The sequence below is a fragment of the Sander lucioperca genome, chromosome 2, assembly GCF_008315115.2.
Source record: "Sander lucioperca isolate FBNREF2018 chromosome 2, SLUC_FBN_1.2, whole genome shotgun sequence".
NCBI lineage: Eukaryota > Metazoa > Chordata > Actinopteri > Perciformes > Percidae > Sander > Sander lucioperca.
In genome coordinates this window covers 2706686-2973477 of record NC_050174.1, presented here as the reverse complement: position 1 = coordinate 2973477, position 266792 = coordinate 2706686, and the positions used below count along the sequence as shown (strand labels likewise).

Below are 266792 nucleotides of genomic sequence, written 5' to 3'. Positions count from 1 at the left end.
GCAGAATGGCATCATTCAAAATATATTATGTCTGCTGTTTTGCCTCGCTATTTTTGTCTGGAAAAGTATTCTCATATTGGGCATACATCCTATGAAACACCCTAATCACCTTGATTTATTGATGTTTCATTTGCTGAAAAGTACTGGTGAAAAATGAATGTTTTTACAAAATGTTGGCAGATGAAATCATAAAATGAGCATGATACAAGCATGAAGAAATCCCACTGAACAAAATTCAGTCCCAGTTCAAAATGTTCTGTTCCCTGTATGTAGAGAGGTAGGAAGTAAAGGTTGGGGTGGCAGATGAACACATAGCACGTCTGACTATGGTAAAAGAGACCTAAGTCTGTGGCCCGTCCGTCACAGACCTGCAATTAACATTCCCCTTTTCAATAGCAGTATTACCACACTCTTTAGGAACAATTTCAGGATCTTAGGAACATTTTTTATTTTGAATGGAAATACCATGCTCTACATATAATTCCTACATCTTTACATGCAGTGGAAACACAAACAGGTTGCTTGGTTAGTTCCTAGTTACATTTTTGACTGGTTCCTAGAACTATTTAGTATCCATACCAACCACAGTGTATTTGCTATGACCATGATCTTTCCCTAACCTAAACTATAACATCAAAAAAAGTGTTGTCATTGTATTATCCAGTTTTGCAGAATCATTCGATATCGACATTCTTGTTCATGGATTAATCAATGGTGTTATTGTGTATATACTGCAGTGTAATCCAAGGAGGCCAAATCATTTCACTCCCCTGAGGGCGTTTCTGCAGTTACAGTAAACTAAAGTCTCCCTGACTGTAAAATAAAAACAGCTGAAGTTTCCAATTTAATCAACCTTTTATCAATTGTTGGTTATTGGACGAATGGGCACCTCAGCGTTACAGGTGAGTTGGGGGCAAATGAGCCCAAGCTGACCGCAACAGTGCTATGTGAGCAATTTTGAATGCGACACTGCGCATATATCATAAAGACCACTCATTACAATCAGAAACCCTGTGCTGCTGGTCCAGTGCAGGGTTATCCCCCAGCCATTTCATGAAACTTAATGTTCCATTAAGAGAGCATCAATCAGATTTTAAATGATTTGGATGCCCATTAGTCCTTACAGAGCCACAGTACTGAGACCACTCCGGGTGAAATGATATTGAACAGACACAGGAGACATAATCTTTTAAAAAGCTGTCACACATTCGCCCCCAGCTTCTCCCACAAACCCCTGTGATGTCAGACTGACCGTGTTACCAGCAGCCAGAGGTGTCTGAACACAGGAAACGGAAAAATACGAGAAAAAAAAATGCTCAGGACTAAGAGCAGCATTCCTGGTAGATGTTTCTGCCTTAAGCCTCTAGAGAGATATCTAATGAACACAAGCACCCAGCTCGCTTTCACCTCCAGAATGTTAATGCCATCTCCCAAACATCAAAGTTGTGGAAACTAGGGTAAGAAAGCCGTGTCATGCTTACCTCCTGAGTGAGCTGCCAAGTGTCTATGCACCTTTTCAACAGGAACTGTTTCCACACATCAAAAACGCCTGAGTCTTTTTTCCCTATCATGACCCAGAAATGAAAGACAACACTGAAGGCAGTGGGAAGAGAAGCCATGAGGGAATGAACCCTTTTGAAAAAGTTAAGCAAACTTCCAAGTTCAGTAAGCGTGAGGTGAAATCTGATTAGATAACCGTGACACTGGTGAAAATGTTCTTTGCACCAGTGTTCCTAAGGGCAAAGTCATCTATTTAGTATTTTGCATGGGTAGTTGTAGCTCCATTACTTTAATTTTTTACATCCAAGTCAACCTGTACAAAAGGAAATCATACCATCATCCTCAGATTTCTCAATAAAACTTGATATTATTTCATAACATCCTTAGAGACACATTGTAGACCTACAAATTTTACTTACTCTAACTTTAAGTGTTGCAAGTATCATTCAGCTATTGAATCACCTCCTCAAGACTCTCCTCTATATGGAAATGGGGGGGGATGCAAACGTCTCCCTGGTTAAAATCAATTATTCACAGTCATCTCTAGGGATGTGCAGTTTCCTGAGATGATTCGAGGTGTGTGTGTGTGTGTGTGTGTGTGTGTGTGTGTGTGTGTGTGTGTGTGTGTGTGTGTGTGTGTGTGTGTGTGTGAGATTTTGTTTTCAATTAGAGCTGTCCGGTCCTGTGTGTAAGGAATACACAAATGTTTTCTTAACAGTAAATCCTTGTGTGTGTGTGTGTGTGTGTGTGTGTGTGTGTGTGTGTGTGTGTGTGTGTGTTTGACTATGTGGAAGGTTCAAGCTAAACCCTTTAGCATAATGTGAGTAACATTCAGGATGAAGTGTGTAACTGGGAAAACCCTCCCTGCCATCGCTGCCTCCTCCATGACTGAACCCCTCTGAGAAAATGGGCCTCTCAGACAGGTCTGCAAGACCAGATAGGAAAAGGTTACAGTGGTATCTTTAGTGCAGAGTCTTACTGACTCTCCCACTGCTGAGAAGTTGTGAATGTTTTATAAAGAAAGGACGTGCACGGTTCCTCTGCTTCCTTTTGTGACTGGAACTGTTCTGTTAGCCTGTGTGTGTGTGTGCGTGTGTGTGTGTGTGTGTGTGTGAGTGAGTGAGTGAGTGAGTGAGTGAGTGAGTGAGTGAGTGCGTGCGTGTGCGTCTGTTCTATACCTCGTCATTTCTTCTTTTCGTTTCCATTTTCCTCTTTTTTTTTCTCGACTATACTTTAAGCACACATCAGGAACTATTTGCACGTACCCAATAGCAGGTAATGTGAGAATGTGAGATGTTGAGAGCACCTGTTCTATATTTTTTCCAGCAAAATACACAGCATTTATTTCTAGTGCAATGCTTGTACTTCCACTGGTAAACATGCTATTACAAGTACTACAAGTATTACTACCATTACAGCTGGCAGAAAATACATCCACAACTTTGTATGAGCCTTATCCTAGAAATTCTGTAACATTAATCATTTTTTACATTAGTCACAAAGCTTAATTATTCACAATTGCCTAATTAAAAAACAAAAGGTTTACATTGTATGTATTCAGAATAAGGATAAGACAAAGGAGAGGCAAACATCTGTTACAGATATTTGGAAAACTGACCTTGAAAATGTTTCCATGTCTTTATTAGACATGTAGCCTATGTTAGACATGTCCTTGAGGTAAATTCCAGGTTAATTAGCGGCAACATAGATTACCAGTATGTCTTGCGAATTAATTGATATTGATATGGTGAATAAAACACATTAACATTAATTAAAAATAAAAGTGAATTTTACAGTGTAATTCAAAGATACAGAATGCAATGTGTCCCTCTGATCATTTCAGGTATGGTAGCTTTTTTCATTCATTCATTCATTGGCCTCACTTTCAGAGACAAAAAATATGATTCAGCTGCTACATTGCTACTTTCCAGAGTAGCTGGAAGTTAGAAAATCCATTTTCCACCCCTACACATGTCACCCACTTTGATGAGCTGTATATCCTGAAACAGTACCTAACTGAAGGCTGAGGTAACTGTGTACTTAGACACCACAAAAGCTGCAGAAGAATATGAATGAAGCAAATATGCAACAACAAAAATAATAAGTATTTTTTTGAACAAACTACATCTGGCATGTTTAGTTTCACTTCTTAAGAAGTTCCCTACAATGTGGCTCAGTTTTATTCTAATCAACCTCTAATAGAATCTCTTAAACTATAGCGTGGCAGACCTTGTTAAACTCCTTGGCTACTTCAAATTAAAGGGAATGGAGACTAAACACACACAAACATTTGACAAGTACAAAATGGATAGTCAGGCAGCAAGCTGTCTTTTGATCACACAGACTCAAAATGAGATTGAGGTTACGTTATCTTCTAGGCAGCATGCTGACCAATATGTACCTTTTATAAGATAGCTTGTAAATTGTCTTTTTACCCTGCATGCTCAAAATGAGATTGAGGTTATGTTACCTTTTGGGCAGCATGCTAACACATATTATCTACCTATATAGTTTGTAAGTTGTCTTTTTATCTTGCAAACATAAAATGAGATTGAGGTTACGTTAGCTTCCAGGCAGCATGCTAATAAGACAGGTTGTGAGTTGTCTGTTGACTCTGCAGTATCCAAACAAGGTCACGTTAGCTTCTAGGCTAATAAGCTCGGTCTAATTGTCTTTTGACTGTGCAAGCACCATATGCCAGTCTCATGAGACTGAAGTTACGTTTGCTTGTAGGCAGCATGCTAACAATGTCTAACTGAAGGACACCCTCTGCAGCTTGATCTCAGTAATTGTATTCATAAAAGAAAGTAGCGTTGTCAGTGACTAGCTATCTAGCTAAATAAGATGCTGCTGCTGAATTCAAGCAGCTAGTACAAAGTAGAAAATTCCCATTACAGACTTATCTTTGGATCAAGACCATACCTGCGAACACTCCCGTTTTTCCCGGGTTCCTCCCGTTTTTTAGCCCTATCTCCCGGACCCCTCCCGGTTTGTTATTTCTCCCAGGAAACTCCCATAATTTGCATGGCCCAAACTCCTTTATAAATAATCGGACCAATATGTTTGTCTAATGTTGACCAGTTGCCAGATCTTGTGTGAAATGCATCTTATTCACACAATCCACACACCATATACAATTTTTAACCCGTTTGTCACCTCAACCTGGCAACCTATAACCCAGTTGCGCAGTTGATCTCTGCGCAAGCTTCGCGGAAAGTTCAGACCCGAAAGCAAGCCGATAAAAAAGGCAGGTGAAGGCGATGTTCCCGCAAAGAAATCGAAATAAAGCTGTAAATTTCAACACAGTTGGGCGCAACAATTTACATGCATCTTACCTAGTCATAGTGACAACCTCCATGCTTTTTGTAAAGTGTGTTTCGCATTGATTTTAATGTAGCGTACAGCGGGAAAAATGACATTACCCAGCACATTAAAACACAGCGGCACCATCGCGCAGAAGAGGCACATAAGGGCACACAGGCGATTTCATCCTTCATCACGAAAGGACAGACAGAGGCAGAAAACGTGATGCAAGCTGAACTCACTTAACACTTACAATACACTTAACAGTACCCCCCCCTGGCTATTGTAGCGAGCTGAGAGCACTTGATTTACATTAATAACAACATTCTAGTCTCTCAATCAGCTGGCCTCTATGTTTCACTCTTCAAAGTATGTGTTCATTTACAGTGTAAGCCTGAGGTTGATCAGTCAATAAGGTCTGACAGCCACACACTTTCACTAGTGTTTGTTTGCTGTCAACAGCTCCTCTCCACTTCACTGCACTGCACTGAGTTTCCTCCTGAATACGGCCACAGCAAACAAACACAACTTATACACACAAAATGTGACCGTCAACATATTTAATAACACCAAACAGAGACTCCAGAGTCTGGAGGTCTGGCCAAAAAGAACAAAAGAAGGGAAGAAGCCTGAGCCAACCTATCAAGGGCCGTTGGACCCAGAACTCCCCCCCCCCCAAACTCAAAAGTAGTAACTATCTAACAGAAACAAAGCCGCGAAAAAATACCAGGGGTCCGTTTCAGGAAGGAGGTTTAACAGTCTAACCCTGAACTCTGAGTTGATTTACCCTGATATGGGAAACTGAGTTTTCGGTTCCAGAACAGCTGATATGAGTTGGTTCAATCAACTCAGAGTAGGTTCACGCGCATGCACCACCACAATAAAAAGGCAGAATGAATGGAGCCATGATACTACGATTCACCATGGCAACAACCACAAACAAACTGGTCGGTGGAAATACTCATGCACACAAACAGCGAGTTTGAACATGTATTTTGTTTAAAAAAGCAATATCGGCTACTGCAAAAGAGAGAGAATCGGTGTGGGAGAAAATTGCTGCTTGAGTCAATGCGTAAGCATTGACAGTGTTTTTATTTCATATTTAATCACAGGTAACCTATAATATTACTGGTGAAAACGGGATTGGTATTACACCTATAATTTCATTTAGGTGCAATCCTGCGGGCGAAAAAGTAAGCTACTACTAATCCACCATGATCATTAACAGAAATATCATTTATAATCATTTAATTCTTTTTAATGGCTCTCACTAGTGGTATGAGGATGGATAAGGTATATGATCGACTGTGAAGAAAATACCTCTCAAATCAGTTATGTGGAAATGAAAATATATCTAGTCGGGACTCTATCATCTCCCGACGTAAACTCTCTGTGAAGTAATACAGCTTTTTCATCAACGGGATTGTAGACAAAAGGACATGCAATGTTTGAGAAAAAAACGTTTTATAATCTGCCATAAGCCATTTTTATTCATGCAGATAACAAACTGAGCTAAAATGCGCCTGATACAGACTGAATGAGGAAATGAAAGCGCGCTGTGTCAGAGGGAGGAGACTGAGAGAAACTCAAGGTTTCTTGAAGAAAACCTGCTCCCGACCAGGTTAGGTTCACAGGCTCAGTTACCATAGTAACTGACTCTGAGGTTAAGTTACCTCTCTTTCTGAAATGGGCTGGAGTTACCCCTCTCTCTCAGGTTTGATTAACCTCCCTTTCTGAAACAGAAAACCCAGAGTTTTCCTCATCTCAGGGTTAAAAAACTCAGAGTTTTCACTAAACCTGCTTTCTGAAACAGACCCCTGACCTCCATCCTCAAAGCAAAGAAACACAAAAGAAGGCAACAGAAAACAACGGTGATCAGTTGCTTTAGTCTCAGAGAGAGATTTCTGTCTCCCAGCCTCTCTTTATCGAGGGGCGGGGCCACCCTCAATCAGATATCAGGAACACCTGAGATGAACAAAGGAAAAAGAGAGCAGGGCTGGGAGCGCGTAACAATACCAAACAAGTGATGCTCCATCTTCAGCTTCCTGTGCCAGTATCGTAATGGTAGTAGGCCTACATTACTACATTGCTGGCTGACCCAGTGGTGAATCTTAGGAAATGTGAACCTGTCATGCATTCTTCTTTAACAGCCTTTCTTAGCATGTTCGCTCTGTGATGTAGATCCGCATGACCATGACAAAAGAAATGGAACAGAAGTGAGGAATTGTAGCCGATGGTTCTGTTTGAGAATTTGCATGCAGTCCACCTGTCAGTTTCACTACGCTCGTCTTGTTATTACACAGCAAGAATCTAATGACTTAGTTGCATCATTCATTTTTAAATGTGGCTTTTCTTGCTTAATGATATTCATAATGGAAGTGATACGTTAATTAACCATCTGATTAATTTTAAATGTCAGTTTTATCATGTTTTGTATGAATTAGGCCTTCATCGGTCCACACAGATTTGATGGTTGTTGTTCTTTTCAAATTTTCTGTATTTCCACTCAGGGTTTTTTATGCGCTAATTGAAAGTGCACATAAAACAGGTGGGTGGAAACGCACCTAATGCTTGCAGTTGTGACAGATGAATGAGTGCAGCACCCCTAATTCCTGCTTCATTTTCAGGGAGCCCTTCAGATTACATTACATTACATGTCATTTAGCTGACGCTTTTATCCAAAGTGACTTACAATTGCTATATACGTCAGAGGTCACACGCCTCTGGAGCAACCAGGAGTTAAGTGTCTTGCTCAGGGACACATTGGTTGATGTATCACGGTGAGATTCGAACCAAAGGCATGTGTCATATCCACTGCGCCATCACACCCCTTCAGGTGCCACATGTGCAGATACACTGTTGATGGATGGACTTCTAACAAAGCAGTAGTTCAATGGAGCCACACAATGGGTCCTGTCTATCAATGTGCCCCTCTCCCCAAATCTCCCCTCACAACAGCATTTCTCCCAGGTAACAGCTTGTGGTCGATACTCCCCCACTGTGAAAGACTCTATTTCCCTGTGACACCATGACTATGTATTTGCAGCCAAGTATTGACACAGATGGCCCCAGTGTTATTTCCTCTTCCACTGCTTGCAGTCCACTCAATCTGTGCTGGGTAGTAACATGTTGTATAACTATGACACATTTGACACTGTGGAAAGCTCTTCATTTATAGTTTATAGTATCAAATCATAACAAGAGTTATCTCAGGACACTTTACAGATAGAGTAGGTCTAGACCACACTCTATAATTTACAAAGACCCAACAATTCCAGTAATTCCCCCAAGAGCAAGCATTTAGTGCGGAAAAACTCCTTTTAGGAAGAAACCTCGGATGGTGAGAAAAACTTCCTTTTAGGGAGAAACCTCGGACAGACCCAGGCTCTTGGTAGGCGGTGTCTGACGGTGCCGGTTGGGGGTGTGATGAACAATGGCAATAATAGTCACAATAAAGATACTGGAACAATGACCAGAAATAGTAGTTGTAGTAGTTCATGGCATAGCAGGGCACTGCAGGGCGTTACAGGATGTAGCAGGACACAGCAGAGCATAGCAGGGAGTAGCAGGACGTAGCAGGGCGTAGAAGGACGTAGCAGGGTGTAGCAGGACGTAGCTGGGCACTGCAGAGCGTAGCGGAGTGTATCAGGGCATAGTAGGGCGTGGAGCAGGACCACCAGGACAGCTGCAACCATGATTTAGGTGCCATCCTAGTCCAAGGAAACATGCTGGGCAAAAGAAACCCATAAGGGCTCCGGGGAATAAGCTCCCCAGAGCTAAGTTAGTAACAAGCATTTCTGGGACAAGGATGCACACAGATGGAAAGAGAGAGAGAAACTCAGTGTGTTAGGATGTCCCCCGGCAGTCTAAAACTATAACAGCATAACTAAGAGAGACAGGTTAAGAAGAGGAGCCATGTTGGGCTAGTATTCTCCCCTGCCTGATCGGGCTGTACTGGCCTGCCTCCCTCTATTTTGATTATATAGTAGATTAATCTGATGACTATGAAGAGAAGCAGAGAAGAGAAGGGGTGACGTGTAGCTATACACCTTCCCCTGCCGGTCTAGGCGAACGCTGCAACTCCTCACTCCCTAACTATAAGCTTTATCAAAGAGGAGAGTTTTAAGTTTACTTTTAAATGGCTCTGGCTCCCATTCTACTTTACATCAATGTATTGACTTACACATTTTTTTTTGGTGTTGCTGAATCTGTTCATTACATTAAAAGAGTTAAAAGGCAGTAGAAGTGTAGGGAACAAAACCATTATTTTTCTTACAAAATAGTCAACCCGTTTTTATTCCCGACTCGTGAAATACTGACGCTTGGTCAGTGACTCTCAGCGTCAGATACCAACCAGTGATGCCCATGACAAGTCTAAACCTGTCTACAACTACAATATATCTAATGACCACCTTACACCAAGCGACTGAGATGACGGGAGCGTGCCCCAGCTCTAGCAAGACTCTCATGATTTCATTACAATATTGGAAATAAATGCCTGCCACAGTGTAATCTGTTGAAAAGTCGTTTGGTGTAAGGTCGGCATAAGTTGCAATATGATGCTTAAGGCAGCAGTTTGAGCTGTTTATAATGGACACACGAAGCACAGACTTCCATTTAAGACGTCTGACACAAGATCATTTAGATATTTCTTGGGCATTAATGGTGACAGTAAATTAGACAGTAAATTAGACTGGTAATGTATTTTAAGGATTCTATAACCGCTTTTGAATCAGTGAGTTGAATTCCAAGATGGGCTTTCTATTTAAAGAATGTATTCATTCATAACTATTAAAATGCTTAAAAAAAAAAAGCAGCCATATGTTGTGGAATTGATACACAAGCTCATCTTTTTGAGAGAAGGATTAAGAGAGTGTGGGTCGATGAAGGGTCCACATGACCACAGGCCCTTATCTAGAGCAGCTTTACTGCAGTTTTGATGAGCGAGAACGATAGCAGAGCAGGATCAGTGCCAGCATGAGCAAGGTCAGCAAAATACTAACTGACAGTCACATCACCCAAAGCAAAGCTGGAGATCAAAGACAAAAAAAAACATCTTTCCGAAGGGTAGATTTGTTTTTCTCTGAACAGATAAAATGCTCCTGTTTGCAGTGTGCTTACTATTATTACATTATTTATTAAAAATATATTTTAATTGTTCATATATATATATATATATAATGTGTGACCATATTTTTACAAACAATCCTAATTAAAGGTGCACTTTGTAGCTTTTTTCTGAACTTTCAGTAACATGTATTTACTTCTTTATAGTGTTTGACATTCAATATAACTGTACCTTATGTATAGAAGTGGACAACATTTGTAACATTTGTTGTTCTCTCTGAACAGCAGATGTGGCGGTAGAGGGAACTGCTTTTGTAGATGCATTAGCACCAGATAAGCTCTAGCCTGAATACATGCAGTAACAATAACAAATATACACTAGATGCACACATTCTCTCTCTCTCTCTCTCTCTCTCTCTCTCTCTATCTCTCTCTCTCTCTCTCTCTCTCTCTCTCTCTCTCTCTCTCTCTCTCTCTCTCTCTCTTCTGGTGGAGCTGCACCACTATAATAACCCAGCTTTGATTGTAACCAGTGAACCAAAAACATTACTTGGTCTGCATACCAATATGTTGTGCTGGCTGTTAAACGGTGGCTATAAAATGAATCATAAATCATTAATTATCCACTGCTGATCAAATAAATCAAATTATTATGGATTCCTATCATTTGATCACGTGAGTTGTTATTTGCATTACTGATGGCAGTGACTTTAGGTGTCAGTCAGAGCTTTACAAAAAAAAGGAAAGGTGTGAGTTTCTGAGACAGTCCTGATCCTCTTGCGCTCCCCTCCTACCTCTGCCTGCCTGCGTAATGTTGTCACATGGGAAATGGACAGTCAGAGGCTAATGTATTTCTGCCTGTCGAGGAATATCAAACCAAGTGCCTTGCGGAACGGTGAGGAGCCTTCATTAGGGTGTAAAAAAGCACCCCCCCCCACTTCCCTTCCCACACCTGTCCTCTCCATCCCTGAGTATTCCTTTGCTGGGGGATTCAGGTAACTGATAAGCCTGACTATTAAAGAGGTGATAGAATGATTATATAGGGTATTTCACACTGTTCCTTAAGGTCTCCTAATAGGGTATGTAACATTGGTTGGGCTGAAAATGGCCCGAGTGCTATTCTATGGGCCCTTAACTACCCTGTGAATATGGCCCTATTTGGAACAAGAGCTTTTCTTCCAAATATGGTATGCTCATGAATATTTAGATGAGCTGTGCGCTGATTGGTTGAGCGAACCACATACACATACATTGGAGACGAGGCAGCAGGTCTCATATTTCAGACACTGCAATGTTATACATTGTTTGTCTGCTATTTCGTTATTAAATTCACTTCTGAGACTTTTTTATGCGAGAAATCAACTATATAAAGCCCAAATATGGGCCGTTTTTACGAAAATTGATGGCTAATTGCAAATTTGGTAAGACATGTCGGACTTCAGGAGCTCCACACAGTCTGACTAGAAAGCGGCAGCCTGCTGGGCTCCATACCCAGGGCAAAGTCACCGTTTCTGGGTTACTGGGACTACCGGGGCTTGGGGCTCCACGGAGCTGGCCTGCTGCCAGCTGCCAGCATAACTATTGTATATTTACAATTTGAATTTCGGCACAGCTACCCTAAGGTCTTACACTTTTGTCCGATTTCAATTTAATGCATTTTTGTGAATTTCAGAGGTCTCGTTAAGAGGAGGCAAGCTAGCTCTCATTGATAGAGCTCCATCCAGCTCACTCGCGGACAAGAGGTGTTTATTTCCCCGAACGTTTGTTTAAATAACTCAACACACATATCCATTATAAGATTAACTGGAACCTGTGGTAAGAGATTGCGGGCGTAACAAGCTCGCTGACCGTGCTCTCACTCACACACACTGGCCATTTAGCAGGAAGAGGGGAGGGAGAGCAGCGAGCTGCAGGCCCTGGAGCTCTGTCAGGGCAGCGGCGTTTGGTAGTCCAGTAACTCACAAACGGTGACTTTGCGCAGGTATGGAGCACCGCGGGCTGCCAGCCGTGACGGAGCTCCATCTAGCTCACAGCGGGCCGGGGTCTGTGAAGGAGGACAGGCCGGGCAGCGAGGCAGCAACCCAGGCAGCACCGGCCGCTGAATTCCAACACACAGTCGGACAGAATTTGCAAACGGCCCATATTTGACTTCAACATAGTTAATTTCTCACATAAAAAAGTCTCAGAAGTGAATTTAGTGATAAAATAGCAGATGAACAATGTATACAATTTCTGAGATCTGCGCGACCTATTCAGAAGACTACCTGATCTCAGATCAGTGGTGTAACCTATGTAAATGTTGGGGCGTGACAAAGACAGAGACCAGAGCCAAATAAGGTACAGCCACATAGTTGACGTCAACTATGAGCTTCGTTGAGATTTACCTGTTTTTAGAGGCAGTTTCAAATTGTGAGATTTGCAGAGGAAAGGGGTGTCAATGGGATTTTGAGGTTCTATGTATGTCCTATTTACCCACCAAACTCTATTTCAACTATTATAACTATTCAACTATGACAAGGTAAAATCGGTTTTGCATTCTATCACCCCTTTAAAGATAGGCACTTCTTAAGTTTTATACCAGAAAAACTTCCCATTTAAGATGAGCGAGGAAGGGACTTACCTATGTGGGGAGCTGCCCCATACACAGTGTCTCTGTTGATACATTCACCCAATTGCATTTCAATAAACAGAGATCAGCTGGAAGGGATACAATATTTGTTGAGGTTAGCAATGGCATTCCTCAGAGTCTAGTGTAGCAAATTTTAGAACACAGTACAATATGAATTAAATTTGGACATCATTTCAGAAATAAATCTTAGCAATCAACTACAAATCAATCTTCAATCAAATGGGAGAACTTCAACAACTTCAAATGAATGCTAATGTTTTTGTCTTCTAAATTTGCAAATAGGCCAATGGCCACAGGTTAGCCAGATAGTGATATGAAACAAGATGTTTTTGGTAGCTTGTAGCAAAGTTATGCAACTCTATGAAGCTGGGCTAATTTGGTGAATACACCAAAGTGAATGAAGGCAGAAAAGATCAAGTTTGTGGACAAAAAATTGTAAGTCAAGAAATGTATTTGAAAGAAACATTATTTAACATCTATTCCCTAAATAATGTGTATGGTAGGGTTTGCCCTCTTGCTATTTTGTTTGTTTGTAACAATGACATTATCATGGCAGAAGAGTTGCAACTTAATGAATGGAGTTCACATAGTTCATAATCTTCTTATCTCAAACCACAAGCAACGATTGATGTTACAAGTAAGCTGACTCACTATACATCAATCAACTTGACTTTAATCAGGTGCATTCCCCCCAACAACAAAACACATTTTGACTGAACAAAAATGTTTGACAATGCTGCCTCTGGCTGCTGTGCTCACACATGGTTGCTAATAATGTCAACAGCAGCAACTAAGGTCATGTGGATGAAGTCATGTCTGAAATAGACATTGGACCCCAACAATGTTAACATAGGGCCTTCATCATATAGTCAAGTCAATTTTCTATCTGACCAGTCCCCTGACAGCTATGGTTATGGAAAAACGGGCTGAGCTGGTCATGCCTAAGTGTTCTTGATTGATTTTGGTTCTAGCCTTCAGTCAATGTTTCAGTTCCGGCGTCAAGGCCCGCATGAGGCAGTGCTGTCAATCACAGCCTGAGACAAAGCCTTTGCTAAGTTTGGCACAGCAAATCAATATAACATCACTGACTTCTATCATGGGGAAAATGAAACCCTTGTAAGGACGTGAATGAGACAGAGGGGAAAATCTTTGATATATCTTTAGTCTAGAGTTGACAGTGATGTTGACATGCTTGAAGAGGCAAATACTCTTTTGTGATATCAGAGGAAGCTTTTGGTGACGTAGAAAAGTTTGAGAATGAGCCATTGTTGGACGCAAAGAGGAAAATATTCAAAACCAAGAAGAGGATATGAAACACAAAGCGCTATCATGCATCATACGGATAGAATAAGCTTATTAAATGTGCCACAATCATTTCTTTAGAAAGAAAATATGACAATGACTTGAATTTCATACCATCTAACGGGAGCTACTTGGTGTGTGGGTCTATTTGTCAATAATTATTGTCTCAATAAAGTATGCATTGACATGCATTACACACTGTACATAAAATGTGAAAAGTACAGCATAACTAGTATATACAGTATGTGCTTTTGTCTGTTGTCATGTATTTACTGACCTGGACCTTGGGCATTGATTGGCATAATGAATGGCATCAAAATTGCCAGTGAAGCTACAGTAATTGTTTTCTTATGGTTAAAAAGAGTTGTGAGTATGAATATCCAAGTTCTAGTCTAAATGATAGAAGCAACCATTACATAATACATCAAATAATTTGTGCAAACTACTTAATGCACTCTATATTCGAGGTAAACACCATTGTGAATACAAATCTGTAACACATAACTGCTTCTAAGTGTTTTATTCAAAATCAAGTAAATATGTCTTGTCTGATTGGAAAATTGTCTAATCAGGTTGCAATATTTTCACCAAACACTCACAGCAATTGAATTGAATGCAACCCCTGATTACATTAACACAACTCTTTCCCTTCACAGGTGTATTCACCAGCTGGATCATGTCCACTTTCAGTCAGGCAAACGAGAAAGACACCACTTCCAAACTCATTATGATTGGACAGCTGTTCTGTTGGGGAATTTCCAAAATCAACAATCACAACCTGGACGGCCGCTGACAGCCACTGCTGGGTCTTGCAATGGCGTCAAAGACACTCTGCCGCTTCCACATTCTTAACACATCTCAATTTGGCATGCTGCTGTGGTATCTGATCTGCTTTAACTGGATGTAGAGAATTGGCAGATGACATGTTATGGCAGTCACAGTGGGGAAAGTCCTTACAGAAATTTTAAACTGATGCGGTTCCAAATCTGTGGTGCTAGAGGACAGTTATAGTTTGTTTCCCCGTGGCCACCTGTGCTGAAATTAATGCACATGACCACCCATCCACCAAATGGCACATGTTATATTCTACTGAGAGTTAGCAGCCTCATGTTTATTCTATCCTGCTGCTATGGCATGTCATGAATCAACTACCATTCCTTGACAAGTAAATCCCATTAGGGGTATATTTGTTTGTGTGTGTGTGTGTGTGTGTGTGTGTGTGTGTGTGTGTGTGTGTGTGTGTGTGTGCAGTCTGGCAGGCTGGAGGGATGAGAAAGAGAGAGACGGTACAGGAAGTTTCTTTCTAGCAGATGCTCACCATCTCAGTTGCCATCTCAAACCAACCACAACACAGCCTTATGGGCAATGCCCATGCGGTGTGACCGGTGGGCAAGTGTGCGCACAGATGTCGAGCTTGCCAGTTTGGTGTTGATTTATAGTCCAGCCAACATGTAGGAAGACTCCTGGTTTGGAATGGTTGGAAGTCATGATGCTGTGTTTCTGTGTTAATGAGCTCAAGTTTGCTCATTTGTTTGTGTGTGTACATTTGTGGCTCTACGGTACAATATGTACATTTGTGGAGTGTATATATACACAGAACATATGCAGCAGAATTCAGAACTTTTTAATAATTCAACAATATCAGAAAGTCACTAGAAGTCTATGACATTTTTAATGGAGCTTCACAATCAGAGAACCAGAGACGATCTGTGGACTGTCAGTGAGGTTGTCAGCTAAGAAACATGACTGTACTATTTTTCTTACTGCCATCAACAGCAAATCAGAATCACATTTTACCTGCCAAATGGATTTCATTATATTAACAGCAGTCCTGCCCAGTGCTTCCCAGGTCTGTACAACTTAAATTTGAGAGAGAGAAGTTAGAAGAAAGCACTGCAAAAAACACTACAAACAGACAATGGTTGCATCTACCATTGAGGCGTATAGGAAACAATTTTGTTAATTTTTGTGTATATTTTCAATTACTACCTAATCACTGCTTGCTGCGTAGTTGTGTTATCTCATTAAATCAATGTATTTTGAGAGGCACTACCAAAAGCAATAGAAAATAGAAATAGACTTTAGAATTTTTCTAGAGTTATTCCTATTCTATATTCATAAAGCAATATGAGGAGAAATTGGCATCAACCCTGGAATTAGAATTTGGCCAAGACTAAACTCTAAATAGAAGAAACTTAATGAATGCAAAGTTATCTTACTAAGCAAATAGAAAGAATCTGATATTTTGCGCGTTAATAGCTTAAGCCTCATTGTCAGACCATACAACATTCCGTAATGGAAGAAAAACATGCTCTGGTTTATTGGCATTTCTTTAACCCAATCATAATCATCTTGGGCGACACTAAGGGCTGGACACAATGACGGTGCCTCTGCAAAATCGCCTCGGGAAGGAACTTGTTTTGGTGGACGAATGTGTACGTTCAAAAGTTGTTTTAGTCGTGCAACAGAAAACTCAGATTCGACAGATAGTCTAGCTAGCTGTCTCGAGTTACCCTGCAGAGCTCTGAGGAGCAGTTGACCATACTAGTCCTCATAAATCCATCGGAGTTTAGAATGCAAACACAAAGACAAAGGAAGTTGATGGACATTTTCCAATTTGATGGACAATTTTCAGGGGCACCTGAACAATCCTGGAAATGAAATGTCATCGATATAGACTACTTCTTCACTAATGCAGTAGAGAACCCAAATTATTTTTAATGGAGGCCTTTTAGGAACCAAAGTACTTTTTGAGACAGATCTCTTCTCTTCACGTGTATTCAGTGCCATACCTGAGAAATCTGTCTTTTTGTCTCTAATATCATCTCAACAGGTGTCTGCCCTGCAACAGTGTCAGGGGTTCCTGAATTACAACAGTCAAGAACAAAATGCCAGCTAATTTATCAACATGCAGAAATAGCGTTCAACTTCAGAGGGAGGGAAGCGGTGCTCTTCTTACTACTGTCACGTACTGCCTTCTTTACAGGAAGCTAAATCCCTCTCTTGTTGTAGTTTTAATGAGGCCACAGGCAGTTTTGCAACTATTGACGTAGAAAATCTTAACAAATAAAAAGCTTATTTCCAAATACATTTATTGATTGCTCGGTGCTCCTCACCAAACTGCAGTTTGTTAAGTTTTAAATTTAAAAAAGAAATTCTGCTGTCTATACTGACTAAATGGCTCCTACTTCAAATAAACAAATAACTGTAAATAAGGTTTTTGCTGATGAACTGTTTAAGAAACATATATTTTGCGCGATTCAAATGTATTCCCCAGTTTTCTTTTTTAAGAAGTAGTTTTCTGCAGTATGGCAAGATAATACACGGAGAAGGGTGTCTACAATGGCTCTCTCTGTTGAATGTATGCGTATGCAGACTGAAGGTAACTCTGCTCTATTACAAAAAACACTGCTCCACACTCACACAGAAGTGGAAGTTGCTGAGAACAACTGCAGTCTTATCGATTGTCCACTGAGTGAGCAATTTGGGGGTTAAACACTTTGCTCAACCCTCATATCTGACTGTTGGATATCACTAGCTCTAATGGTTGGAGAGTCTGTCCTCACTACATAATTACATCATTTATGGATGATGAAAGGTTCTTTTATATGAAGTACCTGCTTCACATTAGCAGGCTGACAAGTGAGCTTGACTACATGGCAGTCACTATAAATGACAACACAGAATATGGAAAATGATAAATAACCCCAAACAAATTACTCTTCTAATAATGATTGTGCATGGAATATGCCTTTATTAACATATATTTTTTTCTGAAGTGCTTCTTAACAACAACAACAACCAAACATATTTATGCAGCTAATTTATAATAAATTACAATAAATCTCCCTGTAACCTAGCAGTTTTTTTTCCACTGTACCACCCTTTGGCTCCTGCAAGAAGTGGAAAAGTGCCTTAGAAACTATTTGAGTTGAATCTCAGATTGTAGATGCTTACAATCCCCACACTGACTCACTCACAAATGTGCTTGTGTGTTTGTATGTGCAAACAACACAAAGTACAGACTGATGAGTGTGATAAAACTGTATCTGTGCCAGCCACACAGCAAAGGTAATGGACTATCAGGAGTAGTTAATAGGATATTGATTGATAAAATGGCTATCATGGTGTTTTCTCTGGTATTTTTTCTGTGCACATAAATACACAGTTTGTGGAACACGGTATCTGCTTTATTGTGCTTTCCCTCCCTGACTAACTCATTTCTGTGTGTGTGTGTGTGTGTGTGTGTGTGTGTGTGTGTGTGTGTGTGTGTGTGTGTGTATGTGTGTATGTGTGTCCTTAATGTCTAAGGATTTGAATGGAAAATCCCCATATCTGACAGTAGAGTCCATTAAGATTCTGCACAGCACGCCTTTCGAGGTTTCACTCCAGGGTGGAGGGGGTATTCTCTTGCTTTACACACTCTCTTTCTCTCTCCCTCTCTCCATCGTGTTACTCTCCTTCGACACACTCACCTGTCATCTTTTCGTCTCTCTTCTACACCTTTCCCACCTGCTGCATCCCTGCCTTTATCTCTCCCTGTCTCACTGTCTCCCTTTCACTCTCTCTCTCTTTCACTCTCTCTCTCTCTCTCTCTCTCTCTCTCTCTGCAACATACTTGTTTCCAGACTGTCAGTTGAGCTGCAATGGTACTGCGGCACAGTCCACTTAAAAAAAAGTCTTCACCTGGAGAGGGCTATAATACCCCCCACCAAAAAAAGTCTGAAACGACAGCATTGAATAGGAAGAACTAGAAGAGCTGGCACTACAGTGGAATAAACAATAGAAAATAATGGGGATGCGGGGCATTTATCTTTTTGTCCCATTTTTCATAATGATGGCTAGTATAAACGTTTGTGCCAATGCATTTCAGAAGCTTTCCATTTTTTCATTTTTGGCAAAAGAAAAAATGCATCTACAGCAACTATGGCCCCCTACACATAATCTGTGTCATAATTACTTTGCACACTGTTCTAGTATGGAGAGATGAACCGTGTTGCAGCTCTATCTTGGGTGTTGTATGCTGTATACATTTTACACCTTGCCAGTTTCAACTTTGATCTTGTTTGCAGGTGACCTTTAAATGTGAGCAAGATGCCAGCTGGAGTGACATTAACAGGAAGTGACCTGTGATGGACAAGACGCTTATTCTCTGGTTGTCAGAGTTCACAAAACTGTACAACACCACCTTATATTCATACCATTACTTTAACAAGAACATTACAGCTGTGACGAATCGAACCAGGATTCAGATGCAGTGCAGGGAAAGTAAAATGGTAGTTATAGAAACGAAGCCAGGAGAGTGCGGTGCCACTGATGTTGCAGTAGGTTTCCAGTCGGGACAGAAGGATAGAGTGGTTGATGGTGTCGAAGGCTGCAGTGAGGTCAAGCATGATAAGAATGGTGAGGTGGCCAGAGTCAGAGGAGAGGAGGAGGTCATTGGTGACTTTGAGGAGGGCTGTTTCAGTGCTGTGTTGTGAGCGGAATCAGATTGAAATGGTTCAAACAGGTTATTGGAGGAGAGGTGGGTTTCGATTTGGGCAGCGACAACACGTTCCAGGATTTTTTATAGGAAGGGGAGGTTGGATATGCATTGGAAGCTGGACATGGTGTCCGGGTCTAGACCAGGTTTCTTGAGGATGGGGGTGACTGATGCAAGCTTGAGTGTTGTGGGGACTGATCCGGAACAGAGAGAGGAATTGATGATTGTAGTGATGAGCGGGGCGATGGATGGTAGACAAGTCTTAATCAAAGCAGATGGGATGGGATCAGCTGTTCATACCTGTGGTGAAATGTGAAAGCTCCACAGGGGACAGCAGATAGAAATGAGAGAGTGACTGAGAGGGTGGAGGGGGGGAGGCAGGTGTGGTGGTTAAAGAAGAAGGGGAGGTGGTCAAGTTGTAAATGGTGTTGATTTTGGATTGAAAAAATGAGAGAAAAGAGTTGCATTTGTCCACTGTGAAGGGTGTAGAAATGTTGTCAGGGGGGTTAAGAAGTTTGTTTATTGAAGAAAAGAGAGTCTTGGGGTTGTTAGAGCCGGAGTGTATGAGCTGTGAGTGGTAGTAGCACCGGAGACAGTGTTTAGTCTGTATATGCATGGAGGAGAACTGTTAAATCGGTACATTTGCAACGGCAATGTACCACAGATCCTGCGGCTCACACCTCTCGATATTTACTGACGTTTGCCTCCCCTCCGACAGGCTTTGGGTTCCGCTTTCGCGCGCTCCCCGTCATAACTGCTTGCAGTTCTAGTTATTTAGTTTTTCTCAATCACAATCAATCACACACTCTCTTCATCCTGCTGCAAGACACTCCTAATGAACAAATCAGAATTTTTGCCACGGACCAAATATAACCTGGATTCTGTTATTTTCTCATTTCTCTGTACAGATTGGGACATTTTCCATGGTTTGGGTATTGATGAGGCCACTGACACTATTACGGATTATATTAAATTCTGTGAGGATTGTGTGGCCACTAAGAAGGTTATTACAATCTACCCTAACAATAAGCCATACATCACCAGAGAGTTAAAGGACTGTATCAACCGGAAAAAAATGGCTTTTAGGAATCATGATAGGATGGGGTTGAAATCAGTTCAAAGGGAGCTTAATCAGTTATTAAGGGATGCAAGAAGGAAACATAGGGATGTCATAGAACAGAATTTTTGGGTCTCCATGAAATCTATTACAAATATGACAACACATAGAAAGGGCCTCACAACATATGATGAGCAGATTAAAGCAGATGAATTTAATGATTTCTTTCTGAGGTTTGATACACAGGACTACTCTTTGGAATGTAATAATGTACTACAGTAATTTACAACTGACCCCTGTTCTAGGTTAGTAGTTGATCCCCTCAAAATTCAGTCACTTTTCAGCCATGTATGTAAAAAGAAATCTGCAGGCCCGGATGGCATCTCTGCTTTTCTCCTTCAGACCTTTGCTGCAGAGCTAACCCCTGCGTGGTGCCCTGTGTTTCAGAGGTCTGTAGATTCCCATCTGGTTCCTGCTCTCTGGAAAAAATCTACCATCATTCCCATTCCAAAGAAACCCTGTCCTACAGAAAACAACGATTATAGACCGGTGGCTTTAACTTCTGTTGTTATGAAATGTTTTGAAAAGTACATGGTATCCATACTGAAATCTGAAGTCAGTACTGAACTAGATCCACTCCAGTTTGCTTATAGGCAGGGGAGGAGTACAGACAATGCAATTAATAGCATCACCCACCTAACTCTTAAGCACCTGGAGGATCCCAAGGCCTATGCACGCCTTTTGTTCATTGATTTTAGTTCTGCTTTTAATACATTACAGCTTCATCTGCTCTTACAGAAAATGACTCAGATGAATGTTAATTCTTCTATTATTAAATGGTTTTATTCTTTTTTAACAGATAGAACCCAAAATGTTAGGATTAACGACTCGCTTTCTGAATCAAAATGCATCAGTACGGGTGCACCTCAGGGGTGTGTAAGTTCACCGGTCCTGTTTACCCTTTATACTAATGACTGTACTAATAGTTTCCCGGGCAACCTGTTTTTTAAATTTTCTGACGACACTGCCATTCTTAGTCTGCTTCACCAGAACTCAGATCTATCACTGTACTTTACGGAGGTTAACAAATTTGTTCTGTGGTGTGACAAGAACCATCTCACCATTAACATTAAAAAAACTGAGGAGATGGTGTTTGACCCTCGGTTGGTGGGGGATCATACCCCTTTGTCCATTCATAGGGAGGATATCAAACAGGTCACTTATTATAGGTATCTGGGTATCCACCTGGATAACCTCTTAAACTGGAGTGACCACGTAGATTATGAATGTTCCCGTTTACAGCAAAGACTGTATTTTTTACGCAGACTAAGGGTGTTTGGTGTCAGCCAGAACATCATGTTTTTATTTTATCAGGCAGTGATGGAGAGTGTTATCAGGTATGGGATGACGGCGTGGTTCGGCAATCTCTCCACACAGTCCAAATCAAAGTTGCAGCGCCTGGTACAGACTGCTATGAAGGTGATGTTGAGGACTGATAAGCACTCCCTTCAGTCCATCTATGAGCAGTCTGTACTTAGGCAGGCGCGGAGAGTATTGTTGGAACCGTCCCACATCCTTCAAACGGAATACGAGCTCTTGCCTTCTGATAGAAGGTACAGAATCCCTAAAACTAAATTGAACCATTTTAAATATTCCTTCATACCAGCCTCCATCAAAATTTTAAATCAAAATTTTAAATAGATTTGTACGATTTGTAATGATAGGCCTGAGAAGTGTGCAATAACTCGGTGTTCTGTATTTTGTTTTTTTACGTGTATTTATTGTCTGTAATAGCAGCTACTACTATGCACTACGCATTTTTGAGTCCATGACAAATTTCCCCTAGGGGACAATAAAGTATATTCTATTTTATTCTATTCTATTTTAAATGTATAATGTGATCACACAAGTGTAAATCCCTCTTCTTCCAGGATGCTGGATACTTCTAAAAAAGTGAGAAGCAAATTCACTATCGGACGATATTACCTCCCAGGGTAATGGTGCCTCATCATTCTCAGACTCACAGTCCTTTGATATGCATTTTTCAAGAGAGGCCTATAACCTTGTTGCTTGAGTTTTCATGAAGGGAAACATTTATGGCAATAAATAGGCTGATAGATAGTGGGTAATCGTTTAGGATGATTTTGTCACTGTATGCTGAGGCGCCGCTGTTGGGCCCGGGAGTCTGATGTCAAAGGATTTCCACAGGGATATAAATAAGGTCTAGTAGTTTGGATAAATAAACAGGAAGCAGTAAATGTGGTCCCATAATGAAAACACATCTGTGGCCATTAGTCTTCCAGCATAAACGACAAAATAGGTTGATTGTCATTGCCCTTATAAATGACCCATATATGTTCTCGAAACTGGCCTCCCCCAAAAAACGGCCCCACAGGTCATTTGTACAAGCAGCTTATTACGACCCATATAGACCCAATTACAACAACTTCCAGGTAGAAAACTCCTGCGTCCCGTACATACAATTTAACGGCTCTGAGCAAAGAGGGACGAAGAATAACTGGATATATTCTCATCTCATTCATCTAAAATGCATATTTGATGCTTCATATGTTAGCACAATGTGAGTTTCATATGTCAGCACATTAGGTTGGAGACCTAATTTACCTTTTGGGCCACAGACTTAAGAAAATTACCCCACCCAAAAATACAAATGTAGTTTTGAGATGTCACTGTTCGTAACACTGGATTTGGTTTATCAAAGACGCTAACAAAGCAACACAGTACAGAAAATGACCACGACAGAAACGTCAGATAGGTCAGACCCACGTGTTTAACTATGGGTCCGACCTAACTATTTTACTATATCTTATTATAGTTAGGGCTGAAAATGACAAAAGAAATTGCAGATTTCACATATCTCCACAATTAAAATCAACAGCCAGCTGTTACATTTTTGTGTAAGCGCGACGGCACAGTGATTCAGTCTATTTACATTATTGTGTTGACAACCTCTAGTGGCCGTAGTGATTATGACGGGAACAAAGGAGGAAGTCAGGTGACATAGTTTAAAGAACGACAAATTCCACATAGGGACGAAGTCGGGGTAGATGGATGGGTCAAACAAACACAGGAGGAGATCGCTATGGTCTGGTGTGAAACCAAAAGTCAACATTGCCTTATTTTAAATTACGTAAGTAAGTTAACTTGTAAATGTAGTTACTACGTCTACATACTATGTCATGTATTTATGTACTGAAGTTACATAACCAAACCTTGATATTTTTCTAAACCTAACCTAAAACTGAAAGTAGTTTTGTTGCATAAACCTATCCAAACTGCTACCATTTCACGTTAACCACATGTTTAAAACTATGACTATTACGGTTAGAGGACATGTTGGTCAATCTAATTGCGCAGAATTAATTTGTTATGGTTTTGGTGTTTTGTTTTATTTTGGTAGTCTGTTTTTCTGTTTTGTATTTTGCTCTGTTTCCTGTTTTATTTTGATGGTCTGGTTTTCTGTCTTGTCTTGTGTTGTTTTACTTCCTGTCTTTTGGTTTTTCCCGCTCTTGTGATTGCCTGATGTTTTTCACCTGTTTCCCAGCCCTTGTGTCACCTGCCTCTTGTTACCTCGTTACCCTCTGTATTTAGTCTTTGTGTTTTCCCCTTGTCCTGTGTCAGCTCATTGTGTGTGTTGTCTCCAGTTTGTGTTCCCGTGTGTTTTGTCTCCAGTTTGTATTTCAGTTTGTTTGTCTTCCCGGTTCGTGTTAAGAGTCTCTGTTTTATTTGGACTTTATTTTTGGATTCCCGTTTTGCCTGCTTTTCCAGGACTCTTTTGGTTTTTGTGTATTTTTTGAGTTTATTAAAACATCAAGACTATCCTCAGTTTCCGCCTCTGCATTTTGGGTCCGCATTTTCTCCAGCCATCCATAACATAATTAGCTTTGCCTCCTCAACACGGGCCTACAGCTGGAGTGTGAAATAGACATGAACACATCTTAATTCCCATTTGATTTAATCACTGTTTTTTCCTTTGTGTACAGCACATCTTTCCTCAAAAACACACTTAAAGTATCTCCTGTTTTTTAAACTAGATGCGGCATTTTACATGCAACATTAGCTTGTTTTGAGAGGGAAGTGGAAGGACACAGAAGGACACTTTGGGCCTGGAGTCTTTTCCAGAAAAGTCTTTGAAGTGAGGGATCTTCGTTAGCGAGAGGCTGCAAGCTCAGTGGAAGCTACAGAAAGAGGCGGCTTTTTACAGAACTTATGTAAGTCTCCCAAATGGCACTGACTGCATTTGATCGATGACAGAGAGGGAAAAAAAGAGGACAAAGGGACTTAATGACTAGAGAATGTTGTCATTATTGTCACAGTAAATAGAACATATCTGAAACTGAAATGTTATATATATTTCTAATATTCAGATGTCATTCTCAATCTCTTCACAGCGTTACTTAGAGGACATCAGCATAATCATGTCATTATTCTCCCAGATCCACAAATACACATTTTCACAATAGACCTAACTGCGCTCCTTTAACAAAAAAAAAGACGCTAACGGTACAAACGGTGCGTTTACGGAGACGTAGCTAGCTAGCTAACATTATGGATGGCCGATGTTGTGACTAGGATGCCTGGGTCTGATATTATCTGTTTCCTGACGCTTCATTATCGTTAGCGTCGTAAGCACCGGCTGGGGCTAACGGTAACTAACTATTGCTACATTTCCCGGCGTTGTGTTGTCAGCTATCATCCCGAATGAAGTCTCTTAGTGCCGGGGGATTGAGGCAGGTAGAGCGGGGTGTGCTAGCTGGCTCAATTAGCATTAGATTAATCGTCATCTATACAGCTAACGTTAACGTTACTAGTGAACTTATTCGTGGGTTAGCGCAGTGCAGCTTTTATCCATGGTCAAAACAATCATATTACTAATAACTTGATGAGCGTGTTGAACGATGTTGTAACCGTATGATGTTATCCACCAAGCATTAGCTAGCATTAATGTTAGCTACTTGTCAATCAGCACATACATTGTAGTAACATTAAGCTGGATTAATATTGATATGTATCAATAAATAAGGTTCCTGCTGTATTACTGTGTTGCAAAGTGGCATGTAATTAATCACAAAATGATGCATTTTGGCAGAAAAAGCAGTGTTACCAGTATTTTTTTCTGTGACATTGTATGATTTACAATTACTCTTGAACGTAGCATCTGGTGCCCATGTTTTGACGGAAGTTACGAGTAACTAGATGGTGAAAGGTTATGACGCCACGTTAATAAATGAAACGTGACGTGTCTGAAAATAAAATAACAGATTTCTCTGGGTTTGCCATTTGATGGAATCATTTGGGATAGTGTAACTACACAACTCAAAACAATATATAACATAGGTATGGTCGTTTTTAGATATTTGAATGCAGAAAAGTTACGTACCTTTAAACTCAATTGTGTTAAAAAAATAAAAATAAAGTGAGCTAATGCCATCCCCTCTGGCAGACCCACACAGACCAAAGGGAGACATATGGCATTTTTACTCATTTCCCTTTTATTTAGTTTTAATGGAAGGCTTGCTGAAATAAATGGCTTAATACCTTCTGTCGCAAACAGCAAGCATATGAATAGGGATTTGCAGTGGACGGAAACAAAGGACGCCTTAAGCAAAATTTGTAAAGTGTATTAATGATGCAATTAAAGTGACAAACATTGTACAAATTGTGACCTTTCAATAAATGCAGTTCATAATTTACTATATGTTTGCAGACATTTTTCTATTAAATAATTGATTGATGCCCTTTTACTCCGCCACCATTACATGCGTTATCCTATAGAAAATTGTCACTTTGTGTGTGTGTGTGTGTGTGTGTGTGTGTGTGTGTGTGTGTGACTAAAGACAAAAACAAACAAAACATATTTTGTTTGTTTTTGTCAAAACAGTATTTTTTAGTATTTATTGAACCAATCTGTGATCTCCTTCATGTTGAAGAGGCCTCTGGTAGCACAAGTATAAGAGGAATTCGTTTTTTTTTTTATTTACAGACTGTCAGCAAAATTAGCAATGCAGCATCTGCTGGAAACACAAATTTCGACACAAGAAATCACTCCGCGTATAGGCACAGACGTGGTGCACAAAGACAATAAAACTTTTTAAAAGCGATGGAGCTGATTGTATATCAGTGGACAGCTCTTCGCCTCGGGGTGTGTGTGTGTCTACTGGTGGTGACTGAGATCTCCAACATGTTTGCTAGACTCTAAAAGACAGGCCAAGAGGTAAACAGAATCCTTGAGAGTTGCCCGTGGCATCAAATACACGAGTGAACCTAGGAGCACCTGCTTCAGTGCTCGGTGGGCATGAAATTGAATAGAGCAGTGGTGACGCATCATCATGCACCTGTATGATATTTTTTTTAAAGTGTCATCTGCAGTGCCTCCATGATCTTGTAACTGTGAGTTCCACTTTGACAATGTGCCAGCTATGCAGGGCACTCTTCTGCAGACAAGTGTTTTGCACCAAATGCACACCTAAAGCAACACTAGAAAACTTTTCCCGCTTCGGTCCCCCTGCAGGTTGGAAGCAGAATTGTCCATTACATTACATTATGCAAGTTTGCCAGATCGGGTAGCGGATCTGTAGTTCGAATAAACTGGACAATATAATGTAGTGGACAATTCCGCTTCCAACCTGTAGGGGGACCGAAGCGGGAAAAGTTCTCTAGTGTTGCTTTAAAGGGGAGAAAGAAAGAATTGTCCCAAGTAATAGACAGTAAAAGAAATTGACATAGCGACGCCATATACTTCGATGGAGACCAATGAAGTCACTTTTCCGGTGAGGGCTGAGCGTTACTGTGCAGCCTCAAACTGAGCTTGAAGACGTAGATGTGATGTGAGCAACCTGTCTGAAAGTTGGAAGTCTTCTGGTAGCTGTGCCAAGAGAAATCTCAATCATTCCGAATCTTGCAGAGATGGAGAGCCTAGGTACATGTAAGGAAATAACGTAGGCACAGGCTAATTATTGCTAACTTAAATGCTAGTTAACATTAGTAATTAAACTTAAACAGCTAATGTAAGTCGAAACTGCCTGCGAGCTTCTCCTGACTATCCAGTAACTTCAATACTGTGTGATAGAAAGTCTCTACGGGGCCATAACGTGAGATACAAGGTAATGTAGCCTTTTATACATTGTTGTGTTTCTTTAGAAATAAACAATGGACAAATAGAGTCTGTAAACGCTTCAGATGTAAAGTTATTCGCTGTCAAAGTGACACCAAAATGAATGGGAGTCAATGGAATGCTAACGGAAGGTGATTGCTTGATAGCCTAGAATTTCCCCACAGGAGGTATGCTTTCCGGATGCTCGCTTACCCTCTTGGTGCTAATTAGGCATAAATCTGGATATGGAAATCTGGACACAAATGACTTACTATGAATACTTACTTCACCAGGTGCCGAGGTGTCTGGCTTTCAGAACTCATTTTCTGGCCTCTACTCTGTTATGAAACAAATACTCCCCTTCTACTGGCATTTCAACACACTCCCACTTTTACCTTCTTGCACTTTCAACCCCAGCAATGAGGACAGCAGTACGAGGCGGCAGCAGCAGGTTTCAAAGCACAATTCAACTATGAAGGCTAACAAGCCACATTCTTAAGCCAACAATAGTGTAAAGAAAGCTGAAGAGTTTCAGCCATATTGTAACACATGCTGTATATTCTGTATCAGCGTGTTCCAGTACTTTATTGAAGCCATATGATGTTTCCACTGAGAAATATTCAAACCAAAGACTATTTTTTACGGAAATATTCTTTTATACGCTTTACAGCAAAATGTAGTCTCACATGTTTGGTATTCTTGTAAACTTTGGCATCTCCACTAGAAATTAAAATAATGTTCTGTGAGTTCAAACAGTGTTTAGCTGCATATAAACTTGTGCTGACTGCCCCACCGGTAGGTCACTGAGTTTTAAAGGGTTTTTAAGGTCATTTTACATGAAGGAAAATTATAAAAGTTAGTTATCGAATATCGGTCCCATGTATTGACAAAATAGCTGGATCGGGGATTGGAAAAATTAACAGATCCACGGGCCGATCCAGTTTTGTTAGTTTTTTTCCCTCTGTCGCACGTGCGTCGCATGCTGGAAGAGTTGAGTGTACAGATAAATAAGAATGACATACATTACATCTATGTTATTTTGTCTTGGTTAGTAAAGTAATGTTTAGTTAGGAAAGTCTGGTGCCTTTAGTCTCTTCCACATGGTGGAAGGAAGGTATAAGGTGGAAGGTATACAGTGTATTATTAATTCAACAATGGTATTGGATCGGCATCAACAGATACACAAAGCCCAGGCATCGGTATCGGGACTATAAAAGTCAGATCACAAGTCAGTAATATTAAAAGAATTTGACCCCAAACCATAAGCTGCTTGTACTTTGATCTATGTGAAAAGCATCAGTTAATACCATTATGAAACGACAGCACCAAACATTAAAGATATTTAAATGAGGTCTCGTTGAAGGATGTAAATTCAGTCAATCTTTTACTTCATGCTCCATTTTGCTTTTCAAATATCAGTAGCTTATCCAATTTCTCTGGTCTTTTAGGTCTATCCAATATGTAAAAGCCAGAGGACCCCTCTATGAATGAACGACCTCCTTATTAATAAAAGAACGGTGCTGCTCCAGCGCTTAGGATGTGAAATTACAATCTTCTCTCTCACTTTAACTTCTTTGAAAGAAATATATTTGAGCCAGGGGGATAATGAATATGAATATATCCATTTCTAGATTTCATTCATATCACTATTATTAACACTCACATCATCATGGTTATCATACAGGAGCACTTTTACTGGAACTTGCACTGAAATGCTATGGTCATGTTAATAATTATTGTATCCCCAGGCATGATAACGTGAAAATAGAATCCATTAGCAGATCTGCCCTGCTCTTATTCTCTGAATTAAGAGAATATAGAGAGAACCCCATCCAACTTTACCCAGGGAACAGCAGCATTACATTTAGACCTTGTCCTAAAAACCTTTTCTCTTAGAATGTCAGCCAGGGTTATGTAAGAAAGAAATAACAACAATGATCTCACATGCTCCTTATTATATTTATTATAAAAAAGACTATGGCTCTACAGTAAAAGAAGAATGCAACAACAAAAAACTAAAAAACAAAAAACATATCATATACATTTTTCACATATACCAACCTGCATCCGTATCTTCTACATACATTGTTATCAACTCATAATGCCGAAAACACACCAATCAGCAGCAAAATGCCGTTCGCTGAAATAATTACGTGTTCATGTTTTCAAGTGGGAAGAACTTTTAGTTTCACCACAGAATCAAACAGTCACAGCTCGGAGTGGTTGCCTCAGCTTTCCATATTGCATGGCAGCTTACCGCAGGCTGCACTTTGCCGCTGCTTCGCCTGTTTTTGGCGTAAGGATGCTAACTTTTTTGCCTGCGACTTGTTAGCCTTAGCCTCCTTCTATTAGCATAATATCCCATATGTAGTCATACAGTGTATATTACAAAATGAAGACAGGGTTTTTGTTTGAAAATAAGTGTGCTGGAAACATTAATAAGTCAACCAACTCATGGAGCTAGCATTAGCTTAGTTAGCTAGCTAGTTAAAGCAAAAAAATAAACGACTGTCTCCGGCTAAAGAATGAGAAGCTTGCTTTTGTCTATCTGTGTCTGAAAAATCAAGGAGCTATTTTTTTTTTTTAATTACTAAGAATTTTGAGTAGCAAATCTGCCACCATTATTAACTGCTTATGTGCCATGTAAATAGTTTGACTTGATAGTTTGAAGGGATAGCAACAATAACTAAGGGGATCTGGCTAATATATTCTGTATATAGTCATCAGACTCTTTATAACAGAATACATATCAGTGCTTATACACTCCTGTCAACAGTGTAGACCAGTCTGGATACAGTTTTATATAGAAACCACACTGGCTGAATAATAAGGTGTCCTCTGTACAGAGTCAGAGGTGGCAGCAAATAGACATCTATGCAAATCAATGACATCTGTGAAAAGCAATGAGGTGACAAGCCAGAATATTTTACCCGCCCCAAATGCCAACAAATAGGTCACCAAACCACAACCAAACAACAAGGAAGAGAGGAAGTGGATGATGTGATTCGGGGCGCAGACAAAGAGAAAAACAACTGTCTGGGACACTGGGACAGTCTGACAGCCACTGCTGAGCCAAGTAATGGCTACGAAGAGATTCTAATTATACTGCTCTAGACAGATTCATGACACTTCACAATATGGGGAGGTTAATGTTAAATGTTTTTTTCTGTGGCTAAGTGAGTCATGTTATAGTTTAAAGTATTTTTTTTCCTTTTAGGTTTTACCTAATTTTCTGTTTTGGTGGCTGCTGAGATAGTCAGAGAGCAAGAGAAATAGAGCAGCGGAGAAGGATACCTTCACAGAAAGACAGAGATGACAAGAATGCGGAAGGAATAAAAATAATCTTTGCATGAGGTTTTAGGCAGGATGGAAAATGCTTAAAGCAGAACTGAAATATCCCGTGCCAGCCTAAAAATAGAGACTAGGCAGGAGCACTTCCAGACCTGACAGTCTTTTGAGTTCTGTTTTCCTTAGCTGTTAAGAAACGGATAAAGAGGGACAGCGAGAGAGTAGAAGCCTCTGCCAAGTTTGTGTGTGAATCCCTTACGCTCAACCAGGGATATTGGGATGTCTGCCACGAGGATGTTAGAAGGATAGCAGCTTGGAGAGAAAGAGAGGCACATGAACGAACAATGCAACTGACATCACTCCACAGCAAAACAGCCTTCTGCGCTGCATTCTGCCCCAATCTCTGCCTGTTACATAACACTATATTACATACAAATTCCCTACAGTACAAATAAAACAAGCTGGCATACTTGGATTCAGTAACAATTCCTTATTTTTTTTCCCATTTTGATTTTACACAGAAATACTATTCAATATTAAAGGATAAGACTAAGCAATATTTTTCTTATTGTCAACAAATCCCATGAAAAATCAACACCAATATAAGTCTGTTTCCCAATACTTCCTAACCTTGTCCATCAAAGCTCATTTATTGCTTCTGAAGTAAAAAATATACCCTAATCGTTTTAAGTAAACATTACCCAAAAAGGAGTAAATAGTGCATTTGTTAGGGACTATTTTGTAGTGTGACAGTGAAGTTATGGCTTTAAAACAAACTACAGTGCCCATGTTCATGATCAATTCATGAGTCACTAGCACACAAACAACACAAGGATAGTGACACATTGGACACAAAGGGTGTGTCTTTACTGCAAGTACAGTCTCAAAAGAAAGATCAATATAGAAGTGGAGAGGAGAAAGATGTGAAGGTTGAATCATCATCCCCCAGACACTTCTACGTTGTTGCTGCTGCTGCTGCTGAACTAGTGTAGAAATCATAAATAGAGCAGCCAATTACAAAACCACCACTGGGTTGCTGCTTCTCCACCTCTTCAACATTTGGCTATCCATCGATTGGCCCTTTTGTTTTAACCTGGGGTTGTTCAGTTCATATACAGCTTACTGACAAATAAGGCCCTGTTTACACGAATATGCTTGCGGGTGAAAACGACAAAATATTTTATCAGATGTACATTCGTTTAGACAACGACTTAAAAACGCTCCACCATCGCATTCCCGTCTAAAGGGCAAAAACGCAGTGTGCATGTGTGTGTGTGTGTGTGTGTGTGTGTGTGTGTGTGTGTGTGTGTGTGTGTGTGTGTGCGTGTGTGTGTGTGTGTGTGTGTGTGTGTGCATTGTTTGGAGCAATAACTCCACCTCCTCGTCTGTCCAGACAAAATTGTCAGCTTTTGTTGTTCGCTTTGCGCTACTATGGAGAGGAGAGGGAGAGAGGAGGAGGAGAGGGACACAAGTAGAAGGAAGGTTCTACGCAGGCGCGTGGACTTGGTGGATCACATTTCACACACTTTTGCGTCACCATATGCACGCAGATTTCCCCCCCCCATAACGCTCGTCTAAACGTGTAATAAAAAGTGAGAACGCAATGCCACTTTTGCGTTTTCTCTTCAGGTCGTTTCCGTCTAAACATAGCCTAAGTGTCTGCAGGGCGCCCACAGCATATTTGCAACATCTGAATGTGCCTTGTTGGTTTTTTGGATTTGAGACATAAAGACCTCTTCTTACTTTGTGCTGGAAAAAAATGTGCAAACAAGGGAGACTCAAAGTGAGCTGTTCTTCCCCGAAACAGGTCTCTGATGGAAAAATAAAGTGCAAGGTGAGGCGAGGTAGCCTGGGAAAACCCTGACGAACTTCTGGCAAATTTGAGATTTGCTCTGCAAGTCCATCTGGCCAAGAGCCCATTCAAGCCCATTTCCAATTTTTTCAAATCAAGGCACCAATCACAACCGTTGAGGCGGGCTTTACACAATGACGATAGCGCAGCGATGGCAAGCAGCTTTTTGTTTACATTCAACATGACGGCCACCGAAGCGCAGCAACCCGTTGATGCCGCTGTCGCTGCTACGTCACCCAGATCGTTGGTCTGATTGGTTGAAGGACTATCCAATTGCGCCCAGAGGCATTTGAGTGGCGTCCATTGGTGACGCCCCTTTGGAAATGAGCTGTGAATGAACCTTCCCCAGACCCACTCTCAGTTACAACTGGCTAGAGGCTAGAGGCGAGGTGCTTTAAACAACTGTGTACACAAAGAGGCAGCGGAAGACAGTGGAAGGCCTCCAGCAGGAAAACATGAAAACACCTCATGCAAATCTCTTCTCCCTAAACACCTCTGATGCAAGATCTACAATACCGTGGCAGACAGGTAGGTAGCTGCAGAAGTGGGTCAGTTAAACAGGTCAACATGAATGAATGAGGGACGCAAGACTTTGCCGGAGCTATTTTTTCCCCTTTGCTAGTATTTGGGTTTCTAACCAGACAGATGCCACCATACAAGCCACCAGCGGCCTGTTGGTCAGACAGAGCTATGGACGAAAGGCTGAGCCCCATCTGTCACGCCACCAGATTAGGAGGTTAGAATGGAGGATATGTAAAGAGAAACAAAATTGCAAGGTACAGGTGCACTGAAGAGCCCCTCAGGGGTCCGTGTACTTGGTGGCCAACGGATTTTCGTTTTGAAAGGAAAAAAACAAAAACGAAAAACGGCCAGTTTCCCAATTACCATTAGTAAATAGGAAAACAAAAAACGGAAAACAACCCATTATTCGTTTTTTGTTTTGATATTAAAAAACGGAAAACGAAAAACAATCTCGTTATCCGATTTTCTTTGATGTATTTGTAGATGGAACTCGGAAATTAAAATGTGTGTATAAATCTTATTCCTTTGTCAGTACCCGATCCGTACCGCCTGTAAAATCCGTTCTGTGCACTGCCTGATCAGTTCTACGCTTGCGCGAACACCGGCAAACTTCACAGCTCTATGCACGCATTGGCGTAAGGATGTTTGGACATTCCCGGTTACCGGAAGAAAACATTAGACAGTGACAGTAGACCGTTATGATGGCAAAGATGAAGTTTACAAGGTGTTTGCTGGAGTTGCCTAAAGTATCTGTTAATGATATACGGAGGGTCGTCTGGCCATCCAGTACAACACCATGTAGCAAATTAAATAAAGGCTTCAAATTTTACGTTTCGTCATTTCTTTGCAACTTTGAAGGTAATTTGCTAACGCTAGCTAGCCTGAGCTAGAAGCCTTGCTTTGGTGTTATAAGTCATGACTCCGTCCTGCTTCAGGTTAACCATGTTTTAAATAAAGTTTAAGCATGTGTATACCTCTCACTTCATGTGTTTGTACTTTTATGAAAGTATCAGGTAAAAACAGGGCTACAAATGAGATCTCTGTGAGAGACCAGCATACTCCTAGCAAACTATTATGTAGCTCAATGCTGGACATTTCACCCCTAATTCCGGTCACTTTACTGTATTTGTATTTGTTTAGTATTTGGTTTAGAAGCCTTTATTGGTGATTTTTTACGGTACAAAGTCCTGCTATATACGTACATAGCTAGCTATATATACTCCGCTATGTCGCGTTAGCATGCAGCTACAATAGTTAGCTATGAGTATGCTAACGTTAGATTGTAGTGGAACGAAGCAGCACTTTCTAACGTCAAAAATCGCAGACCAAACACTACACAATCGGACATGTTTCAGCAGGAATGTGACCCGGAATTGGGGAGAATTTAACAACATTGCCAGCTAAGATGACCGTTAGCATGTAGCTACTATAGTGTTTACTGCCGTTAGCATGTAGCTACTATAGTGGTATACAGCAGTGGTGGCTGGGAGAGCTGTCATCCCATCTTCAAAAGGACACTTATGTACGTTTACACTTCATCGCATTAATAATAGACAGTCTATGGTTATTAGTCAAGACGAAGTATTAGGTGAAAACATTAACGTAAACAACACAACAACGATGTCGCTACACGGTTTTGGATCAGTGACAAGTTTCGAATGTTTGTAGCTATGACTATTGTATAATAAAGATTTAATAAAAAAAGATTTAATAAAAAAGTTGTAATGTTTGGTCGTAAAGTGTTGACACGTTACTTATATACAGTCTATGGTTACAAATCGCACAGGGACATTGTTAGTTTTCTACTACGTAATTATGCGCATGCACAGAACGGATCTTACAGGCGGTACTGGCCAATAAATGCTATTGAAGGGCGGGTCTTGGCGTGGCGGGAGTAACTTCCGGTCACGAAAAAAATACCAATGCAAAATTAAGGAATACGACTTATACACACGTATTTTAATTTCCGAGTTCCATCTACAAATACATCAAAGACAATCGGATAACGAGATTGTTTTTCGTTTTCCGTTTTTTAATATCAAAACAAAAAACGAATAATGGGTTGTTTTCCGTTTTTTGTTTTCCTATTTACTAATGGTAATTGGGAAACTGGCCGTTTTTCGTTTTTGTTTTTTTCCTTTCAAAACGAAAATCCGTTGGCCACCAAGTACACGGACCCTCAGGGTATGTGCATCCATAATGAGTTTTTAAAATCAAGGAGGGGGAAAAAAAGGTTTCATTCATGGTCTTATCAGCCTTAAATATTCGCAAATAGTGTCATGTCAGCCAATGTCAAAGTCTCATTAATAGTCTTAACAGTCTATACAATGCTCTTCGGCAGACAAACCTTTTCTACATCCTATCTAGGGTTTGGTATCGTTTGGGTTTTTTCCGATACTTGTGCTAAAACGATACTTTTAAAACGGTGCCGGTGCCTAAACGGTGCCTAAACGGTGCCTGAACAGAAATATATATAATATAAAATATAAAAAAGGAGCACAAAACGACAGTTGGCGACATTAAAGACCGGCTTGTTTATTGCTAAGGCCATATGGTCAAAATTAAATGATTGATTAATAATGTATTAACAATAACTTATAACAATAACTTATTTCACCAGTAAATTGCTGATAAACGACAAAAACAAGCACCAGATGGGAAAAGGGTATTTTACAATAACTTTGAATGCACCACGAGGCTGGCGAGTCGAGTTTCAAGTAAACTCAAGTCTGTGTTGTTTTTCCGACAACGGCACGGTAGCTGCAGACTGTTACGTGTCGGTGTTGGAATCCTCTACAGGGAAATACCAAGGGGGTAAGCTTCCCTCCACAACGCGGACCTCCTATGGCGCCATTTTGATGCTAACAAGCACTCAGCCGCCATTAGCATTCCATTGACTGCCATTCATTTTGACGTCACTTTGACAACAAATAACTTTACATTTGAAGCGTTTAAAGACTTTATTTGTCCATTGTTTATTTCTAAAGAAACACAACAATGTATAAAAGGCTCCATTACCTTGTATCTCACATTATGGCTCCGTAGCAGAGGTTTTTGTAAAAATAGGCTAACGATTGTGTCATAACCACGCGACTTACTGTCGCATAGTAGAGGAATTACCGTACAGTACAGGAGAAGCTCACAGGCAGTTTCGACTTACATTAGCTGTTTAAGTTTAATTACTAATGTTAACTAGCATTTTAGTTAGCAATAATTAGCCTGTGCCTATGTTATCTCCTTACATATACCTACGCTCTCCGTCTCTGCAAGATTGGGAATGATTGAGATTTCTCTTGGCACAGCTACCAGAAGACTTACAACTTTCAGACACGTAGTCAAGCTTAGTTGGAGACTGCGCAGTAACGCTCGGCCCTCACCGGAAAAGTGCTTCTAATAGCCTTCACTGGTCTCCATCCAGAGCAACGGGATCTGTTGGTCCATTTATTTAACTGTCACATATGTACGGTAACATCCCGTGCAGCGATGCTTCTGGAAAAAAAAGAGTCAGGCACCGACATTTTCGTTCTTATTCGGTCTCGTTACTACCGTTTACGTCGGAACCGTTGCCCTATTGGCACCGCATTTCGGTACCCAACCCTAATCCTATCCTACTTCTATATCCTCTGGTGCCCGAGTAAAGTGTTGGATAACAGGGAGGATCATGATGACCAATGACTCCAACAGCAGCACCAGTCCCTGAAGACAGAAAGAGAGCAGTAAGTAAAAACAGATAAGAGGAATTGTGTGATGTTGACGAGCAAAGGAAGAACGGATATTACTGAAGATTGATCCATATCATAATGAGAGAGACAAGTAGATATTCATATTATAATTTATAATAGACTGAGACAATTAAAACAGCTCATCGTTATCTCAGGGCCAATTTTGAATGTATTCATAGCCCCTCATTAAGCTCTGCGAAACAGGCAGGCAGCAGCTCTTCCTTGAGTCTAACAAGGTGATTTTTTGAAAAGGGAGATTTAATTTTTTTTCAGTAAAAAATACCAAACTCAACTCATGAGGCACTCATTTCCATTTCCTTGCTAACTACGGGCAACATAATGAACCCAATCATGGCGATTTTCCACAGGTATTTCACTCAGAGACATCTACATCCTGGAATGAAAGAAGATACTAATTTGGCTGAAAGGACCGAGAAGGATTTTGTGATTCTGTGTGTGTCTGTCAGAGTGTGGGTGCATGAATTTGAGCAAAATACACATACGCCGGCAACCTGATGCAGCACGGCGAAGCTTCCAAGTGTTCAAATCCTATACACCCCCTGCCACCACACTGAGTCCCCAGGGACTGTAAAAATGTAATCACGCTAAAAATATGTGTAAAGGGGGGGTGACACACTATCAAATAATATACCAGCATGAAGAGAAACAGAAAGGAGTAATGTCATGAAATTCGTACTGAATATCTAGTGAATAAAACACATTCCCACAGGAGCAGACAGGCTGCTGCACCTCACCCCCACACATCGAGGCAAGTAGGGGATTTCACCACTTTGGGGAAATGTTTCGTAATGAAAGATTCAATGGATCCTCCTCCTGGCAGGACAATTCTGCACAACATGCTGATAAATGTGCTAATTACTCACAGAGCATGCAGTCACAGTGTATACACGTACATTTAGATGTCTGTCTGTTCATATGCCAAAACTCTAATGCGCTTACATCACTACTAAAACCCACCTTTTTGAGACCTTATTGAAATTCTTGTGTAGGCAAAAAGACTCATCCTGGAAGGAAAAAAAACTAAACGTTTAACTCCCACATCAGGGCGTTATGCTGCAGAGTATTCCATGAATGAAAATGTAAAATTCTGTACATGATACTCAGATTAATACTTGTTTGTTTGCTTGTAGTATAATATAATATTTTCTCTACTGTGGTGGATACAGTCCAGTGACTTTGAGTGAGTTAATTGATAAACCCAGAATTTCATCCTTTTTCAGATGCTTGAAACATACAAGCATGACTTGAAGCATACAAGCAGGGCTTGGCACCAAATTCAGTCAGCAAAGCTGGAGAACTGAGATATCCGTATGGTATTTTTAGACCTTACTAATGCTTTTGGCTGTACACCACATCAACTATCGGAAGAGTTTTGATGTTGAGTTCCGGGCATTTAGTATTTTCTAGGTATTCAGAGATTACTCATAAAAGTGGAGTTCACTAGATCATGGGAACATGTGGAGATGGGTATGACGGCAGACTACAATTCTACCTCTACCTTTTATAATGACATCGAAGGCAATCATTCAAACATTAAGGTACTGTATGTGGTAGGTGGAGAAAAGCAACAGAAGCAACAGAAAGGGATGTACTTCTTATCCATCAATGCACATTTGAACAGTAAGTATGGTTTGGGTGATTTGCAGGTTAAAGTATGTCCAGGTTGAAACTGTGCTACTGAGAGACAGGTTTTTTATTTGTCTTGGTAACATATAGACATTGTTTTAACAGCCTTTAAATTACTGTATTTTAATGTGTTTTAAGAGCTGCTTCACATTAAAATGAAACATTGGTTATACTACCTGGATGTCTAAAAAAATGTTTTACCCAAATTTAACCCAGTTTTTCTTTTAAGATAGATTCCTCTACGTTTACCCTACAAATCATAGCATTAAAGTGCTCATATTATGCTTTTTGGCTTTTTCCCTCCAAACAGCTCTATTGTAGTCCAGCCTTTACTTTTGTGACGAACATGCGTCACTTTGTAACACACGTTATAATGCTCGCCTAGCTGCTAGCATGGCACTCCCTCATACTCTGCTTCTGAGTGGCTGGTAGTCCTTACCTAGCTACTGCGCATGTGCGACTCCCAACAAAGATGGAATAGAAGTGAGATGCCTCACTCTGTAGCTAAAACAGAGAGCTCAACACACAGGGTGAAAAGAGGAGCTGCAGTAATGTGCAGTACAACAAAAATATGGTGTTTTTTGAAAATTAAACCATGTAAACCTATTCTGGTACAACCTATAAATACAATTATGAACTTGAAAATGAGCATAATATGAGCACTTTAATGCTAACTTGGGCTGTGACTGTCAAAGACACAAACCTTTAGGAAAGGTCAGATTACACCACTACATTATACCACTAAATTCAAATAATGAGTGAATTGGCAATGGAAGGCACCAATAGAAAGTGTCTGTGAAACGGGTGAAGATTAACTCAATAACTACTGTTTTAGCTTAGTTTCAGACTGAAAGCAGTCCAGTGATAAAACAATGCAGTTGGTGGAGGTGTGAAACCGGTGAAACATGAAATACCATCCAGGAAGTCCAGTTTGAATAACAGATTAATGTGTTTCAATGTTGATCAAACTGCAAAACACTGCACAACAGTCTATAAAACTCAGAAACAGGATTTTAAAACTCTCAAGGAAACAACTGAACAAAATTCTATTTTTTCTGGCCAGTGCCTTGCCGGATGACATGTTGCTTTGCGGCAGCGGGCGACCCTGCACTGGGCTGGCAGACTGGCTCCATTCAAATGAACTGATAGTGGATAATGGGATATCACCTGCAGTCTCTGATGTGGAAGTTGCATGCTTTGTACAGCCATCAACCCCATCTGCATTTGCTACCTAAAGAGAACAGTCATCATTATTCACACAACCAAAATAGGTTGCTTGACAACAACATGTACACACAAGTCATTTTAGGTGTTTTGACAAATGACCAATGATGTTCTTTTTCTTTTCTCGGTGTAAGATATTTTTTGAGGCACTGAGGATGCAGAAAGCTTAGGATGATGAGGCAAGATTTAAAGTTTCTGACCGTCATACTTTTATTCATAAGGTGGGGTTTTTAATGTTCAAAGATTGAACATCAAAGGGAAGTTGCAGTAGGCTACAGACACCATCTCCATAGCTATCCTCAAAGATGTATTAAAATCAATGCAGGTGAGGTTACAGATAAGGCTCAAAGAATCTAAAGACGTAGCAGAAGCGTACAGCCTTCTTTATCCACATCAAAGAAGTTCAACAGGTGCAGTTGGCAAAGAACAGGGTCACACAAAGGGTAGTCTATGTCCTTGACGTTCCACTTCTTGTATTGCTTCGGAAATTCCACCGGATGCATGTATGTCCGTTTCCTTCCGCTTTCTTTGTGTTGGAATTTGTAAACTCCGGTGGATTTATGAGGACTACGGTTAACTGCTCCTCAGATCTCTGCTGGGTAAATTGAGACATCTAATTAGACTATCTGTCCAATTTGAGCATCTCTTGCACGACTATTTTACAGCGGCTCCGTGCGGAGCTTAGCGCCGCCCATGATGATTGTGATTGGTTTAAAGAAATGCCAATAAACCAGAGTATGTTTTTCTCCCATCCCAGAATGCTGTGTGGAGTAACCAGACCGTCCTCCGCTCCGCAGCTTGTGGATGGTCTGGCAAAGCGAGACTACACAAAGGGCAACTTTTATGGAGCAAACTCCATCAGGACAAGCAGGCTGGTCATGGACGAAATACATCGGCAAGCGAAAGCAGCAAGGTGGGTTACGGTTGTTCCTTAGGCAAAACAGTGAGTGGATGAATGATGAACACTAAAATGTCAGTCTATAGACAGGTGAAGTCTCTGCCTGTCCTTTTATGTTAGTTCTACAGTTTGGCCAAGCACGATAAGCCAGATAATATAAATTATCTAGCAGCAGAAATTGAGAGCAAATGGTTAGAGATTAATTTGTCATCTGATGTGAATATATTGTTGCATTTGCCTAGTGTTAAAAAGAAAAGAACTAAAGGATATCTGAGCTGGCATATTTTAGGACAGGTATGGGCGGAAAGAGATTAGCACATGGGAGTATATTTGAGGAAGCCGTTGATAAGCCCACAGGAAATAGCAAGCTCCACCATAGCTGGTGCAGATAAAACACACAATAGATGGTTAAGTCATTGGAGCTCACGGTGTCATGGGAGGACAGAGGCATGCGAAAGGAAACACAAGGTGTTAGAGCTGAAGCGATGGGGTTGGACAGTTAGGGTGTGAGAGGTGAAAGTTTGTAGCAAAGTTTATCTTGACCTTACAGCACATTACATAAGAGTATGCATGCGCATTCAAACCAAAGAGGGCAGGTGCTGTCCACTTCCTATTGTTTAGAAGTTTGACTTTTTGCTTCATAAACATTTGGATTAACAGTGCTTGTCTGGTGTTTAACATGCCTGCTGCCACGTAGAGTAGTGTGTGTTAGTGCTTAGCTTATTGTTAAATCCTCTATCACAGTTTATGTATTTGTATACCATGATATGATTTGATACTAGTATTATAATGTTAAATGCATGTACCTGCAGAAAAGTAATAAAATGTTTCTATTTTGATTCATAATTTCAAAATTGGCTGTTGTACTAAGCCAATAAAACTGCTACTGCATCATTCTTTTGACGCCTGAATTGTCTCTGAATGGAGGCTCACTCTGGATTATGACAAGGGTTTTTCCTTCCTATTGTTTTAGCTTGTTCTATATTCAAGCCCCTGGCAGGTGCTGTGCAGTCCCCATTGATTCCCCTCACCCTGCAGTAAACTGAGAATGTGTGTGTGTGTGTGTGTGTGTGTGTGTGTGTGTGTGTGTGTAGGTGTCGTCAACTGTGATCCCTTGAGAATGGACAAATGACAAAAAATGTGATTCTTCCCATCTCATCCCCTCTTCCCTCTCCCCTGTTTCAGGAGACAGTGTTGAGGCAGAGGCAGCAATGACGGAGAATCTGTGTGTCTGTCAGTTTGCCTGACGCCCCCACAGACCCTCAACCCCAGTCCGAGACCCAAGGGAGAGTTGGCTCATGGAGACGCCTCTTTTGTCACAACACTGACAAGCCAAGGGAGGCCATTCTCCAACTGCCCAGAGGTGACAGAGCTGTGGAGAAGCCCCGACCTCAGCACCACTAACTCTGTCAGAGAGCTGTCAGTCTCAGGGACCCAACACCACAAGAAGGGACTCACATTAAAGAGTTAACACGCCCCACTAACCAACGCATGCGTGAGCACACACACACAAAGACCTTGTCACTCAAGCAAACAGGGTATGTGATTTGACAGAAGATGGAGGGTGCTTACGTAAGAATCAATTAATCTGAATCATTTCAAAGGTGTAATAGGCTGTCTGTTTGGTTGGGTGGAAGAGGCTCTTGGCACTGGCAATATCAAAGCTGACATTTATCAACGTCTGCCACACAATAACTAACACAAAGTTATTTCCTGATGGAAAAAAACTCAAACATGCAAAAAATAAAAATCTGACCTGATATTCATTTATTTTACAAGCAAAACATACCTATCTGTTACAATGTTTCTGTGGATATGTATATCTAGTAATAAAGGTACTTTAACTCTGCCTAGTTTCATTTGAAATACTTACTGCCCTTGTTAAAAGCAGACAAGAAGAAAAAAATATATTTTCTTCACATTATTATTCATTCATTATTATTCCCTATAAAAAATAAAATTGCTTTCAGAGGGAAAGAGCGCATTAATTCAGAAGACACATTAATTCAAAATAAATGCAAATTCATGTTTCGAAAAAGTGGTTGTCTTCACACAAAAAAATGAGATAGATGATGGATGTGCACCAGCTCGCATTTAAAAATCACAGTTCTTTCATCCAGTTTGAATTCTAAGAACAACCTAGTACAAATGGCCGGCTCTTTACCTTTGAGAGCAGAGCATAGTGCACTCGCTGCCTTGCGTGAGGACACCCTAATCAAGTGTTGATAAAGATATGTAACATGACTTCTTTACAGGATGTAAAGCAGGTCCTCATGTACAACATTTTGTGTACATTCCCCACAGAAATAAACATGGACAAATTCTGAGATTTAAAAAAACACTGCTCACACAACACAACCAAGTGGATTGAAGAAGTGGATTTTTGTGTTGAGAACAACAATATCCACCACAGTCCATCAACTCCCACTATTAGCAATAAATGGCTGTTTAAATGTATCATGGCAAAGAAATGCCCTGTTTCTGCTAAATGAACATTATATTTTGTTATTTAAACATTCCCTTGAAACAAGAAAACGAAAGCAGAATGAAGATATTAAATAAAGAAAGAAAATACGGTATTATATGGAAGAATTTGTTGGCATTATGAATCAAATAGGCTGCCTACTGTATAACTACTAAATATCAAATATTTGAGTCAGGGTAAGGACAACATATCAGCCATATAATCAATTCCTTCTCTTGTTCAAATGTATCCCTTAGTGGTTTATTTCCATTTGAATTTAAAAAAAGTTAGGCAGTCAAAAAATGTAGGTCACCCCATTTGGACATGATATAATAACTATTCTAAACTTCACAAGTAGGGTCTCATTAGAGCCACAGCAAAACCGGAGCAGCAAAGACCTTTTTTTATTTCTTCACACCTTTGTTCTTTGACAACCCACACCCAAGTTCACTACGAAATATTCATGAAAGATGTGCTGTATTGCACACACACTTACGGTAAACACACACTCCATTTTTTATGAATCACAGATTTAGTGCAGGGACATTATGCATGCATCCCTGTTTGTGCGTACACATGAGGCCCCTGGAGCTGCTGCAGATCAAGGCAGTGGTCATTTTTTTGTTTCATAGTGCTTTCCCAGGAAATTGAGCATAAGGTCTTGTAGTGTGGCCATCATTTAAACTGACGTAGGAATGTAGAATCATGAGGCACTTGGCAGTTGTGCATCCCCACTTTTACAGGTGTGTAGTTTAAAGTTCCTCAAAGAAGGCAACCCTGGACTTGGTGCTCTGTAGTGTTAACTGTGGAGGAGACAAGGACAGACTGGATTAGTTTTTTTTTTTTTTTTTTTTAATCTGTGGTGGAAGTAAACAAATGCAAAATATACTGCAGTACAGTGAGCAAGCGAGCAAAATCCGAAACCAAATGGCAATCCTTACTGGAGACTAATGGGCAACACTTTACTTGAAGGTATCTACATAAGTGTGACATGACACAGTCATGAACACATGACACTGTCATGACACAGTCATGACACATGAACCCTAACCCTAACTCTAACCCTAATCCTAACCATAACTTGTCATGACAAAAACTGAATGACACTTATTAAAGAAGCATTATGTCATAAACGTTTATGACTTGTTTATAATGTTTATGACACGTTCATGACAGTGTCATGTCACTCTTGTGTAGATACCTTCAAGTAAAGTGTAACCGACTAATGTCACTGAAATCATCACCTGCCCTTTCCCCTCAGCCTTTCAGCTGGATCCAATCCTGCTATATTTTTTAATGCAAGCACCATGCACCAGCAAAACGTAGCCAATGTGCGGGAGGTCAACAAGCTTGCAGCGTCGACGAGTCTCTGTAGTCCTGGGGAGCTGGTTGCACTTCAAGTCTTACTAAAACCCCTCTTTCATGAGAGCCTCCTCTTGTGCTAGGATTAAGTAGAGTTTCATTCACTTGCTGTATTCCATATACCGCAACGTGCTGCATTGTGGAAAATAATGGGAGCAAACATTTTTGACTGACTAAAGTTAGTTTAGCTGCAATTCAAATGAAGACGTAAACACGTGCATGTTTAATCCAGTCACGCCTCTGTAAATTTAAAATGGCTCTAGAAACCGCAGCACGTTGTTTCCCTTGACGAATCAAAAACTAAGTGATAATAAGGAGAGGATAATTGGAGAGTCTGGACACTTTTGTGTGTTTCCCTGAGCTTTTTCTATTTTATTGAATCCCCGATGATATGCAAAGGCATGCAGCGTTATTGATACAACTTAGACTAAAAGTAACAATCAGGTTCATTCCGAGTTTATATAAGAAAGAAATCTGTAGTTTTTTTTTTCAAACTCTATACTACAGGGAGAGCAGGATGGGTAGAATATCAATGCCAGTAAGAGAAAGTACTGTTAATAGTTTTTTCATCCAGGTTTACATGAGCTGGTGATTGATTAGTTCAAGCCACTGGCTGTGCATTTAACCTCTTTAGCACAGCTAAGCATTACCTCTACAGCATAAGGGAGCACTTCTTTAAATTGACTGGGCATACCTTTTATCCTCTTCAACATCTGTAGGGCAAAGGGAATTAAAGCTGCTGCTAAAATAAATATTAGACCGGGGATGATGGAGAATAGTTTGGGAAATCCAGGTTATTTCTGGAGAATGTGTAGATGGAAGGACTTAAGCAAATCCAGATAATGTGTGGGCAAGGGATGGATTTGCAGCATAATGTTAACAGATCACCTTCTATTGTCCCTGCTGACAGGCAGCCTGAACTATATTTGTGAGTGTGAAAGCCTGAGTGTGTGCATCTAACGCAGCAGCATTGTACTCCACACTGCCCACAGTTTCCTTGCTGGAAAGAGCAAGAACTCTTTATTAAATGTCTCAGGTAATAATATTGTGAATGGCGCAAATGTAAGCTATTTCCAGAGAGGAAATCCTTTTGTATGTTATTTCGATATGCAGGAGAGCACAATCAGAGCAACCCAAATGGTTGACCTCCTTTGTGTGCCACTTCACACAGTCTGAAAAAAAACTTTCCACAGAATCATTGCAGCTCTTGGGTTGTGATTCAGGTCCTGTGAATGAGCTCTCCTGGCAGGCCAAGTGCTACCAGAGCAGAACCTGTGGCCTGGTAGAAGTGCAAAGGCGCTGGGCCGTGTTAGGGGGACATTCATTAATCATCCGGGGGGGGGGGTCTGGATGGAGAACACTTTGCCCTGATGCTTCTAGCTCAGAGATCTGTGCTTCGTTGCACATTCTCTCTGCTCTTCATCCCCCCCCCCCCTCTCCCAGTCTCCCCCTCATCCTGTTCCTCTCTGGTAGCCAACTTCATAGTACATTCTTAGTACTTCTCTGTGACTCAGCATCCCTGAAAATATTGGTCAACTTTAGCTTCTCCTAAACTTCTCGCCTGGGAAAAGCTGACCATGTGCACCCGCCCCTTCCCTCACAAGATGAATGTCGCCCGACTCTGTTTTGTTGATTGAACTGAACTAACACTTTTATGTTAGCTCCTTCTCCCCCTGCATCTCAAAGGTGCAAATCATGACAAATCACCAAACGAAAATCAATTAGTGCTCTTTTAACAAGTGTATTTTACAGTGGGAGACAAGAAGGGAGAAGGGGTAGGCTTTTTTTGTTACACAATATGCTGAGAGCATAGCTAAAAATTTTATTTGGTACTTTTATTTTAATTGCAGAGATACTGGAGTGGGAAGATAAAGAATGACTCTCCAGTTTATCAGAGGACAGTAAAAATAGAATCTACTTTTTATAACAATTTCATTTCCTCTGACCAATCAATTTAGGAATATACCACATGCTGAAGGAGACTTTTTTTTCTCACTTTTTGTGTGTCAAATACTGTAGCTAACTTTTACTGATAGAGTCGGCATAAGATGCATACAAAAACATAGTTTTCCGTCTCGGTTGACCTGTGATATTTTATTCTTTATATATATATATATATATATATATATATACACACACGCTAGAAGCAGGGGTGCAGAGAGATCGTTTTTGACAGCTGAATCACACAATTTAAAAATAACTACAAATGTTTGACTGTGTTTCCACGATTGTGAACAGATGAGGCATGAATGGGGAGAATCATGCATGTACAGTTTATTTTGAGGAGTATTTTGTGGCATGTGTTACAATGTGTGTTAAGTGTCCAGCATGCAAGCAGCCGAGCTGATAGCTACCTTTTTAAAGTTGCTGTGCTTGCTGGTCCCCTGCTCAGTGTTCTGGTTGTGAATGACATCCAGAGGAGTTTCCCTCTCTTTCATCTTCAGACTTTCAATCTCAGTCTTCAGCTCATTCAGCTGCTCCTGCAGGTGCTTGCTCTTCTCCATGTACTCGACTCTAAAGATAATCAAATTGCAGGTTGGGACACAGTTTAGTATATTCTATATTCCCTTCTATATCCCCATTAGATTTGACTTAAAGAGCTAGTATTTTCATAGCTGTTATGAATAAATATGGCAACAATGGGCATCCTTGTTTTACTCCTCTTAATAGGAGCAATGACATAGAGATATAATTATTATTGAAGTGTTATGCATGTATTATATACAGTAATACTCTAACACAATGAATCAAGGATTTGTAAAAAAAATCATATTTTTAGAATCAGTGTAGTATAATGTGAAAATGTAAATGTCATTTTAATACCAGTGAACTTTAAAAAAAAAAAGAGCTGTGTACAATAAACTATAATAGCAGGTGGCAAAAGATCTTCCAAAATAATGGAAGGCAAAAACTTCAGAAAAATCTCACTCGTCAACATTCTCGTAGTGCCACAATGTATTTATTTTGTTATGTATCTCTCAATTTCATCACAGTCTTTCTTTAAGTCTTATGAACAGTTACCCACCAATCCTGGACCGGTAGTCTCTCAGCTCACTTGTCTTTATTTTAAAAACCTAATTACCTAATTACATGACAACAAAGACCTAGGTAATGTATTCAACTCCGCAGTCGGAGTCATACTTGTCTGCAATCACACCAAGAGCTAAAGAAAAAGAAAAGCTTGAATGCGTGCAGTGACGTCAGTGACAGCTAATGCTGAGGGTCAATTGCCTACCTGAACTCCTGAATCAAAATGTGCATAATAAAAAGTGATTGTGTTCCTCTGAGGACAATCCCAAATTAAGTTCCTGAATCTTTCTCTAACACATTTTGAGCACATTTAAAATTACTCTAAATAGATATTCATCGGATAACCAATCCCTTCTGCTGATTAACAATTCAGTATCAGGTCGCATCAGCAAAGCAAGGCCGGGCACTCACTTCTCCTTCTCGATCTCCATGGAGAGGCGTTTCATGTCGGTATCTTTAAATTCAAAGCTGAGGTTCTCCTTGCTGAAGCTCAGGTCTGGAGGCATGCTGTCAGATGGCAGTCCAGGAGACTAGGAGGGCAGATAGAAAGAGAGATTAGAGGAAAGGAGGCAGTGTAGACAAATTGCCAGGACAAAAAATGGGGCAGAATAAAGAAAAATTGGTAGTGATAGAGAAAGGAAAAGATAGGAAGGGTACATTATACAAAGGAGGGGTAGATAAAATAGGGGTAGGATTGAAGGTGACAGTATATAGAGGGGAAGAGGAGGAATGCATGGAAAAGACATCTAGGACACAATGTAGACAGAAAGAACAGTTACTGTAAAAAAGAGAAAGGGAAAAAAGAATGACCACTGTGATGGTCACAGACCACAAACGCACAACTATATGCCTTTAGATCCTGACCAAATATCTGAAATGCATTGGCCACATGTCACCTCAGGAGTCTGCTGGATAAGAAGTTGACCTACAGTAATACACAATATAAATGTAAATCCATTGGTTGGTGTGTGAATCCAAACTACCGTGTGGATACATTCGACGTAAATACGGTGTACCTACATACTGGACGTGCAGAGAAGGCAATTTGACCAAGTCTGGTGGAAATAGGAACGGAAAAGAATGTGTCCTTTACAAGTGTGTACTTTAGATGTGAGTGTGTGAGTATGTGTAGATGCATTTTCACTCATGAGCTGATAACTGTAGGGGGGGTTCCAGTGGCAGCATGTATATTGTATGTATGTGCACCAGTGTGTGTATGTGTTTAGGCTCTTTATTCAAAAGCTTACAGCGAGTAGTTCCCTATCAATGGCCAGCATCTCGTGTGTGTGTGTGTGTGTGTGTGTGTGTGTAAGCAGCTAAATGTGCAATGTGTGGGTTTTTAGCATGTTGGAAGCTCTTGCGCAGGCTGCCTTATGTGCTGCCTGTTCTTATGCAAGTTTCTCCTGTTGAGTGTGGCTTTGCAGGTCTACAGTTTGTGTGTGTGTTTGTGTGTGCGTGTGAGTATGCGTGCATGCGTGCCATTAGCAGTCAAGCTAAAGCTATAGTATACGGTTATTTCCATACCAACAGTTTGCAGCCAAAACTAGGGACAGACATGGTATTTGTCTGTGGGGTGCTACTGAATGTACATTCATGCCCTATTGGGAGTGCACCTATTGGGAGTGCATCTATGTACTGTACTGTATACAGTATGTGTATTCTGCCTATTTGTGTTATGCAAGGCTGTAACTTTCAAGTATTTACAATGTTGATTTATTATTATTTATAATTAATGATTTTATTATTTCCTTTATCTTTAAATATAAAAGGAGAAATAAATGCCCATTATAATTTACCACATTCCAGAGTGACGTCTTGAAATTGCTTACTTTGTCTGACTAGTACTTTTGTTTTTATAATTGGTCATATTTATAAAAAAAAATAAATGAAAACATGTATCCAGGGATTATGGATGAAAAAGGCCATTTTCAGTCATGTAAATTACATTTACAGAAATGTATGTTGATCGATAGGAACATTTATCTGCAGTTATCTTTCAAGCAAAAATGTCAATCTTTTAATGGTTCCAGGTTTTTAAATGTGAGAATGTGGTGCTTTGTCGGTCTTAAATAATCATGAATAGAATATTTTTGGGTTTTGGACTTAAGACATCACTTTGAGCTCTAGGGTATTTTGATCAGCAACAGATGCTTTCTGAGGTTCTACAGACCACATGATGAATTGATAATAAAAATAATTGTTAGGTTCACATTCCACTTCTGGGATTGCTACGGTGCTGCACGAAATTCCGCCTGATGCATGTATTTTCTTTCAATGCTTCTTTGTGTTAGAATTTTAAACTCCAGTGGATTTATGAGGACTATTGTTGACTGCTCCTCAGATCTCTGCAGGGTAAATTGAGACAGCTAGCTAAACTATCTGTCCAATCCCCCGCACGACTATTTTGCAGCGGCTCTGTGCAGAGTTTAGCACAGCCCATGATGATTCTGATTGGTTTAAAGAAATGCCATTAAACCAGAGTACGTTTTCCTCCCATCCCTGAATGCTATGTGAAGTAGCCAGACCTTCCTTCAGCACACTTTGGAAGAGGGTCTGGCAAAGCGAGACTAGGTGCAGACCAATAATATGCACCGTTGCTAATACATCAATAAGCAGAATTTCTATTGATTTATTTCCTGCCATAATTGATTAATAGTGTCAGCATACTTGTTTGTTCTTGCCTTGTGCATTATGTACTTATGCGTTTTAAGTATATTTGAGTAAAAACGCTGTGAGAAAAAAGTCTGTGTGGGTATGTTCTAGGTCTGTTACCGCGTAGACAGCCCTGCTGGTAATCTCCAGCAGTTTGTGCTTTGCCCTGCGCTCTGACTCCCTGGCTTCCTGCAGGTCCAATTTCAGCAGCTCAGCCTCCTTGGCCCTGAGGGACAAACAGACAGACAGATGCAGTTAATACTTTAATTCACCTCCTAATCCTTCAAAGGAGACAGAATCATCTCAATTGAACCCAAGATGATATTACATAATCGGGATCATCGGTACTCGACGAACCAGGAATGTCACTTTGTTATTACCAGGTGATCAATGTATCACCCAAGCAGACAATCATTTCTGACTCCATTATACCACTATTGAGTTTGCACACAGATGATCAACGCAGGTGATTACATTTATTTTGATTGTGTTACTGAACACTCCGCAGTTCCTCGTTGATGTGGGGGAGCTATGTGCCTCAAGGGTTTGAGTGGACATAGTCATTTACATGTTGAGTGCCACAGGTTCAAATTTCTCTGGTGCAGAAAGTGCTCATCCAGATATTGCAGTTACTGGCAAGTGGTTAATGGTGCCCATTTGAAATGATTGCCTAATAAATTGTGAAGTAGAGGTTGTGAAGTGATATTTTTAGTATCCATGTATAATGTTTTATTATGAAAACGACTTAAGTTCTTTGCTACAATGAATTGGCATCTATCAGGCTTTACAGAGTGCTGATCGAGGATCTCTCATCAAGTCATCTCCTTATCCATCCTCCAAAGAAATTTAAAAAAGTTAACAGTAGATATTATAAGTACTGGATTTGAACCACTCTAGGATGTAACAGAAAATGACAAAGGCACAGATAAAACACGGATCAAAAAGTCAGTGTCAGCACAGTGGAGCTTCAAAGTGTATTAAAACAGACTGCTTGATAGGGACTCCCACCATCAATCGAAACTACTGCTAACAATTAACTAGCACAAATGAATTGCCACACCTCAGACCTAGGAGGAGAGCTGCTGAACAAAAAGCTTTCTCCCTCTTCCTTCTGTGTGGAGCAGCAGTCTGTAACCGCATGATTACCTGCTGCAGCACAAGAACAAAGCCTTTAAAATTAAATGATTTTAAACAAGTTAGAAGTTCTTTGATCGAGCAATTTAAATGCAGCTGCGTTACCTAGCTCTATGCTCACAGCATATCAACCGACTTCTGTGCTGCTGAGCAAACTGAAATGCAGGGGCATGTTTGTGCCCCTCTATGTTAAACAGTATAGTGACTTAAAAACATTTGGGAGGTTTATGACTTGGGGAGGTTATTTAGGAACTGTGTTTTGATGCTCCTGTAAGACATCTTCCACAGTTCGAGGTATTCACATTACAAATGAAAGAAAAAAACTATGCATGCCGTGCAGGTGCGTTTGTGTGACAAATACAAATAAAGAGAATTTGTGTATCCGAGAGACAATGTTGACAGAGAAAAAGCAACATAGTGGCCAAAGCTGGATCAGAATCATATTCACTGCAGCATGGATGGCTGTACACTCTACAATTCATCCACGCTGCCACTTCTTCCTCCTCTCCCCACCTCCTTTCCGATTCCTCGGCCATCTTGAGTGCCAGCATCTCTGCCTCCAGCATCTTCTGCTCCATGAGCCGCCGCTCCTCCTGGCCACGGATGGCAGTCGCTTTCATGCGTTGCATCTCTGTCTCGGCCTCGGCAGCTTTCTGGGCCAGCAGCTTAGCCTCCTCCTCCGCGATCTGGGCCTTTTCAGCTAGCAGGTCTGCCGTCTGCTCCGTACGCAGCTGGAGAGGAGCGGGAGGAGGAAGGGCAAACACAAGAAGGGGGAAAGAAAAGTGGAAAAATGAAAAGATGGGGAAATGGAGCAAAGAAAGAAAGGTGGAGTGAGAGATTAAATTTGTGCAGAGAAAGAGAAGGGGAAGACAGGGAGGGATGTGCAAGAGTACAGAAGGAGCGGGGGAGATTGATGAAGAGGAAAGAGGTGACAGTGAAGACAATAAAGGGAAAGAATGAGTAAATATGGAAAACAGGAAACACTGGGAGGAAGTGAAGTGAGGCTGGTGTGAAAGGAGCTCAATTTGACATAAATAAGTTGTTATGAAACTTACTTACTGAAACTACATGTCACATAGCCAACAAAATGGTGGATTTTGGATTAAGCTAACAAATTGAATCTTACCAGTGCATCGTTGGCCATGTGAGCCTCGTCCTGCAGCTGAATCAGCCTCCTTTTCAGCTCGTCCCTGGCTCTCTCTGCCTCCTCCCGCAGCTTCTTCTCCTTCTGCAGACGCTGCCTCTCTACCTGAACGAACATCCAGGTGGAGTGTGGACAAAGAAGAGAGGGTATGGTAGGAAACATTAGTGAAAATATAGACAAAGAAAGAACAAACAAAAGACGGAATATGGTTGACAATGGACAAAGCACAACTTGGATCCAGGTGCACCTGATTAAATAAAGTTAAAGTAAAGCAATGTTCATACATTTTTGGATTCTTGTGTTTCCTCCCTTGAAGTGTGTTTCTATCCACCTGTTTGGATGTGCATTATCAATTTGAGCAGAAAAAGTGGAAATGCTGGAAAGTCGCTAAAAAGTTGAAATATTGCAAAAATATACGTAATTATGTCCTCTTGCTGAGCCCTCTTATTCAGCAATGGTTTAATAGCACCGTACCGCAGACGTAGCGCCAGCAACTGTTTATCTTGATGTGTCCAACTCACAATACTTTGCATACCAGTAGAGGATGGAAACATTCATTAACTGCCATTTTCTTTTGTCGATGTTTTGTTTAGAATATGCCATACATTTGAATGGAAAACTGGCTATTGACAAGTTTAACCACATCCCTTCTTCTTTGTTTCTCCATTATCAATGTACCTGTTTCCTGGCCCTCTCCTCTCTGGCCTGAGACTTCATCTGCTGTACTTCAAGTGAGTTCACCCGCCGCCGGCGCACAAACAGGTCATGGTTCCCTATACACAACTGGAGGATCTGTACAAGAGAAACAAAACCAATAATGTGTGCTATTTACAAAGTTAAAATGGTTGGTAAATCCTAAAACTCTATTCGCCAGCCACTTCCAGTAATTCTTCGTAAATTTCACTATGAGAAATGATGGACCGCTACCATCTCAGCAGAACTCACCAACTTGTTGACTCTTAGCCGTGAAGAGTTGAACTTGAAAACACTGGTTTTTTTGTCCACAGGTTGAATGGTAAACTAAACATTGAGGAGACAAGAATATCAGATTTTTAATCAAACCACAAAAGAAAAACACTCATCTGTTGGGTAAGGCTGAGCAATATTTTTGAAATCAATATCTGAAATTTTCAAATAAAAACGTATGTTCATGAGATAAGACCTCTGCATATGTTAAAACAAGAAGTTAATTAACTAACTTAAACTTAAACCAACAAAGTATGATGCTAAAGTATTGCCTATATATTAGGGGTGTGAATCTTCACTGGTCTCACGATTCAATTTGGTTACGATTATCCTGTCAACGATTCAAATCGATTCAATATCACGATGTGTCACCTCCTCACACATGGTTTTCATCGACAAATTCAAGCAGTCACACACACACACACACACACACATACATATATATATATATATATATATATATAGATACAATTTTTATTGTATCTGCTCTCCACCTGCTTCCTGAATGTAGTGGAGTCTGAACACAGCAGACAACAGACAAAAGGAAGAAAGTGGAAAATCAACAAGTGACATCAGTAGGCAATAATCGATTATGGTCCGTCACTGCATTGATGCAGAATCGTCCAGGTCCGCATCGCGATGCATCGATGAAATGATTAATTTCAACGCCCCTATTATATACGTATCAAAAAGTTATCTTCGACCAATCTTTTTCATTAGAGAACAGCAGCAGATTCTCCCACCTCCTTGTCGCTGTAGGAGATGTTGCGGATCTCATTCCAAGGGAAGGAGCACTTGGGTGTCAGCCTGTTGTCCGGCTCGTAGATGTGCAGACCCAGGGCATCCACACCCAGAAGAAGATCTGTTCCCTTTTTATTCTAAACAACATACAGCAGAGTAAATAAAGCTTTTCTTCTACCCAAATGTGAAGGGACACTAGTGACCCTTCCAGCCAACATTTATTTGTCCTTGCATTTAACAGAGGTGCCATTGTGGTGGCTCTACTTGCCACAACTATTTGTTAGTGTTGAGCTGAACAATGCAGTTGCTGGGTGTATATGCAGTCTGGGCTTGTTTACTTGAAGATTAATGCTACAGTGATTTACTTTATCTGAGGTTGACATATTTTAAAATGCCTCGGCCTTGTAGAGAATGCATTGAACAAGGCCCCTCAAATAAACTTCAGTTTAAGAGTTATGACAGGTTTGCTTCCGCTGTGACTCACCTGGAAAAGATCCGGTGTCAAATCACAGTTGATTATGTACCCCCAAAACATACACATTTATTTAAAAAATGCTCAAATAATTCAAATAATACATTCAACTAAGGGACAATTTAGAACAGGAGAGTCAGACTGCTATTCCCCACTTCACTTCATAACACCACAGTGAAATTGACATGCCTCTTAATCTCTCATGGAGGCTTACAGTACTTTGTAAAGATATAGCAAAGCAGCATTGGCTCACCCTGATTAAAAAGAAATTGATGCCATACATGTCCAGGTCCTGAGCTATTTTTAAATACTCCATCTCAGCTTCATCCCTGGTTTAAAGACAGACACAAAGAGACAGAGATTGAGAGGGATCCAATGGAATGGAGAAGATAGGGATGGAAGGGTGGGAGGAGAGGAGAGGAGAGGAGAGGTGCAGAAGTGGAGAGAAAAAGGAGATCAGACCAGGTCATGCTTGATGGAAAAGATGCCTCTGAGACTCTAAATACTGTGATCGAGAAATCAAATGCACAAAACTCTCTTCTTCTTCTTCTCCTTCTGCAGCCTGGTTGGCAGATATGTTGTGATTTCAGGATCAACTCAGCAACAAAAAAAAGAAATCATTAGCATACTTTGATGGTTGAGGAAAAATCAGGGCATGCTTCCGCCTTAACTTTTAATAACTTGCGGTTGGATATGGGTGGTGGGAAATTGATGATTTAAGCTTCATCAAAGTTTAAACAAGACAGCATTATGCCAAGTAAACAAATTCTTAACTAGGTTGGATGCTGACTCAGTACATTCTGACTGTGGAGTGGATCAGAGGAAATTTTAATGGTAATGCTGTGAAAGTGTAAAGCATTAGAGTTGCACATGGCAAGTAAGTCAGTTACTTTGATGATGACATAAGTTTAAAAATCAATGTATTATCAAGTTTAAAAAGAATATGAGCCAAAATAAAGAAGAAATTAACATTTTAACTTTAACACTTGTCTTTGATGGAATAGATAAAGTAGAATCTGAATAACATTTTGCCAATTTTAGTTTGGTCTTCTACAGCTGTTTGTGTTAACAACAATTAACATTTGAGAACTTTAGCTGTTTAATTCTTTTTTCAAAAATGAAAATGTCTGAAAATATACATCAATATGAATTCAACTTATTAATAGCAATGATGAATTGGCCTAAAAAATGTGATTTACACATTGAAGATAAGCTTACTATAGGTAAAGTAGCCACTATGGTAGCCATACAGTTCAGCTTAAGGATTCACTGTGCTTTCCACATGTATGTTTAACATTAAAACATGATGTATAAATTATATCTATTAATTGTCCTCCATGTGGCCCGGTTTAATATGGAACTAAATGTTATACAGTATATGTAGTAGGGGGTCCCTACAGCATCTCTCTTTCAGCTAAGGGGTCTATGGCCTAAAAAACGTTGAAGACCCCTGAACTAAATGCTAGCATGCTCACAATGAGAATGTTAAAATGCTGATGTTTACCAGTTCTTAAGTTACCATGTTTACTGTCTTAGTTTTGCATATTAGCATGCTAACATTTGCTAATGAGGCTGATGGGAATGTCATTCATTTTGCAGGTATTTGGGTCATAAACCCTCAGTACTAGACAAATAAAACATTTGACCTGATGATGGCACTAGACGGAAATTCGAGGGATCACCGAAACTATCGCAACTCATCTTGAGGGCGACATGACAATCCATCCAATAGTTGTCGAGACAATTCATCACAAATGTGAACCTTGTGGTGGTGCGGGAGGAAAAGTCAAGGCATCACCAATGTCTCTTGGATATATCTTCTAGGAACCATGAATGTACAGTATGTAACAAATGTCATGACAAGCCATCAGCATCAGTGAGTGAGTCAATTATCACTTTTCCAAGTGCGGTTCAGTTTGCTGGCTTTTAGAACTCACTTTCCAGCCCAAACCTCCCCACCCACGGGACTTTTAAGACACTCCACATCCCTCACACTTACTCCCTGTCAATTTTTCAACTAAGCTTAGCTTAGTGATGGAGCAAAGTGCAACAGAACAACTGATTTTCATTTTAGTTTTATGAATGCAATTCCAGCAACATTTTATAGTCCTTTTCACTATGATATACTGTATTTACTCCTTACCAAATCATTCCCTTTTAAAAAATAGCTATATGAATTGTGCTTCTCTTATGAAAATATATGTCATTTAATTTAATTCATGAGTTAAAGGCTGCAGTAAGCGGTGCCATTTGGTGCATTTTCTTAACCAAAAAAGTTCATCCTGTGGATTCATAAATGCTCCTTTTAAAAACTTCCCTACAGAAACAACCTTTATGTGAGTCTTTTTGCATCTCGCTGCCAAAATGGACTTACGTTTTGAATTAAACATTTCTTGTAGAACCAAGTTTTAAGCACATCCTTGATGAACTTATAATAATTTAGAAATGTGCTAATGACTTTGGAGCAGTACAGTTTGGTGCAGCACTTTTTACCTCGTCTTGCCCCTGTGCTCTGCATAACAGGCTGTGATCCTCTCCTCCCACATTTCTGCAGTCATCTGGTACAAGTTAATAACCTGAAATGGGAAGAGGCAAACATATATAAATATATATATATATATATATATATATATATATATATACATGAATGCAACGCATGCAGATAATACGGTGCATACTGGATCATATTGCAGGTATAGGCCTAGATAATAAGATATATGTAAACATCTTTTTTGTATTTTGTATTTATTTATTTTGAGCATGTATATAGCAGTTGTTGAAAACATATCCAACAAAATAAAAATAAAAAGGTAAAAAAAGAGAAAAAGACGACATAATTCATTTCATTAGCGAACTTCCTTAATTTACATGCGCGAAAAGGAGTAGGAAGAAGTGTAAATTTATTTAATCCTACCCCTTAATAATGAAATCATTATTAACAAAAACGCTATAGTAGAGCTTGGCATACTTGTCACTTATCACACCCATAGTTACATAAGTTACAGTTAAATAAAATACATACTGTATTGTATGTATGTATCTTGTCTATTAATGACATGACTAGTATCTTCACTAGCAATGACAATAGTAAAAAAAGTAAACCCAGCTGTGACTCACCCTCTTTGGAAGCAGTTCCTCCTTAGCCAAGAAGCCAGGTTTGTGAACACTGGGGTCGTAGTCTTCGTACTGCAAAGTAGAGCAAAAGTGCCAAAAGGATTAAAATCACTCCAAACTAATGGACGTTATCCACCTTCCCTCCAATAACAGGCCAGACTATGCCTCTCCTGGGAGCAATTCATAAAATGAAACTACAGCGCGTGTAAGAAAAGGGTCCCTTGGAGAATGAATGGAGGCTGGTCTGCCATGAGGTCATTAATGTGCACCGCACACACAGTGGCCCAGTTGGTGGGAGACGGTGTAAATGATGCTATTAGAGATATCTCAGAGAGAACCGAGACGGATTTCTTATCATCACAGAGCCGGGATACAAATTATAACGTGCATGTTTGAGAAGAGATATGGATGGATTAGGCATGACTGGGTGGCGGTGGGGAATTTCCTTTGGGCTACTGTACAACTGGTGAAAGGATATGAATTATACATGCAGCTACTGTTTAAAAAAAGTGGTCTATGACTGTAGATTTATGAAAGTAGGTTAACTTCAACATACTGTACCTATATCTGTGCATTGCTGAATGCTATGCTAATGTTTTCCTTGGCACTGTGACTATTGATAGCTGTTATTGTGTTGTTAAAATTATTTGTTTCATTGAGGTAGGCAATTTTTACATATTTATAACACTTTTGCATTTTTCCACAGAACTATTAGAGCACCGGGGTATTCAAGAGACAAAATTGTGTCAAAATTAGACAGACAAATGTAGTATTACTGTGAAAGTCTAATTTCATCAAAAAAGTCTTAACATTTCAGGCCCATGCTGTATGTGTGAGATTTATTGGACATCCTTAGTAAGTAGTCGGTCAATCTTTTTAGAAAACAGTTTTAAGGGAACCCTCTAAGAGTGCTTAAACTCAAGAGTGAAAGCAAATTGACTGAAAAAGCCTGACACCAAAAAATGATACCTCTTCTCATGGATTTCTCCCTCTATTACTACTGAACCTTTTGGTTATACCTTTGTGGAAAATAGGTAGTCTTCGAAAGACTCGCTCCGTGTTTGATTGTGAGCCTGACACCAAGATATGACATTACCCCTGAGGTTCAGATAGCTAAAAAAACCTTCTGGTGTTGCTCAAGTGTCATTGCAATTACCTGAAGGTGAGAAAAATATACACAACAAAGACATTGTCTCAGAAAAATGGAAAGGGAGTGCATCAATTGTTGTTTATAATGGGGGGACTTTTGATAAATTGCACACAATAAATTAGAAGAATTTGACCACTTTTGTGGTTCTAAATAACGAACTCATTCTATGTTGTGTTGTTGTGTTTATAGCGTTACTTTTATTATGGCGTTTAATTGGATTTTATTTTTCTGCACTTCAGTCTAAAAACAGTACTTTACAGACCTGAATTTAATAAGCTCAACACACAGCCTGCAAATCCTGGAATAGGGCCATTTAATTAGCTCCTTTCCCTCAAGTTTCCCATCCTCGCAGTTTCTACTCCCTCAGTTCCTCACCTGTTTGTTTGTAACTGCTACATAATTGATGATATAAAGACTTATGGAGGTATTATGGCACCAACTGGGCCTTAAGCTCAGGCATTTTGACAGTGACTCTCAGAAGCTTTTAGATTACTTGCAATGATTTCAAACAACCCCAAACAAACACCAACAATCGATTCTCAAAGGACAGTATGTGTCAAAATTTTCACTCAACAATTATCACCAGCAGCACACAGTGATTTCTCACACAGTCCAGTCACTGAAGAAAATCCATTTACAGTCCAAAAGTGAGAAATACAGGTTTCTCATATCTAGTCATGAAATACACTCAAACCAATGAAAGGCATTATTGTGTTGTAGACAGGAAAAATATGTTAACTTTCCATGGTCTCAGGGTCAGTTTGAACATGCTGTTCGTATCTGATGTTTTTAGCCACGTTAGCAGCATGGCTACTTTTCCTCTAGCACCACCATTACAAGATGAATTGTAAGGGTGAGCATGTTAGCATGCTGACGTTAGTATTTAGCTCAAAGCATTGGCGTGTCTGTTAATATTAGGGCTGCACGATATGAGGGAAATATGCGATAACATTGTTGAATATCGGGATAGTGATATATAAATAATATATAAAATAAATAATATATAAATAAATAAACAGATTTTAAAGCTTTAGTGCGCAACTTTTTAATATTAATGAACGTCCGTTACATTCAAGCCCTTGCAAAATGAGCTGCTACAAAGCTAATTAAGACATTCAGCTCCACACAACTCTGTCTGTATTTCTCAGTATGTCTATGTTCAGAAAATGGTGTCGTCCGGCGTCTCGGTGCTCCTTGGCTACTTGCAACTGGGGGCGGTGCACAGTCATGGAAGGCTTGTATCATGTGGACGCGCCGACAGTTTTGTTGTCATTACTTAGAATTCCTCGTGGGGGGCGACAGAAAATATGCAATATAGCTGTGTGTGTTATCAGTTCTGCATTTCTGCTGCTTTCAGAATTCTGCTAAAATACAACAAATTGCTTGTTGAATTTAAAACAAATAAAAGGAAATAATTTCCAACTTTCTTTTACTAAACAAATTGAACATTGAATTGAACCTAAAAGGCAGCATTAAAAAATAGAACGACAGTTACATTTTAAAGTGCAGTTTTCTGCTGATATTTTCTCTCAATTAACACACAAAATCTCTGGGTGTCTGTCGCGATATGTCGCAGCCTTTCGCAATAGGTTTATTGCGACAGTTGATATTGCGATGACAATAAAAAAACGATATATTGTGCAGCCCTAGTTAATATTTATACTTTCTGTATGTATTCACAGTGTTACCCATGTGCGATACAAATTTGAAGTGAAAGTGAGTGACAGATAAAAACCGATGAAAGAAAACAAAAAAGATCCTGTTTTTAGATCTACACTTTTACAAATGATATCTCTTCTGAGTTGGATCAAACTTTATTCTTAATCATCACATACACAGTACAATGTAGTGAAATTTGATTACTGCATTTAACCCATCCTAAGTATTAGGAGCAGTGGACAGCTATACATACATACATCGGGGGAGCAACTTGGGGTTCAGTGTCTTGCTCAGGGACACTTTGACATGTGGCCAGAGGAGCCTGGGATTGATCCGCCAACCTTGTGGTTGAGGGGGCAACCACTCTACCTCCGAGCCACAGCCACCCACTTGGGCTACATGCCTGCAAATTGTGGCTAAAATGACATGTCTCTCCAGCTAGCAGTAAAATTGGCTATTTCATTTTCTTTCCATCTCCGTGTCTCATTGTCTCTCATGGTAATGCTGGCTCACCCAAGCTGTGGTGGGCATCAATATTATGTCAGTTGAGTCAGATGAGTGAAGCAGGATTTATATAATCTCAAGGAGGCAAGGATGACAAATTCCATGAGTATTAACATATTGTGTGATCCAGATTGAAACTGAAAAGTGCAACCTCTGTTGAGCTTTTTGCTGTTTACACAAATAGGAAATATATCTCATATATATGCTGTGAGGTGAAAAAAAAACAAAAACATTGGGTTACAACTACAGAGTAAACATACTGGAGCCTAAATGCTGCCTCATTCAACTTTCAAATATTAAGTTTGGTATAAGTCTTGATGTAAAACACAGTGATTCCCACCAGTATCATTCATTCCTATTAGCCTGTCATGTCCCTCCACACTCAGCTGGACACGCAGCTCCACGCCCTCAATGGCATTTTGGCTGAGTGAGCTGACCTCACTCCTGTACTCGACCTCTATGCCAGAGTGACTCCCTTTGCATTTTTCCTAACTGGCTGTTTCTTGAAATTCCCTGTCAACACCTCCTTGAAGCACTACACCCACTCTGACAACAAAGCAGGAGGCACCGAAACCTCTGCAGACCCACCGAGGCTGAACTATATGCTCACTATATTCTGCTGGACACATACAAATATCCAGCCAAAAATGAGTATGTTTTTTTTTTTTTTTTTTTTTTTTTTTTTTAAATCAGATGACTTATAACATTTTATACATTATCAAAAGGGGTTTTCTCACCTCTTGGGAATTTTGTTTATTTGCTGTCTTAGAGAGGGTTTATAAAAAAAAAAAAAAATTACTTTTAAAAACACCCATTTTCCAGAAATAATTGTAAGTAAGTCAGTTAGAGTATTTGTGCACACACAAATTCCTCCAGTATTCCTTACTTTTATTATCCCCTAAGGTAAAAATAAAGTTTTTCTGGCTTCCTACTGTGTTTGTTATGAATTATACGCCAGTTCTTGCTCCGACTGGAAACTGATTACACACACACACACACACACACACACACACACACACACAAAAATGTTGTGAGCGACTGTGCATGTCTGAACAAAGATATAATTCACATTTACTTTAAAAAAATATATTTTTTTAAACATGAATGCCATGTCAGAATATGCCTTTACCCCCTCTTTATTGCTATTTTCAGGTTGGCATAATCATGATTAAAGAGCGAAGGTAACAAAGTAGATCCCACTGTGTGATATACACAATATCACGGGCTACACATTGGTGCTGCAAAAAACAGCTCATGATGAGAGAAAGAGAAGGGAAAGCCTGCCAAAAACCTCTCAGCAGCTGCACTGCTAAACAAGTACCTGTCTCCCCTTCACAACACCAATTTACTCACATTGGCTCTAATCAAAGTGGACTGCTGATTAAATGAAAACAGATTGTGACCCCATATTTTTTGCTGTTTCCAGACTGACATGCTGACAGCAGAGAGCACAAGTCCCATGCTCAAAATTAGATTTGCTGATTTTTCTCTATCCACACAGTCTCGTCTAACCGAGTCCTGTTAAATTGGCATGGGAGAGGAATCCATCCATGCTGTTTAGAGTGAGATACAGTTTCTGAATGTGTCCTGCCTTCAGTCTCTGGGTGAGCTGTTCAAAATCGGCACGGCTTGTGACGTCACAAGCCGAAACGAGCAGGCTAACCGCAACCATTAGCTCATAGCGTTAGCGTTAGCATGCTAACGCTAGCATGCTAACGCTAGCATGCTAACGCTAGCATGCTACCTCGTTCTCAATAGCAAAGCACTGCTACAACACACACAAGTTCACCATAATCTACAAAAGAACTACTTACATGTGCGCCCTCATTTAGAAGTCTCCCAGCTAATCCTGCCTTGTAACTGACCAAAGTTGTAGAAACAGCCTTTCTTTTACTGTCTATGGAGCTAGCTAGCTGACATGATCTACATCTGAGCTACTGGGCATGTGCAGTGCAATCAAAGATGGTACAGAAGAAGAAGAAGAAAAGAGGTCTCACTCTGTAGCTAAAACAGAGACCAGCTGAAAAGAGGATCTGCAGCAGTGAGAGAGAGCGGTGCAGTACAACAAAAATATGGTGTTTTTTGAAAATTAAACCATGTAAACCTATTCTGGTGCAACATTAAAATACAATTATGAACCTGAAAATGAGCATAATATGGCTGCTTTAAGGGAGCTTTTTCCTGTGAACTGATTTCCATAGACTTCAGGTAACTTGTTGTTTGATCCTCAACCAATAATTCGATTAGAAATTTTATACAGTACACATTCAAAGAGGACAATGCAGTTTATAGTGCTCATAAAGTATGCTTAATGCTTGAAGAGTAACAAAACCCCACAGTTTTGGCTGAGGTGCTTCTACCCTGGAAAGTTGTCTGGTTGTCTGATGAGGTAAGCCAGCACCATAAATGTCACCCAGCACTAGGGCTGCACAATTAATCGCAATTGTATCCAAATCGCAATATGGACTAGTGCAATATCCAAATCGCAATATTTGTTAATGGCAAAATGTGTCATACCATTCTGAATTAAGTATTGTGGTGATGCAGAGATGTCCCGGCCTACAAATCGTATCCTACAGACTTAAGAAAAAAATCTTTATTTGGTACAGATCCTCGCAAAAATCACACTATAATCATTTTTGACATTTCTTTCAATGTCAATCATTTTCAATGAAAATGAGAATAATGATACAAAAACTATCATTCCCTCCAATATCGTGAATTATATCACAATCGCAATATCAGTCAAAATAATCGCAATTAGACATTTTCCTCATATCGTGCAGCCCTACCCAGCACCAGATCAGCCAATAGAAAAATCCAATTGCAATAGCCAAGTTTCAACCAGTTGCAAGCAACTATGCATATTTTAACACAATATATAGAATTCAAATTCTTTGCACTAAAATGTCAAGATTGGGATCTGAATTCATCAACAACACTACTAACTATCCATATCCGTACATTGGTTTTCAGCTAAAAAAAAAGTGGTTTATACACCTGCAGGCCAATCTTAACCTTTTGTATGAGCATTCACCTGGGGGGTCATTGTGATCAGATGCCTGGAATACCTTAACTGGTATTCCATTGAAAGGAGCCAGTTTTTCTACTCCAAGCCACTTCCAGACGTCAGAGTTCCACACCCTGTGTAAGCCCAGCCACCCTACAAAATGACTACCCAGTTCTACAGAGTTCATTACTATAAATTCACCAAAACAGTTTGGTGCAATGCACGCACAACTGCAGATGTTGCAACATTCTGTCTTTCGATCTCATGTGCCATTTTACTCTTACTTAGAATGGGTCAGCCACTGGCTCCCAACGCAAAGGGAGGGATTCACAATTTTCCAGCAGAATACCACATCCTTCAACATGGAGGTGCTTACCCTCATCTCTACTTCCTTTAACTGTACACTCTTTGTCACAGCCCAAGGAGGTCATAACTTTATCAGTGGCAAGAATGCAATGTAGATTTAATCCCGAGGTCACCAAACTGAACACTCTCCATTATTTGGCTGCATCTCTGAAGTAGCTACTGTATTGTCACTTCAACTAAATGGGATTGTGGTAATTTTATTTATTTGAGATTTTCTGCTACTTGCAGATCTGCTGACATAAACATTCCCTCAATCACTACCAACTCATTTGAACTTAACCAATATGAATGATGATATGATGCTCAGATCCAGAATAAGGTTTATTCTGATGTCACAGTATTCTCTATAGTGGCTTCTCTGTGCTGGGATGGGCATGAAAACTGGACCGAAATTGCTGGGTCTACACTGCTTTTCTTTAAAACCATTGGCGCAATTACAGAAAGAACCCTGTTGTAATAAATTATTCACAGCTGTTAGCACCTCATCAGACCAATAATTTAAAATAAAATATGGTCCAGGAGGAGAAGAAGTTGTCATGCTAATTTTTAAGTAAAGATAAATAAACCTTAACGAAGATGAATGGATGTGGGTACTGATCTTGCTGGAAAATAGCTGAGAATAAGGTCTTCAGTTCCAAAAAGAGCACTAACCTTGGCATGGACGGCGTAGGAGGCCAGCAGCACAGAGGCCTCAGGTGGACAGTGAATCTCCTCCTCGAGGATCTTCTTCTTCACCTGAGGAGTTATCAAATAAGATCAGCTTTGAGGCACTAGTACCGGTAATTTTGTGATGCATGTATCCACCTGAATAACAAAAGCCCTCTTTATTTCACCTAACACAAACATCTTTTAGGAATGAACCATGCAGCTTATGTATATTCTGTTCCATTTAGGTGCCACTGAAGACAAAAGGCTGGGTTTTGGGAGAAAACTATCATCTACAGCCTAATATAAATCAGGACAACTGTTCTTTGTCTTCATTTTGAGTATTACATCTCCTTTAAAGTTATTTCCACGAGAGCAACAAAATGATTCTTGTGAGATGAAGGACCTGTATCAGATTGACAGGTGATCGTACTTGACTCAAACACAATGAAAAAAGACTTGATACCTTAGAGAGAAGATTGTCAGTGCACGGTGAAACACAACTTTCTGACAAATGTGGTTATGACAGCCAGAAGTTTATTCCCTTAATTCCACTTTTTTTTTTTTAAACCACAGGAACCGTATACAGCTAAAACGGTGTTCATGTACCAATTTTCAGTAGCCACAAAACCTAGTTATAATATGCTGCAAACTGAATAAATAAACTTCCAGCTACCACTGCTACAGTACACTGGGAGTTGCTCATTTTAGAGAGGTCTGGAAACAGTACAAACTGTGCCAAATAAATATTGTAAAACTTAAGCATCATAGCCACGTGGGGACCTATTAGACACTGGACCAAAAACTATCTACCTAAGCCAACATCATTTCATATGATCATTAAGCTGCTCCAAGAATATTTGCTTGCTAGCCAACAGAGAATAATGACATGACAAAAATGTGTGAATCCTTGAAAAGCGCCAAATCATAATTAGAGCGCACCGCCCATTTTTATAATTCATGATTTTGTCTGTGCCCCCACAGTCTAGATAGCTGATTATATATATATATGTGAATACATTCCAGTCAGTAAGAGCGACACATTCAAGGTTTAGGTCTCCAGTTTATGGCTTATGGAAAGAGTGGTGTTGACTTTCATGGATCCCAGTAATAACATGAATTCGTAAAATGAGTGGCAATCCCCTTTAACAAGCTCCCAACAGATTAAAGTGCTACATCTCGCAAGCTACCCAAGCTCTGTCACCTGTCAAACTAATTGAATCACAAACTTGCAAAACTACATATAGAGCACAAAGCCAGACTGCAAGGTTAGATGGTGCAAACGTGCTTCAGCCGTAGTGGGCAATTTAATGCGTTATCCTTATCATTTGCAAAGCCAGTCATGCTGTCTTCTCTTGTTTTGAAATGTGTTTACAAATGAGGCCATGTTGTTGCTAAGATTGCAGGCTGAGGTGACGAAGGTGTGCATGTGTCTGTTTGTGTAAGTGGTCTAAAGTGTGTGAGGGGTGTGTGTGTGTGTGTGTGTGTGTGTGTGTGTGTGTGTGTGTGTGTGTGTGTGTGTGTGTGTGTGTGTGTGTGTGTTTGTATCCGGGTCGGTGATCATTTCTGATAAGCACTAATCCAGCTGTCATGCCTGTGACACTATCTGAACAGAGGCCTGCTCCTGACATTATGGGAATTAATGAGAGCAAAGTAATAAGGAGACAGGCGACGTAAGGCACTACGCATTTGTATTCTTCTCCCCCTTGTAGCTGTGCACCGCTTTAACTGTTGAGTAATTTGTCAGCTGTAGTTTTTTTTTTAACAAGGTTTCCTTCTGAAATGTATACATTGCTTCAACCCACCTCTAAACAGATTAAGGACACAGAGAGACTTTTTTATATGCCTTAAGTAGATAAGTGCCTCCATCTAAATGTTGAGGAACACAAGCTCACTGCTGTCTCAAATCATATAACTAAACCAGCACAATGGGCTATGAGTGCTATGAGGGATGAGCATCCCATGTAGAATATGTCATTAACTGGGTAGTAACTAAACCCTTAAAGCCTAATTGGTAATTGATAGATGCGGCTGTGGCATTGGACGATCGGAGCACAGTTACAAATCTAATTTCTTGCGAGGAGAATGGTGTGGCAGGCTGCACAGGAATTCCCCGGAGAGTATTAAGTGGAGAGAAAGGGCAGCGGTAATATGTTGAGCATTGATTCCACATGGCTGCACACAATCAGACCGGGACAATGGAAAAAGTATATTACAGAGTGCTCTGCTCAACAACTTGTCAGAAACTCTGTGGACGCGTGCCCCCTGTTGGCAACCGATCAGAATAGTAAGGAAGACGCAGATACAGATAGCGCATCAGCCAAATAGTGTGCAATGGTGAAAATGGATAATCCTAAATGTACAGAGTATTTTGAAGGATTTTAAGTGTTAAAGATTTCACACACCTATTTTTAAAAGCATTTATTTCAACCCATCTAGTTCCTCAGAAAGATATTCCCATTTCTAAGCTTTTTTTTCTCTTGAAGTCTTGAACACAGCACCCCTCTGGGAAGATTACGATCCAGGAAAGAGAGGTTTTGAAGAAAAATAAGTGTCCGCCCACTAGCCAGCCACTAGGCAGTAATCCACAGATTCTTGAGAGGCATGTTGGATTTCAGGTTTACCTGTAAGCCTGCAGCAATTTCAACTTAGACAGCAGCAGAGAAAAAAGAGAATGTGTCAGTCAACATAAGTGTACAAAGAACCTTCTCATAAGGCCTTCATGGCTGATAGGCACAACTGAAATAGATAGGACGACGAAGTAAGTATATAAAGAGCAAATCCAGAGTATAATAAGAGAATAATTTTCAATCTGATTAACCATGAAATGGTGAAAACAAAACTCTCAATACATGTTTATTATGTATAGTTACCTGTAGGAAGAAAAGATGTTGTGTGATATCTTGCACTAGCTCCTCCTCAGCATTTTCAGGATAAAACTTGGCCAGAAAGTAAAGGGTGATTGGTTCCTCCTTTGGTACCTCCTGATCCAGAACCTATGACATTGAACCAAAGAAATCAATATTTGCATTTGGTGGCGGCCATGCATTCCCTCTTCATGCTCGCTACGTCTTAATCAAAAATATGTATATGGCTCATGGCTGTTACAAGACCAGTAAAACATTAGAATCACTTACCTTCTTTTCCATTTTCAGCCAAGCAACTGTGTCCTTGATGTTATACTGGAGCCCAAAAAACCATGTCTCCCTCAGTCCCAGAGTCCGGCACACAAAGTCAAAAAGGTCTTTTCCTTTCCACTTGGCCTAAAATACAAAATGTTTTAATAAAAGAAAGAAGTGGCAGGAGCTCATGGAAGGGAATATAATTTTTACAAAATGTTTTGATCTTATACAATTTTCTCAGAAGAGAAAAGCTGAAAATATTGAATTTCCAGAACTTGTTTAATTCATTTATCCCGCAGCATACACAAAAGTCTGTTAGAGCTAAATACAGAGAAAAGAAGCACTTAATTCTTCATAGGGTTGACTATCTGGAGCCATTCATATGATGCTGTGTCTACTGAATCCAGACATACTAGCATTTCCATTATGACGTCAGTCTGTGGTTGAAAGCAGGGGACCATACATGTTCTCCTCATCCAGCTAAGAGCTATGAAGCAGGCATATCAGGTGCACATATCCAATTATGATTGCTTTCATCTCAAGCTTTTAAGCTAGCTCAGGGTGCAAGCTTCTGTCAAGTGCATTCAAGGTTAGCATGAAGAAAAAAAAACTGTTGGGTTAAAAACTGATAGAAATGAGGAAATCACCTCCACCATGCAGCGGGAATGGCAACTAGTAGGGACAATCAAAAAATTCTATGCAAGAGGAATGAACATTTAGTCTATGACCAATGCCCGTTAAATGCTATTTACAAAACCCATAATTGATACAATTATCATCCCAGCACAAAAAATAGAAACCTGCAACTAACATTATGCTGCTCTGTGTAATTACCAACTGCGAACTTTGGTGGGGTTCCTCCCCTTTAAATACAGAGGTGGTGTCTGCAAGTCATTTTGATGCCTGTTAGTTCTGATATATCATCAACCAAATCATATGCTAAACCACAAACACTGCAAGAAGGCCAAAAATACATAGTGAAACCAGAATAAAGTGTGTTTTTTACTTCACACTGCAGGGTGATTCACACAGCATTGCAGCAAGTCCTATACTGCATTGAGCTTTGCCGTTGACTAAAATGTTCATGATTCCATTGCAGCATAAGACAGAGATACATTATAACAGATAGGGTCTTCTGTAGAATAGGCCAACTATACCAATTGCGTTTGTTCGTGGTTGCTTGCTGCCATCTAGTGTCGAAAAGTGAAACTTTCATATCATATGAGCGACCATCATCAGAGTTGTCGCCTAGATAAACTATATAGTAACTACCTATGGTAACTACACGCGAATTTAGTTGTCATTACATATTACAGTTTGGTTAAGCATGGAATACGGTTTTCGTTGCATTACAATGCATGACAATTGGTAACCCAGTCAGTAGGAGAACTTAGATGCACTTAGTGTTGTGGTCAGGAAAACCTTGATGTAAAGTTAAATTAAATTATACTCAGTTTTTGAAACACACATAACGTTAACGTTACACACCTCGCAGTTGAACTCCATGTCTGACTCCATTGTGCAGATCCTGACGTTGAAGTTCCTGGCTTGTTTTCTCAATAGTGAGGTAAATCCCATTTTCGCTGCCAAGGCACTTGCCATCGCCAATAGCTAATAAACTTAACTTTTTAGTTTTTAAAATGCGTTAATTACTAAAAAATTAAGTTCGCAGTCATGCCATTCGGTCTATGGTGTAGACAGCAGATTAGTCAATTTGGTATACGTTACCTTATCATAAATTAAACACAGACATGCATGCGACTGTCCAGCTTAACGTTGAGATCGTTCAGCTATCAATGGATGCTTAAAAGTTCCATTAAAGTTTGCATAAGGCTTTCACTGACATGTTCTTAGTTTATTAATGTCTCATACACATTGCGTATTCTATGGTAGTTTTTTTTGGTAATTTTACGTTAGCTACACAACTAAAAGTTTACATTTAGCATGAGCTGATACATACAGTGCACTGTCCTAGGCTTGCTGCTAACGTTAGCTAGGTTAAATAGAAACTATAACATGAACGTCACATATCCAATATAAGCCTTTAGCTTGCACTAAAGTTATACGTCTTTATACCGTAAAAAACGTTAACATTTTCATCTACGCTTCTGAGAAAATTCCAATCCAATATCCCCCCTCTGGACAGTTCAAAATACTTCTGTTGCCGCATATAAACTATGGTGGAAACGAAGCGCTAGCTACCTACTGCTAACCAATTAATAGCGATCTCCCCAGAAAAGCAATGCTGCATTCAAGTGCCATCAAGAGTGTTGTAATAACATTGTAGTGCACATTAACAGAGAGCATGATATGTTTGTATTTATCAAGATTAAATATTGCATCCAGATACACACTGATGATAAACATGCTTTATGGTATTATCCTAATGATAGTATACAATATATTTAGCCTTAATAATTCATTATTTGCCTACATTTTCTCTTTCACTTTGTGACGCCAACCCCAGCCCAAAGGGGCCACTATACTAATGTAAACAAAATAAAAAATAAATAAATCAGAACAAGAAATTATTTTTAGCGCTGAAATGATTAGTCGATTCATCGGTAAGTCAATTGACACAAACTTAATTTGCAACTATTTTCATGATTGATTAATCAATTAAGTCATTTTTCAAGACAGACAAAACAAGCAAACTGATTACGTCAACTTGGGCCTTTAAGAAATGTGATGGTCATTTTCTGACATCTTAGAAGCCAAATGATTTATAAAGAAAGTAATTGATAATTGGTAATTGATAATGAAAATAATAGTAATTTGCAAACCTAAATATTTTATTACACACTATGTTACAATTTTGTTGTTCTTTGTAAAAAAAAATGAATTACTGTCTCATTTGTAAAGTAGAAGATATAACTAATTATCACTGACCGAGGGCATCTTATATGTTTGGGCAAGTAGCATACAATTACAGGTTTTTTTGACTGCTGAATAATTTAATGTAGGTCTACATCTTCTTTGTCAATTCAGTTTATGCTGTTATGATATAAAACAAAAAATCAAGATTATCCCTATGAGCGTATCCGAGGAGCCTGAAGGTAGCATAGCTTCTCCCTAACCATGCCCCCTGCGCCATAAATGGGCGGCGCCTGAGCAATGAGGTAATCGGGGTAAACAGTAAAGATGGCGACGTCTGTAGCCGGAGAGGGGCAACAAAGTCTAAATTGGATTATTTCTGACCATCAAACTAAAAAACTGACCGACCTGCCGACCGAGTTACTCGAACACATCCTTTGCTTCCCTGTCCTCAAACATCTCGACATTTGTAACGTTTCCTGCTGCTGCAAGCGGCTACACGACGTCTGCCATGGAAGGGGGAAGGTCTGGGGACACCAGTACAAACTCAGGTGCTACGTTTTATTGTGGTATTTCGTTGGAGGTTTGGCTTTGGTGGCTTTTCACCACTATCTCCCTGTCCTTTATTATGTGTCTTGTTGAGAGCCCTAAATCGCCCATTGTCTGCTTAAAGGTGGGTTCTTTCATTGCGGACTAAGGCAGCTGTCAGCCATTGACGTTTTGCTGATGCACCAAATTCATCATCCCGCCAGGCCAGTCGCAAGCTTCTACTCTGCAGACAACTATGAAGCTTGTAAATCTTATTCGTTATAATAGTTCACAAGTTGAAAGTTATACTCCATTATCCAGAACTGCCGAAAGTGAATTTGTGTGACCTTGAATGTTACATGCAGCAGCCTGTGAATTGCAGGAAAGTGCAGCTAATGTCAAAGGCCTCCTGATTTATAGGTTGTTAGTCTCCTGATGGCTTTCCTATGGGCAAATAGAAAACCACGTCTGCTGCAGGATGATAACTGATTTCATAGACATTGCCTTTAGTGCTTCAGGCAATATGCTGCTAAACATATTCTGAGCGTGCCCAATAGTGTCACTGAAATAACAATTGTACTGCCTCCATCAACAGATGGCCAAGACTGCAGAGGTTTTACCGTCAGAATGAGTGCTGTGACTGGCTCAGAGAATACAAAACACGCCATCGAGTTGGTATACAAATACGAGGGACAGTGGAATCAATCTCAAAGAGATTCTTCACAGAAGTCGTAAGTAATCAAGACTGCATCATCATGATTATTATGTTGTTACAGTAGACTTGTTTAGGTACATTAAATAGATGTAAATAAAGTAAACAATAGTCAAGTTTTAAGAAAAAATTCTTCACACATGCACCATTTGAGTTAAACAAATATTATTTGTCTCTGTAAATTGGCAGGCCTTTTGTGGGTGTGTGTGGTCGGTGTGTGGGCGCATGTTTGTCCAAGAAAATGTAAGCTTTCTATGTTCCAAACTAACCCAGAGATCTGTATCTCAGCCCTGCGTTGGCCAGGTGCTGGGAGACAGCTTTGCAGAGATCGAGTCACTTGGGATGCCAGAGCACTTCTGTGAAGATGAGCTCCTCTTCATACTCAACTCTGACAAGAGGTGAGAGCAACGGTGTGCACACAGCAAAACCTTAACACTTGCCTCTAACCACAGGCTGCATTTTGCAATCATGAATGGGTTTGGGAGTTGATCTTGTTAATCCTGATTATGAAAGGTCTTGTTGTGTTGCATACTCATGCCCTTTACACCATTAATGTGTCTCTCTTCCGTTGTGCGCCCATCATTAGGAAAAGCTTGACCTTGAAGTACTATGCAAAGAAAATCCTTTACTTCCTGAGACAACAGAACATCCTGAGGAGTTTGAAGACCTTCCTGGAGCAGCCTGCAGAGCAGCAGTCAGCTTTAGAGGGTGAGGCATGAATACATGTCAAACAACTCAAGTTGCTCTGTTTAGCTTAGACATCTATGTATGTATGTCTTTGTTATTTCGTGTTAATATAACTGCTTCAGACGTCAGCGTTTCTTTAGTCTTGTTGATGCAAGCAAGCACTACATTGTGCATTCCCTCTCTTGGTCTTGTCTGCCTCTCTAGGTGCTATACTGGTGGATCAGTATTGTAACCCACTGGCTGATATAACACTGAACAACATATCAGCCCAGCTGGATGAGATTGCAGAGAAAGTGAAGAAGATGCTCAGAATCAAGAATCCCTCTCACCCCAGCCTGCGTATCACTCAAGGTGGGCTTTAAAACTAGCAAAACTCAAAATGAAAACTTATGTTTTTGTTATTGTTTTCTCATGTCCTTTCCCTCAGTTTTTTCCCAAAATACAAACTCCAATTCAAATGAAGCTGGGACAGGGGCAACAAAAGACTGGGAAAGTTGAGAAATGCTCAAAAAACACCTGTTTTGAAAGGAGCATCCCCACAAGACTCAGTCGTTTACAAGCAAGGATGTGGGCGAGGTTCACCACTTTGAACAACTACATAAGCATATAGTCCAATAGTTTAAGAACAACATTTCTCAATGTACAATTGCAAAGAATTTAGGGATTTCATCATCTACAGTCCATAATATCATCAAAAGATTCAGAATATGGAGAAATCTCTGTACGTAAGCGGCAAGGCTGAAAACCAACATTGAATACCTGTGACCTTCGATCCCTCAGACGGCACTGCATTAAAAACCGACATCATTATGTAAAGGATATTACCACGTGGGCTCAGGAACACTTCGGAAAACCATTGTCAGTTAACACAGTTCGTCTTTACATCTACAAGTGCAAGTTAAAACTCTACCATGCAAAGCGAAAGCCATATATCAACAACACCCAGAAATGCCGCTGGCTTCTCTGGGCCTGAGCTCATCTGAGATGGACTGACACAAACTAGAAAAGTGTGCTGTGGTCTGATGAGTCAACATTTGAAATAGTTTTTGGAAATCATGGACGTCATGTCCTCCGGGCCAAAAAGGACAAGGACCATCCAGATTGTTATCAGCACAAAGTTCAAAATCCAGCATCTGTGATGGTATGGGGGTGTGTTAGTGCCCATGGCATGGGTAACTTGCACATATGTGAAGGCACCATTAATGCTGAAAGGTACATACAGGTTTTGGAGCAACATATGCTGCCATCCAAGCAACATCTTTTTCAGGGACATACCTGCTTATTTCAGCAAGACAATGCCAAGCCACATTCTGCACTCTTTTACAACAGCGTGGCTTCGTAGTAAAAGAGTGCAGTCCAGACCTGTCTTTCGTTGAAAATTTGTGGCCAGTATGAAGCGCAAAATACGACAACGGAGATCCTGGACTGAAGAATTCCACCTAGAAAGCTTCAACAATTAGTGTCCTCAGTTCCCAAACGCTTGAGTGTTGTTAAAAGGAAAGGTGATGTAACACAGTGTTTTTTTTGTTTTTGTTTTTTAAATATCAATACCAGTATATCTGGGCAAATATGTCAGCTGGATAAGATCCATCTTTTTCCCTTTCAGCCAAAGTTCTTATGAAGTTTAATTTCTTGTTTATGACCTAGGTGACTGTTTTGTCGTAGAGGACTTAGAGCTCCAGAGGCAGGTGGTGTGTGCCCTAAACTCTGTATTGTATGAGCAGCTTCAGTACAAAGGCAATGAGTTTGACTTCTACAACCCTCTCAACTCGTACATCCACCAGGTACAGCCTTGATGTGTTTTTTAAGTAACAAGCTTTTCAATAATTTAACTATTTTAATTTTAGAATATTTTTACTTTCATTTGACTGACTATGCCTTTTTTTTAGGTGCTACTACGCCGTACAGGTATTCCCATAAGCCTCTCTGTCCTCTACATGACATTAGCCCGGAATTTGGGGGTTCAGGTGGAACCGGTCAACTTTCCCAATCACTTCCTTCTGCGCTGGTGCCAAAAACAAAGAGGGTACGGTTTGAAATGAATGAATGTTTAATAGCTTTCAAATTCCTCTAAACGTTTTAAGGGTATAGCTGACATTCACACACACACACATTCACATTCAGTCACATTCAACTCATTTGACTGTTTTCCTTTATTCACATCCATTTGATACATTTAAAACTTGTATAAAACTTCAAAGTTGTATAAATTGGTAATAATCAGAGAACTATGCACTGACCTAGTCTCCCACACAACTAGAGAGATAGAGAAAGCGCTGTCATCGGTCATTACACATTGCATTGTGTCCTGTTATCAATCTGTAGCAAGTGCAACCGCACTGATATCTTGGCTCCTCCCTCATAGGATTGTGTTTGGGTTAGGTTTCATTAAATCTGATTCTGCGTGTCAATTTCCATCCTTATCAAACCCAGGTTCCCATTGTGGTCATGTTTGTGTATGAAAAGAAACCAGAATATGTTTGGAGCATAATCCATCTTGTTTTATAGTAGATTTTGGGTGCCATAAACAAAAACAATTTCAACATTTTGAGTGTTTTTTTTTTTTTTTTCTTTTTTTGGTAAAATGGTAGATTAGAGAATATTGGATTTTACTTTGTATTGCCGTGGACAAGTTGAATGTGCTGTTTTACTTGAATTGGATGTACTCCAAAGCAGTGCACGATTGCACTACACAGTACACACACGCACACACACACTACACAGCAGTAAACTCCACACTGCAATCATGATTTTTACTGTATCACTACTGTCTTTTATAAAACCTTGCCATGCTTTTGAGAATTTGCTCCAGTCCACTATATTGGAAATACTGCTTATATACATTGATGGTTTATTGATTTATTAAGATACAATTTGTGATGGATGTCTGTGAAATGTATCTACCTTCTTAGATGTATTACTAGTATTATTTTGCCCCTGCAGGAGTGAGGACATCTATGACTATGTCTACATTGATGCCTTTGGTAAAGGCAAACAGCTGACAGCCAAGGAGTGTGAGTACCTCATTGGCCACCAGGTGACGGCAGATTACTACAGTGCCATCAGCACCACCGAGGTGCTGCTCAGGATGGTGGGAAACCTGCTTAACATCGGTAAAAGAGGGTAAGAGAAACTGAACACCTGACTGACACTGCTGAATCTCTTCTGCAGGAGAGATGGCTTGGTGGAGGATCGATGAGGCATGGGATGTTGTGGAATGTTGTCTAAAAATGGAATAAATAATTTGAACGCAGTTAATGGTTGCTAGAATAAATAGATGTAATTTTTACTTGACCTGCACTGTGTGGTTTCTTTCAGGGAGGGCAATGAGAAATCCTACCAGCTGCTGAGAGACTCTCTGGACCTCTACCTCACTATTAACCCAGATAATGTGCAGTACCTGCTGCTGCAGGCACGCCTCTACTTCCACCTGGGCATCTGGCCAGAAAAGGTCAGGACACACAACCTGATGTTTTCTAATGCTTTCTAATATAATTCAATTCATAAAGTGTTCACTATTATTCAGTTTGAAGCACTTACCATATAGCCCATAGAATTTCACCTAACCGCATTGTCCATTGATGTTTTTCCTCTGTCCAAGGTGCTAGACATCCTGCAGCACATTCAGGCATTGGATCCCTCCCAGCACGGGGCAGTGGGTTACCTCGTACAGCACACGCTGGAGCACATCCAGCACAAGAAGCATCCTGTTACACCTGAGGTGAAGAAGCGCAGCGTTTCTGAACACCTGGAGGTCCAGTATTCGGTCGGCCTCATCATGAAACACAAAAGGTGGGTCACATGAATATGTAGCACCGCAATCCTTCTCTGTTAACACGTCTCTTTGCAATTTTCTTATAGTGTGTCTGTCCTGTTCCATCTATTCCGACAGGTCAGGATATAACTGTGTGATCTACGGCTGGGACCCAAAGTGCACCATGAGTCAGGAGTGGATCACCACCATGAGGGTCCACCAGCTGTCCAATGGGGCCAACCAGCCGTTCTACAACGTCCTCGTACAGGACGGAACATGTCGCTATGCAGCGCAGGGTATGAACCATTTACACCAGTATGGTGTTAAAATAATATCCTCATGGTGAACATATGTTTGCAGGTTGTGTGATAATGAAATTAAAAAAGGAAATACATCATAGATATGTATATACTGTATGTTTGATAAATGCTCTTGGGAAGACCTGTATCATTGCTACTAATAAATCAAACTGAAGGGCTAAATGCAGAAAGATAAATTCATGATTTGCTAAAATCACAAGGCGTAGCAAGAATGCATTTATGAGGCCAAAGATGCTGAGAACTACCACTCTAATGGTGCAAGCATACTTTGTGCACATAGTATTTGCTGGTTATTTGGGAGAACATTTCAAATGTAATGTACGCTATCAATGCAGCAGCTCAACTTCATGTCAAATAATTACCGTCTCTTTAATTTCATTTGCAGGAATGGTATATAATTGGAACATATATCCAACTGATGTCATCTGTCATGTTATCTACTGAAAACACATAAAAAGGAAACTGCTAGTTGATAAGACGAGAGGAAGTCAGCGCCACAAACAATGTCCTACTCAAGTTCTCATACAAGCATGTAGACAAACTACTACATGGGGAAATTAAGCTTAATATATTCTAACTCCAGGTGGAGTAAAAATGAATCCCTGTCTGTACTTCCAAATTGGTAGGTCCTTTTTTGGACATGATAGGTGATAGAAACTTCACGCTTAACTTATTAAAGCCCATAATATATTAATACTTAATGTCGTATTAGTAGTGTTTATGTGAAGCTCATACTGTATATGTTGATCCAGAAGTATTGACTATTAATAATGCATTAGTCAGTAGTATTTTACATCACCCTTCTTTGTGACTTATACCTTTTCCCCACAGAAAGCTCCTCCCTAATAGGCTCGCTCATATGTTCCGTTGTGCTTACCTGCTCACTCTGCTGTTCAGTCTGCTGATGATGCTGCTGCTACACAGCTTGTATTGTTGTATATGTGTTATCTTTGCCTTCTTCACCACCTCAACATTCACACACACACACTGTTCTCTACAAACCCTGAAGGGAATTTGTATTGATCAGTCCCTGTGCTCTCATCTGCTATCCTATCTGCTTTGCAGGAAGTGAGAAGACATGAAGCTGTGATGACAAAATAAATTACAATTGACATTTTCTTGATAACTCTCATATCAAAATATTTAGTTTATCTGGTTAGTATGTATATTAGTAATGGTGGGGACTGTTTTGTATGGATACTTCACCTCCACTTGAACTTTTTTATACAATGTAGGTTACCTTTTATGTAAATTATCAGAATGTCACAATTTTCCATTGTTGTTCCTCAGAGAACCTGGAGCCCCACTCGGCCCCCCTGGAGATCGGCCACCCAGAGGTGGGACGTTACTTCTCGGAGTTTGCCGACACCCACTATTTTGCCAACGAAGAACTGCAGACACGATACCCAGAGGACATGGTTGAAACGTTGTGTACAGTGCAGGAGCTTTACCACAGACTGACACCTGGTACTGGGAACCAGGACCAGGCTCTTGCCACAGACCAAAACAACCACCGAGCCATGCCCATGTAGCAAAGTTGCTGTGTCCAACTACCTGCTGAATGGGGCTAACCAATTACTGGTCACCCATTCTCAATTTACAATCCACTTATAGCTGTTGCTTTGTTGCCAATATTGACATGTGTAATGGAGAGGTTTACAGCCAGTATACAGTATTTTCAGAAACTGAGGATTTGGTGTAACAAGAAATGATTCACAATAGTTTTATACCACATTCAGGTTACCGTGCAGGAATGGAAATATTTATTTGAACATTTCCATGTCTGGAAAAGTGTTAAAAGAGACCACAAAGTCTTGAAACATTGTATATACTGTTTTGATCCCCGCATCTAAATACTACAGTCTACAGTGAAAACAAAGACTATAAAGGGATATGGCCTAGTTTAGGGTCATTATCCAGGATACAAGATCCTCAAATCCAGTCACGAAGAAAAAGGAAAGAGGCATGGAAACCCAAAATAGCGCCAAAGTAGACACCTTGAGGAAAAGGGATGTAGACTTGAAGTACACAGTTAAGTGGATGAGTAAGTTCAGGATGGGTATCCCAGGTACTGTAAATCTTCTTCTACCTAGAACCAAGGAATGCTCCTTTACCCAGAGCTCCCTGCACCCAACACCAGTCAAATATAAGCCCCCAGCATTTAGTCCAAGCCCTAAGTTACAGTGCCACACAAAAGACTATAAAGAAGATACTTTGTAAATGAACTTCTACTTTTAATTCCCCATCTTTTATCACTTTCATGCACTTAACGAAAGTTTAACTTTCAAATTTGTAGATCACCTTGTTTGTTTCCCTGTATATTTACAAGTCAAACATGTAGGATGTCATGACTCATCAATGTTGTTGAGGTGTTAATGGAAAAACAAAAGAAGAATCAATATGGACACCACTGACTTGAAACAAAAATGACACTGAGCTTTGAGGAAACTACAAAAAAATAAAGCGGTTCAAGTTTTTTTTTCTAGCTTCTCTCTGGTTTATTTTACTGAGCTAAGTTGAGCATTTCTTAACTAATGTAATGCCCAACACTAATCACGATTTACTGCAGAAAACTGAAGAGAAACCGGAAGACAGCAGGTCATTTATCCACAGGATGCATGGATTTAGGACCTTGAGGACGCCAGATGTTTCCAGGACGCCAGCAGTAGCCTATAGTTGCACTGACCCGCCGAAAGCATCGCGATAAATCAGCGGCAGCACAGAAAAGTTGAGCAAGTTGAGCTAGTCGAACCAGATTATGCGCCCTGACGCACCCGAGGAGCAACAGAGATGGGAGCTTTGCAGACGCGCACCGAGCATTACCAGGATCTGACGGATAAAACTGGATGTAAGTAGGAAAAAACCCATTAGGAACTCCTTTTTTTCTAGAAACCATATAGGCTACCTGCTGATCCAGTGAAGCCTACGGCGTTGTTATTAAATCGTTCAGTTTAAAGGTGCCAAAGTGGGTTGGCGGTCGTCAAGGAACTGAAAGATGATACAGATGACAGAACACATTGAAACCTGATCCTCTTACCAGATCATTAAGCTATGTGAAATGCCAACAATTGAACAAATACACCTTAATGCAGTGATGTCGTTTTAAATGTAACAATTTATTTAGCGCCGGTTTTTAGTAATAAACCATAAACTGGAACGCAGCGACATTTTCAGTAAACTACACAAACAATCCACTCCGATTTAACTATTTAGCTTTTTACTATTTTTGTATCTGCATTTATGTGCGTTGATAATTCTTTACTTTGCATGCAGTGCTATGGGTTAATTTGAACACCTTGTTTGTTGTCCTAAAGCCACTCTTCCTCCCGTATGAGGAAGGCAAAGTTCAACGAATGAAACAAAAAGCAGACAGAGAAGCAGAAGTGTGTAGATATATGTTGGGAAGGGGCAGGATCTTGATGTGAAACTTGTGCATGCAGAGTTTGAGTACAAGGAACAGGGTTTGAATCACACACTGAGCCCAACCTTTTTTGAAACAGTATGGTTGGTTGAGAATTTGAACTATTTTATCACCTTCATTTCCTCAAGGTGGGGCTTTAACCCATTTCTCTCTGGACTCAGTGGGGGATTTGTATGTCCTTGACAATGACACTAATATGCATATTGGTAGAGCACAAGCCACATATTCTGTTGTTGTGTTCTTTTATATTTGCCTAATTGGTCCATGTTATTGTAAGTAATTGTGTGTTGATCCTGCACATGTAACAGACTTGTTTCTGCATGAGGCTGTAGTCTGTCTCTGCATATTCTGCACCCCATACTAAGCAGCTACAGTTGATACTGCACACAATTCACTGAGCAGCCTCGGGGAAAGGGGAGGGACAAAAGGTCAAAATTAGCAAGTGTTTACCGAAACAATTGAAAACGCCAAACCTATCTTGATATGGGTACAGGCAGAGCCAGATTATGGTGTGTCAAGGAACTATTTGAAATGTCATGAAAAGACAATCCCAGTGGAACACGGTTTGTTTGCTTTTCCATTAAACTGATAGTAGAGCTGCACGCCAGTTTAAGTAAATATCTCACTGTTTAATCATAATCCACTATATTACAATTTAATAGAAAATCAAAAACCATTCAATAAGAATAATCAGTAACACTTTACTTGAAAGTATCTACGTAAGAGTGACTTGACACTGTCATGACACATGAACCCTAACCCTAACTTGTCATGACAAAAAACAAATGGCACTTAATGACAGAAGCGTTATGTCATAAACATTTATGACTTGTGTATAATGTTTATGACACGTTCATGACAGTGTCATGTCACTCTTATGTAGATACTTCAAGTAAAGTGTAACCAAATAATCTATTGTTTCTTATCATGTTGGATGGTGTTAAAAAACAATTGAAGAAATGCAGGGCGCTTGTTGATGGGTATGGAATAATTATGGGTGTATTGTTGACATACTTTCTGTTGGTGTTTGCTTCTTTCAGTTTCACTGGAGCAGATTGAAAACCTTCACAAAAGATTCCAGCGGCTGAGTGATAATGAAGAGACAATAAGGTAAACGTTTGTTGTTGTTTTTTAAACCTGCACATGTGGCAAAGCCCTGCTAGTCAGCTGCATTTGGTTTAAATGGAAACCATTCATCTTTTGCAGTCACCACTAAAGATGAAATACCACCTGCATGGTTGCTAAAGTGATGGATTGTGGGAATTTTCTGGCACAGAAGCAAATAAGCAACATATTTTAATTTCATTTTCATTTTTCATTTATTAAACAGGAAAGGAATAAAAAGTAACATTAACTTAGAGTTTAAAATGGGCCTGACTCAGTTTAAAAACTGGTTTCCAGCAGGTTCCTGTTCACACACACAGGCTTAACTAATGCAAACACAGAAACATTACTCAAATACAATATGTCGATGCATCAGGCATGCAGAGCTGACATGTACAGTACTATAAACACACAGTCATTAATGTATAAACGCACAAAACTGCCAAAGTGGCATGTCAGTAGTAATGGATGACAAGATACTTCACTTTAAAAAGAGAGGGGGAATAAATGTTGTCCATAGCAGATATTTCTTCAGACAGTTAACCCTCAGACAGTTACTGTTCAGGTTACTTCCCATAAATAATAGTCAGTTGTTGCAGCATGCTGCACTAAAGTATGTTTTCTAATTTTTTTATCATGATGGACTTTCTCTTGTCGCACTGCAGTAGAAAACACTTGGACAGCATACCATCCCTTGACAACAACCCAATCAAAAAGCAAATTATTGAAGCATTCTTCGATAAAAGGTGAGTACAGCCAAATTCCACCCCACTCTGTGTCCACCCTATGGCTGATGGCCATGTGAACTGATATATTCTTACTACTATCATCATTTTTTTGAATACATTCAAAGCACTTTCAAAACCAAACCCTATTATATGATCTGTGAAAAGTAAACATTTTCTGACATATAAAATGATCAAAGGCCAGTTTGTCCAAGCAATGACATTTCTCAACTTACTTTTTAAATTTGAAATCTAAGATATCGGCTCTTTTATCAGCTCTAGATATGATGTAGGTTTCTTCCTGTCCACAGCTGTGTAAACACAAGCTGTAAAAGTAGCAATGGAATTCTCTTTTATGTTTTTTGTGTGTTCAATTATGATTTCTTTATTCAATTAAATCCTAATTTGTACAGTTTGACATTTCGAAAAATATGCTCATTACCTTTCTTGCCAGGTCAATTGATGAGCTAACTGGTGGATGGACAGTTTTAAATTCAGAGTTTTTTTTAGGTGCATTAACCCCAGGAATGTTTAGTCTAGTTTAATCAAACTCTTGAGTGTTTAGTGCTTTACTTCTGTTTATTTAGTCAAATGATGACAATGTCATTTAAACATGAGCAGTAGAAAATACCTCTATTGCATATAGATGGCTGATAATGTAGCTTTTAGTCTTTCTCCAAGAGAAATGCGGTGTAGTTTGTGAAAACAAAATATGTAATCCATCCATTAACTAAAGGAAACAACCACTAACACAAGGCATGTGCACACTACATAACAAAATGCATTAACAAGATGTTTCATCGGGCAAATTCAAGAAATTCTTGCAAAACCAGAACACTTGTGATCATCTGCATTGAATTGGTCTATTTACAACTTGAGAAAATGCTGCTATTGGTAGTTGAAAAAAGCCAGATTGAATTTGAATTCATAATGGCTAAACTTTGGTTTCTTCTCTCTGTGATGCAGGAACCAGCATCAGGATGAGGTGGGCTCCTGCGAGGAGATTGGCTTCGAGCAGTTCCTCATGGTCATGTCCCACTTCCGCCCTCCATCCTTGAAGACAACAGAGGAGGAGAAGGAAGCTATGAGAAAAGAGAAGCTTCGCTGTAAGACACTGCTTACTTTTTAATAACAGTATTAGATACAAGCAGATATACTTGTAGATAAAGATTATCAGCTGTTAGTCTAGGACCAAAGCCTTCTCTCCTGTGTTTCCCTGTGTGTGTCTCAATAACAAAATACCAGGAAGAGAGTGCAACATTCAGTGTACAGTGTATAACAAATCGGTGATGTCAATAACTTATTTTCATCACTACCGACCATGCCACAAGGAGTGTGGTGAGGCGTAGCTGCATGTGTGAGCACCAGATCTTTCACTGCATGTCAGCTATCACATTGAGAGGCTTGTAGGTATTAATGGTTTGGCTGTGAACAGTGCCAGTACAGCAGCTTTACAACCCCAACTGTCACAAATGGAATAAGATCGTTTGTAGCCACCGAGTCGGGACCCAAATTCAGCCTCGGTTATCATTATTCCATTAGATTATAATAGGTTTGATCTATTCCAGGAGGTATTTCAGGATTTAGTAATTGGGGTGTCATCATATATTTTGATCAATAATTGAAATACTAGGGGCCCTACGTACATTTCTCGACAGGAGGCCTTGCCGTGTAGAAGGCTCTGGTAAAAATTGATGCCCACTCTAGGCTTATTTCAGTAGATACTGAACTGATATTGTACACATTCCTGAACCCATTCTTTTACTCAAATTAAAGCAGATTTACTGACACAGAATGAGGCCATTGTCTGTGGTGTTTTAAGTAAGATATAATTTGGGTATGTCCTCAGATGACTCTTGCCCAATAAAAGACTTTAGATGATATTCAAACAAGTTAAAATCCCTTTGTTTCAAGTTATGCAGTTGGGACTACTTTAACAAACCCATATGATAGTGTGCTTAGCTGTACATGAAGGACACAGGAGGCAAATAAAATGTGCGGAGTGGACCGGGCTAAGTGCAGGTGGCAGGAGGGGAAGATTAGGGGGATTAGTGCCAATTTCTGCCTTGCGGCATCCAAGCAGGTAAGTCTGGCATGCATAATAGCTACTTAGCTGAGTAATTAGTGAATAGTGGGGTGTGTCTCTAGTTGTAGCCACAGCCATTTCTCAACGTGCAAAATATCTGTAGCGGGTTGGATTGTAGTCGTCTGAGGGAGGAATTATCTATTGCTTAATTGTCTTTGTGTTTGTTCTTTAGAAATATTATGACTAAAAATAACATCATGCAATTTCAAAATAAGCCTTGTATGGTTCTAATGGGCTGTTACCAAAAACTGTGTTTTAGTGTCAATGTTTTAGATCACTAAAACCTTCTGTGGTACTACTCTATGGTAGCTGTCCTTGTTTAGCCAGTAATGCATGGGTAACACTTTACTTGAAGGTATCTACATAAGAGTGACATGACACTGTCATGACACATAAACCCTAACTCTAACCCTAACTTGTCATGACAAAAACCGAATGACACTTAATGACAGAAGCGTTATGTTATAAACATTTATGACTTGTTTATAATGTTTATGACACGTTCATGACAGTGTCATGTCACTCTTACGTAGATACCTTCAAGTAAAGTGTAACCAATGCATGAGATCAAAAAAATTATATATTTTATATTTCTGTATTTTATTTGTTGTGCAGATATTTGATGTGTCTAAAAAATATATTGGGGAAAGTGACTAAGTACATGTACTGTACACAATTTAGGGGAACTTGTACTAGATTAATTTCTTTAAATTCCATTTCAGCCTATGAGTTTATACCAAAGAAACAATTTCATCTAAACCTATAAGTAAAGGATCTGAATATTTCTTCCACTGCCAAAAATGTTTTTACTCTAGTATTTCCTTTTTTTCCTACTCAGTCTGTTGTTTTGCACTGCTCAAGACAATTAGTGTCAGGGGGGAAAAGAAGGTAGGCTTATTTGGGCTGTACTCTTACAACGTTTTTGTGTGATTTAAGAAAAGAACACAAAAGCAGTGTGTTCTCCATGGTATGACATTTTTGTTTTGTAATTATGTAAATTGTTTTATACAGTAAACATTTCATAATGGTTTAAATGGTTTGCCCTGGTGTGCAGCAGGGTGATCTCACTGCCAGCACTTTTTTTTTTTTTTTTTTTCTGGAAAAAAGACCACAAAATCCCAAAGTACAAGGGTTTTGATAAAAGAAATCATTAGCAGATGACACAACCGTGTTGGTCTGCTACAGTATCGAAGACTGATCATGGCCGGTGCTGCTTTGCTTCACACAAACCATTTATCTAAATTGTGTTTCCCGGTTGGCACCTGTTGTGTCAGAGTGCCGGTAACACTTTGCTTGAAGGTATCTACATAAGAGTGACATGACACTGTCATGAACGTGTCATAACACATGAACCCTAACCCTAACTCTCACCCTAACCCTAACCCTAACTTGTCATGACAAAAACCGAATGAAACTTAAAGGGGTGATAGAATGATTATATAGGGTATTTCACACTGTTCCTTAAGTTCTCCTAATAGGGTATACAACAACTCTCTTTCTTTCTTTCTCTCTCTCTCTCTCTCACTCACTCACTCACTCACTCACTCACTCACTAATGTATTCATGTACTCATTAATGTATTAATATCAGAGAACATGCCTGCCACACTCGCAGTTACCCAGTAACTAGACCACCAACTACCGCTGACCTGACGGAGCTCCACGACCGGCAGCATGGTGCTCTGTACCCAGCACACACTCATCTTTTCTGGGGTAACTTAATCACTAACTACCGCTTACCTGGAGCAGCACGACCGGCGGCAGCTCGCAATGAAATGTGAAAAGTATTAGCATTCTCTGTACAGCCTGGAACACTGCATTTACGACCGTGGTTCATTTTCAATATCCTTGAAAAACTTCCAAACTTTCTTCTTTTTAATTCCCCTGGAAGTGCAAAGCTCGCAGCTAAACTAGTGTCTGACATCTACTTGACCTACATTCAGAAGACCAGCTGGTCTCAGACCAGTAGTCTGTAGCTATGTAAATTGTGGGGCGTAACAAAGGTACAGACTAGAGCCAAATAAGGTACAGCCACCGAGTTGACGTCAACTATTAGCTTCGTTGGGATTCGCCCGTTTTCAGAGGCAGTTTCAAATTGTGAGATTTGCAGAGGAAAGAGGTGTCAATGAGATTTTGAGGTTCTATGTATGTCCTATTTACCCACCAAACTGTCGTTACTCAACTATGACAAGGTAAACTCGGTTTTGCATTAATGACAGAAGCATTATGTCATAAACATTTATGACTTGTGTATAATGTTTATGACACGTTCATGACAGTGTCATGTCACTCTTATGTAAATACCTTCAAGTAAAGTGTAATCGAATGTCTTTCCCACAGATTTGATTTTTTGTGGGGGGGTGACTGTAAATCAACACAGCTCTCCTTGCTGTCACAATGATAAATGTCTACCTCAGGGGTCAATTTGCATCAACATTGCCATTCAACTGATGTTCAGAAATAACATCGGCAGCACAGTCAAAATGTCGTTGAACATTGCTGAAGGAAGTAAATTGGTGTCTTTCCTTGTTAGTGCCCCAGGACATGAAGTATTGTCATGGGACTGAATCTTGTAAATGTCACTGGTAATGAAAATACTGGCATTTTAAAGGGCTTTCGTTGCCTCAGTGTGATTCTTTATACGTTTAGCAGTGGTGTTTCTGATGTGGCCTTAAGGGGACCTGCTTAGTTATTCTACTTTCTTATCTCTGCATCTTCAAACATGCCTCTAATCACAACTTCCTCCAGTCTGTTACTGAGATCCTGTCTTCTCTGACTTGATGATGGAAAGTTCCTTAGAAATCAGACTAACTTCTAAATTCTTCCATTCTGTCTTCCCAGTCCTGTTCAACATGCATGACACAGGCAATGATGGCACCATCACTCTGGTCGAGTACAGGAAGGTAAGATAACCTAACCATGCCAGCCTTTGTCTTAGGCTTGCATGTTTACGAGCATTTTTACAATACAAGTTGTCTCCAAAAAATGCATCTATTTTCAATAAATTCACTTTTGTAATGTAGTATGGGACATACATTCATTTAATCATATAAAACTGAGATTAAGGGTGTATGGAAATGTACATTATTTATTAGTCTGGAATTAATGGTAAATAGTGTCCCATCCACTGCTTTCAATTTAGACTCCACATATTGAGCTCAAATAAACCCCTGCTGCCCCCCGGTACAGTTCTCAAAATGAAAGTAAATCGAAGCAAACGTGGGTGTGGAAGTTCACTTTAAACCTGGAAAAGGCAGTTTGATTAAAACTTTGTTGAATTAAAAAAAAAATGTATTCACATCATATTTAAATTCCACAAACCATTTTTCTTTCATGCATCACAGCCAGACCTGACCATTTATTCCATCTAAACTAAACTGGATCTCATGATGAAAAAAAGAGAAGGATTTAAAATTAAACATTTAGTGCACATGAACTGTATTTACTTTCAGCAATGTGTTTTAAAGGCCCTGTACAGCCATGAATTTACTGTTTTTCTGACTGATTATATTGCTCAGGTTGAAGTATGGTGGAGCTATTCTGGAAATGACATGTCGTCACAAAACTCCATGTATTTTCAAAATTAGTAGGTTCAAGTTGTCCCACCCGAATGAGTGCAACGAAGTTATGTAACACGAGAATGAATAATGCTGTTTTTACTCCCCCATACAGTCATGAGCAGAGGTATAATCAGCAAAAATGGTAAAAACACCTGTGTGGCTGGATCATTGCGGTGCAGTAGTTTTAAATGTTCTAGATATACTAGCAGTCAGCTAGCAATACAAATACAATAACACTTTGACAGGTTTTATGTTTTGTTGTTATCTAAATGTTTACATCAATTAAATTGGACTTGCATTATGGTAGTGAAATTAAGGAATCTTGGTAAGTAGTTTGCTTCAAACTGAAGTCCAGGTGAGGTTGTATTTTAGGGCAAAAAAGAGCATTTTGCTTCCTTAAGTTGAAGTTTATTTTCTAATTGAAGGACAATGTAGCAATAGAGCAGAAATTATTCAAAAGATAAGTTAATAAAAAAAAAAAAAAAACGAGAGATGATAGGATACACGTAGGAGAAGTCCCCTGGAGAAGTTTTTAGAAACAGCTGAACTGACCATTTTAAAGCATTCTGAAACAGAATTCCCAGATCAGAGATTATCAAAGTTTTGATGGCATGCCTATTTAGGGAGCCAGATTGAGAGTCTCGCAAGAAAAGTGCACACAAAACAAAATATCTTTTCCATTTAACTTTTATATTAAACGGCCGAGCTGTCCACTGAAATCGCTATGATTAAAATATAATGCATGCATTTCCTGACACGTTTAGGAGCTGACAAAATGTTTCTGAGGGCCGCCATTGGCATGTGGGCCGCACTTGCCATGTACAATAATATGACTTTTATTTATTTTTGTACTTTTTTTTAAAAAGCATTTTAAGACATGCTATGTTATAACTTGTTTATGACATTTTAAGGACGTACTATGACCTTTTAATGACATACTGTATTATGACGTTTTATGACACACTTGTTTGTCATTTGTATGACAAACAAGACATTTGCATTTTTAATGACTTTTATGACTTTTAATGACATTCTATAATATGACCTTTTGATGACTTTTTTCACCTACTATATTATTTTTTTATGACATTGTAATGACATACTATAACATTTGTTATGACATTGTTATAGCATATTATATTGCTTTATGACATCCTATCCTATGACATTTTTATGACATACTATACTATGATCATAGTATATTATGCCATAAAAATGTCAATGTTATAATACAGTATGCCACAAAGTCATAGTAGTTTGCCATCAATACAAAAAACATTATAAAACAAAAAGTCAAAATAAAAGCCTTAGTATAGTATGTCATAAAAGCCTTTCCTCTTACTGTCATTTGGAAGTGTCAACCTCCAAATTTGCCTCATGAGGGTTTAAAGACTAACAACGTTGTTCTCATCCAAGGTAGTAGAGGAGCTTCTGTCAAAGAGTGGAGACATTGGGCAGGAAGCTGCCAAGGCGATAGCAGATGCCGCCATGTTGGAAGTGGCGAGCACAAATGTGCCCCACATGGTAATGGATCTCACCAGATCTGAACTGTTACAATACATTCTCACAGTCGCATATCTGCAGCAAAGCAACACATTCATTGTTTCTTTATCATTTCAGGACCCAGATGATTTCTATGAAGGAATTACGTTTGAGCATTTTGAACAGGTTTGCATTTTTTTTTTAAATAAAATGTTATAGTCAACCTGATCAAAAGAAATATGACTTACTTATGACGGCATTTTATTATCTGCCCACAGATTTTAAAAGGGCTTGAAATGGAGACCAGGATGTACATTCGCTTTTTGGATGTAGAGACACCAACACTGCGTTGTGGGAAATCAACCTCTTGAAGTTGTTCTTGTAAAGAAATGTTTATGTTGCTGCAGTTTTTAACAGAGCCTCTCCAGTCCTTAAATGCAATACAGCCAAACACTTGATGAACACTAATATATTTTTGGGTGGAGGAAAATAATTATAGACCTATTACCATGTAAGATTTTTATACAAATTAGACTGACAATATGGTGGAAGTCTTGTTTATTCAATTTTAAAGCAGTGTGATCCTACAAGTAGTAAGTGTCACATATTTGATATAAAAATGTGTTTCCCATCTTTTGCCACACTCCTATTCATTTTTATCAGGTTTTAAACTAACACACTACCTCTCCAGCTATTCTCCAAAACTTCATCTAACCAGCATGTAATGTGAAGAGTGCTTTGAACTTTAGTGAAAAGGTTCACGTGTTAGATAAAGTCAGTCATGCTCAGGGCTGCTCTGGCATCCAAAGAGTGAGACTGCAGGCACATACCATTCCTCTGCAGCTCCACAATACTTACAGGTTTAATTTATGTGCCTGTGAGATTCTGTGTAACCAACCACTGCCTTTGAAAATCTACTAATTTTGACCGCTGCCGAGTAAATCTAACCCTTTCCCTGAGATAAATTATTACTGATTTTGTACTGAATTGTATTAATGAAAGAAATCAATTAAAGACCGATGATAAAACCAATGCATGTGTATGATTTATTTGAATAGAAACAAATAACAAATGTACCAACAATTATCTAATTTAGTAAATGAGGTAGAATATGCCATTTTATTTTATTGCTGTAATGTTGCACAGCGGCACTGAATCAAATCCAGACAAATCCAAACAATAAAAAATTCATAAATTTGACAGTATTTGTTTCCAAGGATGTGATCCTGTGCAACATCTCTGCAGCTGAATTCAACATTGTAATTTACAAATCCCAACAATGTTACAGATAATGTACATTGAAATCTTACATTTCCAAGAAGCTTGATTTGACGAGGATGATAAAAGGAAACTGCTAATTATTAAAAGGATACAGTCTGGAGAATGAAACTGATCGAGGGTAAAAGTTTCTGTTGTCCAGTTGCAGTTTGGAAAACTGCGTGTCAGTGGGATGGATGGGAGCCAGCCAGCCTGTCGTAAGGCACCGCCAGGCCGATGTTGTAGTTGTAGCCGGATGACTCAATGTAGTCGGACCTGCAGATGGGCAGGATGTGATCCTGTGACAACGCGTCCTCGGAGAAGTCGTAATGGCAGATGACTCCCCGGTGTCTGAAGGATAAAAACATTTACAATGATCAACAACAGAGATAGCACTTGTTTTGCTTTTTGAAAAATTGTTTAAACTGGATGCTTGAGTAAGACATCAAGCAGAGGTGGATCCTTCTGAAGTTTAAACCACTGACATATCTGCTGAAGAGCAAAATCAGCTTTATCAATAGACGTGGGATTATTTAAAAATCCTGGCGTTTGTTGCATGTGCGCCTTTTGATGGTTACATGCTGCTTTGCAGGCCTAAATTAAAGAAACACAACTGAGAGGAGCGGCAGGTTGTCTGGGACATAGTGGTCCTAATTTAATTTAGAAAAGAGTCAAATTAATGACAACTAGCATGAGACAGACTTCCGGTCATCTTAACCACAATCCTGTTTGTAATAATAAGGTAATATAATTACTTTGACAATAGCAATTATAGATTACCTTTTAAAGGAATGTTCAACATTTTAGGAAATACACTTATTTGTTATCTTGCCAAGAGTAAGGTGAGAAGATTGATACCACTCTCATGCCTGCACGGTAGATTTGAAGCTACAGTCCGCTTAGCATAAAGAGTAGAAAGAGTAACACAAATACGACAATTAGTGGTTTTACAGGTGGAGTGCTGCAGTATGTATTGGCCATGACCAGTGACTAAGGATGTCACTTTGGTTTTTGTACAGATTGGTGGTTTATTGATTGTTAAGACACAATTTGTGATGGATGTCTGTGAAATGTATCTACCTTCTTAGATATATTACTAGTATTACTTTGTCCCTGCAGGAGAGAGGACATCTATGACTATGTCTACATTGATGCCTTTGGTAAAGGCAAACAGCTGACAGCCAAGGAGTGCGAGTACCTCATTGGCCACCAGGTGACGGCAGATTACTACAGTTACCACCGAGGTGCTGCTCAGGATGGTGGGAAACCTGCTTAACATCGGTAAAAGAGAGTAAGAGAAACTGAACACCTGACTGACACTGCTGAATCTCTTCTGCAGGAGAGATGACTTGGTGGAGGATTGATGAGGATTGAATGTTGTCTAAAAACGGAATAAATAATTGTAATGCAATTAATGGTTGCTAGAATAAATATATGTAATTGACTTTACCTGCACTGTGTGGTTTCTTTCAGGGAGGGCAATGAGAAATCCTACCAGCTGCTGAGAGACTCTCTGGACCTCTACCTCACTATTAACCCAGATAATGTGCAGTACCTGCTGCTGCAGGCACGCCTCTACTTCCACCTGGGCATCTGGCCAGAAAAGGTCAGGACACACAACCTGATGTTGTTTTCTAATGCTTTCTAATATAATTCATTTCATAAAGTGTTCACTATTATTCAGTTTGAAGCACTTACCATATAGCCCATAGAATTTCACCTAACCGCATTGTCCATTGATGTTTTTCCTCTGTCCAAGGTGCTAGACATCCTACAGAACATTCAGGCATTGGATCCCTCCCAGCACGGGGCAGTGGGTTACCTCGTACAGCACACGCTGGAGCACATCCAGCACAAGAAGCATCCTGTTACACCTGAGGTGAAGAAGCGCAGTGTTTCTGAACACCTGGAGGTCCAGTATTCGGTCGGCCTCATCATGAAACACAAGAGGAGGGTCACATGAATATGTAGCACCGCATTCCTTCTCTGTTGAACTACCACTCTAATGGTGCAAGCATACTTTGTGCACATAGTATTTGCTGGTTATTTGGGAGAACATTTCAAATGTAATGTACGCTATCAATGCAGCAGCTCAACTTCATGTCAAATAATTACTGTCTCTTTAATTTAATTAGCAGGAATGGTATATAATTGGAACATATAACCAACTGATGTCATCTGTCATGTTATCTACTGAAAACACATAAAAAGGAAACTGCTAGTTGATAAGATGAGAGGAAGTCAGCGCCACAAACAATGTCCTACTCAAGTTCTCATACAAGCATGTAGACAAACTACTACATGGGGAAATTAAGCTTAATATATTCTAACTCCAGGTGGAATAAAAATGAATGCCTATCTGTACTTGCACATTGGTAGGTCCCTTTTTGGACATGATAGGTGATAGGATACATATACGTATATGTTGATCCAGAAGTATTGACTATTAATAATGCATTAGTCAGTAGTATTTTACATCACCCTTCTTTGTGACTTATACCTTTTCCCCACAGAAAGCTCCTCCCTAATAGGCTCGCTCATATGTTCCGTTGTGCTTACCTGCTCACTCTGCTGTTCAGTCTGCTGATGATGCTGCTGCTACACAGCTTGTATTGTTGTATATGTTATCTTTGCCTTCTTCACCACCTCAACATTCACACACACACACACACACACACACACACACACACACACTGTTCTCTACAAACCCTGAAGGGAATTTGTATTGATCAGTCCCTGTGCTCTCATCTGCTATCCTATCTGCTTTGCAGGAAGTGAGAAGACATGAAGCTGTGATGACAAAATAAATTACAATTGACATTTTCTTGATAACTCTCATATCAAAATATTTAGTTTATCTGGTTAGTATGTATATTAGTAATGGTGGGGACTGTTTTGTATGGATACTTCACCTCCACTTGAACTTTTTTATACAATGTAGGTTACCTTTTATGTAAATTATCAGAATGTCACAATTTTCCATTGTTGTTCCTCAGAGAACCTGGAGCCCCACTCGGCCCCCCTGGAGATCGGCCACCCAGAGGTGGGACGTTACTTCTCAGAGTTTGCCGACACCCACTATTTTGCCAACGAAGAACTGCAGACACGATACCCAAAGGACATGGTTGAAACGTTGTGTACAGTGCAGGAGCTTTACCACAGACTGACACCTGGTACTGGGAACCAGGACCAGGCTCTTGCCACAGACCAAAACAACCACCGAGCCATGCCCATGTAGCAAAGTTGCTGTGTCCAACTACCTGCTGAATGGGGCTAACCAATTACTGGTCACCCATTCTCAATTTACAATCCACTTATAGCTGTTGCTTTGTTGCACATACTCAAGACCAGGACATGTGTAATGGAGAGGTTTACAGCCAGTATACAGTATTTTCAGAAACTGAGGATTTGGTGTAACAAGAAATGATTCACAATAGTTTTATACCACATTCAGGTTACCGTGCAGGAATGGAAATATTTATTTGAACATTTCCATGTCTGGAAAAGTGTTAAAAGAGACCACAAAGTCTTGAAACATTGTATATACTGTTTTGATCCCCGCATCTAAATACTACAGTCTACAGTGAAAACAAAGACTATAAAGGGATATGGCCTAGTTTAGGGTCATTATCCAGGATACAAGATCCTCAAATCCAGTCACGAAGAAAAAGGAAAGAGGCATGGAAACCCAAAATAGCGCCAAAGTAGACACCTTGAGGAAAAGGGATGTAGACTTGAAGTACACAGTTAAGTGGATGAGTAAGTTCAGGATGGGTATCCCAGGTACTGTAAATCTTCTTCTACCTAGAACCAAGGAATGCTCCTTTACCCAGAGCTCCCTGCACCCAACACCAGTCAAATATAAGCCCCCAGCATTTAGTCCAAGCCCTAAGTTACAGTGCCACACAAAAGACTATAAAGAAGATACTTTGTAAATGAACTTCTACTTTTAATTCCCCATCTTTTATCACTTTCATGCACTTAACGAAAGTTTAACTTTCAAATTTGTAGATCACCTTGTTTGTTTCCCTGTATATTTACAAGTCAAACATGTAGGATGTCATGACTCATCAATGTTGTTGAGGTGTTAATGGAAAAACAAAAGAAGAATCAGTATGGACACCACTGACTTGAAACAGAAATGACACTGAGCTTTGAGGAAACTACAAAAAAATAAAGCGGTTCAAGTTTTTTTTTCTAGCTTCTCTCTGATTTATTTTACTGAGCTAAGTTGAGCATTTCTTAACTAATGTAATGCCCAACACTAATCACGATTTACTGCAGAAAACTGAAGAGAAACCGGAAGACAGCAGGTCATTTATCCACAGGATGCATGGATTTAGGACCTTGAGGACGCCAGATGTTTCCAGGACGCCAGCAGTAGCCTATAGTTGCACTGACCCGCCGAAAGCATCGCGATAAATCAGCGGCAGCACAGAAAAGTTGAGCAAGTTCAGCTAGTCGAACCAGATTATGCGCCCTGAAGCATCCGTGGAACAGCAGAGATGGGAGCTTCGCAGACGCGCACCGAGCACAAGTACCAGGATCTGGCGGATAAAACTGGATGTAAGTAGGAAAAAAAACAAAAACATTAGGAACTATCTTTTTCTAGAAACCATATAGGCTACCTGCTGATCCAGTGAAGCCTACGGCGTTGTTATTAAATCGTTCAGTTTAAAGGTGCCAAAGTGGGTTGGCGGTCGTCAAGGAACTGAAAGATGATACAGATGACAGAACACATTGAAACCTGATCCTCTTACCAGATCATTAAGCTATGTGAAATGCCAACAGTTGAACAAATACACCTTAATGCAGTGATGTCGTTTTAAATGTAACAATGTATTTAGCGCCGGATTTAGTAATAAACCATAAACTGGCACACAGCGATATTTTCAGTAAACTACACAAACAATCCACTCCGATTTAACTATTTAGCTTTTTACTATTTTTACATTAATTTGCGATGATAATTCTTTACTTTGCATGCAATGCTATGGGTTAATTTGAATACCTTGTTTGTTGTCCTAAAGCCACTCTTCCTCCCGTATGAGGAAGGCAAAGTTCAACGAATGAAACAAAAAGCAGACAGAGAAGCAGAAGTGTGTAGATATATGTTGGGAAGGGGCAGGATCTTGATGTGAAACTTGTGCATGCAGTGCAGTACCAGGGACACACTGAGCCCAACTTTTTTTGAAACAGTATGGTTGAGAATTTGAACTATCTTATCACCTTCATTTCCTCAAGGTGGGGCTTTGACCCCATTTCTCTCTGGGTTCAGTGGGGGATTTGTATGTCCTTGACAGTGACACTAACATGCCTATTGGTAGAGCACAAGCCACATATTCTGTTGTTCTCTTTTATATTTGCCTAATTGGTCCATGTTATTGTAAGTAATTGTGTGTTGATCCTGCACATGTAAGACACACCGACCACCGAGTTTGTCCACACTGACCAACAAACTTGTTTCTGCATGAGGCTGTAGTCTGTCTCTGCATATTCTGCACCCCATACTAAGCAGCTACAGTTGATACTGCACACAATTCACTGAGCAGCCTCTGGGGAAAGGGGGGGTCAAAATTAGCAAGTGTTTACCGAAACAATTGAAAACGCCAAACCCATCTTCATATGGGAACAGGCAGAGCCAGATTATGGTGTGTAAACATTAAGTGTGTGGTCACTAGTCCACACGGTAAGTTAATGATTCAAGGAGCTATTTGAAATGTCATGAAAAGACAATCCCAGTGGAACACTGTTTGTTTGCTTTTCCATTAAACTGATAGTAGAGCGGCACGCCAGTTTAATTAAAGTAAATATCTCACTGTTTAATCATAATCCACTATATTACAATTTAATAGAAAATCCAAAACATTTCAATAAGAATAATCTACTGTTTCCTATCATGTTGGATGGTGTTAAAAAACAATTGAAGAAATGCAGGGCGCTTGTTGATGGGTATGGAATAATTATGGGTGTATTGTTGACATACTTTCTGTTGGTGTTTGCTTCTTTCAGTTTCACTGGAGCAGATTGAAAACCTTCACAAAAGATTCCAGCAGCTGAGTAATAATGAAGAGACAATAAAGTAAAAGTTTTTTTTAATTTTTTTTTTATAAACCTGCACATGTGGCAAAGCCCTGCTAGTCAGCTGCATTTGGTTTAAATGGAAACCATTCATCTTTTGCAGTCACCACCAAAGATGAAATACCACCTGCATGGTTGCTAGAGTGATGGATTGTGGGAATTTCTGGCCCAATGCAAATGAGCAACATATCATGACAGACACACAGGCTTACCTAATGCAAACACAGACACATTACTCAAATACGATGCATCAGGCATGCAGAGCTGACATGTACAGTACTATAAACACATAGTCATTAATGTATAAACGCACACAAAACTGCCAAAGTGGCATGTCGGTAGTAGTGGATGACAAGTTACTTCCCTTTAAAAAGAGAGGGGGAATAAATGTTGTCCATAGCAGATATTTCTTCAGACAGTTAACCCTCAGACAGAGTTATTGTTCAGGTTACTTCCCATAAATAATAGTCAGTTGTTGCAGCATGCTGCACTAAAGGATGTTTTTTAATTTTTTAATTTTATTATAATGGACTTTCTTTTGTCGCACTGCAGTAGAGAACACTTGGACAGCATACCGTCCCTTGCTAACAACCCAATCAGAAAGCAAATTATTGAAGCATTCTTCGATAAAAGGTGAGTACAGCCAAATTCCACCCCACTCTGTGTCCACCCTATGGCTGATGGCCATGTGAACTGATATATTCTTACTACTATCATGACATTTTTTTGAATACATTAAAAGCAATTTCAAACCAAACCCTATTATATGATCTGTCAAAAGTAAACATTTTCTGACATATAAAATGATCAAAGACCAGTTTGTCCAAGCAATGACATTTCTCAACTTACTTTTTAAATTTGAAATCTAAGATATCGGCCCTTTTATCAGCTCTAGATATGATGTAGGTTTCTTCCTGTCCACAGCTGTGTAATGTAGAATATTAGCAGTTAAAGTTATATTTGTTTACGTTGGAAAAGAAGCTGTGTGCAGTCATTGAGGAAGTGGTTCAAGCAAATGTCATTGACACATAGAAGGTTAACCTTAACTATAGTCTAAGCCTTTTATGGCATAAGAATTTATTGTGTAGTAGACAGATAAACAGAAACACAAAGGTAGTTCAAGTTACAGAACAGACGAGGAAGTTGCACCACAAGGTCTTGTGTGTGTGTGTGTGTGTGTGTGTGTGTGTGTGTGTGTGTGTGTGTGTGTGTGTGTGTGTGTGTGTGTGTGTGTGTTTGTGAAGATAACAGTTTCACTAGGAGGCACCCCCCTGTGAAGAGAGAATAAAGACACAGGGAAAACTCAGATCAGCATTAACTTCAGACAAGATGTTGGTGGACCAGCTCTGATTTAATGTATGTTGCCAGGGAAACTTAGATGCTGTTCATGAACCCACAATTGTGTTGTAACCTCTTATGCTGGACTCAGTAAACTTTGCTTAACTGAACTCTTCGTCTCAGATAGATCCTTGTGTTCTGGTAAACTTAAGTCCGATGTAAGAAGGCGCAGGAATTAATAAATTGGAGTCAGATTTGACAGGCCTTAGGGCCTTATTTTAGACACAATGCCCTCTACAGTAAACACAAGCTGTAAAAGTAGCAATGGAATTCTCTTTTATGCTTTTTATGTGTTTAATTATGATTTCTCTACTCAATTAAATCCTAATTTATACAGTTTGACATTTCGAAAAATATGCTCATTGCTCATCTTGCCAGGTCAATTGATGAGCTAACTGGTGGATGGACAGTTTCAAATTCAGAGTTTTTTTAGGTGCATTAACCCCAGGAATGTTTAGTCTAGTTTAATCAAACTCTTGAGTGTTTAGTGCTTTACTTCTGTTTATTTAGTCAAATGATGGCAATGGCATTTAAACATGAGCAGTAGAAAATACCTCTATTGCATATAGATGGCTGATAATGTAGTTTTTAGTCTTTCTCCAAGAGAAATGCGGTGTAGTTTGTGAAAACAAAATATGTAATCCATCCATTAACTAAAGGAAACAACCACTAACACAAGGCATGTGCACACTACATAACAAAACACATTTTCAAGATGTTTCATCGGGCAAATTCAAGAAATTCTTGCAAAACCAGAACACTTGTGATCATCTGCATTGAATTGGTCTATTTACAACTTGAGAAAATGCTGCTATTGGTAGTTGAAAAAAGCCAAATTGAATTTGAATTCATAATGGCTAAACTTTGGTTTCTTCTCTCTGTGATGCAGGAACCAGCATCAGGATGAGGTGGGCTCCTGCGAGGAGATTGGCTTCGAGCAGTTCCTCATGGTCATGTCCCACTTCCGCCCTCCATCCTTGAAGACAACAGAGGAGGAGAAGGAAGCTATGAGAAAAGAGAAGCTTCGCTGTAAGACACTGCTTACTTTTTAATAACAGTATTAGATACAAGCAGATATACTTGTAGGTTAAAGGTCCCATGACATGCTGCTTTTTGGATGCTTTTATATAGGCCTTAGTGGTCCCCTAATACTGTATCTGAAGTCTCTTTCCTGAAATTCAGCCTTGGTGCAGAATTACAGCCACTAGAGCCAGTCCCACAATGAGCTTTACTTAGGACGTGTCATTTCTGTGTCTGTAGCTTTAAATGCTAATGAGGAGGAGAGAGGGGGGGCAAGGTGGAGGGTGGGGTTGTGGCCTTGACCAACTGCCACTTTGCTTGTTTGCAAGCCATGATGTCTCTCTCTTTCTCATGGGCGGGCCAAATTCTCTGGGCGGGCAAAGCAGAGAAAGGGGAGGTAACCTTGCTCCTTATGACCTCATAAGGAGGAGATTCCAGATTGGCCCATCTAATAGAGAAGACACACCTGCCCGATAATCGGGCGTCGGGCCGTCTGGCGAGGTCCGTGACTCGAGTCTGTTCCGTGTGTCCCGTGCCGTCGGCCGTCTGAGGAGCCGTCGGCATTCATTTGGGCCGACCCGACATGTTCAGTCGGGAGACAGGGCAGTCGGGACTCACCCGGAAATGGGGAGCGGATGAGCCGCTCAAAATCTGACGAAAATCTTTTAAACTGACCTTTGTCAATCTGAAATGAAGACAGATTCAGCAACTGCACGGCCTATTTCTCGCTTAAAATGTTTTCAGAAACATGTTTCGGTGAACTATTTTAGTACAATATGAGATCGTATTCTGAACAAGCCGCCATGACAGTCTGGCTGTGAATTTCCGGAGAAAAAAGAACCACGTGACGCGTTCGTCCAATCAGCTGCCGGTCTTCATTTTCTGGTAAATAATCAGACTGTTAATGGAAACAATACAGAGCAGCGCCGCCTGCTGCTATGGAGACGTATTACGTTTCGCGCACGCGCAGAGCATATGCCCAAGTTGGCGTTGCCTCAGTGTGTTCTGAGGCATTTTTTGGACCTCGGGACCCGACTGATCAGTCCGACTGGCTTTTCTGCCGACGGTCGGCCCGTCTGGTTGGTGTGTCAGGGCCTTGAGCTTTCATTTTCTCAAAGGCAGAGCAGGATACCCAGGGCTTGGTTTACACCTATCACCATTTCTACCACTGGGGGACCATAGGCAGGCTGGGGGAACTCATATTAATGTTAAAAAAACCTCATAAAGTGAAATCTTCATGCCATGGGCCCTTTAAGAGTCTCAGCGGTTAGTCTAGGACCAAAGCCTTCTCTCCTGTGTTTCCCTGTGTGTGTCTCAATAACAAAATACCAGGAAGAGAGTGCAACATTCAGTGTACAGTGTATAACAAATCGGTGATGTCAACAACTTATTTTTATCACTACCGCCATGCCACAAGGAGTGTGGTGAGGCGTAGCTGCATGTGTGAGCACCGGATCTTTCACTGCATGTCAGCTATCACATTGAGAGGCTTGTAGGTATTAATGGCTTGGCTGTGAACAGTGCCAGTACAGCAGCTTTACAACCCCAACTGTCACAAATGGAATAAGATCGGATTCAGGATTTAGTAATTTACTTTTCTGCTGTGTCATCCTATATTTTGATCAATAATTGAAATACTAGGGACCCTACATTAATTTCTCGTCAGGAGGCCTTGCTGTGTAGAAGGCTCTGGTAAAAATTGATGCCCACTTTAGGCTTATTTCAGTAGATACTGAACTGATATTGTACACATTCCTGAACCCATTTGTTTACTCAAATGAAAGCAGATTTACTGACACAGAATGAGGCCATTGTCTGTGGTGTTTTAAGTAAGATATAATTTGGGTATGTCCTCAGCTGACTCTTGCCCAATAAAAGACTTTAGATGATATTCAAACAAGTTAAAATCCCTTTGTTTCAAGTTATGCAGTTGGGACTACTTTAACAAACCCATATGATAGTGTGCTTAGCTGTACATGAAGGACACAGGAGGCATATAAAATGTGCGGAGTGGACCGGGCTAAGTGCAGGTGGCAGGAGGGGAAGATTAGGGGGATTAGTGCCAATTTCTGCCTTGCGGCATCCAAGCAGGTAAGTCTGGCATGCATAATAGCTACTTAGCTCAGTAATTTGTGAATAGTGGGGTGTGTCTCTAATTGTAGCCACAGCCATTTCTCAAAGTGCAAAATATCTGTAGCGGGTTGGATTGTAGTCGTCTGAGGGAGGAATTAGCATTTTAAAGGGCCTTCGTTGCCTCGGTGTGATTCTTTATACATTTAGCAGTGGCCTTAAGGGGACCTGCTTAGTTATTCTACTTTATTATCTCTGCATCTTCAAACATGCCTCTAATCACAACTTCCTCCAGTCTATTACTGAGATCCTGTCTTCTCTGACTTGATGATGGAAAGTTCCTTAGAAATCAGACTAACCTCTAAATTCTTCCATTCTGTCTTCCCAGTCCTGTTCAACATGCATGACACAGACAATGATGGCACCATCACTCTGGTCGAGTACAGGAAGGTAAGATAACCTAACCATGCCAGCCTTTGTCTTAGGCTTGCATGTTTACGAGCATTTTTACAATACAAGTTGTCTCCAAAAAAAAGCATCTATTTTCAATAAATTCACTTTTGTAATGTAGTATGGGACATACATTCATTTAATCATATAAAACTGAGATTAAGGGTGTATGGAAATGTACATTATTTATTAGTCTGGAATTAATGGTAAATAGTGTCCCATCCACTGCTTTCAATTTAGACTCCACATATTGAGCTCAAATAAACCCCTGCTGCCCCCCGGTACAGTTCTCCAACTCAAAATGAAAGTAAATCGAAGAAAACGTGGGTGTGGAAGTTCACTTTAAACCTGGAAAAGGCAGTTTGACTAAAACTTTGTTGAATTAAAAAAAAAAAAAATTGATTCACCTCTTATTTGATTCACATCATATTTAATTTCCACAAACCATTTTTCTTTCATGCATCACAGCCAGACCTGACCATTTATTCCATCTAAACTAAACTGGATCTCATGATGAAAAAAAGAGAAGGATTTAAAATTAAACATTTAGTGCACATGAACTGTATTTACTTTCAGCAATGTGTTTTAAAGGCCCTGTACAGCCATGAATTTACTGTTTTTCTGACTGATTATATTGCTCAGGTTGAAGTATGGTGGAGCTATTCTGGAAATGACATGTCGTCACAAAACTCCATGTATTTTCAAAATTAGTAGGTTCAAGTTGTCCCACCCGAATGAGTGCAACGAAGTTATGTAACACGAGAATGAATAATGCTGTTTTTACTCCCCCATACAGTCATGAGCAGAGGTATAATCAGCAAAAATGGTAAAAACACCTGTGTGGCTGGATCATTGCGGTGCAGTAGTTTTAAATGTTCTAGATATACTAGCAGTCAGCTAGCAATACAAATACAATAACACTTTGACAGGTTTTATGTTTTGTTGTTATCTAAATGTTTACATCAATTAAATTGCACTTGCATTATGGTAGTGAAATTAAGGAATCTTGGTAAGTAGTTTGCTTCAATTCTGCATCATTAGACTCACACACTCTCTGTTAACATTACCGATAGACTTCCGAACGTGTGGCCGGGCAGCGGCACACACACACACACACACACACACACACACACACACACACACACACACAGACACACAGACACACCCGCTGCCCGCAGCACACACAGACACACACACAGACACAACACTGCCCATGGCGCACACAGATACACACACACACCGGCCGTTTTTTGACTTCCAAGACTTTGGAAGTTTATCGGTAACGTTAACGGACGTGTGAGTCTAATGATGCCTGCTGCTGTGGCCCGCCGTACGGGTTGAGCAGAGGCTGCACAGTTTGACCGGCCCTCGCGGCCTCGAAACACTACCAGCACACCGGGAAAAGTCCCGACTCTCCCACTCGCCACTCCGCTACTGGTTAAGTGTATTACATTGCAATATAAATGGAAACAACAACTTAATTTATTAATATCAGGGAACATGCCTGCCACACTCACAGTTACCCGGTAACTAGACCACCAACTACGCTGACCTGATATCTGCATAGGAAAGAGGTGTCAATGCGACTTTGAGGTTCTCTGTATGTCCATTTCACCCACCGAACTGTCGTTATTCAACTATGACAAGGTAAACTCGGTTTTGCATTCTATCACCTCTTTAAGCTACTAAAAAAAAAGGAGAGATGATAGGATACACATAGGAGAAGCCCCCAGGAGAATGTTTCTAGAAATAGCTGAACTGACCATTTTAAAGCATTCTGAAACAGAATTCCCAGATCAGAGATTATCAAAGTTGTGATGGCGATATCTTTTCCATTTAACTTTTATATTAAACGGCCGAGCTGTCCAAATCACTATGATTAAAATATAATGCATGCATTTCCTGTCACGTTTAGGAGCTGACAAAATGTTTCTGAGGGCCGCCATTGGCATGTGGGCCGCACTTGCCATGTACAATAATATGAGTTTTATATTACTTTTTTTTAGGATTATTTTTTGGGCATTTTCGGCCTTTATTTTTGACAGGACAGATGAAGACATGAAAGGGGAGAGAGAGGGGGAATGACATGCAACAAAGGGCCACAGGTCGGAGTCGAACCCGGGCCCGCTGCATCAAGGATTAAACCTCTACATATGGGTGCCCACTCTACCAACTGAGCTATCTGGCAACCCTTTTTTAAAGCGTTTTAAGACATACTATGTTATAACTTGTTTATGACATTTTAAGGACGTACCATGACCTTTTAATGACATACTGTATTATGACATTTGTATGACATACTTGTTTGTCATTTGTATGACATACTATAATTGCATATTACTGCATTTTAATGACTTTTAATGACATTCTATAATATGACCTTTTGATGACTTTTTTCACCTACTATATTATTTTTTTATGACATTGTAATGACATACTATAACATTTGTTATGACATTGTTATAGCATATTATATTGCTTTATGACATCCTATCCTATGACTTTTTGATGACATTTTTATGACATACTATACTATGATCATAGTATATTATGCCATAAAAATGTCAATGTCATAATACAGTATGCCACAAAGTCATAGTAGCTTGTCATCAATACAAAAAAACATTATAAAACAAAAAGTCACAATAAAAGTCATAGTATAGTATGTCATAAAAGCCTTTCCTCTTACTGTCATTTGGAAGTGTCAACCTCCAAATTTGCCTCATGAGGGTTTAAAGACTAACAACGTTGTTCTCATCCAAGGTAGTAGAGGAGCTTCTGTCAAAGAGTGGAGACATTGGGCAGGAAGCTGCCAAGGCGATAGCAGATGCCGCCATGTTGGAAGTGGCGAGCACAAATGTGCCCCACATGGTAATGGATCTCACCAGATCTGAACTGTTACAATACATTCTCACAGTCGCATATCTGCAGCAAAGCAACACATTCATTGTTTCTTTATCATTTCAGGACCCAGATGATTTCTATGAAGGAATTACGTTTGAGCATTTTGAACAGGTTTGCATTTTTTTAAATACAATTTTATAGTCAAAATGATCAAAAGAAATATGACTTACTTATGACAACATTTTATTATCTGCCCACAGATTTTAAAAGGGCTTGAAATGGAGACCAGGATGTACATTCGCTTTTTGGATGTAGAGACACCAACACTGCGTTGTGGGAAATCAACCTCTTGAAGTTGTTCTTGTAAAGAAATGTTTATGTTGCTGCAGTTTTTAACAGAGCCTCTCCAGTCCTTAAATGCAATACAGCCAAACACTTGATGAACACTAATATATTTTTGGGTGGAGGAAAATAATTATAGACCTATTACCATGTAAGATTTTTATACAAATAAGACAATATGGTGGAAGTCTTGTTTATTCAATTTTAAAGCAGTGTGATCCTACAAGTAGTAAGTGTCACATATTTGATATAAAAATGTGTTTCCCATCTTTTGCCACACTCCTATTCATTTTTATCAGGTTTTAAACTAACACACTACCTCTCCAGCTATTCTCCAAAACTTCATCTAACCAGCATGTAATGTGAAGAGTGCTTTGAACTTTAGTGAAAAGGTTCACGTGTTAGATAAAGTCAGTCATGCTCAGGGCTGCTCTGGCATCCATGGGTCCTCTGTCAGGGCCAGCATCCAAAGAGTGAGACTGCAGGCACATACCATTCCTCTGCAGCTCCACAATACTTACAGGTTTAATTTATGTGCCTGTGAGATTCTGTGTAACCAACCACTGCCTTTGAAAATCTACTATCTTTGACCTCTGCCGAGTAAATCTAACCCTTTCCCTGAGATAAATTATTACTGATTTTGTACTGAATTGTATTAATGAAAGAAATCAATAAAAGACCGATGATAAAACCAATGCATGTGTATGATTTATTTGAATAGAAACAAATAACAAATGTACCAACAATTATCTAATTTAGTAAATGAGGTAGAATATGCCATTTTATTTTATTGCTGTAATGTTGCACAGCGGCACTGAATCAAATCCAGACAAATCCAAACAATTAATAATTCATAAATTTGACAGTATTTGTTTCCAAGGATGTGATCCTGTGCAACATCTCTGCAGCTGAATTCAACATTGTAATTTAAAAATCCCAACAATGTTACAGATAATGTACATTGAAATCTTACATTTCCAAGAAGCTTGATTTGACGAGGATGATAAAAGGAAACTGCTAATTATTAAAAGGATACAGTCTGGAGAATCAAACTGATCGAGGGTAAAAGTTTCTGTTGTCCAGTTGCAGTTTGGAAAACTGCGTGTCAGTGGGATGGATGGGAGCCAGCCAGCCTGTCGTAAGGCACCGCCAGGCCGATGTTGTAGTTGTAGCCGGATGACTCAATGTAGTCGGACCTGCAGATGGGCAGGATGTGATCCTGTGACAACGCGTCCTCGGAGAAGTCGTAATGGCAGATGACTCCCCGGTGTCTGAAGGATAAAAACATTTACAATGATCAACAACAGAGATAGCACTTGTTTTGCTTTTTGAAAAATTGTTTAAACTGGATGCTTGAGTAAGACATCAAGCAGAGGTGGATCCTTCTGAAGTTTAAACCACTGACATATCTGCTGAAGAGCAAAATCAGCTTTATCAATAGAGGTGGGATTATTTAAAAATCCTGACGTTTGTTGCATGTGCGCCTTTTGATGGTTACATGCTGCTTTGCAGGCCTAAATTAAAGAAACACAACTGAAAGACTGAAAGGAGCGGCAGGTTGTCTGGGACATAGTGGTCCTAATTTAATTTAGAAAAGAGTCAAATTAATGACAACTAGCATGAGACAGACTTCCGGCCATCTTAACCACAATCCTGTTTTTTATAATCATGTGTAATAATAAGGTAATATAATTTGTTGTTGTTTTTAGATTAGATTCAACTTTATTGTCATTTAGCAAAGTACAGGTACAGAGCCAAAGAAATGCAGTTGACATCCAACCAGAAGTGTATAAGAAGCATTAAATACCAAAGTGCAGGTTGAAAACAGTATTCTCTGCAGTTATGTAGACGATAATTACTTTGACAATAGCAATTATATATTACCTTTTAAAGTAATAGTTCAACATTTTGGGAAATACACTTATTTGTTATCTTGCCAAGAGTAAGGTGAGAAGATTGATACCACTCTCATGCCTGCACGGTAGATTTGAAGCTACAGTCCGCTTAGCATAAAGAGTAGAAAGAGTAACACAAATACGACAATTAGTGGTTTTACAGGGGGAGTGCTGCAGTATTTATTGACCATGACCAGTGACTAAGGATGTCACTTTGGTTTTTGTACAGATGAAATAAACAAGATATAGGGTTAAGGGCTCTGAGCTTTATAGGTGCTTGTAGGCGGACTTTGTTATCTTCGGACAGAGCCAGGCTAGCGGTTTCCGGTCTTTATGCTAAACTAAGCAAATGTAGATTCAAATTTACCGAACAGACAAAATATGTTTTCACAAAAAGTTAAAATTGTATTTATTTACAGAATAAATGGTATAGTACACTATACTATACTATAACTTTGAGCTATCCTTTTTCTTTTTTCTCCTTTTATGACCTAGACTAGTCCTTTCTTTCTATTGTGAACCATTGAAGACATAAATGATTATGTGAGCAACTGTATGTATTAGACAGGTTTTGGGCTTGTGTTGAGTCTTGTCCGATGTATTGTTTATTTTTGTTATGTTGTGAGTATAAATGTTATGTACGTAAGTATGTTTGTATGTTTTGTTGTACCTTTGACGTATGTTTTTGTTGTTCTTTAGATGTATTGTGAGTATGAATGTTATGGATGTCTGTATTCCAGCTTATGTAATATTCTTATGAAATAATAGACCCCAGGAAGAGTAGCTTCTGTTAAAGACAGACAGAAGCTAATGTGGTATTGATCTTCACTCTGGAAAAAAGCAAATAAGCGCATCTCCCAAACCATCAAACTATTCCTTTTAAAAATGTTACAAGGTTGAATTTGCTTTTATAGAACCTAAGGTACAGAGAAGCCGTCAGTTCACTGAGTATGTCTGACTCAGAGACTCTGTTAGCTTGTGGGAAATGGGAGGTGGATGTCGAGAAGAGATCCAGGTTAAAAAATAAATTTAGAAGGAGAGTGTGGGAGGGAGATCAGTGACCTGCGGTGAGCTGTAAGGTCATCATCTGTGATGCAGGCGCCCCTTGGCGACTTGTCATCAGGGATGTTGGCTGTTACCAGGGTACTGGTGTTGAAGCATACATGCCTAACAGGATGCCTGTAGCCAAGACAGAAAACAACACCTTCAGTATAAAATATATACTTTTTTTTTTTTTTTTTTTTTTACATGTGCATGCTTGTCTTTTTGTACAAATGGTTTTTGAGGCAAAAGTAAAGATGTCTTAAACTATACTACATCTAAACATGTCATAATTTTGATTTTATGTGATGCTAAATTAATGTTTTCTAACCAATGAACAGCAAAAAGCTGCACACATTCACATTTTCTCTTAACTTGGACCATGTGGATGTGGTACTAAATTGGTTCCAAAATATAGCTTACATGTAACTTACATTTGTCAGTACAAAATATGAAGAATTTGTCAATGCTACGATGAAACACACAAAGCATTCGGCTGGGGCTATTACTGTATCACATTGGTGCCGCTTGCGATAATTTAGAGAACAATAAGACACATGAATGAGAAGAAAACAATATATGTACAATCACTGGGTGAATGGGTTTTGCAAAATACCTTAATTTACTCTAATCTCAAAGGCACACACCATAACTGTGATGTATTACAAAGAAGTTCAGTTACAAAAACAGATGCAACGTCTTTGAAGACTGTTTAACTGCTTGCTTACTTTATCATTATAGTTAAGGGGTTTGTATCTCCTCTAAGTGGCTCAGAAGAAAGACAATCCCACCTGTTGTGCATCTCCCACAGCTTGGCTCCCATCCTCATCTCCCACACGCAAACCAATCCTTCGCCCCCGCCGCTCACGATCTTCCAGTCGTCCGCCTGCACCGAGGTGACACCCAGGTGGTGGGCGTACAGGGACGCCACGGAAGAGCCGGCTCGTAGGTCAAACACCCTCACCCTGAATCACAGCGGAGAACAAATGATTATCAATTCACTGCTCATTTGCCATGGCATTGCAATTAGGTAGGTCAATTGAAAAACATGATGCATTATTTATTGAGGTCAGACATCATTGTTGACAGTACTATAATAATGTAACACTAGGTGAGTTTTATAATTGCATATCCTTTTTATGAATTTCTCTAACACTGTGAGTGATTCAAAGGGTGTCCAATAATAGAAGTAGTGAAGTGAGTACAATAGTATCAGTCATTTCCAGTGAAGCATGGTAGTTTGGGATTTCACTTTCTGCTTACAGAGGCGGAGAACTCCAAGACTGCATGAGAGAGAGAGTACAGTTTTTGTCAAAGAGTGCATTCATTTACAGACAAAAGGACACTATTGAAGGAACTTTTCAACATCCAGCCAAGAGACCAAAGACAAATACAAACTGAGGCAAGCTTTAGTTCCAGCCTCATCTACCCTGAGCTTAACCCAAATATCACATTATTTAAGCTCCTGCTATCTGTCACCAGGGTATATTTACCACTTCCCCTAGACAATAAACTTATAATAACATAGAGAAGATACAAAGTAAATGTGGCATACAGACAAAAACTGACTAAACATGAAACTGTTACATTAGATGAGGCTTGACAAATCCATAATGGTACATATGGAGTATTGCAACAGCGGGTCAAGTAGGGGGGGTTATACATACATACATACATACATACATACATAACACAGCAAAAACATCTAAACACCAGAGATTAATGAAAAAAATAATTATAAACAAAACAAAAAACATGAATAAAAGGGTGTACAAAATACCATCAGGTACAAATACAGGTCTACAAGCAAGAATTACAACACAGTATGGTGGAAAAAAAAAAAAAAATAAATATATATATATATATAGCATAAAGGTCTCACATCTCTTCACCAAAGTAAAGACAAATAAAGAACTGATTTGAGGATGTTGCTGATCACATTCAAAACACGCGTTGTGGCCACAGGCAGACAACCTTCCATATGTTTCCTCTTTAAAACCACTGTGTTAAATGCAGTTTTGTAGACTTTGGTTTGACTTCACCTGACTCACCTTTGTTTTTGTTTTTTTATTTGCCTAATGAATAAAGTATTCTTTTTTAATGTAATTTTGTCTTTATTTTGACTGCTTTTGTATTGAATGCATTCATTACGGTTACCCATATATTTATTTAATACATATTTTGATTAGGATACTTATTTTTAATCCTTTCTATAAAGCACTGCTTTGAGAAAAGTGTTCTGTGCTCTTTTATGATATGATTACTATGATTATTATTATTATAGTACAAGTATTTGTATTAGTATTTCTGATCTAAAAAAAGACAATACCAGCAGGGATTTTTGCTTGCTGGGTTTCATGAGTAGCTCAAGCCCGGGGGACCATCAGCTCCATCTGTTGTCATCGTGGCTTTATTGCAGCTGAAAGCATCCAGGACATGACTTCATCCAGGCTCAACCTTCTTCCAAGACTTCATTACCATAATCAAATTTACGTTGGGGACTCAAACAGATTTCATTTCCGCTTCCAGAAATGTTTTCAAGAATCACAGTTAAACGGCTAAATGGGCACCGAGGTCTTGATGGCCGCAGTTTTGCCTGTTTAGTGGCATTACGTGATGGAAGCACACGTTTAAACAATGAGGACTGAGCATTACTGGCAGACCGCAGGGAACCATAAATCTAATGTTGGAGGCATCTCTGTCTTCAGTGAGCTGTCAGTGGCCAGACTCCTCTTCATTAATCAGGAGGAGCTCTGCCTAATAAGAGAGGCTCGGATAACTCCAGTTAGTTTCCTACAGCTAGACGAGACATTAATCATCATACACTGAGGATTGTGTTGGACGCAAACCTGTGATTTGGTGATCCCAAGTGGCCTTGTTCAGTATTTCATACAAATTGATACCTCCAACATTATGACACATTGTGTTTGCCGCGGTGCACAATGACACAATTGCAAAACTTTATTACAGGTTTTCTGCTCTGCAGACATTGCCGTTACAACCTGTGGGCTAAGATCACCTGAATCCTTCTGCAAGATCAAGGTAAGATGAATTCAAGAATGAGAAAATTCCACAACAGGTGAAAAAAAATCGGTATACATTCAAAGGTTCAAACAGTAATTAAGTTTTTCTCAATTTGTTCTTCAAGAAGTTGTCAAGGTCCAACTAAGGGGGATGTACAGGACTGTGTTCTTTACCCTTTAGCATCAAATAAACGGCTAGATAAAAGTTTGAAGAGCATTACATATTATACACTAAGAGACTACAACCATGCTAGTGGCTTGTTAGCCTGTATTAAGTAGAGGTGTGAATCTTCACTGATCTCCCGATTCGATTACGATTATCATGTCAGCGATTCGATATCTCGATGCATCACGATGCGTCAAATACATTTTTCTATTAAAGCCATATAGGATATTAAATTCATAGCTTTTCAAGCTTCAAAAACAAAACATTCTGCAGTGCTCTTATACTAAATAATTGGATACATAAAACTACAGCACTGACCACATGGCACTTCCTGAATGTGCAAAACATAACAGAATATGTAAACAGAAATGTTGCTTGGCCTACATTAAATTGTAAACAGAAATAATCGATTATGGCCCGGCCGATTATCGATGCAGCATCGTCCATGTCCACGATTCGATGCATCGATTATTTGATTAATTTCAACACCTCTAGTATTAAGGCACAGTGGTACTTTGAGCTAAAGGCTAACATCGGCCAACATGCTCACAATGACAATGTTAACATGTTGATTATTAGCAGGTATAATGTCTGTGTTAGCATGCTAATATTTGCTAATTATCAATAAGTCCAGCTGATGAGAATGTCAGTTTTTCTTGTATTTGGTCATAAACCAAAGTATTGGTCTAATAACAAAATTGTACTAAAGTGAATTCATTTCATCCTGAGGAGAACATGAATCTTTGTACAAAATGTCATTGTGATCCATCCTATAGTTGTGGAGACTTTTTACTCAAAATCCCAAATGTGAGTTTCGTGGTGAATCTATAGAAAAAACTCAGAAGATCACCAGTCATTAGAATCCATCGTCTAGGAAACATAATAGCTGTACACATGTTTGTGCTGAAACATTTAGTAGCTGTTGCAATTTTTCACTGGATAAGTGAAGTGTCAAGTGATCATCAAGTGATCAGAGGACCATGAAAGTCTGTTCAAAATTACAATATCCATGGTCCATCGTTTTTGAGAAATTTAATTTTGGACCAAAGTAGTGGACCCTGACCAACAGATCAACATTGCCATCCGTAGAGCCATGTTACTAGTGTGACTAAAAACCAGTCTGAAGTCATTTAAAGTTTTTAAATTGGAAGGAAAAGTCGAGTCAAATCCAAGACTCCAAGTGTTCTCGAGTGCACTCCTGCATAATGATAAGTGACCAATAATCACAGCAGGTATGACAACCACTATTTCTTACAATTTTGCTCTTTGCCCTTATCTTTCCTGTTGGCACAGTTGTGGCTTTTTTTCCAAACAGCCCTTATCAAGACCCCTCATTTGCTCCCTGGATCTCGCAAAAAAACAGAGGGAGAAAAATCACAAAAAGAAGGGATTCATTAGGCTTTGGCTTTAAGCCACCCTGTCGGAGGGCCAAGATTGCCCACTATCCCTCAGCCTCCACCATTTGTCTTTGACTGTGCGCTGCATCAGCTGGGGCCAAAGTGGAAGAGCCAAGCTGGTTTGTGAGTCTCTCTGAACAAAACTACACATCAGACAGCAAATACCAAAAGTAATGCAAAAAGGAATTGGATAAAGACTAACAATGCTATGGCGAGAAAACCATTTCAATTTTTCAATCAAAACAGTGCTGAACATTTCCCGTATTGTACTTGAAGGTATCTACATAAGAGTGACATGACACTGTCATGAACACATGACACTGTCATGACACATGAACCCTAACCCTAACTCTAACCCTAACCACAACTTGTCATGACAAAAACCGAATGACACTTACTAAAAGAAGCGTTATATCATAAACATTTATGACTTGTTTATAATGTTTATGACACGTTCATGACAGTGTCATGTCACTCTTATGTAGATACCTTCAAGTAAAGTGTAACCAAAACCTCTTTAACGGAGCATTTTTTTGTGTACAGTTGCTAGGAGTCATAACAACACCTAAACAATATGATGTGGTCTGTCTTTTGATTCAAGCCAACTACTTAACAGCCAGATGGATTTGGTGCTGAATAGAAACAGCAGGGGCAGCTTTGGAAGAAGATGCGCCAAGGATTTTTCTTTTCCTGCCAGCTCATGCACCGCAGCACCCGCTAACAAGTGCAGAATAGATGAGAATGGCTCTTTTATGTGTCTGTCCTCATCTGGAGAGCCAGGACAGCGATGTGGAAAGTGTGTGTACATGTATGGATGTGTGTTGTTGCTGGATGGGATCAAGACGGCCAGATTTCTTTCTCGTATAGATAGACATATCTATTCAACACAAAGAGCAAAAACATCTGCGTGCGTCAACTCTCAGTCTACTTTTCAACTACGCATTGTTTTAATCAAGGCAACAGAGAGACTGTGTGAAGTGTGACTAATGCAAAAATTGCATAGAGTCTTAGGTCTTCTCACACACTTTCTTAACACCTGTTCACCACTGTGAGTACTGTAGCCCCAGTTTCACTGCTTCCTTCATCTGGTGCCACTGTTGGAAACCTATTTAACAGAAACTCATTTTATCTTAATTTCTTGGCTCAGTTTCAACCATTTGTGATGTTTGAATAAATCTCAGAGTGTCAGTATTGGGAGATTTTTTTTTCCTGTCTGCAAGTGTGTTACCTCCTGTCTTTGTTTCCACACACCAGCAGGTGAGGAGGGCTGTCTCTCAGGTTGATGCAAGTAAAATCTCCCAGCGAGTCGCCGACACAAGCCACAGGTTTGCCCGTCTCTAAGCTGTAGACGTGGATCTAAAAAGCAAGAACACACGTAAACAAAAAACATTTTAAATTTTAAATTCAGTCAACCTCCAAATGCACCACCAAATGTATGAGTGCAAAGAGTTGACTAAGCTTTTAAAGGGTGTTTACATTAATATTTGGTGAACCGTGTAGGACTTTGTAGCCTTTTCAATACTTTTTCCCTAGTTTAGGACAATGATGCAGGACAATCCTCTTAAACATACAACAGCCAAAGCAACAAAGAAGTTTTAGGGAAACAGGAAGATGATCTTGACTGGCCACATCAGTTGCCTGCATCCAACTTAATATGTGTTTTAGCTGCTGAAGACCAGACTGAAAAAGCCACTAAAGTTGCAAATATAACTAAATTTGGCTGCAGTACTGGCCTGACATCACCATCTGGTGATGGCTACGGGTTGTAGACTTCATAACCAAATATAAAAAAAAATAATGATTTTATTTAACATCATGACTTGTCCAATTACTTTCTGCCCCTATATAATTATGTATAAAAAGGGCTACAATTCATACACCACTCATTGGACTTGAACATACACTCAAATTAAAGCTGGTCTGCTCTTTACACTAATAGTCTGTTTCATTACAATCTAATTATTATGGAGTGCAAAGCCAATGCAGCAAAAATGGATTATTGTACTAATATTTTGACTTCAGAATGTGAGATGAAGAAGAGATAATAAAAACGGTGTCATATTTTCATCTTAAATCACTCAAATCATTTTCTAAACCTTCCATTTAAGCTCCCCAATAAAGCCAAGTGTGTCATTTGCTGCGACCAAAGATGCATCACACCACAGCAGTGGTGTAGAATATTACCTATAACATATCAAATAAATAGATCTAACAGATGGACCATGTCTGGTCTACTGGTGAACTGAAAATGTGTTCTAACTCAGTTTCCTTTCCTACCTCCTAGTTTTCTGCACATAGCACAATTTAAAACCACACACTGAGATATAACTGGCGATATTGGACAAACACAGCTTACTGAAGTGTTGCTTTGGCAGTTAATTAAAAGCAAAGCAGCACTTAAGTGTTAAATCTGGGGAAAACATTAAAATCAACCTATATGCATACTTCAATTACGGACAGAGATGCACACCATTACCTCTGGCTCAATTGCTGCAAAAAAAAAAAAAAAAAGTTTCTTCAAACAAACTACAATGATGTCATCTGGAGCTGGCCAAATTGGTCAATTAACGGCTGGGGTTTTCTCATCCAAATGAGACGGAACAAAAACAATAACCGCCAGGCAAAATTGTCTTTGAATAATTAAAACGATTAAGAAATTAAACTGAGGAGGGAGGGAGAGAAAGAGAGAGCCAGAGCCAGAAGGTAGACAGAAAGAGAGTGAGATGGAGAGACAGTGACAAAGATAAAGAAGTTTGAAGGAAGGGGGAAAAAAAAGAGGCATGATGTAAGCCTTGAGGAGGTGCCAGCAGTTTTTGTGTGTCCCTTATTTGGGCCAAGCAGAGCTTTAATTGTGCACCACCCCGGGGCAAAGCCCAAATCACACTGGACTTTGAAATGACAGCTTGATAGGATTTGGACAGCGAAGGAGAGGAAGGCGAGCTGAGAAAGAGGGAGGGGGATGCAGAAATGAGGGTCTGCCTGCTGTTCTCGATGAATCGTTACAGTTTCGGGAAGATACTTTTTTATTAAATATCTGCCCACCTCACCCACTAAAATGAAGAAATGTCGCTGAGGGAGGCAAACGAGCCGCTTTGTGATTATAACGGGGGGGGGGCTGTTTAGAGACTGCAGCAGTGTGTTTTGAGGAAGAATCATCATGATCATGACTATAGAGGAGTTGTTAGGTTAATGCACTCGCTGGAGCCCCAGTGAGGTTTGCAGACAAAGGAAACTCTAATGGTGGCTTGTACTGGGACGTTAATGTAATTACTCTGTTTGCTTTTAAAAAGATGAAAGATTTGGCAATCATTGCTGCACTTCTGAGAAAACCTTTTGTTTTGCTGTTGCCTTTACTGTTGAACACAGTTGTCCAAAGAGCAGAATTTGGTTTGGTTTTGAGTTATTCTTAGGTGAAATATCATACACCAAGAATGGAAAACCACGGGCCATGGAGGACCAAGTGTCTGAAGGTTTTCACTCGAACCAAAGACTCCCCACCAGCGGATTTGCTGCAACAAGTAGGGAGATGAATGAACAAGTGAAATCCGCATCTGAGGTGCAAGGTTTGAATTAAATCCGCAGACTGTTGGCTTTCCGTGGCCCCATCGCTGTCTTACACAAACATCCACATCTGAAACAAATATGGATTCAGAGCTACATTTGGTTTAGACAACATGTGGATAAACATAGATTAGCACGTTAGACCAGATGGACGATAATGGCAGCTTTATGGTTTGATGTCGTTAGGGAGTGCTTTCCAACTCATGCCTCGAGTCTCTCTAACCTGCTTAAAGTATACAACATTGTTTTTTGTATTTCCACGGTTGTAGAGAAGCCTGTGTATAGTTGAATTAGATTTCTCCCCGGACAAACAAGAAGCTAAACTAAAAAAAACAAATCACAAGTAGTTTTGTTGTTCTGTTTGGCTCATTAGTGGTTTGTGCTTAGAAGCTGTTGGCTGTTGCCCAAACTAATTAAACAAGGGCAAGTTGATTAAATGAAGAAAGTAGACACTCCACTGAGATAATTGTTCTGAAAGCACATACTGGAATTTTTACTTCCTGAAACAGCACCATCCATGTGTTTAAGGTCCTATAATAATACGAGATTGCTGCATTATGGATAGGAGGCAATCTTATTGGGTAGGTAAGTGTGGATGCTATGTTGTTACCGAGCTTCAGTGAAGATAGTTTTAGTGAAGTGATATTTATACAGCTCAGTTCACCTGTACAGTTTATTACCCTGATGGCCTCAGGTACCCAACATAGTGGTTGATTCCCTACCCTCACATTGAAGGTGCTCACTAGATAGTATATTCCCACTGGTCTCAAGTCCCTGACAGGGTAATGGCTACCCACAAGTAGTAGATTACACATAATGGCTGGTGTTAAGCTTTGCATCCAATGTGTTTTTTAGTCTCTCTGGCTGATCTTTGTGTATGTTTGTGGGGAGTGACAAAGTCACAATGCTGTACATATTTTATATTCAAATAATACTGTGCGTTATGTAAATTGGCTGGATGAAATAAAACAAAGCCTGCAGGCTAGTTCAGACACGCGACAGACTCTGCTCACTGAAACAGTCAAAAAAGACGTTTGTTATCTGGATAACATTGCTGAATAAAACCCTGAAAAAGTTGTTTCTGATGTTCTGATCCCTAACAGTATTTCCACCCATCCTGCTTGTCCACTCATTCATACAGTACACTCAACTTACCCTTAGCAATAGGGCAGTGTATTGAAGCAGATATGCTACTATTGCATTGTTCACCTAAAACTCTACTGTAACTGTAGCAGTAACTTGCTTGCTCTGCTGTTTGTGAAGCATTCTTATGGCAAGTAATAACATCACCTCTACACCAGCATCCAAACATAGGCTCTAATGTTATGGTCACTCCCCAAGCTCTGCTGTGCTAACCTCGTAATATATTCTATGCTCACACATTATTCACTTCCACGTGAGTTTGATGTATTAAATTTAAGATGTGCTGCTGGGGCTTGTTTAAAGACAACGTTTTACTTAATCTTTAGCCGGGAAGCAACCTTTACTGAGTAAAGGATTCTGATGGATTGATGTTTTGGTCCTGATGTGTGACAATATTTCCATCCATCCTACATGTTTCTATCCATATTCTATAAACCCCATCTACATACATACTGTACATAAAACCATTCACTCAGCCTTCCATAAATCCAACCAGCCCTCTGAACTTAAGGCAATGAGAAGATGACAGGTTTTCTGATAGCCCTTCTGTGGTAGATCCAGTGCAGTGGATGGATAGTTTGTCAGTGGACGTGCCAGCTTGTGTTGGATGCCCAGCCACAAGCTGGGTGGATGCCTGGGTGCTCCCAGTCCACTGGCAAGAAGGTGGCCAGTAGTAATGAGGATCTGGAGACTGGCTCTCCCCCCCTCCCCCTCCCCCCACCACACACACACACACACACACACCTACTGACAACACCAACAAAGATGGGGAGGGCTAGAAGACAAAACCATAAGCTAAACAATAACGCATGCCAAAACATGATAAAGACTCTTTTATATCATCGACACCGAGCTTTAAGCTGTCAAGATTTTGAACAAAACTGCAGCAAAACGCCGCTGAGTCTAAATCAAGTTAACAAAAACACAACAATGTGGTTGAGTTCATCCAGATCAGAATGCTGTAAATTGAAATGTTTCACTCTTCTGTGAGACAAAAAGGTGTGAGATTTTGATAGATTTTAATGAAGCATACTGACAGATTTTAATGAAGCATATGTTTTCTTACTAAAGGCATAAGAATTGCAGCCAATTCATGCTTTGTCTTTTTCGCAGTATGAAATTGCGGTTAGAATCGTGATGAGAGTGACAGACAGGTTAATTACATTTGTGTAATTAGTAAGAGGTATGCTAATCATGAATTGGCATAATTTAGATGGGAGTTTGGGCTAAGCTCGCTATGGAAACAAGAAAGTTTGAAAGATTTTGTTTCTGTGCTTCTGTACTGCAAATAAAATGACCTGAATCTAATGCTAAAATTCAATGCTGAAGATAGAAATTATGATTTATTGTCAATTGTGAGTCTTAGCTGGGTTTTCAAAAATGAACGTATGATGTTTGGTTTGGTTTTGCAGGGCTACATCAGCAACGATTTCCGAGCCAGCTCAAGTTTTCCAAGAAAATTTCTTAACACATAGGAAAAGAAAATGGAGAAAAACTTGAAATTGGGAATTCAGATTCAGGGATGACGGCTGGGTATTCAATGCCAACCGTAGGTAGGAAAAGAAACAAACAGTTGTAGCAGTTAGCAGAAATACAAACTACAACAATTATTAGGTTGGCAACTAATAAGTATGTTTATTTTCATCGATTGATCTGCAGATAATTTTTTCCAATAATAGATTAATCATATTGTCTAAAACATGTCAGCAAATAGTGAAAAAAAAATGCCCATCACAGAGTTAAAGGTGACGTGTCCAAATGTCGTATTCTGTCCAACCAACAGTCCAATTTTCAAATATATTCCATTTAAATTGATATAAAACTGAGAAAGCAGCCACTTCTCACATTGGAGAAGCTAGAATCAGAGAATGATTAGAATTTTCACTGCAATTAATAGCTTATAAATAATAGTTGCCAGTTGTTTTTTGGCCAATCGATTAATCCACTAATAATTTCAGCTCTAAATTAAATATAGTAAATCCATTATTCAACAGTGGATAGATTTTTGCCTCTACGTCGCCCAATATGGCTTTGTTTTTATGATAAGGTGAGGCTGTTATATCCTTCACTGCTACTCTCTCCTTGGTCCACTATGTGGTGCTTTAGTGCTGCCACAGAATTAGTGCTGAAGCTGAGCCTCCTAATAGAGGGTGATGTCAGTGGAAAAGCTTTGCCAAAAACTTGTCAATAACAAACAGATTGAGACACACACACACACACACACGCACACACACACACACATGCACACACACACACACGCACACACACACACACACACACACACACACACACACACACACACACACACACACACACACACACACACACCTTGCTGTTTTAAAGCTTCCACTTGGCCAGTCGCTACGGCAACTAGCATCTGCTTTTTTAATGACAAAAATGCATTAACAATGACAAAAATATATTGATGGAGTGAGCTTTAAAGCGTAATGACTTCTGCATAGCTGCCTCCTGATCCCAACAGAATCGTTTGTCTCATGGCTCTTTCTGCTTTCTAAGTAAAGGCTCAAGAGTCAATTAGGTGCATTGGGTCCTTAGTAACACAATATTATTAGAGGCAAACAGATGCAGCATGGGGAACAAAAGTTTATCAAAGTACCATTAAAGGCTGTAGTAATTAGGAGCAGGGCCCAATGAGGGCTTGTCACTATTTAAGCTAGCTATTTCTACTAAGAACAATTCCCCTACAGGTACACAACATTCATTTCTAAGGGGACCCAAGGGGTCTAAGGGGACACAGAGTAATAGTGATCATACTGTTAAGAGACCCAGTTCACATTTACACAAATGAGATGAGTTTAGAGAACAGTATTTGCTTGCAATGCATCTAAAATTCAAATCAGCTAAACGTGTGGCTCAGACTTAACATAACTAAATAAAATATGCCATCCACATTTAAAAAGGCAGGAGGCATCTTTTCTCCCAAAGAGTATAACTCATGATGTAAGTGAGAGCAGGGAAGATTTAGCTATAAGCCAGATATTAAACAGATAATGGCCTAATGCCAAAACCTCTGCCCTCACTGCACTCCTCTCCATTAATTGTATTCCTAAAAGGAAAACATAATCGCCCTTCTATTTGAGCAAACAAAATGATTTGCCTTGTGCAATTTTCCATTTTTTTCATTATGCACCTCTTGAGCGCACGTGACCTTGTTAACTGGAAAGCTTTCATTTCAATTAGTAAGGTCTGGGTAGCATTTTGTTTTCTAGAATCCAGCTGCAGAGTTCTGAGGCTTTGCCATCTACTTCATCAACATTCAAGGTTTTGTTAAGGTGTGTTTGTCTTCCGGAGACTTTTCAGCTCCAGAAAGCACAAAGAGCCCTTGATACAGCTCCATCAATTCTATTAGCAGACAAACACTGGATTGGTATTCCATAACAAGTGCTGTTCACAATGGACTAGATAATCATCATCGCAATATGTGAATTGGTGGCAGCATATATAGTTCATTTAACAATATTAGAGATTGTTGTTCTAATTTAGCTTACTTTGCTTTGCCTGAACTGGTCCTGCCTTCCAAGGCATTCATTTCTGATCTCGGATCTGGACCTGCTTTACATTTGTGAAGTTAGAATTTTACTATGGCTGTGCCCTGCAAGCAAAACACAATGATGGTTTGAAATGCCTATTTGCAAACTCTCCTGACTCAAAAAAAGGTGGTGGATATAGATATTACGGATTTGCAAAAGTTTTAATTCAGGTGAGGTGCAAATGAAGCAACATGGGAGGCAGATGGGGTCATTACTCGAGGCAAAAGACTCATCTTTTAAGCCAAGCTTTTTCATTAACGTTTTTTTGCTTGTTTTCTGTATGTAAAGGGGATTTGTTTTACATGACAGGGGATTCAAATCAAATGGATTATTAGTAGTAGTATTTTTAAGACAGATGACTATAAATATATAGTTTTAAAAATCGAAACTCAAGTGGATGGCAGAGTCCACACCACAATTATAACGACAACGGCGAACGATAAAGCGGGGATGACTTTCAGAGTGATTTAATGAACGATAGAAACACTGACAGCCAATCAAAATCCATCTGAATTTACAACGTGGCACTGCAGATGACACTGCGGAGAGATTGCATTTACAAAGGACTTGATTGTCCTTCTCGCCTATGTAAAACAGAACATAAAATAGTTCACTTATGTATGAACTGAGCAAGGTCAGCGTATTTCAGCCGTCTTTGTATTTTCAAATTAGTATTTTGAAAGTATTTCTCATGTCACAGAAATCACTGAGAGTGAATCTTGTGTTTTGGATGTTATTATACTGCCGGTGATCTGCTGGTGTTTTTGTTCCGATGCTCTGCACATATCTGATACCGGCAAGCCTGCTCTCATCCCCGGCTTTCTGAAGCTCTGTGCGTGCGGTCCGGAGGTCCCCCGGGGACTGCTGGTGGACAATAACATTAGATTTTTTTTGAATGTACCCAAAATCACAAATATGTAGGATATTACTGCAGACATTTGTGTCCTCCTTACTTTGCAACTCCTGCTGCTCTAGTGTATTATGTATTATCAGTTGGAGTTGCTGTTTAAGGAATGTTCGTCACATTACCGTTTATCAGTGTGGATGCTCACATTGTTGTCGTTATAGTTATCATTATAGTTCTTGTTCTTGTTCGTGGCCCTTAATGCAGGGTGTGAAATACTTCTACTCTCTACCAAAAACTAAACCCACCTTGTTTCCTCCATCGTACATGGCCCAGCCTGTACGCTTCACTCCAAGTGCAACATGGGAGTCAGAGGCATCCAGGCAGGTAACAGGATGACCGTAGACTGAGTGGAGCGTCCGTGGCTGCTCCTCCCGGGGGTCCAACAGGTACACAGCCTCTTCAGCTACCAGGGCCGCCAGAGGGCACTGCTGCCCCCTGCCTGGCACCAAAACTAGGCTTTCTACCTGCCATACAGACAAGACAGAGGCATATTTTACTTCACTTATAAAATGTACAGTACATCCAAAACTTACTTTAAATATTAGCAAATGTCGTTAAAACATTTTTTTATTTTCTTTCTTCTATTCTTCTATTGTTTTCCGTTTCTCGTTAAGCCATACACTGTACAATGTATGGTTGCAACTGAAGATTATTTTCATTAATCAATTAATTGGATAACATATAAAAAATATATATAAAAAAAAAAAAAAAAAAAAAAAATACCGAACACAATTTTCCACATCCCAAGGTGATGTCTTTAAAATTTTCAGCACTTGTACAATTTCCTGCCAGAAACTGAAATGCCACAAAGTGTGCAATCAGTCAAGGGGTGTTAAATGCTTCCATCATTAGGAGACACTCTTAGATAAAAGTGACAAGAGGGAAATGCGTGTGGCACAGACTATTAATTAACACAATTGCCTAGTATGGAGCATGTAATGCATATGAGGAATCAAACTGCTTGACTTACAGTCTTGGGCAGCCGAGCCTGGCAGACTGTCCTCCAGTAGCCGTGATCGTCGGCACAGTCCAGCCGAATGTCAGGCCCAGCGGCGGAGCACAGGACGGGACTGTCAGGGCTCAGGGCCAGGGCCTGGATCCTCCCTGTACTCTGGTAGTGGAGGAGGGGCTCTCCACCTGTCTCTGTGCTCCACAGGTCCACACAGCCTATAGCCAGAATAGTAAAACGCAGTCCCTTAGAACCTTAAAGTGCTCATATTATGTTCATTTTCAGGTTCATAATTGTATTTAGAGGTTATATCAGAATAGGTTTACATGGTTTCATTTTTGTTGTACTGCAGCTCCTCTTTTCACCCTGTGTGTTGAGCTCTCTGTTTTAGCTACAGAGTGAGGCATCTCACTTCTGTACCATCTTTGTTGGGAGTCGCACATGCGCAGTAGCTAGGTAAGGACTACTACCCAGTCAGAAGCAGAGTATGAGGGCGTGCCACGCTAGCAGCTAGGTGAGCATTATAACGTGTGTTGCAAAGTGATGCACATTGTCACGGAAGTAAAGGCTGGACTACAATAGAGCTGTTTGGAGCAGTTTGTGAACAGTGTTTTCTGTTGAAGATGGTAAGTGCCTTTGGGGTGGACTTTGGGCTTTTTCACTTTGTAAACCTATAACGTGCACAAAAAAGATTTATAACACAATAAAGGAAAGGGAAAAAGTAAAAAGCATAATATGAGCACTTTAATTACTGCACTGAGACCACCCTTTTTTTTTTAATCAAAGAATTTATAAGATACGATTTAATGAATATGTTTCTGTCTGTGATGTCTTACTATCACCAAGAAGAACTCATCGTTTACCACAGGATCACACTGCATAAACACACACTCACCATCTTCATAAGTGGCAGCAGCCACTGTGCTGTTGACCTGGACGTAACGAACATAAGGTCTGGGTTCAGAGTTAGCTGACAGGCTGTTAATCTTCAGGTAAGAGGCTGTCGAGTCCCAGTTCAACGTGTCCCACAGTCTCACATCGCCAGACGTGTACCTGGGATACAAACAAGCACATCAAGTCACACTAAACATTCATAATTCACATATTTAGCTTTGTAAAAAAGGCAGATGAATGACACAGAATAATTATTTCTCATTTTTCCATCACAGGCTGACAAGTTTGTCTCCACAACAATACCTGACGTCACCCTTTCACCACTGAATCATTTCCCCTTTCACACTTTACGCCTTTACTCACTCTGACTTCTTGTTATTCTGTTTTCTAATATCTTGGTTACATGATCTTTCCATGATTGTTTTGGCTGAACATTTCAACACTTATTACAGGTCAGGTATGGGGATTTTTTTACGTTGCAACATGTTGCACAATCAAATTAACTGTGATAATTTTTTCTGTTAACAAAGAAGACCAGAGTTGCGACCGACAATTTTCAAAAATGTCAATTTTGATAAACAAGTCCTCTAACTGATCTTTTTTTTTTAATTGTTGGCAAATAATTTTCTGTCGATCCACAAACTGATTATTCAACTAATTCTTTCAGCACAGCTTCAGACAACTGGGAGCTTCTAGCACACATACTATACTAGTGCCAGTGTTTCTCAAACTGTACATGACAATTCCCAAAAAATCTGGTTTGTACTTGTTTAGAGCTAAAACTATAAATGAATTGAGTGACTGAGCAACAATTAAAAGATAACTGACTAATGGTTTGTCATGTTTCAAAACATTTTGTTGCAGTTTCGCCAGGGTGAGGATTGCTGCTTTTCTCGGCTATATTTGATTGTAAAGTGATATGTTTGATAATCAGCAGATTAATCGATTATGGAAAGAATGGTTAGTTGCAGCCCGATACTTCGGACAACGATTGTTTTCTCTCCCTTAAAAATAAAGATACAAATTAAAACTGCAAATCTTTCATTGGCCTTTTACTTTTCCTTTTTAAGGAATTAAAAGCTTTTGCTCTATTTCCATTTGTACGAGCAGAACGGTCTACCTAACTGTGCCACAGGGAAGGCCCTTCTGTGCCTGAAGTCAAACCAACAGGCTCGTTATTAATCCAACCGGTGGCTCACAGTACGCAGGTCAACAGAGGCTGCCAATCTCCTCGGTGATTGTTAAGTTTGCATCATCTATACAAATGTCTCATTACTTGTTGTGCTAATAAACTTATGAATGTTAAAATACTACATGTAGACCAGTAAAGTAAATTTCACATTCATGTACAACCTGCCCTCATCCTTTTTTTTTAATCAGCCAGCACCCCCTCCCCAAAATCACCGCTTGTACTCAATAGGCTTCTGTTCTGTCCTGGACCCCCTTCTTTCCGTTCGTTCTTCACCCAAGTCAATGAGTTCTCACTGTGGGAGACGACAAACTGCCAGTGTTACCACCTCCACAGTTCATCATGTCTGAGCAAGTATCCGCCTCGCAGCCAGAGTGTGTGACACAGTGACAGCAAATGTGGCAGAGGGTGTACAATGTGTGCGCCCGCGAGTGTGTGTGTGTGTGTGTGTGTGTGTGACTGGCATTGCAGGGTTTGGCAGGAAGTAAACAATAGGAATACACACTTTCACTTAATTGGTACGTCACCTCAACGTCGACTATCAGTGATGATGCTGAATCTCATCCAAGTCATTTGTCAAAACTTTTTTTTTTTTTTTATGTACAGAAAACTTTGTGCACAGATTACTGCAATCTTCATGCCAAGCCTCACTAGACTTTGTATCACTGTGTGACTCCAAGAGTTGCTGGGTTAATGAGACAGTGTCTCCTGTTGCCTTTTTGGTGCCAAATCTCATTTCCCCGGTTTTCTTTAAAGATTTTTTTGTGGGCATTTTAGGCCTTTATTTCCATAGGACAGATGAAGACATGAAAGGGGAGAGAGGGTAATGACATGCAGCAAAGGGCCGTAGGTCGGAGTCGAACCTGCGGCCGCTGCATCGAGGAGTAAACCTCTATATATTACATTATTACATTACATGTCATTTAGCTGACGCTTTTATCCAAAGCGACTTACAATTGCTATATATGTCAGAGGTCACACGCCTCTGGAGCAACTAGGGGTTAAGTGTCTTGCTCAGGGACACATTGGTTGATGTATCGCAGTGGGAATCGAACCCTGGTCTCCCACACCAAAGGCATGTGTCATATCCACTGCATCATCACCATATGTGCGCCTGCTCTACCAACTGAGCTAACCCGGCCACTTCCCCGGTTTTCTAATAAGATTTTGTAGATGCAATTGAATCATTCTAGATTTCTATTGATTTGTTTCTAGTTAAACAAATTCAAGTACTTTCCCTGAGATAAATGACCCTTTAAGTACCAATAATAAGGAAAGTTATTGATGTTGTGAATTTGTTAATAGCAATGGTAGAAGAAGAAGGATTTAATAGTATGTTCACATTTGGCAGACTGTTTTATTTCATGTCTAGACTTATTTGGTACTGTGTGTCCTACATCTGCTAACCTGAAAAGATGCAAACATATTGTCTTCTCCGATGAGACACAGCAGGACTGAGGGGAATCTAATCACATCACTCCCTGGAGACAATGCAAATCTCCTTGTGGGCAGTCTATCATGCTCCTGTGGGCCCTCACAATCTATCACTGTCTCAGCCCAGTTATTTCAGGGCAGGTTTGGTTTGCACTCTTCCCTCAACGACTACTGCCATTAGTAGCGCCATTAGTATGAGTATTAAAAATATGTGACAATATGCATCAATGAGCAATGATCAAAACTGAATTGCAATATAACTAAATCTGATCAAAATCGACTCCAAGGTTTGAATTTCTTTGTTAATGCTGGAGAGTGCAACTGTCCTTCATTGCTTATAGTCTTAATATCTGTCCATGTCCTATTCTTAAATCTAAAATCAGTTCATGTGACAGTGTTGCCAATAAAGTGTTACTCCGATCACGTTCACCATTTTCTTCCTTACCGGACATTCTTTATTTTTCCACTTATTTTTATGTTAATAAAGATCTTGTAAAAACATGTATTGCTTTTTTTCATTTAAGACATTATTTGCATGTTGCACTAAGCCCAATTTTCCTATTTTCGGCTCAGGAGGAATACATGTAAGAGGACTTTGGTACAGCCTGTTTGTTCCTTTCCATCTTTGTTTAATTTATTGTGAGTGTATCGAACATTGAACGCTGTAACGCAACATAACGAGCCATGATCTCACGGGCTCATTACATCCTATCCATTAGGCAACACTCTAAACTCATAACTGCTTTGCAGCCAACAGCAGAAGACTGGCTACAGTGAGTTTTAAAAAGGAACATACATGTTTCCATAAGTAAACCAAATGGCAATCAAACATCTTGTGTGCCCAGTATTGGTGACAGTTTTGCATCATTCCCAAGAACGACCTAGTTAATGCAAATGTTTTGTTGTTAATCACTAATGCATCAGTCAGTGATGCACAACGCCTTACGTCTAAATGTCACACATTTTAAATCAAACACCCAGTCATAAATCAGAAGATTTATAACCAAGATTTATATCGAGATTTATATGACAAGATCAAGAGTGACAAAGAAAACAAGGCAGATGTATTCAGGGTATACAAGCAGAAGAAGTTACAGCTGATGTTAATGCGCATCAGATGTCAGAAGCATGTCGGAGTCCTTGAAACTCACCCAGCCAAGACAAAGTTGTCACAGGAACTGACGTCACACAGCACCTTCCCCAGCTCGAACTGCAGCTGGCTGATGGATCCCACTCGATTCTAGACAGAACATATTACTTAGCTGAAAAACACTGTTCCATCCATAATAAAAAAATACATCATGTTATTGCAAGCAGGACACTAACTTAACTATCTAACTAAACTACAGAGAAGAAGAGGTTGGCTTTCAAAATTAAAGTCTTTGTTATTATTTTTCTTACCATTTAAATACAGAAGAGAACTTTCCCATTACTTTTTACAGTAACTTTTTACATTACATTTCCCATTACCATTTCGAATGGTGTTTATTGCATTTTATTATACAAAATATAAATTACAGTTAAAACTGGAGACATATAGTCCATGGTCTACTGGGGATTTCACCACACAAGCTCCAGTGCAGATGTTGAATTTGGTTGATTCTGATTCCCCACAGTGCAACAGATCGAGCCCACCTTCCAGTTGGAGCGCACAGTTTTGGCCGAGTTCCTGCAGTCTCGCAGCGTGCTCTTCCAGCAGGGCGAGTCAGACATGCTGGCATCCTGAAGGTAACCCTCCCCCGTGCACATCTTGAACCACAGAACGCTGTCCTCCGCGAGGACTCTCCATGCCCTGCTCACCTGGGAGGAGATTGGACAGTGTTACCGTGGATTGAGTCAGCATACATTACGAGCTTGCATCACTTAATTTATTTGTGCTTAACGAGCCCGGCTGACTGCCAAGTGGACTGTGTACACCACATGCTGTAGGTCGGCCACACAAAATGTAATTCATTAATCTTTACCAATTAAAGTCACATCAGGTATTAATGCTGCCCTAAGCAATTCTGCTTGTTGGAGGAAGTGCAAGGTAACTGTAATTTAAGGACTTCACAACCAAGAAAAAAACTCTAAAACCTGAGATCAGCAAGCTGCAGACAGTGTGATCACTTAACAGGAAAGAATACCGAAGGGACAAGAAAGACAACAATTCAGCAAGCGTGCAAGTTTGTTGCTTTTTAGGAATTTAATTTGTCATTTCACCAGCGGAAGAAGATTTAACTGACTGAAAAATCTGTCCCAGGCCTCCAAGCTGCAGGCTTAGTCCCTCCCAGATTGTTACCCTTACCCGAACCGTACTAAAATATGCCGTACCTAAATTCAACCAAATCTAACTTGAGCAGTCAGAAATTGCTGGCCTAAAGTTATGATTGCTGACTTTTTTGGTTTGTGACCCCCTCACAGTAGAATGAAGCAGCATCTACTTGCAACCTCTCCTCAAAGGTCTATGTATGTCTAGGAGTTGTAAGCTATTGAATTAAAGTGTGATTTTTTTCCTTCTCAAGCGTTATATGAATACTTGTTAGAGGACTTTGTAAGGTAATACTGTCCTGTATTTTAAAAGGAAATAGCGAGAAAATAAACCTATATGTTTGTATACCTAGTACCTACATGTTTCTTTTCTTTGTCTCTGTTATCTTTATCATATCATGAGCCCTCAGATTTACCTCTATGGGATCTAGTCTTAATCAGCTGTTTATTTGTTGTAGTTTTTTAGCCGTTTCTTGCTTTTGTGCAACTCTTTCATCCGCATGTCGATATATGCAAAATAAAGTGAAAATGTGGCTATTGATTTGGTGTGTGAGGGTCATTCCTTTCTGTCGTAGTCTCTTTTTTCTTTCATTTTAAGCTCTTGCCAAGAATAGTTTCACCACAGCAGCTTACCTGTGCACATCGGCCTAGCTCAGTAGAGTTTAGATATTGGAATATCTTCAATGCTAACTCGTACGGCAGCTCAATATCAAAGAAGGGAATGTCATTGACTTCATTCTGCAAAAGAAAGAATTACAACACACATTATTTACTGAGCTAATTCTGGTCAACCACCATCCACATCATCATCATCATCATCCTCATACCAGATCCTGAATGAGTAGATCCAACAGCTCCTCGTCTTTCTTGACCTTTCTCTTAGGCTGTTGCTGCTGTGGCTGCTGCAGGGATGCACTGCATGCGTTGGTCATGTTTTGATACTGTCTCTTTCTCCTGGTTCTCTCCTCCTGAATCCTGTCCAGCAGGGGACTGGTCCTCCCATCCAGCAAACTACGTGCAATGGCCACATACTCAGGCTGATCCTCTGACTCTGCTGCAGCGTTTCCTCCTCCACCAACACATGCTTCATCCTCAATGCAACCAGCCTCTTCTGATTGTGAAGGACTACAGGCCTTGTTGAGATTGTTTAGGTCTTCAAAATACCTATTTTTGAAGTCGTTCTGGCCTGCCTGAACAGAAACATCCAAGGAAGGGGAAGGAGCACACACAAGTGGCTGATCCTCTTTATTACTTGTTAGTTCTTCTTTCCAACACTCCCTGAACGCAGCAAGTTCGTCCTCGGCCATATTTTTCAATCATCGTTGATAAAATATTACTTTATAGTGTTATAAAGCGGTGTCGTGGGAATGTGTTAGTTATACAGACCAGTTAAGCGAAGCCATTAGCACCGACGCAAAATTTGCACGTCCTTCTCTATAAACAGTCCGAAGAGAGACAACGCGCTGCTGTACTAAAGTTCCGCAATTTTTTAATTCCGCAGTTTTATTATAGACGCGGCAATTCTCAGGGATGATGTACGATTTTGTGGCCACAACTGGCAATTGTTCTGAATGTCATTGCAAGTATTTCCTATCCCATGCCAGCGGGGTGATTATATATAAAGAATAATACAAAATGCATATTTTTACTGTTAAAATATAGCAGACGACAACACGCCCCAGAACACCCTACAACAAAAGACTCCTTTAGATCAAACCAGACAGGAGAGATTGCATCTCTCTTTTGGGAAAAGATGATGTAAACCCCACACCATGTGACACTGTAATGAATAATACAGTAGAGAGAGAGAGCGAGAGAAAGGAAGAGAAAGGGGGGGGGACGCAAACACAGAAGAAAAGGAGGGTCGTATATGTTCAAGATTTAAAGAGAGAAGACTGGGTGTTCTGTCTGAGAAAGATGTGCTGGCTGCCGATAGACCAGCCTTTGCTCCTGCCCGGTGACTCCACCTGCAGTGCCCGGCGACCCTCGCCGTGCTCGGTGGCTCAGCTGCTCGCGTCTCGCCTGCGGAGGATCGGAGACCAGCTGGAGAAAAGCTGGACGGCCAGGGAGACGGGCAGCGGCTTCAGCTGCGGGGGCGGAGGGACGGTGGTGGTGACCGGGACAGGCCACTTGAAGAGCTTCCTGTGCACTGCAATACATTTGACCGTGCTCGTGCTGGTCGTCGCGAGGCGACACCTGTAGGGCGCGAGACGACAACGCCAGCAACAGGTGCGTAATTAACAGTCACCTGCGTATGTTGTGTGTAGGCTATGTCGTGTTTTTTTTTTTTAGCTAAACTATGACCTCCAACTGTTAAGAGTAAAACAATAAATAGCTGAGGTATGAACAAAAAGCTCTTATTTTGTTCTGTAAAAAAGGCTATGTAGAAACATACATCCAAAAAATGCTGTTAAAAATATGTTTTAACTCCTGGCTGCATTAGGTTAATTTAATAAAAACAATGTTAAAGTAAATTGCAGGCTAATTTGCGAGCCGTACAGATAACCTACATTAGACAGAAGGTTTCTCTTCGTCTCTACTGTAGGCTGAGAAAACTTCTACTTCTTCAAGTTTCTTGGTCTTTCAGATTAATGGATAAAATTTAAAAAAAAAAAAAAAAAAGAAAAAGAAGAAAAAAAACCTGCCTTATATCCTCTTCAACATAACGTGAACCACAGGTGTCTTATACATTGAGTTATTTTGTTTTGACATACAAAACAGGTGTTTTAATTGCTATAATTTTACAATTATCAAGCATTCGGTAATTGTTAAACCTTGTGAATAGATTAATTCTCATAAATACACATAGCCTAAACCTTTAACACTTTTCAATTTTAAGTTAAATGTAACGTCAAACAAAAAAGTGGCCTAACTATGCACATAAAGCGCAGGCAAACTAAGTTTTGATTCGCATTTAAGGAATGTTACATGAGGAATAGTAAATGTTTTCAATTGGCAAGGTTGAGGTTTTTTCTGTCATTCATTTATTGTGTCTTTAGCTTTAGTTTGCTGTATGGGCTATAAAATAAAATATCCTAAATTTGTATCTACTTTTGACCAGTTGGCCAGGTTGCTGTTGGGAAAACAACCTGGTTTATAGGATGTTATAATAATCTGTCAGGTAGAATGAGTGAGGTAGATTCTAAATGCACATTAATGAATAGCCTACATGGAAATCATGAGGAATAAGAAGCGGATGTGTTTGTTTACACAGCTATGAACCAATTTCAAAAATGTATGTATGGATGTTTTATGCTAATAAGTGCATATATTATATCTCATATAGATGGTGCCTTTATGACCATGCACGAGGAACGGGCTCTCATCATATGCACTAAAAGCAAGGGATGCATGAGAGTCGGAGGATGCGGTCCAGGATGGAAAGTGCAGCAACTAAAAGACCGACAGAGGAGGAGGAGGAGGATTTAACTTGACGTCTGACTAAACTCCATGTGTCATGAAGACTTCCTCAGGCCCGATTTGGATGCACTGAGTTTTATATCGAGCTCACACACTGAACCCCAGCAGCCCTGCAGTCAGCCAGTTGCATGTCCTGCCCCTGCGTGACTCTCCGATTCAGTCATCCCAGTTATAAAACGGTGATGTAATCCTCCCCTGGTAGAATGGAGGGAAAAGCTTACTAATAGGACTCCTTCGAATTATCACCTCCCACGATGTGAGTGCATGAACGACAAAGGGGTTAGACTGATTAGACCTTTTCATTGTTTGTATGTAAGGCTACAGCAATCCTGAAACATGCACTGAAATATTTACATAAGCTATACTGTAAGTGTAAGCTTGTAAATAATGAGAGGATACATGGTTTTATAGATGTTTTCTACAGTGTTTAGGTGATGTTTACACATTCTCCTGTGCTTTAGCATTATCTGTTGGGGGCAATGTTAAGTGGCTTTTCATCATAAACAAGATACAGGACCTGTGCATCGGAAGCTATGCTGTTAATGCTGTCTGTGGTTTCCAGAAATAAGCTTTCTCTGATATAGCAAGTGTAATGTGAGCAGAATTACTGAACATGTCTTTTTTATAAAGTGTACGTGTTATTTATACAAATTAAATATTTCATATGGATTTTTAGTAGTTACCGTAATAAAATCTCATTCATCTCAATCTCATTCAGTCATTGCAACTAGACAAGAAATACACTTGACATAGTGAGCTAAAGTGCTTTAATTTATAACGGAAAACCTCTGCACTGCAGTGCATTCTGCATTAAAGTCATCATAGTCATGTCTATTATGCAACCCGAGAATGACTATTCTAAAGGAAATTATTCATATAAACAAAGAATAACAATGAAATAAAAGTTTGGAACAACATGGAAGATTATCAGACATGAGCTCCCTCTCAATGAATATGCAAGTGGAAATGTATGGAAATTTGCAAATCTAAAAAAGGTTATGATTATGGTGCCTTGCTGGCACACACCACCTTATGTTCATTACTCAATACCTACAAAACCTTATCGTTTGTTTACGAAGAACTAACTGTACATACAGACCTACTGATTTTGTACTTACTATCATTCTATCATGTCGTGTTCAAAGGGTAAATATCCCATTTTAAAATAAATATTGCAAAACTTAGACAAGTAATATGGTAGGACAAGTAATATAGACAGCATACAGATGAGATGACAAAATCATAAAGTATACCACAAATTGCTAAATTTACCACAAATAGTGTGAATGCTGTGACTATTTACATTACCGCCACACTAAATCAAAAGTTGCATTCTTCTATCATGTGTTTAGTGTAAAACAGTGGCTAAGTCTATACGTACACAAAAATGTGATTCTTGCCCTAACAATATGACGATAGTCCAATTCTAAAACTGACAAAAGTCCAAGCTTTATGTTTCTTTTAAGTCATACCATGTTGCTAAATGGTTTGTGCATTTGGCCTCTACCACCAGCTTCATAAGATGCTCAACGTATCCGCACAGAAAATAATCTGATCAACGTATTTTCTGGTCTTTTCAAACACCTCTAATAATAAAGTTACCTCCCTACATATTTTGTGGTACTGCAACTGCTTACCTTGATTTAAAAAAAAAAAAAATACTGCCCTAAAATAAACAGCAAAAGATGACACACCATCACCATTGTCTAACTTGTGTTACAGCACAATCACGTCTTTCTGGGTGCACATGATGTGTTGCCAGAACTCAGTAGATCTGGAAGTGAGCCGAGGTGGTGCCGTCCTTCCAGCATCGCAGAGTCTCGATGACAGTGGAGCGACACAGCGGACATGTTCTCTCCCGGTCGAACCATAAACACAGGCACTCCTCGCAGAACACGTGCTGCAGAGGAACATAGAGCGCCCGTCAGTGATGCTGGCTGTGGTCAGAGGCGGTAAACCACTGCTTTTCAGCCGAGTTTCTCTTGAGATTTGTATCAGTTACTTTTAATTCATTTCGATTTTTTAACCTTCCTCGGACTAAGTGTACTGAGTCCTTACCTGACAGAGAAGGGCTATGGGGTCTCTGAAATCAGCCTGACAAATAGCACAGACATCGCCCGCCTCGCTGCACTGCTGATTGCCTGCCCTCATTCCATAATTCTGGATGTGACACAAAGAGTGAAATTTAAAGAGGATTAAATTCTACTCTTCTAGATTTATTCTGAAGTATTAATGCAAAGTTGAACATAGCTGTGTGTGTGTGTTTACTGAGATGTGAAAAGAGTCAAATTAGTCTGAATCTGACCTGGGAGCTGCAGAGCATGATCAAGGCCTTGCGTATGGCAGACACACGTCCACAGATATCAAATGACTGCAAAATTATAAAGACAAAGCACAGTTTTTTTTAATAACGACAATTGCAAATGCCCACAAGCCTTCTTATTTTTCGGTATACAGGCAGGCACCATCTTGACCAGTCGAACGATGAACACCGTGCTTGAGCTATGTTACTGGTTACGAGGCGTTCGTCATTCGACTGGTCATGACTGTTTTCCCAAGATGGCGCCTGCCTGTATACCGAACGGTACTGTCTTTATAAACTCTTTTTTTTTTTTTTTTTAAGATTATTTTTTGGGGCTTTTCCCTTTATTAGATAGTGACAGTGGATAGACAAGAAAGGGGGATAGAGATGGGGGATGACACGCAGCAAAGGGCAGCAGGTCGGATGTGAACCCGCGCCGCTGCAAAGGACTCAGCCTACATGAGGCAAACGCTCTTACTGGGTGAGCTAGAGGCCGCCCCTTCTTTTTAATAAAACTGTCTGTACTGTACACCTACAAAGTTCTCAATGCTTCGGTTTACATGCAGGGACCTTCATTATGCTACCGTGGAAGTGTGGTGCTATTTTGAGCCTTGTTAGTGGTATAGAAATAACAATTTCTTTTTACTTTCGCATGCCCCGACGACTAGCTTTATAAGCTAATTAGCGGTTTACGATAAAACTGGTCATATTCGATTAGCATGAAAACAAATCCCAGAGAACGGTTGACTCGGTACCCATGTGTTATTAACCCCTAGGTTCATTTTGTGCCAGAATTGACTTTAATGTTTGCAGTTAAGTATTGGACACTTGAAACCTGATGATCTGGCTAGATAAAATGTTAAGGGATCACCAAAGCGATTACAATTCATCGTGAGGGGAACATGAAGCCAATAAATGTCAAAAGAAATCCAGTAGCTGTAAGTGATGTTGAGTTGTTATAGACGATGAATGTATATATGTATAGATACATGTTTTATATGTATGTATAAAACTTCATGGCAATCCACCTAATAGTTGCTAAGATATTTCAGTCTGGACTTCAGGTGGACCACTCCAAGCTACCGTCAGACAGACAGACCAACCGACTGATACTGAAGTACCCAGAGCTACGCCACTAGCATTGCTAATGCAAAACGTTTATGCAACGTCCTAAACAGCAACAAGTAGGAACTTTCTCTAAAGAAACTCACCAATGTAACATTTCTCATCACATTGATTTTATTTAAAACTAGAAGGGCATTCAGAGGGCGCAGACCTCCGCCAAGGCAATGCCCTGTCTCACAATGTTTACAAAAGTGAAAAACAATTTGTGTATCTCCCCCGTGATTTGGATCCGCTCGAAAATGTAATGGGTTCTTCCTTGGCCCATGCTACACCCTTCCACCAAGTTTCATAAAAATCGGGCCTGTAGTTTTTCCATAATCCTGCAGACAAACAAGGAAACAAAAACATAACATCCTTGGCAGAGGTAATAAAGCCATCACAAAGTGATTAATGCTCTGTGCAGTTTTTACTGGCTACGCATTCTTAATTCTTAATCGTTTTTTTAACTTTATCTTACTGTTGTCCCGTATGTGACACAAACAGCATGACAACAGTGAGTCAACCACTGAGTACTGCATACTCAAATATTGACACACTGCTGATATGGCCTGATCTTGGAAAACACCAGAGTGCTGCACCCCAGCACACACACCCAGGAAAACTGTCCACCCAATTCAGCTGAATTAGCCCATCATTACAACTAAAGCCGCTGAATCACTGATGTATTCAAAATAACTCTGCACTATAATTGTCAACAGACACTACAGGACACATGACAGTGACAACCTCTCTGTGTCAGGGTTTTTTCCTGGCTGAGAATGGACTTTTGGGGGGACACATCTGAAGTGGGGGTCTGGTGGTCCTCCCCCAGGAAATTATGAGTGTCAAAGACATCATTTTTTAGGCACAAATTTCATCTTTAAAACGTCTTAATTTATGTAAAGGAAAATTCAAAATTCTGGTGGCAGGTAACAATTCAAATATAAAATATAATGGAATATAATGCAGTAAGGGGGCTTTCACATCCAACTTCACTTGACCACAAAGTCCCTTTCATTTGATTAGTATGAACAGGGCATAACGGTAACTTTTTCCTAAGGAGCACATTTAGCTTCTAAATTGAAATTTTTTAAAGCAACTTATATAAGGTAACTGCTATTACTATTGTAGCTAATTTGTACAATAATACAATAGTGTTATGAATACAAAACGTTATGAAGAGCCTAGTGTTTTCTATTTTGAAATACTGATCAATAATTGTCAGTGATACAGTGGGCTAGTGTTAACGGACCGCCCCTACGGTTCTGCATGCATGTGAACCGCAGATTAATTGCACATTTAATCATCAAGTGTGATATAAAGTTGAACTGCTCAGCAGAGAGACAGAGCGGGCCGCAGCCGCCGCCTCTGCAGCTTATTCAGGGAGTCAGGTCAAAGCAGATAAAGCGCTCAAAAATGTTTCTTTAAACCAATCACAATCGTCTTGGGCGGTGCTAAGCTCCTGACAGAGCCACGGTGCCGCTGCATAATAGCCTTGGGAAGGAACTTGTTGTGGTGGAACGTGTGCATTTAAAGGTTGTTTTAGTCGTGCAACAGAAAACTCAGATTGGACAGATAGTCTAGCTAGCTGTCTGGATTTACCCAGCAGAGATCTGAGGAGCAGTTAACCATAGTCCTCATAAATCCACCAGAGTTTAGAATGCCAACACAAAGAAAGTGGAAGGTTACGGACATTCGGCCGAAATGAGGGACATCTGGCGGAATTTCCTGCAGCAACTGAACAATCCCTGGAATGAAACGTCGTCGATATAGACTATAGACTGACTGACTGACTAGCTGATACTGCCATTCCTAGAACCAAATTTAACGTAATCGCCATGCTATTTTCTGCATGCATTACTACTCAACAGGAGGATGAACCCTATTCCTTTTTAATACACCATGGACTTTCTTCTATTGCCACCCATATGGTAACTGTGCACACAAGCTATTGTATAAATCACAATTGTCTCATAAACAGCATTGCTTTGAGACTTGCTAAAAACATTCATATTCCCAGAACAAGATTTTAACCTGAGTGACCCATTGACCTTTTGTCTAGCACCACAGACTTCAGTAAGCCTCTAGTAACAAGATCATCATTATGTTGGTTATTCTATCCACTTTCCTTTTGTGGGGTGTAATAAACAAAGCAGGCTTGAGGAGAGTGCTAGTGGGGTTTTAGACTTTAAGTAGCAATTTTCATATTTTAGGCAGCTTCACTTGCTCCTTTTTCTTTGCTGAGCTCTGTTCTTCACAGGAGTTTTTCATCTATCTGTTGTCAGACCCTTGTATGTCTTTTATTAATTCATTCTTATGCAGGAATTACGTTTTGTGTAGTCTAAATTTGCACTAATATTGAGTGATTTTGTTTAACAGTGGCATCTGAAATCTAAAAAGAAAGTACAAAAACAATATTAATCTTTGCCACCGCGCACTGATTACCTTGCAGAGGCTGTAGATGATGATGAGCGTGGCTCCTAGGAAGTAACTGTTGGAGGGGTCCTCTCCCATGATGTACTTGTACCACAGTTGGATGGGCACTAGGGCCCGAAACAGCTGGCTCAGCTCTTCGATCAGAAGGTAGAACTTACCCTGGACAAAGAAACACAATTAGAAACTGTAATAGCAGCGGAGGCCCCTCTAGATGATTCAATCAGACTTAGTGTCCACATGCAGCTGGCACTGACTGTCAATTAGAGCTGGGCGATATGGAAAAAATCAAATATCCCAATATTTTTGACCAAATACCTTGATATCGATATTGTGGCGATATTGTAGAGTTGACAATTTGTGCTTTCACAAAACATGCACACAATGAGATTTTTTATATATAATCATCAGTTATGTTGATATAATAACTATGTGGGTAAAGGCAAATAATAGAACAGCTAGAACAGTCTTGTGTGTTCAGAAAATTACATCACTCTACTGTAATGCAGCCTTTAAAACCAGGAAAAGACAACACTTGTGTCATATCAGGATATTACGATTTCCAAAATCTAAGACGATATCTAGCCTCATATATCGATATCAATATAATATCGATATATTGCCCAGCCCTACTGTCCATGTGCCAACTTAATATTTAGCTTTTTAGGCTATCGGTGTTTTTGAAGACAAAACAACAAAACAATGGGACCTTAGCAGTCTTAACTAAGTTTTAACGAAATTAAAAAATACTAAATTAAGACAATATGTATTCTTTCTTTGATCCGCTCACTAACTGTCGCAAAAAGCAGAAAGAGCTCAACAGCTTCGGGGCACTCTTCTATCTAGTCAAGAGCAGTGCAGTATTAAAAGCTTAAAACAGCATGCCTCCAGCCCAAACATGGCTGCTGTCCAGAGAGCCGCAGTTTCACAGCAGTACAGGCAATTTCCCCACACTGCAAGGGAAACTGGCAGCCACTCTTTCCACCTGCTACCCAGTGCCCACATTAAACTCAGCCCTACGGGGGCTTGCTAGCTGCCTTTAAAAGGCGCCCTTCCCTAAATAATCCCAGAAAAGAAAAGAACTTCTGACTGCTACAAAGTGCATTAAGTGAATTGGGGACGGTTAAAAACCGTGGTGACCAAAATGAAGGCAAACTTGATTCCCCGAAGGCCCCCGTGGCATCCCAGCTTGCATAATGACTTCCTGGATGTTCGCTGACAAAGATTGATGACTGTGGGTAAAGAGCCACGCAGCAGCCAGGTTGGTAGGGGAGGAAGGCCTCTGCTAGTGGCTAATTCATCTTCCTTATTGTCCCCTCAGCCTGGTATCCCACAGTGCCCATCACGCCCACGCAAAAACTGTCAAATCTAAAGTTTGGACCCAAGCCAAGGAGTTTGAGTAAGCTCCACTGCAGGCCTTGTTTGAGTAGTTTCCTGCTTATTTAGTTTCATTGCTTCATCTGATCTCGTTATCCAGTCCATAACTGCACAAAGAAACAGACACATAAATACATAACTTTACATTCTAATCTGTAACACTGTTATTATTATCAAATGTGTATCTATTTACTTTGAGGGTAAGTGGGTGGGGTTTCAAATTTGGTCTTAAATTGTTGTGGCTACAAATCTATCAACCAAACTGTGGGGCCTGTACTATCAACTCCATATCTTTTTTTGGACTTTCTTCTAAAGGTATGTTGTGATTTTTTTGTTGTAAACAAACAAAAGTTACATTAACTGTTTCTCATCAAACACACTGTATGTCCTTGAGACCTAATATGCGTGTTGAGTGCATTTCCTTCCATAAAACAATAGCTTAAATCGTGCATTGTGTATACTGTAAATGTTTGCTTGATAGCATACTTTTTCTTCGCTGCCTTTGTTAATACACTGTTTGTTGCTGCTTTACTGCTACCAACTATTGATCAGTGGAACCAACAGCAGGATGTAAATCGCGTCGTCCGCCTGCTTGTTCATGCTACAAACAAAACGGGGACCCACTCGTAAAAGCACTGCACCATGGCGCTGCTAGTTGTCAAAAAACTCCACAGGGTAGCTTGAAGTTTTAGTTTCAGATGGCACCCAACCTGTCTTTGCCCTTTAATCCACCCTGCACCAACTTCTTCTTATATTTATTCTAAACAATCGATTTAAATTTGATTGTGTTTTATGTAATTATTTTACATTTGACTTTAATGATACTATCAATGAATTCAGTAGGTTATCAAGCAAAATTGCCACACATTCACTGGTTCCATCTTTTCTGTTTTATATCAAAAGAATATAAATGAATAATTGATGAATTGATATATTTGGGATTTGGAATGTTGGTCAAATAAAATGAAGTCACCTTGGACTCTCAGAGCTTATAATGATCTTTTAAGACAATTTAGAAATAATTAATTAAATTGATCAAAAAATGTCAAAGAATTAATCAGTTATTTAAATAATAATTACTTGTAGTCCTACTCATGCTACTGTTGAACAGCTGCAGAAAGTCTTCAACATTAAATCTTGCCAGAGGCCAACAGAATAGACATGTGGAGCCGCGCCAACAGAGCAAAAAGTAAACCACAGTTTGATTGTTACGACCACCAAATTTAGGAACTACTGCATGTGTCAAAAGACTCAGAGGCACTCTTGCACAACAATGAAAATACTTACACACTGGGGAAACATACATACGAGCCCTCTAAGCTTTTAAAACAAAGCCGTCATGGAACTTTTGTATGCGTGCCTGCTATCACTTGTGCAGACTTGCGCTGACTGTGGTGATTATGTAGGATCATTAGTGTATCTGCAGTTGGATGCAGTAATGAAGAAGACAGGCTTATTATGTGACTTCATGGAGTTCATAATAGATGGGACTGTTTGGCCTCTACAGTAGAAGATGATGATAATGCAATTTGGGATTCCGTAAAACTTAACGTGTCACATCAAAGTTATCAAATAAATGTGTGTATAGTATATTTTTGTGTGTGTTTTTGTGTGTATGTGTGTGTGTGTGTGTGTGTGTGTGTGTGTGTGTGTGCGTGTGTGTGTGCAGGTAATGGTCCAGCTCCAGGGAGGGATGACCTCACCCGTGCAACCCCCTCGAGGGCAAATGAGCTCAGATGCTGGCTGCTGTGGTTTCCGATAGGCCTGTAGGTCTGTTTATCAGTGGAAAACGTAATCCTAATACTTTGTAACCCCCCTCCTCCTTCCCCCATCCAGCACAAAAACACACACCAGGAATATGCTGCACCTGTATGGAAATCGAAGTATATCTCTCTCTGTGTGTGTGTGTGTGTGTGTGTGTGTGTTTGAAGTCATATTCTGTTGCCTCAGGCCAGACTAACCACGCACACAGACACCCACATTGCATAAGCTCACCTAAGGAGTACCATTTAAAACCTTATGAATACAAAACAGTTTCACACTGTGACCCTTTAGCACTTTCTTCACTCGGTGGACTATTTCATCATAGTTGAGCAGATTTTCTTTTTTTTAAATTATCTACCAAAGTTTCACAACTTTGTCAGTGAACTTCCTGTAACTTAATCGTTGTCTATACCATGTTATGGATAAGCATGATTATGGCAGTTTATCAGAACCTTAAACTCAGATTATATACCTTTCTAAGTTTCATACAAGACTTTCCTGATCTATAAGCTCAGCAATGTGTTTAAAAGGACAAATCCCCCCCCCTGCGGTTGGGGGAAAAGCTGCAAGCATGTATTGAAGTTTTGGCAAATGTCAAATGCACACAATTAGGGCTGCAATTAACAATAATTTTCATTATGAATTAAGAGAATTATAATTTAAATAGTTTAAACCTTTGAAATGTCTATAAAATTGCAGAAAATATTGTAATACTAATCATGCTTTCACAGAGCACAAGGGGATGTCTTGTCTGACTGTTACAACCTACAATAGTCCAAAACTCAAAGAAATTCTGCTTAAAGTAATATAAACCAAAGGAAAGCTGAAAATCCCCAAATTGGTTTTCCATTTTTTCTTGATGATGTAAAATGATTAATCAATTACAAAATAATAGACTAATTGATAAATCATTTCTGCATCACACATAATCAAGGAAAAAAGGTCTATTACAATGCTATTATAACTGCATGTTGAGATTGTTGAATGTATGGTTATAGGGTTGTTATAATGTAGAGGCATAGTGCAAACTTTAATTGTGTCTAGGCATGGGCCAGTTACCGGTTTCAAGGTATACCGAGGTTTGAAAAACTCACGGTTTAAAAAACACTAACATTTTCTGACATACCGTTCCTAAGGTATGAGCTGTTTTGTTATGAGTCTGAGGACAGAAAGTGCAGTTTAGAAATCCCTCTCCCTGCCAGGGTGCAATGTGTTTAAAAATAAAATACATTGTGTTCAATGGAAAAAAAGTAGTTGTTTTTTACCCAGACATTTAAGAAATAATACATTTATAGCTGTCGTTGCCATACCATAATACCGTGAAACCGTCATATTTTTGCTGAAGGTTATCATACCGTCAGAATCTCATACTGGCCCATGCCTAATTGTGTCCCATGAAAAAAATGGCAAAATTAACTAATGATAAGAAAAATGGATTTCTTACCCTGGATTTGAAGGCCAGGACAATATTGGGCAAAAAGAGGACAAAGCATTTCAGGCTGATGGTGAAGTACTTGAGGACAAAGTCAGTGATGCCCACTGCCCAGATCAGATCAAAGAAGTCAAAGCTGTTGAGGTTGGGCTTGGCAAATACGAGGCTAGAAGAAAAGGCAAACAACATCTAGATGAGATGTTGTAGGGAGGTCTGGGGATCACTCTGGATGGTAGAATGACAAGCAACAAAAAAGGCAAATGCTTCAAATAATCTGAGAAACGATCTGGAAACAAAATAAAATAAACACAAAATACTCACAGGACAAGACCAGACAAGAACATGAACGCTCCCTAAAGGAAATAAAAGTCAAAATAAAATGGCTCACACAGCACAAAATGAATGGAAAAACCTAAGTGTATAAATTAAACCCAAAACATAAGATGGCAGGCAAAAGAAACACATAGCTACTGTAAAAGAATACCTGCTTGTACAATACCTGTTGTGCAGCTCCTCATGACTAAATGAATAGTAGATATAAACTATATTTCCTGCAAGGAACATGATGATCCACAGAGCAACAAATACAGAACGTTCCGCCTGGTAACAGAAAAGAGACACACAGAACTATTTTAGCAACTTCACAATCAATTTCTTTACATCTAAAATTGTAATTTAACACAATTGTTTAACACAAATAAATAACATGTCTGGTGCATTATTAGTCTGTCTGACTGTGAGCTTGTGTGTGTGTGTGTGTGTGTGTGTGTGTGTGTGTGTGTGTGTGTGTCCTCATCTCTTTGCTAGGGGTGCTCTGGGACATTTCATATTTGTACTAATACACAACATTAGTTTTTAGTTGCATTTTCATTACAGATTATTTTGAGTGTCCATACACTGTCCAACATACATATTTTAAATAATCAAGAGTGCACCAAATGTGTATTAATCCGCATCTGAAAACAGTCCCCAAGAAATGCACAATTTACTCCCGTTTCAGTACCATTTCATAAAAACTACAGTACCCAGCTGTTTTATGAAATTACTTAGCCTTTACTAAAAAGTAAACTATACTTGTGACCAATTTCGTTTTACAAATTCCATATTCAGTAAGAAATAATGGCCTTCGGAGTGACAGCCACAGACAGGATAGGGAAGTTGGAAAGTATTGAGAGGTGGACTAACACGTGGTTGGTTGTGGTCTTTTCATTGGATTTCTTCACAGTAAGAAAAATATAAAATGACAACAGCCTTATCCTTTAATATATGCATATGTGAAAAGCTTAGCCTGAATTTAATCTAAGACTAAGTGTGTATCAGTATGAGCATTGGTTTAAGCTAACATTGGATATTACATGTATCGACACAGCAGTTATTTTACTGTAGGTTTCTTTTTTTACCCGTAATGACACTTGGTGCCTAAACGTGGAATTGGCATAGGCGAATGTGCTGGCCATGCCCACACACACAGAAATACCTGCAGGAGAGAGGTGCAACATCATCACTAAACTACACCATATGCTGCTAATGATTCTTTGTTGTAAGTAGTGTAATATTAGGCACTGTTAGCAGCACTATTACTTCACAAGCTGGTGTACCTAGCTTATGCTGGAAGCAGACTTTAGCCAGCAGAATGAGGATAAAGGGGAAGCCTCTCTGCAGCCATGTGACAACTGCCTTCAACTCAGACAGGGCTGGGGCTGGGGTGGACGGGTCTTCCTGGGCCTCCTCCCTGGAGCTGTGCCTCTCCGAGCCAGCTGCCGTGGTGGCCTGCTGGAGCAGAGAGGAGGTCCTGTGCTGCAAAGGCTGGTGGTGGAAGTGGTGGTGGTGGTGATGGTGGTGCGGGGGTGGCCGAGGGAGAAAAGGTCCACCCTCCGTACGGTGGGGTACCCCTTCTTCTCTGGACAATGCAGTCATCTGGATAAAAACTTCAGGGGGAGAGCCCAGGACTAAGCCAGCTGCCTGGAATTGGGCAGAGGAGACAGAACCGGAGGGGACACCCACCAGGCCGGAGAAGATTTGCTGGGGTGAAGCAGGAGAGTCAGGCTTCAGGCAGTCAAACACGCCACCCTCATCCAGGCTGCTCTCGGATCCCAGAGTTTGGCTTCGGCTCCTAAGTGGGAAAAAAGTGGGGAGGCAATAAAAGTCATTAGCCTGGAAGGATGAGCTATGCTTTATTTTTCATGTCCTATTCAGTTTATTCTTTTAATATGTAATAGTTGTTGATATGCCATGTAAAGGGATCTGTGAATGTTACATTATGTCTCTGTATGGGTAAAAATACTCAAATGATCAAAGTGCAGTACAAGCCACGTATGTTGTGTGATAAGGCCTGGGTCCATTTCATCCCAAAGGTGTTGGATGGGGTTGAGGTCAGGGCTCTGTCATGTCCTTCCACACCAAACTGGGAAAAACTGTTTTTATGGATCTGGCTTTGTGTTTCATGTTAAATAAGGAAGGGGTCTTCAAAAGGTATTTATGTGACCCTAAAGGTGTCTTTTCTCTGCCAGAATGATACGCGTGTATGATTCAATATTTCCACAAACGATGACATTACACTCGGCTCTTCTTCTCTGTTGGAACATACTGTACTTTAAGTTGCAGGCTGGGCAGTGGCTTGCACAGTCTGTGGAAATATTTCAATTTATAATTGGCTTTACCCCAGGCAAACATTTGATTTGTGCAGGAAGACAGTAGACATCTACAGGATCACAAGAACACCTTTTAAGATACAACTCACTGCAGTGGAACAGGTTAAATAATAAAGTTTTGACTTTTCCCCTTAGTTTTGCATTGGGAGCGTTTTGTGACCAGAGTTACGGAGTGCTGAAGTCCCAAATGGGGCTTGGCCTTCCCCAAAATGTTGCCACAAAGTAGAAAGCATACTAAAATATCATTGTAAGCTGTAGAATTATGATTTGCTAACCTGGAACAAAGAGGGCTTGCCAAAACCATAAAAAACAGCCCCAGGCTGTATGCATGTGGACAGGGGGGTCCACATACATTTGGCTATATAGTGTGTGAAGATAACACACACACACACACACACACACACACACACACACACACACACACACACACAAAGGGCTTATGCTGCTTCTGACAGCTAATCTTCCCACCTTTCAGAGGGCATGCCATCCGTGTTGCTGCTGTGTCTCCTCTGCATGGCATACCGCTCATCACCACATGGTCCAACCCTGCAAATGCAAATCAACATCAACAGTGTGTCTGACTGAAAGAGAGGCCGGCTAACAGCTTACATCTTTAGTCATTCTGCTTTGTGTGCGTTTCAGTCGTTGACAGTAAGCTGAAAAACAATGTTGACGACTTTACCTGAATTAGTTCAGTGAATTGCCCCTCAGCTCTTGGCATATTTATTATCAGATTAGCTAGGTTGATGGGTGGATGCTGCTGCAAAAAATGCTCCGACGGTCCAGCTCGATAACTTCCTGTATGACGTCACCGACGTCGCCTTCTACCAATCAGCGTTCTCTTTCCCACCCCACCACATCCGTGTGTTGGAAATTTGTTTTGCTGCTGGTGGATGTCAGATTTCGCTGGAAAAATATCACAGTTGCTGCTTGTTAGACGTAATGTTGGACATTAAAAGGACCGTTTTCTTCAAATGAGACGAAACTGCGTCACTAGACTGTGTCATAGCGTATTATAGTTTTTTAATCATCAGTACTGTCAAATAATTTCATACTGTCTAGCTTAACGTTATCTAGCTAGCTAGCTAAGACAGAAAGCTAACGCTAACGACAGCTAGCCAGCACGCTAACAAAGCAGGCGTTTATGATGAAACACCGTTAACTAGCTTTACGTTACGTGCCCACCAGTTAACGTTAACTGTTTTGTGCTATGTCAGAACATAATTCATATTGACAGCCATTGTCCGTTTAGCGTAATTGTGTTAAAAAGCTAAACCTGCAACATGGGTTAGCTAAGTTAAAATCGAACTCGCTTGGTTGGTAACGTTATTTGTGTTATTTATCACATTTGCTGTCTGATAAAAGCTAGCTAACGTCAGTTTACAGAGACACTTATACAGTTTTGAGCCAGTCATCATCACGTAGGCACACATCGTTACATATTTCTGACAAATAAGTCAGGGAATTGATACCCCTGGAGGTTTGATGTTCTGGACTGTCACTGTCACCGTTATCTCCACAAGAAAGCCATGTTATGATGGTGCTACGGCGGTTACTGAGAAAGCGCTGGGTGCTGGGAGTAGTCTTCGGACTGTCTCTCATCTACTTTCTCACCAGCACGCTTAAACAGGTACATAAACTCACACTACACTAAAGCTAATTGTAGTATCTTCTGCACCAGGGGTGGGGTATCTGGATAAGATCCTTGGTATATGATTTAATATTTAAAACATTGGAAAACCTTTTTATTTATGAAATCACAAGATGGGGGTTTCTGTTTTTGACTCTGAGAAATCAAGGTGCCCCTGCACATTGGTGCAAAAATCCAGTAAATCCAATGTTGCCCTAAATCTCAATCTGTCATGCTCTAGCTAATACATGAGATGCCTTCAAAGAAATTAACGTTACATAGTTAATTTACTTGTTTTGTCTGATTAATAATCCAAAATCCAAAGAGATTCAGTTTACTATCACAGATGACTAATACAAGTTCAAACTAGTGCATCGTCTGCATGTTTGCTTAAAAGATTACTTATAAAGATGAATGGATTATATTGCGGAAACATTTTATCTCCATATATCTACAATCAGGTCAGCTCTATCTGATTTAAAGTCAGACATTTTCCACTTTTAGAATACTAACAGTCTTGTATAGCTGCTTATCTTATATATTTTGTTCAATGGAAAAAAGGGTCATAGAGAAAACCGTTTTTAGTTCTCAAAATAAGACATCAAAACAAGTTTTAGTGTCAGCACTATTATTGGAAAATCAGAAATTCCAGCCCTAATATTTCTTCTCACTTATATCTCATCATTGTATGAGCCTATTCTGAACTTTGTTGAGTTGTTTTTTGATGGTATTTCATGACCTTCTATGGGAATTTTGCAGGAGGAGCGGACCATACGGGACCGCACACTCTTAGAGGTCAGAGATTCAGACCATCGCATTCCCTGGAAAGTCCGCTTCAACCTGGGCAACAGCAGCCGACAGATCACTCAGTGCAGAAACTCCATCCAGGGCAAGACACTGCTCACAGATGAACTTGGTGAGTAATGGCTGCATTACCATACAGTGATGATACCACAACAGCTCCACGGGAGTGTTTTTTTTTTGTGCCTCTAATCAATGTATATGCCTATCTGTGTTAATGTTTTACAGGTTACGTCTGCGAGAGAAATGACTTGCTGGTTAACGGCTGCTGTAATGTCAATGCCCCCAGCTCCAGACAGTACATTTGTAAAAGCTGCCTGGCCAACGGCTGCTGTAGCATCTATGAGTATTGTGTGTCTTGCTGCCTCCAGCCTGATAAGGTAATCTTCCACATCAAGGACGTTCAGGGGCTTGGGTTATTACTGTCATCTAAAAAGGCTCACTGTCCACATATTGCATCATGCTAGACTACTGCATACATTTTAATAGTTGATCCTGAAATGCAAGAATTCAGATACTAAATCCCCAAAGTTGAACATTGATTTAGCATTTTAAACATAGCAGGGGCCCGGGAGGGGAGGAAAGAACAGGTTGAACAGATTGAAATCGGTACCTACTGTATGTGTATATATGTTGTACACCCTCTCACTCTCTTATCCGTGTACTGTACTTTAGCAACTTCTCCTTGAGCGCTTCCTGAACCGTGCAGCTGAAGGTTTCCAGAATCTCTTCACTGCTGTGGAGGATCATTTTGAGCTGTGCCTGGCCAAGTGTAGGACCTCTTCACAAGTATGTTATGAGATAAACAAAAATTAAAACGTTCAACTCTGACGGACCACAATCCTTCTCTGTTTTTAATACAGAATGCATCTAAAACGTATCCATTCCATTATTGTAGTTATTTTAAAACTAAGCACTAAGATTAATGAAAAGGGTTGTCCCACAGATACCCAAACACACCTATGCCTTAGCACTTAAAGTCAATTTTCCACTCATATACTGTAATATTCATCTGTGTATTGTTTGGACCGCTGTCAAAGTAAGCTAGAAGATGTGCACTTCATTTATGTTTCACTATGACTCATTGCAATTGCCTCCTCAATTTCCTGAATGTCAAAAACTGGCAAAAACAAATTTTAGCTGTTCTTTTAATGAATAGTATACAATCATATTCATTCTGCCCGGGCTTTGACCTTTTCTCCCCACAATTAATTGCCTACAAAACTCAGAATTTACCTTTTTGTTTTTGTCAGTTGCTTTCAATAAGAGCATCAGACACATTACTAAAATCTGTGTTTTATGGTTTCTATTGCTGAATGAATGTTATTTGTATTGAATTTGTTCATTCAGCAGCAAAAAATGCATACTTGAATTTATTAACTTGATTATTTATTTATTTTCTGTCATGCAGAGTGTTCAACATGAGAACACCTACCGAAACCCTCAAGCAAAGTACTGCTACGGAGAGAGTCCTCCAGAGCTCCTTCCTGTATGAGTATTTGACTTTCTTCTTGGATTTATGAAGCAAAGGAACAGCAGCGGGCCAATAAAAGCGTCCCTGTTAGGACTCCTAAAGGTGCTTGGAGAAGAGACTCTCTGCAAATAAACTGCTGTCTCGGACAATGTTGGGTTATAGGGGCAAAGAGATAGACACATCCAAGACCAACCTCAAAATGGACAAATGCTGTATGTGATTTGATTATTTACACTTCATAAGTGCATAGAACGCTTCTTACATTCATCCGTGATGATCATCAGGTCTACATAGCAGGCAGCTTATCCATCAGGATTCGCTTCAAACCGGTTCATGTCATTAAATAGGCTTTGTTTTTAAAGAAGGTAACAGCTGCTTCATTTTTTATGTTGGATCTTAAAAAGAGCAAATAATGTGTCATTACTTCTGTGTGTAGTGCATGCATATGAAACTGCTATTTAATAAAAGTAACTGTGAAATTAAATGGGTTATAGTTTCTGCTTTTTATGTATGGTGACATTCAGAATTTATTTAATGTTGCTATTGACATTTTAATGAACTGTTGTGTTACAGGTGTAAAGAGCAGTTCAAGACTGAAGTGTGTGTGTGTGTGTGTAATTTATCCATAACAAGGGTGATAGGTATGCTAAACATTTTAAAGCTACCAAAGGCCTTAAGAAAATCATGTATTTTAAAGCTTGTTAAAGAAAATGTATTTGTTTAATGTGCGAGAGAAAAGTGAATAGTACTGCAAGCACTCCTTTTATTTAATTAGCCAAAAATTAACATTATACCAATGGAACAAACAAAAAATACAGACCGAGCATTCAAAAAGCTGTTTAGTTAAAAAAAAATTCAGAACCACAAACATTGGAACTTCTAATTGAATATAGGGTTGTATCAATCTTCTCATCAAACTCAGCAAGGTAGCAACATTTTAGTATATATCCCAAAATGTCAAACTATTCCTCTGAAAGCTATATCCGAATTGGCTATTCAAATAAACCTGCTAGTTTTCAGCAACTGACATCGTTCCCATGTGACTGTAATTAATCAACTTGCCAAAGAGGCAAATTAAAAGGCGCTCTAATAAAATTCCTAATTACGAGTTTGTTTTCTCAGCCTTCACAATGATTAATTGTTAGGCTTTGGCCATCTCTCCCTTGTGTGCGGGCTACGTTGCCTGAGGTAGAAAGAGAAGCTGATAAGAATCACCTTCACAGAGAGCCACCAGTTTGGACTCCAATCACTGTATTGAAATTTGTGGACAGATGGACAGTGCACAGCAAGGCAGATAAGTCTGTCAAACTCCCATCAAAGCAATGCAAGAGAACAACTCTGTAACAAAGATTAATGTGGGCCTCGACCTCCTCAAATTAGGTGATCAATTAATATTCAATTAGAAGTTGAGTGGTATTGATCTTCTCATCTCTCAGCAAAAAAGCAAATATGCCTACTTTCCAAAATGGCATACAACTTCTATAAACAGTCAAATAAAATTGCTAAAATCATGATTTAATCGGTTTTTCATCTACTTAAGGCCATGTGTAAAACATTTGTGGAAAATTGCATCAAATTCAGCCATTTATTCAAACAAAAGTATGAAAAGTGGGACACAATTTTCAAATGTCCCAAATGCATGTTAACATGCTGTATACATTACTAATAACTATAATAAGCATTAAAAATATCTTGATAAAATATTTCACCATTAAAGAAAAGCTTCCATAAACTGTAATCTGCATCACAAACTTGGATTACAAGAGGTATCCACTCCCCTCAAAGTACTTCTGATGTGTTGCCACAGTGGCTTTACGTTTTATCTTACTTTTCTCTTTGTCCTTTGAAATTTGGACCTCAAACTTATGCTCCAGCCAGTTCAGGTAGTCCCTGGCTGTCTTCAACAGAGTGTGACTCCACTGCTTCCTCTCAAACGCGTGCTTGGGCATATTGGGTGGGGGTGGGTTCGGGGAGCATTCCCCTCCGAGAATATACTTGGCACATTCTGCGAGCAGGTCGACCCTGGAGATGGCGTTCCTGAGCGTCTCGTGAAGGGAAACATCTTTGGGATTCAGGTTGTTCCTCTGGTCCTCCAGGACTTCCTTCAGGCCTTGAGACATGAAGAGGAGGCTGCACTGAACTTTTGACCCCTGGACATGGTGGATCTGGAGCTCAGGGAAGCCAGGAGGCCAAGTGCCAAGGTGCTCCCCATTGGCTTTCTCCTGGAAGAAAAGACCAACAGTAAATTCCATTGAAAGATTTATTTTGATCATCACATGGTACATCAAGTCTGCAATCTCGCTGTATCACACATATTCCAGTAAACTCTGTCTAATCACGATCTACAAAACACACACACACACACACACACACACACACGCTTATCGCTGCATGTCAATGTGCTATTGTCATAAAGAGAAAAGACCCATTTTGGAGATAAAAGCATTTACACAGGCAAGAGCAATGAAGACACATTTTCTTGCCACAAAAGGCTCATCCCATACATTAAAATGAAAAGCTCATGCAATTTAATATTTATACAATACAGTTATGTTATTAGTCAAACACCCACAAAAAAAATCTGTCAAACAACCACAAATTATCTTATCCTATATTATCAATAGTATAAGAAGGTAACTATTGTACGAAGATTTATGTTAACATTTCACATAAACCACAGCGTTAAAGAGATGCATTTCTACAGATTCAATTGTTATTGTAGTAGATAGTAGCTAGTTTAATCTATAACAATGCATCTCTATAACATCTGAAGTCTTTAACACAGAAAGTGGCTACAATTTGCTTCACCTCCACCAACTACAACCAGCCAGTGTGATGAAGACTGCGGCCGTGACACACATGGAACCACCTTCAGACATACTGTAGAGACACACAGTATTATGATACTTACAAAACCTGTCAAGCTCGCTTCAACTACACGTTTGGTCAGGGCTGTCAGCTCTTTCGGGCTGCATGAAACAGAAGCAGCATGTTTCTTTGCCGCATGTCCTGCATGCAAGCTTTGCATTGTAATCACCATCCAGGCACACAGCACCATCAGAGAACCTGCAATATGCAAGTGCACAATCACAACATTTTAAATCTATAGACACACATGTATTAATGCTTGAAGGAAGTGAGTTCCATGGCATACTGTACCTGCTCTGTATTTCATTCCGAGTCCACTCAAGTTTTCAAATATGACATGGACTGATGATTAGTAATGCAATAACAATCACACAAAGTCAGTTTTATAGTTGCAAACCTCTTAAAGGAGGCATGTGAAAGCAGTTATGAAGATAAACTTCCCCTCTATCTAAGTCATATCCTTTGATGAAAAAAGTGATTGAAAAGATTGGGTTCCTTTGACAGGTCAACACCTTGCGCAGTGCTTTTTGTCACTTCCACTTAAGGAAATGCTGAAAATGACTGATGAAGATGATTTGTATTTAACACAACAGTCATGAAGGTTTGCTCATTTTATGAAAACGTGTGTTTTTGCATCCTGATTAACCTTTTCAGTATGACAACATTCAATTACATTCTGCAAATAACTAAAAGAGAAAAATCAATTGGTTTCTCTGGTCAAATGATCGTCCACAACTTTAGGAAATTATTTTGTTGGTTTGTACAGAGGACGTTGGTCATTTTATGACTGACATTTATTCAACACACAACAATGAATTAGTATTTTGTTAAAGAAATTATTTTTTGTTTGAATCCAAGGCCAAAAAATAAACAATCATGTCATCTTTACATAACTTCAGGTTAAACCAAGCTCTTAATATACGTTAGCTGTTTACCACGTATTTATGTGATGACATATTTATGTTATGATTGCGTCATTCCTTCTCAGATCCCCCTAATGCAATACTTCCTGTGCGTAGATGTGACACTAACCACACTCAACAATATCCTTTCATGTCAACCCGGTTCAGTCCAGTTTAACCCTCCAACTATCTTTTCTAACTCTACGTCACTGGTTTGATTTGGTTGATATTGCATGGGGGTAGGAATGATGATAAGTGGTCCAATCCATTTTTCATCAACATGTTTAGTTACCTTTTTGTTAATTTATGTAAATGTCAAATGCTTTGTAGTGTTCACCCCACATTAAAGATAACAGATGTTTTGTGGCATTGAAAAACTTCAAAGGAGACGCTGAAGAAGCAGACCGGCAGGCAGGAGTCAGTGCAAAAAAAGTGGCGTTTAGTAACAAAAAATATCAATGAAACAGAGGCAAAAATGAACACTGTGAAATTCAAAACAAGACAAATAACAAAAGAAACGTATGCTAAAGAAAGGAGAAAAAAAAAAAATTAAACTGCCAAAAGACTTTTTCCTATACTGACGGAATGGCCTTTTACCTTCTCAGCTTAACTTGAAAATATACATCTGCTCAGGTAAGCAAATGGTGAGCTAAAACGATACAAGGTGTCAAACTATACAAAATGATAAAGACAGCATCATTTGAGATTTTTTAGTTACTGCTTACTCACAGATGACTTATATGGCACATATATGAGTACACTATCTTAACCCTCCTGTTGTCCTCGGGTCAAATTTGACCCATTTTCTAAAAGTGTCCACATCACAAAAAGTGGGTTTCTTTCAACCAAATTGTCAAAAGAAATAATGTGGATGATTCCCTGGAACGCTCTGCACAAGTAAAATAAATGATCAGTTCACTACTTTCATTGAATTTGGGTGTTTTATTCAATTTTTAGGTATTTGGAAATAAATTACGAACAACAAAATATCAAAAATAGTCGGGAAAAGTGTTGAAAAAGAACAACAAAATGTTGAAAAAAAGGTTTAATTTAAGATTTGACAAAGAAAAATAAAAGGTTATTGTTGCATGTTCGATGGGAAGACAACACGAGGGTTAACAGAATGTAATTTACTACAGAATGGTTGTACTTCCTTCCTTAACTTGACAGTTCCTCACTGCTGAGAGAACCAAATGATGCAAACCTGTTGTCAGTATCCCCGACTGAGCCGATGATTCACACTAACATAACAGGGAAATAAATAAAACAAACAGAAATAAAACTATACAACTTACACTTGTGTTATGTTACTTAACTAATAAATTACCAAATTATAAATAACAGATGAACTCAAACAATGGAATACAATAAATACATGATATAATGTACACAAAATGCTACATTGCTTTCAAAAACCCTTTTTAAGAAAATAAATACATATACCTTTATCAATAATGGTAATTTAAAAAATGGCACAGTCTTCACGCTCATTCACGTTTGAAACAAATAAATATCCATAAATAACAACGACAAAATGAACATTGTGCAAAGCAAATCCATTATTTCCAATTAGTAGCTTGGCGTGGCTCTCATGGGCAGCAGCGTGAGCCATAATGGTGCACACTTCACTGATTTTCCACCATGTTTTACAGCCAAAGGCCAACAAAATTTGACCCCAAACACGCTGATCTCCATGTCACATATCCAATGGATTTTTTGGCATAATATCTGCCTAGATATTATTTGTTTGGGGTCAAATTTCAACCAGAGGCAGATATTATGGTAGTGACAATTTAAATGAAGGAAAGGTACAGTATATGTTCTGCATCTCTACATTTATATGACTCTACTGTCTGATCACACTGGGGCTGTAGTAAAAAAGTAAAATCAAAACATGGCAGAATATAGAGAGCGTGAGGACACCAGGTGACATCATCAGGGTCATTTTCTCAGCCCTCTTTATGAGTTCCACTTTTAAAAGCATTGAACCCCTGCTGTCTATTTGTCACACACTTACTTCGCCTCCGCAAGAACCCGCGACACTTGTGTAAGCCAGTCCTCTAGAGTGACTATGACACCCCATCCATATACTTTTTTTGCATAGTCATCATTGTGGGACAAATGTGGTGGGGTTGGCTTTGTCGGCAAAGAGTTGTTGTTCATAAGAATATTCTTTATTTTAGTTAAATGGAATACGAGGTTTCCCTTGACATGTGACAGGGGCACCGCAACAGATTCAGGGTTGCCCCAAGTGTTCTCCTGATAATCTTTTACTTTTAAAATGTGCACTTCAAAAAGTTCATTCTTGATGTAGATGTCCTGCAGCTGCTCAGAAATGTTGGTACCAGATATTGTAGAGTTAGGACACTCGTCTGGAACTGGACCATTCATGGATCCATGATAGCTTTTCTGTAAAAAAGGAAGTGGATGAAAATGAATTCACCATAAAAAAAGTGTGGGGTGAAGATGATCATTTAAAAATGCACAAAATGCAGCAAAAATAGCATGCATTTCAGTATGTGAACTACAGTTACACTTTTTACAAATAAGGTCATAAGGACTTTTGGGATTGAATGAAAGTAAAATGACATGAAGGTTAAGTTTACAAGAAATGGAAATTTAAAGTCTTGGTAAAATGTCAAACCAGTTCCATCTCAGTTCTTACAGACACAATTATATTAGTGTATACATTTTTTTCACATAAACAACAATATTGATACAAAGATATCAGTTAAACTTGTTGTAGAAGGGAACAACACAATGTTAATGTTAGCTGTTAATGGTAGCAGAAAGTGATATTTTCTGTTGCAGTCCGAAACAGTTAAAATGTATCATGTTTTTGATACTCTGGTCAGCATTTTTTCAGCAATAGCCATTAAATGTATGTGCATAATGAAATGAAAATAAAATTTACATATTTGACATATAGAGAATTTGGATCTGTTCTTGGTCAGAAGGAGTTGGCAGAAACGACGCCTAGATGGCAGTAGTTTAAAATTAGATGCCAGGGGGTGTGTGCAGTCACATACAATATTATTGGCCTTTCTCATCAGTCTGTCTTTGTAAATGTGTTGAATAACTTTCTGACAGTTGTAACTGTTTCTCTGATTGTCTTTTTCTGTGACTCAGTGGCATTTCCGAACCAGCAGATAATACAGCAAGTTAAAACACTTTCAATAAAAGCAGTATAAAACATTTGTAGCATTCTTGTTATTGACATTAAAAACAAGCAGTTTCTTTAAAAAGTACATTCTTTGCTGTGTGGTAAATACGAGTGTCAGCAAATCAATTAAGACCAAAATCTTAAGGATTACAATTTTAAAGTTAGTGCATCTTTAAACTGACTTTCTCTGTGGATAGATGACAGATGAAACGTCCGTGCATGAGTTACTGATTCAGCAGGGGATTTAATGTACATCTGTTTTTGTCATCATCGTATAGACTATTATGAGTGCGTGGGATGGACTGATGATGTTTTGTCAAACACATCATCGATGACTTTACAAAAGCCCATGAAGGCGGCAGGGGAGGGTGAAATTCGAACAAAAATAGATCACTTTATCTGCAAGTTAACTCAGTAGTAATCTGAATCCGAATCAGAGAGGAGTTTGTTGCCACAGTGGTTACCCTACGTGGAATTTGCATCAGTGATTGTGCATACATACACAAACAAACATGTTAAAGTGCTCATATTGTGCTAATTTTCAGTTTCATAATTGTATGAATGCGCAGTAGATACTCACTTAGTCAGTGCTTGGGCACAGACATTGTCTGTGTAGACAATGTGTAGACTAACGTGACTAGATAAAACTATGTGTGAAAGTTACGGACATGGCGACAGTAGTTCAACCATACATGTTCGAACCAGAATCGGATCCTGAAGAAGGAGGGGAGTTTCCTGCAGAACCTGAGACTCAGAGAATTCAAATGTTTCGGCCGATTTTGACCAGCTCACCCGGAGACTGAAGGCAGGATACATTCAGAAACCCCGATCTCACTCAAAACAGCGTGGATGTTTTTTTTGTATGCGTGTGGAAGCACCAGAGACACAAAATAACACTCCAAATCCCCAAAAAAGTGATGTTTTTTCATAATATGGGCACTTTAAACATGAATTATTAAGTCACAAATCTCGAAACCAACAGCTGTGCACGATGATGCCGAGATCAAACATGAGTTTTGATCAAGTGACAAAATGGGTTTGGGACCAGTGGATAAATTGAAATGTTTTGTACCAGCTAGGAAAACTGTCCCCAAGAGTGTTGTGCATGGTTACATCAAACTATGGACAGGAAATATATCATACCATAGAAAAAATGACCACATGACAGAATCACTGAGTGGTACTTACATATTCATCCCGTAGCTCTTGTGTGTCTTTAATCAATAGGTCTGTAAGAGACTTGGTGCTGTCTAAGTCACTGCTGGCGGGAATCGCGGCAGAACAAGTTGGCCTCCACTGGACTTCCAGGAGCAGCAATCCAAGTACTAAGAAAAGATCATACAGGTGGATACAGGTGACTCAAAATGTAACACAGAATATAAGGTGAATAAGAAATAATTAAGCTTCTTTTAGGATGTATTTCTCTTTTCATTTGGCCTAAATATTTGGGGGAAAGGCCAACATTAGTTCCTTTTAAGCAGTCACAAGCCAATAATGTTGGGAACCTATACCTCAGATAAAGAGAGAAAGCTCAAAGCACCAATCGGATGTAAGCTCCTTGTTTTTTTTTCAACTTGTCAATCAAAACAGCAAAGAACATTACTTAAAGAATTTAATAAGATGTTGCGAACATTGATTAATGCCTCTAATACCAAAAATGACAAGAAAATACATTGGGGATATAGGGAGGATCAGCCTTGACTGGTTTCCAAATATATAGGACTGCACATTCACATGACTGAAACAAAGAAATGCACACAAAAGTCTGTACAAAAGCCTGCTTGTAACATAATTCATATAGCTAATAAAATTAAATTTGATTTGTCAGCATTATGTAAGGTACTACTCATCTAAGCAGCTAAATACTAAACTGCATTATTTGATACATCAAATAACAATGTTGTTTCATTGTAAATGTAGTATTAATTGTTACAAAGATATTTACCATAGTGCCTTAGAAGTCCATTGCGTGTATTATCCATTGTAGCCACAGATTTACTCAATGTTCAGTGGTTCTTGATAAACAAACCACGTTAAAACAGCAAGGTGAAAATAACTGTCCTATATATAGGCCACAGTATTTTAAATGCTCATCTACACCCACTTACCAACACTGACACACACACACACACACACAACTATGCTTACAAGGAATGACAAAATTCCATGATGACAATTTCCTTTTAAACATCACTCATGTTATGACAGAGTGTGCCGCTTGTCTCAGCCCATTGGGTTCAGCAGAGGTGTGACTTAAATGCTTCATGTGCTCCTCAGATAATATTTTGCAGACAGAGTTTACCCTCAAAAATAGTAATAAAGTTACAACATAAAACACAGACATTGGTGTATTGTGTGTTATTTGCAAACGAAAATATCAAAACACAATTTCACGGTCTGCTTTGTGTCTTTTAGGCATCTGAGAATAAACACAGAGATGACAGAGAAACCACCCTGTTTTGAGAAGTTCAATGACAATTTCAATTCAATTTTATTTATAGTGTCATCATAACAGGAGTTATCTTAGGATCCGTTACAGATACAGTAGGTCTAGACCACACTTTAATTAACAAAGACCCAACTATTCTTACTCAACAATATCAACAAAATGTTCCCCCACAAAAAGACAGATGACCCACTCATCCACTTAAGGATCCTCTGCCAGTTTCAGCTGAGTTTCAATTTCTCTCCAACACTTATGAAACCACCCTCTCATCCCCATAAGATTCTGCAAACTTCTGTTTAAAATTGTCTTGGGTCTCTCACTCGTTATAATCTCTTATATCTAATAGCCCCCTGCAATCTGTGTTCCTGTATACTTTGAAACATGTTTAGTTGCAGGGGCGTAGCACAAAATTCTGGGCTCCCCGCATCCACAGCTATTCATTCTAGCATCTTTTTGGGCCCTTCTCACATGAGGGCCCTGGCTACTCAGTTCCCCGCCCCAGTCCGACGCCCCTGTTTAGTTGTGTTGCATCTCCTAAATTGTAGATAAAAAAACTACTGTAACCTACTAATTTCCACATAGTGGTTGTAGTTGAGATTTCATCTCTGACAGCCTGTTCCCAAAGCTGAAATGTACTGGGTTTGTTTTATCTTCAGTTAAGTCCAGCTTCAGACATTAAGACCAGAACCTCTGCTTTTGACCAGCATGTCAAGTACCTTGTTTGCTCCTGTTGTTACCATTTGAAGAATATCACAAATCTTTCTCTATCACCAGCTGGGATGTAGATTTTTTTAAATGGCTTTCATTTCTTTAAGACAGGGCTTGTCTTACCACATCCCAGACTCAAAACCAAAGGTGATGAAAACGTTTAAGGTAGTGGCTCCAAGACTTCCATTTAATGCAGGAACAGATCAAGAACCACAGGGAAGTTCTGAAAATTAATATTGTAATCACTGCACTTGTTCAATTCCTATTACAACTATACATGACCTGTCATCCTAACTTCCTATATTTGACTCATGAGGGAATTATGACAAGCTAAGGCATAATCTGTTGGTCATGAGGTAGTCAATATTTGTTAGAAAATGCAGTTGTGTTTTAAGCATTTACCCTTTAAGAATTTAACTGGCTCATGCCAAGAAGTCAACAAAGCGTACCTATTTTCAATACTCTTTATTGAATGAAGCAGCACAAACATTACAAATGTTTACAGAATACTTTTACTTCAAATTGTACAAAAGTTGTACCAAAGAAAAAAATCTAAGTCATAGTAGGTTAATTAAAAGTTTATTGTGCAAATAAAAAAATAAGACATAGTGTTATTGACCGTGGCTAATACTACGGTTAAGAAATGCTGACCTCTTAAAAACAAAAATACTGACCAAGCCTACGGTCCTGCTTGACAACACTTGAATTAGTTTTAATACACAAGAAGTAACTGCTCATTCTTCACAAACCAAAACGAGTGAGCCCTGTTGTCAGAAAATAGAAATTCTCAGTTTTCTTTGTGCTTGGGAATTTGAATGTGCAAGTGTTTGTGTGTATTTGTGTGTGTATGTGAAGGAGTGACATTTTTTTGATGTGCATATGTGAGCTTTTCGGCCTCCTGGGACTCAGTGCATCCTGCCTTAGATAGGTAAGACAGGAGGCCTCACAGACCAACTGTGTATGCACACCATAGAGAAGCGCTTCTGGTGTTCATAGCAAGTTTGTAGTAGTTAATACTGCTGGCGATGCAGTGCTAGTCTAGGCACAGGGTTAGCTTCTTTTCCTACTGGCCCTTTGCCACTGGAGTGAGAGGCGGCACAATGAGCCAGGATCATCCAGCTCAGAAGGGACTTCAGAAATCAGCTGGCGGCTGGTTCTTTCCTCTGATGCTGGAGCATGCCTGTCACACTCACTATGTCCTCTTCAGGGACCTAGAAAATAATAGAGGAAAGTTAAAGCAGTGTCAGTTACGTATTCTCCTCCTTGGGGGCATGGAACAAGCTGTAAACACAACATATTATAATAAAGTTGTTATAGTGAACGTGTTAACAAACAGTTGCCTATTTACACATTCAGCAGACATGGAACCCCTAAATCCACTCTCCCTTTTAGCCTGTGATGTGGTCTCCATCAACTCCTGAGAAAAATATCAGATTCTTTAGCTGTTAAATGCTTAACTACTATTACCAGGTAGTTGCTAACTTTGTCTGGATGTTGGTCAGGTAGTGTCCAGTAGGTTTATCAGATCTTTTACCATGAATACAGCTGCCTGTTGGGGCTGGAACAAAGTTAGCTGTGAGAGTGAACCAAAAGAGTAAAGTTGTGGCCTAAACCAAAACAAAACTATGAGCTGAAAATCAAAGAGGAACAATAGATACATGTAGGGTTGGGTGTGGTCTACATAACAATAAAAATTCAAGAAAGTAACAGACCCAGAATTGAGCCTTGTGGCACTCCACGGGGAAGTATAGCCTGCAAAACCCCAGATTTTCAAATCTAAAAGTTGTATTTCAAAGTTATTGTAGTGTTTGACTGTTCATACCACATAACTTTAATCATACAACACACTACAGTTTCTCAAGACATTGAATAGATTTGAACTATTGCTACAGATTAAAATGATCTAATGTATATCTAGAAGTTTTCCAACCTACCTTGCAGAGGTCATTTCCCCTGATAAACCTATGTACAAGAAGTGTGCAAGCAGAAGACACTGTGATGTCACAGCTAGTTTCTTTTTTAATCAATGGAATTAGCGATTACTAGGCTGGTCTGTGGTTAACATTGATCCCACTCAGGTTTACAAGGTTCCGGTAATGATAGAATATCATGAAAATGATTAAGTGCAACGGCCTTCAATGATTAAGACTCAATGACGTGCTAGATTGCGTAATACAGCTATGAAAGTGAGTTACACACTCTGTAAAAAGAACCATTAGATTCCATTTGGAAACCCAAAGACTCTACATCATGTTGTACATCCTTCATTTTGTTCACTTTTGGTCAGTATTTGGTGACTAGGCTGATTAAACAGCCCAACTTTCTCAGACTAGAAAGTTGTATGAATACTTCACATTGTAATGCAAAGAGGAGGGAGAGCAGAACTAAACAGGATTTCTATTAATGCAGTAATATGAATGACTTGGTTCATCCCCGGTGCACACTCGCAGTCTTTGGGTTTTATAGTTCACTCTATTTTTCACCTAACTTGTTTCTCGAAACCCTTCAAACTAACCCACAAATTAAGCTCTAGGGTATGGTGACTAGAAAGCGGCGTAGCAATATATTTAGGGCTTTAGGGCTTAGATAAGTCTACTATGTCAAAGACTAAAAAGTCAAGGTGAAACCGATCAACAGAAACCACAAAACAGTCTGAGTCTTCTCCAACATAAAGATGGTTAATTACTTAAATTTAGCTTTGCTGATTTACTTGGTGACAGATATTTTGCGATAAGTTTCTGGGTAACGGCAAACAAATAACCCAGATAAACATTTCATGGTAATATTCAAGATAATTTACCCAGAAAAACATTTCATGGTAATATTCAAGATAATATGGATGGCAGGAGTTGTTGACTAGGTTGGCAGACTGCGTCTGTGTGGTAAAGGGTAAAGCAAAATCTATACTGAGATCACTGAAAACACTGTTTGAAATGGATAAACCATAGTTATTTTAATTGGCTCAGGCTGAAAAAGATTTTTACATTGCATTAAAAACTCTAGTACCTATTACATCTTAATTGAATAAACCTTTATTATTGCCTAAATAGTTTATCTATACATTCCACACAAAGATTGTAATGGCCAGGTAATTATACAAATAATGTCCACAATTAAATGCATCTTTAAACGCCATACACAACGCATTAAGTTGGACATCAAACTCAAGGACAAATTGATGTCTGTCTGAATTTGTTCGGTCAAATTCAGACTCCAAACAGGCATGTTTTAGGCAAATAGTCTAAATGAAATAAGGTGTTAAAAAATGCTTTATTTTCTAAATTTGATTTTGATCCATGTGCAAATTCTTATGTGCATTATAAGATTTTTTTAAAATCATATCCTTGCTAATTAATTTGATGAATTTTATAAACATACAAGGCCATATTCTTTTTTTCTTCTTCTCAAATTTAGAGACACGCTTGGATCAGTGAGAACATTCTCAAGCTGATTTGGAATCACCTGCCTTAAGCATTCCTCATGATTAAACCTCACAGGAATGCTGGTTAATGTGACATATTCTTTGTCTTTATCTGTCTATATCTCCCACTTTACGAAACAAGAATCTGAGCTAAGAGTAACCTTCTTTTGAGTCACAACTGGGTCTAAGTTTTGACTTCCATGACAATGATTGAGGTGCCGTGGTAATGGCGTAAAGATGTTGGACTCACCAGAGCATGGTCGAAGCTGAAGGTGCTTATGTAATAGGCAGAGATGTCGCTGTCAGCCAGAGGCTGAGATATCTGGGCAACTATACCACATTCATCTAAAAACAGAGAGTGGAGTATTAGTATCACAATCATTAACAGGTGTTATTAAATTTAAAATCTTTATTGCATAGAAATGTAAGCACATAAAATATCTCATATATTGCCAGTTGTTGCCATTTTGTATTAAGTCTGTTCTCTATGTTCTATGGACTGTAAGTACAACACTGTACATGTAATAAAAAAACACAAGACAATAAAATGGACACTACTGGTGTACCCTTTCACATATTTTAGCAAAAAACTACCCAATCCCTTACAAAGTTAACACCTCAACTGACAAAATAATAAATAAGTTATCACAAAATAAATACAAATGTAAAAAATTTCTTTAAAGTGCTCATATTATGCTTTTTGGCATTTCCCCTTTCCTTTATTGCGTTATATATATATTTTGTGCACGTTGTAGGTTTACAAAGTGAAAAAGCCCAAAGTCCACCCCAAAGGGACTTACCATCTCCAACAGAAAACACTGTTCACAAACTGCTCCAAACAGCTCTATTGTAGTCCAGCCTTTACTTCCGTGACAAACGTGCGTCACTTTGTAACACACGTTATAATGCTCACCTAGCTGCTAGCATGGCACACACTCATACTCTGCATCTGACTGGGTAGTAGTCCTTACCTAGCTACTGCGCATGTGCGACTCCCAACAAAGATGGTACAGAAGTGAGATGCCTCACTCTGTAGCTAAAACAGAGAGCTCAACACACAGGGTGAAAAGAGGAGCTGCAGCAATGTGCAGTACAACAAAAATATGGTGGTTTTTGAAAATTAAACCACATAAACCTATTCTGATATAACCTCTAAATAAAATTATGAACCTGAAAATGAGCATAATATGAGCACTTCAAAATCACAACTGCATCAACAACATTGAAAATAAATATAAAACCTGCAACATCTTGGTAAAATGAAGACTCCTAAAACAATATTTTAGGTGTATTATTTCAGAACCACAAAGTAATTTATATAATAGTATTAGTATATTATGTAAGAGTATTCTAGTCACACGTTAAACAGCTCGTCTGCTCCTTTTAAAGTTTTTAAAGACGACGGTACTGTAGACTCAGTATCTGATGTGTCACCTGAAGATGATGGCAGTGCAAATCACTGAGAACAGACTTTGCTTATATTTGGAACATATTTGGTTGGACGTGGACCATTTCTGAATTGGATTTATGCCACTAGTCAGACACCAAGGCTGTTCCAAAAGCAGATGGGACTTTACCCTATGACTGACGTGCTCTGAACTATAGAGTAAATTACTACAATTTTAGGTATTTAAAAGAAAGTGGCCTCACCAAAGCCCAGCGGTTGTCCCCCTATACGGACCATTCTCCACAACTCCCCGGAGGAACTGGTGAAGAGAAGATCAGCAGGAAACCTAGAGCACAAAGATCAAGCACTGATTTCTCCCAAGCAACCAAGTGCAGACATACACAAGCGCATTCCAGAGATAGACAGGGGAATACCCTCTAATATAAAAATGTGTTGGTGCTGCAACAACGTTTGTGCCATTCCAGCGTTTTAATGTGCATTCTTAAGATGTCAAAAGGTGGACTTGGCCAGTGTAAGGTATTAGGACTCCTTACTGTCTCTGAGCCTCAGTGTCCATCACCAGTGAGATATAGCCATCAATGAGGGAGAAGGAGAAGAACTTGATACAGTCCAAGTCCTGGTTGGGAGACGACTGTGCATCCTCTTTAGGACTACAGAGGAAAAGAGACATTTGGTGACATTAGAGAAGCAAAAGTAGCCTGCATTGTTTAAAGAAAGGGGATTTATAGGATAATAATAATAATAATAATAATAATAATAATAATAATAATAATAATAATAATACAGGAAGTAACACAATACACAGAGAGATAAGTTATTCAAAAGGGATAAAACACAATGATAAAATAATTCTATTAAATATTGTTTTGGATTATATATACAATTTGGATTTATATTATGATCTGCTAAAGACCTGTAGAATAAGGCAGAATGTTTACTTAATGTTCCATTTCCATTTTATTATATTTTAAATTTAGCAATTTTGGTAATCTAGGTAAACTTCCTTTTAGTGTTTCTCTGTCACAGGGCTTCCAAATAGATTTTTTTTCTTTTAATTAAAAAGGAAAGAAGGCAAGAACAAAAGAATATACAACAAAAGAAAGACAAATATTAGCCTTGTATGTAACTTTCCCTGCACAATAATCCCAATAATCAATAATTAATCCTAACTCTCTATGTTGACCCTGTATGACCTGTGTGGCTATCTGCTGTTTATTGTAAAAAGCCAGTGAGCTGATGTCTAGCTTGCATCATGTACCGCCACCTTGTGTTTCAGAGAGGTAATGCAGTGGTGTGAGCAAGTTCCTCACCAGTTGGAATAAAAGAGGACGTCAATGAGCGTGGTGGCGATAGACGGCAGTGTGTCCGGGTCCAGAGACATGACACAGAACTGGTTCTGGGGGATCAGCACCGGGTGAACTGTGGGCTGGATGGCTGGAAGAGCAAGGACACTGTTAGTTTGTAAGAAAAGCTGAACTAGAAGTGTTTTTCAGAAAAAAAGCATAACCAACAGATGCACCGAAGATAATGTTTTCTTATACTCTTACATTTTTCTATTTAAAAAAATAAAATTAAAAATTCATAGAAAGGTCTTTTGAGACATTTTTATAAATGTAAACTGTATTAATCCAGTCTTCTTCAGGCATTTTAACTCAAACAGTTTACTAGGGGATGGATTTCCTGTGTTTGTTTACATTTGCATTATGCAAAACAAAACGGCATTGCCAGTGGTTAAAAAGTTTCCAAATTATTCTGACATATGGATCGAGTTAAAAAAAACATGTTTTGTCTTTGATGTTGACATTAAGCCGGCATCTTAGGGATGCAAAGATTTGAAAGATTGTGAAAGGGTGGACATAGTTTTCAGCATGTTCTGCTCTCTTCGTACAGCATGTTCTGTAACTTCATGGTGACGTAAAAATAACTTCCTGTAAGGGACACAGTGATTCAATGCAGTTCAAATGTTGCTGTATGTTTAAAATTTAGTGTGGACCCAGCCTGTTTGCATTGTTTCTTTATGTAATCTCAAACACAGCAATGTTTGTGTAAGTCAAACATGGCTTTGTTAAGCACAACAGGTGTCCAGCAGGTTCATCTAACTATAAATACACATTTCATTTCACTCTTCATAATGGCACACATGGTTTGATTATTGTCAGAAAAAGCCAGACTTGAACATAAAATAACTACCGACAAGCACTCTTGTTTCTGTACCATTTACTCTGTATGTATCAATTGGTTTCAATAAAAAGTAGTTTTTTTCTCATGGGGCTATTTCTAAAACAAAAATGTATTAAATAATCCTGATGCCTATTTAACAATAATTTCACACACTGCATGTAGAATTTAATGGGGGGTGGGGAACACATGGTTACCTGATTTCACTTATAACTTTAAATTGGCCTATGCAGTTTTTTTTTAGTTTTTTTTTAAGTGATTTATTAAACAGCTTTTATTTTCTAGTGTGATCGTGAAAATAATTACACTGCTGTCTTAAGAAGCCAGCGGCAAACCACAAAAGGACATTTGTTTTGAAGAATTGTTTATTCTGAAAACACAAAATGGAGACCTATATTGTACTGTGTGGTAAATATTGTTTGAACGCTGTATCCAATAAAATATATGGGGGAAAAAAAAGAAGCCAGCGGCTGTTGTGCAATACTCTATATAAAAAAAATGATATACGGCATATTTATGTTTAGACCTTGTATGTGCTGTCTCGGTTAATGTGACTGCCTTACATTCAAATTTGAGCTGTGCAGAGTTACAGAAATATTTTTCAGACTTTAGAAGTGCCAGAGCGACTACAGGAAAGTTTCTCAAGTTTTTTAAACTGGTCTTCCAAAGCGCTGGTTGTACACTGTTACTTGAGTTACTCCTACAATCATACAGGAACAGCAATAATGCATGACTCACATCTGGGTTTTGACCTGTGATCTTAGATCACTTCCTATTTGATGAGTAAGTCTTCAAACTTTGCACAAAGAACCTGAAGGTGGTGGTAGAGGATCTAAACTTCATCCTCTGAGACATGCTCGATCAATACCTGAGAGGTAAGGGAATTCATACTAAACAGGACAGTGACCGATACCTTCTTTTCCGTTCTTCTGGAGGCCGTTGGAAACATCCTGACAATGCATGGGGACAGACTCTCCTCCCACCTCCTTGTAAATATTGAACTCCTCCTCCAGAGTTTGGATGACTACAGACAGGTCTTTCTCTCTCACCTACACACACATGTGGAGCATAAATATCACATAGTCTACAATGAGTTTATTTGCCATACAAGGTCAGTATGCATTGTGTCGTTTGAGGCAACGCCGGCTCCTTTTAAGAGAATATTTGAGCTCAACCAGCAAGTGGCCCATTAATATACTTGCTGACACAAACGTCTGTCAAGGTGTTATCTATTTTTGCTCACTTAACACTTTTGCATGTAATATATCAACTAACTTTTAGTGTCCTCAGCTCTGTCTGGAATTAATTCCTTAACTGCAAAATTGGTGAGTGGACAAAATTCTGTCACTGGGGCTTTTTTTGTCTGGCAGAGCTCAGTAGGTGAAAGGCTTCACTGTGCAATTACAGGTCTGGAGTTTTTATACATTTAGAGAGTTGGAAAAACTGCTCCAGATGTCTCTAAATAATACAACAGTGAACAGCTCACTGTGCTTCTTTAATTTTAAAAAGATACTTGTGAGTGCCGTTTAGACTGGAGTAGAATAGAAAGAAAGTAAAAAGACTGAGGTAGACGGGACTCACCAGGATAAAGTCGGTTTGATAAGTGGAGAGCATGAAGACAGAGACGTGCTGCTGGGCCAGAGGGGCGATGACCGACTTGGCGATCTTGGTCACACCAACAGCCTGTGAGCTGCTGGAGGAGTTGCCATTGGAGACCACGTTGAGCGGCAGCCAGATGGAGCTTTCTACCTTGAGATGCTCTGAGGGCTGGAGCTCTGAGTGGGGTCAAGAAGAGAAAGGTGGGTCAGTGGGCATATGCACAATATCCATGACTTTACACTAATATTTTTAAGAGAACATGTCCAAATAACAGGGATTTGCCAGTCAAAGATCTTTCTTTTCCAAGTTTCGGTTTCAACAGCATTTCAATGACTACTGTATATTTCAATGTGCAGCAGGTCCTAACTACACATTAAAATAGTAATTTAGATGCCGTTGATGCTGTTTTAAAGGGGCACTCCACCCATTTTTCTAACAGGGTACAGTCAGTATTACTCAACCTGTGAAAATAGCTGCATGTCTTGTGTAGCTCTGAAAGGGGGGGTTTATGAAGTCTGAGAAAAAACATTCTGTGTTTGGCTTAAGATGTCAGATATTTGACAGAACACATGCGTTATAAACTAGCGGCATGGAGTTTGAAAGATGCAGTCATTTACCAGGCAAGGAAGGTCTGATGAAATATGCTACTTGGCTTGCTTTATGGGAAATGTAGGATGCATTGTTTTTGGAACTTCACCCATAGTAAAGAACCATAAAAAGTTAGGATATCTCGGCCTTTGCTCCACCAATTGTGACTACTGAAATCTTTGAAATCATTACTGCAAACACTCCTAGTGCCAGCATTACATTATATGTGAGTATTTAAAGTCAAATAGGACAACAGAGCTCTAAAGAAGCCAGTAATAAAGTGTAATCTACGTTAGAATAAAATAAAACACACACTAAATTATTCAGTCATATCTCAGTGGAAAAAGTCTTGAAACAAAGCTTGAACAGCCAAACTGCACCAGTGAAGAGGAACAGCTTTCATAAGCTAATACAAACCATCAGGGAAGTGACAGATGTACTGTATACAACCAACTGTCATGCAAACAACATTTATACAGCAACTACAATAGTGACTTGGTAACTTCAAAGTAAAAGAACCCTTTCGATGAAGGGTTTAACCACATGACAACTTTATGTTTCCGGTGATGCACTCTTAAAGGTCTGTGAAGGTGTAAACTATTAGGCAGCTGTAAGTAACAACTTTCTCTTGATTGCTGCTGAGTATAACGTACGCACTTCCTCTCCCCCACCGTCTGCATCTGCCTTTGCCTTCACCATAAAATGCCCCTGCTATTTATATCGCACAGTAACACAAGTAAAACTTGTGTGTAGTAGGTTGTTTTTTTTTTTTAAACGGGTCAAAGGTCAAACAGGGAGATCCCTCAGACGCAGCTGTAACAACCTGAGTCTGTAAGCCAAAATGTCAAACCAGGATATTTCACTCTTTTGTACCAAAATAAGACTTGAATGGAAGCTGGCAGCTACCTGGGAAACAGGTGTCTATCCAGGAGACACTGAAACAAAGAGATACTGGGGTGATGACTGAGTCATGGCACCCCAATCTTTTAAGAGTGTCTCTTAAAAAAACAGGTCCAAACGAAGAATACATTAATAGCTTCCCAGCTCTTCATACACTGCTCAACTACAACGAGGGGAAGAATTCCTGAATGCTTAGTAGGACAGAAAACTTTCTTTTGCATGTTTACAATATCAGAAACCTTCAGAGGAGACACACACATTTTTGGTTATGGTTTTTATTACCATTCATTCAGCTAACTAAAAGCATTACCAAATGGCGCCGTCTACCTCCTGTAGTGAATACTCCTTTTTCTTTACTCTCTTTCAAAGAGCCCCTGTTCTGGTTGGCATAATTTGTCACAGACGGCCCCTTGTGGTTTCGCTACACCAGCTTTTACCTCTTAAAATAGGCACTCAGTTAGAAGGAGAGCAAAGGAAACAGAGAGAGAAACAGAGCACCCGAAGGCAATATTTGCCTTTAACAACTACATCTGTGTAAAAGGACTAGACAAAAATGGCTGGATGAGGAGTGGATGGGACTACAACATGTCCACAGTAAGTTTTACTGTGGGCTCTGTCTCAAGAGTGTAGCCGGACTGAAGGGAACATTCTAAAAAGGGCCTAAGTAACTTATAAAATACTTTAATAATTGGATTGATGAATCTATCCATTATCTTCTTTGTCTAACAATCGTTCAGGGTATAAGACAATTTAAAAAATAAAAAGGCATATATCCATTACAATCGACTAAGAAAAAGTCTACAGAATTTCTCCCCCCTTCGCGTTTAGCTGTCTTTACAGTTAAATTTACCCAACAAACGGTGGGTTAGGCACCAAAAAGACTAGTTAAGATTACCAAAAAGTGAAGGGGGAGATAATTCCAGGCAGCTGGGAGATCTTCTGCTGCTACACAACGGTTTGATTGAGAGATCCCTAGCGGCAGAAAATTACATATTGCACATCTAAAGTGTAAATTTGTTGGAGTTCCCCTTCAAGTTTCCAAATTTGATATTGGTGGTAGCTTCCCTAAAACTTGTTTGGTTGACGTTCATCAGTACATGTCTTGCAACATTTTGTATCAGTACAAAATGTTAAACCAAGGTACAGTACATTCATGTATTGTATTCTACCTACCAAACACTACACTACAAAGATTAGTATATAGTGTATAATTTATGTATGGTATCACGTTATGGTGTACAAGTGGGACTAAAGCGGTCAGAGGGTAGCAGGACAAACCCCTGCCCGATGAAAGATGTGTGTGCACAAGGGTGCTTTACCTTTGAACCCTTCCTCGTCAAGGACGACTGTGTAGTTCTCTGGTGTCTCCGTCAGACTGAAAAACTTACATCTGAAACAGGAGAGGAAGTACAGATGAACAGAGGCATGCAGTTTAGGTAGATAAAATAAGGAGGAGCGAGGAAAGAGAGTAGAAGAACAGTTATTAATTTGCAACCAATAATAGGAAGTTACCAGGAATCAAGTAAATAGGGTCCCCTTGAAATCCACACTGGTTTCAGGACTGGCTTTCACTCAATAAACACAAGACGCAAGCTCATTATTATGCCAGCATCGCTCCTTTGTCTACAGCAAATGGTGGGTAACACATCAAACTGGGGCACTGCTTCAGTTACCAACTGCCGCATTCAAGGAAAGACCGGGCAATCCCACTCTAAATATTATGATATGCGAGCTTCAATATTTACAGGATGTTTAGATGCATCTGCTATTAAAATCTAGTTGTTTTTTTTGCAACAGCACCACTCAGGTCTGCATTTTTCCGGCTTTGAGTCATCCACCAATCTGCAATTTTCAAAAAGTTACTTTTGCTACCTTCTTCTACTTTGTTCTAAAGAAAGAGCCACTTTGGTTAAATATTTGAAAAGACGGTGCAGTTTTACCACCTAATACAGCCCATTGGGGTTAAAAAGGTACAAAGAAAAGACAGAAAAAATGACCAGCTGGTATCAGGTGTTGTCATTTGGGATCTGCACCTTTACATTCCTTGATTACAATGTACTATACATTCAATCTTTTTTTCTTTTCTTGGATAACATCAGCTTTTAAAGGCCATTTTACTTCAAATCTAATTTCTGGATGTGAGAAATCCTTCTTGTTCTACATGGCCATATACACTGAGCTTTCAAAACACTCAACTCAAACTCTTAAGGGCTTCAAGGGTTTTTTACTTTCTGGGGAAGATTTCCTACCACTGTTAAGATTCCATACTAGACACCTAACTCTATACTAATGTAATAGATTTAGGAGGAGTTATTCCAGGCAGCCAGGGTTCTTGAAGAACAAGTCCAGTTTATTTTCGTCACAGACTGGAGCACTTCCAAGACTTGGAAAATACTCCTGGTTGAATCATGAGTACAAGCAACTGCATTAGAAATTACGTTTAAAAAAAAATGAAAACTCAAAACATACAAGCCTGTGTACATAAAAACACGAGGAAAAAAGTCAACTACAACTTCAGAATCAGAAAGGGCTTTATTGCCAAGTACGTTGCACATACGAGGAATTTGTCATGGTGTTGTTGGAGCATGTCACACATACAAATATAAGAAGGATAAAAAGAATATAAACAATATAAGTATAAACATATACACACACTATGTATTAATTAAATTAAATTTAAATAAATAGTAAAATAAGTTAAACAGTAGTAAAAAGGAACGCTACAGCAGAGTAGGTACAGTGGCATGAGGAGCCAGAGGTGGGGTGTGGAGAGAGTCAGGGTGGTTTCCGGGCCTTGTTTAGAAGGCTAGTGGCGGAGGGGAAAAAACTGTTTATGTGGCGTGAGGTTTTGGTCCTGCTGGACCTCAGCCTCCTGCCAGAGGGGAGTGGCTCAAAGAGCTTGTGTCCGGGGTGGGAGGGGTCAGCCACAATCTTTCCAGCACGCTTCAGAGTCCTGGTGGCGTATAGGTCCTGGAGCGGCGGCAGATTGCAGCCAATCACCTTCTCAGCTGACCGAATGACACGCTGCAGCCTGCCCTTGTCCTTGGCAGTGGCAGCAGCGTACCAGATGGTGATGGAGGATGTGAGGATGGACTCAATGATGGCTGTGTAGAAGTGCACCATCATTGTCTTTGGCAGGTTGAATTTCTTCAGCTGCCGCAGGAAGTACATCCTCTGTTGTGCTTTCTTCACGAGGGAGCTGATGTTCAGCTCCCACTTGAGATCTTGGGAGATGTAGTTCCCAGGAAGCGGAAAGACTCCACAGTGTCAATTGTGGAGCCACAGAGGGTGATGGGGGCAGGTGGGGCTGGGTTCTTTCTGAAGTCCACAACCATCTCCACTGTCTTTAGAGCATTGAGCTCTAGGTTGTTTTGCTTGCACCAGGTCACAGACCTTCTAAGGCGCACTATAGTTAAAAACATTCAATCACTTACAATCATGCTTTGTCTTGGAACGAAAAGCTGAAGCAAAAGATGACATTTTGTAGAAAATGATTAGCAATTTAGGTGGGCTTACAATCGGGGTGAATTTTACATGAATTCGGCAACTATGGCGCCAATTGGGATCCAGCTCTGATTTGCACCTCTGACAAACTTCTGCATAGAATGGGTGTCTGAAGCTCACAGGTATTGTAGTATTCAGAGCCAGCACCATACTTTTTTCAGAAACATAATAATTTAGTAAATTTAGTATTATTAAATTATCCAGGAGATATTAGTGTTTCTATGATGAGAAACACTGAGAATATCATTGAAGGAAAACTTTACTTTCCACAACTAATGGCTCACCCCATTTTGCAACTCTAGAGGAGCAAATTAGGTGAATTTTTAAGGAATAATTTGACCTTTTGAGAAACCTTGTTATCGTACAGTACATTCTTTTTTGGTAGAGACAAAATATAAGCAATTTCTACACAGATGACCTCTCTTTGTTTTCTTTGAAACCCTAAAAAAGGAAGCGCTACATATTCCTGTTTTTCCTAAAACGCTTCACTAGAGGTACACTTCCTCTGCTTATCAGTCAGCTGAGGCTATTACAGTAGAAGCCTGAGTGAGACTGCAATACTCCTGACTCAGCACAAAGTAATCCCTGCCATGAGATGGGACAATTGCCCCACAGAGAGACAAAGAGAGAGACAGAGAGAGAACACTGCAACACTAACTACCAGCTGTGCTAGTGAGTTCCGCCAGCCCATTGTGTTACAATACCCCCCTCCTTTCCTGTTGACCTTTCACCTTCCCCAGCTCGCAGTTTCCTGCAGGTACTGTGTGCCAAGTATCTATGCTGCCAGTGAGACTGATCAAGTGTGGAGCTGTATCACATGTGGTGTGTCTTTGGAGAAGACAGCAAAGGCTCTTATATTACACCTGTTAAGGCAGCCAAAGCTCAGCCACGTGTGTTGTCAAGCAACCTAAAGGAAATCCATCTGTGAGACAACTGTGCTTGTTTGGTTTCCTGTTGGTGTAGAACAGATAAGACTGATACGATGCTTCACCTAAGCTTCATTACGGAATACCGACAAGCAAACAGGACAATCTGTTTGCCTAACATTGTTTTTACAATCACTATTCAATCCTCTACTGTCACTGTCACAGTCGAAAGAAGATTGCTGTTACCTACAATTGGTACATCCCTGGAATTCTTATGAAGAGAAAACGTGTTATCTCTTGTTGGGGAAATGCAATATACAGTACACTGACTTTTATTTCCTTCCAAAAAATGAATCTGTTCAATAACAATAAGATACAGCCATGTGAAAAAATTAGGACACCCATGCTAAAGAATTAAAATAGCCCCACATCATCACATACCCTTCACCATACCTAGAGATTGGCATGGTTTTATTTCAGTTATCCAAATAGCTGGTCTGATTTGCATTGAAAGATGATTTTATGGAAAATACCCCATGCCAATCTCTAGGTATGGTGAAGGGTATGTGATGATGTGGGGATATTTTAATTCCAAAGGCCAAGGGAACTTTATCAGGATGCATAGTATCCTGGATCCATGAAATAACTGGCCTTTAAAAATAAAAATCTGCCTGCCTCTATGGGAATTTAACATAGGGGTGTACGTACTTATGCCCCCTGTATTTTAAGGAAGAACATTTATTTATTTACGATACATTATTCATTCATTCGTGTCCATAAAGATTGGATTTTTCCTCATTTTTTTAATTAAGGCATTAAGATCAATTTGCAAAAGATAATTTTTTTTATTCCTCTTTTTAGTCAACTTTAGCATGGGTGTCCTAATTTTTTCACATGACTGTATGTATGTAAGTTATGTATCACTTAGTAGAAATTTGTAGAATAAATGCATAGAGGTTTGATAAATATGTAGGTCCAGCAACACACCTAACATCTCCCCACAACAAAGCTTTCGGTCCTTAACCTTACATCTACCCTTGCCTCCACATCAACACGAGAGAAAAACAGACGAGTAAAGGACAAATGGAGCCCAAAGGAAACGGTACTGTATGCAAGGGTCGGGTTATGCTCAAACAAAACTAGTTTACATGACGTGTTGGAAATCAAATGTGTTTATAGCTGTACCGAACATTCAAAAGCAGAGTATAAAGCAGCTTGTCATAGAGAGAAGGGAGATGCAATATCATTTAAATATGAGGATAACGGCGATATCATTTAAATATGAGGATAACGGCGCACATTTTCAGGCAGTCTCTCTTGGAATACATTGATAGTGTTGCACTCGGCGGTCAAGAAGAACATTTTTTTTTTTTTTTTTAAAAAGAGCTAGAGAGAAAGGTTTAAACCCTGGCTCTTTTCTTACCTGCACTGACCGGGCCAATCATGGCGTGACGTGGGTGTGAATGCCGGATCGTGGGTTTCGAAAAGTTACAGAAATTGTCAAACACAGCTCAGTTCTGATGTGGGAAGGTGTGTGTGTGTGGGCGGTTGTTTTCAAATCTATTCAAACATCCAACAAGCACTTCTGAAGAAGCATACTGGCATCTTAACCATGAACCACCTTCTGATACACACGTCTTAAACTAAAGAGGGATGTTCAGTTTTAACAAACACAAAAACATAACTGCCCCATATTTTTCCTCGCTACAACCTTTCAAAAAGAAACAAAGACATTATCAACAGTACATAAAAAGAAAAACATTGTCCTCATCATCCCCCATGTCTCCAAAATAGCCTGTAATCATTGAGAAAAATACAAACTACCACCAACCAGCCCTTTTCCATCACAATGATTAGTGGATTAATCAGAGTTGCACGAATTTGTAAATTTCAGCTTCTCTAATGTGAAAAAGTGCTGCTTTTCCCAGTTTCACATCACTGTACTTGGAATGTTCTTTGGTTTTGGACTGTTGGTGAATTTTGGCTGTGCGAACATTTCAATGATTAATCAAGCAAATTTGTACAGCACTCCTTAACAGAGACACATAGCCTGTGTGTGATCACTGCTGGCAGTGAGTTTGAAAACAAGTTCCTTCAACTGAAGCATGAAGGAACATGAAGAGGAGGAGACAGGAAAATAACCAAAAGGGACGAGGAAGCAACAGGTAGCGAGGGAGCGGCCGAGTGGGGAAGATGAAAACCTAGCACACAGGAGTCTGGACTTTGATCCAGCTGCACAAAGTGATGGGCGGTAGCTGCACTGTGGGAAGGTGGTGGTGGGTGTTCTGCAACTGATGCTCCAGCTGAGGAAACATGATAAGAGCGGACCAAACTGATGTTTTTGAAGTATGAAGAGTGTGCCTCGAGCCATCGGAGCCCCATCGTCAGTGGACGACCAAGCTGTCTGCTACCTATGCAGCTTAAAACAAACCAATGTTCTCTGTAGCGTTCTCACGGCCTCCTCTCTTTTCAGAACAATGGGGACATTTTTTTTTTTAATTGAAATCCCTGCATGTTAGAGAGGGGGCTTGTGTAAACGAGGGGAGCGAGAGCCCCAACCTTGACAGATCACTGAAGCAGACAAGTGGAAAACTCCCCACGGGTTTCTGGCTCAGCTGAGGCATTGTTCCAACCCATGCTCTCGTTAGTGAGCCGCTGAAGAAAAGAAAGCAGGACTGTGTGGAGCCTGCAGGGCTGCACCCATAGTACAGTAAGCTTGATATATCTGGCTGATGCTGGCCTTTGATAGTTACCACACCCATAAACTCCAAACAACAACTAAGGACAATAAAAGACTACAAACTAACAGCGTGCAAGCCTGGTCCATACCCCCCCCCCCCAATGGGAGGACTGATTCACATACTTCCGAGTTTAATAAGAGTGTATAATACATGGCTGATGCATACATGCATACCCTTTTTGCAAAGGTGCATGTAGATAGACACATGTATACAAAATTCCCACATTCTCTCGCCTTAACCCATACCACTACAGCACTTACCTAGCCTTATTTATAGTCCGAACCTAATACCAAACCCAAGACTTGACCTAAATCATATTGTAACTGTTTGGGTTTGTGCTTCTTGGTTGTGGTAGCTTGGAGTGTGGTAAAAACTCACAGCCGCACTGGTACTGGAATTTTCAAAATGCTCCTCGTTTTTTCTAACATACACATCGACCTTATCAAGCCCTGTTGTATGGCTATTATTTCCTCATACATGAACAAAACAGAGGCCACACGTAACAAAACGTCACACTTGAGTTGAGAGGCAAAGTAAACAGGAGCTCAGCAACATGCATCCGTCTGCAACAGGTGCGTTGTCCAACTAACTGCATAAACTGTATAAATGTAATGACGTTGCTTCTCTCGCATGTAGGCAACACAGTATGTCTTAAGGTACATTTCACAATTTCGACTGTTACAATATGTCCCTCACTTTTGAGAGGATTTGACAGTTCTCACACCTTAACCCTTTGATGACATGTAGTCAGTAACTAAATGTTGCTCACCTTCACAGCTAACAGTGTTGCTGATATTTCTAGACAAGGCAAAGTCTTTGACTTCTTTCATCCTCTGCACCACAGGTGCCTCAGTTGTGTTGGATGGTGTTGAAGGAAAATCTATCTTCTTACAATTTGGGATAAGCCTGGCTCTTATAAGCAATTACTTTCTTAAAATTCTGCTCAGGACTGCTTTGCAAAACTTTGCGTGCATTCTCAGGGAGTTGTGCTCTAATGAATAGCAGGGGCCTGAAAAAGGGAGATGGATAAAACCAACTGAAGCAATCAAGCTTGTTTTTGCTCCATTGTTTTGAGTTGCTATGAACTCAATCTTCACCACCACTCCCCAATCGGCATCGTCTATACGTTGACAAGGGTGGTGGGGGCTACCCCGCTATAGAAAAAACAATCAGGAAAAACACATCCACACCAGAGTTCGACATAACTCTAAAGCATGCACAACAACACACTGAAAAACAGACTGGCCTGCTCCAAGGAAGTGCAGCCTGCATGCTTTATCTAGTTCAGTCTAAGCCCAGCCCTCTTTTTCCCCTCTTGACACTGAAAACATCACAGAGCCTGTTCAAATGAAAATGTAGGCTCACACTTTTTGAAAGAAATAAAAGAAATACCCCTTCAAAGATTCTTTGTCTTTCCATTGGTTATGGCCTGGGTATTACAGCGACCATAGCCTCGCATTGCAAGACCTTCCCCCGCAGGACTGTGGAGGAGGGTCTGGCTAGTCCACAGAGCATTCCAGGATGGGAGAAAAACAAGTTCTGGTTAATTGGCATTTCTTTAAACCAATCACAATCGTCTTGGGCGGCGCTAAGCCCCAGACACAATGATGGTGCCTCTGCAAAATAGCCTGTACGTTCAAAAGTTGTTTTAGTCGTGCAACAGAAAACTCAGATTGGACAGATAGTCTAGCCAGCTGTCTGGATTTCCCTGCAGAGATCTGATGAGCAGTTAACCATAGTCCTCATAAATCCACCTGGAGGTTAGAATGCCAACACAAAGAAAGCAGAAGGTGTGGGACATTCGGCCTAAAAAGAGGGACCTCCGGCGGAATTTCCAGCGGCACCAGAACAATCCCCGAAATAGACTACAGTGACCACATGCTGTTTGTTAGTCAACTTTTATTCTGAAAATACTGACCACTTCATACCAGGGGTTACAAATTTGTTCCTGCTAGCTAGGCTATTTACACATCTTACTGTAAATTCTAACAAGCAAAGTGATGTGATATTTTGAATGTCTGACAAGTTTTATTTTTATCAAATATGTGTTTCATAGTCACAGCTGTGAAGCTCAGTGTGATGTCATTCAGTGTGATTCATATCCAGTCATACAAGTGCAATCATAAAAGGCTGGGTGGAGAATATTCTTTCATTGTGAAAAGCATACATGGTCTATTACCATAATTCATGATGAAAACAAAAAGCAGTAAACATACCGCACCTAGGTCTGAACAACAACACAGTGAAAAACAGCCAAGCCTGCTAATCCAAGGAAGTGCAGCCTGCATGCTTTTCTGGTTCATTCTGTGCCCAGCCTCCTTTTTTTTCCCCCAGACACTGAAAGCATCACAGAGCCTATTCAGATGGAAAAATAGGCTTGCACTTTTGGAATAAAACTAAACAGACTGTAAATCTGGGGATCAGATCCTGATCATTTACAATTATTCATTAAGAATGAGTTGGCCTTTACCTTAGAAATACTGGCACAATTACAGCACAACCTTGTATTATTCACAGTGACTAGTTATTTATGTAGTATAGCAGTTTATAAGGTGGTAGAAGTCATCATGCAAGTGTGTCTAGTATGAACATGTTAAAACCTACTGTATTGCCCAATACTCTGAGACAAATGAGTGCTGAGGGATGCAGCTAGGCGTGAACAGATGTGAAGCGTTTGACAGGACAAGATATGAATCTCATTTCTCTATAGTTGACAAGACATGGTCAGCAAATGTTTTCCAGGATCATCCACTTATGCAGACAAGGGCTAGTCCTGTCACCTAGTAAACCGATTATTAAAGGGCCGTGGTGTTGCTAATATTCATATGATGCTTAGGATAAACAAATCCTGAAGGACATTGTGTTATCTAGACTTCAGACATCACTGAGCACAAATGCGACCAGAGGAGGAAAATCTTCCCTGACATTTGCGTACAACTTCTTTGGAACTTGACTTGAGAGCAGTAGCTGAGCCACTGCCTGTCCTATATCATGGGCAGCTCAAAGACAGATGTTAAGCTCTTTTTCTAGCCATGCATATGTGGGGCAGCCAGAGCAATAAACAATTACATAACAAAGGGAGGATATCCAGGGATTAACTGAAAACTGGTACTAATGCCAACATGAGATCCGGACAACTTGCAAACTGCATGTTGATTTTGAGTAAAGGAGGTAAAAGGTCGAGTTTGTGTTGGAGAAACAAGGTCCCACATAAATACAGTGCAGGCTTTAACATGATTGATCATTGCTGGTCTTACGTTCATTAGAAGCACTATGCATTGCAAAGCATTCATGCATGCATTTTACAGGACTACAAAGTAAATGCACGTTCACATATGAGAATTCCCTGTTAACTAAACTGCTGCAGGTTTTGTGCAAATGTAACCTAGATTATAAAAATATGTATAGCCTAATGAATGCAATCATATCCCCATTGTAAGAATAAGTTCATAAAGAATAATTTATTTTGGCTAATGAGCAGTTGTCATAAACTACTGTTATTCCCAACAGCTATGCATTGCAGTATATCACACATGGAGGCAGAGCAGGGCATGCAGCACAGGCAAATAACGCAGTAATGGCTCGGCCACCCAGTGAATGAATAGGCGCTGTGTGGTTATCTACTCATATATTCGTACTGGATTACCAAGGTGATTCACTCCGGAGCGACACAATCTGACCCCAATCATGAGTCTCCTTACCGTGTCCTGTTCCGAAGAAATATCAGTTTAATCAGGGGGTGTGTGAAATTCACCAGCCCATTCTTGCATATGCTGGTAACCCGTAGCCTGTGGTCCAATATGTGTAAGTCCATACTGGCGGTTGCGAGCAGTGCGGTCTCCTCGGTGTGCATGTGCATGCGGCGGAGAAAACGCCTTCTTAGCTGACTGATATCATTCAAATGTTAAATATAGGCCTGGATGATGAGCATTACCAACGACAGCAGACACCACGTCCCGCAGAACGCTGTGCTCGAAAAACATCCGATGCAATCCGACTCCAGCCTTGCTGAACTACTGTATATTCAAATAAAGGGGACAGCCCCAGAAATGACACGCCCCCTCCTCTTAAAGGTACAGGTTTATGATGTTAAATGTCTCGCGCATGCAGAGCGATTCCCCTTATGGTGAAGGTGCGAGTAGACGTTTTAAATTCCGGTATAGTGAATTTTGTCCTTAAAATTAAATGATGTAGCATACACTATATGGCTAAAATATGTGTCCACATTTGGGGGAACAAAATTTCAAAAGTGTACAAAAACTTTAATCTAAAAATGACAAGTTGTGGTTTAACAGTCAGGGTCGTGTGCATGTAAAATGTGCTATATCTTATATACAGCCTATGGTTATGTAAGACTGTCTTGGTTCAACTTCCTGGAGCTTGCACTGGTTGCCAAGCATATGTGCCTTGCCAAGAAGCCCCCGTAAAACCACAAAGTGTTTACACGTTTTTGTATGGATTAAACAAACAAGACATAACATTTTAATAAGTGATCTTCAGAGATGCTGGTAAACAGATTATATTACCTTTGGACAGAGCCAGATAAACCATTCCCCCAGTTTCCAGTCTTTATGCTAAATTAAGATAATCAGATGCTGTAGCTTCCGATTTATGTGACAGATGCAGTCATTGACAGCAATAAGTGGTGTTGATCTTTTTATCTAAATCTCGGTAAGAATGTGTATAAGCAAATCTCCCAATTGAATTCACAAGAAAAGCTTAAAGAAATGTTATCCAATGAAAAAAACAAATCCAACCTGTGACGATTTCCTGCATGTCTTCCCCTTTCTTACCTAGCTGTCCTATCCATTAAAAGGTAGAAAAGCCCAAAAAATTATCTTTAAAAAAACCCATAATCGAATATATTGCAGTAAGGCTCTCAGGCATTCTGTATTGCCTATTTATTGTCCTTTGGATCAACCTTTCTAATTATATCTGAGTCAACACACATGTAACCTAGGCATAATTTACTCTTCCCTCCTCTTTTGCATCTTTTGTTGGGGACGTAACCTCCTTAAATGTTCATATGACAATTATTCACCTCATTGATACATTCATTAATAAACCCCTGGACTGTAATATCTCAGATGTGTTTGAGCAAGATTTCTGAGTCTTTGATTTTTGAGTCTTAACTATAGACTGGAAACGTGACGTCACAGAAACTTCAAACAAAAACATTAGTATTGCGCTCCTAAACTTTGTGTTAATGGCATCAATGTATAAGACTGATTTGGCTAGGATTCCTCCGAAAATTACACCTTTCACAGCTTTCCTCACGTAGAGACGGGTGATAGCAACAAATAGGCTACAGCTTAGTCAGACGCCACACGTAGCTGCCCGTTCTATTCGCCTCGGAAAAATAAACTGGACAAAGTAACAGTTCTACCATGAGTTCTACAAAAAAAATGTAAGAACTGCAAGTGCGTTGGGAAATACTTTTCTTCTTATTTTGCATGTACTGTGTAATTATGTGGCTTTTTTATTCTATCATACTTATTTTTGTTAAAAAAAAAAAAAAAAAAGAAAAAAGAGTGAGGTCTGACAAGTTTTATTTTATCAAACATGCGTTTCACAGTCACAGCTGTGAAGCTCATGTCATTCAGTGTGATTCATATCCAGTCATAAAAGTGCAGTAATAAAAAGCTGGGTGGAGAATATTCTTTCATTATTGTGACAAAGTAACTCATTGCCCATTACCATTATTCATGATAAAAACAAAAAGCAGTAAGCATACCGCACGTAGCTCTAAACAATCATGTCATTTTCACTTTATAGTAGCCTACAGCATACATGCAGGTAATGTAGTGCATATAATTTGGCATTTAATTGTGCCAGTTTGTCATTCCTTTTTCCACCTATTTGACCTAAACTTCTGGAAATGTAAGTATAATTTCAGGATTCTCAAAATATAAGCACACAAACACTGCATCATTACTTTTCATGACTGGCTGGCTGCTGTGCAAATATGGAATCAGAAAATGCTTTTGTTTACATAATAAAGATCATCCAGCAGATAAAAGACAAAAATCTACATGTCTCTCTGGCTGTAGGTGAAAGAGTTTCAGTCATCTTATTGTAAAGGTGAACTCGTGGTGGGAATCATTATTCTAGACTCCATGCTTCTGATCAACGGCACTGAGGACAGACAGATAGAAACATGTTGAAGAGTTTAACATTAACTCAAAGACCATGGAATTAACTGCAAGTTAGTTGCAACTTTACACCATTCTGATATGATTCAAAGTGAATCTGGATATTTACAGTATTTCACAGTTTGTTACAGGTCAGCACATGTATTGTAAAGCAAAGTTAAATTAATCAATGTGTTCATTATAATACCATCATCACATCATATTCACAGTATACGCGACCCGAGACCGGATAAGCGGACGAAGATGGATGGATGGATGGACATCGTATTCACTGTTTCACCATGTTTTACAATCCCAGATACTTTTATGTTGGTAAAACATCTATCTAGCTATAAATGTGTCTTATAGAGCAGAGGCAGAAAAAATACTGTGAAAATGACTGTGCTATCAATACAACACCATTTTCTGTATTTATATATTTTATCTAGTCCATTTCCTCAGCATCCACTGGTGGGCTCTCATCTCCACAGTCCCTGAGGAGGATCTGAACCGATCTCTTCCTATACTCCCATCTGTTGCTCATCACACTAACGGGAGTGATAGTCCGGTAAGCTTTATATTTAGCAAACTAATTGTCTACGTAAACTGTTTATTTCCTTCCTCTTGTGTTTTTGTGAAGTACAAATATCTCTCCAGTGCTTTCCCATCTTGTTTGAATTTGAAGCTTGTTACTTTCACATGTTTTCAGAGCTTTTATCTGCCATCCTATCTCTATCATTTTGTGGCACACAATGAAGTAAAAGCACAACTTCAGGTCATTGATTTGATCTAGATCCCGCGTGCAAAGCTTACTATTACGCTACAAACACTGGCTTGTAATTATCTTATGAGGCACATATCACCTTTGCCTTGGGATTTATTTTCTTGGGATTATATATGTGTGGTTGGTTTGCATCTCTCCTACCTGTATAATGAACATTTGCATCCCATCCTTCCTTCAGCCAGGCAGAGTTCCTGGTCTCCTCCCGGGACTGAAGGCTTCCATAAGCTGTAAACACAAGTAACCAAACCATACATTAAGTGTGAATAAATGTATGCCACTCTCATATTAAAGTGCTCATATTATGCTTTTTGGCTTTTCCCCTTTCCTTTATTATGTTATATATATTTTTTGTGCACGTTATAGGTTTACAAAGTGAAAAAGCCCAAAGTCCACCCCAAAGGGACTTACCATCTCCAACAGAAAACACTGTTCACAAACTGCTCCAAACAGCTCTATTGTAGTCCAGCCTTTACTTCCGTGAAGAATGTGCATCACTTTGTAACACACGTTATAATGCTCGCCTAGCTGCTAGCATGGCACTCCCTCATACTCTGAAACTGACTAGCTAGTTGTACTTACTGAGCATGTGCGACTCCAAACAAAGATGGTACAGAAGTGAGATGCCTCACTCTGTAGCTAAAACAGAGAGCTCAACACACAGGGTGAAAAGAGGAGCTGCAGCAAAGTGCAGTACAACAAAAATATGGTGTTTTCTGAAAATTAAACCACATAAACTTATTCTGGTACAACCTCTAAATACATTTATGAACTTGAAAATGAGCATAATATGAGCACTTTAAGACATTTATTCAGGCAAAATTTTGCATTTGGGTGTTTGGGGAGTAGGCAAAGCATGCCTACTCCCCAAACGCCCAAAAGGTGTGCTGAGATGATGAACAAATGCTACATACTCACCCCACAAATGATAAACAACATATAGGTCACCGATCTGTGAGAAGAACCCGCCCACTGCTTCGTTGTTTTCCTGTCTGTATTGGATTGCCCTCGCCCTATTGGAAGATGTTATTTTTAGTGGTATAATGATCACATCTGTACTACTTGATGCTTACAATGGAAAAAAAGATCAGGCTCACTGACATCATCTATATATTTTTAGCAAATCACACTTGTTGAGCCTTACCAGTGGTTTCCCCATTCAATCATAGTTCCTGGCTGAAACACATGTGAGGAGGTAAAGTATTAACACAGGTTAAAATGTAAACATGGCTTAGCTTGTTTATTTTACACAGACCAACCAACTCAATGTGCCACATGAGCCCACATGCAGGAAGAACTTCAGTGTTGGTTGCACACAGATTTTATCATAGCTATGTTTTAAACCACTTTATCAGGTACGCCTCTCCATTTATGGACCGCTCACTCCTAAACACAATGTGTCAACTGTGAATAACTAAGAGCTGAAATATGCCTTGTTAATCAAGAGAGCTAAGAGGACAATTGCATTACTTCCTTTGAGACAACAGGGAGCCCAAAAGTATGCAAATACACAATTTATTTTTTTAAAAGATCATTTTTTGCACATTTTAGGCTTTTATTATATAGAACTGAAACAGTACGGGCGTCTTGGTTCGGTACATGAATTTACACGGAGAATACACGGTATAAAAATAAATAAAACTCGCGTGCAAGTTAATTAATGTAATGCGGAACTACTGTTAGATACACGTTTCTTTAGGGACACCTAATCTGTAGCCCCCCTTCTATGTAATTTGCACTGCCTGCCTTCTGCATTTTTGTTTTCCTTTTCCCTCCATTGTACCGAACCGTGATGTCTGAACTGTGGTATGAACTGAACCGTGACTTCTGTGTACCGTTCCACCCCTACTAGTAAGTGATTAAAAAAAACGCAATATTAATCATGGGCTTATTAACTATGACGTGGCTGTATGACAAAATAAATCCTGTAACTCAGAAAGATTATGTTACACATTTTCATTATCAATTTGATAATTGCCACTCATACAAATGTGATATATAAAAAAAAAATCGTCAGAAAGGCTTTAATGTGTAAACACTTTGAGCTGAACCATTTTGATTGCAAATGTACACCATTTTGTAGTCCTAATATGTAGAAAGGCATTATATTCAGATTTTATTTTAATGAAAGTATATGTTACACAACTGAGAGAACTATCTGACTGACTAATTGACTGTGTAAAGTCTCTTAGAACTCAAATACAATCTATGGACTAATTTTCAAATATATGTCATGCAATTTTAATGTGTAATATATGGATACCTTGAGGTTATACGTGCGCATTTCATAGATGCTGGGTCCTGGTCTGGGCAAGGGTTCATTCCAGAAACTGAACTCCAGGAGGAGCTGATTTCGCCTTGAAACCAACATTTTCGCCCTCTCTTTCTGAAACTCTAAATACTCCTGAAGAAAGAAAAAAATGTATTAAATGGAGAGAAAAGAAGAATATACAAATATATACTATACAGTGATTTTCTACTGTGTAAACAAAGATTCTGCGAGGAAAAATCAAATCAGTGTTAGATACACTTTAAAAATATTTTTCTTAAATTTCCTATTCTGTATAAACAAAGGAAATGATTAAGAAAAAGTTCACAGTCAACCTTGTTATTGTTCAGCTTCTTCAGGCACTCAGTCAGCGCTGGGTAGCCTCCTCTGTATCGCCATAGATGCACTGCAAGAAACACACCAGCAGATGTCACTGTAGCACTGTGTAAAGACTTACAGCACCCACACAACCAAGAGACACAGTATCCATCACCATGTGATCACTTTTTGCTGTCACTGAATGTTCCTAATGTATACACTGTAAATAATCATATGTAGAAGGAGAGGTGTTGGCAGTGAGTCATCTGGTAGTGTCTGTGCATTTTTCTGTGATGTTCTAACAAACTATTTACAACCGAATTACCGCCACTATATTAAAAGGACAATTCCGGTGCAAAATGAACCTAGGGGTTAATAACATATGTGTACTGAGTCAAACATTTATCGGTGTTTTTTTGCACCCAAAGGCACCTTCCAGGCAGCGCTGCCTGGAAGGCACTAGGATTAGGCACTGGTTATGGTTAGGGTTAAGGTTAAGGTTAAGTGCCTTGAAGGCAGCGGTCGCAGCGCTGCCTGGAAGGAGCAGTTGGGGGCAAAAAACACCACAGAGCGAGTCAAACGTTCTCTGGGACATGTTTTCATGCTAATCGAATGTGTCTCTAGCTTTAAACTAGCTACCGCAAACGGGTGGTTAGCTGCTAACGCTACCTTTCGGGGCAGATGGTAAATCGCTATTTCTATACCACTTACAAGGCTCAAAATAGCACCACACTTCAACGGTAGCATAATGAGGGTCCCTACAGGTAAACCGAAGCATTGAGAACTTTGTAAGTGTACAGACAGTTGATTTAAAAAGATAGATTATAAAGACAGTAGCGTTCACGTTTACATGCAGGCACCATCTTGGAAAACAGTCATGAGCAGTCGAATCACGAACGCTGTGTTTGAGCTATGTTACTGGTTGCACAGCGTTCGTCGTTCGACTGCTATTGTTAGTTGGATTGGTAGCCTAATGGAAAATATATCTGCTTACGTTGACTATTTTATTAAATCAGAAGTGGTCACCCTTTCTTCTTATATAAGTGACTCTATTGATTCTAACAATTTACTGAAAACCTTTGATGTTACCTCTGACAACTTGCTGTTGGCTACTTTTGATGTTCAGAGTTTGTACACAAATATTCCACATGACGGTGGCCTTGAAGCACTCCAGTATTTTCTCTCTTCAAATCAGGCTGAGCCAAAACCCAGCACTGAGTGCATATTAGACTTGGCTAATATAGTTCTGACCAATAACTTCTTTCGTTTTCAAGATGAGTTCTATATACAAAAGAAAGGCACTGCCATGGGAAGTAAAATGGCTCCTAACTATGCCTGCTTATATATGGGTCTCTTTGAAAACCAATTTGCGCTGCATCAGAGAAATCCATTCCACCCTAAGATCTTATTCTACAAGCGGTTTATCAATGATATTTTTCTGATTATTGACTGCACAGTAGATTAATTAATGGGCTTCCATGAGTATCTTAACTCTTGTAATGAACATTTGAAATTTACTTTGGAATACGATAAACATCGCATCAGTTTCCTGGATATTCAGGTATACAAAGATGGCACGACCATAAAAAGTGATCTTTTTCGCAAGCCCATGGATCGCGATACTATATTGCATGGGGATAGTTTTCATCCCAGGACGTTGGTCAAAAGTCTTCCGATCAGTCAGTTTCACCGTGTGCGTAGAATATGCAGCGACAATACATCTTACTCAACGCAGGCTGCAGACTTGACAAAAAGATTCCTCAATAAAGGTTATAAACAAGACTGGGTTGATTCGGCCAAAAAACGTTTTGATCAGACAACACAAGAGGAGTGTCTTCGATCAAAAAAGTGCAGTAGGTTTTATGAATGTGTGGGGTAATGTTCTTTAATTGTTTGGGATAGGCTTGTACTGTATATATGGAACGGTTTCTTCCACTGATTGTTTTCCTTTTTCTTTTCTCTTTTTTTTCTTTTCTGTGGATAGCAATGTTATGTACTCTTTTGGGGATATTGAATTTTAAAAGCCCCCCTTTGAGATGTATAAGTTTGTTGAAAACCTGTATGAAAGTGTTCTCTTAATTGAGTCATGAGTGGGGCTATTAGGCCTTTTAGACCTAATCAAACTAATTGAATTCACATGGTGGGTCAGCTGATTGTAAGGCCTACATATATCCCTATATCAAATGTGTCCACCATTTGCCTGAAGAAGACCCAGCAGGGTCGAATCGTTGCCTTTGTATTAAATATGGGAGTTTAAAGCAGTGTTGCAGATATTACATTTTTTTCACTATAAAATAGCGATTTACCATCTACCCCGAAAGGTAGCGTTGGCAGCTAACCACCCGTTTGCTGTAGCTTGTTTAAAGCTAGAGACACATTTGATTAGCATGAAAACATGTCCCAGAGAACGTTTGACTCGGTACACGTTATTAACCCCTAGGTTCATTTTGCGCCGGAATTGTCCTTTAAGTGGTGTTGTTCGTAAGAAAAATGAATCCAGTCCTTGGCGTAAACAGCAATTGTGATCAACAAGAGGTGATGCATTTCTAGGGCTGCAACTAACAATTGTTTTCATTGTCGATTAATCTGTCCATTATTTTCTTGATTAATCGATTAGTTGTTTGGTCTATAAAATGTCAGAAAATGGTGAAAAAAAGTCAATCTGTTTTCCTAATCCCAAGACGACGTCCTCAAATGTCTTGTTTTGTCCACAATTCAAAGATATTCAGTTTACTGTCACAGAGGAGTGAAGAAACTAGAAAATATTCAGATTTAAGAAGCAGGAATCAGAGAATTTTTACTCCTTTTTTTCATAAAAAACAATTATTCAAGCCGATAAATCGATTATCAAAATAGTTGCTGATTAATATAATTATTGACAACTAATCGATTTATCTTTGCAGCTCTACACTTTTTCTCATCTTTTAATCATGTTTTCTGTTCACAGTGGCAGTTGCTGCTTACCTGCTTGGTCCTGTTCTCCGTACCAGGTATTCCAGCTTCCGACCACCTCACATGGGTAATCCTGGTCCTGATGGAGTCTGTTTTGCACCTCAGCCCTAAGGGCAGCATAAAAGAAAATACAGTAATACTAATTCTTCACACACCGATTGTCACTTCACCAAAATGACCAACTAGAGGGCACTCAGATAAAGTCCACAATTATCCAACTTGCGGTTACACCCAAAGACATTAGCTCAATTTTACACTATATTAATCTTATGATTCTGCATGAATACTATGGAATAAAGTCCATCTTGTGAATATGGGAAACTCTGAAATTGTATCATGAAAATAATCTAATTAGCTGCTCCTTGATTCAAATCATTAACTTATCTAATTTGTCTAGCAGATTTTATGGATATATATTCTATAAAAACTCTATAAAACATTCTATCCATGTCTTCTATAAAGTTTCTTTTTAAAACTGCAGTGGTAGAAAGCAAAAAAACGCCAGTATTTGAGGGAGAGTAAGACCTCTTCCTGCAGCTCTCCTGTTGCCCCTCTTTGTCACACTGGCATATGCCAGAACAGCCAATAGAAATGCTCTCTCTCTCTGGAATGATATGTGATTGGCCAAAGTTTCCTGTCATGGGCTAAGTTTTCTAAAGCCAGAAAACGGAGCCAAGAGAAGATGTAGAAGTTTTTCTCAGACCACTTTAATTAAAATATGCTGAAAGATTATGGATTTTTTTGTCCAACGACGTCAAAAATAAATTGTCTACCACAGCTTTAAATGTCGTGTTGACATAAACCCATTAAAACAAGAAACTTACTGAAAACATAACTTGATTGGCGGAGTTAATACTTTGTACATGAAATGTTTTGAAGCTTTGAACACACTCACTCTAGACTGTTGTATGCCTCCAGGCACTCTGGTTTGACATTGTGAACTGAAAAAAGAAAGCCAGACTTATCAGAAATGTTTGTGTGTGTGTTTTTTCTTTTTTAAATACAAGCAACAATTAAATTCTTCAACAAAGTAATTTCACACTCCAATTCAGCAAAGCCTTCTATATACAAAACTGATTCTTTTTCAATAGGTTATAGGCTATGGCTGATAGAGTGTTCAAATTGAAATCCCGACATGGTGTGACATACGCCACAAAAAAGATCAAAGCCAGCGGAGAATGATAGATTTCTCTACAGGAGACAGACACAGTTATCACCGCAGACTCAAAAGAAAACCAGACACATTGTTGTGATTTTGCCTTCAAAAACTTTACAAACTTGATACATCACATTATCATAAAATAACTTGCTGCTGCCTGTATGTTGCACATGATGATGACATATAACTTGTTACAGTGCAGTCCTGTGCTTGTCTCTCATGCTACTCTGTTTTCTCTGAGGTCACCGAGGCCTGTATGGATTGAATGTAATTAACATTATTTATTTAGCCATTTTCTGCAGAGACAAATGGAGGATAGACTGCTGAGACTCAAAACAGAATCCATTTCATTATATCATTATAATATGATGTAACTGTATCACATTCACTTGTGTTTGGCCCTCTGCAACCCCATGAATAAAGAAGATAAACCGTCCATTGAAAGTAAGTAAAAGATCTTATCTTATCTACATTGAATTTTATACAGGTTGCTGGTCTCTTTCTTTGACAGCAGGTTGGAGTGGGCATCTTTCCTGGCATCGACTTTGTGCACAAATAAGGAACGGAACCAGCCTTTGTCGCTGCTCTCTGAAAACCTCCTACACAGAAACGAGATGAAAGAAAGTTCCACAAAGGCTCAAAGCAACAACATAAAACAGAGAAGTTGTCGATGTTAAATAGAAAAACTTAAAAGGAACATGGAGATATGCGTGACATATGGGCTAAAAGATAGTCATGCTAATATGCTTTGATATGAAAAACATGCATACTATATGAGTGAGTGGGCTGAATGCCATAGCTTGTGTCTTCAGCACAAAAAAGTCTTTTCACCCACTCCGAGTGGATAAAATCATTCCTTTTAAGAGCTACTGTATTGTTACAATTTAAGAGGCTCCAATCAGTATTTGAACATGAATAACATGTCTCTTAAAGTCAGAGAGCAGAGAACTTAGACTTGAATATGTTGGTCTTCACGCTATACTTTAAGGAACTGTCCCAAAGAAAGTAAACTGACTAATCCAACCAGTAATACTACTACATTAAGGTAGAACTGAATTATTTATGGTTCATAATCACAAAGACATGCCAAAAATATTATTGCTATTTAAATAAGTTACATATAGCTGTATATACAGAGCACATAGCTCCCACATCCAACAACAATCCAAGGACATTATAATGACTTCCATAGCTTTTAAAAAACTTGTTAAAACCATTTTAAAGCTGCTTCAATGTCAACATTAACAGGATTTTCCAAAGGGTGTGAAGTGTTGAACCAAGAACAGCCCCAAGAGAGTAGGCCTAGTTGGTATCTACCAAGTTATGGATTAGGGAGCTACTGTATACTGTGCATATGTTTACTCATATGTGGCACTTTAAATGCTGCCTGTTAATTCACAAACACTATCTAAGCTTTTATTTATTATTCTAAAATCCACAAAGTTTCAAGGTCAGTGAGCCTTCTCTTTTAACAACCTTAAGGGCCAATGGCTTTAATTGGGAACTATAATTAGAATTTCCCATGGCTCCCTCTGAAAAAAAAAAAAAAAAGTAGTATTCATGGCAGAAATTTGTTTTGGAATATAGCCAGCCACAGATGAAATGCATACAGTGTGGAGGCACAGATACGTTGTTAGTGTAGCTTCACAGGACAAAGTTCAGTGATCCAGCACATGATTAAAGCTGTTTTGGAAAACTGCCTGGTTGTTTTGTTAAGAATGGTCCTAATGTCTTAAGGTATTACTTGAGCATAATGTAAATACACGCACACACCGACTCGCTTTATCATTTAGCCAATAAAATGTGTTGAGTGAAGACAAATATAATCTACCGGTATGGAGTTAACAAAATGCTGGCTGAATAAAGTTTGGTTTGTTACGTTAGCTAACGTTAACGTAGGCCAATACAAACAGAAAAGTCGGTTTAATTATATTTAAGTTTGGGAGTTCAATTTTACGCAAGTTTAGGCATATTATATCCTAAAATGTACTTGTTACTCAAATAAGCTTCGAGGTAAGCATACATAATGTACCACAGGCCTTTTAATAAATGTTTAGCTACATACATTTAAAAAAAAACGTTACCTGGTCACTTGGTGCAGATTCACAGAATACCTGTACAACATCTGTCCTTTACACCACACAGAAGTATGCCTACTCGTGGCCATGTTGCTTTGTGCGGTAAAAACTTGTTTAGGCACGTAAACACACAAATCTGGTTAATGTTTACCCCTCTCCCTATCTGTGATGGTTTGACCTAAAACCCGCCGGAGATTTAGAAACATGCGTGACTCTGTGACGCAGTACGCACTGATCAATGCGCACAATCGATCAGACCTGATTAGTTGAGTGTGGCTTTCAATAATATTCAGCATTGTGAACATTTCTGCTGAAAGACGTAATTAGATACTTCACTAAAAAAAAAAACAGCATAGAACCTCTTTGACAGCAGTGTAATGCTTCAATTGTATGCATAACCGTATTTTATTTAGCCTAATTTATTGTATACATTTGCATATATATCCCACAGGCTACTTTGGATATCTGTGTTGTATATTTTTACAAATATATAATGTCTCGTTTATGACAGGAACCAAACAATAATAATAATAACCAACCATTAACTAAAATACCTGCATTCTGCATAAAGTTAGTCATTTACTTCCCTAAAAGTGAAGTAGCCTATCTAGCCTACACAACGAAATATACATTTTATTAAATAAAATTAGCCTTATGAGGGATGCCACCTTTCAGAAGTAATTTAATTTATTATCTGAATTGTGGTAACTATAGTTTTGCCGCTATTGTTTTTGAAATTCAAAAGTCTTAAAATCTTTCTCTGCAAAGGAACTACAACCATCAGATAAAGGCAGTGGAGCAAAAAGTAGTCTACAACATTTCACACCAAACATCCTTCCATTTAGCCATATAGTTGCACAAAATATAAAACTCAAGTACATTAAGTTTCTCAACATTGCACTCAACAGTAAATGTTCAGCTACTTTCCATCCATGCACTTAAATAGTACAACTAGACCTAAGTCATGCAATGTAAGATTTTATATACAAACGCAGATCTGTGTGTGTGTGTGTGTGTGTGTGTGTGTGTGTGTGTGTGTGAAGGATACATGTCTCCAAATGACAGCTTACTGTACTGTATCTAACACTGTTTGAGTTGTCCTGCTGCAGTAAACAGGTCTCCTCTCTAACAGTGGATCATTCTTTCAAAGCTGGTTTCTTTGTTAGACCAGTCATGTAGTACTTAAATCCTTTTTGTGCAACCCACTTTCACTTATTTTCATACATAATGCAGTGCTCTTTGATCCTCTCCATCAATCTACCCACTGAAATTATATAACATCAAATCAGATCATACCTAAAAAGAATCATACTCAACACCTGTACCTCAACACTATAGTTCAAGCACACACACGTGGTGTAGCCTATACTGCTTCTTTTGGAAAATTAACAAACTATCTCTGAATAATCTTTATTTTGAATTGATTGGGTATTTTTACAAATTCCATTTGATATAGCTAAATTTCATTCAGAGGAATATGCTCTTGTGGCTCTCATCTCAAATGATATCCTTGCACGCATCCATCCTTTGGTTCATCTGTCGAAAACGTCCACAGGGCTTTGACAAGACTTCTTCCATCTTTCCTGGCATAAAGTACAGCAATTACAGTAGCACTTTTCAAGCTTTTGCTTTTTTGAATGCGCCAACTCTGCCCCCGCGATGTACTGTAAGCGCAGGGAACATTTCTTTCACTGCCGTGTACAAATCTTCAAAATCCTGGTTCACTGTGATGTCCTAGAAGAGAGCGATAACGGTAAATACGTTTAAAAAAGAGAAAGATTCGCAGAAAGTCTCATTGATGTGAAATATGTGTGAGTTACCGTAAAGACTAATGCCTCCATGGCTGAATCTGGGTTTTCCTGTACAGACTTGAGAATCCCATAGCACCCAGCATTTTGGATGGGGTTCCTACCCATCTGGCCAAAGACAAACATTAGAAATGTAAGAATATGGCAATAGTGCCACAGATGGGGGTCTTTACTGTGGTTTTACTGCAGATAAGAAGTTGTTAAAGTTACTATTTTGTTCAAAATAAATTTCCAAAATAATCCTCCTTTAGCCATTATAAAGGAATAGTTCAGCCTTTTGTGTAATACACGTATTGGCTTTCTGGTGGAGAGTTTATATATACAGCCAGCAGTGCTTAGTTTATCACAATAACAGGAAACAGTGAAACAGTTAGCCTGGCTCTGTACACTGGTAACAAAACAGGACATCTGAAGCTCACAACCACGTTGTATCTCCTTTATAAACAGAGACGTTTAGAACCGAGACGCCCCATCTCAGAGTAACTGTATTTATGTCATGTGGGTTTCGCCACTGCCACACCCCTCTAGGAGACTAGCAGCAGGTCCTGAGAGCATTGATTCCAATGGGAGAACAGAGTTTGGAAGTGAACACGGATTATGACCGATTCTTTCAAATGTTTTATATGTGCAGCATGTAATCTTTGGTATAAAGATTACACATCACCATTTTCAAAGGAATAATACGCTGGGCTATTTCTTTGCTGGGACTAGTAACTTCCTGTAGTCTTCGCTGGTTGCCTGGCAACTGATCAGAGCTAAAAAATAGTCTCAGTTTTACAGTTCAATTTTTGTATGAATTAAACAAACGATATATGGCGTGTTAATTTGTGAACTTTAGAGGTGCTATTAGGTGGATTTTGTAACTGTTAAACAGAGCCAGGTTAGCTGCTTCCCTTTTATTTTGAGTCTTTATGCTAAGCTAAGCTAACTGGCTGCTAGCGGTAGCTTCATATTTAGTGTACATGCTGAGAATGGTATTGATCTTCTTTTCTACTGCCATGTCAAGTAAGTGTTTCAGAAAGAAATACTTATATTTTCCCATAACGTTGAACTATTTCTTTAACTGACCTGTGGCTAAAAATGAAAGCTAGCCATTCGGGGCTGAATTCTGGCACAATCCACAATCATACATTAGTGTAATTTAATGTGTAGGCCTGTTGTTCATATCAAATAAACCAAACAGGTAGAAATAGACTAAATGCAGAAGAAAAAGAAGGGGGAAAAAGGGACAATTTCAGTAATTAGCTGCTATTAATGCAGATCTAAATTGGATATATATTTTAAACTTGAACTAACTGATCACATTTTTAAATCTTCAACTACCTAAATGTAGCTGTTCATAGTATGTTTTCAGACTTATATATTTCACCAAACACCCAAACTCCGTTTTCAATTCAGGAGTGCACATGTCATCAATATTATTAAATGCTCACAGTGTAACTCAATTTCAGTGTCTTCACCATAACTTTCTTTCAATCACTAACTTGTTTCAGGCAGTTAAGATGAGTCCCTGGCATTAAAACAAAGTACAGTGATCCATTTATTTATCCCATTTTATCCACTGATGCCCCCCATTGTCTTTGAAGCTAGAACCAATCTTCCAACAGCTTACATTCAGGGATTTGATTGTCTTGTTTACTTTGATGCCCATGGCTAGGTGGATAGCTCCTTCAGGGGGTATTCTGTTGTTACTGTGGCGAGAAACAAATGGAGAGACCAAAGAAAAAGTGTGTGAGGGAAGCAATCATAAAGTGTTATTTTTTTAAATGCCATTATTCATCCATGTAGCACAAATGTCTGGAAGATGTGAGGCAAGCTTTGTTTTGCTTGAGAAGTTTATAGAAAGGCAACAAAGTTCAAGAAACTGAATTACTTGAACTTGGTTAATGGTTGCAGGCTCTCTTAAAAAAAAAGTAACCTCTGTTTAAGATGTATTAGTAAAACTACAAATCTGGTACAACAAGTTGACCTCATCAAGAGTCTCATGAAGAATATTTTGTGTTTTTGCCTCACAGTTAGTACCAAACAAGGTAAAACATGTTATTCGCTCTCATTTGTGATTTATGAAAGAATGCTCTGAACTCAACTTGCAACCTCTGCCCTTTTTAACTCAGCTACAGTAAAATAATCTGATTACCAGATACCAAGATAACAAAAGCTCATACCTGACATTCAACTCCTCCAAAACGGTGTTCTCTTTCAGAGCCTGTCCTAAAGCAATGGCTCCTTCTTTACCAAAGCCATTAAAAGACAGATCCACTGTTCTGAGGAAAATGTTTCCCTAAACAAAAGAAAATAATGTGTCATTGGTAAATAAATGCATTAACAGGTAAAACTTGAACAAGTGAACAAGTCTATAACATGATTAACTGAAACCAAAAGAAGACCTTGATTTAAAGTGAGAGAGAAGCAGTATAGATCCTGATGTAATCGGCCTCTAAGGACCTACTGTAAATCACTCAAACCTGTCAGTGCCTCTTACTGATCAGGGTTCTCTTGACCATCTTGGCTATTAAGATAGGGAAGGAAGAGCTGCTTCTACATAGTCTCTGCTGTGAGATGCTTAATGAATACCTGGCCAGGCGGTTGTTTCACAAAACAGGATAAGCAAGTTAGCCAGGTTATGATACACAGTATCAACCAGCATAACTTACAACCTTACAAAACATAAAACACAAGAGCAAAACATGTAAGGAGTGGATTAGACTGTGTGTTTGCACTCTAAGCTGCAACCGCTAGCATACCCAGCTAACTAGCTTACTACAGAGCGTTAGACTACTTCCAAAGGCAAGGGGCTTGTACCTGCATAATCTAGTGTGGTTACAGGTTTTGTTAGGAAAAATACCTGTACAGAAATGGAGCAAACAAAATCTGCTTATAATTGTCAAACAAAAAAACGATAGGCTAGACTATAATGAAAAACCTGCTTCCCATTTTTTCCAAAAATGACTGTAAAGTTTGAGCTGTAGGCTAACCCTGACACTGTAAACTGCATTTCAACTTTGTGGCAACAGTTTGGGTAAGACCCTGTTTGATGGCCTTTTTAAACAAAGGCAGGTCCATAAAGAAATTGTTTTCTTTAGTTTGCTGTTACAGGATTTGACTGGTCTGAAGAGAGCCCTGATCTCAACCCCATCCAACATTTAGGATGAATTAGACTGTGAGCCAGGCCTTACAACCCAACATCAGTGTCCAACGTCAATGAATGGGAGAAAATTCCTGCAGCCAGGTTCCAAGAGCTTGTAGAAAGCATTCCCAGAAGAGTAAAGGCTGTTCTTTGTAAGACATGATGCCTTATGAGATATTTAACAACCACAATTGATGGGGAAAATTGTTGGGTCTTTGTAAATTTTAGATATGAGTCTAGGCCTACTCTATCTGTAAAGTGTCCTGAGATAACTCTTGTTATGATTCAACACTATAAATAAAATTGAATTGAATTGAATGTAATTTTCTGGTGTCCACATGCTTTTGGCCATGCACTATGACTGATACATGATATATGCACAAATTCTTAAAATAAAAAAATAAGTTTTAAGAAGTGCTATTTAATCTGACATAAGCAATGTCCTAATTTGACTTAATGATTCTTTATTTGATGGCTTCATATGATATGAGCTAAAAGAACTGTCCTGGTATTACCTTTCTCTTTATTACCTGTAGATCCTCTTTTCTCTTGGATGAGTTAAAAAACTAATATAGTGTTCAAACTTCAAATTTCCAGATGGATTACCCCAAGGCCATTGGCCAACATCACAGCTCCTCTCCCTCGAATGCAGTTCCAGGCCAGACTTAATGATCTTAACCCTGTGTTCTCTGACAGAGAGTCACCCAGGTTTTGCCCTTAGGATAGGAAGAAATAACAACAAATGATGGCAGTACGACCAAATATAAAGTTCCATTATTTCATTGTTAAACCAAGAAAATGTCTAATATCCTCAGCCAATTACAAGGACTTGTTCAAAATGAATATAAATCATTGTTACCAGTCAGTTTCTAAACATTTGTGACAATTTCCCAAATAGTGGAAATCTGGTTTTGGAAAATGATTTACATCCAGACTGGTGCAGGGTGAAAAATCTCAGATGACAGATATGTTAGTGGTAAGAAAGCAAAATCAAAAGTACTTATTCAAACCAAACACCCACTTCAACACTCTATCGGAGCAACCTATCTCATCTCCAGTAGATTCCACTGAGATGGTGAGACTGTGTGTTTCATGATAGCCTAAAAGCACAAGTGAATGAGTACCGTGGGGGCAGAGATCTTAAAACTATAGTGCATAGTTTCTGTCGCCCCCATGAGGAATTCTAAGTAATGACAACAACTACTGTCGGCGCGTCCATATGATAAAAGCCTTCCGTGATCGCGCACAACCCCCACCCCTCCTCCACTCAGTTGCTAGTAGCCAAGGAGGACACAGAGGATTAAAAAAACATGATGGACTCTTCAGAAGAAGTAATTATCTTCACTTGAGTTTCTGCGAGCGAAAATTGCCGGACGACATAATCGAGTTGTGTAGAACTGATAGTCTTAATTAGCTTTGTAGCAACTCATTTGGCAATGGCTTGACTGTAACAGACGTTCATTAATATCAAAAAGTTATGCACTAAAGCTTTAAAGAGAAAGATCCCCATCATCATCATCATGAGGATAAGAATGTGCACAGCACTCAGTGGTTCATAATCAAAGAAAAAGATGCCCTTACTGTGCTTGCTCAAATAAAGCAATAAAACCATAGCATGAATGTTAGAGTGTCTGATTGGTACACGTTCTATCTACTATATGGAAGAGTGCACTCAAAAAGCATAAAAATGTTCTTTGATATTTCAGCAGTGGAGAAAATAAAATTGAATATGGGGATGAAAGATAGCGGCACACACGGCAATGAGACATGGTGGTGTGTCCCCTTTCCTACAGACAGATTTATTTTCAATTACCTACATTATATGCTCATTGCACCCTGGTCTGCCATTCTTCCACTAGGTGCCTGTCACAAAGCTCATCGACATGATAATTAAAAGAGGTTTTAAAATGTTCTTGACCTTTGAATGCCGCAGTCTGCTGCTGCCTGCTGTCCTGTGACTGCTTAGAGATAAGGCTACACCATTACTGCAAACTCTTACTCATTTTATGAAGATGGTTTTCCAAAAATCTAATAATAATAGATACCAGTGATCGCACATATTAAATTATTCTGCACTCATTATTGTAAATGATTAATTAATGGGGCTTTAATATATATATATATATATATATATATATATATATATATATATATATATATATATATATTCACTTATCATTTTGAAGACAAAAGGAAAAACTTTGTATTTAATTGCACAGCTGCTTTTAACAACTACTTCTGGTTTTAAATTGGTCATTCGTGTGTGAACAAAAGAGCATATAAATAAAATAGTTTGGCTTTTTTTGAAATCATTCCATCAATTTTTGAAGTCATGTCAATTAAAAGATGGGGCTAATCTGAAATGTACTATTTCCTTTTTCTGTTCTGTTTCTTTCCTGTTCTTTCAACATCCTAAATAGATGTAAGGTTTATGAATTTTGGCCAAGTGAAATATTTGAGGTCTAAGTCAATTATTTGCAGCATTCTGAAATAAAAGGTAACTTTATTCACAGTCTAATATATATGGCCAAAAGTAGGCTATGTGAATGTCTTTATTATTATTATTATTAATATTATTATTATTATTATTATTATCTGTCCAGATATGTTTGTGCTTTATTAATTGACATTATTAGGCAGAAATCTTTATGCTGCAACGTACAATGATATTTTAGACAACAGTGTGCTTCCAAATTTGAAGAAGAAAAAGAAATCTAAAGTTTAAACTTTGAGCCCTGACGTCAATCCCATGCAACACCTTTGGGATGAACTTGAACGCTAACTGTGAGTCAGGCCTGAGATGCTCAACATTCACATATGAGTGTAATGTTTCAGTGTCCACATGCTTTGTTCCGCTGTCGACATACTTTTGGCCATATAGTGTTTTTTTATGAAATGGCCCAAATTAAACTGAAGTGTAAAAAGCAACCAGAAATCATTTTGATCTCAATCCTCAAACCTATTTAATGTCCGTTGCTATCTATTGATGCAACAGATCATTTCTGGGTCCTTATCTGGTGCTGCTAATGTAAAGTATGTAAAAATATGTATCCCCTGTGTAAATCTTTAATATCAACTTAATAAAAGCGGGAGCCACAGGTACTGTTTAATTCTTTGAAAGGCTAAGGCCTCACAGAAAATATGTGACCTTTACTATATATAACTATTTGCTGTGCTACCTGCACGCTCTCCCAGAGCGTTGTGGCTGAGGTCGAGGTGCTGTAGCTTGGAGTTGGTTATCAGTGCTGGGCCGAGGTGTTCAGCCGACCGGTCTGTGAAATTGTTTCCTGACAGATTGAGGCTCGCCAGGGTGCTGTTCTCCTTAAGCATACCAGCGATGGCCCTGGCCCCATAATCCCCAAGATTGTTGTCGGATAGGTCCACCTCTAGGATTAACACACAAATACACAGGTTATGTAAAGGACAGTGTGTGGCAAGAGAAGCTGATGTGTTTCCCATCACAAAAAAGGTCCAAAGAGAAGAAGTGCAGTAGAGTTTTGCACAGTTCAAAAGATGTTTCATAGTTGTATACTGCACATCAGTTGCTTCATGTTTGCTAATTGTCTTTTTGAGTTTGGCCTGACTACTACTGAAGAGTGTTTTACAAAGTAGTTAAGTCTGCATCCAAAATTATTGGTCACTCATTCCTTTGCTTTCTTTTGTTTAAAGTTTGGCTTCATCAAAAGGTTGTGAATATTTTTAGTCAGCATTCTCAAATGCTATCTCCCATTTTTTGAGTTATTGCCCTACGAGAGGAGATATAGTCTACATTTTAAATCTGAGTGGTTCAAAACTTTAATTTGTCCAACACTGTGGTTTACCTGCAAAACTAATGATGAATCAACCTCGGCTGTACTTTGCGTTTAGTGCTAATTATCAAATGTTAGAATGCTAACACATTAAACTAAGATGGTGAAGGTAAACAGTATACCTGCTAAACATCAGCATGTTAGCATTGTCAGTGTGAGCATTGTAGCATGCTGACATGAGCATAGCATGCTGACATGAGCAGTTAGCTTAAAACATTGTCTTTTTATATTATATTTTTTAGTTGTGTTCAGTGTTGTAAGCTACTGGCAATGTTTGTTGTAATGGCAATACACTTAACTCATATCTCACATTTTAGAGTTGGATGTGTTTTGTATATATATATATATATATTCATTTGAAATAAATAAATTCTGTGTTGGCTAATATCTGCTGCAGCATCAGTTATACTGTATATTCATACAATTGGATTACCCCTGAAAGTTGAATAGTAACGCCACACCAAAGAGCCATGCATGACTCACAGGAGTCATTCTCCATAAATCCCTCCATAGGTTCCTGAACTGCTCATTATACTGACAAATATTAAACATGGACCCCAGATGTGGCATATAATTGGGGTTAGAGTGGCATACGAGTGGGAGTATGGGTGGCACTTTTACTAGAAAAAGGTGAGACAGAGTGAGGGAAAAGGAAGAGAAAATGTCTGCATGCATGAGTGCCCAGTAAAACCACCTGTAATGTAACAATTTTCCTTTAACATCTCGGCTATAGCAGCTCCGCCCATTCCTTCCATCCAATTATCTTGCAGGTTCAGCCTCAGTATTGAAGTGTTGGTTACCAGGGGAACTGCCAGTGCTTTGGTGCCCTGCAAACACACAACCAACCCCCCCGCGTCAAAGTGAAATTCTTCTGTTTGTTCACTGCAGTATATTTTCTTCTCTGTATTCCAGTTAAAAGTGTAGATGTACTGATGCAGGTGGGCAGAAAGCGAAAGAGAGCGAGAGGAGAATATTAAACCTGTGTGAGACAAATGAAGCAGAAGGGAGCTGTGTGGAGGCGTGGGTCAGAAATGAAGCTCGCAGATCATGAAAATTATAGTTTCTAGCACGGCTAATGAGAAAGTTGGCTGCACGAAGCCCTATGTTAACTTGATCTGAAAAAAAAGAAGAGCAGAAACAGCCCCATCAGAGGATAGTGTGTTTAAATGCATGCAGAGTATCTTTCTCTAAAATGTTAGAAGACCATTTATCTACACATGGTTGCTTTACTTCTAATCTCTGTGATTGACAGGTGAAGAGTGATTTAAAATCCAATTTATGTCTGAATGATGTTATTGAAGCTGAAACCTCGGGAAATGGCTTGTTAAGAAATGGATTTACTTTTACAACTTTCATTTACAGCGTTATGGACCAGTGGAAGCCTGTTAAAATGTCAAATTGTGTTGCTAAGAGCTCCAAGCAATGCACTTTCACATTTGCAGAGGATGTACTCTTCACTCAGTCAGAGATGTACAACCACAGAGCAATTTTACATTAATTTACTGTTAAAAAGATATCGGATTAATTTGTGGGCTAGAATTAGGCTATATAGCGTGTTTTGTACATATGCACTTTATAAGATCCATTAGTTAAATACAACAAGAATTTCCTGTTTAATCTAAACCTGCCAGAAGCATCTGTATATGTCTGTGTGTATTTGGGGTTATTTGAGAGCTTAAACATTTAGACTCAATATTGACATTGTGTCTAATGCTCAAGACCAAGGACCAGATAATAAAGTACTTTTACATGGGTCACAAGGTGAAAAGCATTAGCTGTCATTTAGGATAAAAAATAAGAACGTTTCCCCAGAGATCAATTAAAATTTAGATCTGCATAATGAGCTCTCTCTGAGTATAAATCAATGCCAGCAGCTTTCCCTCTCTTCAAAGGCGTGAAGGACTCTCCACTTGAATGTGTACTGGTAAAATCTTTATAATGGACTAGAGTAAAAGTGTACTGCAAATATATGCACATACATGATCTATTTTGTCACGACTTTGTCATGATCAGTGCAGTTCCCCTGGAGGGGAATGTGACTTTGAATTAATGAATCATCCACTGATCAAGGTTTGGGCTAATCTGAAATAGCATTAGTTAAAATATTTGAATATCTTTTTCAAATCAGCATGTTCAATATGAATACCTTCCCCCAGGTGAAACTGAAAGCCATTTTGGGGCAGCAGAAACAAGTTGAGCACAATATTGACATACAATCAACTTAGTGATATGGCGAACTTGTTAGCAAACAGTTGCTTGTTTACACATGTGGAAGTTACAGAGCAACCTTATCATTCATTTGGAGTCGTGCTTCTGGCCACCTCGCAAAAGTAATTCCAATATTCACTCTCGTTTAGCTTTGTTTTTGGGCTCTATAATTCCTATAGGAAAAGATCTGGCTCTTCCCCAGGTAGTTGCTAACTTTGTCTCTGTGCTGTTTGGTGCTGAGCAGGGGTACAGTGAGTTTAACGGAAAACAGCAACTTGCTGCAACTGCAAGTGATGCTATAAGAGCAATGAGAGGGAACCAAAACAGTAAAGTTGGCGGACAGCTAAACAATGAGCTGACACTCACTATAAATCTACGTACAAGCAACCATTTTCACATTGTCACATTGTTTTCACATCATTTGAGACAATGTTGTATAAAACATCAATTATTGCTGCTTTGAAGAAATGTGTACAATTTGTAAATGTTTGCTTTTAATAACTAAACGAGGCAAAGCTTAAATTAATGTAAGATGGTGCACCCAACTTAATATGTTAACGGAATAATAACTTTCACTATAGCCACCAATGAACACATTAGAAGTGGGTTGTTTCACTGAAGGAGTGAACTGGCCACAGATGGCAGATCAGTGCCTGCAGATGGACTTAGATAAATATAATAGAATAAAATAATAATAATAATAAATATAAATCTGGGCTGAAAATAGATACATACAGTACATAAAAGACTAGCCCCTGCTCTCCACCAAAAGTCAGACTATCCTCCCTTCAGCCAAAAGAACAAAAATACATAAACGTCCCCCAATTCATACCCTCTAATAATTTTCATACAATCCCCAATTTATGATTAAAGTACCTGAGGCCCCAGACCACGATGCATCATGGACAGCTGGCTATTTTGCATGTGCCGCAGGAAGTAAGAGGCAGGTACCACCTGTAACGCTTCACACGCCTCCATGTAGCAAGTCTGCCCAGTCGGGTCATATGCCTCCTTCTTATCTGCAACAGGAATAAAGACACTGGCTGTTTGAATTGTTCACTATCAATACCTCTTTGTAAAAGGAGAGATGTGGCACTTTCCCTCGGAGGAGGATCTTTTGAATGCGATATTGAAAACTCTCTTGTGACTGATTTGGCCCTGTCAGGGGAGCTCATTCATACCAGATGGTTTTCACTTCTGTTGAAAAGGAAGCCTGACAAAGACTGAGATGAAATCATTAAGATGTAGAACAGAGTTTCACATGTGTGGGCAGGCGCGTGTAGGAGTTACTGTTTTGTCTTGCTTTTCTCTCCTGAAATCATTTAGAGATTGAGACAATGGAAAGGGAGAAGGGAAGACATTAACAGATGGGGTGACTGGAGGGTTTTGCCTTATCAATGCCTGTTCTGATCGAGATCAAGCTAAGACTCACTGTCATAATACTTTTTACTGCTGGAGCCTGGTATGAAAGATTATTTCAGACAGAAAATAACAGGATGAAAATGGTTCATTTATCACAAAGCCATTTCCACACCTTTTTTTTTATAAGAGGGAACATCACACCCTTTTTCATAAAATGTAATAACTTTCCCACCCTATTTATCGCCCCTCTTTACCTCTGAGCTCCAAATCTGTGTCATAGTCCTCATCAGAGATCACACACTCTACTCCTCCCAGCTCCTCCTCTTCATTCTCCTCCTCCTCTTCTTTTTCTTCACCCTCGCTTTCACCTCTGTCTAGCACGTTCCCTTCAGGACACGAGCGTTGGTCCTTTGGACCACGCATGTCGACCTCGGTCCCGCTCAATCTCTGCTGGGTGGAGAATGAGAAAGTAAGACATCGTGACTCCTCAAAGCTGGCTGTTGTTGGCAGCCTGGGTGAGGAGATTTGATGAATTTGCTGCCAGGAGAATAACACTGATACCTACACTTTGGACAACTGAGTCCATCAATGTGGATGTATCCCTCTGTCCTCCCAGTCTTTGTAACTACTTACTTTTCCTTCTACGTCTTTATCCCACATCCCCAGAGGCTGTTTTAGCAGTCTTTTACTCCCTTTATGTCTAGGGGTATGGCATAGTCACCCCATTTCTCAGTCATGCCATATAATGATGTGTTGCATATTTTGTTAGTTTCAGGACTAAATAGACTACTCAAAAATACCATTATTTGGCATGTAAGTGGTACTGCACGTTCTAAGGCACTTTTTGTGTGGACATCCAAAAGGTTTTTTATTTGAAAATGTGCTGCTTTCATAAGGTATTTCTTACATTTACAATAGAGCGTGCAGCCCTGTGATTAGACTACATGAAAGAGCAATTGAGACAGACTTTCAGGGTGACACGAGTCCCCTCGGTTAAATAAATTCAAGCACGTACACAGGTCAAAAGAGCAATCTATAAAAAGAAAGTAGCAGGTCTTCAGCCCGTATTTATGAGCCTGCATTTCCCTGCACCTTGGCAATTGAAAGTGCTCAGACGTGTCTAGAGATGGTGTTATGGTTAACTTAAGACCACCATTTCTAAAGCTTAATATTCTCTAGCAGATCAATAACATGCTTTGAATTCTCACCAAGTCCCTCTATGTTTTATTCACAACCTTCTTAAAAATCTGCCTGCACGGTCCTACAAGTGTCTACGTGCCTACCTGGTTGTTCACACTTCCCTTACTCAAGCGTTTGCACACTTGGCCGGATGGTCAGCTTCCTACCTCTCCCAGCTGCAGCTTCTCACTTTCTGTCTCTGCGTCACCATCTTCCAGCACAGAAGGCAGCAGCGTCTCCTTGGCCAACTTCTTCCCAAGAACCATGACTTCCACGCAGAGTAATGATGATATAGATACTAAGGAAAATATATTTTTGCTTGTTTTCAGACTTAATGTGGTGTTAAAATATCTGTGCTGTGAGTGAAATCACTGCACTGCATTTGACCTGCATGTAGTATGTGCAGTGCTCATGCAACCTATCTTGCTCAATAGGAGGGTCAAACTCTTTGGGCTAATTAGAAAGGCCACTTCACTTCCTGATAGCCAGTCATCATTCAGGGCCCTTGTGTAATGTTTGGATGGCTTAATAAGTTGACACGTTTCCATGGCACTGAGAGGCATTGCTGTGCTCTGAGTGCAGACACTCTGAGCCATGACGACCAGCACTTACAGAGGCAGGAAGAGGAGGGGAAGTAAATGGCTTGTTTGCTGCAACTATGTTTCAGGGAAAAACTTTCTATCACCATCTAAATCTGACCATCAAACTAAAACACTTTGACCTTAAACAAGTTCTACTGCAGGAATAAACCTTTCCAGCCAGGCTTCTTTCTTATATAGACAATTAAAATAAAACAAACAAAAGTGTTGGCATATTCTGTAAATGTTTCTCTTTATTTGTAAGTAAATACAAAGTCCTTGCAGTTGATGCATTAAAATGGAATATCCTCAATCCATTACACAACAAAGGTCATTATAGCAGAGGCTGATTGGATCAGAGTTGTTAATAGCAGCAGCGATATGCAAACACAGAAAAAGAAACCCCTCGAGAATGTTTTTTTTTTTTTTTTAACCATACAAAGTCCTGTGAGAAAGCCGGGGCAATCTCACAATACAGTCTCACTGACTGACACAGTGCTGGTAAATAGAGCTTTTAAAATATGAACAGGAGAGAGAAGCTCACCATGCATTTATTTAATGCTGCTGTTTTATTCCCATACCTAAAGGATATAAGAGACAGCGTAGAATAGGCCATTTTTTGTTTAGTTTTTTTTAAATCAAGCAAAATCATAGTGCTCATTTATATAATCAAAATACATTCTTAGAAAAGATTGAAGTGGTACTTTTTATATTTTATACTTTGTCTTTGAATATATATCAACCTGTATAGAAGCTATATGGTGTATAATTTGTTTTCCTGCTGCACATTTCACATCATAGACATTTTCTTGACAAAATCTGTTCAAACAAGTTATACAGAGGAGACATTCATCCAGAATGAATAACAGTGGGGACATGGGAAATCACCCATTTAAAAACAAACAAACAGTTGATTCAGAAAAACACCCCAAGAAACCAAACCAATATTCTCGGCAGCTGTGAAGGATGTTTGAAAATCACATTGAAATCTGTTATTCATGCTAACAGTTATCTTTAGACAACTAACTCTGACAATAGAAAGCCACAAGTTACTGTAGAGTGGGTGATCAATTAACAATGTGGCCCCTGCAGGAATTATATATTCAAATTACAACCCTGACTCACTGGAAAGCAGCAAATGACCACAGCGGCAGCGTGATTGCCTCTTGTCCCTGAAAAATGTCACTGGAACTTATTACAATAGAACTGAACTGCTGAGATCAAAACTAAAAGCCATGTGGGCAGTTTCCTGTTAGCATAACACCGTCTGTAAGATTTGCAGGCTTGTGTGACTCAGAGCAACAAATTCATGCTTATTTTAAAATCTGACCAGTTTGACAAGGTAACAGACAACAAGCAGAATAATCATGTAAAAACACCTGACCACATGCATGTTTTACACCCACTCGTATAGAGATGCACACACACACTTATGATTTCTATGGGACACACACACACACACGCACGCTGATGCTACTGAGCAGGTGTCAGGTCACAGTGAAAGGGTGGCGTGTGAGCCGTAGGGTTGCGCACAATCATGCAGAGAGACGAAAGAAAGAATGAATGTGCTGTATGTAGGCAGAGGCAGAAAGTTAATATGTAAGGCATGAGGCAGAGGAGTTATGATGATAAATGCAATTTTTAAAAGCTCAATAGCTGTCAGATATGGTCTGGGCAGCACATGGTGCTATAGTGATTTTTTGCTTTACTTAACGATGTTTTCTAACAGATATTTCATTTTTAAAGGAATAGTTCGACAGAGTAAGGTAAGAGAAAATCGATACTGCTATTATGTTTGTACGGTAAATATGACGCTACAGCCAGAGGCCTTAGCTTAGTATAAAGACTGGAAACGGAGAAAACAGGTAGCTTGGCTAAATCCCAAAATAACCAAATTTTCCTACAAGCACCTTCAAAGCTCAATAATCAAAACGGACCATTTCTTGGCTGGGAGTAGTGACTTCCTGCTTCCAGCCAAGAGAAAGTCTGGCAAATAGTCTCCCGTAAAACCAATAACAAAGAAAGAGAATAAGCATATTTCCCCAAAAAAACCTTTAACTTATAAACTACTGATTTAATCATTAAATAATCATCTACAATTCAAGAAATCATGTTTCAAAACAATGTCCTTCCACCATGATTATATGATTGGAAAATATTTTTCCCTTTATTATAGTCAACACATCAATACTTCGATATTTTTAAAATCTGAGAGCCCTGAAAGACGTTTAAAGATATTTTTATTTGTCATTAATTTTAGTTTATTTAAATATGTAAATATGTCACTCAGGTAAAGACTTCTCCTTTAATGGCTGCCCTGCACATTCCTATGCAGCCACTGTGGGTTAGGAACGCACCAGCTGGGACACACATTATGCTGCTAGGGAGAGAATGGACAGGCCACTTAAAAGAGAGCTGGAACAGAGGCTGATGCATTCTGATGGACTGCCAGTGAAGAGTGAGATAATATGTTAGTCGAGGCTCTGACAGAATCACTGTTTTCATAATTCAGGGCGACCTGTCAACACATTTGCGCACAGAAAATCTGCCTTTCAGTTTTTCTATCTGCATGCCTGTACATCTTTCAATTATCTCTTCCCCTTGAACTTTGATTTAAAAAACAAACAAACAGCCAAAATAGATTTGACCAGCCCTGATTCTTTTCTGAAACCTAAACTCGACTTTATTCATATTTCAGAAATGTCTGAGTTTGTTGTCAATGCCACACTTTTCCTCGTAAATATAAAACCCCAATAAAAGCTTTTTAACTAACAATAACACTGAGTATATTATATTTCTTGAGTATATTTTTGTCTATATTCGTGTCTTGGTCATGCATTCACAATGAGGCAGGTCATTACACTAGGTGCACACATTATGAATCAAAATGAACAATTTATAATTTTTGGAAGTATCATCAACAAGCAAAACAGATTCTCAGAGAACAGAACATTTCCAATTTGCTACAGACAAAATCGCAGAGCCCAACAGAAACATTAAAGTGGTATAAAAAAAGAAGAATGAAACCCTTTTTTTTACAGTACAAAAAGTGGCACAGTATTTTATAACCAGCTTTGCTGTGTCCTCCAGACTGGTTGTTGTCGGAAAGCCCCCGATCCAAGGACCTACGAGCAGAAAACCCTGAGAGAGAAGACAGAAGGAGAGACAGACAGACCGAGAGAGCAACAGAGACATGGGAATAGAGATGTTACAGTCATTACTCATCCAGCGAACAGGGGCTTTGATGGCCAAATGTGAAATTCAAGTGACAATCCACACAGGAGCCATCGTCTGTGATGCATTATGTTGGTGCTTAATGAACCATAGTGGATATGTAGGGCTCTTGTTTTGTTCTCATGGCAAGGGTATATATGAAGTGTTTAATCTTGAATGGGCACAAATGACGACAGAAACAAAAACAGAAATGGAACAGACCCACTCGCTTTCACTCTAATCCTGTTAGTTTAAAGGGCCTTCGCCACGGGTTTCTATGGTTACCCACTCTGTTTTCATCTGAAACGATGACAACTACAGGTTGGAGATTGGAGTTGGACTACTTGTATAAACGTCTCTCGGAGAGAGCTGCTCTAGTAATCTCACTGGCTGAGAAATCTGAAAGAGCTATGCCAAAACTGTTTTTTTTTTCTAAAATATGAGCTAACCAGATGGCAAATTTGAGTGGCGAAGAAGAATCACTGGTAAAAATAAAAGATGAAAAAATAAGAAAACACATCACAGATCTTAAGCAGTTCAGCGGTGTTGCGGACGAGTCAAGTGAGTGATCATGGCTTTATGTGTACATACTAGACATAACCATGCTTTCAAACAAAAACAGACAAACCATGAACCGCTAAATGAGGAAATGAAATGATATATGAATGAAGAAAGGAATAAATAAATGTGGGTTCATTTCTGGTTTCATTTGGTGAATGAGATGCTGTTTTTAAACAAAAATATGATTCATGACTAAGTGGTTAGCTGACATGAGTCAGCTAAATGGCTAACTAAATTAGCAAAAGGCTAGTAAAGCTACTTGAAAGGTTCTAAGCATTTGGTCTCAATCTTCAATTACCAGGGGGATTTTATTGACAGCTGAAATCTTAAAACTATTGCTACAAAAACAGACAACGATGTTACATATGATACAAATTTGAAAGATTTGAAGCCCATAAAAGCATTGGACAAAAAGTTATACTGTCTCGAAAAAAAATATTGAAACAAAACAGCCAAAATATTAATGTTGCAGTTAAGCAAATCTTGTGGAAGAAACATCCACACTTCATGCTCTTACTACTAATTATGGTGGCTCATTGGTCTTCTATCTAGCACCACCATCCTATGAAAATGGTCCCTTGACCAACACTTCACGGCATTGTATCTCATGACCTAATGGAACAATTTTAATAGAAATTGATGCTGATATTTACGACTAAGAGGATTTGTCCTACTGTTTCTGGTGACCCCCTGAACTTTCCTTTAATACCATCACCCAAAATATTCATTTCTAGACAAGAAATGTCAAAATCTACTTGGCAGGTTCCTACAACATTTACTGCGGTTGTCTTTTCTACTATGCAAAAGCCTAAATGTTAACACTGCACGAAATCTCTTAATCCACTAAGAATATTGCCATGACATTTACTAAGCAAGTCCATATTGGCAATACAATAAACCTTGTTTTAATGACCTTAAGGAAAATGGAAAATGCTGGAAATTAAAAAGGCACAAACCACTTACTCATCCGAGTCCTTTTTGCTCTCCTCAATGTAGGCTATGGACTCTGAACGAAGCCGGTTGGTGACCTCATAGGTGCGCAGGGTGACGCCAAAGATGTCCTCATGGTAGCGATGCTCATCCTGGATGAAGTAGTGGAAGTAGCGAGAGAAGGGGAAGAAAACATGAGATGGAGATTGTTTTGTATATTGTTAAACAGTGCATGACAGGTTTTAGTAGACTAGAGTTTTTAAAAATGTTTGAACTCTTTACTGTCTTTGGAGCTTTCCCTTTTAGGTACATTCTTTTGGTTTGTGTATTTTAGATTTTTTTTTTGTATCTACTCTTACACTATACACTGATTAGATTTTGCATTATGATTAAACATTTGTAGATGACCAGAGGCATCCCGACTGTGTTTACATGCCTGCAGTCATTGCATTTGACAAATTCACTGAACAGTACTGCAAAACAACTCTTCAGTCCATTTGCATTCTACACAGGTAAGTGTTTTAATAGTGGACTTAGTAACACGTGCCATTCTTTTTATAGTCTTTTTACCCATGAGTTCAAATGAAAATAAGCCTTAATTTTTTCAGGAAATAATGACTCAACACGCCTTCTGTTTTTCAGTAATTCCATGCTTAGCACTCAGTTATATACATTCATGTGGAAAAGCTGACCTGTTAAGAAAACCTCTGCAATGGTGGAGAGCACTTAATATTCACTATTTTCACAGCTCAACTTGTGACCCTGACACTACCATCACTTCTGAGCTGTTCAGTGGGGTTTAATGCTGAACATCATGGCGACGACATTGCCCTCTCTTACCCGCAGCTTGCTGATGAAGAAGCCAGCATCCTCCAGGGTCATGTTGGCCTGCTGCTTGATGATTTGCTGGACAGTCTTGAGAACATCCCCAGCCATTGTAACATCCCCACACACATAGATGTGTCCTCCCTCCTCCCTCAGGCACTGGTACACCGTCTCTGACAGCTGCTCACGCAGTACATCCTGTACATATTTCTGACAGAGAGGCAGAGAAGGAATGATGAGTGTGCATGAAGATGTCAAGTGGGAGAAAAGTAGGAAAGAAAAACAATGTAAAAGACAGTCAGGAGATCACTGATAGGTAGGGAATAAAGTAAAATTTGCAATCTGCAAATATTTTTCTCTACTCTACATTCTGTTTATTTCACTCTTTTTAAACTCAGATATTGAACATCATTGCTACAAATAACAGAACAGTAAACCCATAAAGAGGACCAAGAAGACAGCAAAACAAATTCTAATATTTTTACCTGAAAAACAACTGCAGAAAAATCGTCAAATGAAAACACATTGTCAATTGGAGTGAGCTTACTTCAGAATACACCCACAGCTGTTTTTATTCTCTACTCTGTGATTGCATTTCAAACCCACACAGCAGTCCAATGAGAGTTGTGACAGGCAACTCATCCACAGCTATGGAGAGTTTACCTTGTAAACTTGCGCTTGTACCTTTGGTTTGCCGGGTTCTCTGGAATAGGCCGCGTAGAGCTCCTTAAACGCTTCTTTGTTCTTGGCCTGGATGGTCTCCTCCTTGTAGATGTGGTCCATCTCAGACTGCCGACAACCAAACACCAGGATCATGGGGCACGACTCAATTCCTAAAAGGTGACGGGCAGAGTTACTTTATTGCTCTGAATGGTGTTGTAGAGTGAGTCTGCTGTTTTGTGTATTATCTAAATCTCTAACAGGGATTTGATCTGAATTCCATTATTACTTTTCAGGGAATGATATAGTTTTTTTTTTTTTTTGGGCTTTTCCACCTTTAATTTTTGACAGGACAGCTAGGTGAGAAAGGGGAAGGAGAGGGGCAAGACATGCAGGAAATCGTCACAGGTCGGATTGGAACCCTGGACCTCTGCGTCGAGGCATAAACCTCTCAGTATATATGGTTATCGGTGTTTTTTGCCCCAACGGCTCCTTCCAGGCAGCGCTGCCTGGAAGGCACTAGGATTAGGCACTGGTTAAGGTTAGGGTTAGGGTTAAGGTTAGGGTTAGGTGCCTTGGAGGCAGCGGTCCCACTGCGATACATCAACCAATGTGTGTGTGATAAAAGCATCAGCTAAACGACATGTAATGTAAAAAGCATTTTAACTTGAAGAGTAAATATATCAGCTTATCCTGGATATTCTTATAATCAGCCATCAAATTTAAGATTATGTCTGCAGGTTAATGTGCAGCAGTGAGAATCCACTGCAACACCTCTCTATAAAAAGGTAGTAATAAATGCATCTCTAGGCAGGGGTTCTCAACCTTTTCAACGAGAGAAAGAGCTGCAAACCGTTGAAACGGCAGTTTGCAGCAGTTTCTACACACCTCCCCCTGCTGATTTTGAGTGATTTAAAAAAAAAAAAAAGCGCTCTGATTAATACACAAACAAATAATGTTTTGCTTTAATGACAGTTTAGTTTTAGCAGCTAGCCCCCAGCCTTGCCCAAGTGCCCCAGGCTCTGTGGACTTTTGATGCGTTTGTGACTTTCCTCTCCCCCTGACCCCGCCATCAGACTCCTTTCTGTGTTCCAGGTCCTCCTGATTTACAAATGAAGCTCTGAATATAACACATGAAATGTACCAAACTCCCCAGTCTAGAATATGTTATTTAATTTTTTTTCCCCCCAACCATCTGGCGACCCCCAGAAATTCTCTTGTGACCCCCTTGGGGGTCCCGACCCCCAGGTTGAGAACCACTGCTCTAAGGAATGAGGAAAAAAACCAACCGTGTTCAAGGTCATGAAGTCTCTGTTGCCAGAAGCTTCTGAATGGGGCGATTCCTGTTCCTGGTCCCACCAGGATACAAGGTACTTGGTTGTCTTTAGGAAGATGGAATGATGGTGCGCTAAAGTAATTAAATAGACAAAAAATAAATTAAGTAAAAACGTCCTAAAAATGACCACACAGCTTGTGAAATGTACTTAAAGCAATAGTTTGACATTTTAGAAATTACGCTTATTCGCTTTCTTGCCAAGAGTTAGTGTGTGGCTAGTCTCGCTTTGCCAGACTGACTGGCTAGTCCACACAGCATTCCGGGATGGGAGAAAAACGTGCTCTGGTTTATTGGCATTTCTTTAAACCAATCACAATCGGGTGGTGCTAATCATCATATGGAGCAACGATGCTGCTGCAAAATAGCCTCAGGAAGGAACTTGTTTTGGTGGAACGTGTACGTTCAAAAGTTGTTTGTCGTGCAACAGAAAACTCAGATTGGACAGATCGTCTAGCTAGCTATTTCCCCATTTCCTGTCTTTATGCTAAGCGAAGTTAGGCAGCTGCTGGTGGTAGCTTGATATGTAGCATGCAGACGTGAGAGTGGTATCAATCTTTTGGCAAGAAGGCAGATTAGTTTAATTCCCCAAAATGTCATACTTTTCTTTTAACATGCCACAATACTGATTCATCTGGCATTCTACAAAATTCCTTATTTAAACATTGTGAAATTTACCCTCGGACAAAACATGGCACCATCTCCCCCATCTCTATCCTGTTGAGCCACGACGAACACACTCCATGGTGGATAGGTCCCTCTCCATCTGAAAGGAATGATCATTACTAAGGAAGCACATTACCTTTTTTTCTCTTCACTCTTCACCTCACCAAAAGGAGAAGAGTGGCCCTTTTAACACTCCTTCCAAGACTAGGGCCATTTTTCGCTCGCTCTCTCGAAAGGGAAATTACAGTAATTCAACCGTTGCCTTTACAATCATAGTAATGTTTGCACAAATAAACATTACACGTGCGAGAGAAAATAGTAACATTAGCATCTGGTAATGTTTGCTGACTACTTGACAGGCTGAGAGTATAGATGCTAATTGCAAAGGTGGAAATATAAGAGCCTTGTGATATCCTATGCACTAACACTAAACACTAAAATCAAAACCTGAATAGCTAATGCATTTTATATACTGTCAGACAGACTGGTATACCTGCAGTGTTTTCTCTCATTTGTGTTTGTGGCCATATCTCTAAATAGAATCTGCTGTATCTGCAGATATAGAATCTTCCTGAGGTGTTTCTAAAGCTATGTTTCTTGTAATTACAGTTGTGGTCTGGTTGCCCTATGAAGCAGACTGGCTTTCCAAGATAACTTCCAATCAATTTTTTTTTTGAGTCATCGGAGGGTTCTCAGATAAGCTGAGTCATTTGACTTTTCAAGTGCAACCGTGAAAGAGCCACAGCACATTGCCTTTTATCCATGGCATAAACTGAACTGAACTAAACAAAAATATATATAGTATACATGCACTCAGCAGTACTTTTTAAATAATAACATACTGCTTAATACAGTCTACTAGAAACCACAGGGTATGGTTGAGTTTATTTTGCGTTTTTACTGAAATGTCAAGAAAGTGGCCTTACAAAATGCCAGGAAAAAAAGACCAATTTCAGACCCTCAAAAGCCTAATGGGAGCATTAAAGTTCATCCCTGCAGTCAGCAGAAAATACTAAACCACCTGCAGCTAAACCCACACAGCCTTAAAATCCTTTGAGAGACATTAGCTAATGCTCAGAGAGCCCCAAATGAGTAGCAGGTCCTAACCTCTGGCACGGTAAGAGACCACAGCGACGGTGAGGTGGATCTCTCCTGGGTGCAGGTCTGGAGAGGAGCTGATAGAGTAGTAGCGAGGCTGCAGCAGGGGCAGCTGAGTGAGCAGCAGAGTGGAGGGCATCTGGATGGAGGGGAACTCCTCCAGCACTTCCACCAGTGTCGGATTATTGTACCACTTCCACTCCTCGTACTCCTGCAAGCCCTGAGATGTCACAGAGAAAGACAAGGTGGGATAACATATGTATTAGATTTCATTTCTGTCTTGGTAAGTTGTTGAATTGTTTTCCTAATTAAGACAGCAAAGTAACTGCCACGATAGTCTCGCATTGCCAGAGGAGGATCTGGCGAGTCCACACAGCATTCCCGGGATTCCTGGGAGAAAAAGGTGCTCTGGTTTATTGGCATTTCTTTAAACCAATCACAATCGTCTCGGAGCAACAGCGCCTCTGCAAAATAGCCTCGGGAAGGAACTTGTTTTGATGGAACATGTGTATGTTCAAAGGTGGTTTTAGTTGTGCAACAGAAAACTCAGACAGAAACTGGACAGATAGTCTAGGTAGCTGTCTGGATTTACCCTGCAGAGATCTGAAGAGCAATCAACCGTACTAGTCCTCATAAATCCATCGGAGTTTAAAATGCCAACACAAAGAAAGCCCAAGGTAACAGACATCCGGCCGAAATGAGGGACATCCGGCTGAATTTCTGGTGGCAGCGGAGCAATCCCGGAAGTGGAACGTTGTGTATATAGACTACTGCCACGATAACGATAGGGCTGCACGATATGAGGAAAACATGCGATAAAGTTGCTGAATATTGCGATAACGATATTACTTGCGATAAATAAACAGATATTAAAATGTACTCCCTTCTGCTGCTTTCAGTGTTCTGCTAAAATACAACAAATTGCTTGTTGAATTTAAAACAAATGAAAGGGAAACCATTTCCATCATTCTTTTTATTGAACAAATTGAACATTGAATTAAATATGAAAGACACCACTAAAAATAGAATGACAGAACATTTTAAAGTGCAGTTTTTACTGCTCTTTCAACACAAAAAAATCTCTGAGTGCCTTTTGCGATATGACGCAGCCTCCGCGATGTGTTTATTGCGCCAGTTGATATTGCGATGGCAATAAAAAAACAATATATTGTGCAGCCCTTGATGGTTTCCTTTTTAAGATCTGCAAACAATTTTTACTCAAGAGCAGGAGGCAGCCACAAGCAAAGCCATTCTCCATTCACTGCCCAACTGTTTTTGTGTGTCATCACTGACATTTGGATGTGATGAATTTGGAGCACTGCCACCAGGCTAAAAAAACTTTGATATGGTCCCAACTTTTAAGTTGTTCTCAAGCTGCTAATGAGCAACACAGAAGCCTAGTGTGATCTGGGCCCGAAGCACTGTTTGAAGCAATGTATGTCAGCAAAATTCTAACAGCGAAAGTACTTTTGGGCCAGAGTTTTCCAACCTTGATACACAGTTGGGGTTGTGGGGCTTTTTAAGGACTGGTATAGTTTGTTTATTTGAGATATTGTAAATTAATTTGTAATCTAATTTTTGTTTTATCAATTCTTCTTTCATGCAAAACAGAACACAAATAATAAAACAAACATGATTTTGATTGTTTAATGCTTGTAAAGCTGAAAAGATAATTAGAAAAGTCTGAGAAACCTTTAGTCCTAAAAAGGCTTGAAATTTAGGGCATGTAAAAATAAAAATGATCTGCAGTACTGATTCTACTGTACTGTCTCTTCTTCTGAATTTAGACGCCTTCCTTCTTTTCTTGCTTTGGTGACAATGATTCGATGTATGAGCATACAGTATGAGTCACTGCTTGGCCTCAGCCAGCCTTTTCCACGCATTGACAAAAACGGAGAGTGAATTGTGGGAGGCACTGCAAGGGGGGAATGGCTCTGGGTTGTAACGATCAACGGCTTTAATTTGGCGCCAGCTCATTCCTGCTGTACATATTTCCGTCAGTGCCACGTGCATCAAATCGGCTTTCAGACACAGAAAACGATCTCCCTCCTTTTTGATGGCAAACAATATGAATGTGTCGGTTATTGTTGTGCCGTAAACATATGGTGAATTTTTTTTTAGAGAACTGTGCTTTGAAAAATGTTCTAATAAAAAAAGAGAAAAAAATAGCTGCATACGTTTGGCTCTATAAAAAAAAATTAGAGAGCATATATTTGTATGTAGCCTACGCACATACATCTCAAATCCTCTGTGTGTCTCTGGTCACCAACCAAGCTTAGCGCTCAGTGCAGTTCAATAATTGTGAAGGTCAGTGTTAATAATGCTAATGCCAAAAGTGACTTTACCTTACTGAGGATCTCTAGTTTCTTTTTCTGTTTGTCATTGGTTGCCAGAGCAGCAAACTGCTGCAGCAGCACAGGGCTCGGTGGGGTGGTGATGTCCAGGAAGTACTGGAAGGCCTGGTAGATGGTGCAGGGTGGGATACGAGTCTCATTTGTCCAGTTACTGATTACACCTGCAGAAAGGAAGAAGGTTAAAGCTGCATTAATTCCAATTTTATATTTTCAGTGGATCAAATGACTATGTGTAACATGAAAGGGAACGCTCGTGGTAATAAACCCACAGATAATTATCACCCAACTCTGAAGTTCCACTAAACTCTACGAAGCGCTGTAGCTTCTTTTAGCTTTGTTTTGTTTTTTCCGGCCTGCATCAACCACATTCAGACAGTCGTTGAATACTGTGAAAAAGCACTGATAAACCCACAGTTTACAACCTGCCTAGCACCGGACGGCCCACAGGCAATGCTATTACACACTGTAGGTAGTGTAGATCTGTACATGTGTAATCACATGTCATATATACATATGGTCAAGCCTATGTTATACTGTATTATCAAGAATTCATTACCTGTTAATACACACATTTTAGATGCTTTCTATGATGAATTATAATTAATAAACAAGTAAAAACTTCCTTATATTTGCTTATTACAGTGTATTACAAACTACATTTAGGGTTAAAGTTACTCTTAAAAACAGTTGCAGAGCAGTTTTGCTAAATTCAGAAGACTCTTGGGACACATTATCCATGCAGACTATCTATTCTAGTGTGACAGGAGAAAGCATTTCAAAGAGGAAGGCAGGAAGTTCAATAAGCCATCACCAAGAATGGTTTAATGTGTCAAGGTAAAGGTTGATTAAGCTCAAATACTGTGTTTAAGAAACACCTTGCATTACAGTCGCAGTGAAAAATCACACTTATGTCACCCAGTGTCATCACAACTGTTATAATATGCAGCTTCACTGACACATTTCTGGGCATAGATACCTCGCTAAAGTGTGACTTCACGTTGTTTATTGCGGTAAGAGAGACTGTTTCTTATCCATGTTTTGATTTTGACATCCTGCCCAGATTCCACACTGCAACCCTCCTGGTTGCAAGCCTACCATATTGGTAAAGAAGTGTGACGTTGCTAATAGCATCACCCACCTAGGGCAGTGGTCCTCTCCTCCAGGAACTCCACTTTCACAATTTGATTGACAGGTGAAGCATCCTCCAGTTTATCTATGAGAGCTGTCACCAGGTCCTCGTGGTTGCCAGGGAAGATGCCCAGATGGTCGCCGGGCTGGTAGCTCAGCCTGTCGTGGTTGTTTGTGTGGAGCCGCACAAATATGGTGGAGCGACTGTAAAAGAGATCAGAGGTTTAGGGAACTCTGCACCATTTTCAGTCAGTTCCATTCAGTTCACACACCACAGTAAACTGAATGAAAACAGAAGAGTGCATTAGATAAATTAAACATTATTTAAAAAGTTGCTCACAGGTGTCAGTACATACTTACTTGGATTTGGGACTTTGCAAGTTTTGAGATTCTAGTATCTTTGCTCCATACACTTTCTTCTTGTGGATACTGTACAGAGCTGTTGGCAGACAGAAACAAAATTACATTACATATATTTACTTTATTTAGTGACTGGTCTAAAACATACTTTTTTTCATTTTAGGAAATACGCTTGTTTGATATGTTACAGGTGTTTTTTATTTAGTTCACCCCATACATATACACGTGTGTGTGTGTGTGTGTGTGTGTGTGTGTGTATGTATGTGTGTGTGTGTATGTATGTATGTATGTATGTATGTGTGTATATATATATATATATATATAAATCATAGTTAAATCAACACCTCTCTAAAACAGTTTCAACGCAAAACTAAACATTACAACCTTCATAAAGGGAGGATTTATTGCAGGACTGTATTGGTTTAAGCAAGGTGTACCTAATAAACTGGCAACTGAGTGTAGTGTACATACATTAAAAGGGTCCAAAGTCCAGAGCAGCACTGAGGGCTGCCTCAGGTCTATTTGATTTATTGTGCTCAACATCTTACTATCTTCTTCTCCATCATCTTTAATAATATTGCATGCTGCCCAGCATCAAACCTAGATTCAATTCTATATCTCATAAAATGCTATAATTTACCTTATTAATTTTAGCAAATTAGGTAACAGAGCCACTGGTCTATTTCAGACCTGATCCAATATTTTGGACACTAGAACTCAAGGTCTTGAAATTTCCATGCATTATCATTTCTCATTCCTCAACAGAGCCACAAATCTCAGCTATTGATCAATAACCCTTCTGGAGATACATTATGGCCACTTTACCTTCTGTGAGGGCCGGGGCCTCGGCTGTGTACGTCAGACGGAACTTGCTCTTCTTCCAGCTGCGGTCGTTGCTGATCAAGGAGTTGTTGGCCTTCTCGATGTTCACATCATCACCAACACAGAACACGTCACAGGCCGCCTTCACATGTAACGACACAACCATCGGAAAGATCACGACCATTATTCAAAACGCCCCTTCACACCAACACAGGAATAACAAAGGATTTGGAAAATGATCTCTTGCACTCTAAGCAGCAAAGCCTCCACCGGCAATGTCATGTTTGGCCAAACACCTTCAAAATGCTACCTTAACTGTTAGGGTTGTATTAAGTAAATTCACTCAAGTACTGTTCCAAAGTACAACTGTGAGGTACTCATACTTTACTTGAATTATTCCATTTTTTGGGTTACTTATAGTTCCACTACACTACTGTTCTAATAAATATATTGTACTTTTTACGCCTACATTTAATAGCTGCAGCATTAATGTATCATATATTATAATCCAATTATATAATAAGCATGAATCTGAAATTAGCCATATTGCATAATGAGCACTTTTACTTTATTTACTTTAAGTACATTTTCATGCTAATACATTTGTACTTTTACTTAATTATTTTTTTTCGAATACAGGATTTTTACTTGTTTTCTACACTGTGGTTTTGCTACTTTTACTTAAGTAAATGATCTGAGTACGTCCTCCACCACTGGTTTCAAAGGGGTGAGAGGGTTTTCTGATTTAATTCATGCTGTTGTGGTTGTATAGAAAACAGGGTGTGCATGGTGTGCCCATTCCAAGCACACCACTCCATTTTGATTGACAAAATGAACTAAATCAATCCCAAAGGGCCCAAGAAACAGACCTTAAAAACCTTCTTGGCCCAGGTTCTGAATGACTCCTCCTGGCCACACAGCTCATCTCCTTCCCCCATGCGTAGGATGCGCTCCCCTCCCAGCTCTTCAAACAGCGTGTCCACAGCGTGGGCAAAGGCGCAGAAGTGTGGGTAGGCCCTGGAGCCAAGGCCAAACACTGAGAACCTAAACAGAGACACACACACACACACGCACATATACAACGAAACAGACAGACATGGAGAGGCAGTTAAAAAAACGGTCTTAAAAAAGCACAACACAAACATACATTTGTAAAGCACTGCCACCGAGTCCACGTTAGAAGCTTGCTTTTTCAAATAGCACCAACCTGTACTGTCTGCTTTTGGTTAGATGGCAGATAGAGAATCTAAAGCAGAAAAGCAATCATCCTGTAACGCAGCTTCGCTGGTCAGCAAACTGTCATCCCAATATAGTTAGAATAGATATGTGTGTGAGAGAGAGAGAGAGAGAGAGAGAGAGAGAGAGAGAGAGAGAGAAAAAAGGAGGCTGGATGTTTTTCAAGTCTAGAGGAAGCCTTTTTTCTTAATACCCAATGAAATATATCTGTCAATTTTTTCACATTCAAAGCCCCAGAGATGTGTTATGCAAAATCCTACTTTCAAATACCATTAATATCCCTCCAACTTGTAAACAACAGTACTAAAGTTTGCCGGATGTATGTTTACAAGGTTTAAAAGGACACTTGTGTTTTTTCTCTTTACATTTTAAAAACAGGTGGTAGCTGCAAGCTGTCCACAATTCTAACATCGACAAAAGAGAAGGAGATGGAGAGGTAGTTAAAAAAAGTTCCTAAAAAGCAAAATACAAAACAGACATTTGTAAAGCACAGCCACCAAGTCCACGTTAGAAGCTTGCCTTTTCCAAAACCACCAAAATAGCTGCCGTATTTACGAATACTTGTACTGTCTGCTTTTGGTTAGAGGACAGATAGAGAATCTAAAGCAGAAAAGCAATCATCCTGTACCGCAGCTTCGCTGCAATGCAGTCAACTCACTTGAACTTCTTGTTGAACAGGTCGGCACACTGTCCACTGCAATAAAATGTATTAGTCTACATTTTTATATATATATCTTTTAATCTGCAAATCCCCACAGTATTACTTACTGCACAGTTTTTATTAGTGCCACTTGGGCCTTCTCAGTGACACTTTTAGAAATCACTTTTCAAAATAATTTTTCCAGACAACCTCAAGGGATTTTATTTGACACTGTCCACTTTTAAAGTGATGAAACTGTTCTCAATCTGTTGTTGTGTGCTGTTAAGATGTTTTATGCCTTGTTTATTGTGTTGTTTCGTTGGTTTTTGTACCTCCAACTGTAAATTAAATTTCCCCACGAGGGATAATAAAAAACTCTGAACTCTGTGATAACACTTGTCGAACGAATGATATCCTACACAGAGTCTTATTTTGTGACTGTTATGGTGGGTTTCTCTGCTTTTGTTTACCTGACATTGGCGAGAGCTCCGGTGCTCTCAAAGTTAATCCTGGCTTCTGGCTCGTCGCTGGAGGACTTGCGAGTGTCAGAGTAGGAGGACACGCTGTTGAAACGGACCTTGTAGCTCCTGGACAGGGGACAGAAGTAGAGAAATGGGACGCAAGGATATAAAAAAACTCAAGGAAAAAGATAACTGACATATACAAATACAAAGACAGGCAGGTTGATGGATTAAACTCACTTTCTATCTTCTGTGTTGGATGTTGGGTGGCGCATCTCCATTAAGGCAGCTCCAAATTTCTAAAGTAACCAAAGAAGGGCTGTTAGTAATCTGTGCATCTGTCCTGTGCTTCATTAACTGCAGTTGTTGATTTACTGTACATACCTCTCCATTTTCAGGTGGATCACCATTGCCGAATGTGCTAGTCACCACTAACACCAGCGTCTCATGCTCCAGGTCCACCACATCATATTCATCCATTGACATGACCTGCAAGGATCACAAAAAAGAACATAATGCGGAGTGAATCTTAGCCTCCTCTTACATGGTGTAGTCTTAATCCTGCTCTCAGAGACACACTTCACACGACAGATGACTTGAGCGTGTAAATTAAGGCTGAACACACAGCCGTTGGCAGAGGAGGAGGTTGTAATGACCACTCTGTCCTCGCTTCTAACGAGATAATATGCTGCTGCCACACAACGAGCATCCATGATGCATACCACTCAACGTGAATGCCTTTGTCTGCCATGGGACTCAACACACACACACACACACACACACACACACACACACACACACACGGCTTTAGCCCCAAGACAACGTAGATTTGCCCCGGGCGCTCGCATCTGCCCTGCGATCCATCTACAGACATCCACTCTCAGTGACACATCCACACACTTGCATGCACAAATCTCTTCTTGTATGATTGATCACACTGGGAAATAAGAAATGTCCTGGAGGAAGAGCATGCAGTGTATGATTGAGAGCAGCATGTTTAGCATTTTTTCGTCTCTCTATTTTTCTAAACCGATTTGCACAGCCAGGGGTGCTTCAGGATCTTGTCTTAAACTACTGCGCTGCTCAACGCTTCGGTGGTTAAATCTTGCCTCCGACCCGCGGCACTTTACTGCATGAGAGAAGAAGAAAAATGTGACAAAAGACACACTTTCTTCGTCTTCTACCCTCTCATCGCCTGTACTCAGCTGGCATCTGCTTGGCTTCGTCAGCCACCAAGCAAGAGAGGGGGAGGTCTAGGAAGGATGTCTTTGAATTCCTGCTTTTTTTAATTAGATGTCGGCACAATGACACTCGTGTCCAGCTTTCAGATAAGATGATGCAAGGTAGGAGCAAGCGTACCTTTGCGTCAAAAGCGTGCTTGAAGATTTCACAGAGAGTTTTGGCATAATCTTGCGATTTGCCTGTCTCCGTGGCAAACAGTATGGTGGCTTTCACTCTCTTGGCCATGGCCTGGCCCATGAGCTTGGCTGAAAACTTCACAGCCCTGCAGAGGCAAAAAGGGGGACAGTGAGAATGAGATGCACAGAAAAACACAGGACAACTAATTAAATCAACCAAAGACCATTGAATCGAGCGAACAGTTTGTCACATTTAATCCTCAGCCATGACCAGAAGATTCCTTCATGTTGATAAGTCTGATAAAACATTTGTTATAAAGGGTAGTGTGGTTCACTTCAGCGTATGTCAAGGTAGGGGATGGATGACAATTGTGATTACCTAGCTTATCATCTCCTCGAGGCAATATTATTAATAGCAGAACATGAGCGTGCACAAGTGCGTGCATTCACAGACAAAATACTGACAAAACTTTGATTACTCCCTGAGGGGTTGATTGAATACATTTCACCGCTGAGTACACCAGCTTCCTTTCCATGTGTGTAGCTTTTGTCAGGAAAGTGATTACTAGTTTGGCCCTAGATTACACATCCGACAGTAAATTATCTGACATTTCAGGCTGCAAATTTAACCTTGACTCTATAAATGCAGGAAGAAGATGAGAAGAAAAACAAATCACAAATTTAACAAAAGTAAGCATTGTTTTCTTCTAATATTTCTGTGTGACAACACACTCACTTGGCAAGCTTCTTGAATCCGATGGCCCTTTTCTTTGTGGGCGTCCCATTGATTCCTTTCCACACATGGGTATTCCAGGGATCAGGCTTTTTCATATGGGACAAGAAATTCAAGTTCAGCGGTTGTCTTTGTATAAGGTAAAAATCCATTTTGAGATACTGAGACATCATCTGTGGTTGGTTGTCATTCAGTGTATTTGAGGAGTGACTTGGTATAAATAATTTGCTGTACACACTTTCCTTTTTAACATGCCTGGTCTACTTGTACTACCCAGTAATGATTTCCAACTTTAATTTACCTTAATGACTTCCTTTAAATAGATAATCAGTTAACCAGTTTGTAGTAGATGTGTATATATAATAGTGGGGGTGCCAATAACACATGCCATGAATTGTGTTGTGGTCTATTAAAGCTAATGTCAGTGCAGAAGTTATTTGCCTGTTTTATTGTGAATTCAACCTGAGGGAAAAGATGAAGCTACAAAGCACTGGAAGCACTTAATGATTTTGTTATACCTAGTGGTGGAAGAAGTATTTACATCCTTTACTTAAGTGAAAGTACTAATACCACACTGTAAAAATACTCTGCTGCAAGTAAAAGTCCTGCATTGAAAATATTGCTTAAGTAAAAGTATGTAAGTATCATCAGGAAAATGTACTTAAAGTATTAAAAGTAAAAGTACTCCATGCAGAAACATCCTCACATTTTAGAAACTGGAAATGATCTAAACAGTTCTGTGCTGAATGGTCTAATCATGTCAGTTGGACTTGTAGGCTACATAGGCTACATGTTTTGTGTACAAAAATCTTAATTTGTAAAGTAACCAATAACTAAAGCTGTCAGATTAATGAGGTGGAGTACAAAGTACAATATCTCTCTCTGAAATGTAGCAGCATGAAAAGAAAAGATTCAAGTAAAGTACAAGTACCTCAGATTTGTTCTTAAGTACAGTACTGGAGTAAATGTACTTAGTTACATCCCACCACTGTTTATACCTCCCTCTCACCTGGTACTCAAAGGAAGGGGTGAGGCGGTAATTGAGCATTTCTTGGTGGAAAACCGGTGTGATACTCCCTGACATGGGAGGCACAATCCACACCCAGTCTCCAGGACAGCCACCCCGTACCCGGTACTCATTCTCCATGTGCTTCATGAAGGACTCTGTGGCTGAGTGATGGTCTACTATGGTCACTTTGCATGACTAACAATAGAGGACACAAACAAGGAATTAATTTACACAAGCTTTAGTAATTACAATAGTTACAGCATTAAAGTTTGAAAATGTAGTTTTTTCAGATCAAAGTTGGGATAATTTCACAACCAAGTATGATATATTTTCAAACAATTACATTGTATATTATGCAGTTTTCTTTTAAAACAGCCACACAAAAAGATGTACCAACCTGGAAACTGTAGAGAACAGCAATGTTGATCTCCACCAGTGCCTTGTCTTTCCAAAGGGAGGAAGTCTTCCTGGTGTCTAAGGCCATCCTGTTAGCAACCTCCTACAATATATAGAAAGTAACCTGAATATGACAGTGCTGATATGAAAGTAACTGTACTGGTGGGCACTTTAGAAATCAAATCATGTGTGACATTCAAGTATGTTTCATGCCTTCCATCAGGTGGTTAAAAAAAGAAATTTAATTTCATGTTCTTCAACATCTGTGATATCTGTGTATCATTAAAGTGATAACGTCTTCAGTCTTTATACTTTTGTGTGCCTCGTGGCTAAATTTAAGGGCTGGGAATATGTTTTCTTCTTATTCACAAAATAATTCATGCAACTAAAAGAACAGTGCACAAGCAAATAGCCCTCATAAACAATTGCAAGCACAATTTATTATACTTTACTTGGAAGACAAATCTAAATGCAGTGCGCTTGAAAATTGAGATTTTAAGATGGGGAACACTCTCTTTTATGTGTCCTTATAGGATACATGCAAATATAGTAGTCTGGCTACCCTAATTATATGCCATATTTCACTGCTATAGAATAGCTCAATTTCATTTGCCTCTCCAAATACATACACACAAAAATGCAGTATATGATTGCATAAATAAATGATGGATAAATAAATATATATTGGCATAATGTTAAAATTAACAATGTGTAATTTATGTTAAGAGCCTTTGTGACAAAGCACAAGGACGTGCAGTTAATAAGCTTTTTCCTGAGTGTGCACAATTAAATGATGAATGGCATTCTGATTGGATCATTTGGTGAAACACATGCTCCTTTCTGCGCAAGGTGCCAGCCAATCTTTGTTTCTGATTCTTTACCCACCCACCCCCCCCCCCCTTTCCAATGGAGCATGACCTTGTATTTTGGTACAACACACTACCTCCAGAAGGTTGTAGCGTGAGCTGTCACAGAAGTCCCTCACGCCAATCTCTGTGCCCATGTACCAGCCACTGAAGGGGCATCCAGTGAACTCCAGACCACCGATCTCCAGCAGCATGTTGGAGACAGCCGGGAGGCCATACCACTTTAGGTCCAGGTCCTTGAACCACTCGTATCTGGGCAGAGCAAAAAGGGGAATGACGGGTGGGAACTGCAGCTATTTCACTATGCTCCCTACTGCAGTCAGATAAATGTCCAACATTTGCAATATTCACAGTCATTAACTATAATAATTTGTGGCTGTCTTTATGAGGACATATATTTATTTCCCGAGATAAATATCACAAAAAAGTGCAGCCAAAACCAACATTAACACAAAGAAACCACTTTGACAGCTTTTCAGTGCTGGACAGAGCAGGCAGGACCTCAATCTACCTCCCACCACTCACCCCTTGCACCCTCTAGGGGGATTAATAACATTGCTTTCAGTGTATCATTTGCTGAGATGGCTCTAATCTCCTGTAATGATGAGGTACTGTTGGTGGTCGCGGCCTGTGCCAAGATGATGTGAGGGCCAGTTGATGCAGGGTATGGAGCAAGAGATGCCAATTTTGGGGGAAACCTGGCAGGGAGATCAGTGTGTCAAGGGATTCTGAAATGCTCTCTGTAGTGTGTAGAGATGTAGTGATGGCTCTTTGTGCATATGTACGTGTAAAAACAAGTGTAGCTGTAATACCCCATTATTTACTGTAATTATGGGTATTAGAGACAACAGCTTAATGCTTTTGATCTCAAGGGCATTATGGCGTTCATACTGTATCAACCACGAAAGGCTTTCTTAAAAAAGGTAAAAGAAACATACAAATACAAAAACAGGAAGAAGCTTGAAACCTCACTAACAAGCCCCATGGTTACCACAAAAGCTGGCATAGCAACAGATAACGCATGGCTTGCTGTGCTTCCAACATTCAGCACAGTTGGAATGTGACAATGACCCAATCAGACTTCTTAGCTTAAAAGTACCCCATTGTTGAAGAAGTGTTGTTAAGAGATCTGTGAGTGGGTGGATTTTGTGTGTAGCCCCCTCTGTTCTTGTTTTGCTAGATTCTGTATATTTCATGCATGCTTAAGAGGGAAGACATAACTCACTTTGGGTGTGTGATTGGCACCTCCAGGATGAGGTCTTCAGGAATTTCAAACAGCTCAGGGTCATTTCCATTGGCTTGCAGCAGGAGGGGCAGAACATCAAAACGACCCTTCGGAGCTTTCCATCCCAGCTGCATGCAGATCTGGTGACAAAATGTAACATGTGAGCTGCAAATGGGACATTTCCTTCAAAGGGAGTTTTTGCATCTTTACCACAATGACTTCAATATACAGCTCATCTTGTGTACCTCTGTAAATTCAACATTAGCAGGGTCTCCGTGGATCTGTCCATCAGGCTGCTTGTAGCCAGCATAACGAATCAGCTGACAGTTCCACACACGAAAGTCATGTTTGCCATCTAGCCTCTGAGGAAATATGGTGATAGCCGACCTGCAAAAAAAGCATGTCAATAATGTGTAATGTAGATACTTACAACATTAACATATGTCCTAGCTTTAGTTATAATCACATATTTTAAAATAAACATTTATGATACCTGAAGTGTGCCACAGCAATATCTTAGATCAATAGCATGGTGAGATCTGTTTAGCATTAAATTGTGTGTATAATTATTTAAGTACATTAATCAACAAGATTGCTAACAGATAGTTGGCATTAATCCAAAGGCATTTTCAATTATGCTATGTCAGAGGACTCATAGCAAGGTCAAAACTTAGCTACCTTTTGTCTCCCAGTGGTGTTTTAATGCCATGACCGGGTAAAAGTGTTAATACTACTAAGCTGGTTGTAAGTCACTGAGGAGGGAGAACAGCTGGTGTAAATCTGGGCCAGTTGCTAGCAGTCTACATGTGGTAGAAAGAGTCTCAGTCTTGCTTCCAAAAACAGCTGTAATTGGTAAAACAGTCGGTGTGATCAGACTTTATATGTAAATGACAAGTTTCATTTTAATTTGTCCTCTTGTGGTCAAAATATAATTTAGTAACTGTTGGTTGGTGTGACGGCTGCACCTGCTGCCACACAGCTAATTTAGATCTACTCGTGCTGAGGGTGCTGCTGCTGTAGGGACATCTTGGCAGGCCGGAACAAAAGATGCCCCCTAAAGCAAAGCTCTTAAATACAGGAAGTGGCCAATCAGAATGTACCAAGTGCCCGTCACATCATGGGGGTATTGGGATCTGTAGTTTAGAGATATTCTCTTTCTTTAGACTAGCTTTATTAGTTTGTTGGAGCTTTTTGGATAACAATATTTATACTTTAGACTAATTGTGCCGTTTTGTTTTATTAATAGTTTAGTTGGTAGCGTTTTTATTTGCGTTACCTCTTTCACAAATGGTCCAATCAGCCAGTATATATGTGTATATATGTTCGGCTTTGCATAGCATAGCCTACGATAAGTTCTGTTTGGCTGACCACTTTTATGCTACCATAAATGTTTATGGAACTTTGTTAAATATTTTGTAAATTGTTTGGTTCATTTTTGGGTACATAAAACCATCTTTTTGAAAATCCTCCTGTGACTCCTCATGTCTGTCAGCTGGGTCTGCAGACTTGATGGCGTATTAAAAACAATTTATAAACCCATGCACACTTATTAATTGATTAAAAGAACATTTATAACTGCATTATTATAAAAAAAGTAAGGATATACACCAGCCAATGGAATTTGTCACAACTTGGAAACCAAACATTTGTTCTTATCACTAATGACTTATGGATCACTAACTTATATAAAGGCTTAGTACATAATTGATGAAGCCATTCTTTAAAAACGTATAAACCTTTCATAAAAAGGTGCCTGAAGAGAAAGTGGTAGATTATATCAGCCTATTTAAAAAGGGAAATCTAATAACATTTTTACACATTTTTACATAACAGATTTTTTTTACCATTGAATCCATTACATAAATAAATGACTCATCTGTTCTTGTTGTTTTTTAAAAAAAACAAAAAAACATTTTAGGACCCTTCCTTTTAGTATATTTATATTTTGTAATACTGGCAGGTGGTTTTGAATAAGCAACATGATTCCAAAACTATTGCAACATGTTGCAATAGCACTATATGTTTATTTATGTGTCTATTTATATTAAAGCGAGCCAGCCTGAGAGAGGATGTCGTGCTGGCTCTCTCTTATCAACATGTGTATCCGAGCTGTCCTTCCGAAGGCCGGGCTAAGTGTAATAATGAGTCAGAAGCTATCCATCATCCAAGAAGTAAATATAAGGTGTCAAATGTGATTAGGACTTGACAGAAAGTGAGCAAGCGCTGTGCAGGTCTGACAAATGACTGCTTGTTAGCAAGGTCTGCCGCCTCAGCAACAGGGCAATGAGACACTGATAGATAGCCAGGCAGCAGATAGTGTCAGATACAGCATTAAGAGACAGAGCACACGCTGACAGATGGGACAGGGGGTCAAGTCAGGGTCATCAGCGATGGAGACGGGTGATGAGATACATGGAACAACAGATGGAGAGAGGAACAGTGTAGTCGGAGGAAGAAGAGTGGAGTTGAACAATAGGAAACAACATAAGGAAACAAAACTCAGGTAAATAGTTGGAACAGTGTGTGTGTGTGTGTGTGTGTGTGTGTGTGTGTGTGTGTGTTTGTACCTCAGGTTGCCTTTGTTGGTAGCGTACTTGATGTGGTTACAGATGTAGTTGTACATTCCATGAGCTGTTGTGCAGTCTCTAGCATCAAAAACCTGGAGAGCAAACGTAAAATTGAAACCTCAGAACTAGGTTTATACACAGTGAACTGTTTTAAATACACAAATATTATAAATACAGTATGTAAACTGATATGTGACAAACAAATGACTGAAACAAAACTATGTCTCTGAGCATCTTGGATATTATGCAAAAGTGGAAATGTTAGTAGAAATGCAGAATCCATCTTGATTACTATCCACGTTACTTGTCAAAATTATCAAAAACGGCATGTAAAGGGTGCAAAAGCATTAACAGCCCCATGCTATGATTTTACGCATACTGTATATTACCTGTAGTTTGGACCACTGGATCCTCCCTACGCATCGGGCAGCATTCCTCCAGGCGTGCTTGGCTCCATAAATCAGTTCAGTGTCTTTCAGCTGGTAAGTTCCTGACGCTTCAATCTCCTTGGTCACCTCCTCCAGCCTGTCCACATGCGCCTTAGAGCCATACCTGTAGGCAGGACAGGTCCACAGGCACAATAGAATAACATGTAGGCTACAGTACAACACAACAGGTAGGCCTACTGTATGTCAATTGTGATGTTTTGTAAGGATCTCTTGTAGTTCTGCTTCATATCTTTATATATTTCAAAAATGGATACAATCTTCATTGACCGATGGCCTCGCCAATTTGCCCTCACATCAAAAAATCCCCTTGGCAAATAAATAAACAAATAAAAACATAAATAAACTACAAAACAAGAAATGCCCATTTGAGGCAGAATTAACTTGTGCACCTTTTTAACAGCATCAACAGGACAGTTACACCTGGTTTACCCTCCCCTTTTCAAAATGTGACGCAGTACATTTTTACTGACCATCTTTTTACTTTTACCCAAGTAAATCTTTACACACAATTTTACTTTTACTTGAGTAAAATGTATTCAAATTAACAGCACTTTAAGTAAAATATTCTAGTACTCTTTGCCTACTTATCTTATGCTACCGAGGAAGATTTAAGTTACCAGACTAACTAGCTAACGGTAATTAGCAATTTTAGCATCTACTACATGCATATCTGGCTAAAAAGGAACCACATAGCTTATTTTATAATACCAATAATGCTAATACTTGCTCAATCTTCTTTAGCCTTTTTTATTTCACTGTGCAGCTCAATGTTACCCAGCCCTAAACATGTTGTCTTTAGCTCTACCTATAGAGCTCAGCAGTGACCGCCGACTTTTTCAACAGCTCTGGTTCCGGATTAAATTTTTCTATTGACATTTCAAAAAATGCTTATATAAAGAGTTTTTACATCTGGAACCAAGCCAACCAGCTATGAGAGGAATCATGACCATAAAACATTTAATTTGGCGCAAAAGAATGTTTGGACAAAGGCAAAAAAGGCAAAGGTGCAAGACTGTGTACAGAAACTATCATAGACTTCACGGGTTTGCAGGTACGGTAAACACTTTAATGGTAAAAGCGAGTTGGACCAATCAGAGATGTTGCTGTTACGCTTAGGATTGTGGGTAGTGTAGCATTTATCCAGAAGATCACGAATACAACATGTTTTTCTTAAAACAAGGTTGATTTCAAACGGACTTCTAGCTTTTACAGCTTGTTGTCAATCTACCTCAGATGGTAGAGACATTATGGTTGATAATCAAAATCCTTATGGAGAAAATCAATGAGATTTTTACATCCGGAACCACACTGTTAACTCTCAACTGTGCAGATGTTACAGGCTGCACTTACCTTTTGATGGAGCTGTAGTACTGGTCTAGGAAGTCAGTAGCCAGTGGAAGAAGCTCCTCTTTGGTTCTGACCTCGTCTGGTTTGCGGGCCTGCTGGTTGGGCATCATTACAGAGCCGATGCACACATTTTCAGTGCAGATTGGCATCTGAAAAGACAGATATGAGAGACGAGGGAGGCTTTTTTTGGGATGATTTCTGTTTGTTTGGTGTTCCTCAGTGCCAAAATCAACTCTCTGGTAATGTATCTGCAAATATCCACAACATTTACTTTCTAGCAAAGGATAACAGTAACAGAAGATTCAATGTTGGCTCCCTTGCTGCATGACAAAGATGTGTGAATGAATTTTATTGGACAAAGAATTCTTCAACACATTTCAGTGGCGTTCAAGATTCCTGTTCAATATATATACAGGAGACAGTTTCTGCATCCATTGTTGTGATTGAATGCAAAATGAGAGAGGCATGGCACCCTATTAATTTACAACAGCAGAGCTATCATATAACCATCCTTCACTATTCATTGTAGATTAACCAGCTAAGTATAAGTGCTTGATGTGAAACAGACCTAGGAAATGCTTGAGTTAGTTTACTTTGCAAATTGAATCGTTCAAAAAGAAAAGGCAATTTTCTTAAACTTCTGAGGTTGTCAAACGTGTTAAAAAAATGTTCTTACTAAAGAGCTGTATGGGTTGTATGGGACAAAAGGCTGTCAACACTTTATAAACAAACACTCAAGGCACTGGACAAAAAGCCATCAAGTTATCATCATTGTAACATAATCCGAAGACATTCTCATGACCTTTGACAGTTTTGTATTTCTTTCTGATGTTAGTCTAGTCTATAATGTAATCAATAATTTGCCTGCTTCTCCATTAAATAAGTTTGTGTCACTGCTTTCAGGCACTGGGAGGAGAACTAGGATGACCGACAGAGGTGACTGTGACTGTGCACACATCTACTTAGTTGGGCAGATCAGTCTTCTCTGTTGGAGCCACAAATTACTGTTTGGCTGACCACTTTTATGCTACCATAAATGTTTATGGAACTTTGTTAAATATTTTGTAAATAGTTTGGTTCATTTTTGGGTACATAAAACCATCTTTTTGAAAATCCTCCTGTGACGCCTCATGTCTGTCAGCTGGGTCTGCAGACTTGATGGCTTATTAAAAAACAATTTATAAACCCATGCACACTTATTAATTGATTAAAAAAACATTTATAACTGTACAGTAAGGATATACACCAGCCAATGGAATTTGTCACAACCTGGAAACCAAACATTTGTTCTTATCACTATGACCTCTGGGTCACTCTAACTATAAAGGCTTAGTACATAATTGATGAAGCCATTCTTTAAAAACGTATATAAACCTTTCATAAAAAGGTGCATGAAGAGAACGTGGTAGAGATTATATCATCAGCATCATTTAAAAGGGAAATCTAAACCGACAGAGGTGACTGTGCAGTACAGCACACATCTACTTAGTTGGGCAGATCAGTCTTCTCTGTTGGAGCCACAAATTATTGGAACTCAGTACCAAGCAAGATCAGAGAATGTAACAACTTTGCTGGTTTTAAATTAAAGTTGAAATCATAGCTAAAATCAACCCAATTACGTTCCCAATCAATCATAAACCCAAACCGCCAATCTTAATGTAGTGAAGTCCTGTTGTAGTGGTGTCTTAATGTTGTGATTTTATTGTTGGTTCTATAGTTGTGGTGTTTTAAGGTTGTGAAATTGTAATGTTGCTGTTGGCTCTATGTTGTGGTTCTCGTTGTTTAAGTAGTGTTTTTATGTTGTGTTGTTGAAATGGGCGAGTTTCAATACTATGAAATTTGATTGTTGTCTTGTACTACTGTGTTAGCATGTTTATACTACAGTGTTAGATTACCCTTTTGACACAGATGTTATTTTCTGTTTCCTGCCCAGGGACTACAGATGAAAATTAGCTTATAGCCAACTCTGGTACTAGTACGGAGCTGTGCATTGTCCCTGTCAAATAAAATAAATAAACAGAAAAAAACCCCTGCATTTTTAATATATTAATCAACAGGTAATTTGTTAGATCGCAACCATCCTCGCTGAAAGGTTTTCAAAAATTCCAGTTATATCATATGTTCCTCTTGAGTCAGACAAAAAGTCCATTTTTTTATGAGTTCCGGAATCTGAATGCAAACATTCAAGGGATCATAACTATTTTACTATTTATTTAATTACATCGCCCACACATGGCTGGCACGCATGTTAATGAATGAGTAAGTCAGTGAGTCATGGATTGGTATCCTATTAAGTGGAGACAGGAGGAAAGACAAGACAAGAAAAAAACAAGAAAAAACAGACAGATGCAGAGAGGAAATTGCTCATAGCTGAGAGCAACCTTGTGTGGTCAGTTTAATATGATTAGATTTGAAGTCAGCTGTCACTTTGGTTTGCCTAAATGCCTTCACCAGTTTAAAGAGAGAAATCAAATGAGTGAGCAAGAGCAGACAACATGAACGATAGCAAACAGTCGAAGAGGAAATTTGACACTGACCCCAGCGCTGCTAAAATTGCCTTGTTACGCCGAACCACACACTTGCACTGTCCAAACACTCAGACGTGGACCGGCGGTCTGTCCAAAATAAACTTCCCTCCGTGTCCCTTCCAACAAATCCAACCCTCGCCCGACAAAAACAGAAAAATCTTGACCAAGGCAACAAACACACCATTACAGCCAGTCAAAACAAAGAAAAAAAGAGAATAAAAATGAGTAAGAATATGTGTTCATGAAAACAAAAACATTAATAGGATAATTCCAAAGAAAAAAGGATACAAACAAAAGAACACTGACAAGAAGAGAGAACAACAAAGCGGAGACAAAACAGTAAGATGTGACGGATTAAAAAGGAAATGGATGAGTAGAGCAGGGAGTGTTAAAAATGAGACAAAGGAATCACTTGTGCTTCAGCACGTCCGCTCATCATACCGCTCCGGGCATTCATGCCAGCCAGCTGTCCTTTTCTAAAAAGACGGATCATTCTTGAATACAGCAGCGTCTGCGATATATAATAAATCTGAAGATGCTATTACAGGCCATTCATTGGGATGCACACCCTGTGTCCGATAAGTCACTGAAGCAATTACGTTGCCATTTGCTGTTTACGAATGGCTGCTGTTTTTGGGGGGTGAATGCTTAAAAAGCGGGGTTCACCTTGTGCTTGGTAGAATGGCTTATTGAGTAGAGGGAGAAACTTTGGCTGCATAATAAAATGGTGGAAAAAAAGGATGGACAGAGTGGTTGATACACAGAGAAGCCTTTTCTAAGCAAAGTCTTTGCATGTAACTTTTTGGAGTTCTGGATGACCTTATTTCTTTTCACCCAAGAAAAGCGTAGTATCAGTTGTTTGTCCAAAAACCACATCATTTCCTGCCCAAAACGACATAAGTTTACATTGAAGTAGTCTTGCATTGCCAGACCTCCACAGCGGTGTGGAGTAAGTTCTGGCTACACCACACATACATTCTGGGATTGGAGAAAAAATGCTCTGGGTTGTTTGCATTTCTTTAAACAATCGTCTTAGGTTGCGCTAAGTAACAGTGGCTCTGCAAAATGGTCTTGGCAAAGAACTTGTTTTGGTCAAACAGTTGCACCCCGCAAAAGAAAACGCCACATACAATATTAAATGAAGTTACCTGTTCACACAATACAGTAACGTGAGCTATTTAAATTAGCTGGATACATGGTTAAACGTAATTTGCTCTTATCAGTGTATCGCTGTGTGTACTTCGTCCATAGCAATCTTCGCAAATCGGTCCCAAAACGTCCCAGTTAAAAAGTAAATGCCGTTAACACATTCCTTGTAAATCTTTACAATCATTCCCTGAAAAAAAAACAAGCAGGCATGCCTTGTTGCACAATCCACTTTTTTTTTTCAAAACTTGCCATTTGCAGCGTGCAGCTCGCTAGCTCAAAGTTTGTTGTTGTTTCCCGAAGCAAACAGAGTTTGAGAACAGCAACGCACAGAGAGCAGAAGGTGATGGACAGGCATGTCAGGCAACTATCCTAGAAATGTACTTCCGTTGATCCAGACTAACATTCAAGTGGCAAAGCTCTCTAACAGCCATAGTAAATATGATAGCTGTCCGTCAAAGCAAAGTGAGGAAGTAGTGTGACGTAACTATAGAGCCATAAAGTGCGCATAGGGAGGCATTCGGAGTTGATGGATGGATGGGTGAACGAAAAATCGGATTTAAAACACAGTAGACTTCGGTTTCTTTCCCGTTTCCAGCTAACAATCAATGTTGGTTTCTTCACCACAATCATTCCAGTACCTTAACTAATGGATTGCTATGAAATTTGGTGCAGACTATTATGTTCACCTTTGGGTAAATTGTAAACACGCACACACTAAATAGTAACAAGCTAATCACCAACATTTCAGGCAAGAGCTCTCTAATGTATGAATAGCTAGTGAGAAGCAGAGAAAAGGCACGTTATGCTATGGTATGAAGTTATGGTATGACTTGCAAATTCTGTGTTGGTAAGTCTGAATAAGGCTAAATACCAATATACTTTAGTGGATGAACATCCACTAAAGTAGATTAAGATGACAATTAATGCCACAGATATATCTGTCACCTTTGCTGATCTGAAAGCTGTGACTTTATACAAAGGCTGAAACACAGGGCTTCTGCCGGTCATACATTTGTCTTGTTAGTATGGGAAGTCATGTTAGCCTGTGATTTATGTCTCATGTTCACCCTTTTTTGCACTTGTATTTGACAAATCAGATTATGTCTCTCTCATTCAAATACAGGAACCTCTAAATTGTTTACTGTACAAGCAATATGCAAACTGTCTTTGTGCAATTGTGCTTATTGACCAGACCATTAGAAATAAAATAGTTGCAACATCTTTCAATTTAAAGCACAAAATGTACCATAAAATTGAATGAACTAAAGTTAAAATTTTGATAAATGATAATCGATAAACTGTAGCAATTTTGAACACTGAATATTTTTGTCTTTTGGACTATTGGTTTAAACAAAACAAGCAATTTGAAGATGTGATGTTGGGCTTTAGAAAGTGATTGAGAAATTGAGATTTTTTACTTTTTTAATTTATCTGACATTTTATAAACAGATCGAGAAAATAAGCAGATTAATCAATAAGAAAAATAATCATTAGTTGCACTCCTAGAGTCACACAAACAGGCTCAACAGAATTTTAAATAAAGTTGTTTTTGCAGGGCTACTGTATTGCATTTCTATTTTTCTGGTCCCTTGCTGACAGTTTCCTTTTTAGTGAAAAGTATCAGGGCACGGAGAAACAATAGCACCTCACAACCTTCATAAGATTTACCATTGGCATGGAATCCTGGCTTTAATATGATGACATGAATCACAACATCAAAATCCCTCATCCTCCAGGATGGTTGCCTCATGGACAAATGTAAACCATTAATTAAACTGATTTCCATATGCCTTACCTTGCTGGAGCTGTGGTGGAGTGTGTCGCTATAGATAGTGCCAGTCTCCCAGTTCTTGATCTTGATGAAGCGGGGGCATTTGGAGGGGCTGCCGTTCTGCAGCGACTTAGTGGGTGAGGTCCTGCCCTGGGCCGGGGGCTGTAATAAGCACACAGACAATTACACATGAGTCATCCCTTCATGCCTTTTTCACTGTGACTGCCTAAAAGGTTCTGACTTCTTAGAAACCTTTTGTGCAAGCTGGCTAAGTCGTTTATGACTGGGAGACATACTGTGGTAAACTGAAAAGAGACGCAGCCCTTTTATTGTCGGGAAGTGGATTTGAGTACCATGAATGGACATGAATTGGCAAGTTTAAGATAGGAACATGAGTAATATCTGGAGACCATTGGGAAGCTTTGTATATGGACCACTTCTTCTCAAGGAAAATCAGTAGACATAAAGTAGAGGATAAAGACAAACATTTAACAGCAGGTTCATGGCAAGCTAACTCTGGGTTTTCCAATCCTTTGACTTATGAATGCCTGCAATTTAACCCCAAAGCCAACTGTAAGCGTTCCTAGAAAAAGGCAAAGAGTAATTGCCAGAGTTCAGAGAAATCAATCTCACACTTTGGAAGCTCTTTCATTATCTCCCAAGGCATTGTTAATTGCACAGTGGAGCGTCTCCTGAACAACAGTGTCACAATCATTATGCTCGCAGGGGAGATGAATACCAACAGAGTCACGTCAGTTGAGTCTCGTTGTCATTTTGCATCCTCTCAAACAGCAGAGAGGAATGAGGTGAATTGAATTTGATTTTGCACACACAGAGTAAAGAGCTTGGTTTCTGTGCACCATCAGCAGTAACTCCAACTTTGTGGCTCAGATATGACACATTGCTATCAATGAGGTTGTGGACAGGAAGAAAGCTCATTGTACCGTAAAGAGAGCTCTCAGTCAAACAGGCAAAGAAAATCCGATACAGAGAATTAAAGCTTGTTGACAGAAAAAGCAGAGCAGTTGTCTATTTGAATATGAATGTTAGACTTTTACCACTCACCTCTCTGACCGGAACTATAGCTCTGGCATTTACATTTAAGTCACTTTTCTATAATGCCATGTGCAGGTTTCAGAGAAGCCTGTTTATATGAACAACCTGTAAATGTCAGTTTACTTTTTCCTTTATTTATCCATGTGCACCGACGTAAATTTTAAATGTCAGAGTCACTGTGGAAGGACGAACATCTTTTTTTTTGCCCCTGAAGAAATTTACTTGACAGCGAGGTAAGCCATTTAATAAACTCTAAGTCAGGGCTCTCAAGTTTTGAAGACAGGCAAGAGTGACATTTTGACTTTATTGATTACTGCATTATCAAACAACTGGAATAACAACATGGAGCTAATGTTAGCTTAATTAGCTAGCTAGTTGCCAGCAACAGTTCGTCATTTCAGACTAATTGATGGTCACCGGCTACAAATGATAGCCTGCTTTTGTCTACCTCTGCTTGAAACCAAAGACCCATTGTTTCAAACATTTTGTGTGTATATGTGCCACGTTAATATTGTAAAGGACATATGTGACGTGCAAAAATGGAAAGCTTACAGGCATAGCAACAGTAGCGTGGATTTGCAATTACAAGATACAACACTAGCTGAAAACGTTTCTTAAACTAATACAGAAATGTCCACTATCGACAGTTAGTAGGCTATATTTTATAGAGGGGCAACGTTAAAAAGATCATTTTTCTCTATTTTTTTTGCTAATGCACAAAGTAAGTCCAGCCTGTTAAAATGACGCAGCCATCCCCCATGTAGTCTACATTACTGAGGGAAGTTGCTGGACCACACATACACGTGTAAATCATGCGTCAATCACCAGGCCTCAATGTCAAGAATAAGGTGTGGATGTAACAGAAGGGAGCCTCCATGGAGCTAGAAATGAGGATAATTAAAGCTAATCTGATGAAGATAATTTCATAACGGGGCGTAATGACCAAAGTCTCTGGTAAATGCAGTTATGCAGTAAAAGTTCCTCATTCATCCATCAATTAAAACTATTGATGGGAAATGGAGATGACAAGAGCAAGATGGGGTAGATGGGAAAAGAGAAAAAGCAGCAAGTGATCCTGACATCCACAGAAATGGAAAGAGATGCTATTCATTAAAGTTACTTGACGATGTACATTTATGGTTTGACAACTGGCACCTTATTCAGTGGTGATTAAGCCGTTGCATGTAAAAATACAAAAAAAAAGGAGGCACAGAGGCATGTTCTCCATTTCAATGGATCATCAAAAGGTGAGGTCTCATTAGCCGGTGGAATTTGACAGAACATTCTACCACCTTTACAACAGGTTTATGAAACATTAAATTATGCAGGAGCAGAGCCTCAAGCCGTAAGGCAAATACAAGAAAACTAATATGCAGGCCATCGACATGTCACTTGCAATCCATGTATTTTGACATACATTTTCTTTAACTACTTAGTGTCTGACTTAAGTCTATCGAATCAAACACTTAACGATGAGCCATCAAAGTTTGCATCTGTGTCTAGCAAAATGCCTGCAGGGGAATTTCCACACACACACACACACACACACACAGGAAAGAGATATGGCTTAAGACATAATCCATACATATCCTCTCAAACCACCGTCAAGAATGCATCACCCACATTTCCCCCCTCTCTTCTCTCACACAAATATTCTCACAAGTATGCACATAAACACTCTTCTCTGTAGGTCGGAGGGGCTGGATCATTTCTACAGGGGCAACATTTGATAGAGAGAGATGGATCAGCAGCTGCACGTATTCATTAGGCCTCCTGGAATGATTTCGCCCCATCCGGTCCTATTGATGGGAGCTCGAGCAACGTCACAAGTGGGTGGATAACGCGGACCATGTGGAGATTATGACACAATCCCTGTCACAGACACTCAGACCTGTGACCAGACCCTTCTGTGTGGAAGGCATAAGCTGGATTTAATGCTGCAACAGCTTTCACCCCGGAAGAATCTAATGCCTAGGTGATGGGATCTTAAGCAAAGGCTTTACTACTATGTGCAAAGAAGCAACACAGATGGGCGTGCTCAGTTTTTGAAAGCATGGAAAGTGCCAGAAGCGTGGATTATTGTACACAGCTAAAAAGCCAGAGGCAAAGACAGCCATGTATTACACAGCTGCAGAGATTCACTTAGCAGACCTGCTCATGAACACTTGAAAACACATGCACAAACAGACAAGGATATTCAAGTTATTGATCTAAGAGAGTAGAGTTGTACTAATGCTTACACATTAATTTCAAGGGTTGAACATTTGCTTCATTTTACCTTGTCAGTGTCAGCGTTGTGGAGCACCACCGGCATGTTTTCCAGCATTCTGTTGTTATCTGACGCCAGCTGAGGAGACGTGCCATTTCCCACGCCAAGGTCCCTAGAGGTCATACATAATTTTCTGTCAGGTGTACACACACACAATTTTCACACACACGATTTCTTAAGGGTCGGCACACCCACATACTGTAGGTGTTTTCTCTGTTCAGGCCTTCCTACAATGTGTAGATAGAGCTTGGCGGGCATCTCTCAGGCTCTCCTGGGTTTATCTATTTGCACCTGTTGCAGTGCTGCAGTGGGACAACTTGCTCCTTCTACATATTGGTCAGCCTCAGCAATCTCTCAGATCACACTGAGCTGCAATTATATGATCCTAAAAGACTAAAAGGAGAAGGGGAGATCACTGTGCTGCTGCGGCATACCACACAAGACATGTATAAAGACGGCAAACTCATCGGTGTGTGCGATTTCTAGTTTGCGTTCCTCCAATCATAAACGCCCACACACACATATCGCCGTCTGTTTTTTGCACTCCCTACCCATCTTTCTCATGAGCATGTGTCCCTCCTCCCTTTCACACTTCCTGTCACACTGAATTTCTTTATTGTTGCAATTTGCATGAGCATTTTCATCCCCACAGTTCAGAGGTGGAGTTCAGACATGCAGAAACAGCGAGAGAAGTTGCATGTGTCATTTGTTATTAGATCTGACGTAGAGCATCAACGGCCTCACGCTGAATTGTGAAATTGTAACCGCTTCTGCTCTGAAAACAAGCTATCAGTAATAATGTGCCATTCAAATCAAGGCAAATAGTCATCAAGAAATAATTTCAGGGATGTTATTTTATAAATGTGCCCAAAAGGAACCATGTATAATTGACTTTAATTATTCTTTTCACAATAACCTTTCCGTGGGCTTTTACTTAGAACTTTTCAGAAAGCCTTCCTTCAAAGCTATAACAGAGGATACAATTACCTTAGCTCCCTCCTGGTGCTGACCAAATGTCAACAATTAAATTGTTGGCTTAAACCCCATCAAATAAATCCAGCCAGCAAGACTTTAGCGTTCATGCTTTTTGAGGTTGTTTTTTGCAGTGTGCAAAGTACATTCATGAAAGAGGGGAGGATGTGCATGGATTTGTCAAGAATGACATATTGATTCGACGGGGACTGTAGCCTCAATTTCATTTCATTTGGTCGTGGGAGTACAATAGCAGATAACGGAGACGCCAATATCAACATTACACTGTACAGAACATTAAGACAGAGTCAGGGATGGAATATTGGCTCAGACTGTGAAGCCTTATAAAAAGTTGGTCCGGAGTCAACACTTCAAACAAACTAAAAAGCAATCTAAGCGCAAAATTTGACAGGAGACATTGTTGCCAATTTCACACTTCTTAACAACCAGCTTGCTGAAACTGCTGCCCCTGACCTCCACAACCAAGGACTGTTTGGAAGAAGTTTCGCTCTTTTGTAAGCTGATAATTGCATAATGACACGTTTAAGACAAGCTTTGTGTTGCAGAATGCTAATTGGGGTCTACTATGTCACATTAATTAGGATTAATGGAAATTTACATCAATACTTATAAAGAAAATACAACTGTCTATCATAACATATTTATATGTGAACTGTAACATCAAAATTAAGGGATATTGCAATAACATTCTGATACATGGTAACCATGCCAAAAATGCAGCTAAATAACCTTAAACCTGGTCCAAGAAAGGAAGTTTCACATAAAATATGAAAATCTGAGATAGGAAAGGTACATTGTTTGTTTAAACAAGTTTACATGAACCTAATTAAAGCAGTTGCCCCAGTAATTGAAGAACGACAACGGAAATGGTCATGATGAAAGTTGTGAGCGATGTCATCTTAATTGAAGTGTGCTAGAGACCAGCGTGCAGATAGTAATTACTTGGCACTGTACACTGACTCATATTAGGTAAATGAGAGCTGTCTGCTAATGCAATGCAGCTGGGTTAGGTAGTTTAGGGACTGCACAGCGGCAAAGTGAGTGGGAAGACTTCCGTTCAGTGGACCAGGTGTAGGCTCTTGTGTCAGCCAATAACCACTTTGAAGAGTCCCTGGCCTAAATCGCGATTCTTATTCTACCAGGGTTCCAACTCCAACCCGCACTGTGGAGAGAAACAAGCACAAAGACACTTTAACTGAGGGATCAATGAGGTAGTATCACATCACAAATTACCAGGCCACTTGAATCTCGGCATCTCTTCTCCCCGCATTCCTTTGGCCTTCTCCATTGATCTCCTTTTTGCTGTTTTTGATGAGGCGCAGCACTGGTTCGATCTCCTTCAGCAGCTCGTTGTTCTCCTCCAACCCGTTGCACAGGAGAGCTCCGCGGCTCCCATCCCTCATCAGGAGAGGGTCCTGGGCCTGCACGCCTCCCCTCTGCAGGAGGGACTGGGTGATGGACGGAGAGGACAGGTTCTCTATGGCCCTAAGCTGGGGTTCCTTGTTGACCTGCTGCTGCCCAGGGCTGAATGGGCTGAGAGGGGAGCAGTGCTCGTAGGACTTTGAAGGTGGGAAAGCGGGACGTGTGACCCTCACTGTGCGTTGGCGGCCATCTCCAGACAGGGTGGTCTCCAGGTGGGTGGTGAAGCCCTCAGGCCCACGGAGGATCAGCACGGCGTGGCTCTCGGGTGACACGTTCTTCAGCGTCTCCAGAGCCCTTTCGTAGGACAGGTCCACCAGGGGCTTGTTGTTGACAGCCAAGACGATGTCGCCCACCTGCACCAGGCCGCACTCCTCTGCTGCGCCACCACGGATAAGGTCAGACACGATGACAGGCGGCTTGGACACCCTCTGTTTCACCAGAAAGCCCAGACCACCAACCTTTCTCTTGAAAAGACGTACTGAGATGATGTTGGGCTGCAGCTGGCACACTGTGGCCTCTGACTCCTGCATGGTGTCTGCTTGCAATTGTGTTTGTGTGCTTGCTTGTGACTATATCTGTCCCCAGGGATGTTTCTAAAAAAGAGAAAGAGGAGGGGAAATAGAAATTCTATTAGCTTTAGAGGAAATTACCTATACTGTGTGATCTGTTTCCAGTGTGTTGATTTAACATAGGTCAAAGAGGGTATATGAGTCATTCAGAGTGTAACATTACAAAGATCATTAAGTGCTGCTGAGCTACAGATATAAAATACCATAATGGAGATGAAAAATCTATTATCCAACTGGTTAGACTGGCTTGTACTGCTGTGATCCTCAATATTAGCATCACAGTCACTAAACACTGTGGTAACCTGTGTTGTTTCAAAGTTAAATATTGGCTTAGCTACAGTCCATGAAACTATAAGACTAATAGGTAAACATTTGGAAAAGGCTTCTTTACTGAGCCACTGCTGTGTGTTTTCTCCAGTGATGAAAAGTAACTAAGTATTTACCCAAATACTGATTACAATTGTGTGGTACTTCTTTCATGGTATTTCCATTTTAAGCTACTTTATACTTCTGTTCCATTACATTTTAATAATGGAAACATTGTACTTTTAACCTTGCTATGTTTATTAAGCAGTATTAGTTACAGCAGATTAAGATTTTAAATAGAAAAAAAACATGTGATCAGTTTATAAAATATGATGCATTATAGATTAAAACAAATAGACCAGTATAAAAAAGGAGCATTAACATGTTAATGCATCAATGATAATGATCTAATATAGCCCACTATTATTCTGCATAATGAGCCATAATTGTTTGTTTGAGTGCAGGACTTCTACCATAACTGAGTATTTGTACATGGTAGGATTGCTAGGTGAGGTGAAAACAAAGTTTTTGTTTTCCACTATTTTCAGCCGATTTAAGTTTCACAGAAGTGTCCGGTTGAGAGATAGTAGCGTTTGAAACCACTAACTTTACTTATGTTGTGATTGGCTGCGATATTGAGTATGAATGGGGCTTAGAAGAGCGGACACTTGCTTATTGCTAGGAATGTTTTCAATGAATACAATGCTTAAGTACACTTAGAGGAAATGCCAACACTTCCGTGTCTGAAACTCTTAGCGCTCTATTTAGCTACATATAAATTATGTTCGCACGTGTCTGCATAATGACAACTTAACTGTTGCGCGGAAACAAAGAACAAGGCATGCGACTAAGCCGATTCCCCTATTATTTCACCCAACGTGCCTTATTCTTTCTGAATCCCGGCCCCGTATCCAAGACGCTACGGTAATGTGGTTTATGCACAACAGAGTGTTAGTTGTTAGTTTTTTGAAGTCGTAGTATCTGGCCGTGTGGGTGGCGTCGCCTGATATTGTGTTGTTTTTTTAAAACAGCTCTGCGCGTGCTACGCAGTCAGTGTGCTGTAGGAGTGCAGGCACGCGGAAGGAAACAATTCAGCACCAAGGTCAGCGCTCCGCCTTTACAGCAGCCTCTGAATGCATGTTATTTCTGCTCCTATGCAACAGCTCAGTGACTTAAAAAAAAAAAAAAAAAAAAAAAAAAAACTCTTTCCAACAGTCAGAAATCAGAGGGAATATGCCCTTGAATGTGTAATGCAGTTGCGATATAAAACGAACTTCTCCAGAGCCCAATAAGTGAGGCGCTGATGTTAATTTGTAATTGCTACAAGTAACAAAAAAATAAATAAAATCGCATCGTTCAACCAATTCAACTCCACATCTATCGATAATTTGCATATCAGTGATATAGCACATGGGGATCACAGGGATCAGGTCCATATGTCCGTGGCTTTAAGAAAGAAAAAAAAGTGACGCACTGACTGAATTGTCCTGGGGCAGAGGAATAACTTAAGTAAGCGGCCCTTTAATCCTCACGCTTGGTAGCTGCACCCTACCAGGATAACAATTGCCAATAACGGGTGTGAATATTGATGGAAATGTGCTCTGAATATCAAGATTAAAATATTTCTTTTTTTGGGAGGGGGGAGGGGGGAGGGGGGAGAGGGTGCTGCAGTGTCTGGCTTGGATTTCTTTATTATAAAGGTTATCTATATTAACTACAACGATTTTAGCTAAAACAAGCAAATTTCGCACCTGCTTCAGAGCTAAATGAACGTTTCATCAAAAAAGTGAACGCATGCAGATTTCAAATAATCATTGTACATGTGTACATTAACACGTTATGTCAGCCTGTTTTCAAGTAGCCAATAGCATTATCTACTGTCATTCGGAATATTAATTAGCAATTAATTCCTGGTTTGTTTCTCTGGTAACAAACAAGGATTTTCTCTTTTTGTAAAGTTTGAACTAGATTTTAGTTTTAGTTGGCGTATGTGCACAGAGCTTTTATTTTTCATCTAAACACACTTGGTTAATTTTCAAATGCTCCATTGGAGGCAAAAATCTGTCCCATATTTCTGAACATAAGATTAACTTCTTGCTCTGCCATGAAGCCACTGCTGAATTATCAAAGTGGGCAACAGTCCATCGGCCAAATGCCCACGCGGTCCATTTCCTTAAATACACATGCGTTTTATGAAATGATCACACATTGACTTGGGGCCAGGTAATATTTCGAATGGCTGGTTTTCACATTACAGTCGGTGTGCCCCGTAGTATCACCATCACTCAACATGCAACAGCAAAAAACTAACAGGCCAGGTTTCAAATCTCCACCTCCACAAAAGAGGAAAAACAAGAAAACAAGAATTTCTTTTTCTTCTGATTTCTGTTGTCAAGAAGTCCAAACACAGCATACAAGCAGCTGCAGAACTGCGTGTTGCTACTCAGAGAAAAACAGTTAGCCATCAAAGAAAACGGAATGTCATTTTTTTAATATTTCATTAATAAACTATGTTTAAATGTAACACGCATTTAAGACTTAAACATGCAAGGATACGTTATTAAAATGTATAGTTTGGTTTCATTTTGCACTGGTCTGCTTAATGCAATCGACACAAATGGACAAGATGTTCCGATCGAGCATGAATTTGAGTATTTTCCCAGAGCAACAAGTTCTGTCGACACTTTTTTTTTGGCAAAGAATACAAAGAGCAATACCACCAATAAGGCTGAAAATGTCAATATGTTGTGTGAAAGAGATTTTTCAAATAAAAGAAATCCTCTTAGCCACAGGTTTGCACATTAGTTCAGGAACGCTCCATCCATCCTCAATGATAGCTCTTCAACATCCTCATCCACCAAGGGAATGCGCAGCCTAATTTTCCACAGAAACAAAAGAACAAATAAAGCGAGCTGAGTGAATTCAAATGAACAACTCACCCCTGAGAACTAATTCGCTGTTACAACGACCTGCTGCAGTGAAGTTGGGATCAAACTCCTGCGCTCCCGCGTCTCTTCCTCAGCAATGGCTACACAGGTCTTTCATCCAAAAAAAAAAAAAAACTCGCAGTGACGCGCTCTGCCTCTCTAGAGACGAGGCACGCTTGTGCCTTTCTGAGCACCGGGGCGCCTTATAAATGCAGAGCAACGGGAGACACAGTGACGAGCTGGGGGAGAGCCGTGCGCGGGCATTTAAATGAACTGTGGGTGGGTTTAGTTATGTCGGCTATGTCGTCATCACTCAGCATGCAACAGCCTATTCTCCTCACATTTACACTCCCCCTGTAGGCCTTCAGATGGAGGCAAGGATAGGTAAGCTCGGTTTTGTGTGTGTGTACTTTTGATTGTGATCTTCTTGAACTTGCATTCAAGTCGGATTAGAGTGTGTGTGTGTGTGTGTGTGTGTGTGTGGGGTTGGGGGGGGATAACGATTTGGGCTCTGATCTGTAATGGAAACTTAATACAAAAGGCTGATGAGGAGATTTGACTAAAATGCAACTCTGTTAAAAAAACAAAAAAAACACCTAATAAACACCCATTGTTGCATTCCAAATATATTTTCTTGATTTTTGTCTGGGTGGGTATTGATGACAAGGAAGGGGAGGGGGTTATGTTCAAGTTGTGTTTTGTAAAAAAATAAAATAAAAATGTTAAAACACTAAGCCTTGGCATTTATGAGAAGCTAGTCCAAAATTCCTGTTGATCAGCACGCAAACAAATGAGCACCTGAAGACCTAGAACCAACAATGCAGAGGCTGACTCAAACTGCCAGCCTTTTTCAAGAAATTGTTTTCAAAAGCAATGACTAGATCTGAAATCAAATCCATATGATTACAGTAACAGGGAATAGAATAAGTCTATAATAAGTCTTACGTGTGTGAAAATGTACTTTTAAAGTAAGTAGTAAAGTTCAATCTCATCAGTTACACATTGTGTAGTAGCCTATGGAGATTAAAGGGAGCTTTATTAAAACACAGTAATGACATGAAGGTGACCATTTGTCCTTATCTGTTTAAGTATATGAATGATTTAATGGAAGGATTGTTTGTATGTATGTCTTTAAGTTTTTTATAAGTCTAAACATTGCTCCCCTGGGGGGTGGTCACACTGACTCTTGTCAAACACAATACACAGGTTACTGTGCCACCTCAATTATTTTAGAGCTTAGTGTCAACACTTTTCAGGTAAACTGTTGGTTTAGCTCTTACGTTTTTTACAGAAAAAACAATATGGAGATGGTTTTGAATAATTTACTTACTTTATCTGCTTCCTTTTACCAAAGGCTGGATACTAACAGGCTTTCAGGTGTTAAAAAAAATAATCTGTGAACCATCAGAATGTGCGCTCTGTAGCGCCGTCTACCTGCCGCAAACCATTCTGTGACTGCACAGGAAAAAAAATAAAATCCAAAAAATATCAAACCTGGGCAGAGGCCTTACTACAAACTATAAAAATGGAGGTTCTTTTCACTGTTAGTCTAGTTTGCTGTTACTAATCATTTAAGACTGAAAAATGACAGCGCTTCAGAAATATTAAAAAGTTACATATAGTCACTTTAAATGTCTTGTGACAAAGTGATGATGCAATCACCACTTGTCCCTTGGTGTTTAGATACATTTGTCCATAATTTTACACATTGCTTTAGTTATTGTATATGGTATTTCATTTAGATGTATTAAGTTGCAGGTTTGAACAGTTAATTGTTTGTTTCTTCATACTAGCATTTTCTTTGTTCCTTTTGTTTGGGCCACCAAGCAGAAATGTTTTGGGAGTAGCAGCCCAGCAGCATGGTGCATTTATGGTATTGATGATGTCATCATTGACATCATGGGATAGAACCAAGTCATGGGGGGGGGGGGGTTTGTTTTTTGTAATTAGTTTTCATGCATTTAATAAATTTAAGGGGTCATTGATATGAGTTACAAATTTTCAGTCTAACTAAAGACTGAAAATGCTTGTTCTTTCCAAACAAGAATTCTTGTTTGGAATTCAAGAAGTCTGCCTGCCTATCTTGGACACTGGTCTCAAATTTGTCACAGGTGAATAGAAATGCACTTACTGAGGGAAGGATGGGGGTTGGGTGTCATGCTCAATGGCACTTAGACAGGGCACATACAGCTGCTGATGGACACACTTCAGTCCATTTCAGAAATCCACCACGTGATCTTTTGGTGGCAGAACACTTTGTGTAACCCCGCTAAGTAACGCCGCTCTATTGAATTAATCTCCAAGTATGAAAATCTTGCTCAACTCTCCATTACAAACTAGAATACCAGACGAGAAGCACGACACGACAGTACCCAACAAAACAGAACAATCCATTAGCAGGTGGAGGACCTGGAGTGAAAATGAAGCTCATAGCCCAGTAAGGAACAGTGTCCTTTAACCAAGGTTTTGCTACACCTTCTCACGAGCTACTGACAAAATTGCCTCCTTCTGGAAATCACTGCTAGCCCTCCTCCACGTCTTTAAGCTCCACTAGGTCACGCAATGAATCACACAGTTCATCAGAAATAGTGTCTGCTGGGTCCATTCTTGGTTGGTTAATACTGTCAGGATTTGTGAGGCTTGGACCCAAGTGCAGAAAGACAAGGAGGGAGCAGCAGTTAGTATGTGTAATTTAATGAAACAGAAGGAGAATTTACAAACCACGTAATCTGAGGAATAATGCCGACACAGGAGAAGTCTGGAAACACAGAGAAACACAGCTTAAGCACAGGAAGGGACCTAAAAGAACTGCCGACAAATGACGAGAGACAATGAACCAACAACAGAGGCAGAAAGCACAGAGACTAAATACACAAGTAAACGAGGGTTAACAAGGGACAGGTGATACAAGGGCTGGGGAACAGGTGAAAGACATCAGGGCGGAGCAGACAATCACAAAGGCGGGAAAACCAAAAGACAGGAAGTAAAAGAAGACAACACATAAGAGAACAGAGAGACTACAAAATAAAAACAGGAAATGGAAAACCAACAGAAAACATGAAACCAACTTAAACACAGAAACTTGACATAGGGACGAGATGTGACACCCTAGTGGTAACAAATGATGTCACTCCAGACATTAACAACCACTTCTCTGCAGGTGACCGCTAATTGAGCCTTTCTTTCCTCAGCAGTTCTTAAGGTTCTCCCCAGAATAGAAGAAAATAATTACCTCCATTTATCAAAATGGCTGAAAGTCATCCTCCTCTTTGTGTTCTCTGTTATCTAGCAGATGACGAACAGACATTTAGGTAGTTACATATGGAGCCCGCGTCACACAAGTTTATTTACCTGTACGGTGAGATATAACCTGGCAGAGTTCAAAGTGTGTATGGTTATTCATGCTGTGAGATGAGACTGGCCTTTGCCTTGCATCAGCTATCACTTGATGTGTCGACATGCACATAAAACTGAGTGCAACTCCTGGATATTACACACATGCGCACACACACGTAAACACAAAAATAGCAGGGTTTAATGAAAAAAAGAGAGATTTCTATGAATCCACTTTAAGGATGTATCTTTAGACACACGCAAACACTCATTCAGTACACACATACAACCACATTCCATGGTCGGCCTTTTCATTATGTCAATCACTTCCTGCTTGAGTGGTACCATCTGCCCTCTCATAAAGCCACACACCATGTGGATCACTGTGCAAAGCCCCTGCTTAGCCCTGACACGTCGCACATTGCCCAGAGTTAAGACTCCCTGGTTAAAATGACATCAGTTTTTTTGCATGTTGAGTGTGTGCGTGTGTGTGTGTGTGTGTGTGTGTGTGTGTGTGTGTGTGTGTGTGTGTGTGGCTACAGGAGACGTTTTGTTTGCATGACTACTGGTATATCTTAATGCCCGCGTGAATATGTATGCCAGTGACTTCTCAACACACGTAATCAAGAACGACCATAATTCACATCTCACGTCTTTTTCACGTGAAGTTCTCTCGTTCTGTCAGCCTATTGAACCGACAGCCAGCGCATCACCAGAAGATTATACAGTGGCACATGCAGTGTGCCGAGGATCTGACTTGTCTTTGTAATACATTTAGAGGAATTACCAGCATTATCACAGCAGGAATGCAGGTATATTGGTAAATGTGTAGTATTTTACAGATGCATACACATCATTACATTCTATAGGTGCAGGTATGTCTTGACTTGCCTTGTCTTACAAAGCTTTCCCATCTCACCCTTTTCCAACATTGTAAGGCATCTAATTAGTCGTGTTTAGGAAAAAGCTCTGTCTTTTGTTTCTATGGCAACTTTTAATTAAATATGTTTCCATTATGTTTCTGCTTCTTGGTGCATCCATTGATACTATTTGATACTATTTAACAGCATTCTTAAAACCATTCTGCTTATTTAATGTGCCATTAATTAAAATAACTGTTTACAGCCAATATTTGCACAATTTGATTGTATAGATGTGTAGTGTCAATTGTGGAATACATTGACCAATATGATGTATAATTAAAAACATCCAAAAATATTTTTATTTTTTATTTTTTGTTATTTTTTTGGTTTTCAATTATTCGTTTTTCTATGTATGTATTTGGATCCACTGTGGTCAGATGTAGAAGTAACTAGTAGTTTGTACTTTTTGTCTTGAAATAGAAGAATGCTGTTTCCTGACTAGTTTAGGCCTTACTAAATTGGCTGACTCTGGGGAAAATATACAATATCTTGTGGTGCACCCCAAGAATCATTCCTTGGCCACCTATGTTTAGCCATGCTAGTGATTGTTCCACCACTTTTCAACTATTGAAAGGATTGCTATACAAATTGGGAACACACATTTATGTCTCCTTTGAGATGAATTTCAAATACTTTGGAGACCGCTTACCTTTTTATTTAGTGCCATCATTAGGTCAAGGTTTGGTGCATGATGCAACATGAAGAATGTGTTGATGGAGGCATGTGGTGGTTTTTCTTAAGAGGCCACTGTGTTATATAGATGTTCTTCTGTTTTATTGTGACTTTTGTTTATCACGTTGTATATGTTGTATTTTAATGTTGGGATTCATATATGTTCTTATAAGTGACTCGCTATTATTTTTGTGCTTCTTCTCCTCCCTTTCTCCTCATTATTATAATGGTTTATTTGTTTTTTTAAAGAATTTTCACTATTTTTTCATTATTGTAACATTTAACATCTATGTCCCTTTCTATGTCAGTTTTTACTATTACCAAACAACTAAAAGAGAACTTTAGACGACAACCTTTTGACGACGACAACTTGAAAGCTTTAGATTTAAACAGGAAATGTCTACCACTAAAGACAGTTTTGCGTCTGTCATTTTGAGATATATGCCTACCCTTGTAAATGCAAGAGACATCATGAGCTTATTCAATTCTTTCCAGACTTGCCAGGTTTATTGCTCGAGGCAATTGTACCTCACTCTCTCTATACTTTAGTTCTGTATGCTTGTCAGTGTTAAATTGCATTATAATCCCAAGAGACTTAATTGACAGATGGCCTCTTTAATGTATATCTGCTTTTTAACCCCCCCAAAACATACTGCAGGGTGCGGCCAGGAATAGCTGTGTAACAAAGAGTGCATGATTCCTAATGCCATTCACCAATCTGGCACAATCTGGTACAAAAGGGGATCACTAAAGATGATAATGAAAAATAGAAAGTTAGTCCATTCTGAAATTTAGGGCGTGGGTTTTATGAAATCACATTGAAAAACATAGCAAGTAGGATTTTATCTTTTAACAGATTAAGACTTTAGTGCTGCTTTCAAAGTAACGTACAGCACAATGTATCATTCAAAAACATTTTCAAATAACAATAATTTTAAATACATGTCAACCTTCAGTGTTTGTCTTTTTTATATACTGTTTTACGTTAATACCCGTAAACTTTTTGAACTAGGCTTTGTTTGTCTAAATAATATACTAAAGTCCAGATTCAATGGAATATGTTCAATGGGTAATTTAATATATTATTGTGCCTCAGCTGTGGTACATAGGCTACTGTACAAGCTTCCAAAAAGAGCATTGTGCAGACAAATAACCCTGTTCATCAAGCGCAGACTTGATGAACAAACTAATCGTTTCATTTTTACAAACTAATCCATCAAAACTGACACCCTTGTTCCCTAAAGATCCACTTATAATGCAAGTGTTCATGCCTTGTGAAAACTCTTTCTTAAGCCGTCTACACATGATACATGATTTGCTCTCTGCGCATCGCTAGGTAGGGCGCAGCGCAAAATCAGAGCGGTGCGCGACGCCAGGGGTAGTGCAGCGCATAGTTGGGCGGCACCGCTCTCCCCATAGGAAATAAATGGAACGGCCGGCGCTAAGCGCTTTTCTTGCCTGACTGGATAGACAACAATGATGGGTGTGTTTGTGTTTGTGCAAAGTATTTGATTTGCATGCCTGGCTTCTTCAGCAAATATTGAAATCTACATCTTTATACTGCATGCATGACTGCAACAGGTGCAAAAAAGAATTATTATTATTATTATTATTATTATTATTAGGCAAATTTCCACTAATCTTAGTGTTGGTTTGTTTTGTATTCCTGCATGTCCATGTTTTACGCTGGTTTGAAGCCAACCATGAAATATAGTATATATGTGCCAAATGTGTAGTGTAAATAAATGTCCTTAATTTCTGAAAAAGGTTATTTTGTGAAACTGAAACCTTAAAATGTTTTCATTTAACTAATCCATCAAAACTGACCCCATTGTTCCCGAAAACTCCACCTATATAATAGAAGTGCTTACCATTGGGAAAACTTTTTCTTACTTGCCTGACTTGAAAGACAGGAATACTGGATGAGTTTGTGTTATATTTTGGCTTTGCATGCCTGGCTTCTTCAACAAATAGTGAAATCTACATTCATATACTGACTGCAACTGGTGCAAAACAATGGTTTTACAATCCCAAGGGACCTCAATGGGCTCTTTAGTGTATCTGCTTTTTAACCCCCACAAAACATACTGCAGGGTGCGGCCAGGAATAGCTGTGTAGCAAAGAGCGCATGATTCCTAATGCTGTTCACCTATCTGGCGCAATCTGGTACAAAAGTATGAGTAAGTAGTAATAAATAGTAAGTAGTAATAAATAGTAAGTAAAGATGAGAATGAAAAAGAGAAAGTTAGTCCATTCTAAAATTTAGGGTGTGGTTTTTATGAAATCATTAAAGTGCTCATATTAAGCTTTTTGGCTTTTTCCCTGTCCTTTATACGAAACGAAAAACTTTATTGTCCACAGATGTGAAAATTTGTCTTCAGTTTCACCAAGAATACAAGAATACAAGAGAGACAGGACATTACAAACAGTACATAGCCAAGACGGCAAGATGGACAAAACAGACAATACATTTCATGGAAAGTGACATTGCAAAGGTTACATTTACCAAAGTAAATAGCCTACTAAAAATGCTTGCTGTGCATAAAAACCTGCAACCCGGAAGTCTGCCTCACCCTACATTCAATTCTTAAGTACGGTTCCCAGTGTTATTTAGCACCTTCACAGCATTGGGGGCGAAGGATTTCTTAAAGATGTTTCTATTTGCTGTTGGTACTCTAAAACGCCTCCCTGAGGGTAGGATTTCAAATTCTCTGTGTAATGGATGGGAGGGGTCACTAATAATTTTCTCAGCTTTGTTTGTAATGCGTTCCTCATAAATACTGCTTAAGTGCCTTTGTGGATTCCCTATCATTTTTGAGGCCATGCTCACTATTCTCTGCAGTTTGTTCCTCCTTTAGATGTTTAGGTTACCATACCACATGATCATGTTAAAAGATAGGATGCTTTCCACTAAGCTTTTATATACAGCTCCCAGGATATTTTGGTTCACTCCGAAATTGTTAAGCTTTTGTAGCAGGTAAAGCTGTTGAGAACACCTCTTAAAGATAAAATCAGTGTTTTCCTTAAAAGTAAGTTTGCCATCAATATATGTGCCAAGGTATTTAAAATCATTAGCCATTTCAACTATCTGTCCCTTGATCGTTATTGGCTGTATCCCCTCTATCCCATTTTCAATAACAAACTCTTTTGTCTTACTGGCATTTATTTCTAAGAAGCTAGTTTGACACCAGTCTTATAGGGTTAACCCATGGTTGAAATATGAATGCTCTCTCTCAGTGTCCTCTCTCTGTAGTAGGGCAACCAAGGCCATATCGTCTGTGTATCTTGTGGTGCTCCTGTATTTAACACACTTTCGTCTGACACAATATTTCCAAAAATAACTCTTTGAAGGCGGTCAGAGAGAAAGTCTCTTACCCAGCGAATTATACCTCCATTAACGCCCAAGTCCACCATTCTCTGCAGCAGAATATGTATTTGCATAGTGTTAAATGCAGATGTGAAATCTATGAACAATACAATGACATACTAGCGACTTGCAGGTGCTTAGCTATGGTATTAAACAAGGTTACAGTTGCATCATCTGTACCCCTCTGGCCTTTGTATGCAAATTGTAGCTGGTATACAGAAGATGTTATATGTTTGCTTACAACTCTTTCCATGCATTTACATAAGATGGAGGTAAGTGCAATGGGTCTAAATTCATTTAATTCTACGGCTCCAGATTTTTTTTGGAATGGGTACAATGTTAGACAACTTCCATGATTTAGGAACTGTATGTGTCTGTAGAAGTAACTGGAATAACTTAGTTAACACTTGTTTTAGTTGATAAGCACAGACTTTAAGCACTGTCCCTCTGAGGCCATCCCTGGGGCCTTGTTGGGTTTAATGTACGCCAGAATTGATGCTATTTCATTGTTGTTTCAAAATTCATTATTGTTGGACGGAGTTACACACTTCATCACACTTAGTACAGAAGTTTTTCTTGTCAAAAGGGCTTTAAATCACATTTAAGTCATTTGTAAAAGATGATAAAAGTGAAAGATGGGATAGTGGGGCGCATTTCTGTTTCACTTCTCTGCCCATCATCTGATTTAACCCTTCCCATGCTTTCTTAGCATTGCCTAAACAAAAATGTTTCTCTACCTTGTCCTTGCCTTCTTTAGTTTACTTCTCAGTTCAAATCTCTTTTCCCTAACAAGCTCTGTATTCCCATTAGAGAAGGCATGCTTTTACCATTAATACAGTCCTTTAGGTCGCTAGTTATCCACAACTTATTGTTTGGGAAGATTCTAACTGTTTTTGTGTGGATAGTATTTCTCTCGCAAAACATTATATACGTAATAGTTTCCGTTAGTTCATGTGGATTGTCACAGGAGTCCAAGAAGATCTGCCAGTTAGTATCTTCCAGACAGTCGCTCAGCTCCTCTTTGCTATCGTCAGTCCAAAGTTGTGTATCCTTAGTTACTGGCTTTTCCCGTTTCAGTTTTGCCCACGTTTTGACAACGTTGTGGTCAAATTTTCCTAAGGCTGGCATACAGATGGCTTTATAGGCATCCTGTATATTGCCGTAGCATTTGTCCAGTGTGCGTTTTTGACGGGTGGGGCAGTCCACATATTGTTGTAATGTAGGCAGGTGACTCGACAGATCACAAGAGTTGAGGTCCCCCAGCACGAAGACCAGCTGATCAGCTGACCGAGTAAGTGTGCTATTGTAGCTCTCTGCGATTTTGGTCGCTGCCCCCTCAAAGTCAGGCCCCGGTACATAGGTTAAAATAATGGTGATCTGACCAAATTCCCTTGGTATATAAAAGGGTCGAAACAAGACCGCCAGGATTTCATAATCCCGCGTGCAGACTTCCTCCCAGATGGTGTACTATTATTGTTATATGTCTTTTTTGTGCATGTAATAGGTTTACAAAGTGAAAAAGCCCAAAGTCCACCCCAAAGGGACTTACCATTTCTGTTCACAAAGTGCTCCAAACAGCTCTATTGTAGTCCAGCCTTTACTTCCTTGACAAACGTGGGTCATTTTGTAACACACGTTATAATGCTTGCCTAGCTGCTAGCATGGCACACACTCATACTCTTCTTCTGACTGGCTGGTAGTCCTTACCTAGCTACTCCGCATGTGCGACTCCCAACAAAGATGGAATAGAAGTGAGATGCCTCACTTAGCTTAGCTGGTAGCTAAAACAGAGAGCTCAACACACAGGGTGAAAAGAGGAGCTGCAGCAATACAACAAAAATATGGTGTTTTTTGAAAATTAAACCATGTAAACCTATTCTGATATAACCTCTACATACAATTATGAACCTGAAAATGAGCATAATATGAGCACTTTAAGAAAAACATAGCAAGTAGGATTTTATCTTTTAACAGTTTAAGGCTTTACTGATGCTTTCAAAGTAATTTACAGCAAAAGTTATCATTCAAAGACATTATCAGATAACAGTAATTGTAGATTGCATGTCATACTTTAATTAAATGCATAAGACTTCTACATATGTTTTATATAGTGTTTATGGTTTGTTTTGTGATTCTGCATGTCCATGTTTTACTTTGGTTTGGCGCGAAGCATGACATATAGAATAGTCGCCAAATATGTTGTGTAAATATCCTTAATTTCTGAAAAGGTTATTATGTGAAACTGCAACCTTTAGACTTTTTGAATCCAGATTCCATGAATTATGAACCATGGGCAAATTGATATATTATTGTGCCTCAGCTGTGGTATATGCTACTGTACAAGCTTCCAAAAAGAGCATTGTGCAGACAAATTGAGCATAGTCTAAATGTTTCATTTCTATAAAGTAATCCATCAAGACTGACACCCTTGATGCCTAAGGCTCCACTTATAATAGAAGGGTTTACACTATTTTACTTGCCTGACTTGAAAAATGGAAATGATGGGTGTTGGTGCAAAATATTTGCTTTGCATGACTGGCTTTTTTCAGCAAATAGAGAAATCTTCATCCATATACTGACTGCATGACTGCAACAGGTGCAAAACAATGTTATTAGGCAAAATCCACTAATCTTATACGTAACACAAACCTTTAAGGAATTACTAGTTCAAATATGTATGATTGTTTTATTCGTACAATGTATTGCAAAATGCATGTGCAGTCCTGTCTCACCTCCCAAAAGACCTAAAACTCATTTTAGTAAAACAGGTGGGAAATTCCCAGTTGGCACAAGGTAAGACAAATTCTTTTTGACACTATCAACTCCTGTAGAGGACCTGTAATACATTATCTCCCCAGCATGATAGTTAATGGCTGAGAAGTTGTCAGCTTTACTTCTTGTGCAACCGTCCTGGAGAATTCAAAATGAAGTGGGCAGTGCAGGCAAAATGGTGATAAAATGAGATGGTCTGAAAATATGCAAGACGAGGCCTACCATTTTCCACAGGCTATGATGTGGAGAACTTGTTCCTTTTGATGTGATCCAGGACATACCATCACTGTTGAGTCCCCATTGCTCCTGGGTGAAAGTGAAAATCTGGAAAGACCAGTGGGCCAGTGCAAGGCAAGAACACAGCCAGGGCATTTCATGCAAAATCTCTCTCTTGAAAAGAAAACACCCACTCTTTGTTGGCATTGAGATCATCTTGTGACCAACAAATTAAGCACAGCTAAAAATCAATGCTGCAGAGCTAAAGACAGAGGATTGTAAAGAGCTAAGGGCAATGCTGTGCATGGAAATGTACTGTTTGCACTCTGCCAATGTCATCAGGCAAAATCTTTATCAACACAGATGAGTTCTACTCTGTTTCTCGTTTCTTAGCTTTACAACAGACTGTTGACAATGATAACAGCCTGTGCGGTGTCAGCCCCGAAATGCTCGTGGGTGGTATGCAAGAGCTTGCAGTGTTTTAGAGGTGGGAAGTCTTTTATCCAAACCATATCATATTTTATTGTAATCCCCTTGACATTTTTGAATATTTTATAATGTGCAGTGTCAGATAAAATCTATAGCACAAATTCAATAATCTGAAACATTTTGTGTTTTGCATCCATTTTACTTTAAACAGATTTAATCTAGATTCTGGAGTGTTTGATTTCGAAAACTTCTGTTAAGGATTTCTCTCTGTGATTTGGATATTGGTGTGTGCTTCTTACTTCTAAGCAAAACTCAGGAATAAAACTGTGAAATATATGAATGAATTCAACAGTTCTAACGGTGCAACACAGTTTATGGTGCTGGTCCATAGCAGGAAATTCCACAACACAAAAAAATGCTTGCTTGTTTTTGGAGAATCCCTAATTCACAGCAACATTTTAGACCCATTAACCTTCCTCAGACTTCATATTGGGCAGGTGACACATTACACCAGTGGTGTCAAACTCATTTTCACTAAGGGCCACACTGGATAAAGAGAATCACACACTTTTGTTACTTCGTGTCACTTTTTTTTTAACATTTTGGTAGCTTTTTTCCTAATTTTTCTTGTTTTTGTTCTGACTTTTTTGTGGCTTTCTCAGACATTTGTCACCTTTTTGTAAATTTGTTGCTTTTTCCGACATTTTTGTACGCTTCTTGTCGCATTTTTGTTAACATGAAGCCCTACAAAAGTCATCAAAACAGTTCCTTAGCCATCATAGAATTTACCAAAACAAGCAAAACAATTATAATTTTTTTTTAAAGGAGAATTCCGGCCAATTTTTACGTTAATCTTGATCGCTATAGCTACAAGTTTTCGATAGAAAAAACCCCAACCCGAATCAGTGCAGGCAACACGGAGTAGCTGCAGCTACGTACTACAAGCGTCCCCTTAGCTAAAACTTGATTTATCAGAACCTGACACATGATCGTAATGGTTCATTATCAAATACATCAACCGTCTGTCCTGAGACATAACATGGACATTGTGTGAGCCTCTGATGTGTTTTGCAGCACACTCTCAATCATGACCTCCCCAAATTGTTATTAAAAATTCGACCTACTCATTGGTTTTTATTGTGCTGGTTAATTTGTTGTATTACTTTATTGTTCATGATACATACGTGTCTTTAGTTCTTGCCCAGCTCGGACATAAATAAAAACTGAGCTAACATTTATGTGTCCAGAAGACTGGATACCCACCCGCTTCGACTAAAACTTGCACTGTAAAAACCAAAAGCATCTTGCATGACCTTTCAAAAAAATGTGTTATGTTAAAAAGAAAGTGAGCCTTTGTACAACTCATTTGCCTCTCGAGCCCTCTTTACAAATTCAAAAGCAATAGTCTGAGCAAAGACTGTGAAATCCTCTTGCAATTGAAATCGCCGGACATGATGAAAACTGAGGAAGGAAACCTTTTACTGTATTCCCTAATGACTGGTGAGATTGAGGTGCTTGCTTGGTTTTAAACCTTTTTTCAAATAATCCTCCTGAAACTATGACCATAAACACAATATGGCTGGATACATTATAGTCCACATGAGGATGAGGCTGCTTTGACCTATTAGGTTTAGACCATTAGAACGACATTAGGAGTTGAAACAACTCTCCCAAATTCCTCTGCAGAATAATAATGTTCATAATCTATAAGTCAGAGGATGAGCCCACTGGTGCTCTTGATCTCTGGAACTTTAAATTAGTTTTGCAAAAACTTCCACCAAACGAGCGTGGATATGAATTCTGTTTTGTGTTGCGAAGGTCTTAACAATTGATGTGGTCGTAGCAAACAACCGTAACGGCTCCTGCAAACATCTATAAAAATGTTAGAATCTCTGTGGGAAAACAACAACACATTATTTAGACAATATGAGCCGGCTAATGCCATTATCCAGTGAATGCTTCACATTATCGTCATATTTTGAATGCTACTTCCACGTCCATTTTCACCACGCCAACAACCTCGCTGCAAAAAGAAGCTCACTGATAGCTTCATCTTTCTATCTTAATGTAGATAATTAATGTTAAATGCAGGCTCTATTTGTGCCCGTGTATTTTAGCTGTAATTTATCTGCTCATGCCTTCCAATAAAAAATGCTGCCATAAAGAATGACAACTTTGGTTTCTTTCTTGCTTTCTCTTGAGCTATCTCTTCAGGGAGTGATGTAGCCTACACAAGGGCAAGGTAAACCCAATTAACTGTAATTAACTGTAATTAAGTTAGTAGGAGAACAGAAAACCAGCAGTAATCAGGGACAGGTTCAAAAGCTGCTAGTTTCTACTCAGTAACAGTAGCACAGCTAATCCAAAACAAAAACACTTTTTACCATACTTTGTATTTGATTGAAACAGATTTATCGCAAAACTATAACTTCTCCTCCAAATAACCTCCAAATTGATTTTCAGTTGAAGTTTCAATCAAACGGGGTTGAAGTGCAGTTTCTGAATATTGATTCCCTTATCATTTACACATATTTATGCGAATAGTAATACAGACAACAAATTACATTTATGGGAGCATCAGGAGAAAAAAGCATACAGGTCTGCAGAGTACAGTAGTCTAACTAATGACCTCTCTTCGATGCTTACCAGTAAAGGATTGAGATTACTTTTGAAATTAGAAGCACCTACTGAGTAATATGTTGTTATTTAGATATTATGCTTTTGTTAGAGCATCAACAGTTGAAAGATGAGAGGAAATAAGGGGAGACAGAGATAGGGATTGACATGCACGAAAGTCCCCGGCCAGACTCGAACTGATGGGGTGCTTTCCATTCTGCTAATGCTTTCTCCCGTCCTTGCTCCACCCTCCTCCAACCCATGACCCGGAAATTGACCAAGGTCCGCCATCATCGAGGATAGGATCACAGCAATAAGGTTCTGGGTTCGAATCCAGGTCGTTCGCCTTTCTGTGTGGAGTTTGTACGTTCTCCTCATGTTTGCGTGGGTTGCCTCCGGTGGCTCCAGCTTCCCCCACCATCAAAAAACATGTACTAAGTTCAGTAGTTCAGTTAGTAGAGTCAGTGCCCTTGATCAAGGCACTGGCTCAGATCTGGAGTTGGTCCCCGGGCGCTGTAAATGGCTGCCCACTGCTCCCTTGAGGGATGGGTTAAATGCAGAGAATGGATTTCGCTACATGTATGTGTATGTGGCAGTAAAGTACCTTTACCTTTATATTGGAATCTGTTAATGGATTGGTCAGTTGATCTGATGGGACAGTAAGGCCAAGCTGTTATAAAAACACCACATATTACACGATTGTTATACTGTAGATTAGGGTTAGGGTTATCCTACCCACTACCTATGTAAACAGGAATAACAACACCAATGGCAGCTCAATTGTTATTCACATTTATTCATAAAATAAAAATATGATATGTGAAAATTTGAATCGTGACTGAATCATAAAACACTTGCAACATTGTCTGTTTTTTTGAAGGGAGAGACATGAGTGAGGGAAGCAGAGAGCCATGCCACCCAAAACCTTTCCTCTACCTGTTAATGCAGAGAATATATACTTTATATAAAAGAACACTCATCCAGGTCTTCCTGCTGACTGACATTCATTTTCTGCTAATATTGCAATTTACATAGAACCTCAGAGTTTGATGGCAATGATCAGTAAAATGCACGTACACTCTACATAATACTTTATGCTTCCTTTCCATTCTTAAAAAACAGATCAAAGGTTTTCATTACAGAAACAATATAGCCACCCACTCTTGTGTATACATAAAAGCAAACTCAACTGTCAGATGTTGGTGGTCGGAAGGCAAATGGATGTTTACTTGAGAAAATGAAGATGGGAGTCCACACAAGCAGGGAGGTAGTTTTCGTCTTTCTTTAATGTCCACTGATTTTCATCCCCCCTCTGAGGACTGTAATTACACTGATTGTATCCAACAGCGAGTTTCATGAGCCAAACAAATCTCCAGCTGACAGTTTACCATTCTCATACTGTAAGTGTGATGGCTATTTGTCTCTCTTGGCTCAAGTTTTTGACCGAGGTGTCATGATCCATTTGAAACCTGCAGTCTTTATTTTATAGCGTTGCACCAGAACTCTGACCAAATAACTGCAAAGCTAATGGGATTTCCTCAAAAGCCTCAGCTGTAGTTTGACTTTAATGCTAATTTTCAATTGTTAGCAGGCTCACAGGCAAAACTGACGTAAACCTGGTAAATATTACTCTCGACATGTTAGCATGTTTATTTTAGCATCTAACTCAAAGCGCAGCAAGCGTGGCTTTAGTCTGTAACTTGTGTTTTTAAAGGAATAGATATATTCAATGCTGACTTTACACTGTTGTTAGTATTGTTGTCTCACAGCAACAAAGTCATGTGTTCAATACCACCGTGCTGTAGTCTGTGTATCTGTGTATTTCTACTTATGTTTACTCTCATAGTCTAAGTTGCCTGGATGTTTGAATGTGATAGCCTGGCAAACTGTGTGAGTGCATTGCGCCTTTTTTCCCAATGGAACTTCGTGATTTCCCAGCATGGATATTTAGCATTTTGGAAAGTAACCTTTAAATTGTTGAAAGTGCTCATATTATGCTCATTTTCAGTTTCATAATTGTATTTAGAGGTTGTACCAGAATAGGTTTATGTGTATAATATATAGTATAACACAATAAAGGAAAAGGAAAAAGTCAAAAAGCATAATATGAGCACTTTAAAGGTCCTATATTGTAAAAAGTGAGATTTCCATGCCTTTTTGATTATTAATCAGGTTGAGGTAAGTACATAAATACCTTGAAAGTATCAAAACACTCAATCCACAGAGAAATGCACACAGCCCGTATTCAGAAACGGTGCCTTTAAATGAGCCGTAAGGACTTCCATACAGTTGTGATGTCACAACTATACTATATATAGTTAGAAAGTGCCACTGCAGTGTTGTTACAGTCATTCCCCGGCTGCAATGACATTGCAGAGACTTCGAAAAAACACATTTTAGTAAAACCCAAACTACGAGTATAAACCTGAAAATGAGCATAAATGGGACATTTAGCAGATGATTAACATGCTTAACAAACATATGTGCAGCTTGCAAAATGTCCTGTTTTACATTTGAGATGCAGTGTGTGTGTGTGTGTGTGTGTGTGTGTGTGTGTGTGTGTGTGTGTGCTATCCTTCAAATTACTGCCATGAGCAATAATAGAATGAGTTCAGTTGGCCTCCCTTGGTCAGTATCAAGAGAATAATAAATTAGCTTTCTAAATTTAATGTCAAGGCAACGTAAACTGCATTAATAGCAACATTAATGATGTCTCGGGGCACAATATGAGTCACACTTTTTGCTTTAAAAAAAAACATCAATCTTATCTCACAGAACAAAGACAAACAGACGAAGTCATAACATGAGTTTAGTGATGTGCACTGCATGAGGTCAAGCACAGGTCTGCTGATGTTTTTTGAAGGAAGCATGTCTTCTGTTACATTTCTAGATTTATTGTTTGGGTCAGACCATTTGGAGTATACAAACAAAATAGAGGTGTCACAACCTTCACACCAACAACATGAATTATCACTTAAAGTTTTTTATTGACAATTTGTCTTCTCTTCTGGACAGTAGAACAAAACCAAATGTTGCACAAAAAACACAAAATTTATAACAAGGCCTGCAAATTGTAATTCATTGACATTCAGTTGAACAGCAGAAACTAAATCATTTCTGGAAGGGTAGAAAACTTTTATAAACTTTACTGTACAAATTATACAAATGACGATCCAATACAAGCTTGAATGAATGTGCTCTTCCGAGCAAGGACAGCATTATGCGTTGTTGATGTTGTCATGAGGATGCTGATGCTCATGAAGAAGTGATAGTTTTGCTGATGATGGGGTTGAGGATTTGTAAAATCAAAGTCACAAATCTGGAGGGGGAAAAGCATAATGGTGTTGCATTATGACTGTTGCAGCAAAGCATTTTAGGTAAAAAAAAAAAATGGCAACAAAGGAGGAATAAAAACAATATATTTACAGAGGGATGAGCCCTGGACAAAAATACTTCTCCTATACAGCACACAGTATCCAGGATGAAAGCAGATTCAGAGCACAATTGAATCAGCAATATGAATCAAAATATAGACCAGTTGTTATCATCAGGAAGTAGGATATACTGTATATTTAGGCTAATCTGTTCATATTGGATCAACTCATCCCTTTTGGAAAAGCTGCTTGTATTTGACATAGTTTTCATGACTATGATTTGATGACAGCGTTCGTCACCTTTTAAACCTTTCCAAACAAAACTCGGAAAAAATAATACTGATACAAATATTTCAGTGTGCACCCTTGTATAACAGTCAAAACTATTTCATGGTGTTTCTTAGCGCCAAATGGCACAACAGACTTCACTGTCCTTGCTAAATCTCTCTCTAAAACAAATGCAGGTTCTTCAAACTGTATCTTTTACCTTTTTTGAGAAACTGAAGTCAGTTACATGGGACAGATTGCACATTTTTCTATAAAATTATATGTGATATGCATCAAGCTCACATAGAATTCCTGCAGCCTGTCAGCAATGAACTGTGAACAATTCTATGTAGGTAAATAAACATCTTTGCAGCCACTCATCTGCATGGACTCATGTGCATTTGTCATGGAAAGCTGGTTTTCCACGGATGACTGTGTGGCACGATACTTGTGTGTCAACTGAAAGTATTTTGTTAAACTAGAGGGAATAAGTCAAGCAGGGGAGCTGAGAACAGCTCATTTTGCAGTCTAGAGCTGCCTTTTGTCTGCGAATGAATGTTTTTTTTATGTCCTGCCACTGTGTTTGATCTCAGCAGGGTCCTATTAGCCAAGTGCATGTAGGAAGGTTAAGAGGAATTGCAGAGAAATGGGTCTTACAGGGTTTGTCCTCTGCCCACACTGTGTACACTCATACAGGATGCAGAGCTTTGCTGTCTAACAAGAAGTTTTAAATCAGCAGGAGCTAGTTAGGAAAATACATTCAATATTTTAACTAGTGGGCACCAAGTTTCATTAATATTCGTGTCATAATCAAAATGATTAAGCTGTATTGACAAATGACAATTTTCTTTTCCTTTCTACCACAAACATAGTGAACACTTTTACATGCACAACAAAAAATGTGAATAGGACAATTATGTGAGCAGGTAAAGTCTGTGAAAGTACCATACACTCTTACATGAAATCCAAATACCACGAAAAGACCAAAACCAACAATAAATGTATCCTACTAACAAGCATTAATATGGCTTATTCCTCTGTGCCATAGACCTCCATTGTTGTCTAAAGAAAAATCAGTGAGCCTCACGGTGTTTGGTGTTTCAACGACGCACTAGGATTAGGCAATGGTTAGGGTTAGGGTTAGGGTTAAGGTTAGGGTTAGGTGCCTTGAAGTCGACGGTTGCAGCACTGCCTTGAAGTCACCATTGGGGGCTTAAAACACCATCGAGCGGATTAAAATAACGTGACCATTTCACGAACTGCCGTGAAACCAGGTTGTGGTACGGGGTGACATGTTTCTTCATTACCATGAACATGGGCACTGTAGTTTATTTTAAGTCAATCCAACATACATCGTTGTTCTGCGGTAATACTAGCTATAGCGCACCAAATCCACAGCTGGAAATAGTCCCCTACAAATACAATTTTACTTCTGCTCAAACCTACAGTGCCCAGCTAATTTAGGAAAACTTTTTTTTAAATGAAAATATATATTCATAAGATGTATGTCTTCAGTAAGAATCAATGGGTTTGGGGCCACAGAGAGGGTCCGAAATATTGAGAGACGGATAAACACATTGTTAGTTTCTGTCTTTTCGTGGGATTTGTTGACAGTAAGAAATATTTAGCCACCAGCCTTGTCCTAATCATGCCAGCGTCGCATGTGAAGTATAATAGTTGTACATTTTCAATGTGGTCAGGCTGCAGGTTTAAAGCCGTGACAGTATGTGAAAGGAGTCTGTAAAGCTCCAGGCAGAGCACACTGTGCAAACACAGTGCACACAGTGCAAACATCTTCTATGTTTTTGCTATGGTATTCTTCACAAAAAAAATTAATTTGTTGTGGAAAAATTATCCTTTTAATTAAGTGAAATTAATTAATGGTGAAAATTAAGGAAAAGAAAACCCTCACTCAATCCTGTCAAAATGAAAAATCACATCAGGAAATGGTAATATTAATTCAAGAGAGCTGTCATAGTATGAAACCATGCCAATGGTTTATTCAGACTCTTGTTTTGTTC

General features: G+C 39.4%; 12 protein-coding genes and 3 long non-coding RNA genes across 24 annotated transcripts; 6 read left to right on the top strand and 9 right to left on the bottom strand.

Moving 5' to 3' along the window:
• Positions 1–42357: 42357 nt before the first annotated feature.
• nf2a (neurofibromin 2a (merlin)) lies at positions 42358–70367 on the bottom strand. 3 transcript variants are annotated; one of them, XR_004899178.1, is made up of 17 exons: positions 69631–70367; positions 68158–68283; positions 67894–68016; positions 65027–65110; positions 57690–57758; positions 57066–57148; positions 54826–54901; positions 54103–54237; positions 53339–53413; positions 53072–53185; positions 52376–52498; positions 51763–51980; positions 50236–50341; positions 47875–47993; positions 46788–46947; positions 43731–43874; positions 42358–43699 (listed from the first exon to the last, which is right to left on the bottom strand). XR_004899178.1 is itself a non-coding variant. In XM_031305543.2 (16 exons), exons 1-16 carry the CDS (start codon positions 69742–69744, stop codon positions 43824–43826), a joined length of 1776 nt encoding a protein of 591 aa, XP_031161403.1. In that variant the 5' UTR covers positions 69745–70367; the 3' UTR covers positions 42358–43823. The 3 variants fall into 3 exon arrangements, 1 of the variants encoding a protein (XP_031161403.1); XM_031305543.2 differs by having other exon boundaries at positions 42358–43874; XR_004106012.2 differs by lacking the exons at positions 42358–43699; positions 43731–43874; positions 46788–46947; positions 47875–47993; positions 50236–50341 and having other exon boundaries at positions 51822–51980; positions 52376–52494.
• Positions 70368–71239: 872 nt separating this feature from the next.
• fbxo21 (F-box protein 21) lies at positions 71240–94783 on the top strand. 3 transcript variants are annotated; one of them, XR_004106014.2, is made up of 13 exons: positions 71240–71507; positions 72080–72215; positions 72485–72594; positions 72783–72904; positions 73088–73234; positions 74531–74667; positions 74773–74909; positions 75827–76006; positions 76202–76334; positions 76485–76675; positions 76776–76933; positions 93588–93916; positions 93949–94783. XR_004106014.2 is itself a non-coding variant. In XM_031305549.2 (12 exons), the coding sequence occupies exons 1-12, from the start codon at positions 71284–71286 to the stop codon at positions 93827–93829; spliced, it is 1917 nt and encodes a 638-aa protein (XP_031161409.2). In that variant the 5' UTR covers positions 71240–71283; the 3' UTR covers positions 93830–94783. The 3 variants fall into 3 exon arrangements, 2 of the variants coding, with proteins under 2 accessions (XP_031161409.2, XP_031161408.1); XM_031305549.2 differs by having other exon boundaries at positions 93588–94783; XM_031305548.2 differs by lacking the exons at positions 93588–93916; positions 93949–94783 and adding an exon at positions 78248–79434 and having other exon boundaries at positions 71241–71507.
• On the top strand, positions 79629–90366 carry LOC116054181 (calcineurin B homologous protein 3-like). The gene is made up of 8 exons (XM_031305552.2): positions 79629–79805; positions 81419–81488; positions 82148–82228; positions 83174–83313; positions 87134–87195; positions 89269–89376; positions 89473–89520; positions 89613–90366. The coding sequence occupies exons 1-8, from the start codon at positions 79748–79750 to the stop codon at positions 89703–89705; spliced, it is 660 nt and encodes a 219-aa protein (XP_031161412.1). The 5' UTR covers positions 79629–79747; the 3' UTR covers positions 89706–90366.
• A 163-nt stretch (positions 94784–94946) lies between the features above and the next one.
• Positions 94947–105427, top strand: LOC116054180 (calcineurin B homologous protein 3-like). Its single transcript, XM_031305551.2, has 8 exons — positions 94947–95157; positions 96604–96673; positions 97225–97305; positions 98900–99039; positions 101489–101550; positions 104314–104421; positions 104518–104565; positions 104655–105427. The coding sequence occupies exons 1-8, from the start codon at positions 95097–95099 to the stop codon at positions 104745–104747; spliced, it is 663 nt and encodes a 220-aa protein (XP_031161411.1). The 5' UTR covers positions 94947–95096; the 3' UTR covers positions 104748–105427.
• fbxw8 (F-box and WD repeat domain containing 8) lies at positions 105423–129990 on the bottom strand. 2 transcript variants are annotated; one of them, XM_031305547.2, is made up of 11 exons: positions 128964–129960; positions 128770–128874; positions 127522–127686; positions 127038–127126; positions 123265–123422; positions 122391–122587; positions 121666–121884; positions 113487–113614; positions 108464–108637; positions 107694–107810; positions 105423–106007 (listed from the first exon to the last, which is right to left on the bottom strand). In XM_031305547.2, the coding sequence occupies exons 1-11, from the start codon at positions 129441–129443 to the stop codon at positions 105842–105844; spliced, it is 1998 nt and encodes a 665-aa protein (XP_031161407.2). In that variant the 5' UTR covers positions 129444–129960; the 3' UTR covers positions 105423–105841. The 2 variants fall into 2 exon arrangements, with proteins under 2 accessions (XP_031161407.2, XP_035864688.1); XM_036008795.1 differs by lacking the exons at positions 105423–106007; positions 107694–107810; positions 108464–108637 and adding an exon at positions 112749–113363 and having other exon boundaries at positions 128964–129990.
• On the top strand, positions 129990–132264 carry LOC118496582. The gene is made up of 2 exons (XR_004899174.1): positions 129990–130365; positions 131423–132264. It is a non-coding gene; the product is annotated as an uncharacterized LOC118496582 (long non-coding RNA).
• Positions 132265–132306: 42 nt separating this feature from the next.
• Positions 132307–145425, bottom strand: rnft2 (ring finger protein, transmembrane 2). 2 transcript variants are annotated; one of them, XR_004899172.1, is made up of 11 exons: positions 145302–145425; positions 145088–145165; positions 143567–144081; positions 143369–143445; positions 142468–142568; positions 141981–142134; positions 137408–137557; positions 133862–133927; positions 133615–133716; positions 133159–133456; positions 132307–133057 (listed from the first exon to the last, which is right to left on the bottom strand). XR_004899172.1 is itself a non-coding variant. In XM_031305550.2 (10 exons), exons 2-10 carry the CDS (start codon positions 145132–145134, stop codon positions 133322–133324), a joined length of 1347 nt encoding a protein of 448 aa, XP_031161410.1. In that variant the 5' UTR covers positions 145135–145165; positions 145302–145425; the 3' UTR covers positions 132307–133321. The 2 variants fall into 2 exon arrangements, 1 of the variants encoding a protein (XP_031161410.1); XM_031305550.2 differs by having other exon boundaries at positions 132307–133456.
• Positions 145426–145490: 65 nt separating this feature from the next.
• On the top strand, positions 145491–149008 carry spring1 (SREBF pathway regulator in golgi 1). The gene is made up of 5 exons (XM_031305554.2): positions 145491–146249; positions 147009–147165; positions 147279–147430; positions 147726–147839; positions 148462–149008. Exons 1-5 carry the CDS (start codon positions 146154–146156, stop codon positions 148543–148545), a joined length of 603 nt encoding a protein of 200 aa, XP_031161414.1. The 5' UTR covers positions 145491–146153; the 3' UTR covers positions 148546–149008.
• Positions 149009–149345: 337 nt separating this feature from the next.
• LOC116054480 lies at positions 149346–152240 on the bottom strand. The gene is made up of 3 exons (XM_031306051.2): positions 151684–152240; positions 151436–151590; positions 149346–150746 (listed from the first exon to the last, which is right to left on the bottom strand). The coding sequence occupies exons 1-3, from the start codon at positions 151697–151699 to the stop codon at positions 150282–150284; spliced, it is 636 nt and encodes a 211-aa protein (XP_031161911.1). The 5' UTR covers positions 151700–152240; the 3' UTR covers positions 149346–150281.
• A 6822-nt stretch (positions 152241–159062) lies between these two features.
• On the bottom strand, positions 159063–179833 carry castor1 (cytosolic arginine sensor for mTORC1 subunit 1). Its single transcript, XM_031305631.2, has 9 exons — positions 179518–179833; positions 170025–170095; positions 167200–167393; positions 166532–166667; positions 164751–164874; positions 163974–164090; positions 163683–163765; positions 162283–162377; positions 159063–159822 (listed from the first exon to the last, which is right to left on the bottom strand). The coding sequence occupies exons 1-9, from the start codon at positions 179673–179675 to the stop codon at positions 159751–159753; spliced, it is 1050 nt and encodes a 349-aa protein (XP_031161491.1). The 5' UTR covers positions 179676–179833; the 3' UTR covers positions 159063–159750.
• On the top strand, positions 161287–161528 carry LOC116054204. The gene is made up of 2 exons (XR_004106022.1): positions 161287–161390; positions 161442–161528. It is a non-coding gene; the product is annotated as an uncharacterized LOC116054204 (long non-coding RNA).
• Positions 171156–173811, bottom strand: LOC118496566. The gene is made up of 2 exons (XR_004899154.1): positions 172099–173811; positions 171156–171217 (listed from the first exon to the last, which is right to left on the bottom strand). It is a non-coding gene; the product is annotated as an uncharacterized LOC118496566 (long non-coding RNA).
• Positions 179834–181348: 1515 nt separating the features above from the next.
• Positions 181349–191711, bottom strand: nipsnap1 (nipsnap homolog 1 (C. elegans)). Its single transcript, XM_031305902.2, has 10 exons — positions 191511–191711; positions 189898–190025; positions 189163–189208; positions 188280–188374; positions 185333–185403; positions 184992–185132; positions 183873–183904; positions 183647–183741; positions 182873–182956; positions 181349–181951 (listed from the first exon to the last, which is right to left on the bottom strand). The coding sequence occupies exons 1-10, from the start codon at positions 191591–191593 to the stop codon at positions 181887–181889; spliced, it is 840 nt and encodes a 279-aa protein (XP_031161762.1). The 5' UTR covers positions 191594–191711; the 3' UTR covers positions 181349–181886.
• Positions 191712–192900: 1189 nt separating this feature from the next.
• lrrc74b (leucine rich repeat containing 74B) lies at positions 192901–205433 on the bottom strand. Of its 2 annotated transcripts, none has more exons than XM_031306030.2 (10): positions 205165–205433; positions 204073–204265; positions 203333–203475; positions 200943–201075; positions 199619–199825; positions 197046–197155; positions 195478–195593; positions 194925–195003; positions 193325–193420; positions 192901–193238 (listed from the first exon to the last, which is right to left on the bottom strand). In XM_031306030.2, the coding sequence occupies exons 1-10, from the start codon at positions 205261–205263 to the stop codon at positions 193122–193124; spliced, it is 1293 nt and encodes a 430-aa protein (XP_031161890.1). In that variant the 5' UTR covers positions 205264–205433; the 3' UTR covers positions 192901–193121. The 2 variants fall into 2 exon arrangements, with proteins under 2 accessions (XP_031161890.1, XP_031161889.1); XM_031306029.2 differs by having other exon boundaries at positions 204073–204268; positions 205165–205432.
• A 378-nt stretch (positions 205434–205811) lies between these two features.
• Positions 205812–247055, bottom strand: nos1 (nitric oxide synthase 1 (neuronal)). 3 transcript variants are annotated; one of them, XM_036008757.1, is made up of 30 exons: positions 246815–247055; positions 242812–243593; positions 240595–240697; positions 237285–237422; positions 231816–231961; positions 230406–230568; positions 230017–230108; positions 227695–227836; positions 227450–227589; positions 226302–226476; positions 225360–225461; positions 224963–225157; positions 223957–224042; positions 223222–223366; positions 222247–222351; positions 222103–222161; positions 221872–221988; positions 221420–221455; positions 220395–220569; positions 219529–219667; positions 218704–218782; positions 218354–218547; positions 217207–217376; positions 214871–215081; positions 213776–213863; positions 213054–213172; positions 211789–211937; positions 211120–211314; positions 210313–210431; positions 205812–208716 (listed from the first exon to the last, which is right to left on the bottom strand). In XM_036008757.1, exons 2-30 carry the CDS (start codon positions 243528–243530, stop codon positions 208701–208703), a joined length of 4317 nt encoding a protein of 1438 aa, XP_035864650.1. In that variant the 5' UTR covers positions 243531–243593; positions 246815–247055; the 3' UTR covers positions 205812–208700. The 3 variants fall into 3 exon arrangements, with proteins under 3 accessions (XP_035864650.1, XP_031161383.2, XP_035864663.1); XM_031305523.2 differs by lacking the exons at positions 221420–221455; positions 246815–247055 and having other exon boundaries at positions 242812–243570; XM_036008770.1 differs by lacking the exons at positions 205812–208716; positions 221420–221455 and having other exon boundaries at positions 210309–210431.
• Between the last annotated feature and the right edge of the window lie 19737 nt (positions 247056–266792).

Excerpts from the sequence above, each read along its gene's own strand:
- nf2a (XM_031305543.2), bottom strand. The coding sequence starts at position 69,744 with ATGGCAAGTGCCTTGGCAGCGAAAATGGGATTTACCTCACTATTGAGA. Across the intron at positions 57,149-57,689 it reads AGGAACTGCTTCCAAAGAGG|GTTATTAACTTGTACCAGAT; the intron begins GTGAGTCACAGC and ends TTCCCATTTCAG. Across the intron at positions 52,499-53,071 it reads AGGAGAGGGCCAGGAAACAG|GTAGAGAGGCAGCGTCTGCA; the intron begins GTACATTGATAA and ends ATGTTCGTTCAG.
- fbxo21 (XM_031305549.2), top strand. The coding sequence starts at position 71,284 with ATGGCGACGTCTGTAGCCGGAGAGGGGCAACAAAGTCTAAATTGGATT. Across the intron at positions 73,235-74,530 it reads CAGCCTGCGTATCACTCAAG|GTGACTGTTTTGTCGTAGAG; the intron begins GTGGGCTTTAAA and ends TTTATGACCTAG. Across the intron at positions 76,676-76,775 it reads CTCATCATGAAACACAAAAG|GTCAGGATATAACTGTGTGA; the intron begins GTGGGTCACATG and ends CTATTCCGACAG.
- LOC116054181 (XM_031305552.2), top strand. The coding sequence starts at position 79,748 with ATGGGAGCTTTGCAGACGCGCACCGAGCATTACCAGGATCTGACGGAT. Across the intron at positions 83,314-87,133 it reads GAGAAAAGAGAAGCTTCGCT|TCCTGTTCAACATGCATGAC; the intron begins GTAAGACACTGC and ends CTGTCTTCCCAG. Across the intron at positions 89,521-89,612 it reads CGTTTGAGCATTTTGAACAG|ATTTTAAAAGGGCTTGAAAT; the intron begins GTTTGCATTTTT and ends ATCTGCCCACAG.
- LOC116054180 (XM_031305551.2), top strand. The coding sequence starts at position 95,097 with ATGGGAGCTTCGCAGACGCGCACCGAGCACAAGTACCAGGATCTGGCG. Across the intron at positions 101,551-104,313 it reads CTCTGGTCGAGTACAGGAAG|GTAGTAGAGGAGCTTCTGTC; the intron begins GTAAGATAACCT and ends TTCTCATCCAAG. Across the intron at positions 104,566-104,654 it reads CGTTTGAGCATTTTGAACAG|ATTTTAAAAGGGCTTGAAAT; the intron begins GTTTGCATTTTT and ends ATCTGCCCACAG.
- fbxw8 (XM_031305547.2), bottom strand. The coding sequence starts at position 129,443 with ATGGCCGAGGACGAACTTGCTGCGTTCAGGGAGTGTTGGAAAGAAGAA. Across the intron at positions 127,687-128,769 it reads AGCTAGGCCGATGTGCACAG|GTGAGCAGGGCATGGAGAGT; the intron begins GTAAGCTGCTGT and ends ATCTCCTCCCAG. Across the intron at positions 106,008-107,693 it reads GACCTTACAGCTCACCGCAG|ACACCGGGGAGTCATCTGCC; the intron begins GTCACTGATCTC and ends TTTATCCTTCAG.
- rnft2 (XM_031305550.2), bottom strand. The coding sequence starts at position 145,134 with ATGCAGAGGAGACACAGCAGCAACACGGATGGCATGCCCTCTGAAAG. Across the intron at positions 144,082-145,087 it reads GATGGCATGCCCTCTGAAAG|GAGCCGAAGCCAAACTCTGG; the intron begins GTGGGAAGATTA and ends TTTCCCACTTAG. Across the intron at positions 142,135-142,467 it reads CATGAGGAGCTGCACAACAG|CCTCGTATTTGCCAAGCCCA; the intron begins GTATTGTACAAG and ends CTTTTCTTCTAG.
- spring1 (XM_031305554.2), top strand. The coding sequence starts at position 146,154 with ATGATGGTGCTACGGCGGTTACTGAGAAAGCGCTGGGTGCTGGGAGTA. Across the intron at positions 146,250-147,008 it reads TCACCAGCACGCTTAAACAG|GAGGAGCGGACCATACGGGA; the intron begins GTACATAAACTC and ends GGAATTTTGCAG. Across the intron at positions 147,166-147,278 it reads ACTGCTCACAGATGAACTTG|GTTACGTCTGCGAGAGAAAT; the intron begins GTGAGTAATGGC and ends AATGTTTTACAG.
- LOC116054480 (XM_031306051.2), bottom strand. Across the intron at positions 150,747-151,435 it reads AAGCGAGCTTGACAGGTTTT|GAGAAAGCCAATGGGGAGCA; the intron begins GTAAGTATCATA and ends CTTTTCTTCCAG.
- castor1 (XM_031305631.2), bottom strand. The coding sequence starts at position 179,675 with ATGCACATGCACACCGAGGAGACCGCACTGCTCGCAACCGCCAGTATG. Across the intron at positions 170,096-179,517 it reads TTTCTTCGGAACAGGACACG|ATGTAAGTTTTTCAGTCTGA; the intron begins GTAAGGAGACTC and ends CTCCTGTTTCAG. Across the intron at positions 162,378-163,682 it reads GGGACAACCGCTGGGCTTTG|ATGAATGTGGTATAGTTGCC; the intron begins GTGAGGCCACTT and ends CTCTGTTTTTAG.
- nipsnap1 (XM_031305902.2), bottom strand. The coding sequence starts at position 191,593 with ATGGCCACGAGTAGGCATACTTCTGTGTGGTGTAAAGGACAGATGTTG. Across the intron at positions 190,026-191,510 it reads AATCTGCACCAAGTGACCAG|GAGGTTTTCAGAGAGCAGCG; the intron begins GTAACGTTTTTT and ends GTTTCTGTGTAG. Across the intron at positions 188,375-189,162 it reads GAGGCATACAACAGTCTAGA|GGCTGAGGTGCAAAACAGAC; the intron begins GTGAGTGTGTTC and ends TGCTGCCCTTAG.
- lrrc74b (XM_031306029.2), bottom strand. The coding sequence starts at position 205,263 with ATGGTTCTTGGGAAGAAGTTGGCCAAGGAGACGCTGCTGCCTTCTGTG. Across the intron at positions 203,476-204,072 it reads CACAGATTTGGAGCTCAGAG|ATAAGAAGGAGGCATATGAC; the intron begins GTAAAGAGGGGC and ends TTCCTGTTGCAG. Across the intron at positions 197,156-199,618 it reads CGCTCTGGGAGAGCGTGCAG|GGCAAAACCTGGGTGACTCT; the intron begins GTAGCACAGCAA and ends TCCTATCCTAAG.
- nos1 (XM_036008757.1), bottom strand. The coding sequence starts at position 243,530 with ATGCAGGAGTCAGAGGCCACAGTGTGCCAGCTGCAGCCCAACATCATC. Across the intron at positions 237,423-240,594 it reads ACAACGCTGACACTGACAAG|CCCCCGGCCCAGGGCAGGAC; the intron begins GTAAAATGAAGC and ends TGCTTATTACAG. Across the intron at positions 225,462-226,301 it reads CACGCTACAACCTTCTGGAG|GAGGTTGCTAACAGGATGGC; the intron begins GTAGTGTGTTGT and ends TATATATTGTAG.